Consider the following 286,782-nt stretch of genomic DNA (forward strand, 5'->3'; position numbering starts at 1 on the left):
CCTGAGATTAAACATTTGTTGTGGTTGATCCACCCTGGGGATAACTTCTGGCCCAGATGCCTCACGGAGAGGCCAGGGATGCCCTTTGGATTCTAGTCAGCCTTTCCCTTTTCAAGCACATGCCTTCAAGTTCCTCAACTTTTTCTAGTGTCTGGCACACCCTGGCACAGGGGGAGAGTGGGATTAAAATCTCCGCCTTTGCCGGAGGCACAGTGATGGCTGCTCTCCCAAAGAGGCCAAGCCTTCATGGGTGGAACTGAGGCTGGGTCCTGAGGGCTCTGAAAGGAAAGACCCCAACCCTGTCCCTCTGACCACACATGCGGCCCATGCCCAGGGTGCCTCGTCCAGCCTGGTGGTGAAGTTTGCTGACACGGAGAAGGAGCGAGGTCTCCGCCGAATGCAGCAGGTGGCCACCCAGCTGGGCATGTTCAGCCCCATCGCCCTGCAGTTTGGAGCCTACAGCGCCTACACCCAGGCCGTGAGCACTGACCCCTGGTGCTGGGCACAGCCTGTCCCCAGCTCTTCCTGGCCTCCGGGACCCACCCCCATCCTCCCCGTGTCAAGGCCCAGGGTTGGGAGGGGAGCCAGGCCAGGCACAGGGGACCCAGCCCCGCTGTCCTCTCTTCCCCACCCCCCAGCTGATGCAGCAGCAGGCAGCCCTGGTAGCGGCTCACAGTGCCTACCTCAGCCCCATGGCCACCATGGCTGCCGTGCAGATGCAGCACATGGCTGCCATCAATGCCAATGGCCTCATCGCCACCCCCATCACCCCATCCTCAGGTAAGGCCCAGGCAAGGCAGGCTGGGCTGGTGTGAATGGGACGAGTCAGATGAACTACCACATGGTGTGGGGGACTGTGGGGGGTGGGACACAGGGCACTGCTGGGGGGTGGGGGAGGCCATGCTTCCTCCCTTCTGCCCTCAGACTTGCTGACTGGTTCTCTGCATTTGTGTGTGTGTGTGTGTGTGTGTGTGTGTGTCTGCGTCTCTGCTCTGCTCTGGCGCTCCCTCCTCCCCCAGGAACCAGCACCCCTCCTGCCATGGCCGCCACGCCCGTCTCTGCGATCCCTGCCGCCCTGGGTGTCAACGGCTACAGCCCAGTGCCCACCCAGCCCACCGGGCAGCCTGCCCCCGATGCTCTGTATCCCAACGGGGTTCACCCCTACCCAGGTGGGGGTCTCCGCCTGCCCACCCCTCTCCCCAGCAACCATCCAAGCCGCCACTCCCCCTGCCGGCAGACAGCTGTGACACACCTTCCGGCCTCAGGCCTCTGGGTTAGAGGGTGCTTTGTCCTGCTCTGTCCTCCCTGGGCCGGGATGCTCCCTCCTGTCGCCAGCCAGAGAAGCTGAGGCTTCGGCCAGGGTTGCACAGCCAGTCACAGACTCCAGGCTCTGTGTGTTGGCGCGCTCTCCTGCCACGCCCGGCCCCCCCCCCCCCCCCCCCCGTGCTGGGATGTCACAGCCATCCCCCACTGCTGTGCCCCCACTCCGCCGCCCCCCCACCTGCTGCCATCCTGCCCCTCCCGCCGTCTCCCTCCCCCCGCCGCCCCCCCCCCCCCGTGCTCTGCACCCCGCCCCACCCTCACAGTGGGTGCCACCCTCCCCAGCCCAGAGCCCCGCGGCCCCCGTGGACCCCCTGCAGCAGGCCTACGCGGGGATGCAGCACTACACAGGTGAGGAGCCCCGGGCCCCTGACAGGAGGGACCAAGCGGGATGGGGGCTGGGCTTTGAGGCGCCCTGCCAGCCACCCCTTCAGGCTTCCCGACCACGGGTCCCACCTTTAGGGGCAGGGCACCCAGAGTCACAGGCAGCCCCTTTCCTGCTTCCTCTCGGCCCTGTCGACCTCACTGGCCTGGGCTATCGGGGAGGGAGATGGGGTGGCCAGAGCGCACTGGAGGCCAGGGGGATCCCGGGACCCCCATTAGCTCTGTCTGTTTTCCTACCCCAGCAGCCTACCCAGCAGCCTACAGCCTGGTTGCGCCCGCGTTCCCACAGCCTCCCGCCCTGGTCGCCCAGCAGCCCCCCCCTCCTCCCCAGCAGCAGCAGCAACAGCAGCAGCAGCAGCAGCAGCAAAGGGAAGGTGCGGCCTGGGGGGGTCCCCCCGGCTGCCAGCTTTCAGGGATGGAAAGTGCCCTTGTCCTGGGCTGGGGACTCCCTGTTGCCTGCTCCAAGCCTGGCTCTGTCCCCTCGTGTGGGAAGAAAGCAAGTGGGGATGAGGTGTCTGGCACCGCACATATGCAGGGGGCTGGGACTGGAGGGTCCTTCGGGGCCTGCTTTCCCTGGGGCCAGTCACCAAGCTCTTCCTCTGTCTCTGCTGCTGCCACCTAGGCCCTGACGGCTGCAACATCTTCATCTACCACCTGCCCCAGGAGTTCACGGACTCAGAGATCCTCCAGATGTTTGTCCCCTTTGGCCATGTCATCTCAGCCAAAGTCTTTGTTGACCGGGCCACCAACCAGAGCAAGTGTTTTGGTAAGAATAGGATGATCCCAAACCCGAAATACGGCACGTGTTGGCCACACTCCAGACGAGGACAAGGTCTGAGACGTTGGAAGACATTTAGGGTCGCGGTGGGCCCAAACTTTGAAACCCAGATTGTCCCAGAGTTGGAAAGAACCATTCCTTACGCCCGTGACATCCCATACCAGCTGCTGTGCGGGCTCAGCCCGTCCTCCAAATGCCACAGCTTCGCCCTTTCTCCTTGAGCACTGGTCACGTTCATGCTCCATGAGGTCTGGAAGAGGCTCAGCAAGTGGAGTTTTTTGCCTTCGAGTCTTTGAAAGGTTGCTTCAGGGGAGAAAGGGCTTTGTCCTCCTTGCTTGAGGGGTCACATAGGGCCAAAAGGGGTGTTTGCAAAAGGCAGTTTCAGAGTTATCCAGGCTAAAGCAGGGGCTGCCCTTCAAAGAGTGCCAGAAAGACTGTCCTAGTGCATGTGACTGGCTGGACTGCATTCATTCACTCAACCCATCGATCAGCAGCTACCTATCGAATGCCTACCATGTGCCAGGCAGCTCTCCAGGCATCCGGGATCCCTGGAGGAAGTAGGGTGGTGCCCGGGAACCAAAGAGCAGGTTCTGGCCCTAAGCACAGGCGAGTGAGGTGAGCTTGGGCCGGGCCTTATGCCCCTCTCACCTCAGGCTTTGTGAGTTTCGACAATCCGGCCAGCGCTCAGGCTGCCATCCAGGCCATGAACGGTTTCCAGATTGGCATGAAGCGCCTCAAAGTCCAGCTAAAGCGGCCTAAGGATGCCAACAGGCCCTACTGAGGGCCCCCAGGTGGGTCCTGCTCCCATCCTGTGACCTCTCCAGCTCCCGCACACTGAAGCCAGGGCCCTCACTCGGACTGCCCCACCCCCTATTCCCTCAGCCTCAAGGATGCCCACTCCCACCCCACCCCTGATGCTGGGCACTTGAAGCAGGGATCTGGTATCACTCCCTCCACTACTGTGTTTCAACCACCTGAGTTATTCTCTCTCTCTATCTCTCTCTCTCTCTTACACACACACACACACACACACACACATACACACACACTGTGACCCCAGAGGGAGCCAAGTCTGTCTATATCTGTGTCTACTCCCCAGATCTTCCTCAGTATCTGGTCTCGTTTGTCTGGTCAGTGTCCATGTGTTCGTGCGTCTCTCTCTCGTTTTCCTTTGGATCAGAGTGGAATTAGGGGAGTAGAGTTGGGGGGGGGCAAGGGGGCTGGCTGAGGATACTGGAGGGTCCTAGAATCATGGCTCCTGGAATATGCATTCTCCTGAGAGGTGGGGACATCAGACCTTCGGTGCCCTGGACTCCAGGTAGTATAGACTCTGGATTCTTACGTAATACAGATCCATGGGACAGTGGAGAGTTCACAGAACAGACTGGGGGGAGTCCAAGCTTCAGGCCTCCCAGGAGCAGCTTCAGTTCAGGTGGAGGAGGCCAAATAGAATGCCGGACTGCCTGAATTTTACTGAATGGGTCCCCTTCCCCACACTGCCCATCACCACCCCACAGCCTCATGGCCTCAGAGCTGTGAACTTTGGTGACTTTTGTGTTTTATTTCCTTTGGGCCAAACCCCTGAAAAAACACAACCCAAGAACAATACCCACATTTTCTGTTTCTCCCCCTTTCCCCCCAATCCTGGTGGCTGCTTAACTCCCCCCACCCTGGGGGCCCCCCAGCCCAGGGCCCGTGTCCATTGTCGGCCGAAGCCCCCATCCCCGGACCCCTGCTCCGGGCCCCTGTAAGTTGCATGGAACGAGCGTGTTGTCTTTGGAGCCGATTGTTTGTTATTTGGGGAGGGGGCCGTGGAGGGAAAGCGCCCTTCAGCCCAGGGTCAGGGCCGGGGGCAGCTCGCGGGATGTGCTTGGTCAACAGTGGTTGGTGACTGTGGTCTGTGTTCTGTGCATTTCTCTCTTGCTTTCTTTGTCCCTTTCTGGAAAGGAATGAGAGCGCTCTCCAGGGGCTGGGGGGGTCTTAGCCCTCAAGTCTGCAGCCCCAAGCCCAGCCCCAGGCCCTCACCTGGCCGCCTTGCTCTTTCTCCAGGTGTCTGTCCGCTGCCCCTTCTCCTCCTTTCTCTTAGCTGTCTCTGCCTGCCTGCCTGTTGTCTCACTCCTTTGCTTTGTCCCCTCCAGTCCCTGTCGCCGTGTCTTCCAGCCTTTCTCTCATGGGCTGTGTGAATATGTCCTTCTGAATGTCCTTTGGTTTCTTGTATCCTGGGCCCTCTCCCTCCTGTCTCCTCAGTCCCTTCCCCTTGTCCAACAGCTGGGGGGCTCCGTTTGGACTGAAGCCTTCCCGATGACCTGCCCCAGGTGGCCCCATCCTGTACTGCGTCGGCCAGCCCAGCTACCTCTTCCCCTGCAGGGCCTGCAGTACACTGGCTCTGTCTTCCCCGCCACTTCACCCACGTCTCCTTTCCTTCGCAGGTCTGGAGACACCAGAGGAAGGGGCACCACACCCCGCTCCCCACGACTGGCCCCAGCCCTCTCTGCACACCTGCCCAGGGCCTCCATGGGGCTCTGGGGCAAAAGCTGCTTCATAGCCCTGGGGGAGCAGGACACCGGCCCATCCCAGCACCCCACCCCTCCTGAAGGGCCTGTTTCCTCCCAGGTGCCCTTTTGGCCTTTGTGAGGGACCAAGGGACAGGCTGGAAGGCTCCGGGGGATCTGCCTTCTGCTGGGGCTCCTGTGGTGACCTTCTGGGCCCAGCTTTCGCACTTGCGTCCCCCACCAGTGGGCCTGCGGCCCCGGGAGGGCAGCGGGGGCCTCCCACAAGCTCCCCACCTCACCTTTGCCCCAGCCTCTTCCCCACCTTAGGGGTTTCTCAGAAGCTGGTTCTCACACTCCCTGCCACCCTCAGCTAGAGGTAGAATATCCCTAGACCCTGGACCCTGGGCCCCCGGCCCTAAAACTCACTGCCTCCCCCATGGGCCCCTCTAAGGAGGGTGTGGGGGAGCCCTGAGGGCTGCCTCTCCACCAGTCAGCCACAGAGACCCTCCTCCTTTCACGAGGAAAAGACTTCCCGCGAACCCCTAAGAATGTTTACAGTCTCTGCTGGTCCCTCCGTGTAAATACCACTACCACCGTGCGTTATCCAGCCCGGCCCGGCCCGGATGCTGCCACCTCTCTTTCTGGGAGTTTAGACAATGTTTCCCTTGGATTTTTTCTCTCTCTTGATTTCTCCCTTTGCTTTGGGGGTAATTGGGTGTTTGGGAGGAGGGGTGTGGGGAGGGTGACAGGGGTTTATTACCTGATCATTTTCTTTAGAAAGAGGTTTTAGGGGAAAGAAACGGGTGGGGGGAGGGAGTGGTAAGGGGAGACTGGGGAGTCCGTTTCAGACACTTCTCTATGCTTATTTATTTATTGCATTTTACTTTTAAAGAGTTGGTCTTTTCTGTCTAAATAAAGAAAACAGTTTAAAAGCATCAAGTGAGAGTCTTGGAAGATTGAGGGTAGGGGATTTTGTGCACTGGGGAGGGGAGGAAGGGAGGCGTAGGAGAGAAGCTTGTCAGGAGGGTCCAAGACCTTTGAGCGGGCCCAGGCCTTGGCTGGCTTCACGATCCCATTCTTCCACCTTTCTTTAGGGCTTAATTCTAGAATGCTCTGTGGCAAGAAAGCAGGTCAGCAGGCCTCTTGTGTCCAGCCCTGTCCCTCTGAAGGCTGCGGACTTGAGTCTCACGTTCCCGATCCCCATTTCTCCCTTGTTCATGGGGGTGAGCTGTTATTGCACCCACCAGTGGGCATACAGGGAGCTAAGCCTTTGCTCTGTGAATTCTGTGGAAGGCCCTTCACGTGCATTTCCTCATCTAACCTCCCAACAGCCCTGTGAGGCAGGATGTAATTTTACAGACAGGTTAAAAAGGGCTTTGGAGGGCAATTAACTGACTTCCCCAGAGTCACAAAGCTACTAAGGGTGGCTGCAGGAAGGAGGCCCAGTCTGTCAGACTCCAAAGCCCACTTACTCTCACGAGTAGCAGGCTCAACCACAACCACCTGTTCTTTGACCCAAGGCAAATATCCCAACAAACATCAAGCAGGCTGCTGCAGGGACTCCCATCAAGCGGAAGTGGATTGCATAAGCCCTAAGGTCCCTCCGCTTTGGTTCTTAGATCCTTCTCCGTGAACTACCTTAGGGCTGGGTTCAGGGGGCTCACACAGGTGCTATAGTCTGACTTCACAGCACCTACACCCTGCTCCCCCGCCCTCGTTATGCCCCTGGCTTTAAACTTGTTTACTTACCTTCCAGCCCAGCCAGCCTTAGGCCAGAGCTGTTCCATCAGGATGTGTAAATCCCCACCAAGTCCCCCCACCTCTCCCCCACACATCTGCTTTCTCTTAAACTGCCCCAAACTGAGAGCAACATGTGAAGTATTATAGAAACATACCTGTGGACATTGTTTCAGGAAGAAAAGTTTTTTAGATTGGCAGAGATGAGGGATGGGGCCTTAGAAGGAAGAGAATCCAGCCAGGAGCATCCAAAATCTCAAATATAGGTGTGTGTGTGTGCATATGTGTGGTCACAGGCAGGCAGAAGTGTACGTAGGGTATCAACACTAGAACTTTTCCCTAGGCCTCACAACAGTTTCTGGGTCAGGACAGAAAGACGGAAGGTGAACTGTAGACCAAAGGGCATGTCTCAGAGTGACATGCTGACTGCTGGGTTCTCCTGGGATGTGGGCTGTGGGAGCTGGGAGGCAATGGGACTGGGAAGCTTCCCACTCCCGGCATGTCCCCTGATGTCGGGCAGCCCCTCACCAAACACTGAAGACCACTGTCCCTACTCACCGCTGTGCCCCTCCCTGCAAGTCTGCAGCCAGATTTTCTCAGAGAAGCAGTAAATATAAGTTGAATGAAGGAGACACAAGAGAGGTCTTTGGGGAGGAAACAAAACATTTTTAGGGCAGGGATTCTCCAGGTTCTTCTTCTTATTTTAATTCCAGTATAGTTAACATACCGTGTTATATTAGTTCCCAGTGTACAATATAGTGATGCAGCAATTCCATACATCACCCAGTGCTCATCATCTCCAGGTATTTTTTTTTTAATGTTTATTTTTGAGAGAGAGAGAGAGAGGGCACACAAGCACGGGAGGGGCAGAGAGAGAGGGAGACACAGAATCCGAAGCAGGCTCCAGGCTCTGAGCTGTGGGCATACAGCCAGATGCGGGGCTCAAACCCACGAACGATGAGTCCATGACCTGAGCTGAGGTCAGATGGACACTTAATGGACTGAGCCACCCAGGCACCCCTTCTCCAGGTATTTTGATGGCAAAACATAGGATGCTCAGAGACAGAAAGGAAGCTCTGAACTATTTCTTGTATAAACAGATTCCTCAGGCATCACATTGGCTTCAGATAGAGTAGGAAGGGTGCACAGGAGGGGTAGTTCTGTTAGCTCCTGGAGTTCACTACCACCTCTTCCGAGCAGAAGAGGCTGGCAGTAATAAAATGGGACCATAGAAGAGATAAGAAATGAGGACAATGGGATCCACTAATTCAGACCAAGTAGGATGAAACTCCACTTCTTTGAAAATAATCAAGTTACTGTTCAAACGTTAACGGCAACATAAAGAGGAGGGAGAAGGGAATGAACCTCTTGAGGCAGAAGAGTGGAGCTGACAGGTTAATAGCAGGGATTGGGAGAAGCCTTCCATTTATAGAAACGAAAACAGACATTTAGAAAAATATCCTGAGCTAGGGGGGCTCCAGGGATGGGAGTGTGGTAGGGACAAGCCAGATAATTCCTCCAATGCATCCGTGTGCCCTGGCCATATTTTTAGAGCTTAGAAATGTACAAATGGCAGGCGAAGTGTCTCTCTTCCCCCCACCGCAGACCCTGCACAGCCTGTCCGATCTGCAGGGTGCCCTTTGTCTTTTCATTCTCCAGCTAAAATTTCAAAGCCTTCACAGCCTTGGCTTCTAGTATTTATGACTGCAGGCATTCCCACTCACGACCAAGACTTATGCTCTTCTCCAAGTCTGACAACCTGAGCCAAATGTCTGGTCCTTTGAAGATTCTCGTTCTCTGGGCCTTATCTTGGTCTACTTCCCTGAGTAATCAGGCAGCTTCCTCTTGCCCCCCACAAATGGAGTCTCCCTCCAATATATTGCATTCATCCACTCAATGATAAGGACTCCCAGGTGTGTGTTTCTAAGTGAACTTTTGTCCTGAACTCAGTCTAGGTACGGCCTTCCTCACAGGCACCACTGTTTACCCTCTCACGCCTCCTAGCCAATCCAACTGCAAAGTCCCACTCGTCCCCTCTCTCAAATCTATTGTTGACCTAGGCACACGTGCCTCTCCTCTCCATTGCCACCAAGTCCAGGCCACCCTCGTCCCACCAGCGCCCCCTGGTATCTTCATCTGTCTCTGCATTTCCCCTTCTATAACCACCGACCTACAAATTCGTTCACAGACGGATGTTGAGTACATATTCCACTTTGTTCACCACTGTTTCCCCATCACCCTCAACAGTGCCCAGAACATTGGAAGGTGCTGAACAAATAAGAAGTAACTGCTACAGGGTGCCTGGGTGGCTCAGTCAGTCAAGGGTCTGGTTCTTGACTTTGGCTCAGGTCATGGTCTTATGGTTTATAAGTTTGATCCCCAGCCGACAGCCTGACAGCACAAAGCCTGCTTGGGATTCTCTCTCTCCCTATCTCTTTGCCCCCTCCCCAACTCGCACACACATATGCTCTTACTCAAATAAACTAAGAAGAAAAAAAAAGTAACTGCTGGACATCTATATACCTAGATTTCTTATCCACGCCTAAATCATAATAGGTCCAAAGCTAAAACATTTTCTCCCTGTTTCAACTCTGAAGTATTTCTATTTTCTAGCCACCTAGACATGAAACCTTGGGAATCTTTTACTCCTGATACATGCATTCAATGTTATTCAATCACAAAAGATTTTATTTCCATAATTTTTTTCTCACACCCATGTTCTTCCTTTCAATCAGCACTGACCAACTAATCAGAACAGGGTCTTAATGGATTCTTCTGCATGTATTATGAAACAGCAATGTTTCTAAAATGCAGCTGATGAAAAAAACACAAACTACTTTGGCTTTTTTTTTTTTATGTAGAACGCTTCATCCTGGTGTCCATGGGTCTCCAAAGCCTCCCCTTCCATCTTATTCCTACACATTCCTGATTTCTTTTTTTTTTTAATGTTTATTTATTTTTGGGACAGAGCATGAATGGGGGAGGGTCAGAGAGAGGGAGACACAGAATCCCAAACAGGCTCCAGGCTCTGAGCTGTCAGCACAGAGCCCGATGCGGGGCTCGAATTCACAGACCGCGAGATCATGACCTGAGCCGAAGTCGGACGCTCAACCCACTGAGCCACCCAGGCGCCCCACATTCCTGATTTCTAATCAAATGGGACTATTCACTGTTCATCTGGACAGGTTTGATCCTCCCCCTCCCATGGTTTTTCATTCCCACTTATAAACACCAGGCACATATGGGCTCAGTAAAGTTTGAACACCTTGTTGAAATCCTGCTCATCCTGGATGATTCACCTCAAACGCCACTTTCTTCATGATTTCCTTAACTGTTCCCCTGCAGAGGTCCCCCCCTTTTCCCAGTCCTTATGGCACTCCCACCTTCCATTGCCGCACACGGTGTCATCGGTTCGTCTCTCATTCCTCTGCTGGACCGAAAGCTGACACAGTGGCTCTTATGTCTCCTTTGTCCTGCTGCCGTATTGGACACGATGTCCTGCATGTGGCAGGGAGCCAATAAATGTGGACTTAAGCTTCTGTAATTCAACTCTGCAATTCTATTTCTCTACAGATTCTTTCCTTGTTAAAGAAAACAAATTCTGCATCATCAGGTTCCACAGATTCCAATTATTCAATGCTGATGGCCAAGTGAAGGAGACCCAGAACAAATGTCTCTCCCCAGACTGTCAAAAGAAATGTCAACCTAGTCCTTGCTTTTATGGTCTTCAATCAAGGAGCAAAACCCCCTTCAATCAGGGGTAAAAATAAATAAATAAATAAAAAGGTTTACAAATATATCCAGCTTAATACCAACGCTGAGATTTTGAGAACAGATTTGGCCTAGGAGCCCATGTACGGAGAGGAGGGGGCCAAACAGGCCACAGCACCTGAGATTCCTTGGTAACAACAGAGGACATCCAGGGCTACCCTGTCGGGGCTGTGGGCAGAGGAGGGGCACAACTACCCAGCGTGCCTGTCACTGTGCTGGCACTCATTAGGTCCCAGACCCCAGTTTCCTACAGAACTTGAACAATGAAACAGTGCATCACGTGGCTGGGGCTGGGGACAGTGCCGGGCTCTACTGGCAGAGGCCAACGAGCCCTGTAAGCCTTGCCCGTGGCCCAGGGCTGGCCGGCACAACTAATATGGACACACCTGAGGGAGGAGAAGGCATTTTCATAGGAGTCACTGGAAATGGAACTTTAGGCAAAGGGCCTTCCAGCTTCTCCTCTTCCTGCCTGACTCTATCTCCCGCCCTCATGGGAGGACCAGCCAGGTGTTCCTTCCCATCTTCAGACGGATCTAACCCCAATCTCAAAGGCCCCTCCTTCACTCCTTCCCACACAACCCAAAGGATTGGTAGTCTAGGAAGGCATAGACTAGTTTCATCAATAAATCAATTTATTTAAAAGAATATGTTACAATTAATTACACTAAGTGACATTACCAAACAATTTTAGAGTGGTTAGCTGTAGAACAAGGAATGAAACACTGTTAGCCATTATGTGTCTGTGTATTTTCTCTTCACATTTCTTAAATCACAAATAAAAAATACAAGATACTGCAGTGAAAATACAATTAGAGTTTGTCAAATAAATTAAAAGTGTGCATGGCCTGGGGAAAACTGAAGCCCAGCTCACCGGCTTAAAAAGGGGGCATGATATAAAACCGGGGTCTAATTTAGCAGCTGGCCAAGTGCCTCCAGCCCACAGCACTGCCCTCTTTGCTTGTGCCCTTCCCCAGAACCCTAAGCACCCCCCACTCGAGATTATTGCTGAGGACTGAGCTGCCGCCCCGGGGTGAAGCCTGGCACGGCGCTGGGGAGCAGAGGGGAGGCAGGTGGGTGGTAGGACTGGAATGCGCGAGTTCCGCCGCTGTCTCTCTTCTCTCTCCGAGCACCAGCCACACTGTTCCCCCACCCCTCTTCAAAGGGAAGCTAATGGGACACACTGACTCTGGCAGGGGAATCTAGTGGGGTGCTGGGCTCCAACAGCCCAAATGGTCTCTAAACTGATCCAGCCAGAAAGCACGATGGAGACAAGGGGGCACAGTAGTCCCTACAGGTCTGGAGACTTTGGGTCAGCCAGGATACAGTCCCCTTGAGGAAAACTGCCTCCTCGGAGCCAGGCCGTAAGGGGGCAAACTCTGAGAGGAGAGAGATGTGTCCCCTCCTGTCAATGCCCTGTACTGCAGCTCCAGGCACTAGGTTTGGAGCTAGAAGGGGATAACCAAAGCTACTAGCCTGGGTGACGACAGGAGAAAACTAGACAGGCCAGGCCTAGGAGCTGCCCTGAGCAGACAGCTGGGCTGAGCTTAGGCAGAGGGCAAGAGGAGGGCAGGAAAATGGAGAGTAGAATAAAAATATAAAGAGCAGAGAGCCCAAAGCATGGCCCAAGGGAATCTTTCTGCAGGGACAGGTTTCTCAGGGCCTGCATTTTTCCCTGATCTATACAAAACTCTGAGCTTTTCACCAAAGAGGATAGAAACTGAGCGGTAGAGGGGAGGACAACAGATCAGGAAGACCCTGCTGGCTCTGCTGGGGCAAAGGAGGGGGGGAGGGGAGCCCCTCCATTTTCCATAGACAAACTGCAAAAGAAGACTGGGCAGAGGGCTCCCTGGGCAGAACCCAGGACTGAGAACCATAGCAGGGATTAGGGAGAGGAAGTACAGAACAAGGGGAGGGGGGCGGGGAGGAGTGTCACACTAACACTGCTTCATGCAAAAAAGAGCTTGATCCTATGGAGCCACAGTGACCTCTGCGCGCCGTCCAAGAGGCCTGCTGTGGGAGGAAGGGGGAAAGGTACTGTTGGCCAGGGGCTCCCTCCTTCCCCATCCTCACTGCAGCTTTTACTGGTACAGCCAGTAGGGGCTGTTTCTAAACAGATTCTGCCAACAGGCCAACCACCCATGTGTGGCGCCCTTGCCCAGTCTCCAAAGCACCGAGTGCGTGCTCTGCCAAAGGAACAGAGTGGCACCCGCTCCAAGGGGCCTCAGACCCAAGGGTACCCTCCCCCCACCTGACACCTCACACCCAGAGGTCAGCAGTGGGAACATTGCACAGACTCCCAGATTTGTCCATTCCTTTCCCAGTCTGAGGGCACAGGGGAAAGCCGCTGCTGTGTTTGCAGTGGGAAAAAGCTGGCGCCAAAAGCCTCTTTGGCGTCTTGGAGTGGGGAAACAGATCTCCTTTCTAGGGCCCTCTGGCTCATTATTAAATTCACTTAAGCCAAAAGAAGCTAATTCTGTATCAAAACTTTCAAATCGGGGATCGCTCTCTGCACCTTTAAACATTGAGCATTCCTACGTTCTGCACTGTGATCCCAACTGGGTTTGGAGAAAGGGAGGGAAGACAGATGTCCTGTATGATGGGCAACTGTCCGGGGGCAAGCAGCCGCCAGGGTAACAGTGAGAAAGAAAAGTGGCCTCACAATGATCTGCAAAATCAAGTCACCAAAACAGAAACTTCAAACCACCCCGCCACTGCTCAGTGGAGTGACTAAACCTGGTATGGTGGCCTCCCAGTTAGAAAAAGCCAAAGACGCCACCCAGTGGAGGTTTTGTGTAGAGAGTGGAGAAGGGAAAAAGAAAAGAAGGCTCGTGGATGTGTTTCAGCAGCATTAGAGTCTGACTTCGAGCTCCCAGTGCAGTATCTACAGAGCCTGCCTGAGAGTGTTGCCCCAGCTGGTGAGCCCGGCCCCCCAGGCCCTGAGGTGCAGCTCTTAGGGCTTAAAATCCCAACATGAGATGCCAGCTGGTAAGCCTGGCCCCCCAGGCCCTGGGTGCAGCTCTTGGGTCTCAAAATCCCAAGGTGAGATGAGGAACTCTTTGAGAGACAGAAAGGCTTTCCTTCAGTCTCCTTTTCATTAGAAGTTGAGATCCAACCCAAACCGACCATATCCCTACTGGTCCTTCCTGGGTCCTCAGCTGGCTTGGATGGGCACTGGTTTGGCTGGCCCAGACCACTGACTAAATTTCCCCAAGGCCTTGGGGACACTGTCAGATTCCTCCCCAACACAGCTGTTTAAGGAAGTCACAGAGAATGTAATGGTTATGGATGGTTACTGGTCAGGAATGGAGTGGGGAAAAGCTTAGGTATACAGGGTATTCCTTCCTTCCTTTCCCCTAAGTCCAGTCTTTGTGCCTAAAGGTATTGGCTTTAACTCTGGTCCCTAGTACTCTGCCTGCTTCAGAAGGAGAAATGGGAAATGACAACCATGAAATGTTTCAGGTTCCTGTGGCATCAACCTACTGAGCCCACCTCTCCCCTCCATTCTAGGTCAGTGGAGAGCACACAAGGAGCCCTCGGGAAGCAAGAAGGAGATGGGGAGTGTGGCTAGAAAGCCGTGAGTGGGAGAGAGCTGGGCCAGGAAAGCTGTCTTGGAATCGAGGACCACACCAAGTCTTCAGACTCTCCCTGCAGATCTGCAAGTCTTGCTGCCCTTGAGAAACACGCCTCGGTCTCCTCCCAGCAGCTTCTTGGAAGATAAAGAAACTATGCTCCTTGCTCCTCAGACTCTATGCCAACCCATAAGCCAGAATCTTCACTCAATACAAAAAAGGGGGAAAAAAACCCAAGCAGGTTGTAAACTTTTCGAGTCCTTCATGAGGAGAGGTATTTTCCCAGTAAAATATTTTTTTTTTCCTTTTTAAAGTTTGTTTCAAAATAAAGAGAGCAAGAGAGAAGTCATGAATTCTAGTGAAAGGTGTGTAAAAACACAAGCTAAAAAAGGTACTGCCATCAATATGAAATTTAAAAAGAAATATATATATGTATATACGTGCAGCTAATTTGTGTATATATAATTTTTACATACATACATATATATGTCTGAACAGTGCAAATGGATGGAGTTCATAGTTCCAGTTTTAAAAATATAGTACAAGGAGAGTCTGTTGGTGTGAGGCCCAGGTGAGAGGATAAAGACACCTTTGGCGCGTGGTTGGGTTTAATTTCCTGTCTGAACTCAGCTGCTCCCGGTGCGGACCAATCTGTCGTTCTCTACCAGCTCAATTCCAGAGACATGAAACTCAGAGGGATTATTAATAGTATTTAGTTTAGGGCTTTTGAACATAATGACTTTTTTTCCTTTTTCTCTTCTTTTGTGTTAATGGTTACTCTGACACAGGAGACGGAAGGGGTGAGAGGATGAGGGTGAAGAGGAGGGGTGAGGGAAGGCTAGGTGGCCACATCCCTCTGCTGTGACCTCGCCATCCGGAAAATGTTCTGAAAGGAAAACAGAAAACAGTCACTGGGAAGCCTGAGGTATCTGCATCTCTCCCCTTCTGGAGGCCAGCCTCAGACAGACACACAGACGCATGGCTGGATGACTCCACCTCACTGGCCTCCACCTCTGCTACAACTTCCCATGTGGAAGCATAGCCTTTTAGACCCAGAGAGGAGCTTAACTATTAATAATCTGGTTCAGCCTTCCCATTTTACAGATGAGAAAACTGAGATCTAGGGGAGGCTTACTTGCCCAACACTGCAGGGAGAAAAAATGCTGGGAGAGAATCGTCGTCTGATTCTCAGAGCCTGGTGTTCTATACCAAGAATTTGAATTTCATGTTCTTGACTTTACCTTCTGAACTTCAGAAACATTTTCTTTGAGAATAAGTAGCTAATTATTCAGAATCTTCCGAATTCTCCAGCACTGGCATAAGGACAGCAGTAAAGCAATAGTGGAAACCTTCCCACACACATGCATTCCTGGTTAGCCCCGACGGGCACTGTCAGGAGTCATCTAGTCAGAACAGCTAAAACTGGGGACAGCTGCCCTTCTGGGTCAGGAACAACATAGGCAGTGATTGGATTAAAAAACAAAAACAAAAACCAGGCAGAGGAGGGTCCATGAAGTCACAGGAGGTGGAACAGCCTGCAGCCAACAGCTACCCTCTAGACAGAGGAAGAAGCAGGGCTTTTCTCGTATAGTCTATTCAGCATCCAAAGGCTGGAAGAATAACCAGTCTCTAACTAGTATTCCTAGAAAGACAGATGGAGGTGAGGGTCCCGGGTATCTGGCCACAGGCCTATCATTTTAAACAATAAAAGATGAAAAGGCCAATTCAAGATTGCTTCGAATTACCTCTTTTCTCCACTTGAGCTCACAGAACACCCTCTCAAAGCATTCGTGCATATAATTAAACTGAAAAACAAAACAAAAAACATAACAAAAACAAGATAGTGACGCTGACTTCTTATGACCCACCGGGCACCACAGGGCCATGCCTCTGAACCCATGCCCCCAGTCTCCCCACCTTCCCAACCTTGCCGAGCACAAGAACCCCTTCACTAGTCTGGGGCCCCTCCTAGTGGCAGCTGTGAGTCAGGCGGGAAGTGAAGCTGCCACTCCCAGTCTGTCCTCAGGACAGCCAGGAAGAACCTGGGGCTCTAAGGCTCAAAGACAACTGCTATGGCTGCAGCCCTCCCCATTTACGCGCTCAGCTGGAGAACATCAAACCCAATATACTTTCCCAAGAGTGCTTCCGGTCTACCACTCACATATGGTGTGAAGATTTTAACCCATCGAGGCTTCTTCTCTCCTCGCGCATACTCGAAGCAGAAAGCCATTCCTTCTTCATCCGTATCCCATCGCTGCATCTCGTCCCATTCAAATGCTATTACCTGGTTCTAAACGACCAAGAACAGAGTGTTAAGTCTGAGAATGCTGGGCACCTGAGCTGAGATGGTTCTGGGCCAAACAGCAGAAGACAAGGGAGTGAGTGTCTGCATCATGTCAATAAGACTGAGGGAAGAATGAGTCCATGTGAGCAGCCAGGAAGGTGAGGATCCTTGTGGACCCAGTGCTGATTTACCTGCCCCATCACCATAGTATGGATTTCATCTCCCCTCCTGACAGGAACGAAACCAGAGTGAGTGGGTAAGTGGCAGTGTCCCCAGTGCTCCCAGCCCTGGCCCCATGCTGAACTGTCACCTCCAGCTGTCCTTCTTCAGTGCAGGCATGCAGTTTAAAGTGCGTGATGCTGATGGCTGTGATAACGTGCCCCTTCCTCCTGGAGTCACAGGCGCAGTGGGGGAAGATGATTTCATTGTAGCCCTCACAAGTCCTCAGCATGTTGAGATACTGGAAAAAAAAAAAAAAAAAAAAAAAAAAAGGTGTGTGTGTCTGTGCGTGTGTGCATGTGTGTGTGTGTAACAGGGTTACTACGGAACTAAACCACCACGAACAGCTGCTGGGATGTCACCAGAGAAAGAACAAAGAGAATCCTCTCACCCAGCAACCTGAAGACCGTGCTCTGGTCTCACAGCATGACTAGCTCTAAGAAGGGCCAGGACTCCAAGCCTATTCTTTGTTCCACTTCCAGCCCCACCTCCTTTCTCTGCCTCAAAAAGTACACAAACGAAGTCAGAAGAGGTCCTGTGACCAAGACCCGTATGTGGAGAGGGGAACTCACAAGGCTGTTTAGGCTGCCCCTCCTTTCACTAGCATCCAGGAAGGGAATCAAATGGATCTACATGACTGAGTAAAGGGAGCTCATGTCTCCTCACAAATCAAAAGTTACAAGGACCTCAGTGACGAGGAGTAAGCTACCCCCAAATCCCATACTCATAACATGTTTAAGCCAGTCATTTTACAGAAACCCAGAGTCACAGGAGACTTGCTGAAGGTCATAAGTAATAGTAAGTGGCACAGCCAGGATTAGAAGCTAGGTTTAATTTCATGGCCACTGGTCCTTTCTCTATTGCCAACTAGGCCCCAAATCAGCACCACCATTCCCTGATCTCCAGTACACATGCCTCCTTAAAAATCATGTGGACCAAAATCGAGTGGCATATATGACCCTCAAAGGTACAATGCTACAAGACTGATTCAGAGAGGACTTTAACTCAGCTCTCTGTCCTTTCTCCTCTACAGTGAAGACTGGCCTCTCTTTCACTCAACTCACTATTTTGAGTTGAGATGGGAGAGTAAAAGATGAGTGGGAAGGAGAGTAGAAGAGAAATAAGGAAAAGATGATTAAAAAAAAAAAAAAAGACACATGGACTCTGAGCCGGTTTCTCCTTAGGGACTGACTAGGAAATAAGTAAAGAACTTTGAGTCCCTGCACCCTCAGCTGCCCAGCACACAGGCCAACAGGGCACACTAGGAACATGTGGGGAGTGTTGGAGAGAAGACAGAGGCACAGCACCCTAGCTGATTTCAGCTAGATGGGCAGGGAGACTGGAACACATTGGAGGGTCACCTTTTGCCCAAGAAAGAAGAGACCAAGGGACCTACGTACAAAAAGGGCCCTGGGCAACCGACAGCTCTAGTACCAATGAGTGGCACTAAAGACGGTCACTACTGCCCCAGAGATGGTCTGGGAGGACTTAAGGACCTAGGGAAAAATCACACCACATACTCCCTTTCCTACCTTGTACTTATTTCTGTTTAGGTAAAATAATGGCAACCTTGAAGGGGAAACATTATAAAAGGACAGCAAGAACACAGCGACAGGATCAATTCAGAAGTGCCACAATAACTGACTTGCTTTTCTCAGTTCTCCTTCCTTCTGTCCCACTCCTCCACCCCCTATCTCATCACCCTTCCTGTACCAGGGAGAAAAGTAGCCACTGCTTGGGCCTGCCAGTGGCACTATGAACAAAAAATATCTCTGGCCAGGGACAGGCAGTGCCACAGAATAGAACTCTTCTGGGGTTGAGACAGGAAGCAGTACGAGGAGTGGTCAGGAGCCTGGGCTCAGACCACCCTGGGCTTGAATCCTGGCTCCACCACTTCCTGACTCTGTCACCTTGGATGAGGCACTTGCACTCCAGCCAAATTACTAACTCCCAGGAGCTCTTCTATAAAAAGAAAAGAATAACAGCACCTACATCACACAGTTACTTGTGACCATTAAAGTATTTAGCACAGTACTTAGTACATAATTAGGTATTCAATAAAGGATAGCTTAAAAAAATAATTTTAAAGGCTCCATTATCCCTAGCCAGAAGGCTCAACTATTTTCTCTCCAGGGAAAAGCGCATGCGAGTGAGACGGATGAAACAGGAGTGGTAGAGAGCAGAAGGTTGCTGCAACTGATTAATGAGTACTTGGGGGGCTAAATGGACTATTCTTCCAACTTCCTTACATACTTGAAATTCTCTACAATAAAATATTAAAGGCAAAGAGAAGAGTCCCTGCATGCCAGTGCTCAATCCAAGGCGCCCCCCTAACACAGTCATGGGGAAATTTCTGTGTGCTCAACAAGCAGCAGGTACCGCTCAAAGGGGCTCAGGGAGGCGCCTGCGTGGCACAGTAGGTTAAGTGTCTGCCTCTTGATTTCTGCTCAGGTCATGACCTCACAGTGTGTGATACTGAGCCCTGAGTAAGGCTCTCTCTCTCTCAAAATAAATAAATAAAATTTAAAAAGAAAAGAAAGAAAACAGATTTCAAAATTGCTTTAAAAAAAAAAAAGGGTGCTTAGGACCTCTGCAAACGCTGGAAGGTGTCACGCAGCCTTGAGACTGGTTCTGCTCACGTCCTTTACCAAAAAAGCCTTATGTATAACACATTTCCTAAGAGTTCTCCTCTTTAAGAGGCATCACTACTGCTCTAAAAGTATCTCTGGAGCACCTGGGTGGTTCAGTTGGTTAAGCGTCTGACTGTGGCTCAGGTCATGATCTCACGGTTCGTGAGTTCGAGCCCCGCTTCGGGCTCTGGGCTGACAGCTCAGAGCCTGGAACCTGCTTCAGATTCTGTGTCTCCTTCCCTCTCCCCTGTCCCTCCCCACTCATGCTATCTCTCTCTCAAAAATAAATATTAAAAAAAGTATTTCCGCCTTATTCCTAATGGGGAGCTTGACTTTATTTATTAAAAAGAGAAACATGCAAAGGGAGGGATTAGGAAAAGACACCAGGTGAGGCCTGGTGCTCAGCATACCCTGAACTCTCTGTGACTCTGTAAGTTACTCTGCCTAGGGGCTTCCCCCTGCCATCTGGAAATAAAGGACACTGCTGTCAGCTTCTTTTCCCTGTGACAGCAAAGAACACATGCTTTGAAGCAAGACAGAAACAGGTTCAACTTCTAGTTCCACTTCTGATAAGCAATATGATCTTAGGTAAGAATCGTGATCTCTCAGAATCCACTTCTCCTCTGTAAAGTGGGGATAACACCTGCATGGTTGTTATCAGGAGGAAATGAGAACACACATACTGTGTCTGGCATAGTACCAGGCACATAGTATGTGCCCCTCTCTCTCACATTTGAATCAAAACACTGATTTATCCCTCCATATTCAAGAATGTAATAGTCCTTGAAAGCAAAAGACCTTCAGAGGACTTCCTTTTTTTTTTTTTTTTTACATTTTATTTATTTTTGATAGAGACAGAACACAAGTGGGGTAGGGGCAGAGAGAGACGGAGACGCAGAATCTGAAGCAGGCTCCAGGCTCCGAGCTGTCAGCACAGAGCCCAACACGGGGCTTGAACTCACAAACTGCGAGATCACGACCTGAGCCAAAGTCAGACGCTCAACCAACTGAGCCACCCAGGCGCCCCCAGAGGACTTCCTAATAGCATTAAGTTCTAAAAATAACCTGAGTGGAATTTGGTCACAAGACAGAGAGGTAAAGTCTCATTTGGGAAATATAAGGTTTTCAAAGATTCTCAGGTCAGGCAGTACTTCTCAGTTTTAGACAAAGTTCTACATTCCTAGATTTGCACAAAGTGTAAAGAGAAGAAATATTTAAATTTTTACATACATCCAAAGATTGTTTGGTTTGTTTTTTTTTTTTGAGTTTATTTATTTATTTTGAGAGAGTGTGTGAGCAGGGGAGGGGGAGAGAGAGAGAGAGAGCAGTGGAGAATCCTAAGCAGGCTCCGCACTGTCAGCACAGAGTCTGAAGTGGGGCTCAAACTCATAAACCATGAGATCATGACCTGAGCCCGAAACCAAGAGTTGGATGCTTAAGAGCTACCCAGGCACCCTCTACATACATCCAAAGTTTCTTTTTTTTTTTTAACGTTTATTTATTTTTGAGACAGAGAGAGACAGAGCATGAATGGGGGAGGGGCAGAGAGAGAGGGAGACACAGAATCCGAAACAGGCTCCAGGCTCTGAGCGGTCAGCACAGAGCCCGACGCAGGGCTCAAACTCACAGACCGCGAGATCATGACCTGAGCTGAAGTCGGAGGCTTAACCGACTGAGCCACCCAGGCGCCCCCATCCAAAGTTTCTAAAAGAAGAGTGAATTTTTGTTTTCAACCACATTTATTAAAGTTATATATTTAAAACACAGAATTGTCCTGTCCATTCTCCTTTCTTACTAAGTTTTGACTGGCTAAATATGTATCCTATACTATCTTCCTTGATCCACGTATCATTTAGATGAGGACCCACATTAGGCCAGAGGTGAGGAAAAGTATAGCACAGGACATCTTATAAATGTTCAGTGTTCAGCAAGATAAGTAAATATAGAAACAGGACAATTATTAAAGCAGAGACTCAGTACTTAACAGAATAAATACTTTAGGTTGAGTGGGTTGAGATCCATTCTAGAGAACTCTCTGTTCTCCCAAGCAACCTACTAAGAATCAAACCAGGTCTAAAACTGAAATAAGGGCTTGAAGGGAACCTCAGGAGCCAACTCTCCCAAGCCCCTAGAATAGCGATTCTGAAGCAACTAAAGTTTTAGAATCACTAGGGTGCTTCTGTAAAAATCTTTACAAAGATTCCTAGGTCCTACCCAAGATTTTGGCTTAGTAAATGTGAGATGGGGGTCCAGAAAGCTGCATCTTAAGTAGGTTTCACAAGTGACTCCCATGTAATCGAGGTGAGGACCACACTTTGAAAAACACGGACTTTCACATATATTGCCTTGTGTGAAATCTTAATTAAAAGTCATATTGAGAGGGGCGCCTGGGTGGCTCAGTCAGTTAAGCATCTGACTTCACTCAAGTCATGATCTCATGGTCCATGAGTTCGAGTCCCAAGTTGGGCTCTGTGCCAACAGCTCAGAGCCTGGAGCCTGCTTTGGATTCTGTGTCTCCCTCTTTCTCTCTGCCCCTCCCCTGCTCGTGCTCTGTCTCTGTCTCTCTCTCTCTCTCTTAAAAATACATATTTTTTAAAATAAAAAAATTATATTGAGAAACACTAACAGAAATTTTTTTGTCAGTTTAACAATGATAAGTATCAGGCCACTTAAATACAAGAAAACCGTAAGTTATACACATCTACTGTTTGTGTGAGAGTCAAAAAAAAAAAAAAAAGAAACAAAATCTCTCTTGTATATTATATTCTCAACCATCCAAATTTGAGATTCAATCTACCTTTGTAAATAAGTAGAAAACAAAACCATTTTTTTTTATCACACTGGGAATGTTTAAGAATTTTGGGAGTTTTTGTCAAGATTCTACTTGACAGCTGGCAATCTGAACATCCTCATTTTAAAGAAAAGAAACTAAAACTGAGAAGTCTGTTGAATTGTTGGAGGCCTCCCAGTAATTTGGCAACTAACAGTGATTTGGCCTAATCTTAGGCCTATCAATCATATTAAGTTGCTACAGATAATGGAGTCAAGGTGTATGGGCTTGAAGGGTCCATCTGAGTTGGAAGTTTCAATGTACTGAACATGACCGCTGGCTAGGCTAATGTCTTTGAACACTAATACTTGAATATACTGAATACAATTTAAACTTTTCAAACTCTGGTGGGACTTTATATAAAATCTGACTGCAGTATTATGGGGCCAGTACACACTTGTTTGTTGGCACTAGGTTTTTAAGATAATAGAATTCCATTAATGTTTAAGCATATCTTATACTCATTCCAATGACCCAAAAGGAAAACATCAACTGTACTCAGTTCTTAACTGAGTGATAACAAGATACAAACTTGAGTCTAAAAGTAATTTTGTAATAGATTACCATGCTTGTTAAATTCAGATTTTCTATATATTGCCACAGAACAACCCAAATCTACTTATATATTTTTTAGCACTTTGTACTGTGTCTGGCACACACTCAGTACTCAACAAATATTTTTAGTTGGATACATATATGGAAGTTATTGTGTTTGAAGTACTATATGTACAAAGAAACAATATATATCCCATACTGTCATTATCAGTAGCCCTTATGAAATTATTTTGATTTGCCGCCTTTGGCAAAGGCAAAGATATATTTCAGAGACTGATGATCCTTCAGTATTTGGTCCTTTTCGTCAAAAAGATGCAGAAGTGCTGATCAGAATCATGCACTAATATACAGAAGACAATGCCATGATCTTTAAGAACAGGTGGAAATTGAGTTTTAAAAGTCTGTTTCTCACATAGTAAAATTGCCTTTACCAAAATTCTGCCAAGACCTATTTAAAAGATTTTTGTGTCTATTCTAGCCTGCTGGGATGCAGAACACTGATAAATGGTTCCCTCATCTCTGGCAGTTTTCTAAGGCAAACAGATTTATTACTTTTTGTCATATAAGTGATAAAATAACTATCTAGACATAAGATTAGGGGCTGAGTTCAATGGCTGACTTGTTTGCATTCTTATTCCAACCCAATTAATTTAGATAGAGAATGTTCCCTCATAAAAAATGCACACAGAGAGGGTACAAAAGAAATTCAAGTGACCTATCAGAATCATCACAAATACAGTAACTGTCTTGTGAGAAACCATGAAAAATTATAATTGGAAAAGTTTCAACTATATGTGAATTTGCAAAGAAAGAAAATTTAAAATGCTATGAGTGAAAGTTTTTATAAGCATAGCGTCCCTTACAAAATTTTTTTTGACAATTTTCATCCCTGTATTTATGGCAGGTGCAAATTGAAAAATAATTTTATTTTATTTTTTAAGTTTATTTTAAGTTTATATTTTAAGTTTATTTATTTACTTTGAGAGGGAGAGAGAGAACCCCAAGCAGGCTCTGCACTGCCAGTGTGGAGCCCGACACGGGGCTCAAACTCATGAACGGTGAGATCATGACCTAAGCCGAAATCAAGAGGTGGATACTAAACCAACTGAGCCACTCAGGTGCTCCTGAAAACTAATTTTAAAACATTTACGGGGGGGGGGGAAACAAAAACAAAAACAAGACATTTAGGCACTACTATAGGCAGCACCCCCTCAGCACTCTGTGATGATGAAAATGTTCTGTATCTGAGCTGTCCCGATATGGTAGGTACTTACTCAACACTTGAAATGAGGCTGGCACATCTGAGGAACTGGATTTTAAACTTTATTTAATTTAAATGAGTTTAAAATTAAACTTAAATAGCCACATGATGCTAGTAGCATCTATCAAATCAAACAGCACACATATCACACTAACCAAAGACACTACTGAGCATTTTAAGCAACTGTAGAGAAGGAAGTTGTAAAGACAATTTTGTAATTGCTAAATCACAAATAAAACACTTTCTAATGTTAAAAATCTAAATATCAACTCTTAGAGAATTGATATCTATGAAATGTTTTGTACATCTTTTGTTTTAGAACTTTCTATCAAAAAATAATACTCAGTTATTACTAATAATAAAGCTATATACACATATATAGCAACATATCTTCTCATGTGCTAATGGAGGAACATAATGGGTATGTTACATCTATATCCCCTCCTTTTTTTTTTTTTTAAATCAATTAAGCCACTAACCAGTTGTATTATCTCTCAGAAATAACTGGAACAACAGGTTTAAGAGATGTAAGGAGATTATGGGGACATAAACCTACCATGACCATTTTCCTTTGTTCATACAGCTTCTGTAACTGGTAGGACTTTTCCTCTGCTTTGATATAACCTTTTTTCACATCATCAACGGCCTGTCACCAAAACAAGGGCAGGGAAGAAAGGAACATCAAAGTCATTATCAAGCACATTCTTGACAAAAGAGATACAGATTCATTTCAGAATAACTTTTACCCATTTGGACCATCATAATCACCACCAGTGAACTCTGCCACGTGGATATATTTATTAGAATAAGCAGCACTTAAAGAGTGCCCAGTATGTGCTCAAGAACCGTTCTAGGCACAGGAGGGATCTTGTTTCTCATGTTAAGAGATTTAAATTCCACTTAATTTATACAGTGTAAAGATGAGAGAACACTGAAAGATAGTCCATAATTGTTAAAGGTAACAATGAGGTAGCAAAGACGTATGATAGTAAGTGATACATGTAGTCAGGATAGCAGAGCTTTTTGCTAATTGTAGTTATCAGGAAAGCCTTGATTGGACTCCAAAGGTTAGGCGGACAGAATAAACTACAAACAGAAGTCAGGAATGTGTTTGAGCTTAAATACATTCAGGAGACAGATCTGTCTGATTTATTTTTTTTTTTTTCCAACGTTTTTAATTTATTTTTGGGACAGAGAGAGACAGAGCATGAACGGGGGAGGAGCAGAGAGAGAGGGAGACACAGAATCGGAAACAGGCTCCAGGCTCCGAGCCATCAGCCCAGAGCCCGACGCGGGGCTTGAACTCACGGACCGCGAGATCGTGACCTGGCTGAAGTCGGACGCTTAACCGACTGCGCCACCCAGGCGCCCCAGATCTGTCTGATTTAAATAAAGGGTATGTGTCAGGGGACAACAAAAGATAATGCTGGATGGGTAGATTAACAGATTATGAAGGATCCCCAGAGAACAGGGACAGGAATTTAAACTTAAGGACAGCAGCACTAAGACTACTGGAGCTAAAATAAGGAATAAAAATGTGTGTTATTTTTAAAAGAAAGATTGATTTGTGTATGAGTGCCAAATGAATCAAGCTAAGGAGAGAATGAAATAAGGGAGAATGACAACGTTATAGTGCTTTAAGCATGAAGTGAAACAAGACTGTAAACTAGGGTGGTAGCAACTGGAAGAGAGGAAGTAATAAATCTGAGACCCCATGCGGACAAAAGTCCCCAACAGGACTTGATACAGGCACGAAGGTACCTAGATATAATACGCTAATTCTAAACTACTCCTGGCTCAGCTATACGAAACGTGCATCCCCTTCCCAACTTCACTCTACCCCAAGAAAAGTTTTTAAAATCCAATAGAAGGGAAAACTCATCTTTGGAAGAAAAAAAAAAAAGGAAGGAAAAGAACAAACACAATCATTTGTACAGGGCACTTGGAATCTAACCTCAGTGTTTTACTACAAGGACAACTTTTGCAGGCACCAGGCAGGGACCCGCTTGAATCTTTCCCAGAAGGCTGCTAATTTCCTTAAGGTAGAAATCAATCCCTATATTTAAGGGAAACTATGTGCATAACACAGTGAGTTCAGGGTGCCTGGTGGCTCAGTCAATTGAGCCTCTGACTCTATTTGGCTAAGGTCATGATCCTGGGGGTTGTGGGATCATGCCCCGTGTCAGGCTCTGCACTGAGCATGGAGCCTGCTTGGGGTTCTCTCCCTCTCCCCCCACGCCCCGCCCCTCTCCCCTGTTCCCTCTCTCTCTCTCAAATAAAAAATAAAAAATAAAAATAAAATAACACAGTGAGTTTAGAGTTAAAGTCAAAAGACTAGTTCAACTTCTACCTCTGTCACCTATGCTTGAGTATGGGTATGTTATGTAGCGGGAATGGGGGAGGAAACGTATCTAGAGTCTCATCTTCTATACTAGGAAATCAAGAGATACTGCTTGATTAAAAAATCAAGTAGGAGCAATATAATCAAGTTATAACAGAGAAATGGAAGTAAATATAAAACAAAACCAACAATAACAAACAAAAGCTAAAGGAGGTGAAAATGGTTGCCTAAGGGAAGGGGAGATGAAGACAAGCAGGGTAACTAGTATTTTTCACAATAACCTATGTAGAACTATTTGATGCTTTAAACTTTATGTATAATTCTGATGAAAAAAAATTTTTTTAACAAACCTGGTTACTTTTTAAAAACGGTGTTTTTTTTAACGTTTATTTTTTGAGAGTCAGAGAAAGACAGAGAATGAGTGGGGGAGGGGCAGAGACAGAGGGAGACGCAGAATCCGAAGCAGGCTGCCTGCTCTGAGCTTCAGCACAGAGCCGGACATGTGGCTCAAATTCACAAACCATGAGATCATGATCTGAGCCGAAGTCAGATGCCGACTGAACCACCCAGGGGCCCCTTGATGAAAAGTTTTTTGAAAGATATATAGCCATATGCTAATTTCCTGTTGTTTAAAAAAACAGTAATAAATTTATTCTTTTAAAAAAAAAATTTTTTATGTTTTACTTTATTTGGGGGGGAGGGGCAGAGAGAGAGAGAGAGAGAGAGAGAGAGAGAGAGAGAGAAAGAGAGAGAATGTGAAGCAGGCTCCAGGCTCTGAGCTGCCAGCACAGAGCCCAACGTGGGGCTCGAACTCACAAACATTGAGATCATGACCTGAGTCGAAGTCGGAGGCCCAACCGACTGAACCACCCAGGCGCCCCAGTAATAAATTTATTCTTAACTCCAGGACATCTTTACTTCTTAAATTTATTTATCTTTTGTTAAAGGGGTTAGAATATATTATTTGATTCTTTTTTATTTTTTTAAAAAAAAAATTTTTTTTTAACGTTTGTTTATTTTTGAGACAGATAGAGAGAGCATGAATGGGGGAGGATCAGAGAGAGAGGGAGACACAGAATCGGAAGCAGACTCCAGGCTCTGAGCCATCAGCCCAGAGCCCGACGCGGGGCTCGAACTCACGGACCGTGAGATCGCAAGATCGCAACCTGAGCTGAAGTCGGACGCTTAACCGACTGAGCCACCCAGGCGCCCCTCTTTTTTATTTTTTAAAGATTTTATTTTTCAAGTAATCTCTACACACAATGTGGGGCTTGAACTCACAATCCCAAGATCAAGAGTTACATGCTATACTATAGACTGAGCCAGCCAGGCACCCCAGGATAGAACATTTTAAAAATGTAACTTAACTAAGATCCAGGAGGCAAAGCAGCTTGTCCAAGGATTCACACTGAATTGGCAAATAACTCACTACATACAAGTATAAAAAGAAATCAGGCCTTTCCAGGAAGATCAATTCACCCACCTGATGAAAAAAGTAGGTAACAGCAAGGTCATTGTCATTTAAGAGGATTTCTTCTTCTGTCGTAAAAAGCCACTTTCGAATGGTCAGGCAGGTGCCTGGCACAGCTGATGTGTAATTCTGGACGTAGAGTTTATGAGGAAATTCATTAGGTGCCAGCTTACGTACTGAAGAAAAGACCAAAAAAATAAAAAAATAAAAATAAAAAAGAAAGCTAAAGATTAAAGATATATAAGGAATTTCCCTAGCATAAACTGTGTAAAGCAGACTAAGAATGGCAGGCTATCCTTAACCAGAACATCAGGTTAGATCCATCAAGCAGCCTGCTATGGGACCACAAAATAACCATTTCTCTACCCAAATGTATCCCTTCTAACTATGACTATGGCCAATTAAGTCTTAAACTGACTGAAATCTATCACCTGTATGACACATCCTTCAGTTAACATGCAGACTGGGCAGACAGCATCTATTCCAAAGTCAATTAAAATATCTTATCTATTATCTGGTAAGTTACAGTGATGTCCACTGAACATCTTTAAGGCAAGCCTCTCCTCTTACCCAGCTATGGAGCAATCAGAGTCTCTCATGTGGCAATTCCCTTGTTTGTTAAGAGCTGAAAGGCTCTCCCCAATCCCCATCCCCAACTCTAAGACATTCATCAAAGTGAAAAATGTTTCTGAGTAACGTTTCTTCCTCTTCCTAACAATGCACAGGCAGGATAAAACACTATCACATTTAATTTCTATATTGCTTTTCTTAAGAAAGGCTCAGAGTTTTTCTTCTTTTGATGCTTACTTGACTTTGTAACACTGCAAAAAACAGATTTAATATTTCCCATTTTATTTCTTAACTAAAGCTTAGAAAAAAAGGATAAGATTAGAATCCAAGTGCCTGGTTCCCTAGCAATCCTTTGTAACATTTATATCTGCCTAGTTAGACCATAGGGAGTTGGGAAGATGAAGAATAATAAAAAGATGGCTGCTTCACGGAGAATCAACCTAGTTTTATCTTGACCAGGGATGGCAAGGTCTGATCAATCAATATTATCTGTTGTTTCTGGCCTTAGCCCCATGTATATGTAATGTGGAAAAGACCCATAAACTATAGGAAATCTATGTCATTCATAGCAAGCACTCAGACTTCCTCCCTTTTGTGATCTCAATGCAACCAATGTGGTCACCATCCCTAGCTTTTATAAAATAACATATGAGAAACTTCCTGCCAACATGCAATGAAATTTCCTAGAAAGAGAATGTATATTTACATGGAAACTTAAATATATGCATCAACGCAAAGACTTTTAAGTAATGTATCTTTTTCTGACTCCTGAAAATAAAAAGCTATTCTTAACTATCTACAAAAAGCATAAAGTACACCAAAATAAGTTGTGGCTAGATAGAACATCCCTCTTTTTGGCTATTTCATTGGAATATATTACTTTTGAACCCCTGATTTAAAAGAAGTTCATGAAGTATCTGTTTCAGTGCTAGGTATAAGTAAGTTATACTTACAAAAGAGGAAAAAGGATCATCAGTGATCAGACACCTTTTTGACTTGGGCTTAATAAGATTTGCCTGGTCTGCTTGTGGGAGACAGTCCTAATGAGTGTGATCTCCCCTTGCCTTCAAGCTCTTCTTCTCTAAGCAAATAGTTTCAGTCTGACGGCTTCCGGGAGCTTCAGTCTGATAGTATTAGAATAAAATACTCACAAACAAAACTCAGTATTAGGCTACTGACACTTACCAAAGGAATGATTGATCACTTCAAATAAGGCAAAGTAATTCACCGTTGTACTGTCCATGCCAACCTTTGCTGCAATAGCCTATAAGGTAAACAGGATAGATTGGTTTCAGGGTAACTAAATCAGACAAACTATGGGAAAAGACAGGTGTGTGCATGTGCAGGGGGGAGAAGGGAGGAGTTTTGCCATCTCAGCTTCACATGAACTAAATTCATGGTCTATACCTTTTCTTTTTATATGTATGTGTGCACATACTCATGCATACATATATATGACATAAAAGGGGGAAAATACCTATATTTGACCGAAATAGATATAATCTCTAAATATGAGTTTCCATGTCCAATTCAAGCTAATAAGCTACCCTTAAATATCATCTTCCTTCTCTGAAATATGATTTCATCCCACAAAAGTCTTTTTTAACAGCACTTACAAGTAATGTGCTTCACAAGAACAGACCTTAAGAAGAAAATAAATTCTTTTTTTTTTTTTTTCAACGTTTTTTATTTATTTTTGGGACAGAGAGAGACATAGCATGAACGGGGGAGGGGCAGAGAGAGAGGGAGACACAGAATCGGAAACAGGCTCCAGGCTCTGAGCCATCAGCCCAGAGCCTGACGCGGGGCTCGAACTCACGGACCGCGAGATCATGACCTGGCTGAAGTCGGACGCTTAACCGACTGCGCCACCCAGGCGCCCCTAAGAAAATAAATTCTTAAATATCCAGTCTCATACATGTAACCTACATTTATATTTATTTATTTGTTTGTTTATTTATTTATTTTCATTCAACCTACATTTAATACAGGCTGTTAACATGCAAGATCTTTATCTTTGGTTCTTGAGCCGAAAAGAGTTTGTCAATTTTGTTCATGCTTCACAAATTGTTCTTATTTATTTTTTGGATGATCCATGCCTCAGGCTGAGGATCTCCATTTCCTAAGAATTACCATCATTGATATCGACATGAAAACAGCAAAATGTTGTAACAGAGACATATTAAACAAGTATCAGTCCTCCTCTCTAGGAGCTAATATGACAAAAAGCAATTGAAAGACTCCACGTACAAATAAAACTAAAATTACAAATGACAACAAAACTCAAAAAACACAAAATAGTACCACAATTTCTTTTCAAGATCAATCCCAATATAAATAAGGTATTAATTGAACAAAATACAATTGTGGAATGTCAGTGGCTCAGTAGACCAAGTATAATTATACCATTCTCATTCTCATCCCTGATGACACTATAAATGTTCTAAGTTACCATTCTTTACTGCAGTGAATGGAAACTGAAATGCTCTCTGGGGTTGGAAAATGGTTTATAGCTACAAGTCTCAGTAAGCGGATGAGGAGAAAAGTGCTGCTCCTCACCAAAAGGCCTTGCTAGGGACAATTTGGGGGCGAGAGGCAGAAACAAAGAATACAAAACAAAAACACGAGCAACTTGTAAAATTAACATTTTCCTTGCAATCACTTCACCCTTTTATAATTTCAGAAATACCTTGAATTCTGCACATACCCTTTGCCATGGTATACAGTACATGAGCAAATGTATGGGGAACACATTGTTTGCTACAAAGGAACAATAAACATTAATATCCAGAAACCTGTTAGTCTCCCTGAAAATCTTGATCACATCAGGATTAAAGACAAAAAGGCCTAGGCCTAAAAGCAATGATTATATCTAGCACCCAGATCATGATCTTTAAATGTAATTTCTCACTGAAAGAAACCAGGACTCCTTGAGGGAAGTGGCTGATTATAGATCTAGGATAGGAAATACACAAAGATGAGGCCAGAACACCTTGTTGTACCAAAAAGCAAGGATGCTATCATAAACAAGTAAGTTGCATCAGAAGAATACAGGAGCAGATATGAAGGAGCTTCCACTGGCCAGAGATGAAACAATGTGAGCATCGAAGATGATATACATGATTGATTAAATAATACTGAATGTCTAAAACCCACAAATACTAAAATAAAATAAAAATAACATAAAATAAAATAAAAATAAAATAAAATAAAAATATCTCATTGGATATCATTGGAATCACCAACATCACACTCCAATGCCAACATTACACTCTGAAAATTGGCAATTAAAAAAATTAAATATTTATCCTCTCTTTCCTACAAACTATATTTTAGGATAACTATATACATAGCCTTAGTTGGTAAGGAAAAGTTCTGTATAGAAAAATTCTACCTAACAAATATGAAGAAATGACAGAATTAATGAAATTACTGGTTAAGGCAGCAATCATCAGTGTATACACTCATCTGATTACAGGCCAATGGGGAATTTTACAATAGAGAGCCCAGGTTATCACCATCTAAATAAATGCACCGATTAATCTCAGTATCACTAAAAATGGGACAACCAGACAGATACTGTGTACCTCCTGAAAGCAATAGGAAAGATATATCTCACCAGTTAGGAAGTATTCTTATAAAAAAGCTGAACCTACTCGAGCTCTCTAGAGAAAACTTCCATTCATGCAGAATGTAAGGAGATGGACATATTAAATGATGCACATAAAAATAAATAGATAAATTCAGAATGTGGGACACTGTACAACACAGACCCAATTTCTGCAACAAACTAATAACATCTAAATAAAAAAGGTGAGGAAGGGAAGGGAAGCTGCTTATATTCAAACAAACATAAAAACTGGGGCAACTGGGCGGCTTAGTCAGCTAAACATCCAACTTCGACTCAGGTCATGATCTCATGGCTCGTGGCTTCGAGCCCCACACTGGACTCTCTGCTGTCAGCACGGAGCCTGGAGCCTGCTTCAGATCCTCTGTCTCCCTCTCTCTCTGTCCCTCCCCTGCTCGTGTTCTCTCTCTCTCTCAAAAATAAACATTAAAAACAAAGATAAAAAACAAACCTTGTTTAGATCCAGATTTTAACAAACAATAAAAAATCATTTTTAGACAGCTGGAAATATTGGACTATGGATTTGTTATTAGTTAATGCCAAGGAAATACTGTTAACTTTTTAGGTCTGATAATGGCTTTTGTCTTTATGTAAAAAGAATGCCTTTATTTTTTAGAAATTTATACTGAAATCTATACAGGCCCAATAAAATGGAATTTGCTTTAACATATTTAAACAGGGGCACCTGGGTCGCTCAGTCAGGTAAGCATCCTGACTCTTGATTTCAGCTCAGGTCATGATCGTGGGTTTGTGGGTTCAAGCCCTGCCTTGGGCTCCGTGCTGACAGTGCAGAGCCTGCTTGGGATTCTCTCTCTACCCCTCTCTCTTTGCCCCTCCCCCACTTGTGCATGCTAGCTCTCTCTAAATAAACATTTAAAAAAAATAAAACATTTAAACAAAGGAAAAGAAAAAAAAGATACACGTATAATGCAAATGTGGCAAAATCTTGATGGTTATTAAATATGAATGATGCGTAAATGGAGGTCCACTGTACTGTTCTGCTTATATTAAAGTTTTCTACAATTAAAAAGAAGCAGGGCTGGGGCGCCTGAGTGTCTCAGTTAAGCATCTAACTCTTGACTTTGGCTCAGGTCATGATGATCTCACAGTTCATGAGTTTGAGCCCTGTGTCAGGCTCTGTGCTGAGAGTGCCGAGTCTGCTAGAGATTCTCTCTCTGCCCTTCCCCCACTGGCACTATCTCTCAAAATAAATAAATAAACTTAAAAAAAAAAAAAAAAAAGAAAGAAAAGAAAGGGGGGGGGGTGGCGCTAATTACAACCACTACGACCCAGGATACATACTGTACTTTTCTTTAAAGGAGGGCAAAGTACTTTCACATTAATAACAACATCAGTAGTAGTAGCTCACATTTAATAAATTATGTGCCAGATAGCCCAAGCACTTTATTAACTCATTTCATTAACTCATTTCATCCATCCTCCTTAGCTTCATACCATCCAATGTTGAATCTACTTGTTCAAGTTTAATTTACCTGATACACTTGGTCTGTAGTACTGTTCTTTTTAACCCTGACTGTAACTGTTGTTCCATCTGGTAATGCTACTCTCAGTTCTACGTCGGACACACCATTGTAGTTCTGTGGGAAAAGACACAGAGACATAATTTGTAACTCAGCATATCCTCACTCTCCTTATAACATGCTAAGCAACAATCTAAACATGTGATAGAAAGTAAGTTCCAACGAAAAGGGGAAAAAGACACCTTAAAGTCAATATATTTTACAAGTCAGAAAGCTGACTTCAGGCTGCAGCAAAAGTTAACCTTTAAGATGAACAGGGAGGAAAGAAACATGTTAAAGCCAGTGTGTCCACATTTCAAAACGGAACACTTGTGTGAGGCAGTCTAGGTCAAATACAGATGACATTTTTGGCCTACTTCCAAACATTCAGAACTCACCATTGAGAAAAGAAAACAACTGGAAGCAGTAGTTTTGACAAAAATTCTCTGGGTTTAAATGGTTAGGCATGCTAGATTGGCTCAAGTAGTGTAAGTTCCTCCCTGAACTCAGAAGGAATCGTGACACCTCTGACAGGAAAAATGGATGAAAGGCAGGAATCTGAGTTAACGTGATGCCTAGTTTTCTTCGAAAGAGTAAACAATTCTTATCCCTTAATTCAGAAGATCCTTCTTTCTTATTGCTTTTGATGATTAATACACTCCTCTAGCTTGTAAGTTTGATTAGAGAGAAACTATTGAGGAGCAAGTCCATCTTCGTTTATCACTTAAAAAATGGTGCTATCTATTGTCTAAAACCATCCTAAGCATTAATTATAAGCACTTGTCTGCAAGAAATTTATAACCTAGTTGAGAAAATAAGACATACATATATAAAATAACTAGTAGATAACACACTATTTAATATAGCAGCATTACATATTCATTCTTCTATTCAATTAGTATTTATTAAGCACCTCTAATATGCTTGACATTATTGTAAGGCACTGGGAATACAAAGATGGCCAAGATTTAGCTCTTGGTCCAGAGCTCTAATGTATAATACCATGGTGACCAGAATTAACAATACTGTAACGTATACTTGAAATTTGCCAGGAGGGTAGATTTTAAGTGCTCTCACCACACGAAAGAAAGAAGAAAGAAAGAAAGAAAGAAAGAAAGAAAGAAAGAAAGAAAGAAAGAAAGAAAGAAAGAAAGAAAGGAAGGAAGGAAGGAAGGAAGGAAGGAAGGAAGGAAGGAAGGAAGAAAGAAAGAAAAAGAAAGAAAGAAAGAAAGAAAAAGGAAGGAAGGAAGGAAGGAAGGAAGGAAAAGAAAATGGTAACTATGAGGTAATGGATAGGTTCATTAGCTTGACTGTTGTGATCTTTCACAATGTATATGTACACCAAAACATCAAGTTGTACACCTCAAATATAGATGATTCTTATTTGTCAATTCTAACTCAATAAGGCTAGAAAAAAAGACTTAGCTCTTACCTACAGGTAGTTCACACTGTAGTGAACTAAAAATATAAAGTAATAATTTGATTATATGTACACAAAATGGGAGAATAGGATAGCAACAAGGTGATGATTGAGTGGTCTGACTGCAAAAGTTCCTAAACCAAAGACTTGAGGGACACCTGAGTGGCTCAGTCAGTTGAGCGTCCAACTTCAGCTCAGGTCATGATCTCATGGTTTATGAGTTTGAGTCCTGCATCAGGCTCTGTGCTGACAGTGCAGAGCCCACTTTGGATTCTCTGTCTCCCTCTCTCTCTCTGCCCCTCCCCAATCACGCAGGCTCTTAAAAAAAAAAAAAAAAAAGATAAAGATAAAGAAAAACCAAGGACTTGAGTATCAGGGAAGGCTATGCAAAGAGAAAGTGAACCAAGCGCTAGGTCTTAAAAGATAAGCAGGATACATAAGAAAGGCAACTTGAAAAAAAAAAAAACGGTCATTGGGGGAATTTACAGCAATTCAACCTGTAATTGACATCTTTATCCCCCGCCCGCAAGGAGCCAAGGGGTGAACAGTCATTGTGGGGAGTATTTACCTACCTCATCTGATTCTGATAGGAATTCCTGCATGATGTCACTCTCACCAATGACACGTATTGAGCATACTGTAGAAAACAAAAATTGAATCTGGCGTGAGACCCTAAAATGGAGACTTTAAAGTCAACAATGTATCAAGGTTTAAGTATAAATCATCAGTAGCAGGCAATGCTGAGGTGGTCATTCCTGATGTATAACACATTAAGGCACAACAAACATTCATATAAATATGAACCACAACAGAGGAAAATTAGGATGTTCAAAGATGTAGCTTGCTAAAAACATTATACATAGCCAAATGAAGTCATTCAAAATAACACTTCAGGAAGTCTAACTTTGCAGTCTCATGTGAACGAAGACCAAGCCAGACAACAGAGCTAGGGTAAGGTCAATCAGGAATAAAGCAAACACAAAACTGAAATACAGAAGGAAAAATGTATACTTGGTCTACCTAGGAACGAGGCCAGTCAGAGAACCATAAGCAGTTAAAAACATTTTGGGAAAAATGGGTAGGTAATTAAGTATTAAGCTCAGCGCATCTTCTCACCTCACTGACTTAAGCTTCAAAACAACAACCTTTAAAAGGAAGGAAGGAAGGAAGGAAGGAAGGAAGGAAGGAAGGAAGGAAGGAAGGAAGGAAAGTAGCTAATTGTCTAAATCTAAGAAAGTTAATTTCCTGACACTCTCATGAGGATAATGAGTTATACTGATGACTTCACTTCATTTTATTAAAAAAATTTATACCCTTTTCATTTCCCAAGGGCTGTGTTTAGAGGCCATTCCATGTTAGAAAAAAGCTAAAAACAGATGAGGAAGTCTCACTACCTTCTACAGGGGAAACAGTTTTTCTTCAGGGATAAGGCTCTCCACTAAAATTTTAAAAAATTCAACTAGGTCAATTAGTTCTTACACAAGGACACAGAATTAATAAATATCACATAAGACTATTTTTCTATTAAATTAGTATTTTAAAGAGAAGCCTGTTGCACAACTGGCAAATTATATAACTCTATAATGGAGCGAAGCAAGGTGTCTTCTCTGAGCCACAAAATGAACTATCTTATTCCGGAGATCTGGGTCATTTCTCCTTGACTTTCCGATAACCAAATGTTTCAGCATCCATATCCACAAACTCCTGATGTACTATTTGGAAGTCCTGAGATAACAAGTAAAGTTTCAATACTTCCACCTATAACCTGCTTAGATCAAGGGGACTTTAGAGATCTACAACTTGGCAAACCTATCCATGGACAACTGTAAGAGGAAAAAGGACTTTTCAAGTAGGATATGCCAGTGAACTAAGAGTCATTTCAATAAAAATGTTTTAAACACAGCCCACTTAGTTGCCAAATCAATTCAGCATGTTGATGAGTAGGTCTGTACGTGTTTGCTGGCAAATAACATAACCCAATAAAGGTCCCTAATACATCAAAAACTAATTATGCATTTTTCTGTTTTTAAGTGCTCAGCAAGTCAATAACATAGGCTATTAATCCTTGTATTGGACATTTCAGTTTTGGCTTCAAATCTCAGATCATTCAACACCAATGGTCAGAAATTTGATTTACTTTCACTATTCAGTTTCAGGAAACTTAGCCATGCGGTTTAAGAGTTGCAACACATACCTAGAATCCAAGTCTACTTAAGGTAGTAGCATTTAATAGGCCAACTTACCTTTTTCTAGATATTCTTCCAACCCCCGACGTCGGGCATCTAATTGCTGTTCTGATAAAGAGAATGGCCACTTCCCTGGAAGTCGGGGAAATGTAAAGTTGGCAAACTCTCTCTTCAGGTTCTGGTGTAGGATAGCAAACTCCCGGTACCGCTTAGAACACAGCTGCCTCCCTGCCATATAAACATTGTATACCTGGTGAGGGGGAAGAACAAAAAAAAAAAAAAAAAAAAAAAAAAAAAAAAAAAAAACAAACAAACAAACAAACAAACAAACAAACAAAAACAAAAAACAAAAAAAGCCTACTTACTACCAATTAAATCACAGAATCATCTAAAGTCAAGCTCAGGCTGATACTGGTGAGGTATATTCTGCTATGCACTTAACAGAGAACATGTTCAAGGTCACTGTCAAGTAAGGCTTACTTTCAATAAGCATGCCAGAAATGATGTGGACAACAGAGTGCTACTCTTTTCAAGTGGCCCATAATCTAATTTTTGCTATTAAAATTACCTCCAACACAGTGCTTTCAATATCTTCAAAGACAATTTTCAGCTTTTAAGCGTGGATCTTTATTTTTAGAAAGTTAAAAGTCATTCAAAGCCAATGGTAAATCTAGTGAATGAATAAGCAAGCAAATTTGGAGAGAGATGGATGTACAAAACGAAGGTGGATTATAAAGCATTGTGACTGATATTTGTGTGTGGTCCAAACTTCTAAAGGAATGTCTAAAAATGATGTAACAGTGGCATTTTGTTAGCAAAAGGTTTCTGTGGCAAAAACTCCTTTCCTGAAGTCAGGTATCCTTAGTTTTGCTCTTCCTTAAAATCGGGTTAACAAAAAGTGAAATAAACGTATTCTAAGGACCATCTTGTAATAACAAAGAGTTAATAATCCTCATGAAGAAACAGTTAGAGATTTTTGTTTATTGTTCATAGATGCCTGCCAAACTTTTAGAACAGGGTCTGGAACATAGCAGGGAGTCAGTAAGTATTTGATGAAGAAATTAATGCATATATGTGAAGTTTCTGAGTATGCACCCACATAAAGGAAAGTCTTGAATATGTACCCTCATAAAGTGACGGAATGTGTAATCCAAAAACATCTAATAATCCAAGTTACCCTATATTCTCAGAACATATCAAATTAGGCAGAGATGGGGAAAAAAAGGCCCCAAATCACATTTACTGGTTTTGCAAAAATCATTCTGAATTTTAAATGTGCACAAAACAGATCATCTACACATGGAATCAAGAGTTAATCACTGAGAATGTGTGGGCCAAAGCCTTCCCTTAAAGCTCAAAAAGAATCTTTACCATGCTTCTGTGATTTAGGAAGTATGAGTTAAATGCAAAAATAAAATAATTTACTCATTCAAGACTCCTCTCCCATAACTCTCCAACTATGATTCCTCCCCCAATTAAAGGCAAAATCTCTAATCACTATGAAACAGTCTCCAGGGATGTGTATGATCCTGATCAATGAGCTTTCTTCCTGTGATTATCACTCAAAGTTGTGACTGTCTGTGATGAAGCACATATATTACCAAAGTATTCCCATCACTTCCTCCTGAAGTACAAATGCATAAGAAAACAAGAGTCTCTTTACACAACACCACCTGTTCTCTTTGGAGCAGGCAGTCTTAAAATTTTTTTTTTTTTTAATGTTTATTTTTGAGAGAGAGAGAGAGGGAGAGAGAGAGAGAGGGAGAGAGAACATGGGGGGGAGGGGCAGAGAGAGAGGGAGAGAGAGATGGAAACACAAACTCTGAAGCAGGCTCCAGGCTCTGAGCTGTCAACACAGAGCCCGACACGGGGCTCAAACTCACAAACCATGAGATCATGCCTTGAGCCGAAGTTGGACACTCACCCAACTGAGCCACCCAGGCACCCCTGGAGCAGGCAGTCTTAAGAAGTCTTATTCAGTTTGGTCTTATATACTTCCATCTCAAACTAAACTATCCAAATTTCTCACTAATATCACCATTCCTTTGCTTAAAAAGCAAGTCCGCAATACTATAGGTGATATGTATCAGCCTGAATTCCTCATACAATGAAGAAAGGAAGGGAGGTAAAACTAGTTAGTGACACTGCTGGCTCAAAGATCTGCCCCCAAGTCTCTTTCCAAGGAAGAGTACAGTAGGTCCTTGATAATGTACATGAAGACTATGACTGCATTTCCTCAAAGGTGACCACTTGAGTGATCTCCAGTCCAGTAAAATATTTCCTAGGGTAGAACCCTAGAGCTTGAGAAGCCTTTGTGATAGTTTCAAAAAGAAATCTGAAAAGTTGATTCAACTTTCAGTTTCTTGATAAAGTGAGAAGAGTTAACATTAAATAGCCTCTCACCTACCTCCCTACCAATCTCTATTTAAATGTGGCATCACAGGAAACAGAAATATAAACAGGATGCCTGACAGTTCTAATGCAAGTAGAAATGGCTTCCACAAGAGCCAAAAACACTTTTAAATTAACTGTGCTTAGTAAATGAGAAATATACAAAAAGATCACAACAGGAGCACCTGGGTGGCTCAGTTGGTTAAGCCTCTGACTGGCTCAGGTCATGATCTCAGTTTGTGGGTTTAATCTCTGCATCAGGCTCTGTGCTGATAGCTCGTAGTCTGGAGCCTGCTTCAGATCCTGTGTCTCCCTCTCTCTGCCCCTCTCCTGCTTGTTCTCTCTTTCAAAAATAAACAAACATTAAAAAACTTTTTTTTTTTAAATCACAACAGAGACTGCTTTGTTCTTCATTGGTCCTTAAAATGAACCAAGATCTATTAGTATTTGTATTTCCCTGGTTTGGATACACTCATTTGCCCAAAAAATGACCAATTAACTTAGTGCATGCTGAGATCTTCTGCCTAAAACTCATGAATGTCCATGATCCATGAGAAACGCCCAGAGCCTCATTACAAATGAGAAAGTCCATCAAAAAATATATTCTCTGGGGGTGTCTGAGTGGCTCAGTCAGTTAAGCATCTGATTTCAGCTCAGGTCATGATCTCACGGTTTGGGAGTTCGAGCCAACTGTCAGGCTCTGCTGTCAATGTGGAGCCTGCTTTGGATCCTCTATCCCCTTCTCTCTGTGCCCCTTCCCTGCGCATGTCCTCTTTCTCTCTCAAAAATAAATAAATGTTGAAAATATATATATATATATTCTCTGGACTTAAAGGAGAACATAATCAAATAGAAATTAAAGATATACACAGGCAGGCCGTGCTTCTAGGATCTTTCCATTTTAATTTAAACCCTAAGACTGGTTGGCTCATAAATGGAATTAGATGAAGTTAATCTAGCTTGTGATAGTACACTGAATTTAAGTGATCACTGGTCACCTTCTTCTCCAACTGACCATAACCTACAAGACTTCAAGTTGGAATGTTCAGACTGCAAAACCAGTTGTCTGAGAAAACAATTCTTTCTTCCTTTTTTTTCTTCCTTTTTTTTTTTTTTTTGGTTTATACTAGTTTATTTAGGGATTCCATTTTCATTCCTCAATAGACTTTATATATTTCTTATATTTTTCTTCACTCATTAATTCATCCAATTCTGAAGGATTACTGTTATCTTGATCAGACAACCATCTTCCTAACAAGATTTGTTGACAAGTCCTGGATTTTCTCTAAGAGCTTCATTAATTTCAGTTACTTCTTCTGATAGAGGAGAATAAGAGTTCACCAGCAGCTTTCACACTGTCCAAAGCACCAAACTCATTTTGTTTGTTCAGTTTGGTCCCAACTTCAGGCAGACTACATTAAACAACATCTCCCAAAGCTTCCTGTGCAAAATTGCTGATTCCTACTGTTCCAACATCATTTCTGTTGTTTGTCTGTGAATTCATGCATGGAGAGCAGAGCCCACCCTCAGCCCCAGGACCTGGGCAGGCAGGGCACTGCAGGCATGGATTCCGTACACAGGTTACAGGCCTCAGCCCGCATGCTCCACATCACCATAGCACCATTGAGGGTAACAAGTTTCAGTCCTCTTGAGATAGTCTTTGTTCAGTAAGAACCCAATAGGGAAAAAGGCATGGATTATAGGTGGGGAAAGTGTAAAACTTATCTGATCAGTGATCTTATTTTGTTTCTCTAGATTCTGTAAGTCAAAGTTCCAAAATTCAACTTCAAAATGACTTCTAAATATGTAAATGCTGAAAATCCATGCTATGCCATTTATCTCTCCAGCCTCATGATTTAATGCTATGTAATGAATGCCAGAAGATGGTAACTGGTAAGTTCTTTTCTTGCTTTCTTTCTCTCTTTCTTTTCTTTCTCTCTTTTCTTTTCTTTTCTTTCTTTCTTTCTTTCTTTCTTTCTTTCTTTCTTTCTTTCTTTCTTTCTTTCTTTCTCTCTCTCTCTCTCTCTCTCTCTCTCTCTCTCTCTCTCTCTCTCTTTCTTTCTTTCAAGTAGACTCCATGCGCAATGTGGGGCTTGAACTCACAAGCCCAAGATCAACAGTCTTGTGCCCTACTGATTCAGCCAGCCAGCCGCCCTGTAACTGATAAAGTCTTACAATGAGCACAAGCCACTGTGGGAAAGCAATTCTAGTAACATCTGGGTATTCAATAGCAAAACTGAAATCCCAGATATCAGAGATCTTCATTTTGTTGGTTCCTTAACCCTCCCACCTACAGATAAGGCTTTTAAGTGATAACGTCTCAACCTATATAGGATCTAGATATTAAAACGTTCTCATTTTTTCAAACCTTTAGTAAACCGACAGGAATTGTGCTACTGAACAGAGAAGAGAATCTCCATACATAATGCAAAAGTGAAAAAAAAAAAAAAAGTAGAATGATGACATTTTGGCCATGGCAATATCACTCAAGTTCAGCTTCTGAAAGTCTAGCAGACACTGTCCTGGTTCCTGCTGTTGATCTGGATGAATCTTCAATGTACATTATGACCAACAAATTGCTTCCAACACCACCCTGCCATTTAATCGTATTTTTAGCTGAAAATTCATCTTAAAAAAACCACATTAGGGACACGTGGGTGGTTCAGTCAATTGAGCATCTGACTTTTGGCTTAGGTCATGATCTCACGGCTTGTGGGTTCGAGCCCTGCGTCGGGCTCTATGATGATAATTCAGAGCCTGGAGCCTGCTTCAGATCCTGTGTCTCCCTTTCTCTCTGCCCCTCCCTCCCTCATGCTCTGTCTCTGTCTCTCAAAATTGAATAAACATTTTTAAAAAATTAAAAAAAAAAACAACCAAACATTATTGCCATTCATAAGCTGCCTATAAAAGCAAAAGGAGATACAGCACTCTTAGCTGATTTCTGAGTAAAATGGGTGAGATCCTTAACAATGGAACACTGAAATATTTTTCCTAAATGCTGAAGCATTAGGCTCCTTCTTGGGAAGAAAAAAGCATAAAGGCCACAATATGCTCTTAAATAACTTCGGTTTCTTGTGTGTGTATTCTCCCTAACATGGATCATAAATGGTCTCCGTTACTTTTTTTTTTTCTTTATTTGGACCTTGGGTATACAGAACTGGATTAATCATAATCTTTGGTTCACAACATAGTCTCATGGCAAGCTCTTTGGATATTAAATTAGTTATTTTTAACCTTGCAAAAAGTAAATTATAAACTAAGACCCTGACACTTATTTCTTTTTTTTTTTAATTTTTTTTTAATGTTTATTTATTTTTGAGACAGAGAGAGACAGAGCATGAATGGGGGAGGGGCAGAGAGAGAGGGAGACACAGAATCGGAAGCAGGCTCCAGGCTCTGAGCCATCAGCCCAGAGCCTGACGCGGGGCTCGAACTCACGAACCGCGAGATCGTGACCTGAGCCGAAGTCAGACGCTCAACCGACTGAGCCACCCAGGCGCCCCATGACACTTATTTCTAACCATAGTCTCTGCCTCCTTCATCCCCTCTCCCTGCTTCCCTGACCCCCAAAATGATCATAATCATGTTCATCATTCCCTCGCTTTTCTTTTTATAGTTTTTTCCTGTATTTATATGTAATACTTAAATTCTTTTTTATTTTAATTTTTAAAGGGCATTTAGGTTTTATAAAAAGGTTACCATGCACAGTGAGACCTTCCAGGGCTTATTTTTTCCCTTAGTCTCATCCACAATGTTACACACCTTTGTGGTTTATTCTGTTGTATATAACAGTTGTTGTTTTGCTTTTTATTTATTTTTAATGTTTATTTATTTTTGAGAGGGACAGACAGAGTACGAGCGGGGAAGGAGCAAAGAGAGAGGGAGACACAGAACCTGAAGCAGGCTCCAGGCTCTGACCTGTCAGCACAGAGACTGATGCAGGGCTTAACCCCACAAACTGTGAGATTGTGACCTAAGCCAAAGTCAGAGGCTTAACCGACCGAGTTACCCACACACCCCTGTTGTTTTGCTTTTTAAATACCTGTTCTGTTGATGAGCACTTGGGTTGATTCTGGGTTTTTGCTATTGTGAACAAATACTGCTATGAACTTGTACATATGCCCCCTGTTGTACGTATATAAGAGATTCTCCTAGATGTACTCAGACTAGAACTGCAGGGTTATAAGGTATGTGAATATTCAACTGAAAGAGATCATGCCAAACTGTAAGCTAAAGTGGTTACATCAAGTTATACTCCTTTCATAATACATAAAAAAATTCTTTTACTTCTTGCCAATGGGGAATGGGTGGGAAAAGATTTCCTACTGTGGTTCCAATTTACAATTCTCTTAATGTTACATGTAATGATGTCAATCATCTCTTCACGTATTTATTGGCCATGTGAGTGTCCTCTTCTGTAAAAAAACATATTCATATATTTTGTCCAGTGTTGCATTAATTTTTTGTGTTTTTCTCACTGATTTGTAGAGTTGTTTATATGTTCTTGACATAATCTTTTTCATGTTGTATACACTGTATCTTCTCCTACTGTATCATTTGTTTTGTCACTTTATTAACTTGGTTTTTTGGGGGTTTTTTTCTGTTTAATTCTTTTAAAGTTTATTTATTTTGAGAGACAGTGCACATGAGCAGGGAAGGGGCAGAGACAGAGGGAGAGAGAGAATCCTAAGCAAGCTGTGTGCCATCAGCACAGAGCTGGACACGGGGCTTGATCTGATGAACTGTGAGATCATGACCTAAGCCAAAATCAAGAGTTAGATGCTTAACCAAAGTAAGCCACGCAGGTGCCCCCCAAATTTCTCAGTTTTAGAGTCCAATTTATCATTATTTTTATTACCAATGCTTTCTGTGTCTTTTAAACTCTTTGCTATACCCAGGATCAAAAAGCTATTCACCTATACTTTCTACTAAGAGCTTTTAATTTTTTCATTTTGTCATTTAAGTCTTAATCCATCTAGAATTGATTTTTCTAAATAGTATGAAATAGGATTCTGTTGGTATGTCTTCTAAAATCAAGAAATAAAATACCCATAAATAAAAATATTCTGCTTTTATAGGATAGTCTGGAAATTTTATGGATGGTCTGGAATTAACCTTCCACTGTAAACACTAGAAACTAGGCAAAACATAGGAAACAACTATTTTTGGACACTGGACAATAGGCAGCTAAGAACTGTGATCCCTGAGAAAAGGAAAACAAACACGATGAGCCCTACCTCAACCTAGGCTTCCTGTCTAGAGGTAACTCTTGAACTACAACTCAGACAGGGGCATCCAAACAATTTGGCAACTTCACGGAGTTGTGGAGACAGAGACTAGAGTTTAGGGAGGCTAAAGCAGCTAGACTTTGCAGAACACAAGAGGAGGGAGCTAAAGAGAGACAGAGCTCTAGAAATCTGCATAGGCTCCCCTTGAATTTTGGCTGAATAGCAATTTGAGGAAAAGAACTATTACCAGGGTGAGTTGTAAAAATAACAATTACCTGAGTTCAAAGACCATCTTTAATCATCTGACTTTCCTCCAACCAGAATAGAGAGACCTCCCTTGAATTTCTATAGCAATCAAAAGAACTAAAAAGGGCTATGCTTTAGGAGTAGGGCTAAATTAGTTCTAGAGTAAAAACTACTCTATGCTCATACTAAAAGAGCTTAAAAACAAACCTAAAAAAGAATCAAAGTAATCTATAAGGAACTTAACTGCATGCCAGCAAAAAAAGAAAGAAAAAAAAAAGAAAAAGAAAAAATTTCAACGTTCTTTAAAGGAATGTAACAAAATCTAACACACAATAACATTAAATTAACAGTGTACAGGGGGTGCCTGGGTGGCTCAGGATTAAGCGGTCAATTCTTGATTTCAGCTCAGGTCATGATCTCACCTGATGAGTTCCAGCCCCACATCTGGCTCTGTGCTGACAGTGCAGAGCCTGCTTGGAATTCTCTGTCTCCCTCTCTGTCTGCCCCTCTCCCATTCACAATCTCTTTCTCTCTCTCAAAAATGAATAAACATTAAAAAAAAAAAATTAACAGTGTGTGATACCCCATCAAAAATTACTAGACATACAAGGAAACATGAAAATTTAACCTGTAAACCAGGAGAAAAATCAGTCAATAGAAACAGACTCAGAAATAACAGAAACAAAAGAAGTAGCAAATACATTAAGCAACTGTAGGATTTAGGAAGGTGCAAGAACAGTAATCTCATTCCAGACATAAGAGAGCTCCTATGCACATGCAAGTCTCCCCCCTGGGCCTCTTGTGCTCACAAGAAAGACTAGGGACAGGGCAGGAGCCTAGAAATGGTCTACCATAGTAGCCTAGGCATGAGAAAGGTGACTGGCAATTGTTAGGGGACAGACACAATGCTCCACCCACCTTCCCTAGACCTTTCTCTTCTATTAAGCAAAAGCCTTAATCCCTTGGGGGATGGGCAGCAAACCCTTTCATCTGGAGGGCACTGGTGAAGATCCCCTGCTTCTGGGAAAAAAGTAAAAGCAAAAACCCTCCACTCCTGGTGAGAGGCAGGAAACCATCTTAGGCCCAAGTTCCTGATACTAAGTAGAGATTGGCCATAGCTGGGGGAAGGAGAAGAAACTCTTCCAAGACTAACCACAGATACAAGGCAGAGTTTAGTTGTGATAAGGAAGAAGGGTAGAAAAACTAAAAGTCTCACTCCCAAGACATAGGCACAGGGTCTAAGTAGACTGCCTAAGACAGAAGCAGGACCAGATAACAGAGAACCTTATTACAAACCTAGCCTACATAAAAAGCAAGAGCGGTTCACCAGCAGAAGAGAGGCAAGAGTATGGAGAGAATTTGTCTGTGGTACAGGCATGCAGGGGTGGCTAAAAGTTGAGAGAGGGAAGAGGAGAACAGTGAGAAAAAACAGAGCCTCTGACCCCAGCCCCCAGTCTAAGCACAAAGCGACTTACTGTTAGAGGGATTTGAACTTTACAGCACAATAAAGGTACCAAAAGCCACAACAACACCCAAATTGAGCTTGACCGGCTCAATCCCCTAACAGAAGAAGATGCCTGCATATTTTCAGATTCAAATACTACTTACCTCAGTCGCTACTGTTCTACACATGATGCTTGGCATATTCAATCACATATTACAGGACAAAAAAGCAAGACATAAAAAACACATATGTCAAGAGATAAGGTAGTCTCAGAGATATCTAGATATTAAAACTATCAGACAGGGATCTTAAAATAACTATGATTCAGGGGCACCTGGGTGGCTCAGTCAGTTGAGCAAATGACTCTTGATTTCAGCCCAGGTCATGATCTTGTGTTTCATGGGTTTGAACAGCATGATGGGCTCCACGCTGACAGTACAGAGGCTGCTTGGGATTCTCTCTTTCTCTCTCTCTCTCTCTGCCTCTTCCCTGCTCACTCTGTCTCTCTCAAAATGAATAAACAAACTTAAAATAATTTTTTTAATAAAATAAAATAACTATGATTCATATATTAAAAGATCTCATGGGGGCGCCTGGGTGGCTCAGTTGGTTAAGCGGCCGACTTCGGCTCAGGTCATGATCTCGCGGTCCGTGAGTTCGAGCACCGCGTCGGGCTCTGTGCTGACAGCTCAGAGCCTGGAGCCTGTTTCAGATTCTGTGTCTCCCTCTCTCTGACCCTCCCCCGTTCATGCTCTCTCTCTGTCTCAAAAATAAATAAACGTTAAAAAAAAAAAATTAAAAAAAAAAAAGATCTCATGGAAAATGTACACAGCATGTGTAAATAGATGGACAATTTTAAGGGAAATATTAGAAATAAAAAAACATGATGCCAGAGATGTAGAATTTCTCTGACAAGCTCATCAGTAGACTGGACACAGCTGAGGAAATAATCAGTGAACTTGCAAATAGGACAATAAAAATAATCTAAAGCAAAACAAAAAAGAAAAACAGAATAGAGCATTCAAAAGCTAAAGGCCAATATCAGTCTAACACAGTGTAATTAGAATCTCAGAAAGACAAAAGAAAAAAAACACAGCTGAAGAAATATTTGATGACATACTGGCTGAGATTTTTTGAAAAATGATAAAAGATATCACACCATAGCTCTATAAAGTTTAGAAAACTCCAATCACAGGATAAATACCAAAAAAGACCTAGTTTTGAAGTTTAAAAACTTTGACAGTAGCTAGAAGGGGTTAAAACATTACATAAAGAGGAACAAAAACTGGCAGGCTTCTCACTTCTCATCAGACACTAAGCAGGCCAGAAGACAGGAGTCACATTTTAAAGTATTGAAAGAAAAAACTATCAACCCAGAATTTTATACCAATAAAAATATCTTTCAAACGTAAGAATGAAATAAAGACTTCTTCAGACCAACAAAAGCTAAGGGAATTCATTGCCAGCAGATGTGCCCTATAAGAACATTAATGGAAATTCTTCGGGCGGAGGGAATAAGATAGCAGATGGAAACTGAATTTACACAAAGGAACGAAGGACACCAGAAATGGTAAATATGTGGTTAAATATAAAAGAACTCTTTTCTCATTTCTAATCTCTTGATTGTTTAAAACAAAGAAAACAACAAAGTAATATGGAATTTATAACACCTTTAGAAGTAAAATGTACGACAACAGCACAAAGGATGGGAGAAGGAAATGAAATATACTGTTGTAAAATTCTTTCATTATATGAGAAATAATATTGTATTATTTAAAGATAATACTTATAAAGATGTATAGTGTAAAGTGGGAACAACTGCTAAGAAAATAAAACAACAAGGGGCGCCTGGGTGGATCAGTTGGTTAAGTGTCCAACTCTTGCTCTTGGCTCAGGTCATGATCTCGAGGTTCACGAAATTGAGCCCTGCACTGGGTTCTGTGCTGACAGCGCAAGGCCTGTTTGAGAGTCTCTCTCTCTCTCTCTCTCTCTCTCTCTCTCTCTCTGTGTGTGTCCCTCCTCCACTCGTGCTCTCTCTTAAAATAAATAAATAAACATTAAAAAAAAACCCAAATTATATCTAATAATACAATAATGGAGATAAAACAAGATCATTAAAAAATACTCCATTAATTAAAAAGAAGGCAGGAAAGGAGGACAAAAGGAATAAAGAACAGATGAGATACAGTTCATAAAGAATAAGATGATAGATTTAAACCTATTTCAATAATTATATGAAACGTAAGTAGACAACACACTCCAAATAAACGACCAAGATTGCCAAATAAAAAGCAAGACACAAGTATATGCTGTCTATAAGACTTACCTTAAGCACGGCTATATAGATAAGTTAAAAGTAAAAGGATGGAAAAGATACCCAATGAGAACAATAATCAAAAGAAAGGTGAAGTAGCTATTAGCGGCCATATGTTAATATCAAAGAAAGATTTCAGAACAAAGAATATTACAAGAGATAAAGAGATATTTCACAACATTAAAGGGGCCAATTCATCAAGAGGGCAACAGCTTCATTATATATGAAAAAAACTGATAGAACTGAAGAGTCTCCTATAGACCAACCTTTCCAGTGATAACAACTACAAACTCTGGACCAAATGCAAAAATCAATTACCCGATAATTCTGAATACTACACTAAATGCAGGCAGATTGCAGAGGGACATTAAAATATGGAGCACACCACTGAGAGGGGTGGGGGGAGGTGTCCTGCTTTTAGGGGGCTTTGCCCAGACAGTGGGCATAAGTTACAAAGTAGCCTAACTTAGGCAACTAAAAACTCCAATAGAAACCCTGACGTCTTCCTGCCTGGAGGAAAGAAAGGATTCTACAACCATGGCCGCCACCAGAAAGAGTAGAGAATTCCAGAAGAGAGAAACACAGAAAAGGATGCCTTAAGTTTGTGAATGAACACCAAGTATCTCATACTAATCCCTCCCTGAATGATACAAATGCAGAACAGATTCAAAGTAGTACAGAAAAGCCTGAAAGAATTGAACTGAAACATGAAGTACAACCCACAAGCGGCATAGCTTAATTGCCAGGTAAAACAAAACATCAACATTCCTCAGGGAATATCACAGAACTCAGGGCCTACACAATGCAACATTCACAACATCCAGGATACAATCCAAAATTACTCACTGTACAAAGGAGCGGGAGGATATGACCCATTTTCAAGGGAAAAGACACTAAACAGAAGACAATCTCAAAATAACAAAAATATTGAAATGTTCAGACATAACCAACAGAATACAGAAATAGAACCACATGTTCAATTGATTTTCAACAATAAAGCCAAGGTATTTCAATGGGAAAAAGATATTCCTTTTCAACACAGGCTGCTGGATATTCAAATGGGGAAAAAAAAATCTTGACCCTTATATCATTTAGTATTGATACAAGAATCAACTCAGAACGGGTCCCAGACCTAAACATAAGAGCGAAAACTATGATGCAGCCATTTTGGAGAAAAGTCTGGCATTTCCTCAAAAGGTTAAACATAAGAGTTACCATATGACCCAGTAATTCCATTTCTACGTAATATCCAAGAGAAATGAAAACACATATCCACATCAAAAATTGTACATACATGCTCAAAACAGCATTATTCATAACGGTCAAAAAGTAGAAATGAGCCAAATGTCAATCAGTTGAAGAACAGATAAATTAAATGTGGTATATCCAGACAATGGAATATTACTTGGTTGATACACGCTACAACATGGATAAACCCTGAGAACACATATGATTTCATTTACATGGAATGTCCAGAAGAGGCAAATCCATAGAGACAGAAAATAGATTAGTAGAGAGCAGATGGGAGGTTTGGAGGAGGTGGCTAAAAGGTACAGTGTTTCTTTCTGAAGTGAGGAAAACGTTCTAAAATTGTGGTGATGGCTGCACTACTCTGTTGATCATACTAAGAAACACTGAATCATATACACCTAAGGTATACAACTGCTGGTATGTGAATCATACCTCAATAAAGTTATTACAAAAACAGACACCTAAAACTATAAAATTTTTTCAAGAAAACATAAAAGATTTGTATCCTTGGGTTAGGCAGATTTCTTACAACACGACCCATAAATGAAAAAGACAAACTGGACTTCAACAAAATTTAAAACCTCTGTTCTTTGAAAGACACTATTAAAAATAAAATAAAAAGGCCAGCCACAGCCTGGGAGAAATATTTCACAAAATATCTATCTGATAAAGGACTCCAAATACATAAAGAACTCAACAACAAAATAGGACAATCCAAGTTTTAAAATGGGGGAAAAAAGTTGAACTCTTCACCAGTAAAAATATAAGAATGGCCACTAAATACATGAAAATAAAGCTTTCATCATGAGTCTTTAGGCAAATGCAATTAAAACCAGATGGACAGGGGCGCCTGGGTTGCTCAGTTGGTTGAGTGTCCGACTTCAGCTCAGGTCATGATCTCATGGTTCATGAGTTCGAGCCCCACGTCAGGCTCTGTGCTGACAGCTCAGAGCCTGGAGCCTGCTTCAGATTCTGTGTCTCCCTCTCTCTGTGCCCCTCCCCCACTCACACTCTGTCCCTCTCAAAAATAACCATTAAAAAACAATTAAAAAAAAAAAAAAGTGGGAATGCAAGCTGGTGCAGCCACTCTGGAAACCAGTGTGGAGGTTCCTCAAAAAATTAAAAATAGAACTACCCTACGACCCAGCAGTTGCACTACTAGGCATTTATCCAGGGGATACAGGTGTGCTGTTTCGAAGGGACACATGCACCCCCATGTTTATAGCAGCACTATCGACAATAGCCAAAGTATGGAAAGAGCCCAAATGTCCATTGATGGATGAATGGATAAAGAGAATGTGGTATATATATACAATGGAGTATTACTCGGCAATCAAAAAGAATGAAATCTTGCCATTTGAAACTACATGGATGGAACTGGAGGGTATTATGCTAAGTGAAATTAGTCAGAGAAAGACAAAAATCATATGACTTAACTCATATGAGGACTTTTAAGAGACAAAACAGATGAACATAAGGGAAGGGAAACAAAAATAATAAAAAAACAGGGAGGGGTGGGGCGCCTGGGTGGCGCAGTCGGTTAAGCGTCCGACTTCAGCCAGGTCACGATCTCGCGGTCCGTGGGTTCGAGCCCCGCGTCAGGCTCTGGGCTGATGGCTCGGAGCCTGGAGCCTGTTTCCGATTCTGTGTCTCCCTCTCTCTCTGCCCCTCCCCCGTTCATGCTCTGTCTCTCTCTGTCCCAAAAATAAATTAAAAAAAAAAAAAAAAAAAAAAAAACAGGGAGGGGGACAAAACAGAAGAGACTCATAAATAAGGAGAACAAACTGAGGGTTACGGGAAGGGTTGTGGAGGGGGGTGGGCTAAATGGGTAAAGAACACTAAGGAATCTACTCCTGAAATCATTGTTGCACTATATGCTAACGAATTTGGATGTAAATTTAAAAAAATAAAAATTAAAAAAAAAAAATAAATACAGTATTTAAAAAAAAAAAGACGAAGATACCACTACAATGCCTAGAATTTTAAAAACCGATAATACCAAGCATTGGAGAGATTATAGAGCAACTGGAACTCTCCATTGCAAATGAGAATATGCAAAAATGGTGCAGCCTCTTTGGAGAACAGTTTGACTTTAAGGTTAAACTTTTACCATATGACTCTGCAATTCCACTTATAGCTACTCAAGAGAAATGAAAACATGTATCTACCTAAAGCCCTGTATATTAATGTTATTTCATGGCAGCTTTAATCATAATAGCCCCAAACTGGAAGCAACCCAAACATGCATCAACAAGTCACTGGATAAACAAACTGCAATGAATTTATCCAATTAAAAAGTAATTGCAATTAAAAGAAACAAACTACTGACATACACAACAACTATAAATCTTAAAAGCACTACACTAAATGAACAATGCCAGACACAAAAAAGCTACTTATATGATCCTATTGATTTGACATCCTAGAAATGGCAAAATAGAGTAACAGAAAGATGATCAGTGGTCAACACGGGTAGTGCTACAGGGAAAGGGCTAACTATAAAAGGTCACAAGAGAAGTTTCTGGGTGGTGAAAGTGTTCTTCTATCTTGATTGTGACAGTGGTGATTATAAAACTATGTACACTTACCCAAACTCATGAAACTGGACATGTTCATGCAGGTAAACTGTGCTCAATAATGTTGATTTTCTTAAAAGGGACAATCAGTTTCATTCCTTTTCTAAAAGGGACAATCAGTTTCATTCCTTTTCTAAAGACTACAAAGGTTCTCAAGATCCCAGGTAATTCCCAAAAGGTCTCAACATCCATTGTGCTCTAATTTTAGGACCTGACCTTGATTTCTACTCTTTACATGCCTTATGACTGAATGGATAGCACCTCTGAAATACGAAACTCTAAACTGTGTACATGGCTCTGAGAATCCATAGACCAGGCCAAGCTAGACTGTGCTCTGTACTACCATCACCAGCTAAATTACAGATGCAGTTGAACATTGTTTGATCCTTCTGAATTTTTCTGGTTTACTTGCTTGCTTTTCTCATCTCCTCACTAAAAAGAATTTACCACAAGTGTCCTGTAGCTCATTCCTATACAGGGAACAAATCTCAGTTTCAGAGACAGCAACTTGAGTCAGCAGTTCAGCTTGAAACGTGTAGTCTATTTGTCAATGTCTAACAGAACCCACTGCACTTTCTTTTTTTTTTTTTTTTTTAATTTTTTTTTTTTAAACATTTTTTTATTTATTTTTGGGACAGAGAGAGACAGAGCATGAACGGGGGAGGGGCAGAGAGAGAGGGAGACACAGAATCGGAAACAGGCTCCAGGCTCCGAGCCATCAGCCCAGAGCCTGACGCGGGGCTCGAACTCACGGACCGCGAGATCGTGACCTGGCTGAAGTCGGACGCTTAACCGACTGCGCCACCCAGGCGCCCCCCCACTGCACTTTCTACAAAGAATAATGAATTTCTCATTATATCAGCACTCCCCAAATAATCAAAGGCAAATAAAGCATACCGCAATCAAGAGAAAAAGTAAGTAGATTGGGCTATCAACAGCAACTGGGTTTTGAGGAACAAGCAAAGGCACTCAGAAAAGGGGCTGGCACCCAGAACTCAAGGTGGGCTTTCCCACACATCTACAACAGGAACAGACTGGAAATGTAATAGAGCAGTTCATGGGAACTGTATTCAGAGTATAATTAGGACCTTGGGAAAAACCCACATTAATCATTCACATGGACATCTCCAAAGAAAATGAAAAAGAACAAGATGTGGAGAGAAGGGTAGGGCACTTGCAGGTTCTGATGTGGACAAACTCTGTATTATCAAAATGTTTCGGAAGACACCACCTTTTAAAATTAATCTTGCTCTACACCTCAGCAGAGTCAATAGTAAGTGAGAGACTGCTAGTAGCAAAGAGATACAGCAACTAATAAAAGAACAAACAAAACCAACTCACACGTGTTTACAACCAGAATACAAATACAAATTTAAAACTGTCTGGAAATAAAATGGAATACACTTAAGCAGAAAGAGAAATCTTCTTCATTACTGTAGTTCACCTCCTGCAAAAAAAATCACGGTCAGTGTCTTTTATTTATGTGTGAACCCATCTTCCTGGTAGGCAAACTGACCTAGGTTGCGGTGATTGCATCTAGTGCTCTAGTATAAATCATAAATGATAAGCCTGGGGGAAACAAAAGCTAGATGTTTTGAGGACTGAGTTGGGCTGACACTCACCACAAACTTCTCACCATTCTGCTCCACATGTTTGTATGTGGGGACCGATATGGGCACTGCTTGCTTTTCTGTATAATCATAAAATGATTGTCCCAACGAGTCTTCACTGGGATCTAGGTTATCTGCCTCATGTGGAGGCACAGACAACACTGTCAAGATCAATTCCTTCTCGCCTGCTCGGATCAGGTCCACCACCTGCTTGTGTGTCGCCCCCTCAACATTCACGCCGTTCCTAAGGGGAAAAAGGGAAAAAGACAATCCCATAAACAAGAAGGGTCCAAACACCTTGTATCTCCACCCTTCTACCCCACTCCAGTGTCATGCAGTATGAACCATAAAAACAAAATTAATTTGGCTCCAGAAAGGCTGTTTATATTTTTATAGATCATAATGTGAAGAGCTGTTTGTGAACTTACAGCAGGGAGAACAAAATGGAAACGTTGGAGAGGACCTGACCCTCCAAGCTAGAATCCCACACTTCGTTTCAAGAAAGCACACGGGAAAGAGGGCACAAAGCTTTCAAAGCTAATTTCCTCACCCTAACCAAGCATATATACTATACAGTCAAAGTAGCTTTTAACAATCCTGCCATTTGAACTGTACTTAATCCTTTTTAAACTTTCTGAAATTTCTGTTATCAGAAAGTTTTTACAAAATGTATTCCTTTAATTTGTAAAGACTCAAAAAGGATGACTTAAGATAATTTATATATGTGTATCTGATTTCATCCCATATCTTCAAATCATTCAACTTAACTTTCCTTTATACTGAGTTTCATCACCTTGAGAGTTAAATGGTATAGATATTCATACACACTAGTCTCATTTTTAAAAAGGCAAGGGGATGGGGCGCCTAGGTGGCTCAGTTGGTTAAGTGTCCAACTCTTGATTTTGGCTCAGGTCATGATCTCACAGTTCATGAGATCAAGCCCCATGTCGGGTTCTGCGCTGATAGCATATAGCTTTCCTGGGATTCTCTCTCCCTGTCTTTCTGCCCCTCCCCTGCTTTCACATACTCTCTCAAAGTAAAAAAAAAAAAAAAAAAAAAAAAAAAAAATTTAAATAAAAAAATTTTTAAAAGACAAGGAGATAACTAAATTTTCATTATCTTAACCAACTTCTTTGTCCTCCCAATCATGTCAATTAATCCCTCTTAGCATTCTATCTTCTTTCTGTGCTATCTCACTTAAAATTCTGTGTAATCAGTTCAAGATAAAAAAAAATGTACATCTAAAGTTATATAGGGGCGCCTGAGTGGCGCAGTCAATTAAGCGTCCGACTTCGGCTCAGGTCATGATCTCACGGTTCGTGAGTTCAAGCCCCGCATCAGGCTCTGTGCTGACAGCTCAGAGCCTGGAGCCTGTTTCAGATTCTGTGTCTTCCTCTCTCTCTGACCCTCCCCCGTTCATGCTCTGTCTCTCTCTGTCTCAAAAATAAATAAACGTTAAATAAATAAATAAATAATAAATAAATAAATAAATAAATAAAATAAAGTTATATAGTAAATCAACCTACTCATTCTCCTCCCTGTTTCACTGTACATAAAAAGGCTGCAACTAGGAAAAGTACAAGGTTTGGAAGAACAATAATTTTGTCAAGAAAGATGCTGAGTCTCACAAAACTCACTCAGCAAACTGAAGTACCTTCCCACAATGCTGACCCTGCCTGCCATCTCAGCAAAAACCACTAGGCAGCTAGCTGACCAAAGGTTCCCTCCATGGCTATCCCATGAGAGTTAGGAAACACACACCTGGCCTTTAGTCAATTTGATAAAAGCTTATGTACCCTTTAGAGTTAAGCTCTTTTTCAGTTACAAACCATTAGGATTTTTCCTTCCTGAAAATGATGCTAAGTTTAGTAACAAGCCTTCCACAAATGTTTCAGTCACTGGAATTGTCTCTGTCAGACTCTGGTACCTGAAACATCCACGTACATAAACAGAAAAGGCAGGAGATCATCCAGCTAAAGCTCTTTCCTTTTGGGTTTAACAACCTAGTCAGTAAATCAGCGCGCTAGACATTTCACAACCTAAAGTCTAACTTATACACACAAAAACTCAATAATTTTACAATTGGCTACCTGTAGAAGAAAATAAAAGCACCTTCACCACTGATTGGGAACTGGGGCTTCTAAAATTTGAATCAGGTCAAACTAGTAATCAGGAAAAAGTGATCAACTCTGATCACAGAACCAGATGGCAAAACAGAGAGAAAATAGGCATTGAAGCTAGATCTACATGGGTTCAAATCCTGACCCTGCCTTTAGTACTGGCACTGGTCTTAACTAAGTCATCTAATCTTTCTTAGCATTGATTTCTGCATCTGTAAAGTGGGGACGATAATAAGTCCCAAACAAGGTTATTGTGAGGATGGATGTAATGAAACATGTAACCTGCTGGGAACACCACCTGAACACTCGCATTAGAAGTACTGTGTAGATGCCTGTTACAAAGAAATTCTGGTTGAAGAAGAAATGGAAACTAAAGTTGGGGATTGCCAAAGGATTTCATCTAAATCTTAGCCTTATACAATCAAAAAGAATGAAATCTTGCCATTTGCAACTACGTGGATGGAACTGGGGGGTATTATGCTAAGTGAAATTAGTCAGTCAGAGAAAGACAAATATCATATGACTTCACTCATATAAGGACTTTAAGAAACAAAACAGATGAACATAAAGGGAAACAAAAATAATATAAAAACAGGGAGGGGGACAAAACATAAGAGACTCTTAAATATGGAGACAAACACAGGGTTCCTGGAGGGGCTGTGGGAGGGCGGATGGGCTAAATGCGTAAGCGGCATAAAGGAATCTACTCCTGAAATCACTGTTGCACTATATGCTAACTAATTTGGATATAAATTTTTTTAATAAAATGATAAATAAATAGATAAAAATAAAATTAAATCTTAGCCTTATTAATAGTTCTGAGAAAATGTTTTGCTGGTAGAAGAAAAATAAAATTGAAAAAGCAAAAGTTAGAAATCAACAGAAAACTTCATTTACCCCTGTGAGTCTTAGCTTACTTATGAACAACCTTAATTTTTATTGTTGTTGTTATTTTGTTTTTTAAGTTTATTTACTTGTTTTGAGAAAGAGGGAGAGAGAGTGTGCATGTATGGGGGAGGGGCAGAGAGAGAGGGAGGGAGAGGGAGAGAGAGAGAGAGAGAGAGAGACAGTCCCAAGCAGGTTCTGCACAGACAGCATGGAGCCCGATATGGGGCTCAAACTTACAAAGCAGGAGATCTTGACCTAAGCCAAAATCAAGAGTCAGACACTTAACCAACTGAGTCACCCAAGTGACTTAATTTTTTTAACAAAGTGGGAAAAACTCACATTTTAGAGGCCGAATAAAACATTTTAGATACTAAAACAAGATTTTTATGTTAGTAAAATCAATCTTATGAGATGCACATCTATGAAAAAACGTTTAACAGCTCTGCTCAAATCTTATTTTCAGCTCTCTCATTTTTTTCCTTTAAAGGATCTTTAACCTGGGGTATAGTTGTCAATAGACTTTGGGGGTCGGTGAACACCTATATAGAATTTGTATGAAAAACTGTATTTGTGTGCATATATGCATTTTTTCCAGAGGAAAGTCTTCAAAAGGGAGCAATGTGACCTCCAGAAAGGTTAAGAACTACTGCTCTCAACACACACTTCCTCCACCCATTGAGTTTTCGAGTTAGAATGCACTGTTCCCCGGGTCACTCGCAAAAGCAAGCCCAAAAGTCATCAAAGAAACTGAAGTAAGGCTTATTCCAGGAGCCAGGGAACTTGCCTATTTTCACTTCTTTATCAGAAAGACCAAGCTTCAAATTGGCTATCATCCCAAAAACCTCTTTAAAAATACATTAAAAAATAAAGACAGGAATGAACTACCAGTCTCACATTCTAAACACACTTGCTGGAAACCAATTTGACAATAAATTTCATATATTTAAAAAATAATAATAATAATAAATAAATAAACACACTTGCTAATGTTTATTTGGTTCAACTATAGAAAGAATGCTATACATGTTGCAATTTAATACAAGGCTGGAAATTCCTTCATTCTTCAGAGAATGAAATGAAGTTAGTAAAAAATGCTAGACAACTAATTTCAAAAAGGGCCCTCCGTCAAGAATTAAGAGGTCTTTACAATCATAAGAATGTTTACATGACATCCTCTTTTCCACTAGAATTCCTCTATAACTAAACTCAAATTAAGTGTGGCCCAATTTGGACAATTCTAAAGACATAAATGCAAACAATAAATTCTTCCATAAAGGGAATTTATAGCAGTAGACTTCTGGTTCAAAGCATGGGTTTTAGAGTCAGACAGACTTGGGTTTGGTACCACTTGTACCATTTAACAGACGAGAAATTAGGGAAGTTATTCAATTTCACTAAACCTCAGTTTCCTAATTCATAAAATGGCACTAATAATACCTACAGCTAACAGAGTGAGAACCAAAATGGGATAAAGCCTTAGAACATGGTAACCACTAAGTAAATGATAGCTATTGATTGGGGCGCCTGGGTGGCTCAGTTGGTTAAGTGTCCAACTTCAGCTGAGGTCATGATCTCATCGTCCGAGAGTTCGAGCCGCGCATCAGGCTCCATGCTGATAGCTCAGAGCCTGGAGCCTGATTCAGATTCTGTGTCTCCCTCTCTCTCTGGCCCTCCCCATTCATGCTCTGTCTCAAAAAAATAAACATTAAAAAAAATATAAAAAATAAATAAATGATAGCTATTTGTATGATAGTATTTGTGTCAGCTGGGTAAACAGGTTAGTAAGTAGCATGTTAGCCTCCTGATGACACAACCCTTTCCACCGCCAATTTCCCTCGCCTTTCTTCTTCTTGTCTTTATAACATGATCTATGGGGACCTGCACGGTTCAGTGGTAGAGTGTCTGACTTTGGCTCAGGTCATGATCTAGCAGTTCTTGAGTTCAAGCCCTGAATCAGGCTCGCTGCTGTCAGCACAGAGCTTGCTGTATCAGAGAGATACTCTGTCTCCCTCTCTCTCTGCCCCTGCCCTGCTTGAGCTCTCTCAAAAATAAACAAACATTAAAAAAAAAACTATTATAATTCAGCTGGAATTCATTTGAAAATAAATGACTCAGTTCTCAACCTATGCTGATGGGGATCACAAGAAGGGTATCATCTTCGTAAGACCACTGCATCAGAGAACCACCTAGTCCTACACCATGCAGAAATAACTCTGCCCAATAGGGTCTTACTCATGTATGTTATTCCAGAAAGAAAGGGAATGGCTTAAACACACTATCAAAACATTTTCATCAGATAATGATTAAACAAATAGAGCTAAATGTTAATTATAAAATCTAGGTGGCACATATGCAGAGATATGCACTGTTCATTTCCTTCAACTTTTCTGTATGTCTGAAATTTTTCATAATAGGTGAGGAAACAAAAGGCTACCAAAAATCTCCCAACAATCCAAATAAGACCAAATTTTGTTTTCTTAGGTAACTAGGTGATACCCAAAATTTCCTTTGTGTTTTCAGCATTATAAAGATATACCTAATAATTTTATTTTTTTTATGTTTTTTTAATTTTATTTTTGAGAGAGACAGAGCACAAGTGAGGGAGGGGCAGAGAGTGAGTGAGTGAGAGAGAGAGAGAGAGAGAGAGAGAGACAAAAATCCAAAGCAGGCTCCAGGCTCCAAGCTGTCAGCAAAGAGCCCAACATGGGGCTCAAACTCACAAACTGTGAGATCATGACCTGAGTTGAAGTCGGCGCTTAACTAAAAGAACCACCCAGGCGCCCCAATTACACAAAGGTTTTTAAACAACCTCCCTATTTTCTCTACAATATATCTTCTAGGAAACTGGGTGAAGGCTCACAAGTTGGAGAAAAACAGACTCTTGACACATGAGATGAGGGACACTGCTTTGACTTTTCACTGCTTAATTGCCCAGTTAGTGGGTACAGCAATACTAGACACTTAGACTATAAAAGCAAGGAACTATTCTACTGAAATCTGAATATCTGTCCTTTCTAATTTTGCAGTTCAGTCATTTGACTGGCTTAGATTGGCTACTTTTCTTTCCTTCTTTTCTTAAATTTATTTATTTATTTTGAGAGAGAGAAAGACAGAGAACGAGAGCAGGAAGGGGGAGGGAGGGGGGGGGAGGGAGGGAGGGAGGGAGGGAGGGAGAGAGAGAGAGAGAGAGAGAGAGAGAGAGAGAGAGAGAATCCCAAGCAGTCTCAGTGCTGTCAGTGCAGAGCTGGATGCAGGGCTCACAACTGTGAGATCATGACCTGAGTCAAAGTCAAGTCAGATGCTTCACTGACTGGACCACCCAGGTGCCCATCTTTTTTTTCTTTCTTTCTTTCTTTTTCTTTTTTTATGAGCAAGCTCCAATGTGGGGCTGGAACTTATAACCCTGTGATCAATGGGTCACATGCTCCACCAACTGAGCCAGCCAGGCATCCCAGATTGGCTCCTTTTCGTCAAACTCTGCCTTCTTACTATCTTACTTAGGCAAACAATCAAGCCAGAAAATATTTTTATTGACTAGTAATCTTAACACTCATGCTGTACTTTGCCTTTAAACTCTTGAGATAAGAGATTCAAACATGCATAAGCCATGAACATAGCCACAGAAGTGTAGCTTGGATATATCTACACAAAATTACTATTCTGGATGACTAAATACCAAGAAATTTTTGGAATTTTGTTTCAGAAATAGTAACATTTTCATCTTACATTTTATTGTAATTTATTTATCCTAATTTATTGATAAGAAAAGAGAAGTATAATTAGAGAAAAGTAAATGGTCAAAGGTTTCTAAAATGTTTGAGCCTTGGGGCACCTGGGTGGCTCAATCGGTTAAGCATCCGACTTCGGCTCAGGTCATGATCTCACGCTCCGTGGGTTCCAGCCCCGCGTTGGGCTCTGTGCTGACAGCTCAGAGCCTGGAGCCTGCTTCGGATTCTGTGTCTCCCTCTCTCTCTGGCCCTCCCCTGTTCATGCTCTGTCTCTCTCTGCCTCAAAAATAAATAAACGTTAAAAAAATAATAAAATAAAATAAATAAATAAATAAAATGTTTGAGCCTTTTCTATTTTCTTTTTTATTTCAGAGAGAGAAAGAATGCGAGCTGGGGAGAGGAGCAAAGGGGGAGAGAGAGAGAATCTTAAGCAGGAGCCCAATGTGGGGCTTGATCCACAACCCTGGGATCGTGACTTAAGCAGAAATCAAGAATCAGATGCTCAACTGACTGAGACACCCAAATGCCCCAAGTTTTTTCTAACTGTAAATCTTGTCAACAACTTAAAAAGTGCAAAATTATCATCACAATTACTTTTAATGTTAACTTACATGGAAAATGAGATGATGACTATGTAAATAGGTAAAAATGCTTTTGAAAGTAATTTCACTGGTAATATGCACTAAAGTTATAAAAATGTTCATATTTTTTTCAACTAAAATGGCATTATGAAAATTTATCCTAAGGAAAACATCAAAACAAGAGCTCCAAGAGGGCAAGAACTTCACCATGGCATGTAGACCACTCTCAAGTCTATGTTGAAAGAAAAAATGAAGTAACCCTAAACAAAGAAAAAGGTTGTTTCCAAATTTGTTCTTATAAAAAGTCAACAATAGAGGGATGAATGATTAAGAAAATTAAAGCACAAATTGAATACAAAACAGTTATTTAAAATTGTACATATGAAGAAAATAATCTAGAAACATGTTTGACCTGATGTTAAAAAGTGGATTATGAAACGCAACTTCTAAAAGATAACATAGAAGAAAATCTAGGGTATGGCAAAGAGATTTTAATTTTTTTTTTTTTAATTTTTTTTTCAACGTTTTTTATTTATTTTTGGGACAGAGAGAGACAGAGCATGAACGGGGGAGGGGCAGAGAGAGAGGGAGACACAGAATCGGAAACAGGCTCCAGGCTCCGAGCCATCAGCCCAGAGCCTGACGCGGGGCTCGAACTCACGGACCGCGAGATCGTGACCTGGCTGAAGTCGGACGCTCAACCGACTGCACCACCCAGGCGCCCCAAGAGATTTTAAATACAACAATAAAAACATGATCTATGAAAGAAAAAATTGCTAGGCTGACCTTTACTAAAATTAAAAACTTTGGGGGCATCTGGGTGGCTCAGGCAGTTAAGTGTCTGACTTTCGCTCAGGTCATGATCTCATCGTTCACAAGTTTGAGCCCCATGTCAGGCTCTGTGCTGACAGCTCAGAGCCTGGAACCTGCTTCAGAGTCTGTGTCTCCCTCTCTCTCTCTGCCCTCCCTGACTCGCACTCTGTCTCTCTCTCTCTTTCTTTCTCTCTCAAAAATAAATAAATATTAAAAACAATTAAAACTTTTGTTCTGTGAAAAATACTGCTAAGAGACTGAAAAACAAGCCACAGCATGGAAAAAAATATATGGAAAATGCATATCTGAAAAAGCACTCATATCCAAAATACAGAAAGAACTCTTAACAACAAAAAAAAAAACAACCCAAATAAAAATTGGGACAAAAGATATGAACAGAAACCTCACCAAAGAAGATACACATAGGGCAAATAAGAGTATGAAAAGTTGGGGTGCCTTAACTCTTTTATATACAACAGTCGGTAGAGCACACGACTCTTGATCTCCGGGTTGTGAGTTCAAGCCCCACACTGGGTGAAGAGATTACTTAAAAAAAAAAAAAAAAAAAAATTAAAAAAAAATGAAAAATTCATCATTAGTGAATTGCAAATCAAAACAAGGTACCACTACACACCTATGTGAATAACTAAAATCCAAAAAACTAATGATACAAAATGCTGGTGAGGATGTGATACAAGAGCAACTCATGTTTAGTGAGAATGCAAAACAGTATGGGCACTCTGGAAGACATACTGACAGTTTCTTAAAAAGCTAAACATAGTGTTAACCATAAGATCCAGCATTCACACTACCAGGTATGCACCCAACTGAGTTGAAAGCTTACATTTACACAAAAAACCTGATGAGTGTTTTTACCAGCTTTATTCATAATTGCCAAAAACTGAAAGCAACCAAGTTATCTTTTATAAGTGAATGGATAAAAAAACTGTGGTATATGTAGACAATGGAATATTATTCAGTTATAAAATGAAATGAGCTATCAAGTCACAGAAAGACATGGTGTGGGAGGAGAGACCTTAAATGCATATTGCTAAGGGAAAGAAGCCAATCTGAAAAGGCTATATACTTTTAGTAATTATTTAATTGTGTGTGTGTATATATATATATATATATATATATATATATATATGACTCCAATTATATGACATTCTGGAAAACGCAAGATCAGTATGTTGCCAAGGGCTTAGAGGGAGGGGAAGGATGAATAAGTGAAGTGCAGGGGATTTTCAGGGCAGTAAAACTATTTTGTATGACACTGTAACAGCACATGACATTATGCATTTGTCAAAAACTATGGAACTTTACAACACAAAGAGTAAACCTTACTGTATGCATTTTTTTTTTTCCAGAAATCAACTAATAGGGTGGGAGAATCCCAAACTGTGACAAGAGAATCTAACTGTATTTCAAATATATTTCAAACAACCTCACCGAAGGGGGTAGGTAATGAATGAATTCTGTAAGATAAAGACAAAAAAGGGACTGCACATAAGTACTACACTCTAGTCAATACAACTGCTTCCCAGGGTAGAGTGTAACAATTGCTTTCCATATATACTGGAGTTGAGCAATTAAGTAAATGAACGGTGAATGTGGGGAGCCAAACTTCTTATTGTTGAAGTGGAAATGTACAGATCTGCAAGAGGAGGGTAACAAAAGATCCATATGGAAATGGAGTAAAGCTAGAGAGAGCGATAAGAACTCATGTTTAACTTAATATAAAGATGATTACATATAGAAATATTTATAGACACGTGTATACACAAGAGTTAATGTACACACACTTTTTATTTTTTTTTTTTTGCTTTCAGCTGGGAGGAAAAAAGAAGCTACATCCAGTAGCAACGACAACACCTATCGCCCTGCTCTTGGTTTCTAACACCATCCCCCAATAAAAAGAACTAGGACTCCTTGGAGAAATGGTTGATTCAGGACTGAGGCAGGAAATACACAAGATGAGCTCAGAGCTCATCTTCTGTAATAACAGAGAGTAAAGAAGTACTCAAAAACAAAACAAAAAACCCTGCACATTAATGGGGGTATGGCAGGGTATGGCAAAAGTGTAAAGGAGCCAACTGAAAGAGCTATCCATGGTCAAAGCTGGAACAATTAGAAGGACAAAATAGAGCAGCACTGGATTATATAATCCATATTATATAAAATAAGTATCCAGGAGCCCATAATGATATAAATGACTGAATAAATTAATACATGGGGGAGAACAGACATCCTTCTCCTATGCAGAAGAATTCTAAATAAATTATATAGATACTATACTATAAAGGAGGGAAGCATCACCCCCCCCTCAAGTGTAGACTGCACATAGTGTGACTCCTCTCCAAAGGGTACAGTAGGGGAGGGAAATGAGAATAACCTTGCAATGAGAATAACGTTACGGTATAGAAACCTGACAAACACAATTTTGGCCAGATGATCAACATCACAAATCATAATGATGGTATGTACTCTTAATGTGAACTGATGAAAATGGCACTTTACCTCTGTAATATTCTTCACCCAGACACCAAAACCCCAGTCTAATCTTGGGGAAAAAAAGAAAAGAAAAGAAAAGAAAAGAAGAGAAAAGAAAAGAAGAGAAGAGAAGAGAAGAGAAGAGAAGAGAAGAGAAGAGAAAAGAAAAGAAAAGAAAAGAAAAGAAAAGAAAAGAAAAGAAAAGAAAAGAAAAGAAAAGAAAAGAAAATTCAGGCAAATTCCAATAGTCAGGCATCCTATAATATACCTCACCAATACTCCTCAAAACTGTCAAGGTCATCAAAAACAGGAAACAGAAATTGTTGCAGCTAAAATGAGCCTAAAAAATGGGGCGCCTGGGTGGCTCAGTCGGTTAAGCAGCCGACTTCGGCTCAGGTCATGATCTCGCGGTCCGTGAGTTCGAGCCCCGCATCGGGCTCTGTGCTGACAGCTCAGAGCCTGGAGCCTGTTTCGGATTCTGTGTCTCCCTCTCTCTGACCCTCCCCCGTTCATGCTCTGTCTCTCTCTGTCTCAAAAATAAATAAACGTTAAAAAAAAAAAAAAAATTTTTTTTAAATAAATAAATAAATAAAAATAAATAAAATGAGCCTAAAAAGACACGATGACTAAATATAATGTGGGATCCTAGAACAGAAAGACATTAGGTAAAAACTAAAGGAATAATAATAAACTATGAGCTCCAGTTAGCAATAACATATCAACACTGGATCATTAATTTAAACAAATGGACCATACTCATGTAAAATGTTCATAAAAGGAGAAACTATATGGTGGAGGTGGGGGAAGGATATAAGGGAAATGTCTGTTTGATTTTTCTGTAAATCAAACTGTCTGGAAAATAAAGTATTAATTTTTAAAATGAGATTACAAATTGTATATAACGGTATGATTTCAACTTCATAAAAAATGCATAAATAAAAGACAGACAAAATACCAAAAGTAGGTATGTTAGTATGATAAGATGACGGGAATTTTTTTTCTTTTCTTTAATCTCCAAATTTTCTCTAACCTATTTACAATCCTTTTATAATCTAAAGAATGAATTTTATACCACCACATACCTATTAGAATGACCAAAATCCAGACAGACCACTAACAGCACCAAATGATGGCAAGGATATGTATTAAGAAAAACACTCCTTTATTGTTGGTGGGAATGCAAAATGGCACAGCCACTTTGGAAGACAGTTTGGCAGTTTCTTACAAAACTAACATACTCTTACCACCTGATTTAGTAATTGTGCTCCTTGGTATTTACCTAAAGGAGTTGAAAATTTATGGGGCGCCTGGGTGGCTCAGTCGGTTAAGCGTCCAACTTTGGCTGAGATCATGATCTCATGGTTTCGTGGGTTCGAGCCATGTGTCCGGCTCTGAGCTGACAGCTCAGAGCCTGCAGCCTGCTTCAGATTCTGTGTTTCCCTCTCTCTCTCTGTCCCTCCCCCGCTCTCATGCTCTGTCTCTGTCTTTCAAAAATAAATAATAGGGGCGCCTGGGTGGCGCAGTCGGTTAAGCGTCCGACTTCAGCCAGGTCACGATCTCGCGGTCCGTGAGTTCGAGCCCCGCGTCGGGCTCTGGGCTGATGGCTCGGAGCCTGGAGCCTGTTTCCGATTCTGTGTCTCCCTCTCTCTCTGCCCCTCCCCTGTTCATGCTCTGTCTCTCTCTGTCCCAAAAATAAATTTAAAATGTTGAAAAAAAAATTAAAAAAAAAAAAATAAATAATAAAAAAAGGTTTAAAAAAGTTTTTAAAAAAAGAAAATTTATGTCTACACAAAAACCTATAAACAGATGTTTACAGAATTTTTATTCATAATTACCAAAAACTGAGAAACAACCAAATATCCTTCAGTAGAGGAATGGATAAACCCAGACAATGGAATATTAAAGTTTATTTTTGAAAGACAGAGAGCATGAGCCGGGGAGGGACAGAGAGAGAGAGAGAGACAGAGACAGAGACAGAGAGAGAGAGAGAGAGAGAGAGAGAGAGAATCCCAAACAGGCTCCATGCTGTCAGTGCAGAGCCCAACACAAGGCTCAAACTCACAAACTGTGAGATTATGACCTGGGCCAAAACCAAGAGTTGGACACTTAACCAACTGAGCCACCCAGGTGCCTCCCCGCACAATGGAATATTATTCAACACTAGAAAGAAATGAACATCAAGCCATGAAAAGATATGAAGGAAACTTAAATGTATATTACTAACTGAAAGAAGACAGCCTAAAAAGGCTAAACACTTTATGATTCCAACTATGTGATATTCTGGAAGAGGCAAAACTATGGAGAAAGGTAAAAAGGTCAGTAGTCACCAGGGCTCAGGGGAAGAGAGGAATGAATAAGCAGAGCATAGAGGATTTTTAGGGCAGTGAAACTACTCTGTGTACTATAATGGTGGATACAGGTCATTAAAACTTGTCCAAACCCAAAGAATGTACAATACCAAGGATGTACCTAAGGTAAACTATGGCCTCTGGGTGACAATGACATAACAATGTAGGTTCATCAATTATAATAAATGAGCCCCTGTGGTGGGGGATGTTTATAATGGGGGAGGCTATACATGTATGGGGTAGGAGGTATATAGAAGTCTCTGAATCTGTTCCAGTTTTGCTGTGAAACTAAAACTACTTTAAAACAGAAAAACAACTAAATGTTTTAAATTTTAAAAATCACGAACGAAATCTCAAAAAAATATATGCAAAAGTGGATCTGACCTTAGATGTCAAACACTGAAATTCCAGATCAGAAGACTAGAACTCTATCATGACTCCTTAGGAAATAATTCAATAACAAGATGGAGTGTGCTATTCTATTTCTGTCATGAAAATCAAACCAAGACATGAAATCTTCAAATCAAAAAAAATGCTACACCTTAGGGGTGCCTGGTTGGGTCAGTCAGTATAGCATGCAACTCTTCATCTTGGGGTTGTAAGTCTGGGCCCCACATTGGGCGTAAAGATTACTTAAAAAAATAATGATTTTAAAAAGCTAGAAAAAAAATGCCACAGCTTAAAAGAGTTAAACAGTATTTTATTTCCACTTAGGAAGCTAGATTCACAAAATAATTTCAAGAGTCCCTATTTCTTTCCCTGTCCATCAATTAGAAAAACAAAAACAAAAACTATCTTTCCTCTCCTCAGTTAGGATTTAATGTAACCATTTTCCAGCCTGAACAATCACTGAATATAACTGAGCAGAAAACTACACCAAGGTCTCAAAATTACAATCAATTTGCTTTTTCTTCTTGATTTTTTTTTAAATTTTTTTTTTTAACGTTTATTTATTTTTGAGACAGAGAGAGACAGAGCATGAACGGGGAGGGTCAGAGAGAGGGAGACACAGAATCCGAAACAGGCTCCAGGCTCTGAGCTGTCTGCACAGAGCCCGACGCGGGGCTCGAACTCACGGACCGCGAGATCATGACCTGAGCCGAAGTCAGCCGCTTAACCGACTGAGCCACCCAGGCGCCCCTCTTCTTGATTTTTAAGAGCATTATCATGTAATATAATAATTCTGACAAATTGTTACTAGGAAAAGAAAATATTAAAAGTAAAATGTCTGGCCTCAAACTATAGCCAAAAACAAAAAAAGCAAAAAACAAACAAACAAAAAACCTCACCATGGGGAGCCTGGGTGGCTCAGTCATTTGAGTATCCGACTACTGATTTCGGCTCAGGTCATGATCTCATGGTTCATGGGATCGAGACCCTTGTTGGGCTCCATACTGGCAGCAGGGAGCCTGCTTGGGATTCTCTCTCTCCCTGTCTCTCTTGTTCTAAGCTTATCTTTGGTTAACGAGGGGAAAAAACAAAAAATGTCAACTACATGTAAACCAAATTAAATGATTTCCAGCATTCTATGCAAAGCCCTAGCTCACAAATTCCTTGGTGTATTAAGTATCAAAAGCAAAATTCAATATTTATACCAACATTTTAAAGCACTAATATCCAGGAATTTTAACACTGGGCAAAAGAGAATATTAATAACAATAAAATATGGCTCTGACAAAGTTGAGAAACAGAGAAGTATGTCAATCACGTCTGATCTTCCCAAAGAGAGAAAAAATAATAAGTACCTTGTCAAATAAGCTGCTTATCATCAACTGGACTCTTCACCCTTAGCTGGGTGTTCTATTCACAGAGAATACTGTCCGAGGCAGGAAAAGTACAAATAAGGCTCACATGTATTTCAACCTTAATACCTCCTGCCAGAAGTAATAAGGGCTTATTACTTGGGAAGAAGTAACAGATTCCTCAAACTTTCTAATTCAAGGCAATTCAGTATACAAATATTATCTATGCAAGTAGATTTATTTTTGAAAAAAGTATAAAAAGGCTTTAAGATATTTTTAAAGTATTTTTAAAGTATAAAATTACAATCAAGCTATTCAAAAAAAGCTCATTGTTATTCAATAATTACATGTAAGGCCTATGTAACCACTAGTCCCCAAGAATACAAACAAACTTGTTCATTTCCCTCCTTAACAGAACCCCAGTCTTATTTTAAAACAGGCTTCCAGAGGAAAAAAAAAAAAGAGAGAGGTTAGAGTGGGAGAGAGCCAAAGCACTTAAAAACTGAGAATAAACTGAGGGCTGATGGGGGGTAGGAGGGAGGGGAGGGTGGGTGATGGGTATTGAAGAGGGCATCTTTTGGGATGAGCACTGGGTGTTGTATGGAAACCAATTTGACAATAAATTTCATATATTTAGAAAAAAATTTTAAATAAAAATAAATAAAAATAAAAATAAAACAGCTTTCCAGGGGTGCCTGGGTGGGTGGCTCAGTCGGTCAAGCGTCCAACTTCAGCTCAGGTCATGATCTCACGGTTTTTGAGTTCGAGCCCCATGTGGGGCTCTCCACTGTCAGTGCAGAGCCCGCTTCAGATCCTTTGTCTCCTTTTCTCCACTCCTCCTCCATCCTCTCTCTCTTAAATAACATAAAAAAAAAAAAACCCAGGGGCGCCTGGGTAGCTCAGTCGGTTGAGCGTCCGACTTCGGCTCAGGTCATGATCTCGTGGTCTGTGAGTTCAAGCCCCGCGTCGGGTTCTGTGCTGACAGCTCAGAACCTGGAGCCTGCTTCGGATTTTGTGTCTCCCTCTCTCTCTCTGACCCTCCCCCCATTCATGCTCTGTCTCTCTCTGTCTCAAAATTAAATAAAACATTAAAAAAAAAACCAAAAAACCCAACCTCCTATATTTAAATCATTTAGGCTATAGACCTGTGTTCTAGGTTGCTAAGACACACCTAGTTTATATCTGTTGTCCTGGAATAATTAAGTCCTCTTTCATTTTCAAGTGCCTTGGTTTGGGTGATAAATTACATAATCCTTATAGTTTTAGTACATTTTGTCTGGGAGACTTCTGCTAAAATGCACAAGTTTCCTGGGCACTTGCATTTACTAATTTAGATAACTAAGGGCAGAAAAGTACCTAGGGGGATTTAAGGATAATTGTTCATCCCATTGGCAGACTAGAAGAGGAGAGGAAGGTTGAGACTTCAGGTCAACTGGGCTTAAGAAATGACCTGAGGCTTCTATCCTTCCTCCCCTGCCAACCCCAGTCCAGGCAGGTACCATCTTTATTTCCTTGGCCCTCCCATGGTTTACTCCAACAACAAACTGTTAATCTTCCCATTCCCCACCATACCATAAATTTCCTAAAGGCAAAGACTACATGTTATTTAGCTTTCTATCCATGTCTAATCCCGTGTTCATCAGGTAGGAAGCGCTCATTAAATTTTTTCCCTGAATGAATGAAAAAACATCATTAAGGCTAGCACAAAAAACATTCAATAATGGTTTTCCTCCATGCACTCCTTATTTTTAACTTTTACATTGGTTTCAGTGTTCAGGGGGAAGTACTAAAACCATTATGCAAGCTCTACATTTTTCAAGTTTTAGTATTAGTGATCATTTTGTTTTCTATTATAGGAGGTAATAAAAATAATGCTTAAGAGTAAAATATGGCATTCAATTATGTAAGCAATTTCAAAGTGGGGCTATGTTTTCTTTTATTCAAATATGTTGAAAATAAAAGTAAATTGTTTTTATTAATTTTTTAAAATATAAACACTGACTCCAAGGATAGCAAATGAGGTTAGAAGGAGTAAGAAATAAACATGCTGACATTTAAAAAGCAAGTCTATATTTCATGTGAATTCTGGGAATAATCTATTGTAATTACACTGTTTCATCTCATGAAAACTAAATGCACCACACTTGGTATGAAAAAATTTAAGCACAATAGGTTCCTTCACATGACAGATATGAATTACCAATAAGGTATTAAAGGAAGTTCTGATACTAAAACTATATACAACATTGACTTATTTTGATAGGATTTTGTTTTTCAATTTTTGTCTTTAAACATATGATCAACAAGTAGCAACTCATGATTCTCTTGAAATGTAAGGCTGGATGTGAAAATGGGTTACTTCTTTATGCTGTGGGATGATGAATGTTAGGGGTAAGAAAGCTACTAGTTTCTCTAGCCTGACAGCCTCCTCAGTACACTATTGCTGAGAACTTCTCCCTCAGTTATACACCAGAAAACAAACATAATTAGTCCTAAATCATTTCCAACACCAACTCAAGAGTTTGAGATCTGCTATATTTTGAACCACTGCCTACATGGCAAAGTTAAATGCCACACCCAGATGTTTTTAATTTGGTATACTGATCACAATGAAAGTTAATTAAAGAATAAAATCCACCAGCTTTATCAACAACCTTAGTTTGCAAGTGACATAAATTACCAAACATGGAATCTTAATTTTTTTAAGTTCTATTTCACGACTATTTCTGGATTACTACATAATGTGTTTTAAAGCATGACTCCACATGACTCCTCCTGTGATCTGTTCTAGGGTAACAGCCTGCACCCTGAATCCCAATATTTATCTCCTAAATATTCAATTACTCTCAAGAGGTACTATACATGAGTGCACAAACAAAAGTGTAAATCTATCACTACTGGGGGAAAAAAAAGGCTCAAAATACCTTCACCTATGACAGCCTTTAAAAATTAGTAACAACAACAACATTTAGTTATTAAAAGATTTACTTTTGAAGGGATATAGCCCTTTAGCAGTCAAATAACACTCTTTAATTCAAATTAATTGTGGGCAATATCTTTTGGAAGCTGAGGAACACAGACTACAGCTTCTGTAAACTGTGGTCTATTTCAACACATTGAACAAGAAGAAAGGTACAGTAAGACCTTTTCTAATCAGCAACATAAAGGACAATTGGGTATGGCAGGGAAATCTAAAGTAATCAACAGTACATAACTCGTAAAGTGTCACACTTACTTAGATTCAAAATACCAGCTATAGAACAAAAGTCATTGCTGTTTCCAAGTAAAGACAGATGCAGGTTACATCTTTAGAAAACAGATCCAAAAAGTAGTTTTTAACCCTACCAAAATACTGGGTTAAAAAAATTCCAGTAACCCATGGTGCATTCAGTAAACAAACTACACACTTTATAAGTTACAAACTTTATAGATGATTAAACTGATCAGCAAAAGAAGTAGAAGTTTCCAAAACTTTCACATTTTCCAAGATCACCAAAAATTAATTTAATCAATCTCCCATTTAAAAAAAATTTTTTTTAACATGTATTTATTTTTGAGAGACAGAGCATGAGTGGGGGAGGGGCAGAGAGAGAGAGAGACACAGAATCTGAAGCAGGCTCCAGGCTCTGAGCTGTTAGCACAGAGCCCAAGACTGGGCTCAAACTCATGAACCATGAGATCATGACCTGAGCCGAAGTCGGACCCTTAACCGACTGAGCCACCCAGGCGCTTCAATCTCCCAATTTTTAAAACATGCTAAATGAACAAACTAAACTAGACAGACCTAAAAATATAAAAGTACTGCGGTCCTGGCCGTGCAGCAGGGAGATAACTTCCTGGTTTGTCCTGAATGGTTGTCTAGGAGTAATCAGTTGCTTGAGCACAGCTGGGAGAATATCCACAAGCAGCTGACTCTCTGCAGACACTCTGTAGTTTTCCAAAGAGAAGTAAACTAATTACTTGTGTTTCAAGTCCACAGAATACATAGATCTGTCAGTCTAGCTTTGCTCTGAGGTCTGATGGCTTGAGCAAAAATAAATCATTTAAAAGATGCTTTCATAACAACGGAAGTTCGTGGAAGGAAGTACACATAAGAATACTCAAATACAGTTCCTTACTCTGCAACTTTAATACCTTGTAGACAGGTGTATTTTCTCAACTATCTCAACCCTTACTTGGTTAGCAGGGAGCACTGAATAATAAACAAGAGACTACACACATACCACCTAGCATGTGGCTAATACAATACCACACAATTTAATCCTGAAGTACCCCTCGCATTACTGAAAGCAAAAAGACACTTTTTAAGTGTCTCTGTAGGGGCACCTACATGGCTCAGTAGGTTAAACGTCTGACTCTTAACGTTGGCTCAGGTTATTATCTCCCTCGTTTGCGAGTTTGAGCCCCGTGTCAGGTTCCTCCACAGACAGTGAGGAGTCTGCTTGGGATTCTTTCTCTCTTCCTCTCTCTCTACCCCTTCCCCACATGCTTAAAAAAAAAAAAAAAAAAAAAAAAAAAAAAAAAAAAAAAAGGTCTTTGTATGAATTTTCATTCTGAAGGCAGACAACAGGTATAAACCTTTGTATTATGTTAAGTTACCTGTCTGTCTTCAGTCTCCTCAACTCCCAACAATATGCTATATACAGAAACAAAAGATTTAAATTAAAGGAGGTATCTTCAAACACCATAAGCAGGGCAGAGCACACTGGACCTCCAGCATATAACGATCACTTATCAACTATAAACACAACAGTATGTATACTCACTTAACACTTGAAAGAGAAGTGGATATTCAAGAAGCTAGATTGTGAGGTAAAACATACACAAAATAAAGGCAACCAGCTCCTCATCAGCTGTTCCCAGCTCTGGGTGTTAAGAGCTTAGTTGTTCTTTGTTCCCTTCTTTATATAGTACAAGACAGCCCAAGAGACTAGATGCTCTGAAATTCTTCTAATTCTAATAGTGATTTTCCTCTTTGGCCTTGGAAAAGTTAGTCACCCTCTTCAGGTAAATAATTAAATAAAAAGTAAATTCACAGGGAGTCCTAAATATTAACACACATATTATATTCTGATCTCAAAAACAGAACAGAATCCAAATTTGGTAGCATTGCATTCAAAGCCCTTTTTATTTTTAAATTTTTTCTTAACGTCTATTCATTTTTGAGATGGAGAGAGACAGAGGGGAAGGGGCAGAGAGAGAGGGAGACACAGAATCCCAAGTAGGCTCCAGGCTCTGGGCTGTCAGCACAGAGCCTGATGCAAGATCCTGACCTATGATGAAGTCAGCCGCTTAACTGCTTAACCACCCACTGAGCCACCCCTCAGAGCCCTTTTTAAATGTTTATTAGAGAAAGAGAAAAAACACACACGCAGGGGAGGGGGGCAGAGAGAGAGGGAGACAGAGAATCCCAAGCAGGCTCCCCACCTGACTTGGGGCTCCAACTCATGAACCACAAGACCATGACCCGAGTGGAAATCAAGAGTGAGACGCTCAACCGACTGAGCCATCCAGGTACCCCAAAGCCCTTTTTGATCTAACTTGAAGCACAACTGTCTACAGATAAACAGCAACTTTAGATTCCTTGTTATCCTAAGAACTTTTCATATCTTCCTCCCTTTGGTCACACAGTTTCCTCAGCCTATGAAATCCTTCCCCCTTTTCTGCCTACTGAAATTATACTTGTCCTTCAATCGCCATTTAAATGCCTTCTATGACCTATCTACCCACCAATCATTTCAAGCATATTCACTTTTCCCTTTAAACTACCATTGTATTTTTCCTTTATCTCCATTAATTCATTTTGACTTACACACGGTAAATTGTTTATATGTACCTTCTCTGCTACAGGGAATGCGGGGACTCTGTGACTCGTACAAGCCTAACGGTAATTTACACATAGTTTGTGCTTAATTATGGAACCAGACTGAACATGAGGTGGTATCAGTGGGCCAACATCAGAAAAGTGATGCCCAAATTACTGTTTTTCAAACAATGGACCATAACCTAATAGTCATGAAATTCATGACTATTCATTCACCATCAGCATTCAAAAAACAAAAAATTCCAAAATACTGAACAGACTAAAAACTGTCAGGAGGCATGATATCAGTAAATACAGTTTAGTGAAACTTGTTTCACATGGATTTTTTTTTTTTTGTATTTATATTGGGTTCTAATATAAAATGTATTTCTTACAGAGAGTTGAAAGTTTTTAAATATATATAGAAAATGTTCATTTTTGAAAGAGAGACAGAGAGAGAGAGAGAGAGACAGAACATGAGAGGGGGAGGAGCAGAGAGAGGAGGAGATACAGAATCTGAAGCAGGTTCCAGACTCTGAGCTTCAGCACAGAGCCCAACACGGGGCCAGAATCCACGAACCGTGAGATCATGACCTGAGCCAAAGTCAGATGCTTAACTGACTGAGCCACCCAGGCCACCCCAAGAGAATTGCAAGTTTTTAAGAAATATTTTAAAACTGTGGATTAAGCGTCCAAATCTTGCTTTTGGCTCTGGTCATGATCTCACAGTCCGTGGGTTCATGCATAGGCTGCTAGGGATTCTCTCCCCATCTCTCTACCCCTCGTCCCACCCCCTTTCTCTCAAGATAAATGAACAAACTGCCTATATATTTTTTTCCACACGTGGAGCTGGAGTCATACCACCCATACATAGGTTTGTTTTTTTTTTTTTTTACAGGATTGCCAGAGCAGCACAGAAATCATCTACACAGCAGTCAAAGAGAACGATTCTAAATGCCTCTAACCTAAACCACCACAATATCCAGTGTCAGAAATGCCACCATCTACCGAATAAATTCACCACAGATCATGCTCCCAAAGCACCATGCAGTGATCAAAAATTGTAAGTGTCTGCTTGTCAAGTGAGCCTCTTGCTTATCCTAAGAATCACTCCCAACAGAACTTATCTTAAAAAATAATTATCCTTGAGAGCATGGTAACAAACCCTCACCTGGAACAAACTAGTCAGTGGGGGCTGACTGAACCCTTCTTCACAATCATTTATATGACCTAGACACATCTTCATGTTACTAAACAACAGGTCTGTTCCTGGTAACGGCAATGTTGTGGAAGTGATTTCCAAGGGGAAGATAATGGTATTTTCAAATTTAGTTTTATTTGTTTGCTACCTCAACTACCTAGGGAATTAAAAGTGTGTCCTGGGACTGCAATTACGATTATGTCAGGCTCTCCTCACTGGTAACCAATAAAGATAGCAACAAACAAGGACAAAGAATAACCACTTTGTTCCCCCGTCACCCATCCAATTTTACAACCAGAGAGACGGTAAATAAAGATATAAGACAGTTATATTTTGTGATAATAGAACCAAAGCTCAAGCTAATATCCAAGTTTATAAGGATGTGACTGAATTTTAAGTGACTATTTAGTCAAGAATAGTTGACTACTAAGAGTCAAAAATAGCTCAGAAAACAGGGACACCTTGGTGGCTCAGTCTTTTAAGCAGCCAAAACTCTTATAATTTCAGCTCAGGTCATGATCTCACAGTTGTGAGATCAAGCCCTAAGCTGGGTTCCACACTGAGCACAGAGCCTGCTTGGGATTGTCTCTCTCCCTCTCTCTCTCTCTCTCTCTCTCTCTCTGACCCTCCCCCACTCACGCTTGCCCTCAACATAAACTTAAAAAAAAAAAAGTTAAAAAAATAGCTGAGAAAACAAATAAATGGAAAATATACCAGATTTAAAATTCAAAAACCTGGATTTAATTCTGGTTAACACCCATTAGTGCAACACCCAGTTTCCTCTCATAAAAAAGGGACAGATAATGCTCATACATTCATTCAGCAAGTATTTATTGAATAATAGCCTCTACGTGCCATTATGTTGGCTAGGGAAACAACATAGATGAACACAGTCCCCAACCTCAAGGAATTTGTATTTTCCCTATCTCACAAGGCTATTGTTAAGATAAAATGTAAACACACTATGCAAACACACTACATGAAGTGCAAAGTGATATAATGATTTTATTAACTTGTTTTACCTCTTCATCACCCATCTTTACTACAACATTTAGAAAGATTCAATGAAGTCTAGATGAGCAGATGTAATAGTCCACTATCTTACTTAACTGATTTTCTATGGGCTGGAATTCAGGAGCCTAACAAATCACCATTAGTACAGTCTTTGTTCATAACTCTCAGTATAATCACGAAAATAAAATGAAACGAGAATTCAAGGCCTAGAACCTGTAGTGTCATCCAGGTCTGGGCTGGGTATGTGGGTTGTATTACCCACACCTGCCTGGCAAAGGGAGTAAAAAATAAACACTTCTAGGCCCCATGCAAGACCTACTGAATCATACAAAACCCTTAAAGGGTGAGCCCAAGAATCTACTACACTTTTGACAAGCACACCTAGTGATTCCTATGCTCACTAAAGCTCAAGAATCACTACCACAAAATTTTCTTTTGATTAACAACCATGATTTCAAACAATATTTCCAAAATCTATCTGGAAACTCTGGGCCAAAGAGAAGTCAGCTACAAACGAGAAAGCAGATCCTGGGAAGGTACTTAGCAGTCAACATTAAATGACTCACACTTAACTCATAAAAATACTTCTTGTGGCACCAACCTCTTTTTAATCCAAACTTTCGCATAAAATGAAGCCCCACCCACCAAAAAAAAAAAAAAAAGGAAAAAGAATGCCCATGAGCTATCCCTAAATTATTAAAATTAACTCCAAATAAACAAATTTATATAGATACATATAACTTCAATTTTCTTTCTTTTTTTTTTGAGAGAGAGAGAGAGAGAAGGGGAGGGGAGGGGTAGAGGGAGCAGGAGAGAGAGAGAATTTTATGCAAGCTCCACGCCCAATGTGGAGCCCTATTCAGGGCTTGATCCCACCCAGGACCCTAGGATCAGGAGTTGGATGCTCAACCAACCTAGCCACCCAGGCCCCGCTATAGCTTCAATTTTTCTTATGGTTTAACTTTAACAAGGGGAAGGTGATGGGAATATTATCTTGTAGCTATCAAGAAGGAAGGCATATACTCTACCCGGCATGAATATAATCATGATTTTGAATGCATACAAACCAATCTTTATCTTATAAAAGAGCACACTACCCAAATACCAAACTAGCCAAAAGACAAATATAATTCCTCAAAAATATGATGGTACCACAACCATATCCACTGTATGTTTAAACTCTCCTAAGGTCACCTCCAAGAAATCAGTCAGGAGTCCTTAGACTCCTACTTTAACCTTAAGAAAATTAACCTGAAATCAAATGTTACTTCACATACTATATAATTAGTGCGAAGATATATTTATTTTGGTTCTATTTATTCAAAGTATCCCTCCAGGTATACAGAGATCAAAGGGAAGACATTCAATATATGCTACACTGGGAAAAATTACAAGGTGGAGACTAACATTGCTAGTAGAAATCTTACCATCTGCAATAAAATTTAGAGCCCAGAGGGCTTGTTCATACTCTAGTACCAAAGAAATTGATGTTCTTCCTTTTGTCCAAGCCTTTCGTCCCTTAAATCTCAAAGCTGCAGTCTTTTTTCACACCTCACACCTCTATCAGTTATCCAAACAACTGCAACATATGAAAACTGGAATAATCTGTACAGAAGGAAAACATCTAAAATAGGGACAAATCTCAAACAGCAATTATCAAGGTCCAGACATGCACCTATGACTTCTTACAAACTATGTCTACACAATAATAATCTACCTGTGCCTAATCCTGACCCCACTTGGCACTTCATCAACATGCAAAACTTTCCTGGGACAACAGAGAAGTTAACTTAAGGAACTTGGATGGGAGACAAGAGAAAAGCTCTAAGGAGTGCTGTCTAAAGAATGCTTTATGAAAATTAGCATCAACCTAACCAAAAGCAAAACAAGTAGCAGGCACATATATCCCTCAAGAATCATGTCTGTTTGACCTCTGATTTCTTCCTCTCACTTGAAAACCTAAGGAGATAATGGAGACTTTGGAGAAGGGAAGAGACTCTAGAACTGAGGTCTCAGAGAACTTGCTAACTTGCTTGACTCTCTGTTGCAACTATCACCATTTCCACTCCAGTAGCAGAGAAGCTTCACAGAATTTGGAAATCAAAATAGTTGGAATGTGAGAAACCACTGCCAGTAAGACGTCTGATCACCACTGCCTTCCAAAGAAAGGTTCTCTAAGCAAAGAGGATTATTTTGCCCTGCCCACTTTCTTGTCTCTTTTAAGACAAAGTTCTCCAGTCACCACCAGAATGTGCGAAAATTCAATGTTTTCTCCCTAGAAGGAGGGATGGGCCTGGACTGGAACATGGGCCTGAGGCAAGTCCTTCTACTTGTCCTAGCAGATCTGAGGTCTCCCAGTACCTAATTTAGATCTAGACTCTGCTGCAGAATCATAATAAAGGCAAAAAGCTACTATGTTCACATATATATACACATATATGTTTGAAATGGTTGATCACGTTAGCTGTAGTCTTCCTCAGTTATTTATTTTTGTTTAGTTCCTTTAGCTCTTATAAAGAGTAAATGATTTAGAACTTTATCAGAAATTTACAATTTTAAATAAAGACTTCAATTTTAAATTTAAAAATAAACAAACAGCTGGATCCAAAGTTAACTTCCAAAGGGAAAGGAAAATGACAATTCCAAGAGCTTCTACCAGAAGGAAACATCAGCCACAGATTTTGAGTCATCTAGAAAGAAAAGAATTAGATGCCCAGGTATAAAGCAAAAGGTCACTACTGCATTCTTTATCTGAAGGCGCAGATGCCCGAGGATTAAGAACGTATTGCCAGAGAATAAGAAAAGAGCATGCCAGGCACTGATGAAAAAAGAGAGCATAAACGGAAGGTTTAATAGCTCCAAACACTTACTCTAGTGAGCCGCTCTTTCTTCAGAAGAGGAAACAGAATGAGTGGATACTGTAGAGTAAGAATGTCCAGGATAAGGGCAAGGGGCATAAGGTGGGGTGGATAAGGGGTGGATTCCTCTTTGGTCCAGATCTTCAAGATACTAACCTCTTTGAAACCCCGACCAAGCAAACCTACCATTTTACTAAAGGAGAGGCTGGAGGTTGTGGAAACTAGAACTAAAAAACATTTTTAAAAAATGAGAAAGACTTCATGAGGGCAAACCCAAGCCCTGAGGGAGAGGGCAAAAGTCTGAAAATCAAACAAGGTTCAGTAAAAAGGCGAGAGATCCAGGACTGAGGACTGCTGAGGAGAATGTTGATAATGAGAGAGTAAACCCCCCACCAGTCCACCCGCAATCACCAAACGAATTTTAATACAAAGTACAAAGTACAAAGCCACAACACCTGGATAAAAGGGTGGAGCGGGTCTGCGCGGAAACTGCAAGAAAGGCGGCATCCGGCTGGAGCTTTATAGGGATGCGGTGGGGAAGCGAGGATGGAGTGTGAGGGGGGAGGGGCTGCAGCAGGGAAGAGGATGGGTTGCAGCAGCAGAAGGGGCCTAAAAAGAGAAGGGAAAGCAGCCTGGAGGAGGGAAAGAACAGGATAAAGTCAAGCGCGGGATCACAAGAGGATAGAGCAGAGGAGAGGATGGAAAGACATGCCAGGGAAAAGGGTGGAGGCTGGAGACGCCAGAGAGGGGCATAGTTTGGGGGAAGTGAGAAGGAAGGAGAGCTTCACCGTAAACTGACTTTTAGTAGGAGCATGGAGCGAGCAGGAGTGAAGATGGGGAGCCAGAACAGGGGCACTCTCCGAGGGATGTAGTGATGGGAGACTCTAGATTCAAAATCCTGGTGTAATACGGAAAAGAAACGACCGTGTCCAAGACACCCTCCCCCACAACCACAACCAAAACAAGGGCATGCGAGCCAGGGTCAGAAAAGGAGGTACACTCTTGGGAGCGTGCATCCAAGAGGGAGGGGAGGAAAGGGACACACGGCAGGGTAGAAAAATGCTGGGGGTGCGTAACCAAAGGGAGAGGGTATCTAAGGAAAGAAAAAGGAGTGCAGCGGAAGGGTGCTGTTCCCAGGGGAAAAGTGGGAGCCGACCAGAGGTCCCGCCTACTTGGTCTAGGGGACAGAGGGGAGGTCCACAGGGGCGGCCAGCAGTAGTGGAGAACAAGAAACTATGATGCTGGAAAACTTGGGGAGGACACGACAGGGGCCGGGTCAGAAAAGGAGACACTGTCAGCGAGGGGCAGAAAGCAGCATGCTCAGGGGGGAAGCAAAAGAGCAGAAAAGGCGAAAGAATGGGGGCAGGGGTAAAGCAGCGGGGGCGCAGGGACGTAAGCTAGTTACAGGGAGGGAGGTGGGGGTCGCGGAAACCCAGGGTGCGGGGAGATGAAAGGGTAAACTCCCACGGAGGTGCGGGGTCTGAGGGGGACCGGGTCGCGAAGGCCGGTTCAGGGGCTGGGGGAGGGGGGGGGGTGCGGCCTGAGGGCGACAGGAGTAGAGGGAGATGCAGGGACTGCCGGAGGAGACGGGGCGGGGTGGGGCGGCAGGCAGCCCAGATACTCACACCTCCAGGATGCGGTCCCCCTTGCGCACCCCGGCCCGGTCGGCCGCCCCCCCGGGCAGCACGGCGCTCACATGCTGCAGCGGCGCGTACAGCTCCCCGTTGATGCTCCGCAGTTGCCCGCCCTCGCTCACTTGGCCCCGCACGTTGAAGCCGTAGCCAGACTCGGACTTGACGATGCGCACGACCCGCGGGCCGCCGCCTCCCCCGCCGCCGTTCCCCGCGCAGTGGAGCCCAGAGCCCCCACCGCCGCCGCCACCTCCGTTCCTGTGAGGGGCTGAGGGGTGAATCCCTTCCCCGTCCTCGTCCGCCATCTTGCGAGCGAGCGAGCCGTACCCCCGCCCCCCTACGCCTCCACTCCCTCCCCGCGCGCGCTCGCCCTTCTCGGCAGCCGCGCGACCCCCGGAGCGCGCGCCCGCTCCGCCGCCCGCGGAACCCGAGTCGGCCACAGAGCTGCCGGGGGAGGTAAAGGGGAGGCCGGGGGCGGAGGGAAAACGGACGGTTGGGACCCGTGGAGCCTCCTGGGAGTTGTAGTTTCTGGACGGTGGGGGCGGGGGAGGGCGCCGGGCCCGGCCGGAGCGGAGGTTATTTGACGCAGTTGGGGAACAAAGCCTGCCGGGAGTTGTAGTTTGAACAGCTAACCGAGCGCCGAGTCTGGCATACTGATTGAGATCATCACGTGGAACGAGTTTTTTTCTTCTTTCCTTTCGTAACTCCGTTCGTAGTCTCTAAAGCAATATTAGGATAAATTGACGTTTGTGATTCAACAGACTTAAGTTACAGTCTTAAATGATAATAGCTCGTTTGTTCAGTACCTTTTGTGTTCCCGTACGTTAGTTTATTCCATGGCCCCAACAAACTTGTGAGCTGACTGGATCATGAATTCATTTGTCTGTTTCACTTATTAGGAAGCTGAACCGTAGAGAGCCCAAAGTCACCCAGCTATTAGGTAACAGGAACTAAGGCCCAGTTTTTCGCAACTTTTTTTTCATGTATTGCAACTACATAAAAACTATGCCCCAACTGTACAAAAAGCATATGTGGAGGAAACATGTCTCAGCGATTTAGAACTGGATATCAGAGGGGCCAAGTAATAATTTAAGTTGGGCAATGATTTTGAAGTTACTTTAATTTCAAATTTATTTTGTTTCTTCCAACAGCACAGTAGGATTCTTTGCCAATGGCAGCAGTTGATGTTTTTTGGCAAACTACCCAAACGCAAACTCAGTGTGCAGAATGCCAGGCAAAGGCAAGTAAAAACAGTAAGAGCAAAAATAATGAAAATAGCTTACTTAAGCAATTAGTACTCAAGACCCGTATTTGATTTTATGGTACTGATGGGCTAATGAGTTAGTCTGTTACTGTTTCGTGGATGCTGACAAAAGTCCCAGAATCCCTGGGTGGGAGACAACGGGACTGTTATGACACAGGAAGTAACATGAGCTTCAGCACGTTTGTGTCAATTCCTCTTCCCCCCAAGTCTATGGGAATGACACCAATGGCTCAGATGAATGCTGTGCATTTGTTTGGTGGATTTACACCACAGCTGAGAAACACTGAGCTTGGGGAACCTGCCATTTTATAGGGAAGCAGTGAGCAAACCTGTTCTTTGTGCTGGAGGGAGACATTACTTCATTCCTTAAAGTTGTTCATTATAAACACAACCCTGGGGAATGACCCTGGTAAAGAGCAGTCAGAGTCTTGAATTTTTGGCATACCCAGGAAGATGGGTAGAAGCATGACAGACTCCTGAAGGCCTGTCTCTCAACATTACGGTGTGTCAAACACTTCTAAGCGCTTTACATCTATAATCTCATTTAATCTTCACAACCCTGTAATGTGCCCTATTTATAGATGAATAAACAGGCAGAGAGAGGCCACAAAGCTAATGAACAATCCAGGAGAGGGGCACCTGGGTGGCTCAGTCAGTTGGGTGTTGACTCTTGATTTCAGCTCAGGTCATGATCTCATGGTTGGTGGGATCAAGCCCCACGTCAGGCTCCATGCTGATATGTGGAACCTGCTTGAGATTCTCTTTCTCCCCCCTCCCCACCCTTCTCCCACTCGTTGTCTCTCTCTCTCAAAAATAAATGAATAAACTTAAAAAAAAAGACAATCCAAGAGAAGCAACAGGAATGCATAGTTAAAAAAAAAAAACAGTAAAAGTTAACTTGCAGAGAGAGATCTGATGACTCATAAAAGCAACAGGCGGGCACCTGGGTGGCTCAGTTGGTTAAGTGTCCAACTTTGGCTGGAGTCATGATCTCCTGGTTGGTGGGTTTGAGCCCCACATCAGGCTCTGTGCTGACAGTTCAGAGCCTGGAGCCTCCTGTGTCTCCCTCTCTCTCTGCCCCTTCCTCTTCCTCTCCCTCTCTCTCTCTCTCAAAAATAAGTAAACATTAAAAAAGACTAAAAAAAAAAAAAAAAAAAAAAAAGCAACAGGCAACCCCCTGAAAGAATTTGTGGACTCTGTACAGGTTTCCAGTAGTTGCTCAGGATGTGGGGGAGGGGAATAGTGGAATAATTAAGACATTGCAAAACTGTGGGATAAGGATTCAGTTATTAGAACATAAAAGTTAGGGGCGCCTGGGTGGCTCAGTCGGTTGAGCATCCGACTTTGGCTCAGGTCATGATCTTGTGGCCTGTGAGTTCGAGCCCCGCGTGGAGCTCTGTGCTGACAGCTCAGAGCCTGGAGCCTGTTTCAGATTCTGTGTCTCCCTCTCTCTCTGACCCTCCTCCGTTCATGATCTGTCTCTCTCTGTCTCAAAAAATAAACGTTAGGGGCGCCTGGGTGGCGCAGTCGGTTAAGCGTCCGACTTCAGCCAGGTCACGATCTCGCGGTCCGTGAGTTCGAGCCCCGCGTCAGGCTCTGGGCTGATGGCTCGGAGCCTGGAGCCTGTTTCCGATTCTGTGTCTCCCTCTCTCTCTGCCCCTCCCCCGTTCATGCTCTGTCTCTCTCTGTCCCAAAAAAAAATAAAAAAATTAAAAATGTTGAAAAAAAAATTTTTTTTAAATAAAAATAAAAATAAAATAAACGTTAAAAAAAATTTTTTAAGAACATAAAAGTTAGTATGACCTTATTTTATAACCAAGTTAATGAAAAAGAGTGTCAATAGTTATACAACTATTACAGCAACACAGCATTACAAAGCTGCCATGTTGTGATTAGAGAGTTCTAGACTCTCTAATAGTGGCTAGGGATACAAAGATAAGTAAGATGGTATCTAAACTCCATGAAGGGCAATATGACATGGTGCAACTCACAAATGCACACACGCTTTGATCTGGCAAGTCCACTTCTAGGAATTCATTCTAAGGTCCAACTTCTACATGTGTGAAGTGACATTTTTGTGAAGATAGTCATTGCAGTATTATCTGTATTTGCAAAAGACTGGAAATAACCTAATGTTTATGTGTTAACTTAGGATACAACCACAATGGAAAATTGAAAACTGTAAATAAAGAATAAGGAAGCTCCTTAGGTACTGAAATGATCTGGTGGATACAGTACATAAGTGGAAACAAGGTACAGCACAGTCTGTAGAACATGACACCATTTTGGTATAAAAGGGGCACCATAGGTATGTTTTCATCTGTGGAAGTATTTGTATCTCTGGAAGTATTCACCAGAAACTGCTAATATTGATTGCCTCTGGGGAGGGGGACTGGGCAGCTGGGGTGGGGACAGGGGTTGGAGGGAGACTTTTCATTATATAGTTTTTTGTAGCTTCGGAATTTTTAGATGAATGTGTTGCCTATTCAAAAAATAAATACATAAAATATGTAGAAAGGATGAGATTGGAAGAAAAGGTGATCAGAGCATCAAAATAAGAAACGAAGACACCATTACTCCTCTCAAGAACTCACTAGCAAGAGAGACAGCTAAAGAAGAAATTACAACACTGGCCTTGGGTCTCTGGAGTAATGAGAGCTGTGATACAGAGACCTGCACAGCCGGCAAGAGTGCCCATAAGAGCGGGGCCTTCAAAACGGAACCGCTTAACTGAGTAATCATGGGTAAGAAGGGTTAGTAAGGCAGAGAAGGATGGCATGGAAGGGCACTTCTGACCGGGGGAACAGTGCGTTCAAACAGAGATTTGAAAGAGCAGGGTGCAGAGTGAGAGCCGCCGGCAGTTCGGTAGGACTGCGGCCGAGGGGACGGGGCAGGTGGGCCAGAATAAAGGGAGGTATTCAGATATTGATCATCGTGTCCAAGAGTTCGAACTTCATTCCCAAGTATTTAAGGGGCCTCTGAATACTTTTAAGCAGAGCAGACATATTACTACATTTGTGTTTCAGAAAGTTCATCCTGCAGGAAGCGTGAACAAAACGAGGTAGTATCGACTGAGAAGTTGGTGGCGTGATTCCCGCGAGAATTGACGAGATCGAGTCTTGGGCAAGGGTGGTGGGAGGAGGCCTCCGGGGCAGAAGGCACTTGGCTACCCTCAGAGACCCGCTGTGAGGGCGGGGCAGGAAAGAATGGCCTAAGAGCCCTGACTTGGCGGTGTGATTGCCCAAGACCGATGGAAGAGGAAGAGGCCAGTGGGGAGGACAAGAAATTCAGTTCCGGGTGTGGATTGGAGGGGTTTGGGGGAGATCCAGGCAGGATGGATGACTAATTGGGTGGACACGTGAATCGCGCTGGGGAAGGGGTCTGGCCCCAGCATGGATTGGTGAGCATGGGCGCCAGGTGGTAGGTGGTGGTGGATGATGCACCAAAACAGAGCGGGTAACAAAGTGAGAGGGGTGCCAAGTCCGAAACCTGGAATGGTGTACCCTCTAGCTGGTCAGGAGACTTAAAGAGGAAAGAGACCTGGTGACGGACTGAGAAAGAGGATTCCCAGAGCGGGGGACGGGGGTTAGGGGGTTAGGAGAGAGTGGGGTCTTGGAACTCACCGAAGCTGCCTTTGGAAATGGGACCCAGACCGTTTGCAGAGCACTTCCAACCCAAGAGCTTACGTGGTCCTCACAATAGCAAGGTAAATAGAAGTACCTACTGGAAACCAGGCTCCGCTAACCAGCAGGCCCCACTATAAACTGCTAGTTTATAGCAGTACTGAACCCAGATTTTCTGACACCATGGCCAGGACTCTCTTCACTACCCAGCTTTCTTTTGGTTAAAGAAAAAAAAAGTTCCTCCTACCCTTTATGATGTACAAAGTCAGCAGGTTTCCCTTAGGTTTATTGTTGGCATTAACTTAAGTGAAAACCCCACCTTCAAACCTTTGCTTCCGTGTATAGTCCTTGATCCTAGATGGCCCACCTCTTTTCCTCTCTGCTGGTCTAAATTCTACTCCTTCAAGCTCTTGCTTAAATCCCTCTGTAAAGCCTCGCCTGAGGATTCCAATTCACTCTGACTTCTCTTTTTTTTTAGATTCCTGTGGCAAATACACCTTCCAGTGACATCTCACACACATACACACACACACACACACACACCTTCCAGTGAGTCACACACTTGTATAATCTCCCATTGCGGGGGGGGGGGGGTAAGGGGGGGCGGGGGCAGGACTTGTGGCTTGCTTTTAGGCAATAGAACATGGCAAAGGTGAAGTGTGTCACTCCTATGATGACAGTTACATTATATAACACTTCTTAGGAGACTGGGATCAGAGAGTCTCCTGCTGGCTCTGAGGAAGAAAGCTGCCATGTTGTGATTTGCTTATGGAGAAGACCCATGGCAGGGAGCAGCAGGGGCCTCTGGGAGCTGAGACTCGCCCCTAGCTGACAGCAAGAAAACAGGACCCTCAGTCCGGTGTCTGCAAGAAATTCTGCCAATGCCTGCATCATCTTGGGAGAAGATCCTGGGCTCCAGTAAGAAACAGAGCCACGCCAGCATCTTGACTGCAGGCTTGTGAGATGCCACAGGGGACTTGGCTAAGTTGAACCCAGACTCCTCACCCACAAAAACTATGAAATAACAAATGTGTGTTGTTTTAAGCTGCCAAGTTTGTGGTCATTTGTTACGTGGCAGGTAACAAACATTGCTCCTATTGCATTATCGTGTGTCCCTCTGTTCAGACCATAATAATTTAATGTCTAGTCTAGCTTTACTTTTCCAATCTGAACAGAAGCTTCTTGAAAACAAGGAACCTGTCACACGTGACTTGTGTTCTCAGAGGGTAGGAGAGTGAAAGGCACAAGAGAAAGTATTGATGGAATCTTAGTCCAGGAAAGAACCATAAAGTGGCTGATAACATGTGCTGCGTAGGGATGTGGTGGGGCAAAATGAGGAATGTGTGGGAAACACGTAAACTGATAACTGGATGGTTATCATTAGATATATTAATAAATACCACATCTAGCCCCATTCCCTCATTTTGTGGATGAAGGAATAGCTCCCTCCACTACCACCCTCCAAAAAAAGAAATAGACCCAGCAAAGTACCATGACTTGTCAAAGTCACTCAGCAGTTCTGAGGCCAGAACTCACCGCTCAGAAAAAATATTAAATGGGTTAAATGAGGCACTAAGGCACGTCATTACCCATGAATTCACGGGTTGAAGAAAACAAAAAGCAGACCCTTTTTCTTAGACCCTTTCCCTCATTCTGACTCTCCTCCTCACTATTTTTCCTGTACTTTTTCCATGAAGACCACATGAAAAATTACTTTTTTGGTAAATTGAGTAACTGATTTGCAATAGTTGATCATATGTACAGACTAGAGGGTTTCTTCAAGATTCCTTTAGTTGCAAGGGACAGAAACTCAGTTCAAACCAGCTTAAGCCACAAAGAGAATCGATTGGTTCACGTAACTAAGAATGACACTGGGTATCCCTGTTAACCGTAGCTGCATAACAAATCATCCCAAAACTTAGTGGCACGAAACCATCATTTTATTACGCTCACAGACCCTGCAGGTCAGGAATGCAGATAAAACACATAGAGATGACTGGTCTCAGTCCCGTGGTGCCTAGGGTTTCCCCTGAGAAGCCTTGAAAGCTAGGGTGATTTGAGGGCGGAGGTCATCTAGGAATGTTTTAGTCCTGGCAACAGAGGCTAACTGTCTGCTGGGACTTCAGCTTTTGGCCTGACTCCCATACATGGCCTCTTCATGAGGCTTCTTCTTGTCTTCTTCAAGCATGGTGAAGGTTACCAGGACCTTTCTTCCTAGTCCTCTTTCAGTACAACTGGCTCTCCCCACATCTGCGCCAAGAGCCTTTGAGACAAGGAGGCAGAGAGGAAGACTCAGAGCCAGTGAGTCACATGAGCACTTAGCACCAGCAGGTGCTGGCAGCTCTCACAAAGTCTATTTACTGACAACACATATCTACTAATATTTACTAATCCCTCAGATGTTTGCAAATGAGGCAAAGCTGTGAGGAGCTGTGCGGAGAAGCGGCAACTGGGCATCCAACCCCAACACCCATTCGTGGAGGGCCACATCTTCCACTGGAAGCTACCAAACCCCAACCCCATGTCCAATCCCTGGAGCTGAGCAGTTCTGTTACATAGACTTGAAACCCGGAGTCTCTGTTCATATTTAACCTACTTACTTCAGTCTTTTCCAAAAAACATAAAGTATGAAGTTCTTCAACAGAGAGCACCCACCATTCCCTTAAATTCATGTCCCAGAGACGTGATCAGACAATTTTCTCCCTATGTGTAATCTTCCATAACTAAAATAAATTCTGGGCAAATGGCCTCCATCAAGCTGTGAATGCTGTGTGCCCTCCAAAGCACAAACATTGAACATTAGCCATCAGTCCTCTTCATTTAGCTCCTGAAACCAGGCAAGTGTTCCACAGCTCCCTTCAGGGACAGCTCAATCCCTACCGTTACTCCTCCATGGCCCTGAGGGTGGGGGCAACAAGAAATTGAAGCACCAGCTCTATTGCCAGTAGGTAAGCAAGATTATCTTTCTATATAAAGTTCATATCCTTAAGTCTTGGTTCTTGGTATTCTAGAACTTTTGCAAGACTATAATCTAATGGGAACTGGCTTCTCAAGGAATCAAGGTCTATTATGTAATTGAAAGGCCCTTGGACACGTTATCTGGACCCTATGGGCTTTTGTGATGATCTGGAGTGTGATTATTGCTGATTGGAACTCTGGAGGGGATGAGCCGGTGCCAGTGCCCAGCACACCTCACCACCCTCACTGGGCTTCCTCTCCTTTCCACACCTTAAGGCACCCAGTCTGGTGCTTTTCATGCAATAGACACATGGTAATTTGGGCTATTTTCCCCTCTCAAAACAAAACAAAACAGTGTTGGCTTTTCAGAAACTTCCAGAACCAATTCTTTCCCGAGTAAGGGCTTGCTAAACATGAGCAAAAGAAACGGACACTTCTCAAGTAGCTCTAGGAAATACTACTGGTCTAACACACAAGCCTTACAAATGAGTTTTTAAAATCGCCTTTTAGCCTGCCAAACTTCTACCAGCCTGTAAAATGCTCCCAGCTCTTCTCAAAGCTCTGTCTCTGATGATGTGAGCTGTAGGCAACTTAAACGAGGACAGCGATACATTTTCAATTTTTCATAAAATATTTACTTTCCTAGAATCCAATTTCTTTTTTAGGCTTGGTCTTTTATCTTTTTGGTGCTAGACTTAATTTGCAACGCCGCTGCCTCGTCTCATCCCAACCTGGCTGGCAGCCCTTTGCTAAAGAAGTGAGTTTGGCATTCACAGCAGGAAAACTTCAGGGCCCCAGGCGAGGTTGGAGGAGAAAGCCTGCTTCTCTTCCTGTGCCCGCCCCCCCCCCCAGCCCCCCGCCGACGTGGCCACCTGCCCAGGTGCTCAAGGCCCTGCTGCTGCCCTCTGGTGGCTGCAACCTAGGGTGCGGCGGGACCTCCACTTGGCAAACAAAAAATCCTCTAATTTTCAGGTTAGCCAGCTGAGTAAATATGCTCTGAAGGCATTCCCCACAAGACCCAGGTCATTTAAAAAAATTTTTTTAATGTTTATTTTTGAGAGAGCATGTGTGCCCACGCTGAGTGCGGGAGGGGCAGGGAGAGAAGGAGACAGAGATTCTGAAGCAAGCTTTGGGCTGTCAGTGCAAAGGTGGCCGTGGGGTTCGAACCCATGAACAGGGAGACCATGACCTGAGCTGGAGTCAGATGCTCAACCAACTGAGCCATCCAAGCGCCCCAGACCCATGTCATTTTAGAGCTGGAAGGGACCCTAGTCCAGCCACCATTTTTTATGCTTTTTTAAGAGAAGGACCCCCAAAATGAGAGAGATTCCATCATTTAGCCAAGGACACATCCTAGTGAGAAAAGTAGCTTGGAATGGGACCTCCATCCTCACTGGAAGACAAGGAGGGAAGAGGAAGTTTTAGACACAATGATACCGAATTGTTGCAGACTTGGGGAGCCAGATGTGCAGAGAAATCTGGTGGGCTTCTCTCCACCTGTCAGCAACCCCCTCCCCATCTGCTACTCCCCAAGGAAAGCTGCTTTGTAAGTGCACACAGGCCTTGGATAAGGACCATCTCTTCCTTTTTGGAGCACTTTCTTATACCTAGAACACAGCATTCTGGTGTAGGAGATCTAGATTCTTGGGGTTTTTTTTTAATGTTTATTTTTGAGAGAGAGAGTGAGAGTGAGTGGAGGAGGGGCAGAGAGAGAGGGAGACCCAGAATCTGAAACAGGCTCCAGGTTCCGAGCTGTCAGCACAGAGCCCGACGTGGGGCTCAAACCCACGGACCACAAGATCATGACCTGAGCGGAGGCCCAACCGACTGAGCCACCCAGGCACCCCCTGGTGATCTAGATTCTTGTCCAAGCTTCCACCTTGAGTCACTCACCCCCTCACCCCCACCTTTGGGCCTCGACTTCCTTACTTGTAAAGTGAGGAAGTGCTATGCCTTCTGTGGTTTCTTTTAGCAGTGCTAGTTTATGATTGTCTGTTTGCCTCTTGGCCCAAAATATCTGGTGGGACTAACGTACTGGGAGCAACTTGAGGGCAGAGTCTGTATCAGACTCTATCAGAGTTCAACTGTATCAGAGTTCATCCCCAAAGCTTAACTCTATACTTTTGACATATTAGATGCTCAAAAATATTTGCTAACAATAATTAGCATATTCAGTACCTGCTGTGTACCAGACACATTACACGTGATCCTTCCATATGGCCTTGTGCTGACCACCGCCACACCTGTGAGGTTATAAAGCACCACACTAAGCACAAGAGCCATGGGATCAGATCGCCTATGACCACCTCCTGGTTCTACACTTCCTATCTATGCATCCCTACTCTCCGTGTATCCATTTCCTCATCTGTAGAGTGGGATTTAAATGGCAGTGCACACTGTAAGCACTCAGCAGATGTTATTAGGTAGACGTTATCATCTTGATTTTATGGATGAGTAAACTAAAGCTAGGAGAGGTTAAATAACTTTTCCAAGCCAGCATGGCCAATAAGTGACAGATCTAAGATTATAAGCAAGACCCAAAGCCCATGCTGAGTGTAGGCTCCATGCTACACTAGTCGCCTCTGACTAACCCAACATAAGAACAAATGAATGAATGAAATTATTCATTGTTGGTGGCAGTGCTAATAGTTGGTACTTGACTTTTCCACGGGGACTATTCCATGAGGACATGAGTATTAGTATTCAGGATGTGCCTCCTCCTTACTCCCTGGAAACAACTAAGACAGAAGATGAAAACAATTTAACAAAACAAAACAAAAGTAAAGGGCCCTCTTCAGCACAGAGGCGAATACGGGTTTCTTCTAAAGCAGTGAGGACTTCGTGAGCATGTACTATGTGGCAGTGGTAGGACTAGGCATTGTGGGGACTGGAGATACCTCTGACCTTTAAAAGCCTGCAGTCTAGTTGGGGAAACAAACCCAAGCCTGGATTATAATTTGTTTCTAATGTTCATTTATTTTTGAGAGAGACAAAGACAGAATGCGAGTGGGTTATGGGCAGAGAGGGAGACACAGAATCTGAAGCAGGCTCCAGGCTCTGAGCTGTCAGCACAGAGCTGGATGCGGGGCTCAAACTCACGAGCCATGAGATCATGACCTGAGCTGAAGTCGGACGCTCAACTGACTGAGCCACCCAGGCACCCTGCAAAGTCTGGATTATAATGTTTATGCCCCAAAATGGGGTAATGCAGATTATTTGTGTTGAGTTCAGAAAGGGAACACACAGCCCAGGCTTGAGAATTCCGGGAAGCCCTCCTGGAAGGCTTGAAGCACGAGCGACTTTCCTTGATGTTATCTTTGATTCCTTTCTATGTCCTGTGTTCAGTTGGTCAGTCACCAAGACATAACCATTCTTTCCAAACTGATTCATACCAGTCCCTTACTTTTCGGTTCCGTGGCCACTACCCCAGGTCAGTTTCTCATTACTTCATGTCTGGAGGTGCCCTAACAGTCAGCTAACCTGTCTCTTTGCCGCCAGCCTTTACCTTTTCAACCTGCATCATCCACCTCTTTGGGATTAGCCTTCATTCCAACTTCCCTTTAACCAGTATTTTTTGAGCATCTACTGGGCCAGGTACCACTCCTCTATGCACTAGGGATTTGGTGTTGAACCAGACACACAAGAAGATCCCTGCCCCCCAAGAACCTACATGCTAGTTAAAAAAAAAAAAAAAACAACTCCATTGGAGAACTGTTGCTGTCAAGATTAGAGTCCACCAGACCCACCCTATTTCCCCCTGCCTCCCCTCCCCACTACTTTCCAGGAGGACTTTTCAGCTGCACTCACTAACCCCCACACAGGCTGATTATTTCCAACTCAGGCTTTCTTCTCGCCCTTTCTCCTGGGCCTGCTTCTAACCCCACATACTGCCCCACCTCTTCTCTCACAGCACTACTCACCTCTCTCAGGTGAGCATCCACGTGTTGTTTTCCCCCCACCCACCTGACAAGACTGTAAGCTTCTGGAGGCCACAGTTCTGTTCTGGATTTGTCCGTTCTTATCTCCCTTAGCACCTGGCACAGTGCAGTGCAAATAATAGGGTTTTTTTTCTTCCTCCTCCTCTTCTTCCTTTTTAATTCCTAACAGTAAAAACTGACATCTATAAAGCACTTTACAAAGTGTTTTCATGTAGGGTGCCTGGGTGGCTCAGTCAGTTAAGCGTCCAACTTCGGCTCAGGTCATGATCAGGTTTGTGAGTTCGAGCCCCGTGTCATGCTCTGGGCTGACAGCTCAGAGCCTGGAGCCCGCTTCAGATTCTGTGTCTCTCTCTGTCTGCTCCTCCACTGCTTGCACTCTGTCTCTCGCATTGTCTCAAAAATAAACATTAAAAAAAAAGTGTTTTCATGTACATCTTCTATAAACTGCACAATATCATTGTATCAATTATCAGTCAACATCAAATGGGTTACTAGGTCAAAAGAGAAAGGCATTCTAGGTGACGGAAATAACACCAACAGATGTACAAGGACAGGAATGGTCCCAGCCTGAGCAGAAGGCAGTATGGGAAGCAGCCTTGCTGGAGAGAAAAGAACAAACACATAGGAAACTTGGAAAATGAAGGGTCAAGGTAACAAAAACCAAACAAAAACAAATCACACGGCACTAGCATGGTAAGTGGTTCAGAGTATTTATTTCTAGTCTTTTTAGAAACATTTTTTTTCTTTTGCAAAGCTGTAGGAAGTGTCCATATAATTTTGTGTCCTACTTTTTGTCACTTAACATTCTGAGCACTGTTCCCTGATTTGACATCGTCTTCGTAAAGGCCATTTGTAGTGAATGTATAATGTTCCAGGGTAGCTGTGTCCTCACATCCTTAATGTGTCTGTGCTGTCGGACGTGTCGTTTCCCGTTTAACACTGTTACAAGAAGCACCGCAACACAACTCTTGTGCAGAGAGAAGAAATAGAATGAGTCGTCTTTAGTGATACCCCAAAGTACCCTATGAACACTCACCTGAGCTTCTAGTCACCTGAGCCGGAAAGGACTGATCCTTTATTGCTTAAGCCAGTTGAACTTGCAACCCGTATTGTCATTCCATCCACCATGCTGGTCTAGCTCACTGCTGTCACCAACCCGAATCCCCGGTCCAAGTCTCCGTGCCTTACACACAGTAGGAGCTTAATAAATACACATATGGGGGCATCTGGGTGGTTCAAACAACCAACTCTTGATTTCAGTTCAGGTCATTGTGAATTCAAGTCCTAGGCCTGACAGCGCAGAGCCTGCTTGAGATTCTCTCTCTCTCCCTCTCACTCTCCCCCTCCCCTGCTCTCTCTCTCAAAATAAATAAACAAGCATTTAAAAATACATACATACAAGGGCGCCTGGGTGGCTCAGTCGGTTAAGCAACCAACTTCAGCTCAGGTCACCATCTCACGGTTCGTGAGTTCAAGCCCTGCATCGGGCTCTTTGCTGTCAGTGCAGAGCCTGCTTCAGATACTCTGTCTCCCTCCCTCTCCTCCCCTCCCCTGCCCACGTTCTCTCTCTTTCTCAAAAATAAAAATTTTTGGGGGTTGCCTGGGTGGCTTGGCCTGGGTGGTTGAGTGACCAACTTCGGCTCAGGTCATGGTCTCATGGTTTGTGGGTTCGGGCTCTGCCTCGGGCTCTGTGCTGACAGCTCAGAGCCTGGAGCCTGCTTCAGATTCTGTGTCTTCCTTTCTCTCTGCCCCTCCCTCTGCTTGCAATCTGCCTCTCTCTCAAAAATAAATAAACATCAACAAATAAATAACATTTTAAGTTTTACATTTTTGTGAATTAAATTTTTGAGGTACAACTGACATATTCCTTCATGACCTCTAGTACTAAAATTCTAAATTGATCTCTCAGAGTTGATATTAAATTTTTTTCTAGTTTTGTTTTTTTTAATTTACATCCAAATTAGCATATAGTGCAACAATGATTTCAGGAGTAGATTCCTTAGTGCCCCTTACCCATTTAGCCCATACCCCCTCCTACACCCCTTCCAGTGACCCTGTTTGTTCTCCATATTTATGAGTCTCTTATGTTTTGTCCCCCTCCCTGTTTTTATATCCTTTTTGTTTCCCTTCCCTTATGTTCATCTGTTTCATCTTTTCAAGTCTTCATATGAGTGAAGTCATATATTTGTCTTTCTCTAATTTCGCTTAGCATAATACCCTTCAGTTCTATCCATGTAGTTGCAAATGGCTGTAGTTTTTCTGAAGTCAACTTATGATTTTTAATTCACTTGGAATTTAATTTGGGTGTACTGTTTAAGGATAGAATCCTTCCACCCCAAATTTTAACCAGCCGTTCAAATGCCTTTCTGCCCATAGTCCTTTTTTTGGGGGTGGGGGGTGGGGGGAGAGGGGAGAGTGGCAGAGGGAGAGAAAGAGAGAGAGAGAATCTTACATTTTTTAAAAGATGTTTATTTGTCTTTGAGAGATAAAGACAGAGTGTGAGCATGGGAGGGGCAGAGAGAGAGGGAGACACAGAATCTGAAGCAGGCTCCAGGCTCCGAGCTGTCAGCACAGAGCCCGACCCGGGGCTCAAACTCACGAACCACGACATCATGACCTGAGCCGAAGTCAGATGCTCAACTGACTAAGCCACCCAGGTGCCCCAAGAGTGAGAGAGAGAATCTTAAGCTCCACAGTCAGTGTGGAGCCCAACACAGGGCTCAATCCCATGACCCTGGGATTATGACCTGAGCCAAAATCAAGAGTGGGGAGGCTCAATCAACTGAGACACCCAGGCACCCCTCCCCATTGTCCTTTTTTTTAAAAAAAATTTTTTAATGTTTATTTATTTTTGAGAGAGACAGAGACAAATGCGAGTGGGTTAGGGGCAGAGAGAGAGGGAGACACAGGATCCAAAGCAGGATCCAGGCTCTGAGCTGTCAGCACAGAGCCCGACGCGGGGCCTGAACTCACAAGCTGTGAGATCATGACCTGAGCCAAGGATGCTCAACTGACTGAGCCACCCAGGTGCTCCCCCCCCCCACCCCACATTGTCCTTTTTAAATGCTAAATAAAATTGGGTCTGTTTTCACCTAGCCAGTCTGCTAAATTGATGTACAAGCTGTATCATGATTTACTGTCTGCCAAGGCTAATCCTCCTCCCAATCAAGCACTGTCTTCAATGTTTTCTTTACTATCTCCCCTGTTTACTCTTCCAGATAAATTTTAAAATAATTATATCCGATTCTAAATGGACTCTATTGGGATTTTCACTGTAATTACACAAAGCCCAAAATTAAATTAAGAAAGAATTGACATCTTTACAGTTTTACTTTTGCCATCTGGGGAGGTTTTTCTTCATTGACTTTTCCTGTATTTCTCCACAAAATTTGGTCATTGTCCTCACGTCGATCATTGACATTTCCAAATAAGGTGATTCCTAGGTATATTGTATTTCAGGGTGTTTTCCAAACAGGCTATTACCAGTGTCTGCGGGGAAACTTGCCGACTGGACCTAACAATCCAGTCGACTCTCTCCTTGTCAATGCATTCTTTCTGTTCCTTGGCTGTCTCCCCCCAAAGCCAACCACAGATTTGAGCTCTGCCCTTTGGGGCCAGATGGAGAACTGCCCCTCCTCCCATGGAACACATGTTCATCTCTGGAGACTGTCCTGTTTCCCATCAGCCTTTTTTTTTTTTTTTTTTTTTTTTTTTTTTTTTTTTTTGGTCCTGCTGAATAACCCCAGCTGGTAGGATGAAACTAGTATTGGGGAAAGATTCCAATGATGGTGGTAAGGAGGATGGGCTTGGGGTAGATTAGACTATAAGGTAGGGGAGCAGCAGGCACTGGCTTCTGCAGCAATCCAGACTTCAAGACTGGCTGAGACAAGGTTGTGGACACAGAAGGGGAAAGCCTGAGGGATTTTTCACATGAGGAAACATCAGGACGTGTTGGCCACTGGACACAAGAGACAAATGGAAAGAAGGGTCAAGATGGCTTTAAAGTCTCTAGCCTGAATCACTGAAGAGAGGGACTCTCTTTACAAAGAGAAAGTGAATAGGGGAGAGATTTTGGAAGGGAGTCTATTTCTGTCCTCCTGACCCTGGGATTACAATATATCCAAGGAAAGAGGTCTGTCCTATATACCAGTTGCGAGGTGTGTGTATATATGTGTATATATACACACACATACATATATACATACACACACACACATACTCACAGTTCCTGGCACAGAGCTCCTAAAACGCTTATAATGTCCTAAGTGATAAGAGCATCGGAACATTTCTTGTTCTAAAATTTGTCTTGGGCCCTGGTTCCTAATGCAGAGCTCCTGAAACCTTTGTGAATTCCTAAGTGATGAGAGCATCAGGAACATCTTTGGTCCTAGTGAGGCAACTCTGGGCAGGCCCTTGGATAAGGCGAGAGCCTGGAAATGGAGTTAAGAATTGATCGTGCCTATGTGGGAAAGCCTCCGTGAAATCTCACCAGCATGGGGTCCCACAAGCTCCCAGGCTGGCAAACGCATGTACACCCGGAGGGTGACGCACCCCAGTTCCATGGGGACAGACGCTTCTGCAGTCAGGACCTTCCCAGACCTCACCCTAGGTATCTCTTCATCATCTGCATCCTTTATCATGTCCTGTAATCAACTGGTAAACTTAAATGTTTCCGAGTTCTGTGATCCACTCTAGCAAATTAATCAAAGCCAAGGAAAGGGTTGTGGGAACCTCCAATTTGTATCCAAGTCAGACAGAAGTAGTGGGAGCCTGGGGGCCTGCTACTTGTGATTGGCATCTGAAGTTGGGGACAGGCTTGTGGACGGAGCTTTTACCCTGAGGGATCTGACGCTATCTCCAGGTAGGTGGTGTCAGAAGGGAGTTAAATTGTAGGACACCCAGCTGGTGTCCTCAGTGGCTTGGTGTGGGGAAAATCTCACACTTTTGGTGACCAGTAGCATCAGAAGTGACGTGTCCTGTGTGAGCAGTAGAGTAGAAAGACAGATGGAAAACTGAGTTGTTTCTAAACAGCAGTGTTTTTCAAATTTGTCCCCCCACAACAGTATGTTTTACGTAGGCCAACTCACACAAACAGAGAGAGACACAGCACCCAGAATACCAATGACAGGAAGGAAAGGCCTAGGCATGTAAGCAGCACTGAACGGGTAGATAAGTGATGAGCATTGGTTTTTCACCCCTCCGCTGGCTGAGATCCTGTGGTCTATGATTTGGCAACCAACCCCTTGTCAGGAAATTAATTATCCTGTCACCATCTAGCCTCAGTCCCATGTCCCAGAAGGCTCCAGGAAAAGACAGATTCCAGTAGAAAGGCCACACACATTTTAGAGTTCAAAAAAGGTCTCACCACCGACCTGCAGAGCGCGTGGAGCTAGAAATGACTCACCTGTAAAAAAACATCTCCTTTGTCCTTAGCCTGGAGGAAGAGGGTCTAGAGAATATTTAGGTCTCCAACTTTCAGTTTCAAGGCCATGGTGCTTAGAACTGGGGCAGGGAAGTTAGGACACAATTTCTCCTTATAAAGCCAAAATGCTAAATCAAAGCATGGAAAAGAGGCCAAGGGCTCTGGGTTAACATCTGCTGTTGGGTCAGAGCCTGAACAAGCTCAGACCCAAGCCCCGGCACGTGTGGCTCTGAGGGATGAGGGAGCCCAGGGGACTAGTAGAGGCCCCATACAAAACAGCAATACATACTGAAGAGTTCACTGAAGAGGAAAAGCTGTTTTGGAACCCCAAGGGACATTGCCCTCTTCAGTCAAATTAAGTTGCTTTAAGCCATATCATAGCAGAGCATCTTTCCAAGGTAAATCTTAGAACATTTCGTAAAGATTCAATTATTTTTAAATGTTTATTATTTATTCTTGAGAGAGAGAGTGAGAGATGGAGTGCAATCAGGGGAGGGGGAGACAGAGAGGGAGACACAGAATCCGAAGCAGGCTCCAGGCTCTGAGCTGTCTGTCAGCACAGAGCCCGACACGTGGCTCGAACTCAAGAACTACGAGATCATGACCTGAGCTGAAGTCAGATGCTCAACCGACCGAGCCACCCAGGCGCCCCAAAAGATTTAAAAGATTAAATAGAGATGAAAATGTGCCAATCAACTTTGCGCTTTAGAAATTTAGTTTTAGGGGTGCGTGGGTGGCTCATCAGTTAAGTGTCCAACTCTTGATTTCAGCTCAGGTCAGTGGTCTCAAGGTTCGTGAATTTGAGCCCCCCATTGGGCTCTGCTCTGACATCATGGAGCCTGCTCAGGATTCTGTCTCCCTCCTTCTCCAAGTAAACTTAAAAAATAAACTTCATGAAAAAAAAAAAAAAGAAATTCAGTTATTAAAGTTGCCGTGGGCAGGGGGATGGGGGAAATACGTGATGGGGATTAAGGAGGGCACTTGTTCTGATGAGTACCGGGTGATGTATGGAAGTGTTGAATCACTGTATTGTACGCTGAAACTATTATATTGTATGTTAACTGGAATTTCAATAAAACTATAACTAACTAACTATTTAAAGAGTTGCCATGCACCTCATGGTTGAAATACCATGTCCCTCTCAGACTTTTCTGTTTGCATTAGGGGACACATGAAGAGACGCAGGAACAGTGGCCCTTTTCGGGAGGCAAGGAGTGCTCCTACGACCTTCCTTTCCCACGTTGGGGCCGACGCGGCAGGTCTGCAGGGAGCTGGCTGCCGCTGGCTGCGTGTTCAGGCGGCTCTTAGCACCCAGCTCAAAGAAACAGGCCTTCGTGGCAAAGGTCCCGGGCAGGCAGACTCCATCTTCCCTCCACAAAACATTCAAGCAGCACAGAGCTGCCTTACAAGTGACATAACAGGCAGAAATCAGGAGCAGCTTGTTCACCACGCCCTTCTTCAGGCTCCAGTCCCTGCTCTCCACTGAAAAGGTCGCCAAGATAGAAATGACATTTCCCTCCACTACTTCTTCTTCCCATAGACCCTCCTTAGTCTTTGGAACAAGCCCCTGCTCCTTTCAGAGATGATACCACTAGACCGTGGCAAATACATAGCAGGGGCATGTTTCTGCCCTGGTTCTAGTCTCCAGACCACTTCATTATCTCCAACCCAAGTCTCCGCTCATCCCACCAAGCCTTCGAGGCCTGGGTTGAGAGCCTCCCTTTCCTGTATGGCAGTACACTCACTCCTGCCTTCCAGCCTTGCGAGTCTTGGCGCCATAAGCAGCCCCACCCTGCTTCTACCCTCTTCATATTCTGTGAACAAGCACAGGCTAGCTATACCCATGCCAAGCAAGGCTGCCAAAGATAGACGAGAGCCCTGGGCTGCCAGAAGACAAACCCAGGTCTGGAATGGAAGGCTTCCAACGCATTCTGAAACCTGGAGTGTGAATTAGCTGATGAGCAGAAAGGGGAAGGACAGTCCGAAGAAAAAAAATTTCCATTCTTTCCATTGAAGGAGAAAGGAAAGCTAGAAGGAAGTGGCCAGGGATAAAGGGGGCTGTATTTCCAGTTTTTTTGGTCTAGAAAAGATTCATGTAAATTTAGCTATGCCCCGGGGCGGAAGGGGGGGTTGTACATTCAACAGCATTCTTAGCATAAAGGAAAAAAAAAAAAAGATCATCGCACTAATTGAATGAGAGAGAGCCCAGAGCAAGCCAGAAACGAGACCCTTGAACAGCTGCAGTCAGCATTTCCAGAGTGCCTGCTATTTCTGCAAAGGATCTAGAGTTGCTCCCATTTCCTCCAGTGCTGGTTGGTGAATCTCTAAGTAATGACAGGGCCTCTGCTGTAACCACTTCTTCTCCAGTCAAGGAGGAAACACACTGGCCAAGCTTAGGGGGTCCCACCAGGCCACCACCCCAGATAGGGTCGAAGTTAGGGGCCACCTCCAATAATGAAGACCCAGACCATGAAACGGAGCTGCTTAAGGGGGACATTCTAACTCCTCTGAATGCCACAAAGTCCTTCAGTGTTTGGATTGTCTGCACCACACCTTCCAGATGTGACAGCGGGGTGCCCATCTTTCACAGATACTAAAACCATCCTCTTTCTTCCTCCCAGAAAAGTGCTGGGGGGGGGGGGCGGGGAACAGACCAGCAGCTCAAAGAGACACATTAACATATTTTATTCAATTAGCCATACAAAGAATATGCCACAGGAAAAAAAAACATCAGAACTGGAAGGGCCCATGGAGTCCATCTGATCTGAGCCCCCCTGGTTTTACAAATGGGAAAAGTGAACGCATAACACCTGGACAGCGCTGGTACACCAGCCCAGTCCTGATACACAGAAACACACACAAGTTCAGCCTTCTGGCTTTGAGCCAGCTAGAACCACAAGACTTGATCCATGTTTATCTTTAATGTTTCTGTGCCCTATAGTACCACATCCTGATACTTATCTCCTTCTTGAGGCTGCAGGAAGAGCCTTAAAATTTGGTGAGGGTCAGGGTCATTCAGAGCCAGGAAAACTGACCAATTGTGGAGCAGAGGGTGCAGAGCGTTTAGGGGAAGAATTTAATCCCTCCCCCAAAGAGTTCCGATCACCCTTTCTCCCAAAAGGCATACACTAAGACTCCAACGCCTCAGGGCAAATTTGCTTGCCTTTCTGAGGTTCAGATCATGTTTCCAGGAAGAAGGGAAAGAAGCAGGTAGAAGAAAAAGAGGAAAAGATTTATTCTGAAATTAACACGTCCAGCGGGAACACATTTTTCCCCAGCGTGGAACAAATCCAAACACCGCAAGAAAAGGCTGTAAAACTCTGGTATTAAATCAATTGTGAGATGTAAAGGAAAAACACCAATAACTTAGCAAAATAAATACAATGAGAACTTCGCTGAGATTGATGTAACCCAGTGAAAACAGTTTTTAGGCTCCTGAGTCAAGAAGACTGAGGTCTACCTGGCACTGCGTCTTAGGGGAAAACCCTAAGACATGCTGGGACCCTTCCCAGCAGACAGAAGTCACTTGCAACTATCTGTGGCCCTACAGAATCTTTACACTAAAAGTTATTCCCGGAATGTACATTTCCTTCTCCCAGGAAGACAAGGCTGGCCAAAGCTGAGGCTCACTGACTCTGCTCAGGCCTTGACAGGTCACCCGTGTCTATCTGTAGGAGGCCCGGGTCAGCAGTGGAACAAGTAGAAAAACAAACAATGTGTTGCTAACAATGGATCCGTGTTTGCAGAGGGAACTTCATTCCCCCAGGACACCCTCCAATCGCTGTGGACATCTGTGCCTCCAGCTTGTAGGGCTGAGGCAAATCTTGTCACCTCCCCTGACTGGCAGCTGAACTCCAGTCTACAAGAGAAGGGAGGTTCTGCTACAGAGAAATAATACTACAGGGATAAGGATACTGCCCTGGCCCTTGCCGGCAGGACAGCATCCTCCAAAAGGCTGCAGTGTCCCCAGGAGGTGCTTGTCCTCTGTCCACCCAGCATCCAGGGGTCAGGAGTTTAGAAACAGTGGGACACATGAACCCCAAGCCTCGAGTGCAGCCAGGGATCAGTCAGGAAGTCAAAGTTGGGGCTAACGGCCTACAGGGGTGGTGGGCTTCTCCGCAGGCAAGAGGCAGCAGCAACAGCGGCATCTGGCTCCTTCCGCTCATGTTTCCACCACTCGGATAAGAGGCATGGGCTTATTAGGGCTGGGGGGCTTGGATATCCTCACGCTGAAAGAAAGTGGGAAACGCTGAGTGCTTCATGTTGCCTGCCCTGCACACAGCCACCCCCCACATTCGCCTCTAGGGTTCCACACTCCAGTGTTGGCTGATCTCTTGGTTCTAATGCCTTGAACCACTGACCGTCAGCACCGTCTGAGAAAAGATGAGGAGAGCGGAAGTACTGCTTGGGGGCGGGGCGATAAGAAAACAAGGAGCAGTTACACAGCTGAGAGGTGGGGACAGCTGTGGTTCTGGTTTTTTTCAAAGTGTGCGATCTTTTCGTGAATCTCTTGGAAACAGAAGCCCTCTCCCTAGAAGTAATGTACTCATTATACACTCATGACTTTTACAAACAATTTCAGGGGGTCCATTCACATCTAGAGGCTGTTCATGGACCTCCTTGGGGTTGTGCTATCAGGCTCTCCGCCGATCTGGGTGGAGAATGGCTCTGGTGGAGAACAGGTAAAATTAGAGACCAAGAGCCTAAGATGGATTCACAAAAGCCTCTCCCTGGCCTCAGCACTGTCCTCACTTGCCTCACTTCCTCCCTGGGCCCCACTGCGTGCATGCCCACTCACCTGCCCAGGCTCTCCGTCTTGGCCCAGGTCTGGGTGCTGAAGTTGCCATGACTGACCTGTTTTTCTATCAGGTGTTCCATCCGGTCATGCATCTCTAAATTCTGTAATACGAGTTGTGCAGTCAGCGTTGGCCATTTTCTGGCTTGTCACGTGTGACATTTAACTAGATCATTATGCTCTCCCCACCTGTTTGTGCTACTGTGACAGCCACCCTGACCCTGTGTGCCACCACCGGCGTGCCCTCTCCCCCCTTACCCCCCATTTTCACCACTCCGGATCGCCCTCATCCCGCTGTTCTTGATCCTACCTCCCTCCTTCAAGAACTGTGTGAAACACTGATCGTCCCCTGCTGTCCTTCCTATACATTTCCTGTATATCATTTCTTGTAGCCACTTGAGATATTTACTTACCGTTTGTTGACATGCATTTATATAAGATATTCTTGGGTCTTTGTTTTTTCACTATTGAAGTATAGTTGACACACAAGGCTACCTTAGTTTTAGGTGTAAAACACAGTAACTCCACAACTCTACCTGCTACATTATACTCATCATACAATGTTATTACAGTAACACTGACTATACTCCTTATACTATAAGGTCTTTTTTTTTTTTTTTTTTTTTTTTTAACATATTTTATCTCTAAATCTAGAGTGCGAATTCTGGAGATAAACAACCCAGGCTCCCGTTTTTTTTTTTGTATCTCCACTGCAAAGGACCTTCACACAGAGCCTGAAAAGCAATCTTCAGGTAGTCTGCAGGCAGGAAGGGTTCTGAGGAAAGGCGGAAATTAGACTAAGAACTTATGAGCGGATCAAGACCATCACTTTGGGCATGGAGAAGACCCCTCCTACGGAAAGCCCCCTGCTTCACAGCCCAGCTCTACTGTCAGCTCCTTTGCTCAGCTCATGGCGCGGGGCTCACACCGTGATGACGCACCCCTCTGGAGTAGGGACAGGTCTTACCGGTGTGACTCCCTGAAGGTTCTCAGAAAACACTTAACTTGGCTGAACTGAACATCAACGGCCATCCCAGGTACTCACTTCCGAGCAGGCAGCCAGACAGGACGAAGACCCCTCCAGAATCTCTCCCTCCCTAGGTACAGTCCTGTCTTCAAGAGCCTGCTCCCTTCCCAGGGCTGCTCAGGGCACACACCTCTGCTTCCAGGTAGGCGATTTTCTCCTTGAGCTCCTGGATGGTGCTGTCCTTTGACTGGACCACAGCTTTTGAATTCTGGAGCTGCAAAGATGTGGGGGACCATGGGGCTCATTTTGAAATGACTCAGTACACACTCATCGAACTTCACCCTGCTACTGGGGAGCCAGCAGAGACATAAGGCAGTCTTTTGCACCTCTCCCATGACTTGCTTAGCTTGCTTGCTTTCTTTCTTTCTCTCCCTCTTTCTTTTTTTCTTTCTTAATGTTTATTTTATTTTTGAGAGAGAGAGAGCACAAGCAGGGGAGGGGCAGAGGAAGAGGGGAACAGAGAATCTGAAGCAGGCTTGGCACTGACAGCAGACAGCCAATGTGGGGCTCGAACTTGTGAACTGCAAGACCATGACCCGAGCTGAAGTCGGACACTTAACCAACTGAGCCACCTAGGCGCCACTTGCTTTTCTATAAAAGCCTCATTTCAGTCAATATTGAGCTCTTGATTATCCCAGGTGTGTATGTGTGTGTGTGTGGGGGGGGGGGGGTTGTGGTGAGGAGAACACCACTCTGATGATCCCAAATCATAAATGGCTCAAAACCCATTCCATTTGATGTTGGGGAATACAAATTACTTATTCATTCAAGAAATATTTGGGGGCGCCTGGATGACTCAGTCGGTTTAGCCTCTAACTCTGGATTTTAGCTCAGGTCTTGATCTCAGGGCCGTGAGTTCAAGCCCTGTGTTGGGCTCTGCGCTGGGCATGAAGCCTACTTAAAAAAAAAACAATTGTCGAGGCCTTACTGTGTGACAGGCTCTGTCCTAGACACTGGGAAGGAGTAATGAACTAACCAGAAAAATCCTGGCCCTAATGGAGCAGACATGCAGCAAATTCATCCTCCCAGTTAGGGGGTTTTAAGTTCTCAAAACAATTCCACAAAATGGCACATCTTTTTTTTTTTTTAATTATAATTTTTTTTTAATGTTTATTTATTTTTGAGAGTGACAGAGACAGAATGTGAGTAGGTTGGGGCAGAGAGAGGGAGGCACAGAATCTGAAGCAGGCTGCAAGCTGTCAGCACAGAGCCTGACGTGGAGCTCGAGTGCACGAGCTGTGAGATCATGACCTGAGCCGAAGTCGGATGCTCAGCAGAATGAGCCACCCAGGCGCCCCGCAAAATGGCACATCCTGACTGTGCTACCCTAAAGCTCAGGTAGGGGAAGGCAGAAAATCTGCCATGAGGTACAAAGGTTGATAATCCACACACAGATAAGTGAGTATATTGTGACTTAATTATTCATTTACCAGCACTCTTCAAGGTGTACGAGTGACAAGCCTCTTCCTTTTTTCCCCATTAGAAAGCAGAAGGCAAATGACCAAAATCAAAGGGGAAAGATGGGAGAAAAGCAAATCCCAATCATTCAAACCTCGTAATTGGTAGCCGTAAATGTTTTATGGGACATGTAGGAATATAAACCAGGCTCCCCAGGAGAATGAACAGCAAAAGTGTGGATGTGACAGGAAACCGGGGTTGAGTTCCATGTGGTGACCTCCCAAGGGGGCAGCTGAAGCCGCAGAAGACCAGACCCTGCTTACCTGCTCTATCATCTGCCGGACTTTCCGCTGCTGGCTCTTGAGCATATCATCTAAGTGGTGGATCTTCTCCCGCAGGCCGGCCACTTCCTTTTCCAGGTTAGCCGCCCTGGGGATCAAGACCAGGAAGCTGAGGCAGAGGGAAAAGATGCTTTCTCTCTACCCAGGCACAGGGACAACCTCAGGCTTGGGGGCTTCCATGAACTGGGTTCCCTCTGCCCAACTCCCTGGTGCTCTGCCATGAGGACGAGGTGCAGGGACACCTTGGAAGGGCACAGCAGAGGCGCCACTAGAGATCAGCTAGGAAGCTCAGCAAGGGGAGGTTACACAGGAAAGCTCCAGATGGCACAACTAGAACCGACAGGTAGATGTCCAGGGAAGCAGTCCTTATGACAACACAGGATGGACTTGCTCAGCATGAAAGCTGCCGGAAAGTGGACTGCCTCAGGTGTGAGGAGCTCCTCATTCCTGGAAAGATTCAGGTGGGAGCTGTGTGTTCCTAAATCTCCTGATTCCCAGACATTGCTGTTTCCTCTGCCTCTTCTAAACTGGCCCAAGATCCCCAGAGGCCAGGCGACCAGGCAGGGTGTCTAGGAGTTCAGGCCTCTGAGTGTGGGGGTGGGGTACCATACAATCCGAGCCCCCTCACATCCTCCCTTCGCCTCAAACAATCTGAGCCACCCTCAGCTCTCCAGTACCCTATTTCTCAGGCTCTTTTTATTGAGAAAATCAGCCTTTATGATGCATAGCTATCGTTGCCATTTCCCAAGCCTCTGTTTTGGATTATCTGGGTCTTTTTTGTTTTTCCTGCTGCTTCCTCTCAATTGCCTACCCACGAGCACCACTGAGAAAGACGGAGTGCTGAGTAATTTAAAACAATTCTATGAAATCGAGCCCAAAGGAGGCTACAATAAAACGTCTGCAATTTTCCATGCCCAGACTAGTAAACCTAGAGGTTATTCCTCCAGGTTAGAAGAGACTATGTCCCCCGCTGACTGAGGGGCCCAAGAAGGCAAGGATCATGTCTTAACAGACATGGAAGTCCTTGGAAGGCCTTCCAGGTGATGGCTGTTGAACTTAAAAAGATCCAACTTATACCATGGAGAATAGACCCCATATGCTGATGTTAACTTTGATTTATCATTTGAGATCTTATTTATTAATTGCCAGCAGCATAAAGAGTTTCCAAATTCTTAAATGTCCAGAATGACCCAAACTTTGCCCTGTAGGTTTCACTAGTCTGGGGCCTCTGATCCCCTGTGATCAGAGGGAATTTGTAAAACCCTCTAACTTGGAGTGGAAAGGATCCCAGAGATCCCCTACATGCTGCTGCTGACAGGTGGGTCTCAGTTTGAGCTTCAAGTGACAGGACGTTCAGCACCTCTTCACGAGGCTGTTCATTGTATCTCTCAATGAAATGACGAGTGAGGAAGTTACTTGATTTTACCCTCAAATAATTTACCGTTGTTCTCCATTCTGGGGGGAGGGAACTGTGGAGCCATAACACCACATCTATACCCCGTGTGAAAAGCGGTGGAATAACGTGCCATGGCGAACAGCAGGTGTTTTACCAGCTTACTTGACCTTGGCTCTGACACCATGAAAGCATTTTCTTTAGTTCCTACTCCACAGAAAATGAACTCCCCAGAGATGGCAGCCTCCCAAACAGTATCTCCCTGGGTGGGGCCCCATCCGGAGCAGCCACATGGTGAGTCACGGCTGGAAGATCTGACATCAGCACTAGCTTCCTCCCCAGGTCTGGCCACCATGGGAGCTGTAGGCAGCATGGCCCGCCCTCCTCTCCCTGCACCCCAGCTTCACAGTGAACAAGGGCCCTTACTTTTCTCGTTCTGTTTGGCAGTCAGTGTTCTTGATCTGCAGTTCCTCCAAGGCCATCTCCCCCTCCCTAACCTTCACCAGTAAGGCCTGATGCTCCTGGACGGGCCAAAGGGAAGAAAATCTAGGATGAGGACGCGAAAGTGATTTCTGTGTTTGGGGTGAGAGGGGCCCGAGGGCTCGAGCTCAGTCCCTGCCGGGCCTGGACAGCTGCCAAAGAGCAGCAGGCCAAGCTGGTTTGATGGGGTGCCCTCCCCTGTCAGGGATAACCCTTCCCACCCTCAGCACACAGAAACTTCCCAGCCTCACCCAGCTACCCGGACGGAGAGCCCGGCCTTGCGTTATCAGGCCCACCTGCTGGCTCTGGCTGCTGGTCCCTGGGAAACCAGGCCCAGCGGCTCCTTCACAACAGTCTTCAAAAGCCCATAAAGGGCAGCTGTACAAGAACCCGAATGAAATGGAAACGGGTTCAGCTCTTGTTAGGGAGGGCTGAGCTGAGCTGAGAGGAAGACCTCTTGTTCCTTAAAGGCGAAAAGGTTCTCGAGGGTATTTGCTGAGGAAACCGTGAAGTGTGCTTTTCTGGAGCTGGTCAGAAAAGGAGACTGCAGCCATCTCAGCGAGTCCCGGGGCCCCCACTCCCCAGCACGGGAGTCAGGCCCTGAAGGTGAGACTCCCAGTCACCTCCTGCATGCCCAGCAAGCGCTTCTGGAGCTCTCCAGCCTCTGCCTCCTTCTGCTGCACTCTGTCCTCTGCTCTCTGAAGGGCCACTCGACTCTGTTCTGCTTCTCTCTGGCACTGGCTGAGTGTGACCTAAGACAGGACAGGGATGGGTGAAGGGGGCGTAGGACAACAAGCAAACATGGGTAAAACACCTCAGGAGAGACCCCGGGACCCTGGGCACAGTGAGAGGAGAAGGGAGGCAACTCTCTCTTTCCCATTCGAGATTCTAGGATGACTTGGGAAACTAGCAGGGTATCTCTGTTTCCAGGGCTCACCGGCACAGGACTGATTGAGCACTACTTTAGAGTCACACCTGGAACCCATAAGCACTTTCTGGATGGAGGACTTCTTCGACACCCCCACCAGTCCTCCAGTGCCACCCAAGCTTAACCCCGTGCCACGGCTTTCCTACAAATGCAAACACAAAGAATCTGGGGGCGCACATCTTACACTTCCTTCCTTCGGTGTCCCCACTCTTCCTCCCATCAAGCAATCCTGCAGCCTGCATATAAAGGACAATGTGGCACCTGGAAGGGCAACTAGTAAGCACCAGAGAGAACTGCTCTTTAGCACAGATGATAAGCCAGTTTGGGAGGGACAGAGGCAGAATTTGAGAAGGAAAGTAAAGGAAGAACTCGCCTCCCATCCTCCACATGCCAACTACAGGTCTTAGCTTAGACGCCCTTTCTTCCAGAAGCCTTCACACCCAGGCGAGGGGTCCTTCCCCTGTGTGCCTTTCTTTCTTGTAGCACTGAGTGGATTTGGCCCAGTCACTCGTGTGCACCCCACAGTGGGCCACTAGCAGGGAACTGGAGCACCATTCCACTTCCAGAGCTCAGCACAGCACCTGGCACACAGTCACTGCTCAATGACATTGTGAATGGAACTGATATCCATCTGTCCAACCCTCTCCTGTTGCAACTGAAAGCCAACCGATCTCCCCGAGGTACACAACTAGGGAATGATGGAGCCAGTGCTAGAACAGTGACCTCATCATCCATTTCAATTCCTCCCAGCTACCCCACACTGACTCCCTAGTCACTTAGTGAAAAAGAATCCCCATAACCTCTCAAAGAGGCAGCCCTGGGGAAACAGAACACTAAAGTAGGCAGTTTGTCCAACTCCTCCCAAAGTCAGAATCGGGGAAGAGACATGTGGTGGACGCATCCAAGCTGTACACCCGCCCTGTCCAGAGCAAACCCACTGCAAACCCTGACAGCAAGCCGCTAGTAGAGCAGAAAACCCACGCTTATGGGCACGTTGTATTCACAGTAAGTGGCAATCTTGCCCCCTGCTGATCCCTGGTTCAGAAAAGTAGACTGGAGAGTCGAGTTTACTAGCAAAGATGAGAAAATCCTCCAGATGTCCCATATTAGCCTGGAACAGGCCAGCCCTACAGGCAAGAACATGGAAACAAAACCTCTCCTATCTGTACACAACACTGCACCCAGGCTGATGTGCACTCAGAGCAGGGCATAGAGGGCCAGGCCCTGACCCTCACACTCTGCTGTAGGATCACACTCTCCTCTGCCACATCTGTCCCTGTTGCTCCAGTCAGCACTTCCCTGAAGGACCCTCTTAGTCGTAAGATGGGGTGCCAACCTACCCCGGTGGTGGGAACAACCCAGGCAGGTGCTATGGACCAAGGGCAGCCCTTTCTAAGAAACTGTGGGCAGGGGGCTACAGCTGTCAGGACCTTCTAGCCTCAGGCTTTTACTCAAGACACTTCTTCATTCAAGCTTTGAAACCCAGAGCTAATAGACCCTTCCATGTATGACCAAGACCAACAAGTACTTCACAAGGCCTCTCAATGTAGAAATTTCTTTCCAAAATCCACAGTCTGGTCAGCATTACAGCCTCAACATCCCCTTCCTCCTGTAGCGAATAGCTGGTCACCAAACTGATACATCATCAGCCAAATTACCCAAATTGTGGAATCTGAAATCGATGCAGCAAACTCCTTTACTGCACAGCCACTGTGTTCTGAGACCAAACTAATCTCAGTATTACACTAAGTCCCAAGTATTTAGGATAGGAAAACTCACTAAATGGATCACTAAGAAAAATATAGGTTATCTTATATTTCTAAAACCCTTCAAAACAATAAATAGACTTACATATCTTACCTCACTCAATCCACACACCACACTTGTGAAGTATATTCCATGACCCTTTTTACAAAAGTTGGAACCGATACTTAGAGAGGTCAAATTAATGGCTCAAATAATTGATCATCTCTAAAGGCGAGTGATCATTCCCTGTGCTTTCTTCCTCCCCCTCAATATCTCTCTCAAAAATTCTCTTAGTCCCATGAAAGAGAAGTATTCAGGCTGGGCTTCCTCCTACCACCGGCTCCCGGCATACCTGGGCAGGGCATAATCCTATCAATACATATTTATGATACAGAAATACTTTACATGTGGATGAACAATAGCAGATAATAACAGAGGGTTAATCTTAGATAGAAGCCTAGTGTTTGCCCAGTGTACCTCATTTTATACTCAAAGAATTTTCTATAAAGTATGGAAGACCTCACACACTTTTATTTATTTTTTATTTATTATTATTATTTGTTTTTGAGAGACAGCACATGCAGGAGAGGGGCAAAGAGAGACAGCGCACCCAGGAGAGGGGCAAAGAGAGAGGGAGAGAGAGAGAGAGAGAGAGAGAGAGAGAGAGAACAGAGAGGCAAACAGAGGCAAACAGAGGGGCAAAGAGAGAGGGAGAGGGGGAGACGGGGAGAGAGGGGGGGAGGGGAGAGAGAGAGAGAGAGAGCGCACACAGAAGAGGGGCAGAGAGAGAGGGAGAGAGAATCTTACACAGGCTCCATGCTCAGCACAGAGCCAGATGCGGGGCTCGATCTCACCACTGTAAGACTGTGACCTGAGCCAAAATCAAGAGTTGGATGCTTAATTGGTTGAGCCACCCAGGTGCCCCTTCTCACGCTTTCTGTAGTGGAGGACTTTCACTCTCTACAGACCTTGGTACTTTTTAAATCTTCCATCATAATAATTCAGTATTACTTTTGTAACAATAACTGTGATACTCATTCAAGATTGCAAAGTTCTTCAAAGTAAAGTCAAGACTTGACTTCAAGTCCTCTGACTCCATGGGCACAGATCTTTCTACAACCACAATGCTCCATCCACTCACCCAGTCCACACTTAAGAAGTGCCCACCACCTTACGCCAGGCATTATGCCAGACATGGGGATGCAGGGTAACCTTGACAGCAAAGTCCTTGCCTGCATGGTGCCCAGAGCCCAGTAATTCTTGTTGTGGTATTCAGAGAAACGACTGAGCTTCCTGCTATCCCGAACCAGCACCACCACCCAACTTCACCAGAGAACCAGTGCTGATCTTCAAACTATGGCCTAGCCTTGAACAGCAAAAACTCTAAGAGTCCAGGAATGGGAAAAGCAGACAGGAAAGTGCCCAGGCCTCAAAGCCCAGCCTTTCCAATTGATGGCACCTGGCCAAGAAGACATGAAGTCCATGCTAAGTCACTGGCATCTGTATCTGGCAGCCCAACCCTTGGGGCACTTTCTCCCCCAATCCCAAATCTCACCTCAAAAGCCACACGGTCTGACTGGTGCTGCCGCTCGGCCTCCTGCAGCTTGACAAGCAGGTCCCGCACGGTCTTCCTCAGGCTCTTGACATCTTCATTTATATAGGTGTCTGCCTACAGTCAGAACAGGGAAGAGAAGGTGAAGCCACTGTGTTTGTGTAGGAGAAGGTCCCCCACAACACATACTTGGGCCCTCCTGCTCAGACCACCCTCTCATATCACTCAAGGGGACAGCTAGTCTTAGGCACCCAGGAGCGATGAGTTAATCACACAAAAATGCTCTCTCTTCATATTTCAAGGAACTCAACTAGCCTCAAGTCATCTGAGGATTTTAGGACACACTCAATAATTTTTATGCATGTATCAACTCATTAATGGGTATCCTCAAATGTGTGCCCTGTTTCCGTGAGACCAGAGCTCTCTGAGAACAGGGACCACGTTCCCCTTTAGACTACAGCATCCCAAGGCAGGGACAGTGCCACACCCATCACGAGGGGCACTTCCCAAAGGCACATCTTTTGTCTTTGCATCTGGCTCAGGGTTATCTGGCTACAGGGTTACTGATGAATGAGCAAAAGCACCCAACGAGTCCAGGAATCTCATTCAATGTGGAAAAAGGTGTCTTCATTGAAGTTACTGTGAGTCTCTCCCCAGACACACCCAGTTGTGGGTTGGTGGTTAGAGCTGAGCTGGCATGTGGGGTCTTGCCCCCACCTCTGCCGCACAGGCACCAGACACTTCAGTTACCAGCTCCCAGCAAGTCTGACAGAAAAATCTCTCTCTGCCTCACATAGTGGGAAGCAGCAACACCTTTAAACCAGAGCACGGAGCTCGGAGCTCGCAGCTGGGAGGACGGTGCCAGGGTCCCAGTAGCTGTGCTATCACTGAGTCCAGACCACGCCCCGCCTTACAGGCTGCCTCAAAACTACGATAATATCCGCTGGGCTTAGAGCTTGTGAGAAGACAGAGTTGAACAAACAGTACCAGGTGTTATTGTAACGTGGTGCCAAAAGCACATTTGCCAAATATGGTAATTCAGGAGAAGGGAAAAAAATCCAAACTGCACATCTAAAGTGAGTAGTTAGGATCATCACAACATGCCAAAACCTAGCCGTGAAGTTACCCAGTCACCTCCCCTCTATCTGTACCTAAGCTGCTGGGCAGGTGAGAACGATTTCAAAGGCTCCTGGAAGCATAACTACTACGTGTTTATTTCAGATGGCGTTCTTCAACGTTTTTTTTTGTTTTTTTGTTTTTTTGTTTTTTTTATTTTTTTATTTTTGGGACAGAGAGTGACAGAGCATGAACAGGGTAGGGGCAGAGAGAGAGGGAGACACAGAATCGGAAACAGGCTCCAGGCTCCGAGCCATCAGCCCAGAGCCTGACGCGGGGCTCAAACTCACGGACCACGAGATCGTGACCTGGCTGAAGTTGGACGCTTAACCGACTGCGCCACCCAGGCGCCCCTCAGATGGCGTTCTTAAAAGACTATTTAATGACATGGAAAATTTTCAGTGTCGTATGAAGAGAAAAAAGGTAGTTATTAGAACTTGTAGAAGTTAGAAACACACTAGATTTAAGCATAGCAATGTGGATAGACCCCAGGAACATGGTGTTGGCTAAAAAGGGAAAAGATAAAATATAGCACAAATTCATTACGAAAATTGAAAACACACTTATAGGCATACTGAAATCATACACTGAATATATTAGAGTTGGGGAGGGGAGAGGCAAAAACAAAACAAACAGTAAATCCAGTGAGAGGCCTTTACTAGATCAGAGATGATAATGTACCCTGGATTTTAAGAGATTACTTTAAAAATATAAAATCTTTAAAAAAGCAAGAAAGAAAAATACACTGGAACATTGGTACTCAGGTTTGGCTAAATATTAGAATCACTTGAAGGGTTTTTTTTTTTCTTTAATTTTTAAGTACTCTCCATACTCAATGTGGGGCTCGAGCTCACAACTCCGAGATCAAAAGTTACACGCCCTTACCCACTGGACCAGACAGGCACCCCCTGAAGAGATTTTTAAAGTCCTGCCGACCAGCCCACATCTCAGATCAATTAAATTACAGTCTCTAGGGGCGCCTGGGTGGCTCAGTCGGTTAAGCGTCCGACTTCAGCTCAGGTCACGATCTCACGCTCCGTCAGTTCGAGCCCCGCGTCAGGCTCTGGGCTGATGGCTCAGAGCCTGAGGCCTGCTTCTGGTTCTGTGTCTCCCTCTCTCTCTGCCCCTCCCCCGTTCATGCTCTGTCTCTCTCTGTCTCAAAATAAATAAATGTTAAAAAAATTTTTTTTTTTTTAAATTACAGTCTCTAGGTCTGGCACCAGGCTTGTCTCCTTTAAAACTCCCAAGGCTGGGGCACGTGGGTGACTCAGTCGGTTAAGGGTCCAACTTTGGCTGAGGTCATGATCTTGCAGTTTGTGAGTTGGAGTGAGCCCTATATTGGGCTCTCTGCTGTCAGCATGAGGCCAGCTCTGGATCCTCTGTCCCCGCCCTCCCAGCCCCTCCTCCACTCATTCATTCTCTCTCTCTCTCTCTCAAAATAAACTTAATTAAATTTTTAAAAAGCTTCCAAACCTATTTCAATCGGTAGTGAAGGCTAAGGGCACTGCTCTAAAGGGATCCACCTACTTCAATCCATTCACAGTGGATCCTTTGAAGGAAAAAGATTGGAGAAGGAGGATTTGGGTTTGTATGTTTCTCCATTGTTTGAATTTTTACAGCAAATGATACTCTTCTATTTAGTAAGACAGAAAGAACAATAATAAAGATAATAAAGAGATCAGGGAGGACGATACCCTGCCTCCTGGCAAAGACATATTTACCACTGCTTTCCCCGTTACCTACCTTACTTACCTCAGGTGGGCTGCTATACAGTGTTGTGGGGCTTGGATTTAATCCATTTGGCTTTTCCAGCACCACCTGTTCAAAGAAAAATAAAATCGGTAGTTAACACAGCCCAAACAACGAACTTCGAAACATTAATTTCCTAAGATCTCATTCTTAGGAAAAAAAGAAAGAGGTGGGAAAAGACAGAGAAAGAAGGAAGAAGAGGAGGAAGAGGTGATGGAGGAGAAAGAGGAAGAAAAGGAAAGAAAGAGAAACAGAAAACAGCAAGGGAAAAAAAAGACTTCAAGTGCTGGGTGGGAAATGGAGAGGAGAGGTAAGGCGTGGAGAATGTGTATGGCTGTGGAGGTGGGGGGGGCAGTGCTGAAGGGAGCCTTTCAGCCCAATGGAAAACATGCAGGCTGACTCCCAGAAGCCCAGGGGATACAAGCAGCTGCCTGCCACCAACAAAGAGTCTGCCTTGCCCCTTGGGGATCCTGACAAGGTTTGACAAAGCATAAAGCAAAAGGTGAAGTGGCTTTTGCTGCAATTCTTTCCAACCCAAAGCCTGATTATTCATCATACCACCGCTGGTCTGTGCAAACAAGGGCCCTGGACTTTGGGGCCGGTCTCTGAGCAGATCAGATTCCTCAGCCACCTGGCAAAGCACCTCCCAGCAGCCAGATGGGAGCTCAGGCGGGGAAAGTCCTGCCTTCAGCCACAGCAAAGTGAATTAGGGGGAATCGCCACACAAGCCTAGTAAGGGCTCACGCCAAAGAGGAACCTTGCTGCCACTAGCTGCCAAATCCCTCAGGGGAACGAGGGCAGGGGCTACTAGAGAAAGACAACTCCTCCCACCCCCACCACCCGACTCCAGCCAAGTGCAAGTGAAGGAGATATAACTCTGAATCTAAAGGAGGACAAAGGTGAAATGGAAGAGACTGTTCTCCCCTGAGGACCCTTCCAGCCTCCAATTTTAGAAAAGCTGAAAAGCAGGATCCCAGGCTTATCCATCCGTCCCAAGAAGTACTCTTCAGTAGGTTCGCTATGACATTTACTGGTGACCTTCTGCATCCCAGACACAGGGGTGGGGTGAACCCTAACCTCAAGGAGCTTCTGACGCCGGGGCAAAGACAGCTACTGACACAAATAATGGACCAGGACCGAGACTTCCAATTCACAGCCCGGGTGTTACCCCAATTACGCAAGACCAACTATGAGAAGTTTGGATTTACAGGTAACTGTCTGCTTTGTAAGACTGTACTCCAAAAATACTGATCCCAGAATCCTTACAGAGGAGAGGTTTTGCCAATAACGGTCATTTTGTTCACATGAATTCCACTTTTATGCAGTGTGTGGGAACAAGTATACCTTATACCTAGGCTGACCCATGTCAATGCCAGTGCTCGTCTGCTGGAGAGCCCCAGTAAGGCTGGGAGTGCTCCGAGAAGCCAGCACTGCCTGTACGCCCTCCTTTTCTGGCAGCGGTGGGAGATTTGGCACCCACAGCGTGACCGGCAAAGGGGACTGCCCGGCACAACCTCCTCATTGAGGACCCAACCACTGACCATTTCCTATTACCTGTATCTCCTGTCCTTGGAGAGAGTCTCCTGGATCTCTGTCAAGCTTGCTACTTATGTCCTCCCGCAGCTTCTGTAGGCAGTTCCGGGCCTGGGAAGGGATGGCAAGAACCCTTAGCTCTGGGACAAGGAAAGAGAGTGGCCCGACTCACCCAGCTTTGCGCCCATCCCTGACCCGTACTCCTGTGAGCCAAGCTCTGGCTGGGGGAAGGAGGGACCCCAGGCAAGTGGGGCTGCAGCACAGTCCCTCCTACACGAGCAGGAAACAAAACCCCATCCCGCTGGAGCTAACACTCTTGCTGCAGAGACACACGACACAAAGGGCAAACAAGTGGAACATGTAATATGTTACATGGTGACAAGTGCCAAGGAGCAGCTGAGGCCAGGGAGAGGGTCAAGAAAAGTTAGGGAAAAGAGACTGTCAGCTTTAGAGAGGAGGCTGGGGTACAATGGGTACAGAGGACACGTGGGAGTTAATAAATACTTGCTGATTCATGGATTGGTTGAGTAACAGGAGGGTCAGAAATGATACCTGACTCAATGGGGGACGGTGGCAGATGGGAGAAGACCAGACCCCACAAAAGGAGGGAGCCAAAAAAATGTGAGCTTCCCACCAAGGGAGAGGTGCCCACCTCCTGGATATACTGCACCTCACTCTTCAGCTGGTTGATGTTTTTCTCATGGATCATCTTATCTCCAGCCCTCCCCTTCAGGTACACCTTCAACAAGGAGAACAACACTACTGATTAAGAAAGCTCCTTATAAGTTAATTCCACCTAGGCAGGCTCATCCACTGGTAAAGGTAAAACACTACTGCCTTCTGGGTGGCACTTGGAGGATTCAGATCAGAAGGCTTAGAACTAGCTAGGCTTGTTCTTTGACCTATCAAATCTACTCCTGGAACTTTATCCTAATGAAATAAATTTAGCCAAACTGACATAAGCACTCACACGTACATGTAAATTCATGCAAAGGGGGTTGTAACAAGGGATTTACACATTTTTCTCTATACATGCTTGAATCTTTTACAGTCAAGAAAATATTTATTGGGACACCTGGGTGGCTCAGTTGGTTAAGCTGAAGCGTCTGACTCTTGATTTAGGCTCAGGTCATGATCTCATGGTTGTGGGATCAAGCCCCAAATCAGGCTTCTTGCTGACAGCATGGAACCTGCTTGGAATTCTCTCTCTCCCTCTCTCTGCCCCTCCCTCTGCTCACACATGCACGTGTGTTCACACATGTAAACTTGCTCTCTCTCTCTCTCAAAATAAACTTTAAAAAAAAATTTAAAAATATTTATTACCTGTATTATAAAACACATACACAATTTAGTAACAGATGTTCAGCAAAATATTCTTTATAACTGCAAAAATGAAATAGGCATAATGTCCAACAATGAGGGATTACTTACATAAATTATGGTATGTCTATAACCGAACACTGTGCAGTCATGAGAATACTAGACACTTACATTTATGGACACAGAAGATTTATAAACCAACATTAAAGTGTAGGGGCACAAGCAAATTGTAGAATAGAGGGTATATAATATGATTTAACTTTTGAAAAAATACATATGTGTAGGAAAATGTTTGGGAGGATACACGATAAAGTATTAAAAACAATGATTACATTGACAGAATTATAGGGTAGTTTTGCTTTCTTTAAGGGCCATGAAATGACTTTGAATAAGAAACAGAAATTAAAGGCATCTGGATTGAAAAGAAAGAGGAAAAATCACCATTTGCAGAAGTGATCATGTATATAAAAATACCCTAAGGAGTCCACTAAAAAATTATCAGAGATTGTAGCAAGGTTGTAGGATGTAAGATCAATATACAAAAAATAGTTGTATTTCTATACATTAGCAATGAACAATCCAAAATGAAATATAAAACCAATTCTATTTACAAGAGCAACAAAAAGGAAAAACACTTAGAAATTAACAAAGTTCTCAAGACTTGAATTCTGAAAATTACAGAACATTGTTAAAAAAATGAACAAACATCCCATTTTCATGGATTGGAAGACTTAATATTGTTAAGACGGCAATACTCCCCAAATCAATCTACAGATTCAACACAATTCTTATCAAATCCATGCTAGCTTCTTTGCAGAAACTGACAAACTGATCTTAAAATTCATATGGAAATACAAAGGACCCTGAGTCCCTAAAACAATCTTGAAATATAAATCTCAACAATATAGTAACAAAATGTTAACAAAAATAACAAAGCTACAGCCAGTAATCAAGACAGTGTGGAACTGGGATAAGGAGAGACATAATTCAATGGAATACAAATGAGAGTCCAGAAACAATAATACAATAAAAATACACTAAACTAATTTTTGACAGGGTGCCAAGACAATTCAATGGGGGAAAAGAACAGTCTTTTCAACAAATGATGTTGCTATAAATGGATATCCACATGTAAAAGAATGAAACTGGATGCCTTCCTTATACCATATACAAAAATTAGCCCAAAATGGATCATAGACCTATCTGTAAGAGCTAAAACTATAACTCTTTGAAGAAAATATAGAAATAAATCTTTGTGACCTTGGGCTAGGCAAAACCTTCTTAGATAAGACACTAGAAGGACAACAAAAGAAAAATATATATAAATTGGATTTCATCAAATTAAGAACTTTTGTTTCAAAGGACACTATTTAGAAAGTAAAAAACAAAATACAGAAAGGACAAAATTTTGTAAAATATTTCCAAATCGTATATCTAATATGGGTCTAATTACTATCCAGAACATGTAAGGAACCCTTATATCTCAAAAATTAAAATCATCTTTTTGGTAAATTTAATTAATCATCAAGAGTAATTCTTTTGGGGTGCTGGGTGGCTCAGTCAGTTAAGCACCTGACTTTGGCTGAGGTCATAATCTCTCTGTTCATGGGTTCAAGCCCCACGCCAGGCTCTGTGCTGACAGCTCAGAGCCTGGAGGCTGTTTGGGATTCTGTGTCTCCCTCTTTCTCTGCCTCTCCCCACCCCTCTCAAAAAAAAAAATCAACATTAAAAAAATTTTTTTTAAAGAAGAGTAATTCTTTTGGACTATTTACTGCTATTTTAAAATTCAAATATAGGGGCACCTGGGTGGCTCAGTGAGTTGAGCATCCGACTTCAGCTCAGGTCATGATCTCATGGTTCATGAGTTTGAGCCCCAGAGGGGGCTAGCTATTGTCGGCGCAGAACCCTCTCACTGTACCCCTCCCCTGCTTGCACTCTGTCTCAAAAATAAATAAACATTGGGGTGCTTGGGTGGCTCAGCTGGTTGAGCGTCCAACTTCGGCTCAGGTCATGATCTCACTGTTTGTGAGTTCGAGCCCTGCGTCGGGTCGGGCTCTGTGCTGACAGCTCAGAGCCTGGAGCCTGCTTCAGATTCTGTCTCCTTCTCTCTCTGCCCCTCCCACTTGTGCTCTGTCTCTCAAAAATAAATAAATGTAAAAAAAAAAAAAACACCTTAAAATAAATAAATAAATAAACATTATTTATTTATTTATTTTTAAATTTCAAATACAGCAAAAATAACACCATGGAGAAAGTGTGGTCACATTCATCCGTTATACCTACATATAAACTCTCAAAACGCAATTGAATTGAGCCTGATGCGAGGCTCAATCTCACAAACCATGAGATCATTACCTAAGGTGAAATCAGGAGTTGGGTGCTTAACAGACTGACCCACCCAGGCACCCCTCAAAGAGCTTTAAAAAAGAAATAATGACGGGCTCCTGGGTGGCTCAGTTGGTTAAGCGTCCGACTTCGGCTCAGGTCATGATCTCGCGGTCCGTGGATTCAAGCCCCGCGTCGGGCTCTGTGCTGACAGCTCAGAGCCTGGAGCCTGTTTCAGATTCTGTGTCTCCCTCTTTCTCTGACCCTCCCCTGTTCATGCTCTCTCTCTGTATCAAAAATAAATAAATGTTAAAAAAAAGAAATAGTGAACATTCTTTTATTTAAAAAAAGCTCCATAAACACACCTCCCACCTGACTCCACAACCTCCAGCAGCTAAATATGGCCAGTGGGATAGGCACCTAGGAAGATCACCACATCCATTTTCATGCCCGGGTCTGGACTGCACCAAAGTCACTACAGACTGACTGTGGTCTCCTGGTGTTAATTAAGATCTTTTCAGGAAATGACCAGGAACTCGCATTACAGGTCTGGTTCTTCCAAGTCAAACCACAATGTCCCTGTGGCAAAGTCAGCTGCCGCCTGTCACATGCCTGTAAGGAGAAAGAGGGGAGGGAGGAACAGTGGAAGTGAGCAAAGTTTACCTTAATGATCTCCTCGTGTCCATCATTGGACTTCACCAGTTCTGAGGCCAACGAATGGCTGGTTGAGCGGCCAGACACCATGGCAAAAGTCCTCCTACCCGCCTGTCAAAGAGAAAGAGAGAGAGAAATGGCTCAGAAATCATGACAAGCCCAGAACTTCTTCTGTCCCTTGACCAATGCAGAACACCTGCTCCTCGAAAGATTTAAAGGGTTAGTCTGATTTTCCCTCCAAAAACTCATTTCAACCTCTACCAGAAGCCACACAGCAGCAACACCGGACAGGGAAAATTAGCAGAAATTGCAGGTTAGTTTTACTTTTAGTGGGGCCTCCCCACCCCCAAAGCAGTGCACAAGGCTGAGGTCAGGGGGTGTGTCTGATAGGAAGTGACCCTGAGCAGCAGCAGGGATGGCTCCAGACAGCACTGTAAGGCGTCAGCAGCAAGGAGGGAGAACTGGCTGAGGGGAAGAGGCCTCACCCCACCAGAAACCTCGATACCTTCTCGGCTATGTGTTCAAGTTCATCTCCTGTCAGTTCACTCTGTAGAGTCAGCCTTAGAATGTCCACGCACCCCTAATAATGACAATGACAGCAACAATCACCCCTTACCTTTACAGTCCACTACCGGTACCAGTGCACTTTTGCCAGTCCTGTGGGGTGGTCCTTATTATCATCATTTAACAGATAAGAAAAGCTGACGTCTGAAAAGGTGACATTAGCTTGCCCAATATCAGTCATTCCTGGGTGGCAGGAGGTCTTGGGATCCTCTGACAGTGCTCTTTACACCACACCAGAGACTATTGCTCTGTGTAGCTCCAGAGGGGCTAGCCACCTTGGTCCTTACATTACAGGAAGAACATTACGCGGATTCCCCTCTCCCCAGCCTTGAAGAGGGGGATGCCCTCATCCTCAATGTAGGGTTCCTGCACCTGACAGGCAACCAGGAGTTACTGATGCACTTCACAAGACTGGGATATCCTTCCTGAACCAAACTATAGGACAGTACTTGAATCCAAACCCCTACTTCTCTAAGGCATACAGAAATTATCCAAATGAAAGAAGGCAAGACAATAGGTACTTATCTATAGATGAGCCTAATTTCAAAGGAAGAAGCACATTTTCTTTCCTAACTCAAAGAAGGTTTAAAAAACACACTGTGAGGGGTACCTGGGTGGCTCAGTCGGTTGGGCGTCCGACTTCGGCTCTGGTCATGATCTCACAGTTCATGGGTTAGAGCCCCGCATCGGGCTCTGTGCTGACAGCTCAGAGTCTGGAGCCTACTTTGGATTCTGTGTCTCCCCCTCTCTCTGCTCCTATCCCACTCGTGCTCTGCCCCTCTCCCACTTGTGCTCTCTCTCGGTCTCAAAAATAAACATAAAAAAATTTTTTTAATTAAAAAAAATACACTGTGACACACACACACACACACACACACACACACACACAGTGGAGAAAATAGAACACATTGAGGGGGAAATCATATGGTAAAAGGAAAAAGTGGGGCTGGAGATTTGGAGAGATAACATTGAGGGAAGGTAAGCAGGGCAGGGAGGACCAAACTCTACCAATAACCTGTGTTATGTGTAGAGTTGGACAAGAGGTTTAGGTACACTGGGCCTCTGGCTTGCACCAGAAAAATAATGGGTTGTACTAAGTATCTCTAAGGCTCCTTCCAGCTTTAACACTATGAGAGCATAAAAAGGGAATATGTGCTTCTCCCAGGCAATGAAGGGAAGATGGATGCTGAACTACCCAAGGACAAAAGTGACCTTGAGGTCCAGGAGTATAAATGCCATCTTACCCTTAACAGGTTTTAAGGAACTCTCCTAATATTCCAAATGGCTGTTGGAAGGAGCAGGAAGAAAATGTGTCCCACCCAGGGAGTTGTGAGAAGGTTCTCTGGGAAGGGAACAGTCCTTCCTAAATAAGGAAAAGAACTTGGTGGCAAAGAAATCAGACTCTGTGGTCAGATACTTAACTCTCAAAGACCGCACTGTAAAATGGCAACATTACCATCCGACATGGGGGCTTTTCGTTGAAGATCAACGGAAAGTGTCTGGAGGTCTCTGCCACATAAAAGAGAGGTACTCAAATATTAGCCTCCTCCCACTTCTTAGAATGAACCCAAATTTGGGACAGGTGGAAGACACTCCCACATGGCCCTTCACCCTCCCTAACTCTGGCAATGTAGCTGGTTTTACAAAACACTCAATTCCTACCAAATACAAGAGAGATCCCCGGGGGGGGGGGGGGTGGGGGGGGGGGAGAGGGGGCGTTCAGGCCCTCCAGAGTCTGGGTCAACTCACTTCTGTTACTGCTCCTCATTGCTCCCTGTCCAATACCTCCCAGGCTTTCCCACCTTTGCCTTACATGTCTTTAATGTCCTTAAATGTCCTTTCTTCCCATTGGGCATCTTTAAGGCCCTCAAAAGTTCACATTCAAATGCCATATTTGTGACACGTCCCTACATCCTGTGGGAAACATACCCTCACCTCCTTGAGCTCCCTTGGCATCACAGGGCCTCCTATGGTACCTGCCTCTCAGCTACTTATGTTCCACGAGGAATTGCCCTTTCTGTTAACTCACATGGGCTGCTGTGTGCCACAGCCCTCTAGCTGGGTTAAGTATTTTCTGAACAAATACGAGTGCTCCATGATATAGATATCATTCAATGTAATGTTCAAGAGAACATTACACCAGAAAGAAGAGGAAAGGATTTCAAAATAGCCAGAGCGGCTGCCAACTCTTCTCCCCAGGACACAGACGTGCACTTTGGTTAAAACAACATCCTTCCATACCTGGAGGCAGTTGGGGAAAGCTGGGGCATCCCTCAGCCAAAATAAAGGAGTTATCAGCCAATGAAGATCATCAAGTCTAGTTTATTGTATGGACCCAGGCATTCTAATTGGAAGAACATGGACAACCAGGCTAGATGGGGGCAATGAGGGATCATCTCATCCATACATGTCATCAGAATCCCAGATGGACAGGAAAAAGTGGGAAACTTGCAAAAGTACTAAAAAAAATAATGTCTGAAAACTTTCCAAATTTTACAAAAGACATAAACCCAGAGATTCAAGGAGCAAATCCCAAATAGGATAAGCCCCCAAATCATGCCAAAACACACAATTAAATGTCTGATAACTAAAAACAAAGAAAAACATCTTTTCACATCAGAGAAAAATGACAAGTTACCTACACAGGGGAAGCACTTTCATTAAACAGCAGATTTTTCATCAGAAGCTAGGAAGGCCAGGATGAAATGGCACATTATTTTCAAGTGCTGAAAAAAACCTCTTAATCAATAATCCTATGACCAAAAAACATTCTCCTTCAGGAATAAGGGGGTAAATTAAGATGTCCTCATGTAAAGAAAAACTAAGAATTTCTTACCAATACAGCTACATTAAAAAGGCTGTAAAAGATCTTTAAACAGAAAGGAAACAATATGAAAGGAACCTTAGAACATTAGAAAGATAGAAACAACATGGATAGAGATGCCTGGGTGGCTCACTCAGTTAAGCTTCTGACTCTTGATCTTAGCTCAGATCATGATCTCAGCTCAGATCATGATCTAATGGTTTGTGAGCTCCACACTGAAGCATGGAGCCTGTTTGGGATTCTCTCTCTCCCTGTCCCTTGCTCGTGTGTACACACGCTCTTTCTCTCTCAAAATAAATAAATAAATAAACTTTTAAAAAAAAGAAACAACATGGAAAACAAAAATATTGATAAATACATTAGGCTTTCTCTTTACTCTTGGGTAATCTAAAGTATATTTGATGGTTGAAGCTAAAATTAGAACACTGCCTGATTTGGTTCTAAGTATACACAGAGGAAATACTTTATTTATTTATTTATTTATTTATTTATTTATTTATGAGAGAGAAAGACAGAGACAGAGACACCACATGCACAAGTGGGGTAGGGGGAAAGTAAGAAGGAGACACAGAATCTGAAGCAGGCTCTAGGCTCTGAGCTGTTAGAGCAGAGTCCAACGTGGGGCTCAAACTCACTAACTATGAGCTCATGACCTGAGCCAGAGTCAGACACTTAACCAACTGAGCCATCAGGTGCCCCGGAAATATTTAATTATATTATGAATGGGAGAGGATAAAGGGATGTAAAGGAAGGTAAGGTGTCTATACTTCATTCAAACTGGTAAAATGACAACACCAGTAGACCATGATAAGTTATATTTATACAAATGTAATACTTAGAGCAATCACTAAAAATCTATACAAAGGGATAACATTCAAAAATCCAAATGAATCAAAATGGAATCCTAAAAGGCTTTCAAGTAACCCACAGGAAGGGAGAGAAAAATAAAACAGATTAATGAAAAATAGAGAACAAAAACCAAAAATAAAATGGCAGACTTACCAATAATTGCATTAAATGTAAGTGGTCTAAATATACCAATTAAAAAACAGAGATTGGGGCGCCTGGGTGGCGCAGTCGGTTAAGCGTCCGACTTCAGCCAGGTCACGATCTCGCGGTCCGTGAGTTCCAGCCCCGTGTCAGGCTCTGGGCTGATGGCTCGGAGCCTGGAGCCTGTTTCCGATTCTGTGTCTCCCTCTCTCTCTCTGCCCCTCCCCCGTTCATGCTCTGTCTCTCTCTGTCCCAAAAATAAATAAAAACAAAACAAAACAAAAAAAAAAAACGTTGAAAAGAAAAAAAAAAAAAAACAACAGAGATTGGCAGAGTTGATTAAAGAACATGAATCAGGGGTACCTGAGTGGCTCAGTCAGTTGAGCGTCTGACTCTTGGTTTTGGTTCAGGTCATGGTATCAAGCCCCACGTCAGGCTCTGGGTGGGCCATGGAGCCTGCTTAACATTCTCTCTCTCACTCCCTCTGTCCCTGTACCTTACTCATGTGTTCTCTCTCTCAAAAAAAAAAAAAAAAAAAAAAGTGAAAAAAAAATCCATGAATCAATACATGCTGTCTACAAGAAACATATTTAAACATAACCATATAGGTAAGTTAAAAGTAAAAGGATGGGAAAAGGTATATTATACAAACATTAATTAAAGGAAAGCAAAAGTGGCTACATTAATATCAGATAAAGTAAACTTCAGAGCAAAGAGAATTACCAGAGATATTATATTACCAGATATATTACCAGATAGATATTATATTACCAGAGATATTATATCATGTAAAAATGTCAATCCACAAAGAAGACATAGCAACCACAAATGGATATGCACCAAACAACAAAGCTGCAAAATACGTGAAGCAAAAACTAAAGAGCTGAGGGTGCCTGGCTGGCTCAGTCAGAATAATGTGCAACTCTTGATCTCGGGGTTGTGAGTTTGAGCCCCACATTAGGTGAAGAGATTACTTAAAAATAAAATCTTATTTAAAAAAAAAAAAAACCAAAGAACTGAAAGGAGAAATACACAAATACACAATTAAATATATTTTTAAATTTTTATTATTATTTTTTTATTTGAGAGAGAGAGAGAGAGAGAGAGAGTGAGAGCGAGCATGCATAAGCAGAGGAGAGGGGCAGAGAGGGAGAGAGAATCCCAAGCAGGCTCCATGCTCAGCTCGGAGCCCAACATGGGGCTTGATCCCACAACCCTGGGATCATGACTTGAGTGGAAATCAAGAGTTGAACACTCAACCAACTGAGCCACCACCCAGGCATTCCCTTCTTTTTTTTTTTTTTTTTTTTTTTTTTAACAAACCCACAATTATACTTGGAGACTTCTTCAACACCTGTCTCTGAGAAATTAATAAAACTAGACAAAAATCTAACAGGATCTAATCAACAGTTATGGAACACTCCCCTCAATAGCAGAGTATACATTCTTTGCATGTACCTATAGAACATAAAGATAGACAATAATTTGGGCCATAAAACAAACCAACAAACTTGAAAGAACTGAAATCATTTAGAGCATGTTATCCGACCACAATGAAATCAAATGAGAAATAATAAAAAGAGGGACGCTTGGGGGGCTCAGTTGATTGAGTATCTGACTTCAGCTCAGGTCATGATCTGACAGTTCATGAGCTTGAAGCTCCCACTCAGCTCACTGCTGTCAGCACAGAGCCCACTTCAGATCTTCTGTTCCCCCCCTCTCCCTGCCCCTCCCCAACTTGCACACATGTGCACTCTCTCTCTCTGTCAAAACTAAATAAAACATTTTTTAAAAGAGAGAAATAACAGAAAGATAAAAGGAAAATTTCTAAACACTAAGAAGCTAAACAACATGAAGAGCTGGTTCTTTGAAAAGATCATTGAAATTGATAAACCTCTAGTATGATATCAAAAGCATGAGGTAATACTATGAACAACACTACGAACAACTCTACAAACAACACCATAAACAACTCTATGAGTACTATGAACAACTCTATGAACAACACCACGAACAACTCTACAAACAACACCACAAACAACTCTATGAACACAACGAACAACTCTATGAACAACTACAAACACTACAAACAGCTCTATGAACAACACCGTGAACAACTCTAAGAATACTATGAACAACACTATGAATAACTCCATGAACAACACCATGAACACTATGAACAACTCTACGAACACTATGCACAACTCTATGAACAAGACTGCAAACAACACAATGAACAACACTAAAACAACTATGAACATAAATTTGACAATTTGGACAAAATGGCCCAATTCCTCAAAAAACACAAACTAACACAAATTACCTAATATAAAATAGGTAATATGAATAGCCTTGTAACTTTAAGGAAATTAAATTCATCGTTTTAAATTTTTTAGAGAATTTTTTTTAATGTTTATTTATTATTGAGAGACAGAGTGTGAGCAGGGGAGGGGCTGAGAGAGAGGGAGACACAGAATCCAAAGTAGGCCCCAGGCTCTGAGCTGTCAGCACAGAGCCCAATGCAGGGCTCAAATTCACAAACCGTGAGATCATGACCTGAGCCGAAGTCGGACGGTTAACCGACTGAGCCACCCAGGTGCCCCTTTTTTAAATTTTTTAAAAAAGAAATACCCAGACCCAGGTGCTTCCACTAGAGAATTCTACCAAATATGTAAAAAATTAGCACTAATTCTACATAATCTCTTTTCAGATTAAAAAAGACTTTATTAAAAATGTATTTATTCAGAGAGAGAGAGAGTGTGCAAGTGTGTGTGAGAATGAGAGGGGCAGAGAGAGACAGAGAGAAAGAGAGACAGAGAGACAGACAGAGAGAGAGAGAGAGAGAGAGAGAGAGAGAGAGAATATATCCCCAACAGGGTCCACACCACCAGTGCACAGCCTGATATGAGGCTCAATTCCCTGAACCGTGAGATCATGACCTGAGCCAAAATCAAGAGTTGGATGCTCAACAGACTGAGCCACACAGGCGCCCATAATCTCAACCAGAAAACAGAAGAGGAGAAAACCCTTTCCAATTCAGTTCATGAAGCTGGTCTTACTCTGGTACCAAAACCAGACAAAGACCATTTTATTATTATGTGTTTCTTTGTTTTATTTAGTTTGAGAGAGACAGAGAGTGAGCATGTGAGCAGGGGAAAAGGATGGCAGGGGGGATAGAGGAAGAGGAAGAGAAGGGGAGGGACGGAGAGAGAGATTGAGAGAGAGAGAGAGAGAGAGAGAGAGAGAGAGAATCTCAAGCAGGTTCCACACGGAGCAACACAGGGCTAGATCCCACGACCCGGGGATCATGACCTGAGCCAAAATCGAGTCGGACACTCAACTGACTGAGTCACCCAGGTGGCCCAACAAAATTTTTTTTTTAAAGACAGAAAAGAAAACACTACAGACTAATATCTCTCATGAACATAAAAAATTCTATTTTCTTTTCTTTTTTTAATGTTTATTTAATTTTGAGAGAGAGAGAGAGAAACAGTGTGAGTGGGCAAGGGGCAGATTCTTTTTCCCTTTAATATTTCATCTTTAATTTCCATCACACTCAACAGTCTTCAAAATTGGCTTTTAATGGCCACCAGTAGTCCATTGAATAGATTAAACTAATTAAACTTAGGTATTCAACCTAAGCCCCTTTCCCTGCTCTCCCTTTTGTAGATTACTGTCAAATTCTCTTTTTATTTCTTATATATTTATTTTTGTATTTTAGAAAATATATTTATTTTGACAGAATGAGATGATATACAACAGTGCCTAGATCACCCCCAAATTTACTGCCTGGTCCATGACCCCTCAAGCCCAACTGACTTTCTCTCTTCTTTGCAGAAAAAGAATCGTTATTTGGAACAGTTAGACCTGGGCTCAAACACTGACTCTGGCTTTCATTTGTTGTGTGTATTGATTTATTCTCCCTTAGCCTTAGTGTATTCATTGATAAGATGGACAGTATGATGCTTAAGTGAAAACACAGTGACTAAAACATGTAGATACACAAAAGTGTCAGTTCCTCAAAATTTGACATAATGCTCCTCTTCAAAATATTTTCCATAAGCATGCGCTTATAAGTTAAAGTACAACTTCTACCTTGCACTGTATACAAGTATCAGTTTCAAGTGGATTGCAGATTTAAATGTAAAGAGCAAAACTAAAATTTTGCAAAGGCAAACCTTTTTAATGTTTATTTCTTTTTGAGAGTGAGAGAGACACAGAATAAGAGGATATCCAAATGGTCAATAAACATATGAAAAGGGTTCTGTCTCATCAGTCATCATCAACAAAGAATTAGAAATTAAAATCACAAGGCAATAATACTACAAAATACCCATCAGAATGACTACAAATGAAAATAAAAAATAAACATTGGGGGCTATGGAACAGAACTCTTATACACTGATGGCAGGATTGCTCATTACCATAATCTCTTTGGAAATATCTACCAAAGATGAACATTTGCAAACCCTATAATTCCTAGTTATCTACCCAACAGAAATGCATACCTATGTTCCCCCCACCACCCGCCCAAAAAAATTATCATAAAAACATGATGCTAGAATGTTCACAGTAGCATTTTTCATAGTAGCCCCAAATTAGAAATTATCCAAATGTTCAAGAATACAATGGATAGGGGCACCTAGCTTAGTTGTAGGGCACGCAACTTTTTTTTTTTTCTTTTGAGAGAGAGAGAGCGAGACAGCATGTGAAAGCAAGGGAGCAGGGGAGGGGCAGAGGGAGAGAATCTTAAGCAGGGTCCAAGCTCAGCACAGAGCCTGATACACATAGGGCTTCACGGTGGGGGGTAGGGGGTCGGGACTCGATCTCATGACTGAAAGATCATGACCTGAGCTGAAATCAAGAGTAAGCCACTCAGGCACCCCAGGGCATGCAACTGTTAACCTCAGGGTCGTGAGTTTGGGCCCCATGAAGGTATAGAGATTATAAACATACATATATAAAACCACATTTTATTTTTAAGATTTTATTTATTTTTATTTTTTTGAGGAGGGGGCGGGCAGAGAGAAAGGGAGAGAGAACCTCAAGAAGGCTCCATGCTCAGCACAGAGCCTGAGGTGAAGCTTGATCCCACGACCCTGGAATCATGACCTGAGCAAAAAATCAAGAGTTGGATGCTTAATTGACTGAGCCACCCAGGCGCCCCTAAAGATTTTAAAGTAATCTTTACACCCAAAGTGGGGCCAGAACTCATGACCCCGAGATCAAGAGTCACATGCTTTTCTGATGAAGCCTGCCAGGCACCCTTAAAACCACATTTAAAAAAAAAAAAAAAAAAAAAAAAAGTAGAATGGACAAATTAATTGTGGTATAGTCATGCAATGGAACAGTACATAGCCATGAAAAAGAATGAACTACTGTACATGCAATATGGATAAATGTCACAGAAATGTTAAGCAAAAGAATTCCAACACAAAATGTGTTCCACTTATAAATGATTCCACTTATATAAAAAGTATCAAAACAAGCAAACCTAATATATGCTTTAGAAGTCACAGTAGTGGTTACCCCCAAAGGATGGGGGTAGGTAACAACTAGAAGGGGGAAATGACTAGAAGCAGGAGCTTCTGTGGTGCTGGTAATGATTTGTTTCTTGATCTGAATGTGGGATAGAGGAATGTGTCCAGTTTGTGAAATTACTTGACTGTACATTTATGATCTATACACTTTTCTGTATATATGTCATCATTAAATAAAATATTTAAAAAGGATTAAAACTCCTCATGGTATTAAATCCCCTCAGGATTAGGCCTATCATTATCTATACCACATAACATGTGGACATCGCCCACTATCCTACCTGTACCCTACACTCTGATTATCCCAAACTTTCCTGATCCAGTTGTATCCAAATCTACATCTCTTTTGTTGATGAGTCTTCCAATGTAATACATGTTTCACCACCCCATAAATGCACATGTTGTTTTCTCTTTCCAGGTCCCTTCCCCTCCCTTTCCTCTTTGGAGAATTCCCAGCCCGGGCATCCTTTCTCTAAGGGTTTTACCCCAGCACTCCTCAGTCAGAGCCTCTCCCTGCACCCACTGCACCCTATACTACACTATAACACTGACCTCATTTCTTTATAACTACTTATTTATGCAACTTCCCCAGTAAAATCATAAGCTCCTTGAAGACATGGCTAGCTTATTTAGCACAGTGCCTGGCTTAGAGTAGGTTCTCAAAAAATACACACTGAGGAGTGCCTGCGTGGCTCAGTCAGTTAAGCATCGACTCTTGAGTTTAGCTCAGGTCATGATCTCACAGTTTATGAGTTTGAGTCCATCGGGCCCTGTGCTGATAGCACAGAGCCTGCTTGAGATTCAATGTGGCCAGTCCAAATAGAGATGTTCTGTACAAAGACACAGTACAAAAAGATCAAATAATTTCTTTTTATGCTGATCACTTGTTGGAAGGATAACCTTTGCCTATACTGGGCTAGACAAAATCTATTATTCGAAAAAAACTTTAATGTAAAATTTAAAAATACAGGAAAGATGCTCAACCTCACCAGTAATCAGGGAAATTTAAGTTAAAACAATGAGTTATCGGGACACCTAGTCGGCTTAGTTGATTAAGAATCTAACTTCGGCTCAGGTCATGATCTCTCGGTTTGTGAGGTGGAGCCCCCAGTCAGGCTCTGTGCTGACAGCTCAGAACCTGGAGCCTGCTTCTGATTCTGTGTCTCCTCCTCTCTCTGCCCCTCCCCTGCTTGCCCTCTGTTTCTCTCTGTCTCTCTCTCTCTCAGAAATAAACACTTAAAAAATTTTTTAAAAACAAACAAAACAATGAGTTATCTTTGGAGAGAATTTCATTAGACTCACATATTTAAGAAGGGTGAGAGGAAGCATGCAGAGGTATTGTTCATGCCAGCATTGTTTGTAATGGCTAACCACTGACAACAGCTCAGATGGCCCACTGATAAGAACATGGATGAATAAACTCTGGCGTATTAGAACAATGAACTAGTATTCAGTTGTGAAAATAACTGAACTACAGCTTCATGCATCGACATGAATGAATGATGCATGAATCTCCAAATTAATGTAAGTTTAAAATTAAGCTACAGAAGGAGCACCTGACTGGCTCAGTCGGAGGAGCACAGGAGTCTTGATGTTAGAGTCATGAGTTCAAGCCCCACACTGGGTGTAGATATTTAAATAAATAAACAAACAAACAAACAAACAAACAAACTTAAGGGATGCCTGGGTGGCTCAGTTGGTTAAGCAACCGATTCTTGATTTCGGCTTACGTCATGATTTCACGGTTAATGAGATTGAGCCCTGTGATGGGCTCGTGGAGGCTGCTTGGGATTCTGTCTCCCTCTCTCTCTGTCCCTCCCCTGCTCTCGCTTTCTCTCTGTCTCTCTCACAATTAAAAAATAAACTTAAAAAAAAACTATAGAACACAGACAATACCATGAATGTAAAGTTCAGAACATGCCAAGCCAAGCACTATATCACTTGTGCATGTGGGAAAAGTATAACAAAAAGCAAGGAAATAAACACAAAATTCAAGACAGCGATCACTTCTGTGAAGGAAGCAGAGGGTTATGAACTAGGAGGGATCCCAGGGGCTTCAGAAAGATTGGTAATGTTCTATTTCTTAAACTGAGAGTTCAGTGCACAGTTGTCCATTTTATTGCTTATGCTTTAAAACTTCCCATACATACAAGCCTTCTTTCTTGCTTTTCATAAAGCAATGTACTTTTCTTCATGTAAATCCTGCAGAAATATCATATTTAGACCAACAGATTGGCAAATATTAAAGATCCTGATAATATCCAGGATTGGTGAGGGTGCAGAGAAAAAAAGTAATCTCATATATTGTTAGAGTGTAAGTTTATACAAGTATTTTTGGGAGTTAATTTGGCAATATTAATGAAAAGTGTTTGTATATTTTGTAAGCCCTTTGACCCAGTAATGCCACTTTTAGGAATATGCTCTATGAGGGACATCTGGGTGGCTCACTTGGTTAAGTGTCCGACTCTTGATTTTGGCTTAGGTCATGATTTTACAGTTCATGAGATCAAGTCCCAAGTCAGGCTCCCGCACTGGCATCCCAGAGCCTGCTTGCGATTCTCTCTCTTCGTTCTCTGCCCTTCTCTCTCTCTCTCTCTCTCTCTCTCTCTCTCTCTCTCCCCCTCCTTCTCCCCCCCAATCAATAAACATTTTAAAAAAAGGAATATGTTCTATGAAAATCCACACACATTTGTCCCAAGATATATGTGTAAAACTGTTGACTATGATACTGTTTACAAATAGTTACAAACTGGAAACTGCATAAGTACCCTCTAGTAGAAAAGTATGGATAAAGTATCATCCATACTCCGGAATACTACACTGCTGACAATAAACTTCTATGAACTGACAGAAAATGATCTTCAAGATAGTACAGAAAAAAGCAAGTCGGCAATTCATAAAAAAAATGACTTCTTATTTATTTAACTACATAATATGTACATTCACAGTAATTGCCAATTCCTATATATAACAATTACTATGTACTGAGCCCTACTGGCCTCTATTCTAAGGGCTATTCTATTCTAAGGGCTTTATATATATTAACTCATGTAATCCTCACTATAAAACTAGATGGTAAATATTATTATCAACATTCTCCTTTTATGGATGAGAAAACTGAAGCACAGACATTAAGTATCTTGCCTAAGGCCATATACCTTGTAAGGGACAGAGCCAGGATCCAAACCCAGGCCCTGTGGCTCTAGAGTCCTTGCTCCCAACCACCATGCCACAGAGCATTTCCAGAATACAAGTACATGGGAAAAGCACTGCATTTATACACATTAAACGAGAGACGGACAGGGGAGTAAAGGGACCTTCAGTCCATACTTGCACAGTGTTTTAAACTTTAGCAACAAAAATGTATTTGTGCAGCACCAGTCTCATATGTAAATGAAGAGAAGGCAAGAAAAAGTGCTAAACTTGGAGTTGGAGGTGGGGTCTGAGTCCAACTGACACCTATTAATCCTTGAGCAAATCACTTTATCTCTCAGGGCCTCAGTTTTCTATCTGCAAAATAGAGGTGATAATAACCTACCCTGCCTACGCTTAAGGCAGGGTAGGTAGATATATAAGATAGTGTGAAAGTGCTTTCCAAACCATAAATCACTTCACAAAAGTGAGACAGCATTACTTTTCTGAGGAGCCCCGGGGAGGGTGGGGGAGCCCAATTGTCTAAATGAAGCCCGTGAACAAATCTAGATTTCTCTCTGGCACCTCAAGCTCCCAGAACCAGAGAATCCAGTCTGCAAGGCCACGAACCTCAACCCACAGCCCCAGCCCAGAGGCCAGGAGGAAAACCCGGCCCCTCTCTGTCTGGCGCCTTTGGTTGTCTTCTGGAGCCAGAGTAATCTCAGGGCTGTGAGCAGGTTCCGGGGAGCTGGAGGAATGCCCCAAAATGTCTAGCAGGGTAGTCCCACTGGGGACTCCCTGAAAGTCACAACAGAAGTAGAGCCTTCTTCTCTAGAGAAAAAGAAACAGCTAATCACAAGGTAAGCAGCCTCTAACCTCATAAACATTCTTGGGGAGAAGCCCAGCCACCTCCAAATTACAGGCAGCCTCTCACCTCTGTTCAAACAAATCTCCAGCTGTGAGTCACTCCTCAGTTCGGGGAGGGGATAAACACATAGCTGAGGGGTTAGAGATCAAGACACTGGGGAGAAATGATAAGGGAGATAGAGAGGGAGGCCCCAGAGGTTCTCACATTCTAGGCTCCTGTGGAAAGGGGCAGATCTGTCCAAGATCTGTGGATCTATGGGAAAATAAGCTTCCCCTGCTCCCACTCCCCAGGCTGCTCTGGCGGCCACGAGAGATGGGTGGCAGGTGAGGGTCAGGGTCTTTCCAGGAGGAAGTAAGCACAGTGGAGATCATCCCTGAGCTGGAAACCAGCATCCTCAATACGTCTGCACTCTATAAACCACTCCCCCATCACCTGGTCCTTCAGTCCTGTCCCCTCTCCCACCTGAAATGTATGTGGTCTCTCAAACCACTGCAGGTTTGAACCTCACGGTTCCCCTCTGAGAAATGGGAATAGCCAGCCACTTAAACATGGGTTCCCAAGAGGCCAGGACAAGGAAAGACCCGAAATGTCAAAGAGGGCCAGATGGGGGTGGTTGGGGCCTCCCCTCTCTTGGCTGAGGCTCCCAAGCCCCTCCACTAAGAGGTATGTGGCAGCCTTGGTCCTGCCTTCTACAGGGCTCTCAAGCTCAGAAATGGCCTTCTGTTGAGTATGACACAAAGAATTATTCTCGTTCCTCCCCACAGATTAGCCAACAAAACAGGTGTCTGCCTTTTGTCTGGCTACCTGCCCAGAGGCATGGGCTGGACAAGCACTATGCAGAGGGCTAATGGGGTGATTGGGAGGTGAAACGAGAAAAAGGATTTAGGGTGGACCCTAAACAGGGCAGCCCTTCTCATCACCCGGACACCCGGCACAGGGAACCACTGTGGCCTAAGAGGCCTAACAGTGAGTGTGTACAAGGAGGGAGGTGGGCTCCTGAATGCCCAACTCTGAAGGAGATACCCTTTTCCTGAGCCAGTCTCTTTTCAGGAAACCCGCTAGGGGTTCAGCCAGCCTGGAATGAAGGGGCAGTTCCTCAGCGCCCCCTCCCCTCACTTTTCATTTTGTCATTTTTTTGCTTTTGTGCCCCCAGATCCTAGAAGACCATTTCCTTTTTCTTCCTTCATCTACCCATCCCCATCGTACCCTATATTTCTTCTCCTCTTCCTGCCTCTGCTGGCCAGGCTTAAATCTAGGCCACCAGCCTCCTTGGCACATACCTCTTCCCCTAACTAAACCTCCCCACCCCGAGGAAACAAAGGTATTTCACAACTCTGCATTGTGACCCAAAGAGGCATGTACCATAATTACCAGCAGGCGGGGAAGCTCATCTCACATTCTCTGAGCACATGTGTCTGGAACCGAAACCATCTGGGTGAACACCCCACCTCCCACCCCAGAAAAATATGGCAAACGCTGGCACTAAATGCCAGGTGATTGGGTAAGCCTCCTATTCCAGATCCCCTGGTAGAGCTCAGAATTCCCCAAATTCCTGGCAGGCTTTGAGACGTGAGCTATAGTGCTCTGGAAAGTAAGAATCTGGCAATGAATGGGGAGTTGGAATGGTGTGAGGAGGAATTTACAGACTGAGATTGGGCCAGGTGTCAGGAGTGGAAGCAACAGGCGGCCACCAAACTTGAAAGGTTCCTCTGCCCGGGAGCTTCTTCCCCGCCCTGGTGTCAGAGAGACGGGGTCTTCACCATTTTAGACTTTATTCATTCCTTTGGAGTAAGCATCAATGACTCCAGTGGAATCCTCTTTCAAAATCCAAATATTCTGACCCAGCAATTCCACTCCTAGGTATGTCTCTCCAAGAGAATTTAAACTATATTTACTTACAAAAATTTGTAAGTAAATGTTCACAACAGCATTAGTCATCATAGACAAAAAGCAGAAACTACCCAAGTGTCTACCAACATTTATCCATGAAGAACATATCTGAAAATATATCCATACAAGGGAATATTATTCAGCTATAAAAAGGAATGAGGGGCACCTGGGTAGCTCAGTCAGTTGAGTGTCTGACTTTGGCCCAGGTCATGATCCTGTACTTTGTGGGTTCAAGCCCCGCATCGGGCTCTGTGCTGACAGCTCAGAGCCTAGAGCCTGGAGCCCGCTTCGGATTCTGTGTCTCCCTCTCTCTATGCCCCTTCCCCACTCTGTCTCTCTCTCTCTCCCCAAAATAAATAAACACTAAAAAAAATTATTAAAAAAAAAAAGGAATGAAGTACGGATTCATGTTACAACATGGATCGACCATAAAAAACATCATGCTAATTGAAAGAAGCCAGTCACAAAGGATCACATATTATATGATTACATTTACATAAAATACCTACAACAGGAAATCTCAGACAAAGAAAGGAGACTAGAGCTGAAGGGGTTGGGAGAGAATGGAGAGTGACTGCTAATGGATCAGGATTTCTTTATAGGTAAAGAGAATGTTCTAAAATTGATTGTGTTGATGACTGTATAACTCAGTAAATATACGAAAAGCCACTGAATTGTACATTTTAAATAGGTTATTTGTGCAGTCCACGAGTTATACCTAATTAAAGTGGTTACAGAAAAATTAGGCCCATAGTAAGCCTTCAATAAATCACAACTTTAGTTCAAAAAAAAATTTTTTTTTTTTTTTAAAGGAATGGAGCTCAGGAAAGACTTTGGTATTAAACTAACTCAGCTTCTGAGATCCTAAATTAGGCATAACACCTAGTCCAGGGTAAAGACAAAGGTTCAGACTGTAGGTGATGAAAAAATTCCAAATCCACCCAGGCATTGAGAGAAACTCTCTACCCAAGATTGATCAAGACAAAAAAATTAGAGAAGATGAAAATAATACGAATATCTAAGGAAGGGTAACACTGATAGATTACTTAAAATCCTCTTACCAAGGGGCCCAGAGCATCATAGGACACCAGCTGCCTGAGCCATGAGTCAAAAAGAAGGAGGAGGAAAGGGACCTAGAGCAGGATGCCAAGATACAAACGCTGACCATCACTCGTCTAAAACCTGTCCTAGGGGCGCCTGGGTGGCTCAGTCGGTTAAGCGTCCGACTTCGGCTCAGGTCACGATCTCGCGGTATGTGAGTTCGAGCCCCGCATCAGGCTCTGAGCCCGTTTCAGATTCTGTGTCTCCCTCTCTCTCTGACCCTCCCCCGTTCATGCTCTGTCTCTCTCTATCTCAAAAACAAATAAATGTTAAAAAAAAAAAAACAAAATTAAAAAAAAAAAACAAAAAAAACCAAAACCTGTCCTAGCTGACTTGGTGCTAGCAAAGATTACTCTGGGTAAGAGAGTAGTTACACTACTACAGGCCCCTTCACATCCTTAAGACCCTCCACTGGTACAAGAAAGGGGAAAGGAACAGATAAGAATAAATATTAACATAATGAGAAGGAGCAAACCTTGACCAGACCAGAAAGTTCTCAGACTCTCCCTCCATCCCTTGGGCAGGGGTCTCATGAGAGGCTAATACAGTCTCCTCTAAGCCATTAAGTAGAGCAAGCAGAAAATAACAGCCAACATCTGAGCACTTACCATGTGCCAGGCCTTGTGCTTAATGTTTCACATGCATTATCTTATTTAATCCTTATAACAACCTAATGAAGAGGGTGAAATTATTATCCCCACTTTACAGATGAAGAAACCAAGATGCAAGAGATTAAGTAATTTACCGAAGTGATCTTGGGCAAGACAAACATCAAAGCCCTGACTCCAGCCCACTATAAGGTCAGATTCCCAGGACCAGGCTCTTAACCACAATGCTATTAACAGAAATCATAGTTTAGCCAAAAATTGTTATGTAAATACACTGGGAGGATGGGAGAAGGGAAAGGGAACGTGTAAGGAGTGGGAGCATAAACTTTTCTAGAATTCCTACAGCAGGAAGTCAACAGACGTCTAAAACTGACAAATCAAGAAGTATCACTATAAGCATATTATTTAGAAACAAGGGGGGTAAACCCCAACAAAAGAGATAAGAGTTGAAAGTGGCTACTTCCATGGGGCAGGGCTTGGGGTAGGAACCTGCCTGCTATGTTCTTTTAAAAAGCCTTTTGACATTATTAGATCTTTTAGAAATCATGAACATATATTCCTTTGATTGAAAAATGATTTAAAAAAAAAAATTAAAAAAAAAAAATGATTTAAAAAGAAAAAGAAAGAAACCGAGATCATTCAAACCGAAGTCTAACGTAGTGAACATCTGCTGTTTTTTTGTTTTTTAATCTTTATTTTTTTTTGAGAGAGAGACAGAGTGTGAGCAGGGGAGGAGCTGAGGGGAGGGAGACACTGAATCAGAAGCAGGCTCCAGGCCCTGAGCTGTCAGCACAGAGCCCGACGCGGGGCCCAAAGTCACAAACTGTGAGATCATGACCTGAGCTGAAGTCAGATGCTTAACCGACTGAGCCACCCAGGCGCCCCTGAACATCTGCTGCTCTTGCCACACAGTTTCCATCCTCCTCTACTGATAATAGCACTTGGGCTTTGCTTTGGAGAACCTCTCTCCTTTCCTGGGTAAGCTGGTGCACCTGTCCGTCAAGGAGCTCCATAATGCCCTGGCCAAGGCAGGTGAGGGGCCAATGATGCCCTCTCCTTGGGATCTTGGGCAGAACTGCAAAAAGGTCTGGAACCAATTCAACCACCTGTAGAAACCCTCCATTAGTTCCTTCCACTTATACAGACCCAGAGTCACGCTTTTTTTTTTTTTAACTGAAGTACAGTTGACACACAATGTTCTATTAGTTTCAGGTGTACAACATAGTGATTTGACAACTCCATATAATATGCTGTGCTCACCACAGTGTGGCTACCATGTGTCACCATACAATGCTATTATAACACCACCACACACAGGGAACACTTCACCAATTTGCGTGTCACACTCGCACAGGGGCCATGCTCATCTTCTCTGTAGTGTACCAATTTTAGTACATGTGCTGCCAATGTGAACAGCCTTGGTTCACATTTTTTTAATGTTTATTTATTTATTTATTAAAATTTTTTTTTAACGTTTATTTATTTTTGAGACAGAGAGAGACAGAGCATGAGCAGGGGAGGGTCAGAGGGAGGGAGACACAGAATCCGAAACAGGCTCAAGGCTCTGAGCTGTCAGCACAGAGCCCGACACGGGGCTCAAACTCACGGGCTGTGAGATCATGACCTGGGCCAAAGTCGGCCGCTCAATCAACTGAGACACCCAGGCGCCCCTTAATGTTTATTTTTGAGAGAGAGCAGGGGAGGGACAGAGAGAGAGGGAGACACGGAATCCGAAGCAGGCTCCAGGCTCTGAGCTGTCCGCACAGGACTGGCATGGGGCTTGAACTCGCCAACTGTGAGATCATGACCTGAACCAAAGTCAGACGCTTAACCAACTGAGCCACCCAGGTGCCCCTGGTTCACACTTTTTAAGCTTTCCCTTAATTTCTGTGAGCTGCCCATTTCCTTCTAATAAATTCCTCTTCTGCTTAAGTTAGCTGGATAGTCTCTGTTGCTTACAACCAAAGGAACTTAATGCGAATGTCTAATAAAAATGTCTGAGGTTTGTTTGTGCTTCTCCTTGCCAGCATAACTCACTACAGTGGCTTGCAAGCTTCTCTGACCTAAAACAAATTTTACCTGAAGATCTAATAAGCAGACACACACATATATATAATGTGTATACATACATATAACTGAAACTAAACTTTTGCCAAAAATGTCCACTGTTAACACTGTGATAGCACTAATTCTATTTCTTTTTCTTAAAGGACCTTATTTAGTTTAGAGAATTTTTAGATTTACAACAAAATCAGCCAGAACATACAGAGATTTTTCATATACCCCCTGCCCCAACATATGCATAGCTTTCTCCATTATCTGTATCATTCACTGGAATGGTACTTCTTTTTTTTTAAACCAAGGATGAACCTACACTGACACAACATAATCACCAAAAGTCCATCGTTCCCCTCAGGGCTCACTCAAGTAAAGTGAATGCCGTACATTCTGTGGGTTAGGACAAAAGGATAAAGACTTCAACGTTTTTTTTTTGTTGTTGTTTTTTTTTTTTGGGACAGAGAGAGACAGAGCATGAACGGGGGAGGGGCAGAGAGAGAGGGAGACACAGAATCGGAAACAGGCTCCAGGCTCTGAGCCATCAGCCCAGAGCCTGACGCGGGGCTCGAACTCACGGACCGCGAGATCGTGACCTGGTTGAAGTCGGACGCTTAACCGACTGCGCCACCCAGGCGCCCCAAAGGATAAAGACTTCTATCACAGAGTGTTTTCACTGCCCCCCAAAAATCCTCTGTGCTCTATTCATCTCCCCTCTATGCTCAAAACTCCTGGCAACCACTGAATTTTTTGTTGTTGTTGTCTCCACAGTTTTGCCTGTTCCAGAATGTCATCTAATTGGAATCTACTTATTTGCTAATGCTCGGGTCCAACCCCCTAAGTTGATTTCAGGCCTACTGGTCATAGTGGCGATCTGCAGTTTGAAAACCACTGGCTCACTGCACCTGCTCCGTCTGCCTCCAACAACGACAATCCAGAGTGCATTAGCCATGCTTCCATGTCCAAGCGTGATGCACGAGGCACACAGCCTGGCTGGTCGGGAAACACCAACAGAGTCCCAGGGTCCTGACTCACACTAGGACACACTAGTTGGTTAAGTTGTCTACACTGCTGACACAAGGAGTCACATCCATTCATTTATATACTCATCCACTCACTTTGCACATGCACTGAGCACTCACTTGATGGTGTGAACATACACTACAGCCTCCTGGTGACTGTCCAGAGCAGTAAATTCTAGCTTCAGGCTGGCTCAGAGGAGAGGAATCCCAAGACAAAGCCTGTCCCCGACTGATTGTTTACTACTGCCTCCCCCTCCGTAAGAGCTCAGGAATGTCTCCAAGAACAGATACAGGCAATGGTCATTTCATTCACACCTTTGAAGTAAAATACCTCTCAAGTCCAGCCTAGGAAAAAAGAATAAGGGGAATTTCTGTCTCCCCTTGTTCTAGAAGTTTCTGATTAGCCTCAAACTAATCCATGGCTGGAAACTGACTGAATTCCTTGCTCACTATTTTCCTACTGACTCTTTCTATCCCTCGAGGCAAGCAAGAAAATATCAAAGGACAAAAGAATACGTCAAAATCATTCTGAACAGTACCAACATCTTGGTCTTAAAATCTTTCTGGATCTCTTTTTCACAGCAAGCAAAAAGAAGCCCAGCACACCCCTTTCCTTTATTTTCCTCATACTCTTTCTCCCTGCCTCAACCATTCCAAAACAGTGAGCAAGAGAATGGAGTAGGACTTGGGGTTGACACAATAGATCCATTTCTTCCCTATCTCTTGAGTTCCATAGCTGGGGGAGTAAGAAACTACAGAAAATGAGGGACTGGGCTTGGGCAGTAGCCAGACCTGAAATATGGCAGAAATACTAACAGACTGGACAGAAACGGAGAGGGGACTGGGAACACAACTGATGGTCTGTACTTGAGATGAGAAACTATTCTAGGTAATTGTTCTGTGAGGAAGAGCCATAATCCAGGGGCCTTAGCTCCCCAGGGGGCATGCTGGGAGTGGAAGGGAGCAAGGGAAACAGATACAGAGTGGAGGGAGGAGGAATGGAGGGATACAAACTCCCCATCACCTCGGCTCCATTTCACTCTCACCCACAATAGCTTGAAAAATGGATGGAACAGTACACACCCGTTCTGGGTCAAGTTCCCTAGCAAAGCCTAGAAACATTCAGACACAAGTTACCCTCCTCGGTCTGTGAAGAGGGAAAATCATATGGTCACCCGAGTGAGGAGAAGAATAGGGACCGGGAGCCAAGGGGGTGAGGGCAGCAAGACAGATGTGTTAGCCCTGGGGAACGCCCCTTTCTCCCCCACTCTCACTTCTCCGGAAGCCCTCGTGTGGGTCACGACCCTTCCCTTCTCAGCCTAGGTTCTAGCATCTCCCTCATTCCGGAGCCTGGAAGCTGGACACGGAAACAACGTGAATAAAACAGTCCCAGGAAGCCACCCATCGGCCGATGGGGGAGGGAAGCCAGGAGAACTGCTAGGGGAAGGAGAAATCCGAGCCGAGAGGTGACCCCCAAGCGGAGAGCCCTAATTCCCTCCAGCGAAAGGTGGCGTTCCGGGCCAATCTCGGCGTGCCTGGCGTCCTACCATCCCACCCCGTCCAAGCCCTGGGCTGCACTTTGTCTTCTTACGACCACCAAAGCACCAGTAAATTCTGTGAAGGGCCTCTGAAGCCACCGGGACCCACAGAAAAGCCTGAGGCCCTCGTCGGGGACCCAGCCAGGACCCACAGAAAAACCTAAGCCCCTCGTCGGGGACCCAACCAGGACCCACAGAAAAGCCTGAGACCCTCGTCGGAGACCCAACCAGGACCCACAGAAATGCCTGAGCCCCTCCTCGGGGACCCAGAGTCCCAAGAGTGCAGGGATCCTGTCCCAGGAGCTCATTTCTCCTCCCACCCAGTCCACCGCCCGCAGGACGCCGGAGTAGCGCGCCCTGGAAAGCCGCGCGGAGTCGCCGGCAGGAGCCGCAGTGTCCTCCTAAAGGGCAGGTACGCCCCGAGTCTCCGAACAGCCTTCCTCCCGCGAGCCCTCGCGGACCCCCGCTGCCCGCCACCAGACGGCAGAAAAAAAAAAAGGGAGGGAGCGCGGCGAGGAGCCGACGGCCCCCAGCCGGCCCCAGGTGATGTCAGCGAACTCGGCGCGGGGCACGGGAGGGGCGGGACTGGGAAGCGAGGATATCGGGCGGGGGAGGCTGCGTAGCCGCTCCGTCTTACCGCGGTCTGCCCCTCTGGGTGCACGTCCACCAGGGTACACCAGTTCCGAGTCCCGTTCATCTTACTCCCGCGGCGGTAGCAGCGCGGACACCCACCACCCGCCCCGCGGTCTGGCTCCTACTAGGCAGGCGCGCGCGGAACCGTTCCCCTGTATAGGAGCGTCGAGGGCGGGGACTGCTAGTTGGTTACGCCCCCAAGATGCCGCTCGCCAATGAGAGTGAGCTAAAGAGCAGGGTGGGCGTTACCGAGAAGCACCGGGACACGCCCACCGGCCCTCGCTGAGATTTACATAAAGGTGGGGCTTGGAGGCTACCCGAGGCTGCTTTGCTGAAATTTTGTCCAGCGTTGCGTGGCTGTACCTCAAACATGCATTAGTCTTGCACTTCTCTCCTTTCAATTCCAAGGTCAGTGTTGGTAAAAGAGAATCACCCTGTCTGCCCCTCAGAGGATAGTTGGGGAAAAAACTTCCCTTACACTCTCCTCTCCCCATATATAAGGCTACCTTAGTGTAGCTGAGCAAACCTTTCCTCCATCACCGTAGAAATGCAGGCACCAAAGGCCAACTCACTCAGACTGGCCTAAGCCAGTCTGGCAGGTGCCCTGCCCTGGCAGGAGGCCCAGGCCAAAGTCAAAGCCAGCTTGGCTCTGGGTGGGGCTTGTTTTGTAGAAGCTATTATACTAAAGCTGCCCTTATATGGTCTGGAAAGGCGGGACACGTTGCCTTAAAAGGATTTTGTATTCTTGAGAAACGATGAACCTCAACTTCTCCAGTGGCATTTGCTCCCAAAGCCCAGACTAGCATTTTAAGGACCTAGAGGAGAGGATGGACAAGGATGGGGTCTCTTCCAGCCCAGCTTCTCTCTTCAGGTTGGCGGCTCCCCTGGGCTGTGGTCCACATGGAAATCACGCGGGAGGTCTGACCCACTCAATACCCCTGAATTTGGCAACAGGCTCTGATGAACAGCTAGGTCCCTCTTCAAGGCAACACAAAAGCAGGAATGACAGAAACTTTGCTACCTCCCAGGTAGGGACTGAGTCCCATACCAGGTGGAAGGGATGAGTGACTTTGTACCTGGGAGGTGAATGGTGGGGCTATCCCTGGGCCCCAAGGGAATAAAACCCAATTCTAGTCTGTCTCTTTTAACCTTCAGAGATGGCATTTACTGGCCTTCTATTCCCAGAAGACTGTTTAGGAGAGAATGGAGGTGCTAGAAACATAGGTTCCCTGGGTTCCATCTGACCTGTTGTAAAGGCCTCTAAAAAGTGAGGTAAAGAAAACACCAGCTTCAGCCTCTAAATTCTAAAATTAAAATGGTTTCTTCATAAAACAGACCTCCAAATAAGCCAGGAAAAAGAATGAGAAGTCAAGGATTTTGGTATAGATATATCATTTTAATATTTAATTTAAAATAAAATCAAGGCTGGATTCATTCGGGGGAAAATATCTAATTTGCAGAATAGAAGTTTTGGGTTTTTTTTTTTAATCGTGAAATTATAAGTCATTAGTGAAAACAGCCTTCTCCCTCCCCCAGGCTCCTTACAGAGCCTGCTTAGGAAATTAGAGAGGTGAATCATCTCCCTTACCTCTTCCCCACCAGGGCTGGGCTCTCCCCAGGACCCAAGGGAGGAATAAATCCTCCATTGCCTCTTCTCATTTCTACCAAGAGTCAGTCTTTAGCCCTAGGCAGGAAGCCCCGTATCAGGTTCAAGCTCCTGAGATAATGAGGGTCCCTTGGTTCCCTACTAAGGTTGGGCACATCTGGGTCAGAGAAACCACAAGGAAGACCTTTGCTTTTCAGACTCATGTAGGCAGTTATCAGGGTTCCCAGATGCAACCCCCTTATGAACACATGCATAGTCACAGAGGGAGAGGAGGAAAGATGGAAACCCTGAGCAGAACCAAGCCCCACCACCTTATCATGGCCCTACCAAAGTCCCTCCCCCAGGGCAGCTCTCTAGACCATTCACTGGGGCAGCAGGAAAGGCTGCGGGCCCTGTTTGGGGAAAGGCTGGCCCTTGGAGAGGTATGAATGTGTGGGTATAGAAGGCAAGAAGAACATCCTTATCTCCTCACCCTGGCTAAGGCACCAAAAGGAAAGAAGGAAGGTAGGAATGGTGAAGATGGGAGGGGAGAACAGATCCCTTGGATCCACTGGCTTAGGAAAGACAAAATACATGGGAGTGGAGAGAGGTGGGGACTACCATATAGGTCCCACGACTGTGCAAAGAGAAGCATCCAAGAACTGGGTAGAGCCACACTAGTGTGTACATTACCCATAATGTTCCTTCCACCCTGCTCCAGAGTTGTAGGAAAACATGTTGCAGGGGTCGAGGGAGCAGAACTGCAAAAGGTATTTTTCCCTGAGCCTGAAGGTTAAGGGCTAAAGAAATAAAGCTTTATATACATGGCAACATCTATTCCTTCCTATCCTGCTCAATCCTCTTTGGTCCATATGCTGACCATCCTGTTGCTATGAGGGAGAAGAGGGAGGGTCGGAACTTAAAGGAAGGGCTCAGTTGGCCTAAAATACCCACTACTCCAGAGGAGAGGGAAAGCCCATGCACCAGCTTAGTGTTAATGACTTTTTTATCACCATCACTCACACCCCTCCCAGTCTTAGGGCTGAATAATTGGGTGTCCCCCTCTCTCCCCACAGGAATGAGGAATCCGAGGCTTAGCAGGGCAGAGTAGGATGGCAGGGCAGGCCTCAAGTGTGGTTTCTGGTCCCCTGTGGACCCAAGCTAACAGGAACTGGTCTGCAGGTTGCTCTCCGTGAGCAGTGATGCAATGGAGGATGGGTCGTAGACACTGTCAAATTCCTCATCTGAACTCAGCCCTTCATGCTGGGTTGACTCAGCAGCTGACCGGGAGGCTTTGCGCCTGAGTCAGAGAGAGGAATACTTGTAAGGGAGGGAGACAAAGAATGAGACAGCCACACTTTTATCATGCTAAGGAAATTCCCAGTTGTTCTAAGGCCTCTAGGTACTCACGAGATCGCCCACCAATCTGAGATCTGGGGAGATGGGATATAGACCAGGGGCTTGGATACTAAAGAATAATCATACAGGCTTCCAGACAGAAGGAGTGACTGCCAAGTACCACCTTAGGGATCCTCCTCCCTATCCAGGAGACCCCATTCCCTTCCTGCACCACAACCCCGAATGAGCAGGGGTCAGAAAAGCTGCCATTACCAGGAGTCCTTCTCAAGGGTTTTGATCCGGGCTTGGAGCTGTTCATTGGCCTCATGCTGCTCCTCCAGCTCACGCTGGGCCTTCTTCCTCAGGCCATCGAGTCGCTCAATTTCCTCTTCTGCTTCATCCACCTGCCGCTTCAAAGCCTTCACCCTCAGGCTTAGCTGGACAGGATACCAAGTCCCCACATTAGAAAAGCATCTGCTGCTACCGTGGGCTGGGACCCTCCCCTGTAGCAATTTTGACAAGGGATCATTGCCCTAGAAAAATGCTATGGCCATGGGCAAGTTCCCTAACTTTACAGGTTTGCTTGGGGGGATGAAATGAGTTCATACATGTAGAACACTTAGAAAGAGAACCTAGCACATCACAGGCACTCGATGCATGTGCTACTGTGACTGCTCTGATCCAATCCCTCCAGTCTCATCTCCACCCTTATACAAGGAGAGTCGAAGCTGGGAAGACCTCTGAGATAGGTCCTCCCCTGGCCTTCAAGCAAATGCTCCATACATGCTTGCCATATGGTTGCTTGGCCCTGGCTGCCATCCTTACCTGGTCCTTCTGGTCATTGACATGCTGCCGCTCGTCATCAATTTGAATGGACAGCTCTTTAACCCTCCGCTCCAGTTTTCGGTTGGTGGACTGCAAAGCTGTCTTCTCCCTAAGAGGGTGTGGAAGGGGGTGTCTATGGCTGTCACCATTTCTAAAGGAACACCAGCTTGGCCCCCTCTGGCCTCCGTGAGCTCTTCTCAGTCACATCACACTGGAAAGGATCCAGGGCAGATCCAAAGAACCGGGAGAGAAGAGGTCATTCATATTTCAGAAGGCCTGCAACTCTCTTGCTCTTTACCAAGGAAAAAAGTTCCCCCTAAATTTCAGGCCAGGTTGGCCATGTCTGAAGTGCAAGATGGAGGGAACCTCAGAGGAGAAAAGCCCAGAAGGAGAGAAGAAGGGCTCACGTCACCTTTCTTCAGCTTGCAGCCGCTCCTGCAACTCCCGATTCTGGGACTCAAGATGAGAGAGGCTGGCATTGGGCTTCTGGAAGCCTTCTGAGCTAGCCAATCGGCTCTTCAAGTCCTTGTTCTAAAAGGGGCAGAAAATCTTCACAGTCACATTCCACTTCCAACCCCTCCTATGGCCATTTCACCTGCCTCCTGGGGTCTGTCCCCAAGACTCCCCACTCCCCAGCTCACCTGTCTCTCCAGGGAGATTTTGTCACACTCCAGGTCCTGTCGAGCTGACCTCTCCTGCATGAGCTCTGTCCTCAGCTGGTCCACCTGGTGGGAAGGGGTGAGAGGAGCCAGATTTGGGGAGCGCTCACAATGAACTAGGCAGCTGAACCACATGAAGCAGAGTAAACTGCAGGATGCTCTCTGAATCCCCACAATTCTCAGGCGACTAAAAAATCAGCCTTTTCATATGGGACGAGCCACAGAATTTAAACAGGGCCTCCTCCATCACACCAGGAATTAGCATTCCTTCTGAATGGAAGTAGCCTGGATTCAGGGCAGAGAGTAATCCCAGGCCACCAGGATTCCTTCTTCCACTCAAATCCCTGGATTCTTTCCACCCGTCCTGAAGCAGAGGAGACCCTGAAGTAGCACCAGCCATGCACAGATTCTGCAGCCAGAATTCTCCAGATTATGAAACATGGGAGGGTGGAGGTGTTTTTGAGAGGGCCGAGAAGTTCTGTAGTCAGGGATGGATGCAGGGGACGGGTAAGGAAGGGCTTACCTGGTCCCGGCCACGATTCATGCGTTCCGTCAGCAGCTCCACAGTGCTCCTCTCCTCATCTAACTCTGCTTCCAGCCGAGAGACTTTTTCCTGTGGCAGAGGAACAACAGGTTCTTTCTGCCCCACATGCTGGACACCAGGATACCAAACCCAACCAGGACCCTCTCAAGGCCCCGCCTCCACAGACCTGTCTCACATGTCCCCATAAGCAGCTGGTCCTTGCCCCTGGCCAGAGCCACCATAAAGCTATCACCCTCTGCTGACCAGGCATGGCATCAAGGGAAAGAAGGAGAGGGCACCTGCTCTAGCCTTGGTCCCCTGGCAAGATGACAAACCCCAGAATCTATTCCTCACTGGGGTACCCCTGTTTCCCTAATGGGAAAGCAGACAGAAAGCAAAGTGCCCGAGCCAAGGCTGGGATGGAGAGAGTCAGAAACCAAAGTGCCAGGGTACAGACTAAGGAAGCATGCTCAAGCCAGGCAGTCCCATGTAGATACTAAGGGTATGGTCTCTGGAGCCAAACCGCCTGGGTCTGAAAATTAGATTCCTAGCAGAGGGGCCATGGCTAAGTTGCTTACCCTCTCTGTGTGTCAGCTTCCCTCAACAATAAAATGGAGAAAACAAGACCACCTATCCCACAGGGTTATTTATCCTCAAGATTAAATAAGTCTGAAGTGCCCAGCACATAGCATAATATGTGTTTGCTGCTGTTATTGTCTTGTTATTATTATTATTGCCAAATATGGCAACCTGAGAGCACTATTGCCTCTAAAGAGGAGCCACTGCTATCCTCCAGCCAACTGCTGCCATGCAGATAACTCAGGATCAGAAGCTCGCTGCTACAGAATTTTCCAAACGTATAAACGAAGCCAGAGGTTTTATGTGACGTGTACATTTCTAAACACTGGCAATTAATTCAAAGCCATTTAAAACACTGCAGTCAGGGGCACCGGACTGGCTTGCACAGAGAGCATGCAACTCTTGATCTCAGGAGTTGGGAGGTGGAGCCCCACGCTGGGTATAGAGACCCCTTAGAAACAAACAAAAAAAAAAAAATTTAAAAAAAATTCTCTTTAAAAATGTTTAACAACAACAACAACAAAAGAAAACACGAAAGGAAACAAAATGAATACCACCTTAGTCAAACTCCATCAGCAGTGGGCTACCAGCTTTGGATCCCTAGCATAGAAAGGGGGCTTGGGGCGCCTGGGTGGCGCAGTCGGTTAAGCGTCCGACTTCAGCCAGGTCACGATCTCGCGGTCCATGAGTTCGAGCCCCGCGTCAGGCTCTGGGCTGACGGCTCAGAGCCTGGAGCCTGTTTCCGATTCTGTGTCTCCCTCTCTCTCTGCCCCTCCCCCGTTCATGCTCTGTCTCTCTCTGTCCCAAAAATAAATAAAAAAACGTTGAAAAAAAAATTTTTTTTTAAAAAAAGAAAGGGGGCTTGGCGTGTCCCGGCTCCTTTCCCCACAGAAGTCCCAGCTCCAGGACCTAGACACCCCTCCCCTACGCCCCCCCCCCCCCATGCCATTACCTCAAGACCCTTGAGTTGCCGGGTCCTGTCATCCTGGGAGCGCTTTTTGTTCTCCGCCTCCTGCTCCAGCCCCTGCAGTTTCTGGGCCAGCAGCTCCTTGTCTAGCTGGGCCGTGTCGCGGTCAGCCTGGGATGCCTGCAGGGCCTGTCGCAGCCTCTGGGTCTGGACAGAAGGAAAAATGGAACAGCCCGGAGAAGTAAGGTGGGGACTCAGGGGTGGGAGCAGTCCGCCCCTGCGGAGAGAAATGTTTCATCACTGATGTTCTTTAGAACCTCCAGAGCAGGTGATAATCAAAAGCAGGCTGACTTTTAGTTTGTTTTCTTTTCTTTGAAGATCTGGTGGGTTTTATTCAACCATTCAGGGATCCGGGCAACATCCTATCTAGCCGGCAGAAAGGAGCTCCTGGTCCGTTTTCTTTATTGTTTTAACACCCTACAGAAGTTAGAATCACCTAAGTGGTTTTTAGAAAACTCATCCCGGGTCCTGGCCCTAGGGGTTATGATTTAAGTGATACGAGCTGCAGCTTGGGTATTGGGATTTTAGGTATTTTAACAAAAAAGGTTTAATGTCATGACAAAACACAAGTTTATAACACATTGTTACTGTAAAAGATTGTGAAGCATTAAAACTAGCAATCATATTTACATTTTTTTTAAGGTTTATCTATTCTTGAGAGAAACAGAGCACAAGTGGGGGAGGGGCAGAGAGAGAGGGAGACACAGAATCCCAAATAGGCTGCAGGCTCTGAGCTGTCAGCATACACCCCAATGCAGGCCTTGAACTCCTGAACTGTGAGATCATGACCTGAGCCGAAGTCAGACGCTCAACCAACTGAGCCACGCAGGCGCCCCTACAACTATCAATCATATTTAAAGCATCTACTGTACGTCAAACATGCCTCTGTATTGATACCATACTTCCACTAACATTGCAGTGTTGAAATTTTTTTGGTACTGGGATCTTTTTTTTTTTAATCTCCCCAGATGATTCTAATGTGCAGCAGTTTAAATATTGCTCTACAGGGGCGCCCAGGGGGCTCAGCAGTCAGAGTGTGACTCTTGATCTCAGCTCAGGTCATGATCCCAGGGTTGTAGGATGGAGCCCTGCGTTGGACTCCTCACTGAGCCTGGAGTCTGCTTGAGATTCTTTCTCTCTTCCCTGCCCCATCCCCCACTCACACTCTCTCTCACCCTGTTTCTCTCTAAAATAAAAAAAATTAGAGTTAAAAAAAAGTCACTGCTCTACAGACAAGGCACCTCCTATCATTATTGGTACCTAGAGTGGACAACTCCCTACCTCACTATGTCACTCTAAGTGGTTAGACCTAAACCGGGGTCCCAGGATCCCTTGGCCCCAGGTTTAGTTAAGAGGCAATGACCTGCAAACCAAGGACATTGGGAGAGTTCCCACCCTCCTGCCATTTCTGCCCCTACCTCGTCCTGAAGCCGGCTCAGCCCCCCAGAGCTCTTCTCAGCCTCACTGGCCCACTCCTTGGCCTGGCGCTGGGCATCTGCCACCTCCCGCCGGGCCTTCTCCTTGTAATCCTCCAGCTGGGCCTGGAGCTGCTGCAGGGCCTGCTTAGAGTCATTTCCAATCTGCTCCAGCTGAGATGCAAAGAAAACAGCCTTTCAGCACTGCACCTCTGTCCCTTCTCTGGGCCCAGACACCCCAGACCCTCCTTCCTGCCGAAGCAGCCCTCCATTGCTCTCCCCTGGGCCCTAGGTCCCTCGTGTGGCTAGTAGTAATATACAGATTGCCTGGCTTCAAATCCTGGCTCTACCACTTACTAGCTGTGTGACCACAGCTCGTCCTCTCTGGGTCTCAGTTCCCCATCTGTAAAATGGGAAAATAATAGTACCTACATCACAAAGTTGTGAGAATTATGATAGCTAATTATGTAAAGTACTTACAACAGTGTCTGACACAGAGTAAACCTAATTGACCATATTTCAACAAACCCAAGAGGCCAATGATTACAAGATATACGACTAAGAAAGAAAAATCTGCCACTTGAACTGTAACATCCTATCAAAATTATACAATGCAAATCAACTTCAGAGTACATTTTAGAGCTGACGAAATATATTAGGTGTTTGCTCTAGCTTTACAAAGAGATTAGGAGAGAACCTTACCTGAAAAAAAGTTATTTATTTCTTTTTTTTCCTTCTTCCTTGCCCTCCCCCGAATATAAAATCCCACCCACGAAAATTCCTGTATTTAGGTCTTAAAGACATCTAGGGAGGGATTATAGAGCTTTCCTTTCCCTACCCCAAATAGAAAATTCTACTAATGACGATTGTTATGTTCAGGTCTTAAAGATGTCTCAGGGAGAATCCCAGGAGACATTCTCCAAGGATCAAGACCACAATGAAATGGGACATAGAGGGGAGGTCGAGGGCACAGAGAAAGAGTAGAAAGGACACCCTCTCTGAAGATTTGGCCTTGGCCTCCCCAGCAATGAACTTGAGGAAAGCAAAACCACACATTCTGACCTCCTCCCCTGCTCAGGCAAGCTTCTGAAAGAGCTGCGCCTCTTCCTAAGAGCCTGGGCCACCCCGCGCCGCACCTCCTTGTTCAGCTGGCACACAGTCTTATCCAGCAGGCGCTTCTGTTCCTCCAGCTCAGCCTTGCCCCGCCGGAGCGCCTCCCGCTGCTTCCCCTCCTCCTCCAAGGCCCGTTTCAGGGCCTGCTGCTCCTGCCCCAGGCGGGCCAGCCCCCGCTGGGCCTCCTCCAGCCGGGCCTCCAGTGCCCGCTTGGCAGCTGCCAGGCTCCCCTCCTCCTCCTGAGCTGTGTTCAGGGCCTCCTCAAGCCGCTTTTTCTCTGCCTGGGAGAGGGAAAGCCATTTGGAGAGGAGTAGATAGGAGGGAAGAAAAAGAGGTTTATGAAAAAGGTGGGTAATGCAAATGGGCTCAGAGGAACCAGCAAAGGAATTAAGACACAGAGGACAAGCACAGGGTGAGAGATAAGAGACAAAAATACTAGTACAAAGGCCAAGACATTCATACCAAAGCACACTCCAGAAAATAAACCTAACTTTAACAGAGGGTTGTTGGGAAGGCAAAAACCAGCATGCTCGGGGCAAAAGAAAACTGGTAGCTGAGGATTTTGCTAGGGAGTGTTTAGCCAGGGGTGAGGGGAGAGAGGGCCAGGAGGAAGCCTCCAAGGTGGGCAGAAGCACTGACCTCTAGCCGCTGCACCCTGTCTCGAAGCCTTGCCTCCGCCACTTCCCCACCCTCCGCCAAGCCTCGGGCCTCCTTCAGCTGCTGCTCCAGACCCAAGATGCGCCGTCGGAATTCGTCATTTTCCTCCTGGGTCTCCCGAAGCGTCGTTTCCACTGCTGCCCGCCGCTGCCCCAGCACCTCCACCTCTGCCTCTGCTGCCTTCTGAGCCTGCGGCCAGTTGGGGGAGTGGCAGCTCAGACCCCAGGGCTCAAGGCCACCGACCACCACCAAGAAAGCCACCCCAAAGAGAGCCCACAAGAGCCAGATTTCAACAGTGGTAGTGCCCCCTGAGAACCCCACCCCTACGGAGACGTGGTGCGTGCCATCAGGTGCAGCCCTGCCTCCCCCTGCCAACCCCTGGCTGCTTTTCACCGCACACTTATGACCAAGGATCTGGTCTGTACATACCCAGGGTAGGTAATTTCCTCGCCCTCTGGCTCCTCAGCCCTCCAGACCCCTCAGCCTCCACCTCCTAAGCCCTGTGCCCACTCCCCTTGCCTTGGAAGCCTCTTCACAGTCCTGTCTCAGCTGCTGGAGGGTCTTTTGCAGCTGGAGGTTCTGCTGTTCCAGTTCCCGGCCTCGATCAACCTCAACCCTCAGCTGTTTCTCCAACTCCCGCTCTCGGTGACGCCCAGCCACCTCCTGGCTTTGCTGCTCTTCCCTTAGCTCTTTAAGTTCCTGCTGTGTCCGGCGCAGCTCCTAGAAGGGAAGGGGAACGGTGACAGGGCAGAGAGAGCCACCCTTGGATAGGACACTGTGTAGCAACCAGGACTCTCATACATTGCTGGGGGAACGTAAGACGGTGTGGCCGCTTGGCCGAGTGGCTTGGCAGTTTCTCAAAAAGTTGACCCATTAATCCCATTCTTAGGTATATATCCAAGAGCACTGAAAACATTTTTTGGGAAAACATGTTATATGACTGTTCATAGCAGCATTATTTCATGAGAGCTAAAAATATAGAAATGACCCAAATGTCCATCAATTGGCAAATAGATAAACAAAATGTGGTATATCCACATAGAATATTATTCAGCCATAAAAAGTAATGAAGTACTGACACTTGCTACAACATGGGTAAACCTTAAAAGACATTATGCTAGGTGAAAGAAACCAGACATGCAATGTATATGTATATGATTTGTAATGTATATGATTTGCCAGAAGAGGCAAATTCATAGAGGCAGAAAATGGATTAGTGGCTGCCAAGGGCTGGGGCAAGTGACTGGATATGGGGTTCGTTTTTGAGGTGATGAAAATGTTCTGTAACTAGATAGTAATATGGTTGTATAACTTTGTGTACACACTAAAAACTACTATGCTATACACTTTAAAAGGTGAATTCTGTGATATGTGAAATAAATCTCCATTAAAAAAATTACATGGAATAGATGAGGGTGTGAACAAAACAGGATTGGCTGTTTCAAAAACAAAAGAAAATATACTGAAAACCAAAAAATGCAACACAATAAATAGTGGGGCTGCTTTTATTTCTTTTTTATTTAAAAAAAAATTTTAAGGTTTATTTATTTTGAGAGAGAGAGCACAAGTGGGGGGGGGGAGGGAGAGGGGAGAGAGAAAATCCCAAGAAGGCTCCATGCTATCAGCACAGAGCCCAATGTGGGGTTCGGTTTCACAAAGTGTGAGATCATGACCTAAGACAAAACCAAGAGTCAGACACTTAACCAAGTGAGCTACCCAGGCGCCCCTACTTCTTTTTTAAAAAATTAAAATATTGGGGCGCCTGGGTGGCTCAGTCGGTTAAGCGTCCGACTTCGGCTCAGGTCACAATCTCGCGGTATGTGAGTTCGAGCCCCGCGTCGGGCTCTGTGCTGACCGCTCAGAGCCTGGAGCCTGTTTCAGATTCTGTGTCTCCCTCTCTCTCTGACCCTCCCCCGTTCATGCTCTGTCTCTCTCTGTCTCAAAAATAAATAAATGTTAAAAAAAAAAATTTTTTTTTTAAATTAAAATATTGGGGCACCTGGCTGGTCCAGTCAGCAGAGCATGTGACTCTTGATCTTGGGGGTTGTAAATTTGAGCCCCCCAGTGGGTACAGAGATTATTTCAAAATAAAAATCTTTAAAAAAATTAGGAGGGGTGGGAGAAAAAAATTAAAATATGAACTCTGGTTCTAGTTCTTTAGCTGTTACTTCTGAAATTCAGAAATTACCATAATTAGGCTGAAAGGTTATATAATATATTGTGAGTTTTCAATGTAAGACACTAACAAAACTACAAAGGAAAAGAAAAACAGGGGCGCATGGGTGGCTCAGTCGGTTCAGCATTGACTCCTGGTTTTAGTTCAGGTCATGAACTTGCAGGCTGTGGGTTTGAGCCCTGCGTCAGCCTCTTCACTGACAGTGTAGAGCCTGCCTGGGATTCTCTCTCTCTCCCTCTCTCTCTGCCCCTCCCCCACTCGCTCTCTCTGTCTCTCTCTCCCTCTCAAAATAAATAAATAAACTTTAAAAAATTGAACAAAAAAGAAAAACAGCACAGTGTATGGTCTACATTGGACAAGGTCTGTTTTCCTAATGTATATACTTTGTTATTGATTAAGTACAGATAAAACATACTTCACATATGAGTAAGTGAAGCTCTGGTTATTACTTTTTAGCTTTTTAGCTTTATCTAGCATGATCAATGAACTGAGATTGTCCAGAGGAATTATGTAGACTAATATAGCAAATAGACTTCAGACTATCCTTAATTTTTGTTAACTTCATATTAATACAGTAAAAATTTAAGAGCACTTTTCATTTCACAGCCACCGAAGTATATTTGGTTTTGGTTTATTATGTTTTTCTCTACCAAATATGTGTGTAAGCTCAGACTTTTATTTACCTGGAAAAGCATCACAACTATACTTCTTTACTCTAATACGGTTACTTTGGTTAAAATTAGGCAGTCTTACGGTAAAGGCATGATACACAAGCATTGATCAATTAATACTTGTTAAGTAAGCACCAACTACATATCAAGCATAGTGCATCAAAGATTATAAACCTAGAAGAATCTTCAGGAGGCCATAAATGCCAGTTCTCTATACTAGCAAAAATATTTTCTAAGTTTCTAAATCATCCAAAAATAATTACTTGCTTTCTTGTCCTTCATAAACTAATACAAAGAATATGAAGAAATTATTTATATTTACTTCAATTTGGTGACTTTATCATTTATAAAACATCCGTGCATGATAAAACATCTAATTCCCTTGGTCTGGATGCTATACTCTCTAAGCAGCCTTCAAATTACAACTTGGCTTCCCAAGTAGGCCAGCATGCCATGCCAATACAAGTATTCCAGTCTGTGTGACAACATTTCACATTACGAGTTAATAAGCTGGCATTCTAACTGTAAATGTTTGTTTCATAGATGTAGGTAAAGAGTCTATATCCCACCCCCCCACCCCCCACTGCTCCAAAACAGAGCAACTCTTGCTATCTGACCAAACTCCAAGCTTGCAAAAATGACCCTGAAGTTTCACAAATCCATCTAAATGCTGCTCCCCACGAGGTCTCTTGGGAGGTAGCCAGCAGCCACCAATCTCGCCACCAAAAGTCCTTTACATTAGAAACCTGTATATCTAATGAGAGCAGCCAGGCTGGATCAGAATGTGTGGGGCAGAGATACGGCCAAACAGGTCCTGAAAACCAAGCACATAGGAGGCAGCCACAACAGTGTAGAGGCCCGGTCAGTGTCTGCCAGCCCAACCTGCCCTTCCACACTCCAATTCCAAGTGCTTGCTTTCTTTTTCTTTCTTTCTTTCTTTCTTTCTTTCTTTCTTTCTTTCTTTCTTTCTTTCTTTCTTTCTTTCTTTCTTTCTTTCTTTCTTTCTTTCTTTCTTTCTTTCTTTCTTTCTTTCTTTCTTTCTTTCTTTCTTTCTTTCTTTCTTTCTTTCTCTTTCATCTCTGAACCCAATATGGGACTCAAACTCACAATCCTGAGATCAAGAGTCCCATACTCCACCAACTAAGCCACCCAGGCACCCCTCCAAGTACCTTCCTGAGCTCCTCCATTTGGCGAGTGTCTGCAGCACCAGCCCGAGCCTGCCCTAATTCCCTTTGCAAGACCTCCATCTTGTCCCCAAGCTCCTCTTCCATTTCCTCCTTCTCCATCCGCAGCTGCAGGAGTCTGAGCCCAGTCAGGTGAATGAAAAGGGAAAAGGAACAAGTTCAGACCACCTGCCCGGGAGAGGTTAGCAGGACAATGCAAACCACCTCCCCAGGGGCCAGGAGCCTGGGCACCCACTGTCAGCAGAGTGAAGGGCACAGCAGGGGTAGAAAGGAAGCAGGATGTAGGAATCATGGATAAGCATTCCCGGGAAAGAGGCAAAGTTCTCACTCCTGCTTGGTGGCTCTAAGCTCCTCCTTGTTCTTCTGGAACATGCTCTGCCAATGCCCTGTCTCCTCCGATGTCTCCTCCAGCTCTCTCTGCAGTTCCCGCACGAGGGTTGACATCTTCTGCCTTTCAGCCTCTAATGCAGCATGATCCTAGAGAAGGGGACAGTTGGGGGCCAGGAGGCTCAGAGGGAAAAATGCACTTCAGATCAAAGTGTAAGTGTGTAGAAAGGGAGGCTTGGGCACACAGGGCACCACACCAGCTGCACACCCTTGTCCCCCAGCGGTGCCTGATGTGATGCTAGCAGAAAGCTCTTCCCAAGCCACAGTCCACCCCGCTGTTGTTTAGATGAAGCCCCCCCTTCCCCCCAGTTATTTCCCCATGGGACTTGGGTCACACACCCTCACGGTACTCCTGGCCTGCACTCCCTCTCTCTGCCCTTGCAGGTTTCCTGGCCAAGGTTTTCACTACACCTCACATGTATCTTTTAGAAGGAGTTGCAGTTACAACTAGAAAAGTCTCAAAATACCAAGGCCTCACGGCAGCCCCTCTTGAGGCGGGGAGTGCCCACTTCTGGTGGCCCCTGCTCTGGCCACATGCCTGGGTTGCGTCTTGCATACTCCGGCGAAGCTGCTCCGTGTCTCGCTGGTACTGCTGCCGGACCTGTTCCACCTCCTGGTCACGGGAAGCCACCTCATCCTTCAGGGCCCCCTTCAGGGCTGTCAGCTCCCTCTCCCGCAGCCTCAGCTGCTCCTCTACCCGCTGTTTGCCCTCCAAGACTGCTTCCAGAAGCTCCCGGGTCTCTAGCAGGTCCTGGGGAAATGAGGGTGGAAGTACAGGGGTGACTGTAATAGGATCTGCCTTGCTATTCATTCAGTCAGCCGATCAGATACACTGACTGAGCACCTTGTACATGTTAGACTCAGTACCAGGTGTGAGGGGCCTCTGAGATGCCTATTTAGGAAAAAGGAAACTCACCATTCTGGGATCTAACCCCAGCCCACCTTTGAGTCTGTCTGAAAGCACGCTAAGGGGTACCTGTAATCAGCTACCTACTGCCCATGCGTTGGGGAAAATGTGAGTGAGCAGATTTGAAGGTGCTCCAGATGACAGGGAGCAGAGGCAGGGGGAGCCATCCTGCCCCCACCTTCATTAGCGCCTCCTTAGCAGGCTCCGGCCCCTGGGCCTGCTTCAGCTTGTCCTGCAGCTCCATCACTTGGGTCTCCAGCCTGTGTCGTACCCTTTCGCCCTGGTCCACAAGGAGCTTCATGTTCTGGAGCCTAATAACAATAGATAACGTTATCAAGCTAGGTGTCAGCCAGCTTTCTAAATACTTTATGTGTATCGTTTCATTTAAACCTCCTTAAAGTCTCTGTTCAAATCTTAATGAGGCCTCCACTGTGCCTCCACCATTCGGCCCACCGATCTGCTTTAACCTTTCTACTTATCACCTTCTCCCATGCTGCAAATGTACTTACCTAATATGTTCTTTATTTACGGTCTGCCCTGTTTCCCACTAGAAGCTCTGCTTCTGGACAGCAGTGCTCCTCATCTGAACAGTTCGCTGATGTACCCCAGGAATCTAGATCACTGCCTGCCACACAGTATTCACGGCAAAACATGTGCTGAATGAACAATCCTGTGAGGTAGGTACTATTATTAACCCATTCTACAGATTTAGAGCCTGAAGCAGAGAGGCAAATCCAGGTACCCCAACTCAGACACCACCACCATGACCGATAACATAAAGAGAAAGGTCCTATCTTTAAACTGTCTCTGTCTGCTTTTAGAGACTTCCCCCTGTCTCTCTCACCCAGGGGCAACCTCCATCTGGCCTTGGTCCCCAAACAGCCCCACGTGCATACTCGGCGGCACTCACTCTCTGGTGCTCTGCTGGGCCTCCCCCTTCCTCCTCTCCAGCAGTTCCTGCAGTTGGCTGCACTCTTCTGCCTTTTCCTCCAGCTGCCGCTCCAGCCCAACCCGGGAGGGTTCTAGCTTCTGTCGCTTCTGGAAAAGGCAAGGAGAGAAAAACAGGTGGAGAGTAGGAAAAACCTCTCAGAAGGACGAGGAGTAATGGGAACGTCTAACATTTAATGACACTCCCTAAATGACAGGCGCTGTACTAGGGACCCTGTGCTTATTATCTGCATTTAATACTTTTCACAAGCCTTGGGACTTGCGATGGTTTAAAGTACATCCACTAATTCCTCGACATTCCTTTCAAAAGGTGAAGCCTCAGGGTGCCTGGGTGGCTCAGTCGGTTGAGCATCCAACTTCAGCTCAGGTCATGATCTCGCGGTCCGTGAGTTCGAGCCCCGCGTCGGGCTCTGTGCTGACAGCTCAGAGCCTAGAGCCTGGAGCCTGTTTCAGATTCTGTGTCTCCCTCTCTCTGACCCTCCCCCGTTCATGCTCTGTCTCTCTCTGTCTCAAAAATAAATAAACATTAAAAAAACAAAAAATTAAAAAAAAAAAAGGTGAAGCCTCTTCCCTGGAGTATGGGCTGGACTTGAGGACTCTCTTCTCTTTTTTTTTAATGTTTATTTATTTTTGACAGAGAGAGAGAGACAGAGCATGAACAGGGAATGGGCAGAGAGAGGGAGACATAGAATCCGAAGCAGGCTCCAGGCTCTGAGCTGTCAGCACAGAGCCCAGTGTGGGGCTCGAACCCACAGACAGTGAGATCATGACCTGAGTCGAAGTTGGACGCTCAACCGACCAAGCCACCCAGGCACTCTGAGGACTCTCTTCTAACAAACAGAAAAGGAAGACGTGATGTGTAGCTTCTGAGACCAGGTCCTAAAAAGGCATTGCAGCCTCCAATCCTTACTCTCTCTCTTAATCATTCACTCTGAGGAAAGGTAGCTGCCATATTGGATGCTCAAGTGGCCCCATGAAGAGGTCCACATGGCAAGGAGGTGAGGCCTCCAACCAACACCCACTGTCTTCTCATGACTAGCCCCAGCCAATACCTTGTCAGGAAATTCATAATAGACCCTGAGGCAGAACTACCCAGCTCAGCTGCTTCCAGATTCTGGGCCCTCAGACACCAGAAGATGATTATTTCAAGCTGTTAAGTTTTGAGGTAATTTGTTACACAGCCATAGGTAAGTAATATAGTACAATTATTATTCCCACTTTACAGTTAAGGAAAGAGTGGCTTTGAACATTTAAAGAACCTGCCTAAGGTCAGGGTAACAGCCAACAAGTTAAGGTATCAGGATTTGAACTCAGTTTGACTCCACAGCTGACCACTTAACCAGGACACTATACTGCTTTCCAGGAAACAAGGGGTATTAAAATCCAACACTTACTGAGCACCAACTACATTCAGGGCAATACCCTGAGAGGTAGAAGCAGTCTATATTTTTTTAATACATAACCTTTAGCATAAGACTGACCTGAATTTTCAAATTCTTCTCTGCAACTTACTGTCTTGAACAACACACTTAACCTCTCTGATCTTCAGTTTTCTCATCATGAAAGGGTTCACAATACCTACCTTACGAGATCCCTATAATTACGACGCATTGCCTGGGACAGTACCTACTACAAGAAGTTATCCTCAATAAATGACAGCTATTGCATACTGCCATCATTATAATGTCAATGGAAAGGATTCAGGTAAGTAATCTGCTCAAGGCATACACAGCCAGTGCGCAGCAAAGCCGGGACGGGAACTTCCAAAGGAAACGGGTGGAAGGTGGTCAGAGCCCTGATGACTGCACCCCTGTCCCTAAGCTCCAGAGAACCCCAGATGTCCTTGGCGGGCCCAGCACACACTCTTGCCTCTGGTGTCACAGAACACACGAATGCTTGTTCCATTGCTTGGAAGAGCAGCCCAGGCCCCGGTTTCTCCCGTGTCCCGCATTCCCCCTGCGTCTCCAATCTCCCCTCACCTTCACCTCTTCATCCAGCTTTTGCTGTAGCTCCTCCACTTTTCGGGTGAGTTCCCCCTGCCTGCCCAGGGCCTTAGTGGAACCAGAATGCATCTGCCAGGGATATGGCGGGAAGGGATGAGTCCACATCCAGACCCCAGTCCCCAAAGGCCCTAGCCCTGTCCACCCCCCCCCCCCCCCCCAGGAAGCAGCCACTCACCACCAGGGGCTGCATCTGTTCCAGCACCAAACTGACCTTCCTCTTCACAGACGTTTCGCTTTCTGAACTTCTGGAGGATGAAAGAACAGAAGCAAAGCTTAAGGGAGGGAAGAGGCAGCAGAGATGAGGGAAAGGGGAGCTAAGGGCAAGGAAGATGGGGAACGAAACTAGAAGGAGGAGCAGGGAAGTATGTGACTGCCCTGCTGGGAGGGCCCCCACGCACCCCTCCCTCAGGATGCTGTAGATGGTGGCCTTCAGGTGGTCCACACTGCCTGGTGGGGCAGCCTCCTGCTGGTCTCGGAGCAGGTCTGGAGTTGACTTGAACTGCAAAACATAAACCCAGAGAAATAGGAAGATTAAGCCAGGAGCGTGTGTGGCGTTCAGATGGCGCAGCAGTGGCAGGTGGGAGACGGGGCCCTCCACTACAATGAACAAGCCTGAAGTGGGGAAAAGAGGAGACTGCTTAGGCCTGAGCAGGAAGCCCAGGAGACATCTGAGCAGAGTATGCCTCTCACTACTGCCACAAGCCACATTTTCCTTGACAAGCAGACCTCAACCAGCTGTGAACTGTGTCACAAGTTATCTGTCACTAATGATAGTTCAGGTACTAGAATTTGTAAATGAGTTACTTTTATTTTTTTTTTTTCAATGTTTTTTATTTATTTTTGGGACAGAGAGACACAGAGCATGAACGGGGGAGGGGCAGAGAGAGAGGGAGACACAGAATTGGAAACAGGCTCCAGGCTCCGAGCCGTCAGCCCAGAGCCCGACGCGGGGCTCGAACTCACAGACGCGAGATCGTGACCTGGCTGAAGTCGGCCGCTCAACCGACTGCGCCACCCAGGCGCCCCAAATGAGTTACTTTTAAAACAGGCTTAACTGCGTCTGCACGAAGTTGCTCCCCAACTCACTTGCACTCCTGAGTGGGAGACAAAGCCGGGAGTTGTGACAGGAGCACTGGGTGCTGCTTCAATTACCAGGCCTGCCTTACTTACTCTGCAGACCTAGCAAAAGCTAGTGGCCAAGCACAGTTAATTGCCAGGCAGTAATAAGTAACTCTCATGCTTGTGAAGGCTGACTTCATAGTTCGTTCCATTTTCATGAGAATATCATCTGTTTAGTAGAAGGATATAGTGGAGGACAAAAGTAGAAACCTTCTGCCTTTAGCTATTTGAATCAGCAACAGGTCCTGCAGCTAGTGGGTCAGGAAGCAGAAGCCACAGGGGACTGGGGTCTGACCTGTAGTATGCCAGGGTCCTGGACTCTCCCCTGTGGCTCCTCAAAACTCTGAAGAACCCAGTCCTGGGTCTGACGGGAACGGCTAAAGCCACCAAGTGGGCTCTGGCTCTGGACCGACTGTTTGGAGCCGCCCATGTGACTGTCATGCTTTGTGCTAGGGGCCCAGTGGTTGGGGGACCGACGCTCCCGTTCCTCAAGGGTGTCCCGTGGGAGCCGGTTGTCCAGGCTTTGGCTCCGCTTGCGCTGTTCGGGGGGCAGTGTCCGCATGCGCCGGCCAGTCCGGCCCCGGGTCTGCCCCCCATGGTGGCTGTCAAACTTGTTGATAAGAGAGTCCACTGAAGACAGGGGAGCGGTGTCGATGGTCTCTGCGGAAGCTCCTTGAGGGGCCAGTTCCAGCAGGCTGGTGCTCCGGGTGCTCACACTCACAGGGGCAGGGCCTGCCAGTGAAGCCTGGGAGCGGGATCGGAGCAGCCTTCCGTTCCAGTGGTCCCCAGACTCCTCATCAGACACGCTGCCTTGTGAGCGTGCAGGAAACTCCTTGGCGTGAGAGTAGGAGTGCTCCAGGGGTTCCGAGTTGGAGCTCAGAGCTCCCAGAGCCCCTCTGTTGTTGGCCCCCTTGATCTGGACTCCAAAGGAGTCACTGCCTTGCTCCCCACTGTTGAGCACCACAAAGGGCTGCCCAGCAATGCCCTGCACACGCACAGCCACCCCATAGGTACTGGCTCTCGCATCCTTAGCTGGACGTCGCCCACCACGACGTAGGGTGCCCATCTCTGCATCCCCTGCTGGCTCTGTGATGAACCGAATCTGGACTCCATGGTCTACAGGTCCTCGGGGCTCAGCCATGGTGGATGCCGGCTCCATGAAAAAAGGGGTCCTAGAAAATCAAGAAAAGAGTTTAGGCTGAGAGACTGGAAGTAGAAACACTTGTCCAGCTTTTGTGGGGCTCATTGCCTTGTCATTTCTTCTATATACAACAGTGGTTCTCACATTTCATCTGAGCAGCAGAAGTACCTCAAGGGCCTATGAAAACACAGACTATTGGACCCTATCCCCAGAGTTTCTGATTCAGTATGTCTGGATTTGCCATTTCTAACAAGTTCCCAGATGATACTGATACATCTGGTCCAGATTCCAGATTTTGAGACCCACTGACTTAGAAGAATCCATTTCCTCTAATACAGTCCTAGTGAGCTTGGCTTTGTCAAGAGTTTAATGATTGCTTGACCTTCGCACATACACATATACCATGATGTGTTTCCTCCAACCCTAAACCCTACCTAACAGATACCTCTATCCTAATGGATAAAAGCGGCCCTCCACTCCCAGAGCTCATTTAAAGTACGGAAGACCCATAAGGTATGCCCTCCCATTTCTGGGAGAATAGCAGAGATGCCTCTGGGTTGGGGGAACTGAGGGCTGAGTGAGGAAAGAGATGGGAGAGTAACTAGGTTTCTACTGCGTGTCTGTTTGTCCTTTTTAAGTCTGGAACCATGTAAATGTATTGCTTATTCAAAAAAAGATTTAAGTAACATTTAGGAGTTCCAGTCCAAGGGGCCCTAGGTTAGGCAGAGTTGTCCCACCAGAGGGCCAGAGTGAAGACCACCCATGGGCCAACTCCTCAGGTCCACATTAGCCTAAGATTAGAGTCAGCAAAATGGAATGTATTCTAGGTACGCTCTGGCTCCAGCAACTGGGGAGGGCAGGTTCTCCTTCAAGCAAATAAAAACTCCAGCTTCCCCAGCCCTGCGACTAATCTCTACTGGAGACTGGCACCACACTGGAGGCGGGGCATCGGATGTGCCAGACAGACACACAAATGTACCCAGCCCAACCTCCCAGTGGAGCCCTGGGCCAAGGAAAGTTGGCAAGGCCCCCTTCAGGGACTGTAGATATGCTAGGAAGCCCAGGAAACTGGGGGTGAGTGGGGAAGGGAGTGGCCTAGCTCCAGGTGAGAAAGGGCTTGGTGGGAAGAACATTCCTAGCATTCCCAGCCCTTCCCCTCCAGGGAGGGAAGGAGCCCTTACAGGCAATAGTTCTTCACCGTTTTGGTTCTGAGACCCCATTGGAGGGAACAATGAAAGCAATGCCCCTACACCCCCCAGGAAATAGTCCACAGAGTCTCAAGAGTTTCACGAACACCTCAAAGCTACCCTGAACTAAAGGAGCCCACTCAGGCATCCGGGAGGACTTCAACCTACCTCAGATACTCCAAACAGAAGGACATTTAGTTGGCTGGGTCCTTTGTTAGAATTCAAGTAAGAGATGGGACCGGAAAAGAAGCTACAAGGGGTCAGTTCTACAAACCGTTCATCTAATAGAAAAGGAAATGGGGTGCCTAGGTGGCTCAGTCAGTTGGGCGTCCGACTTCAGCCTAGGTCATGATCTCGCAGTCTGTGAGTTCAAGCCCCTCATCGGGCTCTGTGCTGACAGCTCGGAGCCTGGAACCTGCTTCAGATTCTGTGTCTCCCTCTCTCTCTGCCCCTCCCCTGCTCATGCTCTGTCTCTCTCTCTCTCTGTCAAAAATAAGTAAACATTAAAAAAAAAATTTTTTTTTAAAGAAAAGGAACCCAGGAATATATGAATGAATATATTCATTTGATATTATATAACCATGAGCAAATCATAATTTTTCTGAGCCTCAGTTTCTTCATCTGTAAAACAGGTATAATAATAACACCTCATAAGGTAATATCTGTAAGAATTAAACAATAATTGCATGTGTAAAAATTTTATCAAGTTTGGGGCGCCTGGGTAGTTCAGTCAGTTAAGTGCCCAGCTCTTGATTTTGGCTCACATCACAACCTCTCAGTTCATTGGTTCGAGTCCCATGTCAGGCTCTGCGCTCAGTGGGAGCCTGCTTGGGATTCTCTCTCTCCCCCTCTCTCTCTGTCCCTCCTCGTGCTCTCTCTCTCTCTCCCTCCCTCCCTCCCTCTCTCTCAAAATAAATGAATGGAAAAAAAATTTTTTATCAAGTTCTACACTTCAGATTTTTGCATTTTATTTACTCTACTTTATTCATTTATTCCACTTTAATAAAAAGAGGGAAAATGACAAGATATGAAACATGAAACATACCTAGCAGTGTATGCCTGTCACAAAGCTGACAACAAATGTTACCCAGTGTACATGCTGTTCCTTCCACCAAGACCTTCCTGGCTTCACCTGATTCACAGAAGAATGTCACTTCCTCAGAGCCTTTCCCAACCAGACCCTCCCACAAACTAGGTCAGAACCATGTTATATGCTCTATAGTCATCCTTCAATGAATTTGCCTCAGGTTTTTTGGGGTTTTTTTGTTTTGTTTTTTTTTTTTGAGAGAGAAAGAGAATGAGAGCATGGCGGGGGGGGGGGGGGGGTTGCAGAGCAGAGAGAGAGGGAAAGAGAATCCCAAGCAGGCTCCACCTACAGAGCAGAGCCCAATGTGGAGCTCGATCTCGATCTCATGAACTGTGAGACCATGACCCGAGCCAAAATCAAGAGTCAGATGCTTAACTAACACCCAGGTGCCCATCAGTTGTTTTTTGTTTTTAAAGATTTTATTTTTGGGGCATGTGGGGGGCTCAGTCAGTTGAGCATTAAAAAATGATTGTGATTCTCTTTCCTTCTCTCTCCCTCTAAAATAAAATATTTTTAAATTAATTATGTTAAAAAATATTTTATTTGTAAGGAATCTCTACACTCAAAGTGAGGCTCGAACTTACGACCCAAGAACAAGAGTTGCATGCGCTACTGACTCAGCCAGCCAGGTGCCCCTGTCTCAGTTTATTTTTCTATATTTATTAGGGTGATGATTTGTTTCCTGTCTGTCTCCTCCACTGGATTATAAACTCCTGGAGGGCAAAGATCATGGCTCTCAGCTGACTCCGGTGGCCCCAGCGCCTGGTGACATGGTGCACATCAATAAATATTTGTTAAAGGTCGTATCCTGGACCAAGGCAGACTCTCACAGCAGTAGGGAGATTTGCCCAAGGGTCCCTCACAGCCATTTCTCATTTGCCCTGGTGACAGGACCTCTTCCTAGCCTGGACTCCCTGCCCCATTCGATCATAATTTTGGAACCAGATGTGCCTAGACTGCCAGCTCTCAGAAGTCACATGATTTATTCATAATGCAGCTCGACTCTGTCAGTACATCTACTGATCTTCCAGATCTGGGTCAAGGAGCTCCCAGGCTAGGCCCACAGAGCGCCCAGCCCCTCACCCACACAAGAGCACCAAGTCATGCAGAGGCAGCGCTGAACGTGCCCCTGGTCCCAGTGACTCCTTAACCTCAACCAAGTGTTAGACCCAGGACAGGTGGCTCAGGGGCCAGCGGGACTGAAGTGATCTTTGGGGTGGGTTGAAAAGCAGGGCTTTAAATAATTCAACAAGGAAAACCCGAAACCTATCCGCCTTCAGTTACAGAGGACAGTGGGGCGTGGCCAGGGGAGCCAGCCGGCTCCAAGGTCTTAGGTAAGCCCCAGAGGCAGGTAAACAGCCATCTAGTGCCAAGCAACATGGAGTACAGAGCCTTCCCTCTCATTGCCTGCCCCTGTTTTTCCCTCCTCTGGCATGTGCCCAGGACACTCCTCACCAAATGTACTCTGGGAAGAGCCCAGGCCACAAGTTAAGTCAGCTTCATCTGTCTGCCTCTGCCATTCCTGCCCGGAAGGAGGGGGAGGATACCCTGCACCTGTACCAGACAGGCACTTCTCCCTGAGTTACTCATTAGCCTGCCCTGCCCCAAATCTGTCACCTCTGGCCCAGCCATAAGCATCTGGCTTCCAACTAGGAGTGACATTCTCTCGACTTCTGGCAAGAAGTGGGGGGTGGGGAGGTTTGGGGTGTGCAGAGGAAGAACTGACACACACACAGAGCCAAGCAACATGCTAGACATACCCAACTGGCAGATTTAGAAGGTGGAAGAATGAAAGGTATGGAGATTAGACTCTCCTCAGAGGTAACGAGGGAAGCAAATGGTCAAAACAGAATAGGACAGCTCAGTGACCTTGATCAATGGCTATTTTCTCAGAAAGAATTACAAAGACAATAAGGGTCTACGTGGATCAAAAAGAACCACCTCAAGTGGACCCCTGGCTCAGTCCACTGAAAAAGCTGAAACCTGAGAGCCAGGCTAGAGCAGCTTAGCCAGTGGAGGAAAAAACACAATGACAAACTGGGCCCTGCAAACTGGCTGGACTGGTTTGAGAGGCAAGGGGAAGGGGAGGGCCAGAAGGATTCCACTGGCAGCTCATAAAGCAGACCAGAGAAACTCCACACCACAGAGGACAAGGGGCAAAACCATGGGCAGGGACTGTCCAGCCTAGATGCCAAGGCCAAGGCTCTGAAGGAGGAGGCATAAGGTAGAGAGGGAACAGGAAGGAACAGAGGCACAAAGAACCTGGTGAGTGTCAGACCAGTGCGTGACAGGAAGACTCAGCGTCCCTTACCCCTCCCTCTCAAGTTCCCAAAGTTGCATTCCTGATCCCACATGTGCCTTGGCCAACTCCTTGGCCCTTAGTTCTCCCCTCCCCAGCATGAAAAACAGCAGCCTTACCCTCTCCTCACCTCCCACCAGGCTGATAGCAGGCAGATCAGCCTGGGGAAAGAAGAAAGGGTTCTAGGATGCCAGAATCCTCTTAGAATCCGGGAAATCTCTGCATTATCAGTTTTCTAGAACCAGCCCCCCACTCCCAAATATCAAGGATGACAGAAGAGGTGCAGAGGCACGTGTCAGCAGCCTGTGGATAAAACAGCAGTTGCAATTATTTCCCAATTACATCTTTCCTCCGGCAGGGCATCAAAGGGGCCAACCTAAGATTGGCTCTGGTTCCTTTACCTGCCTAAGGCAAGGAAATCTGCCTCAGAAGTCTTGTCTGGGCCCCAATGTGCACCTCTCATGCAGCCTGGAGACTTAGAGGTGCTACTCCCTTAGTCTTGTGGTTTCCTACAGAGTCCTGCCTACGGCCCACACCAATGGTGCCTACTGCCAGTCTGACAGCCTTCATGTCTGGGAGTCAGGGATGCACAGTAGGGTTTCAAGGAGTTAACGTGGGCTCTGCTGGGAGGCAGCAGGGAAATTGGTTAGGTGCGGAAACCTCACCCAGTGGCCCCATTGAGAACCACAGATGAAAGTATGTGTGCTTGGGGGGGTGTTTGACATTACCCCCAGGAAGGGGCCCCATAAGAAAGTGTTTCTAGGGGCGCCTGGGTGGCGCAGTCGGTTAAGCGTCCGACTTCAGCCAGGTCACGATCTCGCGGTCCGTGAGTTCCAGCCCCGCATCAGGCTCTGGGCTGATGGCTCGGAGCCTGTTTCCGATTCTGTGTCTCCCTCTCTCTCTCTCTCTCTGCCCCTCCCCCGTTCATGCTCTGTCTCTCTCTGTCCCAAAAATAAATAAAAAACGTTGAAAAAAAAATTTTAAAGAAAGTGTTTCTACATATTTTGTAGGCCTAGAGACCTATGCTTCCTCATATCCCTCTCTTGGAGAGCACTCTCTCAAGAGGAAGACAAAATTCTCCCAGGCATGAAGGCAAAGGGGGATAGGAACTGAAAGGCTTCACACTTCTCAAGGAGATGGGGGTGCCGTCTTGTTCTACTGCTCAGCGTCTTCACCTAGAGGTGAATGGTTAGAGCGAGACCGCACACCTCAAAGCCAGAAGGGAGGTGACAGCGCCAGCTCAGAAGGGCAGTGCGGGGTGGGGGCAGCTCAGGGAAAGAGCACCTCTGGGCGCCTTCCCCCTTACATCTCTGAGCCCAGGCGGCAGCCCAGGCGTCCCCAGCTGAGACTAACTCCTTCCCCCGAACACCGCGGACTCCGAGAGAAATTCTGCAGCCAGGACGACGTCTGACCTCCAGAGAGAACCAGGCCCTGCTACTCTCTCACGTTCTGGGGGCAGCCTTGGCCCCAGGTGCCCCTCCGCTGGCACAGTCCCAGGCACCTGCTCAGGTGCCCCTCCGCTGGCACAGTCCCAGGCACCTGCTCAGGTGCCCCTCCCCTGGCACAGTCCCAGGCACCTGGACCTAGCACCGGAGAGCAGCAGCCCGCTCGTCATCGGTACTCCCACCGCAGCTTCACGTCCCCTCCTCCTCTCTCCATTCAGCACCTGTACCCTGTGAGAGGGGACCCCAGGTCGCCTCGCGCCCCGCCCCTCAGGGCTTGCCCCCCCGGCGTCCACTCACCCCAGCCGGGCTCGGCGCTCCTGGGCTCCGGCAGAGCTGCACGCGCTGCTCGCCAGCCCTCCCCCTCAGGCCCTAGGCGCTCCCTCCGTCCTCCCCCCTACACCCGGCGCCACCAACCTGTTACTCCCCTCCGGAGCTCCACCCCCATTGGCCGTCACCACCCGCCCCGCCTTTCCCTTCCTCTGGTTGGTCCTTTTCCCGCGGGGGGCGGGGCCGTTCGCCCTAGGCACCCGGACCGGGGGTCGCGGGCTGGGGTGGGGACGCCGGGTCACGTGGGCCGGCGGGCGGGTTGGGGGGCGGTGCACGGGAGGCCATTTTGGGGGCGTCGCGGTCGGTGCGGCTGGGCCCCAGGAGGGAGCCGCGCGCCGGAGCATCTTCTGGCCTCGGTGGGAGGCAGCCCTTCCCCCGCGCCCTGCTCCGCGGGGCCCCCGTCTGCACCGCTGTGTGCCCTCACCTGTGTCCGCACCGACCGGATTGCGCCGCTGCCCCTTTGCACAGGGTGTCTCCCCGCTCCGCCAGCGCCCCGCGATCTCAGCTCGTGTCGCAGCCTGAGCCGCGGCCCCCCTCTCCTGGCCTCCACAAATCATTGTCCAGCCTGGAACCTCTCTCTCCGTAGGATTTATCTTCCAAATTATATAATTTAATTTTTTTAATCGTATCCATCGTGTGCCTCTCGTCCTACCTTAAGCTCCACTAGGGGAAGGATCTCTTGTTTTGTTCGCCGCAACCCCGGATGCCTGCAACAGGGACCGGCACACAGTAGGCGCTTAATTTGTAGAATGAATGGGAACTGGGCAAACATAAATCTAACTTTACTTTGAAGGGGGATGTGAGCTTGCAATGAATAGGAACGACCCTCACTCTAAACAAAAGGGGACTCAACCCTAGGTTGTGAATCCACTTCCGAGAGATGGAGAGACTGCTCCCGACCCCAGACGAGTAAAGTCAGGTCAGGGGCTCAGCAAACTGTGGGCCCCCTGCTAATAGGCTAGCTGTGGGTCAACAGCCTTACAGCTAGCTGCCTAGATTTTAACCGGAGACCTATGTAAAAAGGAGATTACCTTAGGGGTGCTGGGCGCTGAATATTGTTCTCACTCAGCAAATATTTATTCTGTACCTATTTCAGGTTGAAGAGGAATTTTTTTTTTAATGTTTATTTATTTTTGACAGAGAGAGAGAGAGAGAGAGAGACAGAGCATGAGCGGGGGAGGGGCAGAGAGAGAGAGGGAGACACAGAATCGGAAGCGGGCTCCAGGCTCTGAGCTGACAGCACGGAGTTTGAGCGGGGCTCAAACTCACAGACTGTGAGATCATCACCTGAGCCGAAGCCGGCGCTCAACCGACTGAGCCACCCAGGCGCCCCTGGAGAGGAATCTTAAATGCAGCTGACAGTCTGGTGCATTCGCTGGCGCTCATTTCCTATCCGCCCCCCCCCCCCCGCCCCCCGCCCTCATCTCAGCGTAGCTAGGTGTGGGTCCTGGAGGATAAAGTCCACCTACCAGTTCTGTGGCTAGGATGCAAAGTCTCTGCATTCCTAGGGAAGCCTCTACAGGGATTAGAGTCCTCAAACCTGCCACTGACTAGGGGAGGGGACGGCGAAGAGGTGTGGGGTGGGGAACCAAGAAGAAACACCCCTCCAGGATGTGTTATCTCCAGACCAGTGGGAAGATTTTAAAAATGTATATATATATATATATATATATATATATATATATATATACACACACACATATATATGTATATATATATGATATATGTATATATCAATTAACAATCTCCCATTGCAAATATATATGTATATATATACACATGTATATATATATATATGTGTGTGTATATATATGTGTATATATATATGTATATACACATATGTATGTATATATATATTTGCAATGGGAGATTGTTAATTGATCCAGACACTGGAAAAGTGGAAATGCCTAAAGTCTCATGGGTAACCCCTTAATAATTAGGATACTTAGTGTATTTGTAGTAAACTAGTAAACACAAAGTTAGGGTGGTAAAAAGAGACACCCCACCCCAGCATTCTGGCCACAGATTGCAAGGAAAAACCAGGAGGCCTCAGAGTCACCATCAGTGTCTGTTCCTGAAGGAAGCACTCAATCTCAGAGGGACAACACCATCAGGCACAGGCAGTAAAGGTGACACCAAGGTCATTGTCCTGAGTTTGTGTTCCCCTCTCCTTAAGAAGTATTACAATTTGGGGCACCTGGGTGGTTCAGTCAGTGGGGTGTCCAACTTTAGCTCAGGTCATGATCTCACGTTTCGTGATTTCGAGCCCGGAGTCAGGCTCTGTGTTGACAGCTTGGAGCTTGGAGCCTGCTTTGGATTCTGTGTCTCCCTCTCTCTCTGCCCCTCCCCTGCTCAGGCTCTGTCTCTCTCATTCTTAAAAATAAATAAACATAAAAAAAAAGAAATATTACAATTTGAAAAACTGGCCAGTTTACAAATATGGCAATGGTAGGAAATCAGAGGAAATATAATATTCCGAAAGAAGGAATGAATTACATCGTTGTATGTTCAAGTGGGTAATTGTACTTTTTGTGAAGTGGTACAAAAGAGAAAATTTTAGTTTTCGCCAAGAAATGAATTTAGAACCAAATTCTTTCCTCTGTTCTTTCCTGAGTTTCCCAAGTCATCACAACTACCACTAACAACAACTACCACTAACAACTTTAAAGCAAATGGTTGCCTTAAAGATCACCTGTTAGGGGCATCTGGGTGGCTCAGTGGGTTAAGCTTCTGACTTCAGCTCAGGTCATGATCTTATGTTTCATGCCCCACGTCAGGCTCTCTGCTGTCAGCACAGAGCCTACTTTGGATCCTGTGTCTCTCCCTCTCTCTCTGCCCCTCCTCCACACGTGCACTCACTCTCCCTCTCTCTCTCTCTCTGTCAAAAATAAACATTAAAAAAAACCACCTGTTAAATCTTTGGCCAATCCCTAAGGAGTGGCAGGGAGGGCTGCACAGGAAGAGTAAAGATAAATAACTGGAAAAAGGTGATGCCACTGGCTGAGATTGAAAGGACAGGAGACAAAAGGGAGCTGGGGGAGGATCCAGAAGAGGAAGAATATAATAAATTAACTTTGGAACTTGCCATGTTGGAAAGTAGGTGGACATCCACAAAAAAAAAAAAAAAAAAAGTCTAGCAAACAACTGGAAATGAAGCTTAAAAGAGAAGTTAGGAGTAGAAACAGATCCAAGAATCATCCTCAGAGATATGCAAGTTTACAAAGAGGACCAAAGAACGAACCTTTAAAAATAGGGAACACATGGGAGAAACACAAAAATCACTGAGGGAGGATTCAGAGAGGTAGGTGAAAAAGTCCATGGAAGAGAGGTGTTGGAGTAGGAGAAGAGATGGGAATTTGACATTTTGAATTTATGGTTGATTTCCCAGATGTAAGTTTCAGTCGAGGGCAGACCCTCAGCTCAGACTGCAATGACAGAAGTACTATATATGAAGAGAAGGAAAGGGTACCTTGACTTAAAGAAAAACGGTAAAATAAAAGGGAAGTTTTACGTTTGTTTTATTTTGTTTTTAGGAAGGAGAGACTTGGTTATATTTTGAGAATAAGCCAGAAGAGCTAGCAAGATTCAAGAAATAAGGGAGAGTGTGTGTGAGTTAGCAAAGCCCGGACCTAGAGGAAAAGGAAAAGTCTGTGGAACTTAAATTGGAAGACCAGGTAAGGAGTGGGGAGTTGAAGATCACTTTAGTTCACCATGTCATTTGACCTGCCAGAGAAAAGGGTGATTTTGAGAGCTGGAGACTTTGTAAACCGTTTTAGAACTGTTCTACAGGAGAATACAATAAGTGCCAAATAAATGGTTCAAATGAAGTGCTACCACAAAGCCTCCCTTTCAACTAGAAGAGGGTAGTATTTAATCTAAGTGTTGAGTAAATAGGTATGTGAAGGGGAGGAAGAATGAGGACCAGGTATTGTGCAAAGGCCCTGGGGCAGGAAAGCATAAATGTCTGTTGTGGGAATTGGAAAGAGACCCTGCAGCCTCATCAAAGAGACAGGGACATAGTGGGAAATAAGACTGGAGAGGTAGATTATAGAATAGATTATATAAAGCCTTGAATATCAAGGTAAGGAATGTGGGCTTTATTTGTAATGGAGAACTGTTGAAGGTTTTTGAGTGAGAAGGTAGCAGTACTTAAAAGGGTTAATCTAGGGGTGCCTGGGTGGTTCAGTCAGTTGAGCATCTGACTCTTGATTTTGGCTGAGGTCATAATTCCAAGGTCATGGGATCAAGCCCCATGTTGGACTCTGTACTGAGCCTGGAACTTGTTTAGGATTCTCTCTCTCTCTCTCTCTCTCTCTCTCTCTCTCAAAAAAAAAAAAAAAAAAAAAAAAGAGGGTTAATCTAGGTCAGGGTCAATATGAAGAATGCAATGGCAAGACTTGGTTGAGGTAAGCCCTGCCCTGCAGTGGTAGCAAAGGGAGAGAAAGAAAGGGACCACTCACCCTGATGTCCTTCCACACACTACTCATCATGTCTTTCTGGAGCTTTGTTTACAAGTATTTTGCTCTCCAAGAGCAATAATGACATGTAATTATACTAAGGCTTGGGGCTTTTCCTGGTTGAGTAAAATTTCTGTTATGAGAGTTATTAGGAAAGATAGTAAGAAAGGTTAGCTTTATATATTCACTTGATATACTCTTCCAACCTTTGGGTTCAGGATCTCCCAAAAGTCCCCCAAAGATATTTCGTTCTGACTCATGTGTTCCGCTCATTCCACAGAGATTTTATGAGTGGACATCATTGAGGCAGAGCCCTGAGTCAGGAGCCAGAGACCTGTATTCACGTTTTACTTCTGGGAAATCTATAGTATTAGCCACGTCTCCTAAAATCTCTGGGACACCGTTTGCTCTGAAATATTAAGATGATCCCAGATTTCATAATTACATTGTTTCTTTGAGCTTCTTGGAGGGAAAAAAAAAAAGTCATGTTCTGTCTTCCAACTCCTCTCTTCTAGAGGGCTGGGAACATGAGTAAGTGTAACCATATCTGATGTATATTATAACAAGGTAACTGTTTGGGACAAAGCATTCCAAGCAACCTTTTCAGCCTAAGGCCTAATCAGAGATGATCCCTAACAAGGGACAACCCCGTCCCCAAGCTTTTCATGTCATCTCACACTTGCTCACCCATTTGTCCTCCCTGCTGCCCCACCTCTAACTCTCTGAGCAACCAAATTCCAGTATGTCCAGATCTCCAGTATACATTCAAAATAAGAGTATCATTTCAAAGGAGAAAAAAAAGAGCAGAAAGACTAGATATTTTCAATTCCAAGGGAAATTAAAAGGAACAGATTCCTTCTGCATAATTTTTTTTCTGAGTTGTTAAGATGCCATTCTGATGAGAGAGCCAGCTTGCCTCCACACACCCAAACAACAGCTGATTCCACCTCTCATCTTACTTCCCTTTCCTCATCAGTGAAGGAGGCAGAAGCTTGGCAGCGTAAACCCATACACATTCCCCAAGCCCCAAGTTCCCTCCCAGTCCATTGTGGCAGAGAGTTTCGGCACAGTCCCACCAACTGCCGGATTTGCTTAGATTCTTTATGTGAATTTATTTTTTTTTGAATGTACATCTCAAATACAGAGAGAGGGAAGAGGATATATGGACATAACATTGAATTCCGAGACAAAATACCTGGTGTGGCAGCCATGGGGACCGTGTGGCTCAGATCTCCCTTGGCGAAAGAATCTGCCATTCAACTACTGGTGTGCAGGCAGCTGTCAGCCTCCAGCTACATACATCACCTTTGGGATCCATTACAGTGTCAGAGGTAAGGCCCCACTGTCCCCAGGCCTGGTATGGGGGTTAGGGCTTGGCCATTTCTGCTCACTATGAAACTTCTCTACCAGACACTCTGTTCTGGAGCTTTCCATTGGGTTGACTGGAGCTTGGAAGGATCTGCATCATGAGGTTCTCCTTACCCAATTTTGCTTCCTACGTCCTTTCCTTTCAGGGGTATCAGAGCCTTCTGTATCCTTTCCTGCTTCCTTCCCCTTTTTCATTCATAGACATTAATACCCAGTGAACCTCTTGCATCCCTAATGTTGCCTCAGCATCTGTTTCCCAGACCGCCTGAATTGACTCAGGTTGGTTCCCAGGGTGGTCTGAAAAAGCAGGCAGTCAGATGGGGTTTGGGAACTGCACTACTCACTGCCTGGCTGGCAGTAAGAACCCCTCCCAGATAGTATGTGGGCTAGATAGTCTGAGACAAGATGGCAACCCAGTTGCTTTCACGGATGGTACAGTGGGAAAATGTTCCTGTGGTGTAACAATTCAGGCATGTGGGGAAGGCGGAGGGGTAGTAGTGAATACAGGGACAGTGGAATTGCCTGGCTGTTATTAAGTTGCATTGAGCCCTGCCAAGAGATAACGAAAAGCTGAGAGCAGTAACCAAACATTGAAAATTAACTGTGAAGGCCAACAGCCTCTTTGATGGGTTACAAAGAGGCCCTTATCTATAGCAGTGGGAGAGCAAAAAAAGCTGAAGACCAAACACAGGATTTAATAGAGTTCCAGGAGGCAGATCTGTAATCAAGGTCAGAGCCTTGGTTGGGAAAACCCAGAACTCTGTAACATGGAATTGGAGGTGTGTAAGTGGTGCATCCCAAAATTTTGGCTCTCACACTCCTCTAAACCCTCAGAGCCTTAAGAAGGAGCCCAAACCTCCCTATTAAGATCCAGCACTCCCTCCTTGTGAAAAGACACTACAGAGGCCTCTCCCCTGCCAGAATCTGCCCCCACCTCTTCTCCTGACTGCCAAGAACTTACTTAGGGTTAAGTTACAGCATAGTCTAACAGGAACATGCTGGTCCCAACGAGGGAAGAAAGGAACTATACCCCCAGGACTGCATGTGCTGTATAAGAACTTATGCACTCATAAGAACTAGCCAGCATATACTGGTAAGATTTGGGGGGTATCTGTGGGGTTGGTGTTTAAAAAAATTTTTAACGTTTATTTATTATTGAGAAACAGAGAGAGGCAGAACATGAGCATGGGAGGGGCAGAGAGAAGGGGAGACACAGAATCCGAAGCAGGCTCCAGGCTGTCAGCACAGAGCCCCATGCAGGGCTCGAACTCATAAATCGCGAGATCATGACCTGAGCCAAAGTCGGACGCTTAACCGACTGAGCCACCTAGGTGCCCCATCTATGGGGTTGGCGTTTAACCAAGTAGCTGAAATACAAGACTAGATACAGACAGTTTATTCACTGGGGCCCACTCTTGGGATAGAATTTAACTTGCTGGTAAAGACCTGCCTCAGTGGCTCCTAAAAACACGGAGGAGCCTTGGTGAGTGAAGTGCATCTCCCTGGACTGCCATAGCTCGGTGTAGTGGGCACATACTAGAATCAGTTGTTATGAGAGGCCAGAAGCTCTACCACACGATGTTCCATAGAAGGTCTCTAGGAACTCCTTTACCAAGGCCATCAGGAATGTGCTGGAGAAGGTACTACCAGCATCACTGTGAAGCTCTGTGTGGCTTTCTTCTGCAAACCAGAGCTAACAGGAGGAGATACTGTCACAGCTATCTTCTATAGCAACAGAGGTAAAGGAGTCCCAAAGCAATAGAGGCCAAGGGGCAGCACTTAACACTTAACTGCCGAAACCTGGGGGGTTACAATTATCCTAATGACTGGCAAGGTTAGAGTGACAGCCCCAGGAGCATGACACAGAGCTGTGGAGATGGTTAATAGAACACGGCATCCCTGGGGGCAAGATCAAAGCACAGGTATTACTGAATATATGTAATTGAAAGAAATAGACAAGCAGGAACCTAGGGAGGGAAGTCCCAGTAAAAACTCATGATCCCTTTTCTAGCTTGCCAACCTGAGTCAGTTTTCAGATCCAAAATTCATTGGTTAAAGAGGTGGCCAGGCCTCCAAGACTGGCAATACCGTGGTAAGTATGTGCTACAATAATTCCCCAGCCCTTCCAAAAAGGGATCTATGACTCTCTGCTCAAGTGACTGTAAACACAGGAGAGGAGAACAGCCAGGCATTTTGAGGGCTGTTGGTCACAGAACCTGAGTTGACCTTGATATCTGGAGACCCAAAGCATCATCTCACCCACCCTGTTGAGTAGAGCTTATGAAGGCCAGGTAATAAATAGAATCCTGACTAACGTCCAGCTTACAATGGATTCACCCCATCTAGTCAGAAACAGGACTGTTTGGACGTCCTGCAGAACATCACTTTGATCTGTTGATGTCGTCATGCTGATCAGTCAGGATGAGGAGTAGTTTGCATACTCTAAGCCTCAGTAAGACCCATCTGCTCCAGAGGAATGTGGAAGATAATCACAACAAAGATTCGGGGGCCTACCACGTCAAAACCACAGTGAAGTTTTCAGGAGTCCAGTGTTCAAGGGACGTGCCAGGACATCTCCAAAGTAAAAGACAAATTGTTGCATCTTGTATCTCTTACAACAAAGAAGGAATCAGAGAACTTCAGAGGCCTCCTCATATTGTGAAGGCAACACATTCTATTCTAGAAACACTGCTCTGGCCCATACACCAGGTGCCACACAAGATGGCCAGTTCTGAGTGGGGCCTGGGGCAGGAAAGGAGTAGCCCCACTGTCTTAGTTCATGCTGCGAAAACAAAATACCACCATCTGGATGGCTTATAAACAATAAACATTTATTTCTCACAGTTCTAGAGACTAGGAAGTCTAGGACCGTGGTGCCAGTAAGTTTGGGGTTTGGTAACTGCTTCCTGGCACATAGATGGCTCTCTTTTCACTGTGTTCTCCCATGGCAGAAGGAGGAGTGGGCTTTACTTGGTCCTCTTCTTGTAAGGACACTGATCCCATTCCCAAAGGCTCTGCCCTCATGACCCAATTACCTCCCAAAGGCCCCACTTCTAACACCATTATGTTGGGTAGTAAGATTTCAGCATATGAGTTTTGGAGGGATGCAAACATTCAGACCATAGACCCACTTACCATCACTCTCAGTGACCTATTGGGGGATTTTGTGTTTCCTGTTCCTGCAACTCTGAGCTCTGCAGGATTAGAACTTCTAATTCACAAAGGGGCATACTCTTTCCAGAAGGATCCCATTAAATTACAAACCATGGCTGCCACCTAGGCACTCTGGACTCCTTATATATGTACAGGGAGCATAGGGTAGGGCAAGAAACTACTGTGTTATCAGGGGTAATTGACCCTAATCAGGGAAGAGATACGACTGCTCTTACAAAGCTGGGACAGGACAGGGGCACCTGGGTGGTTCAGTAGGTCGAGCGTCCAACTTTGGCTCAGGTCATGATCTCGCAGTTCATGAGTTCGAGCCCTGCATCAGGCTCGCTGCTGTCAGCGCGGAGCCTGCTTCAGATCCCCTGTCCCCCTCTCTGTCTATGCCCCTCCCCCAGTCACATTCATTCTTTCTCTCTCTCTCTCTCTCTCTCTCTCAAAAATAAATATTAAAAAAAATTTTTTTAATTAAACAAACAAATCTGGGGCAGGATGGAGGTCCTGGTAACTTACCAGCATCCCAGTAAAGTGGGATGTACCCTACCCGGGCACTCTCGGTCCTCCCTTGCCTAGTTATGACCATGAATGGAAAAGTACAGCAACCCTGGCCTACAAAGGGTCCTCAGACCCCTCAGATCCCTCCGGAATCAGGGTTTGGGCACCAAGTGGCTATACCACTGAGACCAGTAGAGGTGATGGCTGAGGGCGAGGAAGATTTAGAGAGGGGAGGAAGGAAACAAGGAGTACCGGCAGCAGCCCTGGGACTAATAGCAGTGGTGGGGACCGTAGTTTATACCATCAGCCTCCAAGCTCCTCCTCAGGAGGAGAGGCCCCTGGAACACTTACCAAATGTGCAGGGAGAAGTGAAGCCACAGGACACAACGGGTGGGCTCTAGCAGCCAGGGAGGTGCCCATGTCGATTCCCTCCAAGAGAGTACTTTCTGTTCAGCTGCCAGAAGTGCAGCCTCCCCTCCTTCCAGCTGCGGCACCTTCAGGGTGCACTGTTACATTCGAGTTGCAAGCACACTCTTCCCTGGCAGCCCCAGCCAATGACTGAGTGTGATTGGGTCCTAGCACCCAGCCATTTCCATTCAACATGGCACTCCTGTAACTGGCAGTCTTTGTGCCGATCTCTGTGCTGGGTGGGCTGAGAGTCTGTCACATCTGCATGGTGACTGGAGGTCCCCTTGCCCTGTCCTGCTTCCTCCCTCTTTCACAGGTGTTACCCTTAATAAACTCCTTACATTCCTAACTTTGTCTCAGCATCTTTACCCAAGGACCCAAACTGACACACTCAGGCAATAAAATAATGTTAAACAAAAAAATGAAAACTACATGTATATGTGTGTACACACACACACATTACAATCACAAAGTTTTTTTTAATGTTTATTTTTGAGGGGGTGAGGGGTAGAGAGCAAGGCAGACAGAGGATCCAAAGTGGGCTCTGTTCTGACAGCAGAGAGCCTGATGTGGGGCTTGAACTCATGAACCGTGAGATCATGAACTGAGCTGAAGTCGGATGCTTAACTGACTGAGCGACACCCCCAATCACAAAAATTTTGAAAATGTGTATTTAGGTAGATGAGACCTGGAAGGAGACATAGAAAAATTAAGCTGGTTGGTCTATTAGAGTGAAAGGATTGTAAATGATTTTTTTTTATTTGTCCTTCATTGTTGACGTAAGGATAATTATACATTACGCAAAATAAGGAGAAGGTAAAGATTTTGGTTCTGTACCTACTTTCTGTCTCTTAAAAGCTGTGGGACTTTGGGTAACTGAGTTTTTTGTTTCCTTGTCTATAAAATAAGGATAAGAATTGTGAAAATAAAATGAGATTAAGAATACGAACACAATGGGGCGCCTGGGTGGCGCAGTCGGTTAAGCGTCCGACTTCAGCCAGGTCACGATCTTGCGGTCCGTGAGTTCGAGCCCCGTGTCAGGCTCTGGGCTGATGGCTCGGAGCCTGGACCCTGTTTCCGATTCTGTGTCTCCCTCTCTCTCTCTGCCCCTCCCCCGTTCATGCTCTGTCTCTCTCTGTCCCAAAAATAAATAAAAAACGTTGAAAAAAAATTTTTTTTAAAGAAAAAAAAGAATACGAACACATTTTGCTACTGTACAACACGGTAAAGTTGCAAAGTATTTTTTCTAAGTTTATTTATTTTTAAGTAATCTCTAAAACTAATGTGAGGCTCACACTCAATGACCCGAGGATCAAGAAGTCACACGCTCCCCCAACGGAGCCAGCCAGGCGCCCTGGTACCTTTTTATTAGAGGCCAGGGTCCCTGATATAAAGAAGCTGGTCAGTCAGTGTGTTTGCTGAATTTCTATGGCTGCTGTAACCAATTACCACAAATTTGCCATCTTACGGGCTGGAGATCAGAAATCTTAAAATCAAATTGTCAGCAGGGCTGCATTCCTTCTAGGAGCTCTTGGGAGAATCTGTGTCCTTTTCTTTTCCAGCTTCTAGAAGCTGTCTGTACTTTGGTTCATGGCGCCTTCCTCCATCTTCAAAGCCAGCAACGCAACATCTTCAAGCCTCTCTCTCACTTCCTGGCTGCCTCTTCTGTTGTCACAGCTCCTCCACTGACCTGATCCTCCTTCCTCCATCTCAGAAGGACACCTGTGATTACAGGGGGCCCACCTGGCTAATCCAGGTATTTCCCCATCTTTGAGTCCCCATCCCTAACTTAATTGCATCTGCAAAGTCCCTTTTGCCATGCAAGGTAGTATATTTTAGGGGCTCCAAGGATGAAGACGTGACCACCTTTGGGAAGCCGTTATTCCACATTATTGCGGTGATACAGGGGAGAACACAGGAGGTGACATCCCTGTTCCCATGGAGATTCTCTTCTAGTGTAGGAGAGACAGAAACTAATTGGTAAGATGCTGATACATGCTATGAAGAAAATTTTAAAGGGGCGTCATGATGGTGACTAGGTATAGAGAATGGTTGGAGAAGTCTCTCTGAGGAGGTAGCATTTGAGCCAAAACCTGAAGAATTAGAAGGCAATTACTGGCACCCTTGCATTCAGGGCCCCCCTGGAATCCTGCAGAGATTTTTGGTAAATTTGGCACCTGTTTAGGAAATGAGTTGGCTACTTATGAATGTACTCTATTAAGGAGACCAGTTCCAATGCACAAAGTAAATACTGACTTGTCATCCCTGCCCCGGGGATTTTAGTTTCTAGCCTGTCTGAATTGGAAGTCAAGATCAAGAACCAACTCTGCCTCTTTAGGATTAAGAATCTAGGGGCGCCTGGGTGGCTTAGTCGGTTAAGCGTCCGACTTCAGCTCAGGTCACGATCTCACGATCCGGGAGTTCGAGCCCCGAGTCGGGCTCTGGGCTGATGGCTGAGAGCCTGGAGCCTGTTTCAGATTCTGTGTCTCCCTCTCTCTCTGCCCCTCCCCCGTTCATGCTCTGTCTCTCTCTGTCTCAAAAATAAATAAACGTTAAAAAAAATTATATAAAAAAAAAAAAGGATTAAGAATCTAGCACTGTTTCACGCATATCATCTGGCATAAAAGCCCTAAGACTACACTGGATGACAGAGACCAATTGGGAGTAATTTAAATCCTTAGCCACTTAAATTTGAATTTCCAAAAGCTTTTCAGAGAAGTTTAAAGTGGATGGGCCTCAGCAAGAGTCTCATTCCTCACTGAATCCTGGGGACAGGGATACCAGGTGCTGGGTCCATCCATTCAGTGAATTGTACTTGTGTCTCTCAAGTTCTGTAATGCCTCAGGAGAACTAAGAAATGTTTGGGACCAGCAGATTAGCAGAGCAACTGATTCCCTAGGAGAAAAACATCTTTCTTTCTAGGCTGTAAAAGGGAAGGTTTTCTGTATATTGATGGGGACAAGGAGAGCACGGTCTTAAGGAGGGAGTCAGCCAGTTAAATAAAGTACAAAAAGAACACAACATTCTCACAGCAGCTAACTGAAGAGTTTTCTCCCCAGTTCTCTGCCTCTTATCTCATCCGCACCCCCCCCCCCCCACTAGGAAGTGGCTACTTTATCCTGGTGTGTGGCTACTTTATCCTACAATCATACTCGTTGTATCTTGTCTCCCTGGTTGTCTTTTGTTTTTTCCAAAGTAATTATTTTATTTCAAAATGAGTTTCTCTTTGGGGCGCCTGGGTAGCTCAGTCGGTTGTCAGTTGAGGTCGGACTTCGGCTCAGGTCATGATCTCACAGTGAGTTCAAGTGCCGGGCTGGCTCTGTGCTGACAGTTCAGAGCCTGGAGCCTGCTTCAGATTCTGTGTGTCTCTCTCTCTCTGCCCCTCCCCCACTTGTGTGCCCCCCCTTCAAAAATAAACATTTAAAAAAGTGACTTTCTCTTTGATTGCAAAGATAAATTAGATGAATTGATATATACAAGCAAGCATGTACAAATTAAAATACACAACTTTGTAATTATAAAAATTTTTCTATGAGATTCTTTCCCTTTTCTAAACAGCTTTATTGAAGTATAATTGACATACAGGAAACTGCCTAAATGTAAATGTACAATTTGACAGTTTTGAGATACCTATATCCATAAAATCCTTACTGCAGTCAAGACAGTGAACATATCCATCCACCAGAAATTGGTGGTAGGTGGGGGTGGGGTGGGGGTGGAAATGTTCTCCTTGGGTTTTAATCTCTTGTTATCAGCTCATGAATTTGTGCTCTGAATAATGAGATGAGATGAATCATTCATAAAACTTCTTTTCTACAAAGGCGGGCAGAAAGAAAAACAACTTCCCACCCTCTTGGCAGGTGACCAGTGGTTCATTAACCTAAATCATGTCACTGCACTGTCAGTTCCCTTTCTTCATTGTGGACAGGACTCAGCTGGAATGCAAAGGGCTGGGAAAAGAGCCCAGCTGGTGTCCCAGGCCAGCTCGTGGCTGCCCTGGATGGAACCAGGATCCTTTTGCCCTCAGTTCCCTGCCCAGCCTGCCCTCCTGCAGTCCATCTTCACTGGGTACCATGTCTCCCAGCCCAGGAGCTTGCTTCAGGCACGAGTTCCTTATCTACCTCCAGCTCCTCACTCCTCCCTGTGGTCTAACAGGGAGACATACATATATTCATTTATCCTTCATTCTAAAGCCAGTCTCTCTAGTATCTAGACGATTCCTCTTCTTCTCAACTCTTCAGCAATGTTTATTGAACACCTACCAGGTGCCAGGCACCGTGCTAGGCTTCTGGAATAGTGCAGAAATCAAAACAGATTTCTGCTTTCAGAAGCTGCCTTCAGGAGCTTATATCCTAGTGAAGCAGGGAAACCACAAGAACCTAACTTCCACCAATTTCCCCTTCCCTCCATCATCTTCAATAATTCCCTCCCTGGGTTTCTTTCCTTCTGCCCTGAAAAATGGATAGGAGAACCATAGCCCCTTCTCTTTGTAACTTGTAGCTATAACACTATTTCTTTCCTTTCTCTACATCAGTGCCTGTGTCAGTTTAAACCCAATGGTTCCAAGTCCCTTTGTTCCTCCTCTACAGTTGAACTCAGAAACTGATGACCTTTTTCTTGGTGCCCCTTCTACTGAATGTGTCTTGTTCCTCTGCTTCCTACTCTTCCACAATTGCCCCCCACCCCCGTGGGTTTCCACACCACTGCTCCAGTGCCTCCCTTGTCTCCATCACAGGTACTCCTGCCCAGTCCCCTAACCACAGGCGAGGCTCTCTCTCCTGTGCCCGTGACTCTTCTCCCTCACTCCCATGCCTTCTATTGACACCTGCAAAAGCAGATAACTCACATCTCTATTGGAAATCCTGACTTCTTCATGATCTCACGGTTTGTGAGATCAAGCCCTGTGTCAGACTCTGCGCTGACAGCTCGAAGCCTATTTGGGATTCTCTCTCTCCCTCTCTGCCCCTCCCCTGCTGATGCGCGCTTTCTCTCTCTCTTTCTCTCTCCCTCTCTCTCTCTCTCAAAATAAATTAATTAATTTAAAAAAATACTTAAGGGGCACCTGGGTGGCTCAGTCAGTTAAGTGTCGGACTTTGCTTAGGTCATGATCTTGCAGTTTGTGGGTTTGAGCCCTGTGTTGGGCTCTCTGCTGTCAGCGTGGAGTCTGCTTTGGATCCTCTGTCTCCCTCTCTCTCTGCCCCTACCCCGCTCTTGTGCTCTCTCTCTCAAAAATAAATAAACATTAAAACAAAAACAAGAATCGTATTTAAATGCTGACCTCTTATTGGTGTACAAAACCTGTATTTCTAACTTCCTCTAGGACTTCTGCACTTGTACATCTCACCTTTATTTCAGACGCATGCAAACAAGGCACCTTAACTTCCCCAGTTCACACCAGCTCTCCTTCTCAACTTCCTTGTCTTTACTAATTACAGTCCTCAGTGTCTCCTTCCAGTATTGCTTAGAACCATACCAGAGATTAGCTACCAAAAAAACCATCCAGCTAGACTAATTGAGGGTGTAAACAAACACACACAAATAAGCCAATTTTAGAGGAATATGTGTGTTTGGGGGGGGGGGGGGTGAGGATCCGAACCTCTGCTTTCTCTAGAAAGCAACCTTTTACTTCAAAGGAAGACTTACCTTCAATACCTTGACATCAGAGGGCAAAGGAGGAATGCACAGGGCACTGGAATGAATGTACGGGGAGACAGGAATGCCTGAGAGCCTCGGGGAAAGGGGTTCGAGGCATGAGGGAGAGAAGAGATGACAGTCTACAGTCAGCTGTTTGCTAATTCTGTGTCCTGGGCAGAGCTGGCTCCAAGAGGGTTTTGCTTGCATTAGTCAGTGAATTGTTGTGGGGTGGCAGTGATAAAAAGCAGGAAACTCAACTGTCACAGCCAAGAGGAGCCTAAGTAGACATTACGAATAGATATGATATGTTATCCTGGATGGGGTCCTGAAACTGAAACAGAATATGAGACCAAACACCAAGGAAATCTGAGTAAAGCATGAACTTTAGTTAATAATGACGCAGCACTATTGGCTCATCAATTGTGATAAATGTACCACACTAATATAAGATGTTAATAATAGGGGGTGCCTGAGTAGCTCAGTCTGTTAAGCATCTGACTCTTGGTTTCAGCTCAGGTTGTGATCTCTCAGTTTGTGAGTTCGAGCCCTGTGTCAGGCTCCCAGGCTGTCAGCGCAGAGCCCACTTTGGATCCTCTGTCTTCCTCTCTCTCTGCCCCTCCTCTCTCTCTCTCTGTCTCTCTGTCTCTCTCTTGCTCCCTCTCTCTCTCTCAAAAATAAATAAACATTAAAAAAGAAAACGAAAAATCTTTTTAAAAAGATGTTAATAATAGGGAAAACTGGGTGTAGGGCATATAAGAACACTTACTCTTATAGTATTTACTATTTTTGCAATGTTTCTGTAAATCTGAAACAATTCTTAAATTGTTTATTTAAAAAAAACAAACAAACAAACAGCATCACCTGGCAGCCTCTGTCAGTAAAGCAATGTGACTCTTGATCTCACTGTTGTGATTTCAAGCCCCATGTTGAGGGTAGAGTTTATTTTTAAAAATAAATAATAAAAAAAATACACTAGCATGCTCTCTCTCTCTCCCTCTCTCTCAAAATAAAAGTGGGGGGGGAGTACCTGGGTGGCTCAGTTGGTTAAGCATTGGCTTCTTGATTTCACCTCAGGTCATGATCTCATGGTTTGTGGGACTGAGCCCTGCCTCGGGCTCCACACAGACAGCACACAGCCTGCTTGGGATTCTCTGTTTCCTTTTTTCTCTGCCTGTCTCCTGATCTCACTCTCTCTCTTAAAATAAAATTAAATTAAATTAAAATAAAATAAAATAAAAATAAAAGCAGTAAACTCTAATAAATTCTTGATTTTGAAACTTTGGCTCCCTAGGCTTTCGGGGAAGGGCCTATTGTTTGGAGGACCCCCACTGGAAGAGCCTGGAAAGAACATTGTTACTAGTGTCCAAACCTGGAAACACCCATCTTCATCTCCCAGGCTCCCGACATCAAAATTGTCATCGGGGAATCTGGGTGGCTCAGTCAGTTAGGCATCCAATTGTGGCTCAGGTCATGATCTCGTGGTTTGTGATTTTGAGCCCACATCAGGTTCTGTGCTGATAGCTTAGAGCCTGGAGCCTGCTTCAGATTTTGTCTCTCTCTCTCTGCCTCTAACCCACTTGTACTCTGTCTCTGTCTCTCTCAAAAATAAATAAACATTAAAAAAAAAAAAATTAATTGTCATCAAGTGCTGTTGATTGAAATTTAAAATATCTCTCATTTGCAAGGTTCTCAACCTACATGTCCATCAAGAGGTGAATGAATAAGGAAGATGTAGGGGCGCCTGGGTGGCGCAGTCGGTTAAGCGTCCGACTTCAGCCAGGTCACGATCTCGCGGTCCGTGAGTTCGAGCCCCGCGTCAGGCTCTGGGCTGATGGCTCGGAGCCTGGAGCCTGTTTCCGATTCTGTGTCTCCCTCTCTCTCTGCCCCTCCCCCGTTCATGCTTTGTCTCTCTCTGTCCCAAAAATAAATAAAAAACGTTGAAAAAAAAATTAAAAAAAAAAAATAAGGAAGATGTGATATATACATAAAGTGGAATATTATGAAGCCATAAAAAGGATGAGATCTTGACATTTGGGACAACATGAATGAACCTAGAGGGTATTATGCTGAGTGAAATAAGAAAGACAGAGGGGGCCTGGTTGTAATTTGGGGCCCCACGTTGGCTGTAGAGATTACTTAAAAATAAAATATTTTTTAAAAAATTTCTACAAAGAAGTTAAATAAGAAATAAGTCAGAGAAAGAGATATCTTATAATTTCACTTATATGCAGAATCTATAAAACAATACAAATGGGGGTATCTGGCTGGCTTAATCTGTGGAGAGTGGGACTTTTGATCTTGGAGTTGTGAGTTTGAGCTATACTTAAAAAATGAAATCTTTAAAAAATAAAATAAAAAACAAATAAACAAAATAAAACAGAAACACTTTCATAAATACAGAGAACAAACTGGTGGTTGCCAGTGGGGAAAAGTGAGGAGATGGGAGAAATAGGAGAAGGGGATTAAGAAGTAGTCCCCCCCAAAATGCTTCAAATAGAATCAAAAGACTCATAAGTCAGAGATAATAACTCATACATAAGCAAAGAGCTAGTTAATTTATATAAAGAAATACTAAAGACAAACAACTTAATAGGAAAATGAACAAAAGAGAGCAACAGGCAATTCACAAAAAGAGAAAAAGAAAAATGACTAATACATTGGGGTGCCTGGGTGGCTCAGTTTGTTAAGTGTCCAACTTCGGCTCAGGTCACGATCTCACAGTTCATGAGTTTGAGCCCTGCGTTGTTGGGCTCTGAGCTATCAGCCTAGAGCCTGCTTTGGATTCTGTGTCTTCCTCTCTTTCTGCGCCTCCCCTGCTCATGCTCTGTCTCTCTCCGTCTCAAAAATAAATAAAACATTAAATTTAAAAAAATGATTAAACATAAATATGTAGAAAACTTGCTCAACTTCACACATGATTCAATAAATGCAAATCAAAACAACTACAACAATCAGATTGGCAAATTTTTTAAATTTGGAGATTTACTGATTTGGCAAGCTGTGAGAAAAGAGACATGCCCAGATCTTCTTGCTAGGAGTGAAAATCAGTACAAACTTTTTGGAGAGCAAGAAGGCAATAAAGATCATTATTTGAAATACAGTGTATCCTTTGGCTTAGAGCAGTGATACTACAGACAGTGTCTGAATGTAATTTCAAGATATGGCGTTTGTGTTCATATATAGTATATAGGTATATATATATGCACAATGAATGCAGCTATGTGCCACTGTACAGGTCATATGGCCATGAATCTGGTCCTTTCTCCAAACACAGTCCATCCTCATTATTTGTGGGTTCTGTATTTGTCAACTTGCCTACTCGCTGAAAGTTACTTATAGCCCCCAATCAATACTCATAACACTTTCATGGTCATCCACAGATGTGGGCAGAGCAGCAATCTGAATCACAGGACAGGTTGATTCCCAGCTGAGCCCCAAAACAGCAATGCTCTGCCTTCTTCTAGTTCTGATCCAACAAATAAGTGTCCTACTCATGGTCTTTGTAGTATCATGTTTTTCACATGGTTTTGGTGTTTTCTGTTGGTGATTTCACTGTTTAAAATGCCCTTCCCCCAGCCGTCGTGCTGAAGGGCTGTCTAGTGTTCCCAAGCACAAGAAAGCTTCAATGTGCTTTCCAGAGAAAATATGCATTAGATAAGTTCCTTTCAGGCATGAGTCATAGTGCTGTTGGTCATGAGTTCAACATTAATGAATCAACAATACATATTAAATAAGGTGTCTTTTTTTTTTAAATAAGGTGTCTTTAAACAGAAACACATAAATACAAAATAATGTATTGATCAGTTGTAAATGTTATGATCAGAAACTCTCGAGAACCCAACCCTGTGTTTCCCCCAGGAGCGACAGTGTGGTATTTGCTAATTCAGTGCTGGAGGCAACTTTACAGAACATAACCAGCAGGAAAAATAGCCCACTGTTCTATGCAGGTATATGCTTAAAACTTATTTGAAGTACACGAGAAACCTTTAAGTGTGGTTATCTTTGTAAAGCCAGACTAAAGATGGCAAAGACAAGGGAAACTTCTGCTTTTCATTTTATACCTTAATGTCCTATTTAATTTTTTTTAAACTCTAAGCATATCTTACTCTTTTACTTTCTGAAATGAAATTTAAAACCAGATATTTCACAAATTCCCCTCATCTCCTCATGTCAGTGCAAGATTAAATCAGGTCTTCACCACCTCAAGCCAGAATTATTATAACTACCTCCTAACTTATCCTTTCTTCTCTTGATCTTCTCTCTTCTCCAGTCTTTCCAGAAAACCACTGCCAGATGAATCTTCCCAAAACACCACTTTCATCAAGTCATTTCCCTCTGAAAAAATGTCAACAATGATCTGTTGTCTCTTACAGTCTTTCAGAATCGTATACAATCTGGTGTTGACCTGACCTCTTCCTGCCCCCCAATTCCAATTCTATTGCCCTGCTGTCTCTTCTCATTCCCCACCACCTGCCCCTGTACCATGCCAGTTTCTGCCTCCACTCCTTCGCCTGGATCTGGCCACACCTCTGTCTTCCCAAATCCTGCCCACTCCTTATAGTCTTACTACCTCAGTGAAGCCCTTCTTAATTTCTTTTTTCTTATCATTTTTCCCATTTCTGAATTCTTACAGAGGTAAGCCACACAATGAGTGTTTCACTTATATGTTATCTAGAAATCTCTAATTATAGATATTTATTTATTTATTTATTTTAAAAGCACTGAATCACTTATTATGAGCCTGATAGTATTCTAATTACCTTAGAAATATTACCTCATTTAATCTTCATGATGATCCTATGAGGTAGGTAGCATTATCACTCCTATTTTAAGTATAGAAACTGAAACACCGAGAAGTTAAATAAGTTACCCAAGGTCACACAGTGACAGAACCACCATTCACACCCACACAGCTTGACTCTAGAGACATGCTCTTAACCATATACAATCCTGCCTGCTGATTGTTCAAATGGATGTATTATATGATGAATTCCTTGAAGGAGGGGGCTATACCTTCCATTTCTTCTCTTGAGAGACTCTTATCATACTTTAGAAAGTCTTATCAACCTCCTGGAGTTTTCTGGGCCTCATTTTTATGGTAGGCTGACACGCCTAGCTCTGAGGATGGACTTGGGACTTAGGAATTGAGCTAAGTAAGGTTCCCTTGAACTTGTTAACTGCCTTCCTTCCTCTTGAATGCCCCATCTTTCTCCCACAGATGGGCTAAGCTAAGCCCTCTGCTGACCTGAGCCTTCCTCTCTGGCTTCCTCCCCAGTCTTGTCAAAGCTCAGAGAGAGTTCTGTGACAACAAGAAGGCAAGATGGATGTTGGTTCCCTTAGGAAGACTCGAAAAGTCACAAGGGGTCACAAAAGAGCAAAAGGCAGGATTTCATTCGTCCATCTGGCCAGGAGATGAGGCCTAACAGGTAGGAAGGGACTGGAATATTAATGGCCTTGTGGGATTTTTATGAGAGAAGTCTAACTCAAGCCCATAAGTGATGGGGGATCATGGAAGAGTATCATGACAAGGTTCACATTAGATGGGGGTGAGAGATGTGCAGCTGGGAGTAGAAACTTCTGTTAGGAGGTTATTTTGATAGTTTAAGAAAGGATGAACTAAGGCATGGCTGGAAGAATGGAAAGAAAAGAGTGTGAGAGAAATGAGCACAGTAAATAAAGATAACACTTCCCCTTGTGGCCTTCACAGCCACATCCTTCTGGATTGTAAGTAATTCCAATGACTGGCATTGGACAAACTAAGACAATACACCTCCCATTACTCAGCCTCAGTGGAGGACTTAGTTATCTCTCTTCCATTTCACACTTTAGGCTGTGTTTCCGGGTGTGTGAGCTAAGAGTGCCAGAGGCTTCTAATGCTCACCAACATCTCTGTTCTCCCCTTGTCTTTTTGCATATAGCCAGGCCACATTTCTAACCTTCACTATGGTTAGACATGACTATGAGACGAAGTTCTAGCTGAAGGAGTATGAAGGGAAGTATTGTGTACTCATGCTTCTCAGACCATATTGGTTTTTTTTCCTTCTAATTCATTGTAGACCAAAACTTTTGTAAAATACACTACAAACAGTTACTGGAAAAAAAATGAAATTTTAAAGCAAAGACATTTTAAAAAGACATAAATTGAGCCCCAATTCAGCAAACATAAAATCATTCAATCAAAACACTTATAAAACTTTCTAAAGGCTTACTTTCCATTTCTGTACTTACCTTGTCATACCCCAGTAACTGCACCAAACTGGTACCAGTCCAAAAGGCCTATTTTGAGGGGTGTACTATACTTCTAGGCCCACAAAACTTCCCATGTGTGTTCTTCCAAGCCTTTTGCAGGCCTTCATTAATTTGGGTTCCTACACGGCTGCATGGAGGAGAGCTGCTCTGACATCCAAGGAACAAGAAATGAACAATTGGGGGCATCTGGCTGGCTCAGTTGGTAAAGTATCAACTCTTGATCTCGGGGTTGTGGGTTCAAGCCCCAGGTTGGATGTAGAGATAACTTAAAAATAAAAATCTTTATTTTTAAATAAAAATCTTGAGAAAGAAAGAGAGAAAGAGAAAAAGAAAGGTGGGGGAGAAGGATAAAGAAAGAAACGATTATATTTGGGCCATTTTCCTTACTTGGGTCTATTGGTTGTAGCAGTTACTCTAACTAATACATGCTTCTACTTTTTCCCTCATGATAGTAATTCTGTTCAGAAAGACATTCTCAGTACACCTTTGTAGCGAGAAGGTAGGAACAACGTGCTGGGATGGAATGTGGTACACAGAGTTTGTATGTTCATAGAACAATGGTCAAAGGTCGGGAAATTTGTTTCCGTTTGCAGAGATACCTTAATACTAAAGTTTTTTGATTTGGAGTTTTTCAAAATTGAGTGTAGTTGACACACGATGAGTAGTAAAGTATTCCTATAGTCAGTCCTCACTCTGCAGGATCTCATTTCTGCATGAAATCCCATTTTGGAAAAAGTTGAAGAGCTCCTCTTAGATTCAAATATTAAAATGGCATAATTTTTTAAAATGTGTTATTTATTTTTGAGAGTGCAAGCAGGAGCCAGGGGGAGCAGAGAGAGAGGGGGACAGAGGATCTGAAGTGGGCTCTGCGCTGACAGCAGCAAGCCCAACATGGGGCTCAAACTCACAAACCGCCATTAGATCATGACCTGAGCCAAAGTTGGACACTCAACCGACTGAGCCACCCAGATGCCCCTAAAATGGTATCATTAAAAAAAATTTTTTTTACTTATTTAAGTAATCCCTACACCCATCATGGGGCTCAAACTTACAACCCCATGATCAAGAGCCACACGCTTGGGGCGCTTGGGTGGCAGAGTCCAACTTCGGCTCAGGTCATGATCTCGCGGTCAGTGAATTCGAGCTCTGTGTCAGGCTCTGTGCTGACGGCTCAGAGCCTGGAGCCTGCTTCGGATTCTGTGTTTCCGTCTCTCTCTGCCCCTCCCTTGCTCGAGCTCTGTCTCTCTCTCTCAAAAATAAATAAACATTAAAAAAAAAAGGTGGCACACTCCTCTGACCGAGTCACCCAGGCACCCATTAAAATGGTACAGTAGAAAGATGTGCCTTGTATGTAATATCTATTCAACAAGTGTTTGCTGATTCTGAATCTGAACACCAAACCTTTTTGGAAAGGGGTCTTTTCTGTACAGAAACATGTTTTCGAAGATGAGACCCTCCCTCATTTGTCTTGTGTTGCTGTCTACTGTGGCTCTGTGATGGAAGTACTTCTTGAGTTATCACCTCTCTCACCGGAGGTAATTAGAGTGTGGACACCTGGCAGACTTGTCTATATTGGAGACATTATTTCACTTTCCCAGAAGTAAAAGGGAACAGCCCATATGCCTGGGTTGGCTGTTCCTTCAAACAAGAGAACTGGTCCTCCAGAGGAAGTATGCAAATTTAAGGAAACTATAAGCTCTCAGCACCCTGAAGGTTTATTTAATTAGGGGTTTCCTTTATTTCTTGACCTCCGAAGATACTGAATAATTAATTTACCTCACTGTCCTTACTGCTAGGAGGCAACGGCAGTCTACCTAAAAGAGGTACCATCGTGGGCAAGTGGGGTTCTTCTGACTTGTTTTAAATCAGTAGGTGATCCTGTGTAAGTAGCTGCACCATTTTCTCCTTTACAAAATGTGAAAGGGGATTGTTTTCCTCCCAGAAGGAGAAGGTAATACGTATTTTTCTTTAGAAGTCTCTAATCTACAAGAAGAGTTAACTGAAGACCATGCTGAAATAAAAAGCACTTGAATTTAATCCTATACAGGGTCAAGCTCTTTTGATTTTTAAGTGAGAACTTGAACCACAGAAGTAAATAACTATAGCACAAAATTTTAATCCCATTTAAATTCTATCTAAACCCATTTAAATTCTACTAAAGCAGGAAGAAGAGGGGCACTTGGCTGGCTCCGTCAGTAGAGCATTAGACTCTTGATCTCTGGGTGTTGAGTTCAAGCCACACATTCCGTGGGGCACGGAGAAGGATGCAGAGAAGCGCAGAGAATTGTAGGATTTGGGGACCTTTATACCTTACACTTGTTTCTTCATAGCTTTTCTTACATTTAGTTGAAATCACCTGTTTACTCACCTGTATTTCCCTCTAGACCCCGACTGTACCATATAGTAACCACTGGCCACATGTGGCTTTTGAGCACCTAAAACGTGGCGAATGCAATGTTCTAAGTATAAAATACACACCAAATTAGAAAAACCGGATTCTGAAGAACATAAACTATTTTATTAATATTTTATATATAGGTCACGGGGCACCTGGCTGGCTCAGTCAGAAGAGCATGTGACTCTTGATTTCGGGATGGGGAGCTCAAACCTCATGTTGAATGTAAAGATTACTAAAAATAATAATAAACTTTTTTTTAACGTTTATTTATTTTTGAGACAGAGAGAGACAGATCATGACTGGGGGAGGGTCAGAGAGAGAGGGAGACACAGAATCTGAAACAGGCTCCAGGCTCCAAGCTGTCAGCACAGAGCCCGACACGGGGCTCAAACCCACAAACCATGAGATCATGACCTGAGCCGAAGTTGGACAGTTAACTGACTGAGCCACCCAGGCGCCCCAATAATAAACTATTTAAAAAATAATAATTTCTATGTCGGGCACATAGCAAGATAATAATATTTTAGATATATTTGATGAAATAAAATATAGTATTAAAATTAATTTTACTGGTTTCTTTTAAATTGCTTAATGTGGCTACTAAAAATTTTTAAATACCCAAGTGGCTCAAATTATATTCCTATTGAGCAGCACTATTATAGACTATAAGAACTGAGGCATCTCCAAGGCCTAGCACTTAATAAATATGTGTTGAATGAATGTGTTATATTCAGCCACAGCATATTCAATTTCAGACTATAGCTATATATTAACAATGATGGTTTGCAGCTTCAATGCTGGCTGCCATTTTTGACAATGTTGATTTCACTGTTGCCTGGAAAAGAATGTATACCATTTCTATACCAGCTAGACCCAAACATTGCCCATAAGTTGGTCAAAACTTTTAGACTATTTCTGCAACTCATCTACTTGTCTCGAACATTCCAGGGATATTTGTCTCCTTACAGTTCACTTTTCAGCTCTGGAAACTGAATGGCACAGGTCTGGCTTGATAACTGAGGACCATCTTCAGGTATGCATTCCAAAAGCAACGACTAAAACATGAAATGTAGCACCTACTCATCAGAATCTGTGAAGGTCTTCTGAAGTTGTGCTTTCATTTTCACCAAGTAGTTCAGCACGTCACCAAAGTCTAGGCTTCTATTGAGCTCAGATGCTTGAGCAAAAGAAAACGAGCATGGGATCCAGCCGACTTCATTGTCAGGGACAGATAGAGTTGAACACTTGCATGTCTTTGAACACATCAGCACTGCCCCTGAAGCTTTACACGCGCTGTGCTCAGCTGTCATGTCACATCAACAGGAAATAATAATTTTATGACCCAGTAGGGGTCTGGCATGTTTTATCTCTCAGAACCTTTTTAATTAATTCACTAAAGTCTTTAAGGAAACAGCTCAGTAAATCTCTTCAAGTCTCCACTGCTTCGCAGTCTGACAGCATTCAAGTAACCCCATCTCCACATTCTGTTTTCACCTTTTCCAAACATACTAAAAACTCAGTATAGCTAAGGGCAGAAACACAGAAAATTCAGTCAGCGCCTTCATTGAATCATGTGACTTGCGGAGCTTCCAGCCGTCACTCTCCTAATGAATGATGTAATGGAAGCCAGGGCCCACTAATCACTTTTGACATGAATAACTTGAATAATGCATAGAAACCTTTTTCCCTCTGATCTGTGTCAAGTGAGTTTAATGTTTCCATATTTAAACAAACTTCTCAAGTTCCATACTGACAAGAGGTTAGGCCCTATTTGTTAACTACATAATTTTTTTCCCCTGAAAATTTGAAGTGGTCTACATTCCAAGGTCAAGAGAGTCCAAATCTGGTAAAAGGGCTGCAGGATGGATACCTCCACCCCAAGCTTCAGTGATGAAATGAAGTCATTGTGCTAGAGGGCTCCCATCCTGGTATGTACTATACTACATGCATAGTATGGGACATGGCATGTTCATTCATTTGACCAATATTTATTGATTGCCATGTGCAAAGCACTTTGGAGAATATGGAGATAAACAATACTAACAGTTGTCATTTAATGAGTCCCTATTATATCTCAAACCCCTTAAAATGCACAACACTATAAGGAGATTAACTCCATTTTACTGAAGAATAAAACAGGATTCTCACATTTAAGCAGTTTACATTTCACAAAGATTTCTGATACATAGCATGGTATAGACTATATGTAAATGAAATCCAAAATGCTATTTCTAATGAAATTAACAGGTATGTCAGATTGTTTAATCTGTAGTGCCCAACAGCATCCTAAACTAAGTACTCCCCAAATGTCTGTTGACCATGCCAACCAAGAAGAGAGAGAGAGACAGGCCGTTTTCTGTCTACACTAAGAACAAAGGATACTTAAAATGCATGTAGCAATAAAACAAAATTCCTTAAATCTGAATAAGAAGAAACTAGGTAAAGTACCTACCATCGAGGTTTTTAAAAAATAATCTGAATTAACCTGGGCTGACCTAGGTATAATTTTACCCACTTAAAAAAGAGACATGTATTAAAATGAAGTAAAACAAAAACTCAGTCTTCATCCATGGAAATATTCATTACTTACCAGGGTGATGTTTGGGGGAGTTAACCTCCATTTGCCAAAATTACCATCACAACAAAATCTAATTCTAAGTGTCAGGTGAGGGCAGAAGACAAAGCCTTGGAAAACCTGATCTTGAGGCCTTTCCAAATGTAACTTACATCTAAATTAATAAGAGAGACAACAAGGAAGTAGGAAGAACTCTATTTTTTAAATCACATTTTAATTTTTTCTCCAGGTCACCTCATTTTCTACACTCTCAATATGGCTCCCTGAACACAGTCTGGGGCCAAGAGATCAACGATGACAAAAAGAAATGATCAATAAGAAAAGGCGGCTCTCGGCGACCTGGGACTAAGCCTCCGAGGGGCGGTGGGGAGGACCTCGGCCCGATCCTCGCTCTCCGGCCGCCAGCGCCCCCTCCCGGCAGGCGGGCGCACAGCAGCGGCGCACAGGCCGACGCTGCCCTTCCCGGGACTTCAGGTCTTTCTCTCCGCTCCCCACGCGGCCGCTCCCGCCGCCGGCGCCCCCTCGGCACGCGCCGCCTCGTCCAGTCTTACAGGCCTGTCGCGGCTCGGCCATCCCGGCCCACGCAGCCCGCGCACTCGCATGCCCAGCACCCCTTTCCCCCTGAAAAGTTTCTGGACGGTGGGGACTATTTTCTTCTACTGTAACCTTCCACCAAACTGGAGGGAAAAGTTAACCCGAGGCCCGGGAAGGGCCGCGCGGCAGGGGGCCCCCGAGGGAGCACGGCCTTGGGAGAGATGTCCCTTGTGCCTGGCAAGGAATAGTTGTGCTCCCAAACCAGAGTTGTGTGTTGGGTTAGGTGTAAAAGGTGAGCGGTGGTGCTACATATTTAAGATGGAGATTTAAAACAATTAATATAGATTGCACCAGACAAATGGTTCTTGTCTTCAGACCTTGCAGTTCCTTGCATAGATTCTCATGTCTGTCTTACACGGAAGCAAGGTCCCCCTGGGAACGACCTCTTAACTCCTAGAGACAAAAGGCAAGCCTTGAGACCGTTCCTTGGGGCAGTCTGCTGAATTCTACTGCATTCTGGAGAGTAAACAACCTATAGAAATATTTAGTGATTAGGAAAATCCACTAGACCTGTATTTTTCAAACTGCGAGTGGCAAAATCAGTTCGACGAGAATATTAGGGAAGGAGAGACTAGGCGAGTAGGGGAGGGAGGGAAGAAAGGAAAGAACCCAGAATAAAAGAATAGAAAAGTATCACATAGTAAGGAACAATATGCTTTCATGAAACCTGTGTTGTAAGAGAATACTGTGTGTGTTTGCATGTACCAGGCCGAAATGTAGAATAATTTCTTAGTGGCTTGGTGTCAAAAAATGTTTGAAAACCTCTGCACTAGACAGTCTGATTTATGCCTCTATACTTATCTCATTTTAAAGAACGCAGCCTTTAATTATCTCTCTTGCTTATCTTCACATCTCAGCATCTGCTATTATTTGTGAATAATTTATCTTCTTAAAGCTATTATTTCAGTAAAGAAAGCTATAACTTAAAATATGAAAGCAGTTCTGTCAAGCTCCCCTTTCTCTACGGCCCCTCTTCTACTCTGTAACCTGGGCTTATGGCTACATTCCAAATGTGTCTGAAGACCCTGTCTCCAGTGCAGTCGCAAGAAGCCTGGGTTGCTGGGATATTATGTAATCAAATACTCCCCATATCTATTTTTTTTTAATTTATATTTATTTTAAAATATGTATTTTTCTTTTTTCCCTTATTGCTTATGTTTAAAGTTGTATATCCTGTATAGATAATATGAAAGGCTGTACTGCTTGAATTTGACTTTGTCCCTTCTCAGCATAGGGAAAACTCTTTTGTGCTAACCAAGGCTGTGGTCTGTGACTGAATTTTATATCTTTACTACTCTGTTGCCCACATTACACACACTTCATTCATTCATTCATTCATTCATTTCTGCCATTTTCATTAGTTCAATATTTGTATCGGAAGTCCCACAGGTGGGTGTGTGTGTGTGTGTGTGTGTGTGTGTGTGTGGCTAAGGGTGCTGATGGTAGGGAAATACTCCTCATAGTCAATAGTAAGCCACTGGCCCAGTAACAACAACAACAATAAATTATAATAATAAATATTACAGTTACATTAATAGCTGACATTGACTCAACACTTTTCTCTGCTAAGCATCTTATGTGCTTAAATTCTAACCTTGTTTCACAGTTGAAGACCCTAAGCTTAAACAAAGTTGAACGAGGTGCTAGTTAGAGCTTGGCATGATTCTTCAACCACTGCCATGCTCTCCTTTCACTTTTTTTCGCTGACTCTCTGAATATTGGACCTGAACATTTTCCCCCAAAGACCTCCTGCCTATAAGGCAGTTGTGACATCAGTGAGATAGTTTATGTTCCTTGAAGTCATGCCTTGTTAACTTGCCTCTGAAGTGCACAAGGCACACTCCACCAAGCTTGCCTACCAGGCAGGAGGGGTCATTGCAAACACAGGCTAAGGAAGGAGAGCCCCCGGGTAAAACATTCTGGAAGCTTTACACAGATGTGCCTTGGAAGAGAGAAAAGCAAATACTGGGAACTTATTTAACCGGTTCTATTTCCTCCACATGTTCATCATGGGTCAGGGATGCTATTCAGCTGGTTGTGAACATCTTGAGTATCACCCCTGGCAATAAATCTCAGAATTTGACCTGTGGGGGTAATGGGGCGATTGTTGGAGATCTATTAAGGAGAGGAACAGGGGAGGGGAGAATTTTAGTGCAATTAGAAAAGTAATATTTTGAATAACAGTGTGCTTTTCTTGTTCCTTTATGAATAAATGACTTTATCCCTTGTTGACCCTTGACATCCATCTGATTGGGGGGAGATAAGGACTTGTTACAGAAGGAATGGGGGGGTGGCAAGGCACCTGGGTGGCTCAGTCGGTTGAGCTTATGACTTTGGCTTGGCTGGGGTCATGATCTCACAGCTCGTGAGTTTGAGCCCTGCATCCGGCTCTATGCTGACAGCTTAGAGCCTAGAGCCTGCTTTGAGTTCTGTGTCTCCCTCTCTCTCTGCTCCTCCCCCGCTCATGCTCTGTCTCTCTCTCTCTCTCTCTCTCTCTCTCTCTCTCTCCTTCAAAAATAAATAAAAACATTTCTAAAAAAATTTTTTAAAGAAAAAATAAAGAAGGAATGGGGGGGGATCCTGAGATATTCAGCTTTTGACATTCAACATAGAATTTTATAGCAAGGCAAGAAGTTTCTAAGCCAGGTTAGTGGCTTGAAAGGAGATTTCCTAAATTCCTTTCAAGATTAAAAAAAAATGTCTGCTAACTCCCTGAAAATCCCAGTTTGGAGGATTTAACTCAGGAAGGTCTCTCAAAGGGTATGACTCCCAGGCCATGATGTCTGCTGCTCCGTGGTGAAAGGACACGGAGTCGGGAAGGCAGGGAAGCCTGTGTTTGTTGGACCTAGGGGATAACGGAAAGAGCGAGCTGGAGAGAGAATAAGGGGGGGAAGGGAAATGTCCATCCCAATGTCTCCTTTCCAGGTTTCTATCTAGAGATGATGTGGTGAGTCACACCTGGAGGGAATAGCAGGGACCTGCTCCCATTTGGGCCCCTGTGAGGAAACACAGGATGCTCTACATCTTTCTCTAGCATAGCACATCAGGTAAAAGTGTAGTCAGGACAGAGAGCTGAGGGGAGGCTGAGAGAGAGCCACAAGCCTGAGCAACTAAAGGGAAGCCAGCTCACAAGTTATATCCACATGATCTGAACTTTTCAGCTGCAAACACCAGCAGGGCTGGCAGCAGCCAGGTGGGGAAGGGAAACTGCTCCAAAGGCCAGAGGAGTCAGAAAACACTGACTGCCCTTAGGGGTCTCTTGGATCCTCTCCTTTGGCATACAATGGCATAAGTTGTGCTTGCTCCCTGAGCCACTTGGAAAAAGACTGCGGAGAAGAGCAAAGGTCTGAGAATACTGAGAAAACCAAGTGTTCTTTTTCTAAAGAGAATGAGTGTTACCTACAAGGATTGTTTCCATTATTTGATGAGATTTAACTTTCTTTTTTGCTCCTCTTTAATTTATTCTAGTGAGATAATTGTGAAATATTTAAGAACCACAAGAAAGAAGTAATACAAGGAACTGATATACCTACCGCTCAGCATAAAAAAGAAAACATTACCAATACAGTTGAAAATTCCACTGTGTACCACTCCGCAAAGGCCACTTTTATTAGTTCAAAAACAGAAAGTTACTGATATTAGATTGTTTTTTTTACCCTACAAAAAACCCTCCAGCGATTTTATATGATTCAATCTGATATTTTATTTGAACTTTATGGGTTTGATCAGTACGTTGCTCATTCTGTTGCGCTCTTAGAATGCCCTCCTTCCTTTCCCTCATTTATTCACATTCCACTCATGCTTCAAGACAAGATCTGAGCCCCACTCCTTTCAAGAAGCTTTCTCTGAAGATTTGAGCCTGCATTGTGCTTTCCTTTCTCTTTCCAGAAGATGCTGTGTGTCTCACACCGTTAGCATTGTTTGTATGTTCTATTCTGTAACTGGACCACACAACTTTGCACTTGGTAATATTGTTACCTGTTATGTTGTTTTGTTCATTAAAATATGGAAGAAATAATAGGCTTTTGTTAAATATCTGGCTGGTTAAAGATAATAAACTACTCATTTCTTGGAAATTATTACTTCTAGCAGTTTTATAAAAGTTGCTTTTTTCCAAGACCCAAACTATTTAGAAGAGATACCTTAAGGTGAGAAATCTGGGAAAGAATCAGAATGTAGTCAAATTTTATCATGTCCCATAAAACACTTACATTATGGTATAGGATATCTTTTTTTTTAAGTTTATTTATTTATTTTGAGAGAGAGACAGCACGAGTGGGGGCGGGGCCAGAGAGAAGGGGAGAAAGCGAATCCCAAGCAGGCTCTGCACTGCCAGAGCAGGGCCCAACGTGGGGCTTGATCCCACAAACCATGAGATCATGACCTGAGCCAAAACCAAGAGTCGGATGCTTAACCAACTGAGCCACTCAGGTGCCCCTATGGTATAGGATATCTTAAGAACTAATAACAAAAGCCACCATTTATGGAGTAATATAAGTCAAGTACCATCCTCAGATTTTATATATTATACTTCTAATACAATAACCCTCCAAAGCAGGTAATAACAAAGTCTATCCAGTTAGCCATATTGACTCCCATTCTTAGTCATAAAAGTGTTCTGTGGTAATTTATTTTTTTTATCTAATCTTATACCAATGTATTAGTATAATTAGGCTATGCTAAATTAACAGGTTTATCCTAGAATCTCAGTGGCTTAGCACAATAAAGGTTTGCTGTTGTTGTTCTGGTAAAGTCCAGGGTATTTTGGGCAACTCATGAGTTCAGCTCTCCTTCCTGGTGTGACTCAGGGATCTAGGCTGCTTCCATCTTGTTCTACCATCTCACTAAATGGGAAGAAAGGAGCCACACCAATCTTTAATTGCTTTGGACCAAGAGTAGCCCATCACTTAAACTCCTATCTCCATTTGCCAGGACCCAATCTTGAGACCCTACCTAATACAGCTGCAAGGGAAGCTGGGAAATGTAGAGAACACATGACTATTCAATGAGTGACAGCCAGTGAATCAGGTGAAGTCAGCCAGGCATCCCAGAAGGGCCAGTGTATTTGTCCACATGGTGAACTGGAGATAACCTCCTCAATTCCAATGGTATTAATTCAACTGGCTGAGGTAGCTAGCCCATCTGGTCATCTTTTGAGTCTTAGGGTTCCAGAACTTTCTCAGATATTGAAGAATATCTTGGGCAAAGATAAAGGAAAAAACAATAATGGCAATAATAATAATAAATGCTGAATAATGATAACTAATAATAAGAAAGAGAATAAGCACGCAGTTTGGGGGCACACATGTTCATATGATTACTGAGAAATATATAACTTCTCCAGAAAAAAGAGGGAGTGAAGGATCTTTTCCAATGGGCTCAAGGCCTGAGGTTCTTCCCCTGGGGTTAATACAGAAGCACATGAATGAGTTTCAAGTCTGAAAGTATTTGCAAAATGTTATGTGCAAATGTGCATTTTTCAGAGGGAGCTAATCCATAGCTTTCATAGAGGTTTTCAAGGGATCCATCATGCAGAAAAGGTTAAGGTTCACTTTTCTAGATTAGGAATGAGATCTCTGAACAGGAGAAGCAGCTATCAGGGTGCACAGGAAAGAAGAAACTCGCATTCACACCTGACTTACAGGACTTACACATCAATGCGTTTACACACAAACATAGAAATGAGAACTATTTCCTGGCTGAATCATTTTCCTTCTATAAAATTGTTTTAAATTGGTGGATCTTGGTACTTTCACATCTTCAGGTCTTACTACCTTTATTTCTCAGGCAATACAAAAGGCATTAAAAGTGTATCCTTGGCGGGGCTCCTGGCTGGCTCAGTCAGTTAAGTGTCCGACTTTGGCTCAGGTTGTGATCTCACAGTTCATGAGTTCGAGCTCTGTATCAGGCTCTGTGCTGACAGCTCAGAGCCCAGAGCCTGCTTCAGATTCTATGTCTCTCTCTCTCTACTCCTTCCCTGCTCACGCTCTGTCTCTCTATGTCAAAAATAAATAAACATTTTTTAAAAAATGTATCCTTGTCTGTCTTAGGAGATGGTCTCCTTGCTACCTCTAACTCCTACTGTACATACTCAACAACAAGACAAGACCCCAAGGGATGTGATCATTTATCTATACCAGAAACCTTCGAAACTAAATTCTGGAGGCCGAGTCTCCTCATCTGTAAAACAATATTAATCCTATGTCCTTCACAAGAATGAATCAAGTTGTTTAATGACCACAGTTGTGTTCTGGAAATTATTCATGACTACAATAAAATACAAACACCACTAAATTAGAAAAGAATGTATACTAGAGAAAAAAAGGAAAATTTAATTAAATTTCACTTTTCAATCTATTATAATGAACAAGCCACATAACAAATGTGTCTCTAAAATAATCCAGTTAATTTTTCCATGAAGCTTTATGGAATCAGTTTAATTACTTGATAACCATACTTGCTCAACTCCGTAGCAACAACCTAGATGAAACAAATGTAGCTTTGCTTCTAGGTGTCTCTCTCTCTCTCTCTTTTTCTTTTAATTAAAAAAAAAAATTAAGTAATCTCTATACCCAACCAACATGGGGCTGGAACTCACAACCCTGAGATCAAGAGTCTTACACTCCACCTACTAAGCCAGCCAGGTGCCCCAGGAGAATCTCTTAGATAATATTAATATAATTCAAAGTTTAATGAAATTATTACCTTCCATGAAATCATACAGCAACTCACAGAGAAGTCTTGATAACTGATGAAGTTGCTGCTAATACATTTCTTGCAAAATATATGTTGATTTTTTTTTTGAGAGAGAGACAGAGAGAGCTAGCAGAGGAGAAGGACACAGGGAGAGAGAAAGAATCTTTTTTTTTTTAATACTTTTTTAAATTTTTTAACGTTTATTATTTTTGAGACAGAGCATGAACAGGAGAGGGTCACAGAGAGGGAGACACAGAATCTGAAACAGGCTCCAGGCTCTGAGCTGTCAGCACAGAGCCCGACGCGGGGCTCGAACTCACAGACCGTGAAATCATGACCTGAGCCGAAGTCGGCCACTTAACCGACTGAGCCACCCAGGCGCCCCAAGAGAATAAGAATCTTAAGCAGACTCCACACTCATCATGGGGTCAATGTGGGGCGGGGGAGGGGGGGGCGAGGGAGGGGGCTTGACGCAGGGCTCAATACCATGACCCTGGGATCATGACCTGAGCTGAAATGTTCAGCTGACTGAACCACAAAATATATTTTGAAGACAGAGCCTTCAATTCCCTTTTACTGAAAGTTAATGAGCAACGCTTATTTTAGGAACCCAATCTGAAAACTTCCTCCACTTATTCCTCACCTCATGAGAATTTTCTGAATGCCTAGGAAAGTCCTCAGCTCCTTTAAACGTAAGGAGGTAGCAAATAATCTTTTAAATAAAACCTAGCAGCAGCCTCTGAGTTTCCCACTTTTTATTTGATGCTGGTCAAACTTGCCCTTTATGTTATGATTATTTCCCTATCAAGTTAGGCATCTATTCCTGCCCATGTGTTGACTTTTCTTGACTTGCAGGCTCAAGTGAAATCAGCTGTCCATCTTCGGGGCCGGGAGATTCTCAAATGATGAAAATTTCTCCACTCTTTTTCTACCTCTTATATCTTCCAAAATGAGTAGCTTCCTTTGAGCTTCTGGTTTTGACCTGAATGTATGTTGCAGAGAGTAAGATGCTTGTTTTAAAAGAAACCTGGCATTGTTCCCCACAAAGCTGCTTTCTGCCTGGACTGACCTCACCATCCTCTCTATTCCCCCACCCTGGCAAGTAGTAGTCAGCTTCACACTGAACCTGAGCAGTCATTGATTAGGTTTGGATATTAGCAAAACAATGGCAAAGGGGCACCCATGAATCACTGCTTTTGAAGACATGTTGAAATCATTTGTCTCTCTACCTTGACACTCTCTAAGCTACAGGTGGTTCCAATTTTCAACTTGTGGCAGAAACCATAAGCCAAGGAAGCAAATGTTTCCATAAACTGTAGAAAAGAAACACTCTCCAGCTACCTAACTGTGAAATGCCCAACTTGGGACTTCCATTAACTTTTGACCTTCTTTCTTAGAAATCCATATGGAGAGGATTCAATTTTTCTAAGTTGGCTACTGAAGACTGGGGTAGACTTTTAGCAGCAGTATTAGGGTACAATTTCTTCAATACACCAAACTGGAATGGCTTTCAGGTCCTTCCCCAACACGTTGTCGAGGCACATATGAATTCAATTCTAAGGATTTAATCCAGGTTATTTGCTCACTGCTTTGGTTTCCCATCATTACCCAGATGGGTCAGATATAAGAAATCACAGCTATCAGGCTTATTCACTCTAAAAATTGTGTGTCAGCTGAGGACATCAAAATGTTCCAACACTGTCCAAATAAATATGGACATTCTCTCTTTAGCACAGGGATTACATTTCTGGAAATGGGAGCACTAAGTATTGAGTCCTTTTGGAGATGTTCCTCCAATGTTGTAAGGTGGTAGAGTTCTCTTTACATCCCCTGAAGTTATGTCTCTATTAGTGATTTCTTCTGGCAATTAATCATTCAACAGTTGATGAATCCTCCCAGGCTGTGGCACAGTTAGGACATCTCTTATAATGTCAAAGAGCTTACCCCATTCCCTGAGCGTCTTTTGGTCCTTACCTTTGCTTCCTGAACTCGATCCTCAAAGGTGCCTCCAAAACCCAAAAAACTCTCATTTATGATCAGCATGAAGTTCTTCCTTTATTTCTTTGTGGCAGGCAGAGCACCATCATTCACACATTTTATTAGCCATTATGGGTCAAAACTGTCTTCCAGGACACAAATGAAATTACCGAAATATAGGTCACAGAGAAGTAAACAACACACCACAGAACTCACTCAGTTGAAGTAGCAGCTCACGGTCCCCACCTGGGTCCAGGCCAGCATCATCTCTCACCTGGATTATTGCACTAGTCTCCTAAGTCATCTTCTTGCACATACTCCTTGCATCTACCAGCAGCCAGAGTGTTCCTTTAAAAATGTTAGGTCACTCCTCAGCTCAAAATCTTCCAATGATTTCACTTTTAATAAGAGTAAAACTTGAAATTGGCTTCGCTTTCTTCAGATCTGCCCCCAAATGTCACCTTAATAATGGAGCCTTTCCATTTGTCCAAGGGATACAGTTGCGCTGTTTTGAAGGGACACATGCACCCCCATGTTTATAGCAGCACTGTCAACAATAGCCAAAGTATGGAAAATGTCCATTGATGGATGAATGAAGAAGATGTGGTATGTGGTATACACACACACACACACACACACACACACACACACACAATGGAGTCTCACTCAGCAATCAAAAAGAATGAAATCTTGCCATTTGCAACTACGTGGATGGAACTGGAGAGAATTACACTAAGTGAAATTAGTCAGAGAAAGACAAATATCATATGACTTCACTCATATGAGGACTTTAAGAAACAAAACAGATGAGCATAAGGGAAGGGAAACAAAAATAACATAAAAACAGGGAGGGGGACAAAACAGAAGAGACTCATAAATATGAAGAACAAACTGAAGGTTATTGGAGGGGTTGTGGGGGGGGGGATGGGCTAAATGGGTAAGGGGCACTAAGGAATCTACTCCTGAAATCATTGTTGCACTATATGCTAACTAATTTGGATGTAAATTTTTTAAAATTATTTTAAGTTTATTTATTTTTGAGAGACAGAGAGAGATAGAGCACAAGTGGGAGAGGGGCAGAAAGAGAAGGAGACACACAATCCAAAGCAGGCTCCAGGCTCTGAGGTGTCAGCACAGAGCCCGATGCGGGGCTCGAACCCACAAACTGCGAGATCATGACCTGAGCTGAAGTCGGACGCTCAACTGACTGAGCCACCCAGGCGCCCCATGGATGTAAATTTTTAAAAATAATAAAATAAAATAAAATATGTATATTAAAAAAATAATGGAGCCTTTTCCAGCCACCCCACATAAAATAACAACGTTCCCACCCCCACCTCTGTACCATACTCCCAAATCCCCCTTTCTCCTGCCTTTTTCCCCATCCATTGCACCTATCACATTATCACCTACCGTATATTTACTTATGTAATGTGTGGTAGGTTATATTTTCCAAGATGGTCACAACAAGATTTCCTATGCCACATACTCTTCTTACAATGTGATATTTCTACGACTTCCTTTGAGAGATGTTTGTCACTGGCCTCAAATGGAGGGCAGCCTGTAATTGTGGCAGAAGTGATGCTGTGTGACCCCTGAGGCTAGGTCACAAAAAGCCATACAATCTCTGCCTGGTTATTATAAGGCACTCAATCTTGGAACTCAGCCACTGTGACATGAGGAAGCCTAGGCCACATGGAGAGGCCAAACAGCCAGCTGTTCTGACCAACAGCCATCACCAACCTCTAGATGTTTGAGGAAGCTTTTGAGATGACTTCAGCCCCAGCCCCTGCATGAGACTCCAAATGAGAACTGCTTAACTTAGCTTAATCACCCTCAGAACCATGAGAGATAATAGTAAAATTGTTGTTGTTCTAAACCACTAAGTTTGGGGGCCATTTGTTATTCAACAATAGATATTGGAACAATTTGTTTGTGTGTATTTTGTATGTCTCTTCTCACTAGAGTACAAGTTTCATGAGTTCCGGGATTTTGTTTTCTTTGTTGCTGTACTCCCAGCACCTAGAACAGTGGCTGAATACAGCAAAGTACTCAATAAAAATGTGTTGAATAAGTGAATGGATGTATGATGCATTTTCAGTATGGTATGCTAATGGTTATTGGTCAATAGTACATGGTACAGTCCACTGGACTAGACCTTATTTGGCAGAGAGCATCTGGCACTGCAGCATGGCAAAATACATTTCAACAAGAATATTTCATAGGCAAATAACATTGTAATGAATTACAATTATTGCAGGAAAGCATAAAATAGGATTTGAGCTTCGTGTAGAATTTGTCCTCTGGTGATTGATTCCATAATTCCATCATGGGGTTTTCCAGATCAGGTCTGGAAAGGCTTCAGAAGTACTTTCAGAAGGATTATTGATTTCTTTAATCCAAATAATAAAGTTCTTGCTAAAAATGACAAGTTCAAATTATTCACATGTTCTTGTTATGATGTGGGATGAAGTGGCATGAAAATGGGTGGCATCGCATGCACACACATGCATTGGTGTACAATTTGGAATGCCTACTCCCATTGCCTATTTTCAGTCTGATGGTTTGGAGTATACATATATTTTTAAAAAATGAATAAATATGATTTTGAATCTCCCCAGTCTCTCACATAGTACTTTGATTTACATTTCGTCTGGAGCAAATATGTGTGCATTGCTTAGAGAGCAACAACATCCTCACATACCCAAAGAAAATATTAAAATATTATCTCAGTAAGTGAAAAAGGACGAAATTTCTTAGCTACCTGGAAAAGAAGTTACTTTTTGTTTGGGGAAAAATTACAGGTGGATGGTCTTGAATGGACTAATCAATTTCTTTGGGCCAATCCATCTCAGCCTTGATTGGAGCAAAAAGCACCGATATCGAATCTATGGATTTTTTTAGAATTGAGGATCTCTGCTGAGTCTTTTCACAATGACTTCAAAGCAGTTTCCATACATGAATTACTTGGATAGACAATCATGTGATATTTCTTTACAGACTCCAGAAGGGTTAGGGTAAAATTAGCTTTTAAAAGTTCTTAAGGCTACTGCCATAAGGCTCCTTGGCTGAATGTCTCTTGAGGAAGAGTGTGTGCCATTTTGCTGCCTTTGTTCCAATGACAGTTTTGGTGCCACTGGGCCTCACCATCTGGCCTGAGGTATGAGGGTCCCCTCTAGGTTAGGTACAAGTTTTGAGTGGAAAGTGGGAAGATTCCCAGAATTTCCTTGGAAAGTCCAAGCAAATGAATTGGGAATATTCTCTCTGGAAATCCCATTTTTCTCACCAAAATTTAGATGTTGCTTCTGAAGCTAATTATTCCTTATTTCATTAAAAAATAATAATAATGATCTTATTTATTTATTTATTTATTTATTTGCAGGCCCAGACAAACTTGACTAGAAAAGAAGCCCGGGCAAGGGTTAGGATGAGCTCATGACGCTCCAGGCACTCCAACCAATTGAAAGGCCACGAGAGGGGGAGGGCGGAAGTGACGAGACGTATCCCTCCGCGGGGCGAGAGGGTCGGTGGGGGGAGTCGGCGTCTCTCTCCCCCGCGCCAGCTCCCGTACACGGAGCCGCATTCCTTGGCCCCCCCACCCCCCTCCCTCGGGGCCCCCCCGCCCCCCTCGGGAAAAAAATCCACCCCAAATCACTCGAACCCGAGGGAGGTTTCCTTTCACCCTCGGGGAGACGCGCTCTCCACGGTTCCCTCTCAGCCGTCTCCCCCAAGCCCCCGTCCCCTCCCCTGCTCCCACCCCCTTCTCCCGGCGCCGGGTGCAAGGTCCCTTTAAGGCGACGGCGCCTTCCTCGGGTCAGACTACCGGCGGCGACGACCACGGGAGGTGAGTGAGCGAGCGGGCGAGCCTTCTCTCTCCCCACCCCCTTCTCTCGGGGGTTCCGTTATCTTTTCGCTCGGCGAGGCGCTCCGAGGCGAGACAATGAGAGGGGGATGGGGCGGGTGCGCGAGGGGTAGGAGTGGGGGCGGGGGCCCGGTGGCGCGCGCCCCCGCACCCCGCGAGTGGCGGCGCGGCCCGCGGCGGCGGGCGTGGGGTGCGGCGCGCGAGCGCGAGAGGGAGTGCGTGCGCTCCGGAACCGCGGGAATCGCGCGGCGGGCCGGGCCGGGCGGCCCCTGCCTGCCTGCCGGCCGGCCGCCCCCGCCCCCCGGCGTCCTCCGCGGCGCGCGCGCGCGCGCACTCGCGCCCCACGGCCCCGCACACATCCGACGTCCACACGCACGCCCCTCGCGAGGCGTCTCGGAGGAGTGGGCGGGCGCGGGCGCGGGCGGCGGCCCGCGGGGAAGGGGGCGGGGGCGGGGGCGCGGGCGGCTGCGAGACGCCGGGGCGCGGCGGGAGGGGCGGGCGAGGGGTCGAGGCGGCACCGAGGTGACGTCCCGGGGGGTTGGGTAGCGCTGGGTTCTCCCGCCGCGTCCCCGCCGGCGAAGGAGTGGGGCGCTCTTTTTGAGCGCGAGCTAGTAAATGAGTGATCGCTGTGCCGCTCCCTTGTGTTATGTAATCTCTGCTCGGTCCAATAGTACATCCCAGGCTTTAGTGCACTGCAGTTAGTTTACAAAGTCTCCTCCCTCGGACCTAAAATATTTTTGCGATGGCGCCGTGATTTATAAAATGGGATGGGGCGGAATATCTTTATTTCTGGTGTTTATATCCTGCCGCGGTGGGCGCCATGTTTATCCCAGGGACTATTTTTTTCTAGATTCTCTTCACCTACTGGAAAGAGTGATGTCGTTGATCCACCTGCTTTCCCTTCTTTCTGCGAGTTACCCAGATTTCCTCCCGTCAGACGCGGGATTTCCCCAAACTGTTAATAACACTGGACGTATTTCTTCTCACTTATTTGGACATTCTCAGCTCAGAAAAAGGTGGGGCTGAGAAGAGTCTTGGAAGTCATTTAGCCCAATCTCGTTTTCGAGATGGAAATTGGGAGACCGTTGTACTATCTCAGAACAACCGCCTTCTTGGTGCAGATTGTAGCCTAGCCTTCTACACTCTTGGACACTATCCACCGCAGTTCAAAACCCCACAGAAACGGAGTTTTACTTTCTAAGGATTCCCATCTAGCTAGAGGGGAAGCGGGGGGGGGGGGGGGGGGGGAGGCTGCTTGTTGATAAACCGATGTCCAGACCCGTGGGTTGCTCTTGGCCCTGGGAATTGGACTCTGAATTCCAGCTGGTTCGCACACTTGTTAGGGATGCATAAAAAGTACCTTGGAGATTGCTGAAAGTGCTGGGTTTTTTTTTTTTTTGGGGGGGGGGGCTCATCCCTAAGTCTCTTTGGGCGGGATGGGGGGGGTGCCATCTTCTCTACATTTTTAACCCACAGTCCTTTAGCTGAGGCTAATTAAGGCAACTACCACATTGAGAATTTTGGTTTAGCATAAAGCCTTTCAGGGGAGCTGAGAGGTCATAACTATTTTCAAAATAGGTGATACTAAGATGTTACTCATTTCTTTTCAGTGACATTTGCACTGATGGTCCAAAAGCAAAGCTGGGTAAAACTGCTGGTGGTACCTTAGCACAAAGCAAGGCAGTTGCATGACATTCCATGTGAGAATATCCTTGATGAAGCAGTAAAAATGATTTATTAATTGGGGCACCTGGTTGGTTCAGTCGTTAAGTGTCGGGGTCTTGATTTCTTCTCAGGTCATGATCCCACCCTTCCTGTGATGGAGCCCTGCATGGGACTCTGCCTGGACAGCAGGGATGCCGCCCTCTCTGTTTGCCCCTGTCCTGCAGGTGCTTTTAAAATACATTTAAAAATCTCAACCCTTGAGTGGATGTCTTTTTAGTTTTTTAAGAAAAGACACTTGCGGCCTAAGGAGGTATGATCCTTCGCATAAGAAAAAGCACTTGTGAGATTGAGTTATGAGCTGCATTTTTACTTGAAAGAATGACTGACTAGTTATTTTCACACTTTAATGTTTGGTAGATTTTTTTTTTTTTTTTTTTAAGAGACTGAGCATGAGTGGGGCAGAGGGAGAAAGAATCTTAAGCAGGTTCCATGCTCAGCACAGAGCCTGATGTGGGGCCCCATCCCACGACCCTGGGATTATGACCTGAGCGGAAATCAAGAGTCCGACCAACTGAGCCACCCAGGCGCCCCTGGCAGATATTTTCTGAAAATGAAGTGAGCTTGCCACTTCAAGGAAAACCGTTGACTAAGTATTTGTTACCAATGATAAAAATTTGAGCGTGAAAATAAGAATTTGTTCAAAGTTGACATCTCGCGCGTGTACCCTATCTTTCTCTGTCTCAAAATAAACTTTTAAAAAAGTTGGCCTCTCAGGTTTGACAGCTTCCCAGTACATTAAAGACTTTTCTTGTAGCATCAGTGTTAATGACTGTGATTTTTAAGTATTTTTTAAATTGTATTTATAATTCTAGTGAAATGTGTCAACATTTGGAACCTGGACATTTCAGTAAATTTGTATTTTCCAAGTGACCCATGTGTGATGTTTCAAAATATCATGGGTAAAGGATCCTTTCAAAATGCAAGGTACATCAGTGGATTTTAATGTAAGAAAATACAAAAAGTGGGTTGATAGGGATTCAGATTCCAAGATGTAACTTATTTGAGAAACTACCATTTTTTGAGTTTTAGTATTGTGTCAATATACACAGCTATCTGAAAAGGTTTTCAGAAGACTTCTTTTTTTCTGCTGTGTGAGGCTAGATAGTCGTATACTTAACGAAAACAACATACAGCAAACAGACTGAATGCATACGCAGCTATGAGAATCCAACTGCCTTCTATTAAGCTATACCTAAACAATTGGCAAAAATGTAAAACAATATTACTTTTCTAATTATTTTGGGGAAAAAGATAACTTCTAATTGAAAATGTTCTTTATATTAACTTGTGATGGTTTGTTATTGTTAATTGTGTTGATAAATGTTGATAAGTATTTAACTTTTTTTGTTTTAAGGCCTTACATGGTAAATATCAAAAGATAGAATCCACATAAATAAAAACTTTTTGAGGTCCTCAATAATTTTAAGAATGTAAAGCGGTCCTGAAACCAAAACATTTGAGAATCACTGGGTGTTGTTCTATGCTTCTGCTTCTGAGATCATCCACATCTGCCTCAATGTAGGAACTTCTGGAGAATTTACAGGTGTGTGTTGGAGTTAGTAATGGAAGAGGCAGTGGCTTGGGGGAGAATTTTAGAGAAAAACTTTGATTTGAGTCTTGGTGTGTTATCTACTAACTTTAACCTTGGGCAAGTTACTGAATCTCTCTAAACCTCCTTTTAAACCTCATCTGTAAAATGTAGTACTTAGGACATATAATTGTGAGAATTCATTGAGGTGATGAGTGTAAACTACAAAATAACGCCTGGTATTGTACTAAAGTATATTCCAGGTAACTTTTCAGTCTTTATTCTACATACAAGTAAAACCTTGGATTGCGAGTAACTTGTTCTGCGAGTGTTCTGCAAGACGAGCAAACATTTCCAATAAATTTTAACTTGATAAACTAGCGATGTCTTGCAATACAAGTAGTATGTGACACTGAATGTCACATGATCACAGCTGAGCCAGTGGTTCTTCTTTCTCTACGGGCTTGTGGGTGATGGTCTCCCATGCCCAGATGCTCGGTCTCAGGCCACAGCATCTGGCAGAAATCAGTGATCTTTCAGAACGTTGGAAGGTGCCCACAGCTGGCACTAGTGTATGTTTTGTCACTTCAAAGCACCTATGGACAGTCCTTTGCTTTTCCATACAAGAGTAAGCTTAGGAATGCTTTGCTTCATTCTAGGTCAGGCTGCCTGCAGATATAGACCCTTTCCTCTGCTGCCTTATTGCCAATTACATTAAATACGGTAACAAGAGTTTATTAATACTGTACTGTAGTCAACATCCGTGCAAGCGTATACAATGGCCCCCAGGCGGAAAAATGTTGAAAAGAAAGGTGGTAAGAAGAAGGAGATGATTACAGTGGAAGTTAAGAAGGAAATCATCAAGAAGTATGAACGAGGTATGCGAGTGGCTGAAATTGCAAGATTTTATAAGAAGTCTACATCGACCATTTGTACAATATTAAAGAAGAAAGAAGAAATAAGGGGGCTAGATGCAGCAAAAGGAGTCACGAGAATATCAAAGCAACGGCCACGTGTCCTGGAAGATGTAGAGAAGTTGCTTCTGGTTTGGATAAACGAGAAGCAACTAGCAGGTGATACTGTGACTGAGAATTTTATCTGTGAGAAGGCAAAGGCCTTGTACACTGACCTTGTAAGTAAACTGCCAGGTACGTCAACAGAAAAAGAAGAAGGCTTCAAGGCAAGCAGGGGATGGTTTGATAACTTTAAGAGGAGAAGTGGCATCCGTAGTGTTGCAAAGCATGGAGAAGCTGCAAGTTTGGACGCTAAGGCAGCTGAGGCATTCGCTACTGAGTTCCAGAAGCTCATGGTTTCCGAGTGTTACCTGCCAGAACAAGTTTTTAACTGCGATGAGACGAGGCTTTTTTGGAAAAAGATGCCAAAGAGGACCTACATCACAGAAGAAGAGAATGCAATGCCTGGTCACAAGCCCATGAAAGACCATCTCACCCTCTTGTTTTGTGCTAATGCAAGCGGGGATTTTAAAGTCAAGCCCCTGCTTGTGTATCATTCTGAGAATCCACGAGCCTTCAAGAAATGCAAGGTTCAGAAGAGCCAGTTAAACGTTATGTGGAGGTCCAACAGCAAGGCCTGGGTCACTCGTATGTTGTTCATTGAGTGGATCAATGAGGTCTTTGGTCCTGCAGTGAAGAAATACCTTTTAGAAAAGAATCTGCCACTCAAAGCCTTGCTGGTCATGGATAATGCTCCTGCTCATCCTCCAGGCTTTGAGGACGACTTACTGGAGGAATTCGAGTTCATTAAGGGCAAGTTCCTTCCTCCCAACACCACTCCAATCCTCCAGCCCATGGATCAGCAGGTCATTTCAAACTTTAAAAAGCTTTACATCAAAGCACTATTTCAGCAATGCTTTGAGGTGACCGAAGGAACAAACCTTACTCTACGAGAGTTTTGGAAAAATCATTTCCACATCGTGAACTGCCTTAAGATCATTGATAAAGCCTGGGATGGGGTCACCAAGAGAACCCTCTGTTCTGCTTGGAGAAAACTGTGGCCTGATTGTGTTCTTGGACATGACATAGAGGGGCTTGCTCATGAACAGGAGGCGCCAGTTGTCGATGAAATTGTGTCCTTGGGGAAGACCATGGGCCTAGAGGTGAACGAGGATGACATCCAGGAGCTGGTGGAGGAACATGGTCAGGAGCTGACCACCGATGAACTGATGGATCTGCATCACGAGCAACAGCAAAAGGTTATGGAGGAGATCTCGTCTGCAGAGGAGAAGAAGGCAGAGGAATCCCTCACTTCAGATGAGATTAGGGAGATGTGTAAAATGTGGGAAACAGTGCAAAATTTTGTAGAAAAGCACCACCTGAATAAGGCTGTAGCAGTGCAAGCGATGAATCTGTTTAACGACAATGCAATGTCACATTTCCGCGAAATCCTCAAAAGGAGGCAAAAGTAAGTGTCATTGGATAGGTTCCTTGTTAAAGTTGCACGAAAAGAGAAAGATTGCATTGAGCCAGTACATAGCAGTGATTCCATTAGTGATAGTGAAAGTCGTCCTACACAATAACCCTCCTCTCTCTTGTCTCCCTCACACCAGCCACGAAGGTTTTCAAAGGTAAGTGCAGGTTAATTTATTTACTTTTCTTTATATTTTGTATTTTCTTTATTATTTTATATTGCAATATTGTAATCATTTTTACATGAGTATTTTTGGGTGTGGAATGGATCATCTGAGTTTCTGTTATTTCTTATGGGGAAATTTCGCTTTGATATACGAGTGCTTTGGATTACAAGCATGTTTCCAGAACAAATTATGCTCGCAAGCCAAGGTTTTACTGTATGTCTTTCTGTTGAGGGTGGAGATTTCTTTTTTTTCATTTTATTATTATTTTTTTAAGTTTATTTATTTTTGAGAGGGGGAGGGAGAGCACAGCAGGGGAGGGGCAGAGAGAGAGAGAGGGAGACACAGACTCTGAAGCAGGCTCCAGGCTCTGAGCTGTCAGCACAGAGCCTGACGTGGGGCTTGAACTCACAACCTATGAAATCATGACCTGAGCCAAAGTTGGATGCTTAACCGACTGAGCCATCCAGCTACCCCCGACGCTTTTTTTTTTTTAAAGTTTATTTATGTATTTTGAGAGGCAGGGAATCAATCCCCAAGCAAGCTCCAGGCTGATGGCCTGGGATCCTGAACCAACAAACCATGAGATTGTGGCCATAGCGGAAATCAAGAGTCGGACTTAACCGGACTTAACCGACTTAACCGACTGAACCACCCAGGCACCCTGAAGGTGGTGATTTCTGATTTAAATTACAAACCCTAGAGCTGTTTGGTGCCTTTATCATATCAATGTAATAAGACTTTGATAGATTCTTGGCATTCGGGTTTGTGATAATAAAGTCATATCCACAAAAAACATTTTTACGTATAACTCAGGAGGAGAAAAGGGAAATAGACTAACATATTACTAGTATTTAGAAGAGTTAAATGAAATCAAGGGAGTAGAAATGGAATATAGGTCACACAACTGTCAGCCAAGAAAAGCTTCTTGGGAAAGGGACCCCTGAATATTGAACCCTTTAAAAATAGAGAACTTACTGTTTACTTTAGTTGTTGTTTTAGTAAAGAGCACAGAGCTCTTATCTGGGTGCTTCTTGATAGATTTGCTGCCTGGTAAATTGAAAGTATTTTGTGTTTGGGAATGTTAGGTTATTAACACTGTTTAGGAACACATTGTGAATATTATATGTGAAGTTCTACAACTGTTAGATTCTGTAAGGGACGAAATCGGTCATGCAAAAGACAATAAAAGCTTCTTACAGGTTTAACGGTAATTTTATAGCCATATTAAGTAGTCAGCTCTATAGGTTTTCTAGAATTAATCTAGACAAAAATTGAGATAACTTGAGAACAGATGCCAGTTGTTTTGAGGATTATTATTTCTTACCCAAGAGTAAGAGGGTATGTTCTTAAAATTTTTGTTTTTGTAATGTTTGTTTATTTTTGAGAGAGAGCGTGTGTGTGTGTGTGTGTGTGTGTGTGTGTGTGTACACAAGTAGAGGAGGGGGCAGAGAGAGAGGGAGACACAGAATCTGAGGCAGGCTCCAAGCTCTGAGCTGTCAGCACAGAGCCCAACTGCTGGCTCAAATCACGAAGGAACCGTGAGATAATGACCTGAGCTGAAGTCAGACGCTCAAGTAACTGAGCCAGCCAGTTGTTTTTTTTTAAATGTTTATTCATTTTGTGTGAGAGAGAGAGAATGAATGGGAAGGAGGAAGGGGCAGAGAGGATCCCAAGCAGCCTCAGCTCGAGCCCAACGTGGGGCTTGATCCCACAAACCAAGCCCCCAGGAACTGTGAGATCATGACCTGAGTGGAAATAAGGAGTCGGATGCTTAACCATTTGAGCCACCCTTGTCACTTTTAAATAACAGGTTGTTTGTAAAGATTCTCTTTGTATCTTTTCAATTATGTAGACTTTTACTGATTAGCTAGGATCTGAGTATAGATTACCATATTTGCCAGTGCTTAAGGTGTAGTTCACTTCTCCCTAGAAAGGTATGTCTGGTATACCCATATTATGGGTGGAAAGATGAATGACAAAGACTTAAAAGACTGTGGGAATTGCTAATAGTCCTGTGTGAGCCACATTATTGAGTAAAGTCTACTAAGTATACAAAAATTAGGTTGTCACTACAATTACTGCTGTAAAATACAGAGACCAAATAGGTTACTAAGATGTCAAATAATGGGTTGGCTTAATGGAAGATGGCAGAGTCTGTCTCCTCTTACAGTACCTCCTTGGTAGCCAACATAATCCACCTTAAATTCATTTTTTCTTATATTGATTATGTACGTTTTAAGAAATGTGTGTATGTGAATCTATGTGAAAATTGCACCTAGAAATAAGAACAAGTTAAACAGAAAATTCAATCAACAAGGCTACCAGTTTGATTTAGTAAATGGCAAAAGGATAGTGGCAGAATAGGTGGTTTTTATGCCCAACTTTTTTTTTAATTTCAACCTTATTGAAGTATAATTGCCAAAATGTAAGATATTTCAAGTGTACATATGGTGATTTCATGTACATTGTAAAAGGATTCTCTCCATCTAGTTAATGAACACATTCATCACCTCACGTTTATTTTTTCTGCATGTGAGAACATTTAAGTTCTATTCAGCAAATTTCAGTGATATGGTACAGTGTTATCAAGTATAGTCATGTTTTACGTTAGACTGTCAGACCTTATTCATCTGATTTCCCGCAACTTTTTTATTAAGAAAATTTCATGCACGGGGGCGCCTGGGTGGCTCAGTTGGTTGGGCATCTGACTTCGGTCCAGGTCATGATCTCATGGCTCGTGGGTTTGAGCCCCGCGTCGGGCTCTGTGCTGACAGCTCAGAGCCTGGAGCCTGCTTAAAATTCTGTGTCTCCCTCTTTCTCTGCCCCTTCCCTACTCACGCTCTGTCTCTCAAAAGTAAATAAACATTTTTTTTTTTGAAGAAAACGTCATGCACGTGAAAGCAAAAGAGTACAAGGTGTATGACAGTGAACCTCTTACCTAGACACAGTGGTGTTTTAACATACTAATGTCTATAAGAAAGCACTAAAATATGCATATGTTTGCTAAGCCACTTGAAAATCATGACATTTCCACTAAATATTTCAGGCACTTGCTAAGAATAAATACATTCTCCTATATAACTCTAACATAACTGTTCTTTTAAAGAAAATTCAAAAAATAATCCCCAAGTTGGGAGGGACCTCGGAGGGACAGAGAGAGAAAGAGACAGAATCCCAAGCAGGCTCTGCAGTTCTGTCAGCGCAGATCCTAATGCAGGGCTCAAACTCACCAACCCTGAGATGATGACCTGAACCAAAATCAAGAGTCCAACGCTTAATTGCCTTAGCCACTCAGGCACCCCTATCGTTTTTGTTAAGAGTATATTTCTCTTAATGAGTGCTGAGTAAAGTATAGGATTGTTGAATCACTTTGTTGCAGACCTGAAACTAACATTGTATGTTAACTATACTGGAAATGAAATTTTAAAAATTTTTAAAAACTAAAAGTAATTACCAAATATTATGTAGTCTATATATTCAAATGTTTCATTTGTTCCCAAAATGTCATTTATAGCTTTTATATGAATCAAAATCCAATAAAGGTTCAAGTGTTGCATTTTCTTATGGCTCTTTAGTTTCTTTCTTATTTTTTTTTATTTTAGAGAGAGAGTGTGTGTGTGTGTGTGCAGGTGGGGGTGGAGAGAGGAGCAGAGAGAAAGAGGGAGAGAGAGAATCTCAAGCAGGCTCCACATTTAGCATGGAGTTTGACACCAGTCTGATCCCACGACTTTGGGATCCTGACCTGAGCCAAAATCAGGAGTTGGACACTCAACCAACTGAGCCACCCAGGTGCCCCAACCCCTAGTTTCTTCTAATTTAGTTTGGGGGGTGTGTGTGTGTCACATTTTTAAAGAGAACATGTTGCTACTTTTATAGAATGTTCTCTATTCTGCATTTGTCTGATTATTTCTTTATAGAATGTCCCACCTGGATTTACCTCATTATTTTCTTGTGCGGCTGCTTAACTTACTCCTCTATTGCTGTGTTTCCTACAAACTGCAAGTTAAATTTAAATACTTGATTTGTTGGGGTTTTTTTGGTTTTTTAATGTTTATTTTTCATTTTCGAGTGAGTGAGCACAAATAGGGGAGAGGCAGAGAGAGAAAGGGAGACACAGAATCCAAAGCAGGCTCCAGGCTCTGAGCTGTCAGGAGAGAGCCCGATATGGGCTTGAACCTAGAAACCAACCATGAGATCATGACCTGAGCTGAAGTCAGATGCTCAACCAACTGAGCCACCCACGCACCCCTTGATTTGATTAAGGTTAACCATAATTGTCAGTGGCTTGTTTGTTGTTTACACCAGTTGATGAGAGGCAGAGTCTGAATTATCTGCTAACATTTTTCTGTTTAAACTTAAGTACTGTCATAACTTTTGGTGTTTGAGATAATAGAGCTACCTTTGTAACTTACAGTTCAAATATAACAATAAGACTTTGAGAAAGAATGCAGAAGTAAGTTTGCTTCATGTCCTTTTGGTTCACTGCCCTCTGAGAAAATGAGTTGGAAGTTGGGACAGGCAAGAAGGGTAGATATATTTAGCAGAAGCAAACCATAGTGGAATTGTAAAGGGGTCAAAACCAGAAATTTAGAAATGGAGATTAGGGGCACCTGGGTGGCTCAGTCAGTTAAGCATCCAACTCTTGATTTCGGCTCAAGTCATGATCTCATGGTTCGTGAAATGATTATAAGGTTTGTTTCACGTTATAATCATCTATCTGTGAAACTTGATTTTATCTTCATATTCATTTGACAACTTCTGTGCCATTCTTTTCTTGCCCAAGTACCTAATTTCTCCTCAAAACAGTCAATCTTCTAAAATTATGGTTACTATTAATTTTATTGGTTACTATCAGTATGTTATTGTCAGTATTGACTAGTGAATAATTTTTGTGGATATAATTTCCCAAAGTCCTTTAACCTAATTTCCATTTCTTTTTTTTTTTTTTTTAATGTTTATTTATTTATTTTGAGAGAGAAAGAGTACGGGTTGGGGAGGGAGCAGAGGGAGAGATAGAGAATCTTAAGCAGGTTCCACGCTTAGTGTGGAGCTGGATGCAGGTTTGATCCTGTGACCCTGAGATCATGACCTGAGCCGAAATCAAGAGTCAGATGCTCCGACTGAGTCACTCAGGCACCCAAGAAATGATAGTTCTTTATGCATAGAATGTGGGATGATAGCTTTAAAAAAATTTTCCCCTTCAGGGCCACCTGGGTGACTCAGTCGGTTAAGTGTCCAACTTCAGCTCAGATCATGATCTCGTGGTTTGTGAGTTTGAGCCCCACATCAGGCTCTCCACTCTCAGCACAGAGCTAGCTTCAGATCCTGTCTCTCATTCTTTCTGCCTCTCCCCTGTTTGTGCGTGCGTGTGCTCTCTCTCTCTCTTTCAAAAATAAAATTAAACATTGAAAAAAATGTCCATTTCAGAGTATAGATTCCATTTGATCAGAGTTTCTTAATCTTGGCACTATTGATGTGTTAGAGCAGGTAAGTCCCTAGCTGACCTGTGTATTATAGGATGTTTAGTAGCATCCCTGGCCACTGCCCACTAGATGGATGCCAGTAGCAGCCCTCCCCAGCCCTACCTATAGTTATGTCTACCAAAAATTTCTGTAGACATTGCCATATGTCTTCTGGAGGGCAAGTAGTCCCCATTTTTGAGTATCATTGAGTTGGATAAAATACACTGGCATGTGTGAAGAAGATTCCTTAATGATGTCCTTTATGATTTGGTTTCCCTTTAACAGCTGTCAAACCCAAGTTTCTTCCACAGGTAGGCCCCACTGTGTGCCTGGTATATCCCGGAGAACAGTGGGACATGATGAAATTTTTTATCTCTCTTGGGAATTTTATTGAAGGGAGAAATAAGGTCTTTGTTTATAAGTCAAGTTGTAGGCCTTTTGCTTTATCTAAACCTCCCACCCCCTTCCACCTTGGAAAAGAAACTTACTAGCTATTTGAGCTTATATGCTGTGGATAAAGTTTTTGTTAGGAATAGTTAAGAAATTTGTTTGATATCTTTGAGGTGATCTGTCGTTGTTTTGGCATTCAAGAAAAGACTGTCTTTAGGGGCACCTTGGTGGCTCAGTTAAGTGTCTGACTCTTGATTTTTGGCTCAGGTCATGATCTCATGGGTTCATGAGATTGAGCCCGTGCCTGGCTCTATGCTGACTGCACAGAGCCTGCTTGGGATTCTCTGTCTCTTTCTCTATCCCTTCCCCACTTTGGATACCTGCTCTCTCTCAAAATAAATAAACATTAAAAAAAAGACTGTCTTTCAAAAAATAGTTGCTTGCAAAAGGACTTGATTAAACTAAATGTATCCTTTTTGATTGTCCTTAAAAATTTTTAAGTACCGTTGACCCTTGAAAGGTGTGGGGGTTATGGATATTAACAGCCCGATAACCTCCCCAGTCAAAAATCTACGTATAACTTTTGACTTCCCAAGAACTTAACTGCTAATAGCAAGAACTGTGAGAGATCACTTTTTACTGTGATAACACAATTTACTGGAGAGATCAGCTGCTCAAGTGATGTTTTAAGGGGACATTGGGATACCACAATGCTCGAGCTCACTGCAGTTAGTAATAGGAGGTGGCTACAAAATTATTACAGTAGTACAATATATACTACAGTTAATTTAATGCAGTTATTTAATACTGCATGTTTGTTTACATTTCTCTATTGCAAATGCCACCATGTACAGTCTGTAGGTGTGTAAGTTTTGATGAATTTTGATTTTTTAAATTTGTGTATATTTTATGGTAGTAAATGATAAATGAGTATCTAAATATATTTTATGAATTCAAGACATAGCTACCTTTTTCTTATTTTGTTTTTTGACATTTCTAGGCTACACAGTTCATCTGTGAGGTTTTTCAAAATCTCCAAACTTTTCCAATACGTTTATTGAAAAAAAAAAAATCTATACATAGGCTTGCCCAGCTCAAACCCATATTGTTCAAGGGTCAATTGTATATGTAAATTCTGCCCTTCAGGAAAATGACCAGCCTTCTTGTTAGGGGAAGGGAAGGGGTTGGGGATAGGGGAAGAGTGGAAGTAATGAGATTAGTGAGAATTTTTTGCTCAGTAAATATGTTACAAGACTGAGAAATCTCAAAGAATTTCAGGAGAAAATAGAATTTTTTTAGTTTCTAAAACATGTTCTTTGTGGATGTGGAACTTTCTGCCAAATGCCATGGGAGTGAAATTGAAGGTAGCTGACTAATAATCAGGGGTTGATACGAAGATTATTTTATTTTACCTTTTAAAATGTTTATTCATTCTGAGAGAGAGAGAGAGAGAGAGAGAGAGAGAGAACACATAGGGGAGGGCAGAGAGAGAGGGAGAGAGAGAATCCCAGTCAGGCTCCACACTTACTGCGGATCCTGGGGCTTGATCCCACTAACTGTGAGACCATGACCTTAGCCAAAATTAAGAGTCAAATGCTCAACCAGTTGAGGCACCAAGATGCCCCTGGAGATAATTTTATATTAAAAAAATTTTTTTTGTAGTTTATTTTTTGAGGGGGAGAGAGTAAGCAAACAGGAGAGGGACAGAGAGCCGGGGGCGGGGGGGGGGGGGGATCCCAAGCAGCCTCCACCTGTCCACGCAGAGCCAGATGTGGGGATTGAACTCATGAACTGTGATCTCATGACCTGAGCCAAAATCTGGAGTCACACTTAACTGACTAAACCACCCAGGTGCCCCTAATTTTATATTAAAAGTGAGCAGAGGGACGTCTCACTGGCTCAGTTGGAATAGCATGCAGCTCTTGATCTTGGGGTTGTGAGTTTGAGCCCCACATCAGGCTATCTGCTGTCAGCACAGATCCTGCTTTGGATCCTCTGCCCCCCTTCTCTCTGCCCCTCCCCCACTCGTTCTCTCTCTCTAAATAAATAAACTTTTAAAAATCCTTTAAAAAATAAAATGAGCAGAAAGGTCCCGAGCACCTAGACTGTGGTCTTGGAACATCATTTCCCACCAAAAGGAATCAGAGCTCCTTAAAGAAATGGCGTATTCTAGGTCTGGGGAAGGAAATAGGTGAAACGATCCTGGAGCCATTAGATTGCCAGGATTTTAGTAGACACTTTACTAAGGTGTCAGAAGGACTCGGAAGCTAGCTGAAGTTTGGCCAAAATAGGACACTTTTGAGTATCAATAAAGATAACTGCAGTAGACCAAAACACGTAAATTATGTTTAAAATATAATACCATAATGATAGTTTAAGAGCAAGCTTATTGTTCACTTTGGTGAAATACTATTGCATCATTATTTTGAAAACTGGTAAATAAAGGGAAAAAAAGCAAGATAGAAGGAATCAAGACTTTACTATGTGAACTGCACCATGGGTAACCAAATAATATAAATGTTTTGGCTTTTTTGGGTTTTTTGTTTTTTAAAGTTTATTTTGAGAGCACAAGCACAAGTTGGGGAGGGACAGAGAGAGAGGGGGCAGAGGATCCAAAGTGGGCTCTGCACAGTCAACTGGAACTCACAAAACCCTGAAATCATGACCTGAGCTAAAATCAAGAGTCGAATGCTCAACCAACTCAGCCACCCAGGTGCCCCTACTTTTTGTTTTTTTAAATAGAAGTGTTCTAGTTAATAAATGAAGGAAGGACAGATTTAGAATGATTAGATCCAGCATCGAGCATGCCCCCAGATGGAAGAGAACTCTACCCTTAAGAGTAGTCTTGTGGGGGAGGGAGAGTTCATCCTGTATATAATCATGCCACTAGATCCAACTGTCAATTTCAGGATATCCAGGGGGACAGAGGCATATAGTAAACGCTATGGATATGTGATCAACAATATCCAGGTTGTAGAAACTACAAGAGATGAACTGGTTCTTCAACAAATAAATGGCAAGGGAGGGAAAAAAAATGATTTATAAATTAAAAGACTTAAACTTATCAAGTAATCATAATATATGGACCTTATTTGGATCCTAATTCAGACAAACTTTAGAAAAGTATGGTATTTGAGAGAAATTGAAATTTGAATGTTGACTGAATGATATTAAGGGACTACCAATTTTTAGGCATGTAATGGTACTATTTTTTTTCTTTTGTTATATCTTTTAGGTCCTTATCTTGTAGAGGTCCATGCCAAAATATTTATGAATAATGTAGAGATTAGCTTCAATATAAGATGAAGGAGGGAGGCATAGGTAAAACAATTTTGGGTTGATAATTTTTGAAGGTGGGTGGTAGATACATCTCTATTTTTGTATTTAATTGAATTTATATCACATTTAAAAAAATAGAAGAAAAGAATCACAACAGTCTTGATTCAGAGACTCACAGTTATAATATGATGAAAGTTTGCCCCTTCACTTGGTTTTGGTATGATTCTCAAATTTTCTGTCCATCTCACATTTTCCTCTTGATGTGGCACTGTGTTCCCTATGTGCTGACCTTTTCTGAAATTCACATTTTTGCCTCGCAGTTTTTCAGAAGAAATTAAAATGCCCCTAAATTGGGTAAGGATTGAATCTCAACATGTTTGTTTGTTAATGTGAGAAGTATCCAAGTCAGAAATACACTTAAAGCAAAGTAATAGAGAAGAGACAGAAAAAAAAATCCAGGTGTTTTTGTTTTTGTTTTCCTTATGAGAAGTTAAAGTAAAGATTTGGTGTGGAAAGAGGTTAAACGTGAGTAGAATGATAGTTTGGGAAGATGTATACATTGCACTACTGGGCATTTAGTAATTCCTGTCTTCTTTAATCAAAAATAGTTGAAAGGTAACTATGTGCTACCTGCCATGGGTTACTGAGCACCACAGAGTTACCGTTTTTTCTCATGAGCATCTTGATAAAGATATTAAGTATGGCATTTCTTCATATTAATGAAAATTTCTTTTTGATAACTGGAAAACTACAAGAAGGGTGCTAAATTTGCATGTTTCAAGTTTGTGAAGTATTTAGGTTGATATCTCTATTGTGGTAGGGCCTGTCTTTTCCACAGTTTTTTGACCCTGAACTAGATGGTAAAATGAAGGATCACGCTCAGAGACAACAGTCTAGGTCAGAATTGAGGACTGTTTGAAAAACTTGGTTTCACTGTCTTTCAGAGATGTTTGGATGGATGTGAAATATGCTCAGTCAGCAGATTGGTTATTTTTTTTCTGGGTTGACAAGCCTTATTGGTTAATTTGTCTTGTTTGCTGTAAAGAATTTGAAAAATATTTTGAGTTGAATTTTCTGCTCATTTTGAATCTTAATTTACATTGGTTGTCTTAGCAGAACATATACATGGGGAGTTCTTCTGTCTTGATAAAAAGTAGTTAGGCCACAAACATCTTTCTTAGCCATTTTTTTTTTCAAATCTACCTTTCCCACTCTTTCTGTTTATTAGAGTATCTTTTTCATGGGAGGACTAGCATTGTTTGGCTTTGATCAGATGGAAGAAACTTTCTTTTTTATTTTAGAGAGAGGGCACACCCATGGAGGAGGGGCAGAGGCGGGGAGAGAGAATCTCAAGTGGACTCTCTGCTCAGCGCAGAGTCCCACACGGGGCTCAATCCCACGACCCTGCATGACCTGACCTGAAATCAAGACTCAGATGCTCAACTGACTGAGCCACCCTGGCTCCCTGGAAGAAACTTTGAATATTATTCTTAAGGTTCATTGCTGGATTGCCTGGGTGGCTCAGGTGGTTATGGTTATAAAGCATCTGACTTTGCCTCAGATCATGATCTCACAGTTTGTGATTTCGAGTCCTCCCCCCCCCCCCCCCCCCCCATCGGGCTCTGTACTGACAGTTCAGAGCCTGGAGCCTGCTTCAGATTCTGGGTCTCCCTCTCCCTGCCCCTCCCCTGCTTGTGCATTTGCGCGCGCTCGCTCGCGCTCTCTCTCTCTCTCTCTCAAAAATAAGTAAACATTAGGGGCGCCTGGGTGGCGCAGTCGGTTAAGCATCCGACTTCAGCCAGGTCGCGATCTCGCGGTCCGTGAGTTCGAGCCCCGCGTCAGGCTCTGGGCTGATGGCTCGGAGCCTGGAGCCTGTTTCCGATTCTGTGTCTCCCTCTGTCTCTGCCCCTCCCCCGTTCATGCTCTGTCTCTGTCTGTCCCAAAAATAAATTAAAAACGTTGAAAAAAAAATTAAAAAAAAAAAAAGTAAACATTAAAAAATATTTTTAAAAAATTTATTGCTTCATAAAATGAAACATGCACTCAGTCCCTTAAAATATTAGAAGTAGTTTTAGGTAAAGACCAGCCTTTTGGATATGCTATTAAAATATCCATCCATAGGCATGACACTGAAAACCACAATTTGCATTCAGCTACCTCTACTTACTCTGAAGGAAAGTTTTCTTCTGATGCTCAGCATATGTATGGGGAGTTTGCTTGCAGCTGGTCAGAGTTGAAAGAAAGTGCTTGAGAACCATCCCCAGAACTTATCATCCACAGTTTATATTCATTCTGCCAGATGTTTGATATCCATGCATTAATTAATTGTTGGTTATGGGCTCTAAGAAAGTTACATAGTAGAGAACTGGTATAAGATTAAATAGTTAAAAAAGTTGCTTAGAATGATGTCTTTTTCAGTAAAACTAGTCTGGACACTACAGAAGTGTGTGTTGTGTAGTCTTTGCTCAAGGACTGCCTGTGGTATGGATTTGGCTCTTTTTTTTAAGTTTATTTTTGAGAGAGAGAACACAGCAGGGGAAGGGCAGAGAGAGGGAGACAAAGAATCTGAAGCAGGCTCCAGGCTCTGAGCTGTCAGCACAAAGCCTGATGTGGGGCTTGAACCCACAAGCTGTTAGATCATGACCTTAGCCAAAGTTGAAGTTGGAAGCTTAACCAACTGAGCCACCCAGGCACCCCACCCTTCTTTTTAATTCTGTTTCTGGCTAGTGTTGTCTTTTGTATATTTATGTTAAATATGAAACTAACAAAATTTAAGTTGATACCTTATATGTTTTTCTTTCCTTGCTCACATTTTCTCCCCACTGTGGTCCTGGCCTGGGAAGACAAAAATAATTAGAATTTAGAGACCAGTTAGAATCGAGTTAGGCACTTTAGCCATTGAAACTGTGGGCACTTGGTTGTAGCTAACTCAGTGGGGTGTTGGCTGGATTTTTTTTTTTTTTTAATTTTAGTTAACATACAATGCAATATTGGTTTCAGGAGTAGAATTCAGTGATTCATCACTTACATAAAACACTCAGTGCTCATCATAAGTGCCCTCCTTAGTACCCATCACGCTGCCTGGATATTTTAAATTTTCAAGGGAACAACGCCATCTGTTGGGCACCTTAAAAATGAATCCTGTCACGTTCTATGGACCCAACTATTTAGACTAGTTTTAGGTTGGTTTTTGGCATAGAGATGTGGTAAAAAAAAGTTTCTGAAATACTAAGGGCACTGTGAGAGCCTTTGCATTAAAAGCTTTATTTGAGCATTGAGCAGTAATGCTATTATAATTCCAAGACAAAGAAGTTGACCTTTAGTCTACTGATGTTGGGGGGCAGAATAGCAGTAGCTCTTTTTTATTTTTATTTTTTACTTATTTTTGAGAGGAGGAGGCAGAGAGAGAGGGAGAGAGACAATCCCAAGCAGGCTCCGTGCTGACAGCCCAGAGCCCTACGCAGGTGAAATCAAGAGTCTGGTGGATGCTGGGACACCTGGGTGGCTCAGTCAGTTAAGTATCCTACTCTTGGTTTCAGCTCAGGTCGTGATCTTGTGGTTTGTGAGTTTGAGCCCCACATTTGGCTCTGTGCTGACAGTATGGAGCCTGCTTGGGATTTTCTCTCTCTTCCTCTCTCTTTGCCCCTCCTGCACTCTGTCTCAAAATAAATAAACTTAAAAAAAAAAAAAAGTGGATGCTTAACTGAGGCATCCAGGTGCGCCTAGCAATAGCTCTTTGTTTACACTGCAGAGGTGCAGACTTTGTGTTTATAAGAAACATGTAGGGGTGCCTGGGTAGCTCAGTCAGTTGAGGTTGAGTGTCCATCCTGCTCTTGATTTTGGCTTAGGTCATGATCTTGTGGTTCATGGGATCAGGTCGCACATTGAACTCCGTGCTGACAGTGCAGAGCCTGCTTAGGATTCTCTCCCTCTCTCTCCCTCTCCCCCTCTCTAAAAATAAATAAATAAACTTGAAAAAGAAAAAGCATGTAACTTAGGTGTTTTCAAATTAAAGGCTCACTCCCAAGTCATGGTGGAGTATAAGAATACAATTTGGAAGGGAAAAGAACTACCACCCACTTTCTGAATTCTGGGCAGTCTGGAATTTGACCCTGCAGCATCACCTTTTTGAAAGAGCAGCTAACAGCCTAAGTTTGTAAACTGGGAATGTAGTGTGACAAGTGAGGTTCTTACCCTGGGTGTAAAATTTAAGAGATTGCAAAAAGGCTCAGGAATAAAAGAGTATTTTAACATAGTAAAAGAGTACTATTAATACGAAAAAGTTCATAATGAGCAAAATATACCTTTTTTACTTTTCTTTTTTTTTTTTTTTTGAGAAAGAGCACATGAGCAGGGAGGAAAGGGGCAGAGGGAGAGAGAGCGCATCTTAAGCAGGCTCTATGCCCTGCCTGGAGCCTGACATGTGGCTCAATCCCGCAATCCTGGGATCATGACCTGAGCCAAAATCAAGAGTCAGACACTCAACTGACTGAGCCACCCAGGTGCCCCTATTATTATTGTTTTTAAAGATTTTCTTCTTCAGTAATATCTGTACCCACAGTGGGGCTCAAATCACAACTCAGATCAAAAGTCATGTGCTCCACTGACTAAGCCAGCCAGGTACCCCCAAAACATACATTTTAATCGAAGACCCTGTACTTGGATGATTTGCCTCACCCTGATCATAGCCCTGGGTATTACAGATTAAATTTTTATACTCCTCTTATTGAATAATTGCTGTGAGCTCTTTCATAATTTGTTTTCAAGAATAAAACTTATAATGAGGCACCTGAGAGGCTCAGTCAGTTAAGCGTCCTACTCTCAATTTCAGCTCAGGTCATGAGATTTGATCCCCAGTCAGGCTCTGCACTGACAGCTCAGAGCCTGGTTGGGATTCTCTATCTCCCTCTCTCTGCCCCTCTCCCACTTGTGTGTGCTCTGTCTCTCTCTCAAAATAAATATTTTTAAGAGAGCAAAAGTTATAATTCTAGATCCTTCGAAATGTGGCAGTAGGGGGAGGTTAGGGGAAAGGGTAGAGGGAGCATAAGGGTGGATTGAAGAATCTGATCCCATATTTTGTATAAAACCACTTCTCATTTTGAGGTCAATATCTTCTTAGGTCCAATATCTTTTTTTTTTTTTTTTAAATGTTTATTTTTGAGAGAGAGACACAGAGTGAGCAGGGGAGGAGCAGAGAGAAAGGAAGACACAGAATCAGAAGCAGGCTGTAGACTCCCAGCTATCAGCACAAGAGCCCGATGGGGCTCAAACTCAAAAACCGCGAGATCCTGACCCGAGCCAAAGTCAGACAGACGCTTAACCGACTGAGCCACCCAGGCGCCCCATTGAGGTCAGTGTCTTATTTGGTCCTTTTTTCTTGTAGCATGGCGGACACCGACCTCTTTATGGAATGTGAGGAGGAGGAACTGGAGCCATGGCAGAAAATCAGCGATGTCATTGAGGATTCTGTCGTTGAAGATTATAATTCAGTGGATAAAACTACTACAGGTAACAAAAACTCTTTTGATCTTGGATTGTTATTTAAACTGACTCAGTTGGATGGCATTTTTATTAAGAAAGTGTGAGGTGGAGAAAGACTTTTAAGAACCCAAGGATGGATGCCTCGTTGTGGTGCTGGTGCTTTTTTTTTTTCTATGCTTTAGTCTGTAAAAATGCCTCAGTTTCTTCATATGTGAAGCTAGAAACACTATGCTCAATTTATTTAAAACATTGAGAGTTGAGTTAACCAATGCTTAGCAATCATTTGGCAGTCCTCTTACCAAATGTACGAACAAGAACGCAAAGTAGTGTGTGTGGCAGTGTTCATTTATGTACCCAGTCAAACACAGGATCCCGTAGTCTTTTTTCTCTTCTTTGTTTGTTTTACTTGACCTTGGTTTCCTTTGTGAGCTGAACAGAGTTTGCTTTGTGTCTGCCTTCATGAACAGTTTACAAACATAGGCTTGTTAGCTGCTCTTTCAAAAACGTGATGTTGCAGGGTCAAATTCTAGATTGCCCTAAATTCAGAGAGTGGGTGATGGTTCTTTCCCCCTGCTAAATTGTATCTGTTGCTCTCTTTATTTTTATCTTTCCTACCTTGAGACCTGAAGATGGCATTGGTTTAGGCTGAAACAGGACACGGTTCAGGATCTTGTGTATGGCTTATTATGTATGCATGGTTATAAATACCAATAGTGGTGATAATAAACCTTTGAGTCCTAGAGATTTGCTTGTGCTTTATAAGCAAAACCTTAAAATACTGGTTCAGTGAGCTCGCGATCTAAATTAACCAGGAAATATGAGATGAAGAAGGCATTGTGTCTAATTGGTGGAGCGAGGGACAAGTAGGAGGAGAAATCAGATGAACAGTTGGATTTGCAAAGAAAGCAGGAAACTTTTTGGCTGTAGAGACCCACAACAAGATGAAAGGGATTAGAACAATATCCTTTAGTGTCATCTGTCCCTGTCTCCAAGTGACTATGCCTCCCCTTCCCCACAGTTTCTGTGAGCCAGCAGCCAGTCTCGGCTCCAGTGCCCATCGCTGCCCATGCTTCTGTTGCTGGGCACCTCTCTACATCCACCACCGTTAGTAGCAGCGGGGCACAGAACAGCGACAGTACAAAGAAGACTCTTGTCACACTAATTGCCAACAACAATGGTAAGTGGGATTATTGGGAAATTCTTCCTGGGCCAGAGGGGTGAGAGAGAGAAATAAAGAGGTCTTAGGAACAGATGTACCTGTTTAGTTTTAGGTACTGAGATGGTTCTACTAGTTGGAGTGAATTTAGTAATGATTCTGTGATATGGAAGTGATTCAGTAGTGTTGCTGTTCCTTCTGAGTTAGTGCTGAATGGATGCTGGTCTTTCAAGTCTGAGGGCAGCTGATCTTGCTGCTGGTAATTTGTGGGAGAGAAAATGTAAACCTAAAATTCCTGACTATTAAAAAGATTGGGCGGGGGGTGCTGTTTGATTGTTTTTGTTATTTTTTTAAGTAGAATAAGCCCCACTAGTTTGGTAAGAATTCTCCCAGGGCAGCTTTGTTCTGAATTTTCTTTGGCAGATTCATATGGTCATTGGTTCCTGCGTATGGAAAATAGGATAGGGTTGTTTTCTACTTGAAGGAAGTGGTGAAAGAGTGGTGCTTCTAGTGTATTTATTGACTAGAGAAGCTGCGTAGTATTGGTTTCTATTCATTTCTGATGACTGTTTTTACACTCTGAAGGCAAGTTATGTCTTAAGATTCCTAAGCTAGAATAAGCACCTTTATAGAATCATTGTCTTGCTGCAGAGGGCTTACTTTTAATTGTTTTATTTCCTTTAAAAACAAAATAGCTTTATTAATACAAGAATAATACGTGTATTGTAGAAAAAGTAAACTGAAAAAAATAAAAGGAAGGAAAAAATTTTTTAACTGTGATCTCACTACCTGGAGATAACTATTTGTAATTCTTATTTTGTACATATATGTACTTTTATATACTCCCATGTGGTATATGTTGTGATTTACTTTTTATAAAAACGGATCATACAGCCTCTGCATTACTCTTTGCCTCCTTTTTTCCCTTAATATGCAATGAATATCTTCCCATTTTAATCAGTGTATGTCTGTAACATTGTTGATGAGTAAAGGTACAGTTCACCCTTGAACAACATGGGGGGTAGGGGTGCCAACTGTCTGCATAGTTGAAAATTTACATATAACTTTTGATTCCCCCCAAATTTAAATACTGATAGCCTTCTGTTGATAAGTTGATTATCACAGATTTTGTATGTAATATGTATTATACTGTATTCTTACAATAGAGTAAGCTAGAGAAAAGAAAATGTTATACAGAAAATCATAAAAAAGAGAGATAACATAGTACTATACTATATTTATTAAAAAAAAATCCAGGGGTGCCTGGGTGGCTCAGTTGGTTGGGTGTCCAACTCTTGATTTCTGCTCTGGTCATGATCTCATGGTTTGATCCATGGGATCAAACCCCATGTCGGGCTCTGGCTGACAGCATGGAGCCTGCTTGGGATTCTCTCTCCCTCTTTCTCTGCCCTCTTCCCCCCTCCCCCATGCACACATACTTTCTCAAAAATAAATAAACTTAGGGGCACCTGGGTGGCTCAGTCGGTTAAGCATCTGACTTCAGCTCAGGTCGTGATCTCACAGTCCGTGAGTTCAAGCCCTGCATAGGGCTCTGTGCTGAGAGCTCAGAGCCTGGAGGCTGTTTCAGATTCTGTGTCTCCCTCTCTCTGCCCCTTCCCCGCTCATGCCCTGTCTCTCAAAAATGAATAAACGTTAAAAAAAATTAAAAAAAAATAAAAATAAATAAACTTAAAATCCATATACAAGTGGACCTTCACAATTCAAACCTGTGTTGTTCAAGAGTCAACTGTATTTCCTGTTGTTTGGTTACTTATTATTAACGATAGTTGTAAAGGGCTATACTACTACTTTAAAGAGCTATTGTGAGCATCTCTGTCTCTGTGTCTTTTCTCACCTCCTTACTTCTGAGAACATATTTATAAATGTCAAATTATTGGATCGAAAGTCAGCATAGTTTTTAAGGCTTTTGATATTTTTCCTGGAATGGCCATCTAGAAATGTTGTATCAGTTTATATTTCCATTAGAAGTACATATGGTGGTCTTATTTTTGGCTATAACCATTTACTCCTCTACTGTTAGATATTTATTACAGTCCTTATTTTTTGTGATTACAAGCAGTGCTTGGTGAGCATTCTCAGGCATTGTATCTGTGTGCACTGTGTAAGCATATCTGCAGTAGAAAGTGAAATTGTTTGGATCAGGCATTTAAAACTTGATAGATGGTCTCAAATTGTCCTAATAGATTGCCCTGAATAATTGCCCACCAATAGCTCTTTCCTCATATTGCTGCCAACTTTAGGTACTATTGAACTTAAATCTAATTTCTGTAGGCATTTTTTTCAGTTGTTGGGTACTGAAAATACCATTTTTATTATATGAAACATCCTTAGAATTTTTTTGAACTTATAGATAGGGGCCTTTACATACATATAAAGATGAGGAACCACTATCCAGAGGATTCTGTCATTTTACAGATGTGGAAACCAAAGGTCTAGAGAGTCTAAACAATGTGCTTAAAGTCAAATAGTTGGTAAGTGACTAAACTGGATTTGAATTGTCTAGATTTCAGTTTGTGTCCTTTCCTCTGTGTTATATGGCTTTCCTGTATTTCTCTTAAAATAATCTGTCAAAGTGCTGTTAGCAACCAGCATAACTAAATTTTTCTTTGATCGTATGATACTCCAAGGCTTATGAGGACACACTGACATGACCTAGTCTCCTTGACTCCTTGAATGGACTTTTGATTTCCGAGCCCACCTAGGGCTGTGTACAAAGTTAAAAAAAAAAAAAATCTATCTATATACAGATACCTCTAGTATTTAAATTAAAATGTTAACCCATGGGGGTTCTGGGTAGCTCAGTCAGTTGAACATCTGACTCTTGATTTCAGCTCAGCTCATGATCCCAGAGTCATGGAATCAATTCCCGCATCAGGGTCTGCACTGAGCATAGAGCCTGCTGGGGATTTTCTCTCCTCTGCCCCTCTACCCCATTCTTTCTCAAAAAAAAAATAAATAAATAAAACATTAACCCATGTTAGTGGGAAAAAAATTGGGTACAGACTGGTAACCAGTTACATATGTCGTGTATATTCTTCCAAAAAACTTTCATGCATAGATAAGCATGCATTAATAAATCCAATTTGCCTAGCCACCCCCCTTTTTGCATAATACAGGCAATTCTGTAACTTTTTAAATCTGATACTCTTTTTTTTTCTTTTTTGAGAGGGGGCATAAGTGAGAGAGAGGCAGAGAGAGAGAGAGAGAGAGAGAGAGAGAGAGAGAGAGAATATCCCACGAGAGGTAGAGAGAGAGGGAGAAGAGAGAGAGAAGTGGGGCTCACCCTAAGTGAGGCTCGAGCTCACGAACTGTGAGATCATGACCTGAGCTGAGGTCAGATGCTTAACCGACTGAGCCTCCCAGGCACCCTTATCTGATATTCTTGAAATGCTAGTCTAGGTTTAAGGATGAGACTTCAGAATAGAGTGGATTTGGGGCACCTAAGTGGCTCAGTAGGTTAAAGCACCAGACTCTTGATTTCGTCTCAGATTGTGATCTTAGAGTTCGTGGGATCAAGCTGACAGCACAGAGCCTACTTAGGATTCTTTCACTCTGCCCTTCCCCCACTCTCTCTCAAAAAAATAAAATAAAAATAAATAAATAAACAAACAAATATTTAAAACTGGTTGGGCTCCTGGTTATCAATAGCCACCTCCACCAATAATTATATTATAAAAAAAATTCTTTTGGGGGCACTGATTTAGCTTTTATAATTTATCTATTTCTCTTGTTTTCTTTGCCCTCTCTATATAAAAAGCATTTTCTTGACTCTTGATTTTGAGGAACTTTTTTTTTTTTTTTTTTAATGTGGGAGGGAGGCCAGGAGTTGAGACGGAGGAGGAGTACATTGATGGTTTTTGTAATGGTCTAGTCCTGTGCTAGGTGATGGATTCAAGAGTGTTTATCATTGTACTTTAGAACTTTTAGGGGTGTCTGGGTGGCTCAGTCGGTTAAGCATCCTGCTTAGGCTCAGGTCATGATCCTCACATCCGTGAGTTTGAGCCCCGCATCCAGATCTGTGCTGACAGTTCAGAGCCTGGAGCCTGCTTCAGATCCTGTGTCTTCCTCTCTCTCTGCCCCACCCCTGCTTGTGCTCTGTCTCTCAAAAATGAATAAATGTTAAAATAATTTTTAAAAAGCCTTTTAAATGTGTGTAGTATTTTATGAGTCAAGTGTTAAAATATAATTAAGGTAAAGATTATTTTGAAAGAATAAATAGTGGAAAGGATATGGACACAGTTTTGTTCTGTACTCCAAAATACCTGTTCCATGGAGAATGATAATTGCTTAAGAATAAAATGTAATCAATCCTTTCCTATATAATGGGTATAGAATAGTTTTTCAGCAGATGATACCGGGACAACTGGGTACTTTTCCCACATGGAAGTGGATGGAGTGGCCCTTCCACTCCTTACCGTTTATAAGCGTTAACTAAATGGTCAGTGTAAGAGTTAAGACTGTAAAACTTTTAGAAGCAAACATAGGTGTAAATCTTTATGACCTTGATTTAGGTAGTGGATTCTTAGGATCCAAAAGCATATGTAACCATAGAAAAAAATGATTGGACTTTATAAAAATTAAAACCTTTTATGCTTCAAAGGGCATAATCAAGAAGTGAAAACACCCATAGAATGGGAGAAAAATTGGGGAGCCTGGGTGGCTCAGTCGGTTAAGCGGCTGACTTCGGCTCAGGTCATGATCTCACGGTCTGTGAGTTCGAGCCCCACATCGGGCTCTGTGCTGACAGCTCAGAGCCTGGAGCCTGTTTCAGATTCTGTGTCTCCCTCTCTCTCTGCCCCTCCCCTGTTCATGCTCTGTCTCTCTCTGTCTCAAAAATAAATAAACGTTAAAAAAAAAAAAAAGAATGGGAGAAAAATTGTGCAAATAATATATATGATAAGGGACATGATAACTAGAATATATAAAGAACTACAATTCAATAATAAAAAGACAATCCAATTTCTTAAATGAGCAGAGGATCTAGATAGACATTTCTCCAAAGAGAATATATAAATGGCCAGTAAGCACATGAAAAATGCTCTACATCATTAGTCACCGAGGAAATGCATATCAGAACCACAGTGAGATTACCACTTTACACCCACTAGGATGGCTATAATCAAAAAGGTGGACAAATAACAAGTGTTGGTGAGAATGTGGAGACATTGGGACTCCTATATTGCTGATGAGAATGTAAAAATGGTATGGCCACTTTGGGAAATAGTTTGTCAATTTCTCAAAAAGTTAAGTGTACTTACATGACTCAGCAGTTCTCCTAGCTGTATATTCGAAACATGGAAACATGTTCACACAAATGTCCTGAACAAATGTTCATAGTATTATTCATATAGCCCCCAAATGGAACAGCATGAGCTGTTGAATGGATAAACAAAAGGTGGTATATCTGTACAGTGGGATATTATTTGGCCATAAAAAGGAATGAAATACTGATGTATACTAAAACATGAATAACCCTTGAAAATGTAGTGCTGAATGAAAGGAGTCAGACAGAAAAGGCAACATACTGTATGACTCCATTTATACGATCTGTGGTTTCCAGGGCTGGGGAGAGGAGATAGGGAAAAACTGCTAATGGGCACAAGATTTTTTTCTTAGGATGATGAACGTGTTCTGGAATTAAATAGAAGTGATAGTTGCACAAACCTTGTATTCGAATATACTAAAAACCTCTGAATTGTATACTTTACATGGGTAATACGTATGATATGTTTATGTTATCTCAGTAAAGCTTTTTTTTTTTTTTTTTAAGAAAGTATCAGGAATAAAACTTCGGAACGTTTTTACAATCCTTTTTGTTCTTCAGAATCTACCACTCAGTGTTTAGAAATGATTTCTGTAGTTCTGACTGATCGTATTTGTTTGCATTGGAAAGACATAGTATGTAGTGAAATAAACCACTGCTTAATTCTGAGCTGTGAATGATGTGAATTTAATGTTAATAGATTTCTTATTCTATAACTAATAATGACTTTCAACTCTTGTTTAGCCCATTTTGACTCAATTTAGCTCTCATCCCTGGGTTTTAAGACTATGTAAGTAAACAAAAAAATAAAGGAAACATGAAGACCTTCAGATTTGTAAAAACAGCATATTGTGAGAGAAGCTGCTGAATCTCTAACCTGTATTTAATCAGTTTATGGCTATGGTTCCCAGTTTATTTGAGAGCACCCTGTGAGGCAGGGTGCTGGTTGGTTGATACTTCTATAGGCATTTCAAGTTTAAGGATTCTGATTGCCTGCTTCTTTTATCCTCTGGAAATAGAACTTTGTAAGACCCATGAATTGACAGAATTTCTTTAAAGAAAAACTTAAGAATGTAGAATCATTTAAAATATTTTGTTAGAATTCATTAGAGTTATTAGATTATAGAAAGTGGGTGGCAAGTACAGATAAAACAAAATTGATACTAGTTAATAATTGTTACAGCTGAGTGATGGGTACATGGGGTACATTCATTATGATATTCTATTTTTGTGTATTTGAACTTCTCCATAATAAAACATTTAAATTAAAATAGCAAATTGCTAATATAATTAGCATTGATAGAACTTGGAATTTCTGTTTGTCAACCTCTCATAATGACTATTCAGCTGGCCTCATAACTATGAGGTCTAGTCCACTGATGGGCACTCAATTTCTGGAAAAAAGTGGGACAAGCCATTGTTGGCCCATTAATAGCCACCTGTATACCCACTCCAGTAGTCTAGCTTTGTAGCTAACTGCACTGACTCCGTCTGTCAAGTAGGACATACAATTCAGAGGAACCCATCCCACTGTGGTTATTTGAGGCAAAAAGTTGAGGCACAGTGTCTTATTTGTTGTTTTTTTTTTTTAATTTTTTTTTTTTCAACGTTTTTTATTTATTTTTGGGACAGAGAGAGACAGAGCATGAACGGGGGAGGGGCAGAGAGAGAGGGAGGCACAGAAGCGGAAACAGGCTCCAGGCTCTGAGCCATCAGCCCAGAGCCCGACGCGGGGCTCGAACTCACGGACCGCGAGATCGTGACCTGGCTGAAGTCGGACGCTTAACCGACTGCGCCACCCAGGCGCCCCGGCACAGTGTCTTATTTGAATCTTTGAGTTAGGTATATCGACTCTGAAATTTTCTGTCTGGTTTTGGGGTATTCTTTGTAAATCAGTAAAATTTAGTATTAATGATTTTTTTAGCCCAATGTAGTAAAAAAAAACAAAACAAAACACAAAACTTTAAAACATTTACAAAATTACCTTTTTCACAAATGAAAACAACCTAAAATGTTTCAGTAGCCAGTTTATTAGTATTTATTATGAATGAATCATCTGCTTCATAAAGTCATACCATTTTTACTGGGTGTTGGTTAGTTTTTAACCAAGTCTTTATCAGTTCTGATGTCAAAAAAGAGACGGATAGCCTGTCAATCTCTCTGTTCCCATATCTGTAAAAGCCACTGATTGCTTAGAGAACCTGTTGCATTTCTGAGATTTGAAATCACTAGGAAGAGGCATCATTCTATAGATGTTGTGTACTTGCTGAATTAATGTTTGTTGATGAATACTTCTCTGATAAAAATATTAAAGTGGATTCGCTAACAGCAAATTACATTCTGACAAAATAAGTTTCACGTAGTTAAAATATGTAAAAAAAATGTTACTTTGTTTTGCTAGTTTGGTATGGAGAGATTATGTTAAATCGTATATTAAATCATCAGAGTCCAAATGATAGCCATGTAGAAAAAGTCTTACTAAATTAAGACATCCCTAGTTAAGATATACGGGGGAGATATTAGTGAACCTCCCCTATCTACCTGTTTTTCTGTTAGATGTAGATTTGGGTGAAGCTTAAATTTTTGGTGAGGTTGGTGATGTTAAACCTGAGGTGAGTTGTGACAGTTTTGGATATTTTAATATCTGAGACCGCATTTCTTATCTGAGACCCCAATGTTTCTTGTAAAATGTGGCTTTGTTTTCTCTTACATTTTTTTTTCTTTTACCCTTAGCTGGCAATTCTTTGGTCCAACAAGGTGGACAGCCGCTCATCCTAACCCAGAATCCAACCCCAGGTCTGGGCACAATGGTTACTCAACCAGTATTGAGGCCTGTCCAGGTCATGCAGAATGCCAATCATGTGACTAGTTCTCCTGTGGCCTCACAACCAATATTCATCACTACGCAGGTGAGTAGGACTCTGAATTCTGGGGCTGGATAGGGAAGGAAAGAAAGACTGTGTGAATCTTTGGAGTTTTAAGTCCTGTCTTTTGTCCTGGCTTTCTCATTTGCTGTTTTATAATTTGATACTAACTTTTATGGAAAGCCCAATATAACATACAGCTGGGTAATATCTTCTTCCTATCCTTCAGAGGGCTGTTAAGTGGTTTGATTGAGATCTGGGCAGAAATTAGTTGGAAAGCTTAGATTAGGAAGTGTTAATACTTGGCCCTCAAAGCTTCTTGCCCTTTGCTTGGGTTGATTTTCTTATAATGGGTGAGTTAATTGACTTGGAAATCTGTGTGTGAAATTGGTGAAGTGCAGGGAGAACTTTGGAAGAGAAGGAGGCAGATTATTTGATACATAATGTCAGTTGAAGTTGAAAGCCTGATGCTGGATGTGGAACCTAAAGGCAAGTGCTGCTCTTGGCCTGTGGCTTCCTGAGTTACAAACTCTCCTCTTACAGATTTGCCAGAGGTTTGTGGACTTTGGAAACAATTTCTTAACAATTGGTTTGTGTTGAATCACTCCAGTGAATACTCTTAGAGTGTCACTTTTTTCCCCTTCTATGTCTTTATCTGTTTAGGGGCCAGTTTGTGGATGAGGTATTTTTTAAGCTGATTTTTTAAGACAGGAAGTAGATTTTCATTTTTGCTCATATGGACTAAAGCTTATTCTTCAGTTTTGATATTTTGTCACTCAAAACTTTTGCCAAAATTCCTAAATTTCTCCATCTTGGTCATTTAAAAGCTCTACCTCTAGAAAAAGAACCACTGGGTAAGAGTGGGAATTTTTTGGATGTAGTCTTACTGTAGTATCTGCTAGTGTTAGCTAATCTCCATGTTAAAGATCATTTTGCTTTTTAATGCAGGGATTTCCTGTAAGAAATGTCCGGCCTGTACAAAATGCAATGAATCAGGTTGGGATTGTGCTGAACGTACAGCAAGGCCAAACGGTTAGACCAATAACACTAGTCCCAGGTAAGGAAAAATGTCTACCCATTTGAAATAAACTGGCATCCAGAAGATTTGTTTTTACTGTCTCAAAGTATTCTTGGTCATTTAAAAAGCATACTTAAGGAAAATCTAAAAATATAAGATCACACTGATTTAAGCCCAATTTTTAAAAATGATATCTAACCTTTGGCCAGGATGGTGGTTTTATTTTTCTTTTTAACTTTTTACCACCCTTTATTATTTTTTTTTTTTTAATTTTTTTTTCAACTTTTTAAATTTATTTTTGGGACAGAGAGAGACAGAGCATGAACGGGGGAGGGGCAGAGAGAGAGGGAGACACAGAATCGGAAACAGGCCCCAGGCTCCGAGCCATCAGCCCAGAGCCTGACGCGGGGCTCGAACTCACGGACCGCGAGATCGTGACCCGGCTGAAGTCGGACGCTTAACCGACTGCGCCACCCAGGCGCCCCTTTACCACCCTTTAAAGAAGGGTTTATACAGTCATTTTTCTGCTTCTGGTGTTTTTGTCAGCTGTAAAGTTTGTTATCCTGAAGGAATATTATTAATGCAAACTCTCAAATTTCCGATTTCTTGTAAGTTTACTCACTTACATGGTGGGATTATAAACTTTCTTTCCCTTTAATTTTATAGCATAGATTTTGGGTATAAAACAAATGACCTAACCTTTGATGATAAATATTGCCAATGACTAGTTAGTATTTTTTTTTAAGAAACTGAATTGAAAATAATTTTCTGAAATCCTGTCATTTTCCCCACAGTTCTTTATTAAGTGTCTGTAAGTTTACTACAATTCAGACCAAAAGAGATCTTAATTTCGTTGTTGTGAAGGTACCTCCATAAGCTGGTCTAAGTTGTCGTTGTTGTTCTCAGAGCCCACAGAGTGTTTTTGGCCTTCAGTCTCATGACCTTATCTTACCTAGTTCTGATATTTCTTATACACCTGTCCATGGAATTGTCTGTAGCTGAGCCAGGACATTCGCCTCTGGGACATCCCAATAGAATGGCATAGTCAGTCTTTTTGAATGCATAGAAAAGAATGGAGGACTCCTTTAGTGTCCTGAAAAAGAAAGATAGCTTTTTTCAGGACCACATTTGCCCTTTGGCCTATATATACCCATACTGCCTCCTAGTCTGTACTCATCCTTGTTCTTTTCAGTATTGAGGTCAAGCTACTCCTAATTGTATTCTTGGGATGGAAAAGGCAGTGTGGTAAGGTGTTTGGGGAGGAATTGATAGGAATCTTCCTTCTTCAGTTTAATAGGGCTGGTTACTTAGGCTAAGTTCTTTTATCTGCTTGCATACCTATTTTCTTAGACATTAAAAATGTCTAATGTGCTACTCTTGGTAACCTCTGATGGCCAGCAAACAGTTTGGAGAAATTATTTTTTCCTATTCCAGTATTTCCGGTAAACACTGGTAGAACATATTAAAGGTGAGCTCATTGACCAAGATGTGGTACTTTGTTTCTCTTTTGAAGCTCCAGGTACCCAGTTTGTTAAGCCGACAGTTGGAGTCCCACAAGTGTTCTCTCAGATGACCCCAGTGAGGCCAGGCTCCACGATGCCTGTGCGGCCCACCACCAACACCTTCACCACCGTCATCCCGGCCACTCTGACCATTCGGAGCACCGTCCCACAGTCGCAGTCCCAGCAAACCAAGTCCACCCCCAGCACCTCTACCACTCCCACCGCCACACAGCCAACCTCACTGGGGCAGCTGGCTTCTCAGCCTCCAGGCCAATCCAGCCAGACACCCAATCCCAAGCTAGGTGAGCCTTGGGAAGTGGAGATGGCCGTACTGGGCAGGGCTGTGGGTGGAGAACAGATGATTATCACTTGGCCAACATAGCTCCCTCCTTCCCCTCTCCACCTGCAGTGAGCATTGCCAGCTTTGTCACTGTGAAGCGACCCGGGGTTACAGGTGAAAATAGCAATGAAGTAGCCAAACTGGTGAATACCCTTAACACCATCCCTTCCCTGGGCCAGAGTCCTGGGCCAGTGGTGGTATCCAACAACAGCTCTGCCCATGGCTCCCAGAGAACTAGCGGACCTGAGTCTTCAATGAAAGGTACAGTAACCTGACCAGTCATTCAGAAACATTAATAAAGCATTCGATATATCAGAACTCTATGCCTTGAAATAGAGATGTAAATTAGAATATAGTTGCCACAGTCTGTTCTCACAAGAAACTATAGTGTAGGAAAGAGGATGGCCACTGTGAAAAGTATAACTAAATCAGCTACAAGGAAACCATTCTGTGTCTCTTGTGCTGTGGAGATGAGTGAAATGGACTGGTTGATCAGAGATGGGTGGTGTAATCAAAGGAAAGCTTCATGGAGGAGGTGGATTTCTGCACAAGGTTTAAAAGTTAGGAATTGGTAGGGAGGTTTCCAGGTGGAGACAAGATTATGAGCATGAGAGTTTTCAGTGGTCTAGAGCAGGGGTCAGCAAACTTTTTCTCTAAAGAACCAGATAAGTATTTTAGGTTTTATGCACTAAATAGGGTCTCTGCTACAACTACACATTGTTGTGCAAAAGCACCCGCAGACATATGCATATAAGCATGACCGAACTCCACTAAAACTGTGAACTTTGAATTTTATGTAATTTCCACGTGTCAGAATATCTTCTTTCGCTTTCGTTTTAGCCATTTAAAAATGTAAGAAACATTTAACAAATGGTATTGGAAAAACTGGGCATTCATATCCAATGAAGTTGGACCCATACACCATATATAAAAGTTTAACTCAATGAACCAAAGACCTAAGCATAAGAGCTAAAACTATAAAAGAAGAAAACATAGGGGGAAAGGTTCATAATACTGGATTTAGCAATGATTTATTGCACATGACACCAAAAGCACGGGTAACAAAAGAATATAATAATAATAATAATAATAGATAAATGGAACAACATCAAATTTAAAACTTTTAAAAGGGCATCAAAGAACACTATGAACAGAGTGAAAAAGCAGCCTACTGAATAAGAGAAAATATTAGAAAATCATGTATCTGATAAAGGGTTAGGTTAACATCCAGAATATATAAAGCACGTCGCTTCTCAGCCTTTTGGCTAAGATGAAGTGCAGAATCTATAAAGCACAACTCAACAACAACAACAAAAAAAACCAAACAACTCAATGAAAAACTGGGCAAAGGAGTTAAACAGACATTTCTCCAAACAAGATATACAGATAGCCACTAAGCACACAAAAAGATCCTCACCATCACTAATGATGAGAGAAATACAAATCAAAGCCGTGTTGAGATCCCACTTCACACCCATCATGATGGCTCTTACCCAAAAAACAAAATAACAAATGTTGGTGAGGATGTATAGAAGTTGGAACCCTTGTGCATTGCTGTTGGAAATGTAAATTGGTGTGATGGTTTCTCAGAAAGTGAAACATAAAATTACCATCTGACCCAGCAATTCCACTTCTGGGGTAGGACCCAAAAGAACTGAAAGCAGGGACTCATATTTGTAACCCATGTTCAAAGCAGCATTACCTACAATAGCCAAAAGACTATTGGACTTCCAAGCAGTCCAAGTGAGCATCAGCTGATGAATAAACAAAATACGATATATGCATACAGTAGTGTATTGTTCAAGGAAGGAAATTCTGACACATGCTACAACATTCATGAACTTTGAAGACATTCTGCTAAGTATTAAACTAAGCTGGTAACAAGAGGAAAAATACTGTATGATTCCACTTAAATGAGGTACCCAGAGGAGTCAAATTCACAGAGACAGGAAGTATAATGGTGGTTGCCAGGCACTAAGAGGAGGGAGGAATGGGGAATTAGTTAATGGGTATAGACTTCAGTTTTACAAGAGGAAAAGAGTCCTGGTGGAGATTGCTTGTACAGCAATGCGAGCGTACTTAGCTGTTCACTGGAGAATGGTTAAGAGGTAAATTTTATGTATGTTTTACGACAATTAAAGAAAAAATTGTATAACAAAAAAATTAAAAAAGAAGTAAAAGCCATTCCTAGCTCATGAACCAAACAGAAGTTGGCATCTGACTGGATTTTATCTGTGAGCTGTGATTTGCTGGCCATGAGGTAGAAGAATGATGAAAAGAATGTTCCTCATAGTGATCTCTCATGCTTGCTGATAAACATTAATGTGCTCTTCAGGAAGTGTTTAACCTTTCTTCAAAGGGCCAATAATCTTTGTCAAATATCATCATACTAAGCTTATCAATGCTTTTCACTTCTTCCAGTGACCTCTTCCATCCCAGTGTTCGACCTCCAGGATGGTGGACGGAAAATATGTCCACGATGTAATGCTCAATTCCGTGTTACCGAAGCTTTGAGAGGTCACATGTGTGTAAGTGATACCTACCACCTGTGATGGGGATCCAGCTTCAATGGCTACCACTGTATACTTCCTATAGGCTTGGGAACTTGTGAAACGGGGGCTCTGAGATGACTAGGAAGCTTTATATGCTCTCCTTTGGCCTATTTTGGAAGAGTTTTATACTTTGGAATGTGGAAGGATACATTTAAAGAACCTCTAGTAGATTAGAACCTTAATATGTGACCTTAATTCCTTGGTCATGATTGATTTTGAAATTGCACAGGTGGACAGGTTTGTTAGATATCAGGACTCAAGCCAAGTTGGCCTTGGTTTATCTTCTATTTATTGTGTCATTGGCTGAATCAGGAGTCAGTCATTAACCAGTTCCCATTTCTAGCCTTTTCATTTTTTGGTAATAGTCCAGACGCAAAGGTTGAAATTTCTTAGCAGGGAGTTTAGAGGTAGGTTATGCTAGTGGGTGGTTAAAGGACGTAAAGCAGGAAGGAGAAGTATAAGGTACGGGGTTTGGAGTGGCATATGGCTGTAAATATATATCCACTAGAAAAAGTGGGAGTCCTGGAAACACTGTAGAACACCGAAGGGTGAAACCTGGATGAGAATACCTAGAATCACACCATTCCCAGGAGATGTTCATGAGGTTGGGGAGTTAACACATCCCAGGCCCCAGGATAACCACAATGATCTTCCTTTATAGTACTGTTGCCCAGAAATGGTGGAATACCAGAAGAAAGGAAAGTCTCTGGATTCAGAACCCAGTGTCCCATCAGCAGCAAAGCCCCCGTCCCCTGAGAAAACTGCTCCTGTTGCTTCCACACCCTCTTCCACACCTATTCCTGCTCTGTCCCCACCTACCAAAGTACCAGAGCCAAATGAGAATGTGGGTGATGCTGTCCAGACCAAACTCATCATGCTAGTAGATGACTTCTACTATGGACGGGATGGTGGCAAAGTGGCCCAACTCACAAACTTCCCTAAGGTCGCCACGTCTTTCCGATGTCCACATTGTACCAAAAGGCTAAAAAACAACATTCGGTAAGTATAGCCTCAGAGGTTACCCTGGACAAAAGAAGACTGAAATTTTCTTAGATGTTTAAGTTTTTCTCTTTGGGCAACAGTCCTATTATCCATTCTGGCTAAGGATTATCATTAAGTCAATAAATGGTACTTTAGAAGGAGGAGGTATTGTGGTAATAATAGATAACTTTGGGTGGAGTGAAGGAAGCCAGTACATCCTTCCACAGAACTCTTACTTTTAGGAACCCTTTTCTGGGCTCAGAAAAGGACTGTCCCAAACTGGGGAAGTTGTATGTATGGGGGCGGGAGGGGACACATGTAATGTGTGTTCTGGGATTCCAAGGCTCATTTTTTTGTTTTCTGTACTTTCCCCGTGTGCTGTGCTACAGATTCATGAACCATATGAAACACCACGTAGAACTTGATCAGCAGAATGGTGAGGTAGATGGTCATACCATCTGCCAACACTGTTACCGCCAGTTTTCCACGCCCTTCCAGCTCCAGTGCCACTTGGAAAATGTTCATAGTCCTTATGAATCGACTAGTAAGTTTGGAAACTCTTAAACTCTAGGGGTAGACTTTGCTCTTCATTCATTGAATGGCACTGGGGGGACCCCATTATTTATATATGAGTATCAGTACAGAGGAAAGCTCTTGGCACATTTCTAGTCAATTCCTTATTTCACTCATCATCTATTCTTACAACTTAGACTTCTCTTCAAGCCTGAATTGAGTTCAGTGCTAGATCGTGAAGTATTAGGGGCTTTGGTTCAGGACCACTGTAATGTGTTGTAATGTATATAATATAACATGATGGATCCCTTACCTAGATCTTTTTTTTTTTTTTTTTTTTAATGTTTTTACTTTATTTTGAGAGAGACAGAGTGTGAGTCGGGGAGGGGCAGAGAGAGAGGGAGACATAGAATCCAAAGCAGACTCCAGGCTCTGAGCTGTCAGCAGAGAGCCCAATGCGGGGCTTGAACCCATGGACAGTGAGATCATGACCCAAGCCGAAGCCGGATGCCCAACCGACTGAGTCACCCAGGCGCCCCAAGATCTTTTTTATAGGAGGAGCAGTCATCTATATTTGGACCTCGACTTTAGTTAGTGCCCTGATAGCTTTTACATAGGACAAAAGGTAACATTATAAAGTGCTTTACCATTAAGATAGTGCTTTCAATGAAATGTGAGATACGATGTGGAGTGTTACCTCCACTTGACATCTTGCAGGTGAGGAAATATAGGCTGAACACAGGCTTACAAAAATTAAGCCATTTACTTCAGAGCATACATCTCTAGTAAGGTGCCATTGTGAGGAGTTGAGTCCAGGCACCCCCCATTATATCATTTAATTGAGAGGACTTGAGGTAGAGTAAGCTGCAAGGCCAGAACTTGAGTGTTCTACTTCTCAGCAGTTTCTTGTCTCTGGCTTGTAGTAGAGTGGCTATGTTCATCTTGGGCCTTACCTTCAGGCACAAAATAGCACAGACGAAGGAACACCTGATCTTCCTGTGTCTTTCCTGAATCTGTTTCTTACTAAGCAGAATTGTTTTCTCATTACATCTCCTTGGCCTTGGTCATACTGGCAAGGGTAAAGGGATTGCCATTTGTGGCTTAGGCCAATGCTGGTCAGTGGAAACATAACGTGCCACATATGCAATTTTCATTTTTTTAGTAGCCATTTTTAAAAAGTAAAAAGTGAGGGGCTCCTTGGGTGGCTCAGTCGGTTAAGCGTCCAACTTCAGCTCAGGTCATGATCTCACAGCTGGTGGGTTCAAGCCCCGCATAAGGCTCTGTGCTGACAGCTCAGAGCCTGCTTCAGATTCTGTGTCTCCCTCTCTCTCTCTCTGCCCCTTCCCCACTCACACTCTGTCTCTCTGTCTCTTAAAAAGTAAATATTAAAAAAAATTTTTTAAGTGAAATTATTTTTAATTTTTTAAAAAACCTCTTTTCTTTTTGGGGGCATCTGGGTGGCTCAGTTGGTTGAGTGTCTAACTTCAGGTTATGATCTCATGGTTCATGAGTTCAGGTCCCACATTGGACTCTCTGCTGTCAGCACAGAACCTGCTTTGGATTCTCTGTCCCCCTTTCTCTGCCTCTTCTCACTCGTACTCTCTCTCAAAAATAAAACATTTAAGAATGTTTACTTTTTTTTCCTTTTAACTGTTTATTGTTGGGTTTGGTTTGGTTTTCTTTTACAGGGTTTTTTTTGTTTTGTTTTGTTTTTATATTTTTATTTATTTTGAGACAGAGAGCGTGAGTGGGGGAGGGGAGAAAGAGAGGGAGCGTGAGAACCCCAAGCAGACTGTGCACCGTCAATGCAGAGCCCAGCACGGGGCTCCATCTCACGAACGGTGAGATCATGACCTGAGCCGAAATCAAGAGCTGGACACTCAACTGACTGAGCTACCCAGGCACCCCTGTTTTGTTTTTAAGTAAGCTTTATCTACAACGTGGGGCTTGAACTCACCTGCGATCAAGAGTCTCATGCTTTACCTACTGAGCCAACCAGGCACCGCTGAAATTTTAACTCAGTATACTCAAAATACAATCATTTCAGCCTGCAATCAAGATTTAAAAATTAATGAGATGGAACTTCGGACTAATAATTTGGGAACAGAATGGATATTGGAATCACTATGCAGTTAGTGGCAAAGTAGCCAACTTGGTCTAGATTAGGACCCCAGAGTCTTGGAAAGTCTGAATAACTCATCTACAACAACCACTGCATACACCTCATTTTTATACAGAATCTGCTGGTGGATTTTTGTTAATTCCATGTAAGTTTGGACTGTACATAGGAAGATAAGTTTTTCCTTGTGGGGGAAACCCCAGACCATCAGAACCTCATCAGTCTTTGTCTACTTAACCACTCTTGTTATGTCTGACTTTTAATTTTTGAGTAATTTATGACTTAAAATTTATACTGATGAAAAACCTGAGAAATCATTGACCCAAAGAGGTAAATATTTTCTCTATATTTTAGTATGTATCCGTTTTATTCTTGGATTCTTTTTTAACTCCTCTGTTCTGCACCAGTGGCAGATCCTGCATAAAAGTAGCTTATTATTATTTTTTTAATGTTTATTTATTTTTGAGAGAGAGACAGAGCGTGAACAGGGGAGGAGAATCCGAAACAGGCTCCAGGCTCTAAGTTGTCAGCACAGCGCCCGATGCAGGGCTCAAACTCAGGAACAGTGAGATCATGACCTGAGCCGAAGTTGGACACTTAACCGACTGACTGAGCCACCCAGGCACCCCAAAAGTAGCTTATTTTTTAACGTTCATATTTTGGGACCCATTGTTCTTTTTAATTTTGAAAAAATGTTTCCATTTGTTTTCTGAAGGTGTTTTCTGAAGTGTTTTTATTTTTTTAAAGGTTTATTTATTTAATTAGAGAGTGGGAGGAGCAAAGAGAGGGAAAGAGAGAGAAAATCCCAAGTAGGCTCCTCACTGTCAGCAGAGCCTGATGTGGGGCTTGAACTCACAAACTGTGAGATCATGACCGACCCAAAACCAAGAGTTGAACACTTAACTGACTGTGCCACCCAGGCACCCTTTCTGAAGTATTTTTAAATTATAGACATAATGACATTTCGCTCTCAAAAGCTTTAGGATGTATCTTTAAAAAATACCTATTTCTATATACAGCTATAGTGTCTTTGAGAGAGAGTATATGTGGGGGAAAGGCAGAGAGAGAGAGAGAGAGAGAGACAGAGAATCCTAAGTAGGCTCTGCACTATCAGCACAAAGCCCCATGTGGGGCTCGAACTCACAAACTTCAAGATCATGACCTGAGCCAAAGTTGGATGCTCAACCGACTGAGCCACCCAGGCGCACCATATATCCTTAGTATCATCTAATACCTAGTCCATTTTCAAATTTCCTGAATTGTCCCCAAAACATCAATGAATCGTTACACTTACTTACAGTAACAGTATAATCTTAATAGCATTATATTTTGTTTAAACACTTGTTTAAGGGCAGTAGACTGAGGAAGAGGTAGAGTTGAGGGAAGGATGCTTCATGCAACTTAACCATGGTCAGATGTCAGGGGAGGATCCGGTGTGGAAAAAGACACAACAAAGAGGGAACTGATTGCTTGATAAGGTCTTAGAATATATGGAATGATGAGGTTGGCTGAGCCTTAGAAAGGTATAAGGTCTCTATCCTTTATTTCAAAATTTGGAGAACAGGAAGCAGAAGCTATAGTAGCTCACTCCTATCTTCTCAAAGTAAGAGACTATGTTGGGTATTAAAGACATGAGTGTAATGGTACTGGAAGGGACCGTGTTAGGATGGCTGCTTTGCAAAATCAGTTAATTCTCTCTCAGATTTTTTTCTATACCATCTTCAATGTAGAACTAGAACAGATGTGGATGGTTAATAGAGACCTCTTAAATTCACTGATGGCACAGGTTTTTATCTCACTGGTATTCTTGGTATGAGATTAAATCTTAGCATGGTGTTTATGTGTTAGAAACTGCTTAATAAATGTTATTATTGATGATGTGTGACAGCTATACCAAGAGAGCTGATGTATAGGTTGTGGGAAGAGCCTTCAAGGTTGAATGAGATTGCCTAGGGAAAACACAGAATAAGAAAGGCTAGGACAGAAGGTTGGAAAGCAACAGTAGTTAAAGGTGTTCTAGAAAAAAAAGTAACTCATGGACAAGCGATTTGAATTAAGAGGTGAAGGACAAAAACAGGAGAAAACATTGCCGTGCCACTAGTTACTGTTCCACAAACCTGTCACGCACCTTCCATACCTGTGTGCTGTTTTCCATTCTACTCTTGGACCCTCTGCTGGCAGCTTACAGCATTCAGCTTATGTAGCTCACAGCTTCTCTCCATCCTTTTAGACAGAATTTTTTACTTATTTTGTCCTTGTAGCACCTAACGAGTCTTTAGGCAGTACTTCTAAATGGGTTGTCGTACCCCTTTGAGATAAACACAAACTTGTGAATGCTCTTTCAGAAAAATAAACATTGTACTCTTGCAAAAATTTCAGGCGATACTGAAGTTCCCTGAGGCCTCCTCCATGGACCCCAGATTAATAACACCTGGTTTTGTTTTGTTTTGTTTTAATTTTTATTTGAGAGAGAGAGTGTGTGCAAGCTAGGGAGAAGAGCGGGGGTTGGGGGGGAGGGGAGAGAGAGAGAGGGAGGGAGGGAGGGAGGGAGAGAATCTTAAGCAGGTTGCATATTCAGCACAGAGCCCGATGCGGGGCTCCATCCCACAACCCTGGGTTCATGACCTGAACCAGAATCAAGAGTTGGATGCTCAACCGCCCTGCTGCCCCCTTGTTAGTTTACTTTAAAGAATTATTTCAGTTTCACTATTTGGGGCGAGCAGGTGCTGGACATTGTCCAGTAAATGATTAAAGCTTCAAATTTACTATTTCCATATTTGCAAAAACTTGAAAATAATTCCAGTGACAGTAAGAAAAACAAATAATTTTGTCTGTTTAATTCAAAATACATAGCAATTCTGAATTTTTTTGATATTTTTGATAAAAATTCACAATTGCACAATTATAAGCTTGACAGAATGACTGATTTCAAAGTTTAATGATCTCAACAACTCGTAACAAGGCAAGAACTTCTGTTCATGATTGTCGGTCTTTTAAGGATCAATTCTTATACTCATTCAGTAGATGTCTGGTGAATGTGGAGATAGTCATTGTCTATTCTTGAGCAGAGAAATGAAGTAGTGTAGTATTCTAGGAGAATTCACTTGGCAATGGTATGTAAAGCATAGACACTGTTTATTGGAGAGAGATACGAGATATTTGGAAGCCAGCTGATTAGTAGTAGAAAATCCTGTGGGTTTCTACCAAGTTTTTGTCTGTGAGAATAGCAAAATGACCATTCCTTGATGCATTGTGAAATAATGGTGGTAGAACACAGGTGTTTAGACTCAGAGACAGTGCCTAAGTGCAGGAGGAGGTAGGGAAGTGAGAAGGGAAACAACAGAAATCAGGAAGAGGAGGCTGAATTAAGTTAGAATTGGTGGCAGAATAGCCAATTAAAAATGTTTTGTAGATAGTTCAAACAGGACTTTGGTAAAAAGTCTGAACTAGAGACATAAAATTTTGTCATCAGCAACACAGACATTAAGACAACCATTTTAAAGAAAGAAGAAACTCAGTGATTTTACTGATTATTGAAAATGAAGATAGAGAAGTCAGAGAAAATAAAGATTATGAGTCAGCGGGACTTTGGTCTTATTTTCAGGTGGATTTATTGATTATTTTTCTTCTTACAGCCAAGTGCAAGATCTGTGAGTGGGCGTTTGAGAGTGAGCCACTATTTCTCCAGCATATGAAGGATACTCATAAGCCTGGAGAGATGCCTTATGTCTGCCAGGTATTGCCTCTTTCTCTAGGGAGCCTTAGCCACCTTGCTTTCAGGCTAAATACAGAGAATTCACTAATGAACATTGCTGAGTACCTCCTGTACACACTCAGTTTTAGGGACACTGGGGAGATCCAGAAGAAATAAAATAAACATAGGTCCTGTTTCAGGATTTTCTGTGCCAGAGAAAAACATCAAAGGAACATGTGCAGGCACCCAGCCAGGGAACCCATCAGAGAACATACACACATGCTGTGGAAGTGTGTCTCCTGAGCTGCCCTCTGGAGATGGACCAAGAAAACTTTACTCCTTGTAGCCACAATATGACTTGTTCTCAGACTTTCTTGTCCTTCTCCGTTTTTATCTTCATTCACAGCTGAATTTATCACAAACAGCCCTGCATTGCAGACTAAGAATAATAATTTGATTTCTATACATTTAGGAGAACTTAGTTTTTCTCTTATTTTGACATTTTCGTTGCTACTTCTTTTTTAAGGCCTCAGTTGTTCACTTCGCTCTTAGCTTATTTTCCCTCTTATGTGACATAGGTGTGTCAATATCGCTCCTCACTCTACTCTGAGGTAGATGTCCATTTTCGGATGATCCATGAGGATACTCGGCATCTGCTCTGCCCTTATTGCCTGAAGGTCTTCAAAAATGGCAATGCATTCCAACAGCATTACATGAGGCACCAGGTACCAGGCACCAAGCGATTCCCATATTCTCATTTTTTTAATTTTATGGATGCTGAGGCCAGGGCTGAGCTAGGCAGATAATCTTGGTAGAGAAGGTACTACACATGTGTTTGTAAAACTTCGTATCAGATTTCGATTATATGCCGTGCACTGGGCTAGGTGCCAGAAATTTTGTGCTAACAAGACAGTTAAACAGTACAATAGAGCATGGAGAGTGTTGTGTTAGGGGAAGTATAGGCTATAGAACAGCATATACCTATTCTGCAAGCCTGCTGAGGCTTCCTGGAAGAAGAGTATTTGAGACCTGTAGGATGATGAAGGTGAGCCACGTGAAGTGGGATGAACAATGTCCTCCAAGCACAGAGTGAGAGGACGGAGGTTCAAAGAATTAAAGGAAGTTCACTGTGGTTGAAGTGTAGGGTATAAGGGGGGGGGGGGGGTCAGAAGCTAGGACACGGGTGATGGAGAATCCTGTAAGCATGAAAAGCAGTTTCAACTTTTTTCTTTTTTTCATTTTTATTTATTTTTGAGAGAGACAGAGCATGAACGGGGGAGGAACAGAGAGAGAGGGAGATACAGAATCCAAAGCAGGCTCCAGGCTCTGAGCTGTCAGCACAGAGCCTGATGTGGGTCTTAAACTCACGAACTGTGAGATCATGACCTGAGCTGAAGTCAGATCCTTCACTGACTGAGCCACCCAGGCACCCAAGGTGTTTAAACTTTATAAGTCATTGGGGAGGCATTAAAAGGATTTTTTCTAAGTCCTTGAGTGATATATTCAAATTTACTTTTAGTCCTGATTACACCAGCTGCATTAGGAGAATGAATTGTTGGAGGAGATTGAAACCAGAGTTAGGGGGACAGGCCAAAGGCTCTTTCAGTTTAGGTGAGTGATGGTAGTGGCTACTGGCTTTGAGGGGAAGAAGAGGATAGAGTGGAGAGATACTGAGAAGGTAAGTGATATTTACAATGTAGATATGGATGAAGTGAAGGTAGTGAGGAACGAGTTAGGAATAGTGCCTAAAATTCTGTGTTGGGGAAAATGGACGAACGGTGAGACTATTGAGATCGAAACACTGCAGAAAGTAAGGTTGGCAGTGGGAGGGGGATAACATGTTTGGATATTCTGAGTTAGCCGTATCTGTGGACAGCAGCTGGAGTTGTCTATTAAACAGGGAGTTGGATATACAGGTCTGAAGTCTGGGAGAAAAGCCTAGGCCATGGAAAAACTACTTAGGAATTATTATTATATAAATCAAGTGATTTTTTTTTAATTTTATTTATTTTTTTTTTGAGACAGAGCAAGTGCACATGTGTGCACAAGTGGGGAAGGGCAGAGAGGAAGAGAGAGAGAATCTTACGCAGGCTCAGTGCACAGCCCAACTTGGGGTTCAGTCTCATGAGCTATGAGATCATGACCCAAGCCAAAATCAAGAGTCGGAGGCTTAACCTACTGAGACACCCAAGCACCCTATAAATCAAGTGATTTTACATGTAGAAGTTGCCATGCTCCCTCACCTCCAATTGAGAATAAGATGAATGCTTAGAACCCCCGAAGACTCTGTCTACAAAGCCAAGACCATAGTCCTAGAAGGAAAACCAGAAGAGACTGATGTTGAGGAAGCTGAGGGGAGGAAAGTGTTTTGAAGAAAAGGATGTGATCAAAATGTTGCAGTTTCTATGTCAGCATAGAAACTTAAGAGGCCAACCTTTAATTTTGCAACATAGTCAGGAGCCGGGTGGTCAGTTAGCAAAGTGGAATTTAGACTTGGGCAGGACGAATGAAGGAGAGGTCAGGAAATGGAGACAACTTATTTTTAAAAGTTTCAGGACTGAGGGTGGCAGAACCAGGGGAAGAGATAGGTTAGCAAGGAAGAATTTGTTGTTGCTTTTGTTGTGTTTTGTTTTTAAGCTGGAATTTTAAACTGTTGCCAGAAAGGAACCACTAGAGGAGGAGAGTGAAAGTGCATAGAGAAGACACAAAATGGAGAACCAGAGGGGTGCACCTGCCTGGGTGTGCACACATGTGCTCCCATTGTCACGTGTGAGCTCCCTCCTGGGCTCACACACTCGTTTGCACAGGGGTGACTGCTGGTAATCCCCCCACGCAGGTGTTTCCAAAGAGCAGCATGGATATTGTCCCTTGTACTCAGGAAATGGAGTCTTGCTACCCTGGGAAGAAGACTATAGGGCTGGGTCCTATTGCTGAAGGACCTAAGAGTAGGCAGTCTGGATCCTCAAACTTGTCTCACAGGGAGGCATATCTGTATACAGTGATGTGTGCAAGGAAAGACAGCAGGGTATGAAAAAATACTATCATTCGTGTTAAGAAAACGAAAGGGCAAACAGGGAGGTGGTGATTACAGATGTATGTGTGTGTTACGTGGTTATGTGCATAGACTGTCCATGAAAGAATACCCAGGAAACTGGTAACACATGGTTTCTGTGCAAAGGGACGGAAGGCAAACTTAAAACATGAAGCAGTACAGAATAAAAAGTATGATTTTTTTTTTTAATCATATATTGCTGTTTAAAAAAAACAAGAATATCTGGAGGTAGGTAGCACTGTCCACATTGTAAAGACAAAGCAGGGGCAAAGAAAGCTTTAGCCACTAATCCACATTATTAAACCAGGTCAGGAAGGGATGGTTCGAGCATCTAGACATCCTGCCTGAGTCTGCCTTTGTTTGGGACCCTGGGAGGTGATGATTCTCAGTGGTAGGTTTTGGTGTCATGTTGTATATTTCTTTTTTCCTCTTTTAGTTAATCACAGAAAGCAGGGGAAAGAATGTTAGCATTGATCTACCTTCTTATAAGGGAAGAAAGTTTTGGGGGAACCTTTAAGGGATGCTCTTTCTTTTTCTCCCTTCAGAAGAGGAATGTTTATCACTGCAACAAATGCCGGCTGCAGTTTCTCTTTGCAAAGGACAAAATTGAACACAAGCTTCAGCACCATAAAACCTTCCGTAAACCCAAGCAGCTAGAAGGTTTGAAACCAGGCACCAAGGTAAAGAGCTTGTCAGTGTTTCTTTTATAGATCCAGGAGGGGAGGAATAGAGATTGTCACTATTCTGAGATTCGGCATGGGTGGCGTCTAATTGTTCCTTCCCTTGGCTCACAGGTGACAATCCGGGCTTCCCGAGGACAGCCACGAACTGTTCCTGTTTCCTCCAATGATGCACCTCCCAGCACCTTGCAGGAGGCAGCACCACTGACCTCCTCCACAGACCCTCTGCCTGTCTTCCTTTATCCCCCTGTCCGGCGCAACATCCAGAAGAGAGCTGTTAGGAAAATGTCAGTGCCTTCTTCTGGAGGCTGGGGGCCGGGTGGGCACGACTATTCCTATAGCCAGTGTAATCTGGTAGTGTCTTAGCAGCGTCTGTTGTCTGCAGCCCCCACAATCTGAAGACTCCTGGGGCGATAACAAGAATTTTCCTTGTTTCTTGACAGGAGTGTCATGGGCCGACAGACATGTCTAGAATGCAGCTTTGAGATCCCAGATTTCCCTAATCATTTCCCCACTTACGTTCACTGCTCTCTGTGTCGCTATAGCACCTGCTGCTCTCGAGCTTATGCCAACCACATGATCAAGTAAGTCACGGTTAAACTAGTGATCCTGTGTGGGAGTTCAGATTCTCCAGAACTCCTTTCACTCCCTCCTTCCAACTCTTAGAGCTGTTTGTCTATCTCTCCTAGCAGAGTAAGAGTCAAACCCATGGGTTTTTTTTTGTTGTTGTTGTTTTTTAATTTTTTTTTTAATGTTTATTTCTGAGAGAGAAAGAGGACAAGCTGGGGAGGGGCAAAGGGAGAGAGAATCTGAAGCGGGCTCCAGGCTCTGAGCTGTCAGCACAAAGCCAGAAGCAGGGCTTGAATTCACAAACCACAAGATCATGACCTGGGCTGAAGTCGGATGCTCAACCCACTGAGCTGCCCAGGCGCCCCAGGTCACACCCATGTTCATATGGCTTTGATAGTGCTCTAATTTTGTAGGACGTTGCTACTGAGTGTGCCCAGGGACCAGCAGCAATAGATGGGAGCTTGTTAGAAATTCAGCCTCTGTCTCTCACCTCCAGGCCACTTACTCAATCAGAGTGTGTGTTTTAATAGCTCTCCTGGTGATTTTTATGCACACTAATAGGGAATATTAGTATGACAGGGAAACTGGCTTAGGTTGAAGTGAGGATAGACTGAAGGGGCATCTCTTTTGTTGGGGGGCATTGTCAGAGACTGCTGACCTCTGGTGAGCAGAACCCCTAACTCATGCCACTTTTTCTTTGTCTTTCTCAGCAATCATGTTCCACGCAAGAGCCCCAAGTATTTGGCTTTGTTTAAAAATTCTGTGAGGTAAGGGAAAACTTACTGATGGACTCTTAATTTTTCAAGTTCTTACATTAATCCATTTATTGTGGGGGCTTGGGCATGTGAATTAATTTGAGAGAGAAGAGAAAGGACACTCGCTTTATTAAGCCTCAAAACTTACTCCCAGTGTCACTATTATATTTGTTTTGTATGCTCTTGATTCTCTTCCTTAGTGGAATCAAGCTGGCTTGCACTTCATGTACCTTTGTTACCTCTGTGGGAGATGCCATGGCCAAGCATTTGGTATTCAACCCCTCTCACAGATCCAGCAGCGTCCTGCCACGGGGTAAGTAGTAGAGGTGCGGGTGAGTGGGACAAGAAAAAAAAGCTAAGGGTACGGGTCCTGCTGTGTGAGTCAGGAGCACCTCTACCTGGCCTGACTCATCCACTATTTAGATAGACATCACCAAATTGGAAGCATTCCAACCTGAAGTTTATATAAGACTGGAGGGTTTGTTTCTTCGTTGAGTTTAACTTTTTTTTTTTATTGTCCCGTTTCCCATAGGACTCACTTGGATATCTCACTCAAGGTAACAGAAACTCCCTTCATGGTTTAGTTTCTGCTTTCCAGTGTGATTCATCTTTTTTATTATCACTGCCAGTCGTATTTCATTTTCCTGGTTGAACTGAGCTTTCTTTTCCTCTCTTTGCTAACCCTTTAGACATGGCCACACTCGTGACCGAGTACATGACCGGAGCTTGAAGAATATATATCCTCCTCCTGCCTTCCCCTCTAATAAAACTGCCACTGTGAAATCTGTGGGGGCCACCCCAGCTGAGCCTGAAGAGCTGCCGCCTCCTTTGGCCCAAGCACTCCCGTCCCCAGCCTCAACCGCAACCCCACCGCCAACCCCAACTCAGCCCCAGCTTTTAGCCCTCCCACCCTTGGCCACAGAGGGGGCCGAATGTCTGAATGTGGATGACCAGGATGAAGGGAGCCCGGTCATCCAGGAGCCTGAGCAGGCCACAGGGGGTGGTAGTGGCAGTGGAGTTGGCAAGAAGGAGCAGCTGTCTGTGAAGAAGCTTCGAGTGGTCCTGTTTGCCCTGTGCTGCAATACAGAACAGGCTGCTGAACACTTCCGAAATCCACAGCGACGGATCCGACGTTGGCTTCGGCGCTTCCAGGCCTCCCAGGGGGAGAATCTGGAGGGCAAATATCTGAGCTTAGAAGCAGAAGAGAAGCTGGCTGAGTGGGTGCTAACCCAGCGAGAGCAGCAGCTACCTGTGAATGAGGAGACCTTGTTCCAGAAAGCTACCAAAATAGGACGTTCTTTGGAGGGAGGGTTTAAGATCTCTTATGAGTGGGCTGTGCGCTTCATGCTCCGGCACCACCTGACCCCCCATGCCCGGCGAGCTGTGGCCCACACCCTACCTAAGGATGTGGCAGAGAATGCAGGACTCTTCATTGAATTCGTGCAACGACAGATTCACAACCAGGACTTACCCTTGTCCATGATTGTGGCTATTGATGAGATCTCCTTGTTCCTAGATACAGAGGTGCTAAGCAGTGATGACCGAAAGGAGAATGCCCTGCAGACAGTGGGCACGGGGGAACCTTGGTGTGACATGGTGCTGGCCATTCTGGCCGATGGCACTGTCCTCCCCACCCTGGTTTTCTACCGAGGACAAATGGATCAGCCTGCTAACGTGCCGGACTCGATACTGCTGGAGGTGAAGGAGAGTGGCTACAGCGATGACGAGATCATGGAGCTGTGGTCAGCCCGAGTGTGGCAGAAGCACACAGCGTGCCAGCGCAGCAAAGGCATGCTTGTGATGGACTGTCATCGCACTCATTTGTCGGAAGAGGTGCTGGCTATGCTAAGTGCCTCTAGCACCTTGCCTGCAGTGGTCCCGGCGGGCTGTAGCTCCAAAATCCAGCCGTTAGATGTGTGCATCAAACGAACCATCAAGAACTTTCTGCACAAAAAGTGGAAGGAGCAGGCTCGGGAAATGGCAGATACTGCATGTGATTCCGACGTCCTGCTTCAACTGGTGCTGGTCTGGCTGGCTGAGGTGTTGGGCGTCATTGGGAACTGTCCAGAGCTGGTGCAGCGGTCCTTCCTCGTGGCCAGTGTCCTACCTGGCCCTGATGGCAACATTAACTCACCCACTAGAAACGCTGACATGCAGGAGGAGCTCATCGCCTCCCTAGAGGAGCAGCTGAAGCTGAGTGGGGAACAGTCTGAGGAGCCCTCCGCTTCCACTCCCCGACCCAGATCATCTCCTGAAGAGACAGTTGAGCCTGAGAGCCTTCACCAGCTCTTTGAGGGTGAAAGCGAGACCGAGTCCTTTTATGGATTTGAAGAAGCTGACCTAGATCTGATGGAGATTTGAGTGCTGGGGTCAGGAGCGGGTGTGGAGTTGGGAGGGGGGGAGGGAGGGGAAGCGTGAGGGGGTGGGTAGAGGGATTTAGGGAAAGGGGATATGCCAGGTGGGGTATTTGGTTTATATTTTTTAATTTTATGCCCCCACTCCCCCCGCAATGTTGACTTCTGCTTCCCTGTGGATTTGTGGATTATTAGGAATACCAGTGGTGATCCCGTCTGAGCCAAGGAGCTGGCCCATTGGTCGTTCACTTCTGCTAAAAACCGGTTTTCGTGACTTTTTTTTTTTAAAACTTAAATCACTGTGTTTGGTATTTTTCTGACAAAATCAAGAAAAAGAAAAAAATATTCTTTGTGGGCAAATGTTAAATTTTTGTTCCCCTTTACCTCAATTGTATCATAGTACATCTGGGTTTTTTTGTTTGTTTTACTGTGTGGCAATGTCTTTGGGCATGATGCTTTCCAACCATTGTCAATGTGAGAACATTTCTGAAGATGGGAAAGACAAAAATATGTAGCTCACAAACTGGTTTATTATATATATGGATAAAAAAAACTTTTTCATTGTGGTCTTAACACTTTTATATAAAAATGAAAATGGAAAAAAAATCCCACTGAACTCTCTCTTCCTTCTCCTTTCTTTCCTTCCCTCTCCAGAGATGTTGGTTTCTACAGCAACTCTGAGATATAAACTTGTGGCTTTAAAAATGCATGAAACCACCTCTCATCCAGAATGATGAATTAGATTTGTTTTTCCTCACCACCTTCCCTCCAACAAAAACATGACAGAACCAATATTCTTTGCATTGGGATCCTTGGCCCCTCTTCCCATGCTCACCCCATCACTCCGGACAAAGGATCATACACGTGTCATTAGCAAGCAAGAGGTACCGAGCTGATCACACAGTGTTAGGGTGGAGGCCATTCCCAGTGTATGGGTCTTCAACATGTTAAGTGGACAGCATGCCTGTTCAAGAGATCACATGTCCTAAAGCCAGGAGCTAACTGTGCAAGAAGTTACATGTTGAACTTCGTAAAACAAGACAAACCACTTGTTGAAATCCTGTTTTAACCCTGTGGCTTTCCTCATTTCTCTTAATGCTTAGAGAAGAAGGGGACCTGAAGAGGAAACACAGGGGTGTGCACAAAGAAAAAGACATGAATCTTTATTTTTCACTGCCAGCTTCAAGGAAAGAAAATTTTTCTACAGTTTGCATGAGGGATTTTTTTTAATTGTATGTACTCATGGTTATAAACTGAAACGTACTGTGTAACATACAGAGAAAAGGAACAAAAACCCAAGCCCAGCTCTCCCACAGCTACACCTTCTATCCATCCCAAGTCTTTCAGCAACATGTCCCTCCTGGGAGCCAAGGAGACAGCCTGCATGGGCTTGTCAGTGGTTCATCTTTAAAGTGTACATAAGTGGAACATTTAATAAAATGAGGGGAAATGGATTTATAAACAATGTGGTTTGTTTTTTTTTCCTAGGTAACCCTATTGTAGTAGGCTTTCACAGACTGGGACATGCTCAAGATGTGATGGGCCTGGTGGTACAGGTGTGACATTTGTTACCACCTCTTTCTCCTCACCTCCATTTTTTGGTTTTTTAACCCCAGCACACTATAATATAGTGAACTGGAGTGATCCCACCCATGAACAGCTTGGCCAGCTTCATGAACCCATGGCATCTGGAAAGTGAACTGAAGATCCGTCTGCTCTTGGCCTGCTCTTCCCCAGCTTTCTGCCTGATGCCATTTTGACAGAACATGGACCTTGAAGTCATCCTTTTGCCTTTGAGAAAGTTCAAGAACTATGGTCAACTCTATCTACAGTGACCGAATCCTCTTTGGTAGTCTCCGCAGCAGCCCCAGCCTCAGCAGAGCTGGGTCCCTGGCCTCTGCATTATTTGACTTTCCTGATGGGTAATTTTTTTAAGACCATAAGACCAACAGTGGATCAGCTGGGTTTTGGCCAGGAAGTTATCGTTGTGGATTCCGCCCGCATGGCTTAGTAGTAGAAGGAAGTTTTTTTTTTGTTTTGTTTTGTTTTTTTTTATAATTCAGTTTAATCAATAAACAAGTATTTATTGACTACTTTCTGTGTTGAGACTGAATATGTGGAAGACAAATAGAAAACTCATGATTTCCTTTTACTTTCATTTATTAGTTTGTTGCGACATGGATAAAATAGAGATACTTTGATTTCTCCCTCTACTCTTACCTTACTGAAGTTCTGGAATAGTTGGGAGTTTAAAAAAAAAAATACTTTGAGCTTGCTGCCTATACTAGTTCTCAAAGCAGTTTAGAGAGGATGTGCATCAGAATCACCTAGGGTGTTCATTTTTAAAATTCAGGTTTAGGGGCGCTTGGGTGGGTCAGTCCGTTAAGCGTCCAACTTTGACTCACGTCGTAGGTTCGTGGGTTCAAGTCCCACATCGGGCTCTATGCTGTCGGCTCAGAGCCTAGAGCCTGTTTCAGAATCTTACTCCCTCTCTCTCTGCCCCTCCCCCATTCATGCTTGTCAGTCTCTTGCTCAAAAAATAAACGTTAAAATTCTGGTTTAACACCATTTTGGGAGTCGAATTTGGCTTAATGCCCCAAACGATTTGAGTCACAGCTAAACTTAGAGGACTTTTTAAAAGTTTACTTGTTTGAGAGAGAGTGAGTGAACAAGCAGGAGAGGAGCAGAGAGGGGAGAATCCCAAGCAGGCTCCACAGTCAGTGCAGAGCCTGACTTGGGGCTTGAACTCATGAACCCTGAGACCACAATCTGAACTGAAATCAAGAGTCAGATGCTCAACTGACTGAGCCACCCAGGTGCCCCTAAACTTTTAAATGATCACCTAATACTTTATTTTTGAGAGGGGGCAAGGGTCAGAGAGAGAGAGGGAAAGAGAGAGAAGCAGTGCTCACCTGAAGGGGGGCTTAAACCCTAAGATCATGACCTGAGCTGAAGTGGGATGCTTAAACGACTAAGCCACCCAGGTGCCCCTGAACACATAAGACCTTTAAGAGGTTTTCTGATTGTAGATCTGGACAATAAACATTTAGGTTAAATGCTGAATTTACTCAGTATTTCCTCTACTAAGGGTGAGGAGGTGGCCCTAGGTGAGGGATTGAAGCTGTCAGGTCCTGCTGGGGGCAGCTTTACCAGACACTATTTCTATCTTTGAAACAGTGTTTTAACTAAAATCACATTTGCAACCAACATTAAGCCAGAAATTCTTTAAGAATCTAGCACATGGGTGGGTATAAATGTTGAAGAAAAATGTTAAGCCCTTTGTTATCCCACAAAAATGAAGCCTGGCTTCTACACAGCTGTTTTCAGCATAGGCCCAAATGAAGACCGTGGCAGATTTCCTGTGTTGTCCTGCAGAGAATCCTGTATCTGCTATGAGAACCAAGAGCCAAAGGGTTCTCTGACCAGGAATGCAGATGGCATGTGGCAGTAATTAGCAGCTTCACTCTTAGTGTGACCTGGTCAGACAATAAAACCACTCAGCCAGCATTTCAAAGGATTTATTTATTTTACAATAGAAAAGTATACCTTTGAACCAGCCAAGTTCAAAGTGAGAAGAAGGGCACAACTTTCAGTTCTGGATAATGCATCTGTATGTCATTCAAAGCCACTAAAAAGGAAGAGAACATAATAAAATTGTGAAGCCACAGGGGGAGGAATTAATTCCTAAAAGCAACTCTGTCCTCCAACCCAAACCCCTCTCCCCGCCAAAGAGGTTTTTTGGAGGAGACCTCCAGAAAAACCCAGCTTAGTGCAAGCCAAGGAGACTCCCATCTGTTCTACCACTTATGTTTTCTTCTGTAATTTTAATTTCAATCACCTGATCATGTGAGCAATCTCCCAGTTGGTCTCTGCAGACAGTGGCCCCTCTATTTCAACACCTTTTTCGGTGACGGTGGCAATTTGAAACTGAAAGAAAGCAGAGCTCTCAACAAAAATGCCCACCCCCACCTGAAGTTCCTGGGACCTGCTCAAAGGTCAAGTAGAGAGTCTTACCCTAATCTGAAAATAGGAGATTCGGCAATCCATTCTTCAAAAGCAAAGACCCAGGTATCCCAACTATCGAGAACATGCCAGTTAGAGTCCCATCATCTTTATTATTCACATCCCTCCTTACCCGGTTATAGGAACGGGCATCTCGATAGTACAGCACACGCATGCAGCGTTCCACCAGCTCTCGGGCCTCAGTCTGGCTCAGCACTGGCTGCTTCTCCAGAACTTCTCGCAGCAGAGGCTAGGGAAATGGGGAAAAAATGGGAGATACCAGAGGCTGAATACCTCTGTCTCAATTCCACGGTGTGAAAAGCAGCATAAATGGGTTAAAAAGGTGACATTCCACCTCCTGCCTCCCCAGAATGAATTCTGCTTACTTGTGCTAAGACCTACTTGAAGGACAAGTTCTAGGGCATTTCCTCTTTGCACATGTCTACTGAATCTCTGAGCCACCACTCTGTCATTGGAACATAAGTACGTAAGTACGACACATACAGCCTCCAGACTACAAAGAAACCACGTGTCCAGCAGTAGGGATCCTAGCCTAGTCCACGTTGGAATTTCACAGGAAGAACAAGCAGACAACCACAAGCCCCCATCGCCTTTTGTCTTCCAACCCCTCTCCCCTACGTACCTGAGCCAAGTATGCACCATAACCAGTGGCCAGCGAAGGGGCTTCATACGCTACACCAAGCATGTCCACGTAACCGAGGAAGCTAACAGGACACAACAGGTCAAAGAACTCATTTCATTTTAGGCTTTCTTAGGTACTTTAGCTGAAGGATGGGACAACAGGGTCTGAGAAGTGGCATTCCCTCAGGGGTGAGAGAAGATGCTACATAGACATTAGTAGTTGGGTGGGTGGAGAAATAAGTTATTTGTAGTCAAATCAACCTCTCTCCATCAGCATAGCCTCCGATGACCATGGTGTTCCACAGTGGGTTCATCTTGGAGCGGCGGCTGTACATGGCTCTGGTCAGCCAGGAATGAATAGCTCTGGGACTATAGCTGTGTCCATCTCCCAACAGCTCCTCATCAATCCTTCAAAGGAATTGGTTGTGAGGAAAGGGGGAGAATGGAAATCGGCAATTCCATCCACCCCACAAAAGTTACAATCTTCTTCATTCTACACCCCCCTAACGCCAAAAACTATGTATTGTAAACACTCTCATCTTCCACGGAACCCCAGCAACTTTCTGGCCCTCTGCTGCAGCCTCAGACTCCTCCACTCTAGAACTTCTATCGGGATTTCTAAGAACAAAACAGTAAGTTCCTTTCCCCACCTGGGATCTACTCCCTCTTCTCCAGATGACTTACACCATCTGGCCGAGAACTTGCTTCAAATATTGGAAATCAGCATAGTCTCCGGAAGCACCCAGCATGGTGCTGTCGTTGACTCTCATAATGCGAGAGATGTTGCGGAAACGAGCCAAGGAGCCATAGGAGCCCAGCATGTCTGCTGCGATCACCACTCCACCCTCAAACTTAACGCCGAGGACCGAGGTCCCGGTCACCATGGGGTTCCTGCACAGAGAGAGAGGGAGGTCTGGCGAGGGGAGGAACGTTGGAAGAGCCGGAGCCCTCTTCCGCGCAGTGGGTTCCGCTTCTGATTTTCCAGGCCTCCTTTGCTTCTCCGGGACTCTCCGCTCCGCGCTCCTCGCTGTTCGCTTGCCCTGCGGCCCTCACCTCGCCTTCCCGGCTCCCTAAGCACCGGCCCGCCGCACCAGGTCCCACCGTCCCGCCCCCTGCGCAGGCTCGGACGCCAAGAGCTTACTGCGTGCGCGTCATCGGACCCCCGTAGGGAGCGGATGCCGGACCCACCGAGGCACCAGGAGTGGACGGGATGCGGTAAAACTGCCCCGGGGCCGGACCCCCGGCCCAAAGACTGGACCGCGACTCCAAGAACGCTTCCATCTTAGTCACGGTGGCAGAAGAAATGATAGCGCTTGCGCCAACGGAAGCGGAAGTGATCCCTCTGTGGGCACACCTTCTTCCTGCCGGCCACCTCCAGTAGCCATGTTGATGAGGTCAAGGCCCTTCTACCTTCGTCGTGGTTGATGGCTGGGACCCAGAGTTGTGGAATCGCGTGACGTCGCAGCGCGGCGCCGCCGCGCAGTAGAGTCTGGACTAGATCAGTTTCTGACGCACAAATTCAAGGTCGGGGAGGTTGGTTGGGAGGTAGGTATGTGGAACCACTTCAAGACACTGATCCTGAGCGAGGAGGCAGAAATTCTCTTGTCCTTTTTCTGTATCTTTATCAAAAAGCCCATATGAAACTAACAGTGAACGCGGGATCTCTTAACATGTGTATTTCTCAAAGCAGCCTTGTATAGCAGGCATTACTCGACCCGTTTTATAAATATGTCTTGTGGTGTAGTGATTTTACGTGGCCACACAGACAGTGAAGGTAAATCTGTCTTCAAGCCCAGATTTAAAAAAGAATCATACAGATGTGCAAATCCTGTGGTGTATGGTATTTCAGGTGGGTCACTCACTCTGTGAGAACTTGGACAGATATTTGAAAGTTTTCTTATTGTCAAATGCTCTTGCCCACCTCGTATGCAGCAGAAAAATTCCATTGACTGTGGGCATGAAACCAAATTCCAGAAGTTTCCTTTTCAATGTGGTTATGTAGCAGGAACTGGAACAGTATATAAAATGAAACTGGGCGGGGCGCCTGGGTGGCGAAGGGGGTTAAGCCCAGGATTCTTGATTTTGGCTAAGGTCATTATCTCAAGGTTCATGAGATCTGGGTGGAGGGGAGCTGGGCTCTGCACTGGCAGCAGGGAGGCTGCTTGGGATTCTCTCTTTCTGGGCCCCTCCCCTGCTGGTGCGCAGGCTCTATCTCAAAATAAATAAACATTTTTTAAAAATTAAAATCAAACTGGTGAACTGAAATCACTACTTTGTCACTCCTCCCTACACAACTTGAATTAAAAATTTTTTACTTAGGGGCGCCTGGGTGGCGCAGTCGGTTAAGCGTCCGACTTCAGCCAGGTCACGATCTCGCGGTCCGTGAGTTCGAGCCCCGCGTCAGGCTCTGGGCTGATGGCTCGGAGCCTGGAGCCTGTTTCCGATTCTGTGTCTCCCTCTCTCTCTGCCCCTCCCCCGTTCATGCTCTGTCTCTCTCTGTCCCAAAAAAAAAAAAAAAAAAAAAAAAAAAACGTTGAAAAAAAAAATTAAAAAAAAAATAAAAATTTTTTACTTAGTGGGAAACCAAATCAATTTTGTTTTAAAAATTCCATGAGTTAATTTGAACCAAAGCAATGCAGGAAATCTTAACCTAATTAAGTAACAAAAAATTTTATTGGGTCATGAAACCCTGGAAAGGGAAGTTTCAAGATCTTGTGTTAGAGGCACCCAACTGACATTCATTGTATCACCTTTGGTCTTGAAAAATATACTTATTTTTCTCTCTAATAGCCACTTCCTCAAACCCTATATTCCAAGTGACTCTTGGGTCACTCAGTTTTACTTGAACAAATAGCAGGTGCTCAGTGGGATGATGGCTTACTGGGATTCCTCGAAAACTACGCGAATACTTTGTTATTTGTAGCTGCCAGAGCCCTCATTATATGAACTTTAAATCAATCAATCAGTCAATCAATCAGCAATTAACTGGCTATGTCCTTGTTTAGAAGTGGTCTCATGGCTTGCTGGTTTTGATCTCACTCCTTCTTAGGTCCTCAGATTAAGGTTCTTGTGGGGCCAGTACCAGTTTCAGAGATCAAACAGGTAGTCAAAATTCCATCAGGCCTAAATGAAGAAAAGTGAAAGGATCTATAATCATCCAGCCTGAGAGTAGAATGGCTCTCAAACCACCAACATTTGATGATGCAATATTCAAAAGAAGGTGACCAGCCTGTCTTTTTTTTTTAATTTTTTGTTTAATGTTTATTTATTTTTGAGAGAGACAGACTGCGAGGGGGAGAGGGACAGAGAGAGAGGGAGACACAGAATCCGAAGCAGGCTCCAGGCTCTGAGCTGTCAGCACAGAGACTGACACAGGGCTGGAACTCATGAACGTGCGATCATGACCTGAGCCGAAGTTGGACGCCCAACCGACTGAACCACCCAGGCGCTCCCAGCCTGTCTTTTGTTATGAGGTGAAAACAAGACATAAATTAAACAAACAAGGGAAATTAGGAAGTTTCTTTCTTCTATTTTTTTAATGTGTATTTATTAATTTTGAGACAGAGAGAGAGAGCATGAGCAGGGGAGGGGCAGAGAGAGCGGAAGAGAGAGAATTCCAAGTAGGCTCTGAGATGTCAGCACAGAGCCCAACACGGGGCTCCAACCCACAAGCCACAAGATCATGACCTGAGCTGAAATCAAGAGTCCGACGTGTAACCTACTGAGCCAACCAGGTGCCCCACTTTTCTAAAGCAGGTCTGATATTATCTGGAAAATCTTTTTTAAGTGTGCCTAATTTTCTATGGTTGGCTGTTAACTTTGAGTGTAATTAACACTTAGCTCCCACCAAAGTTTAAGCTCTTAAATCGTCAATCCCTGGACTGGATTTGAAACCTGAAACCTGTCAGGATATGCTTGAATATAGGGGATGTCCTTAAATTCTCAGAACAGAAATAAAACTGGACTAAATTGGAATATAGCAACCACCATCCCCACCACCTCACAAACATTTTCACTACTCTACTTTTTAGGAGAAATGGAATTTGAACCTTCAACTCCAAAAGAGTTAAGGATCATTTCCTGACCTGCTGGGGGTGGGGGGGGGGGTGGTATAACAGAAAGATGAGAAAGAAAACCTATCCAGCTTCGCCATAGCTGCACTACTCTATGGGTCTTCCCTGAGGATTTTTGCAATTTTACATCCTCTATAATTCAGTTCTACAGTGTCTCTCTCACAGCATGCATCACACTTGCCGTAATACTGTCTCCTCTGCCAAACTAAAAGTCCCCACAAAGGCAGGAACTGAAATTGCCTTTCAACAGTGTCCTTTGATGCACAGAAGTTTTCAGTTTTGACGTATCCCTATTTATCAATTTACTCCTTTGTTGCCCATACTTTTGACTTCATATACAGGAAATTATTAATGCTTCAATGTCAATGAAGCTCTCCTCTGGTTTCCTTCTAAGAGTTTTATAGCTTTAACTCTTGTATTTAGATGTCTTATCCACTTTTTAGAAAATATTTTATTTTTAAGTAATCGCTATACCCAATGTGGGGCTTGAAGTCACAACCCCAAGATCAAGAGTCACATGCTCCAGGGCACCTGGGTGGCTCAGTCGGTTAAGCGGCCGACTTCGGCTCAGGCCATGATCTCGCGGTCTGTGAGTTCGAGCCCTGCGTCGGGCTCTGTGCTGACAGCTCAGAGCCTGGAGCCTGTTTCAGATTCTGTGTCTCCCTCTCTCTGACCCTCCCCTGTTCATGCTCTGTCTCTCCCTGTCTCAAAAATAAATAAAACGTTAAAAAAGAAAAAAAAAAGAGTCACATGTTCCACTGACAGCCAGCCTGGCACTCCATGCGTCTCTTATCCATTTTGAGTTAAATTTTATATATGGTATAAAGTAAGGATCCAGCTTAATTCTTTGCGTGTGGAAATCCAGTTTCCCCAACATCATTTATTGGAAAGACTGTCTTTTCCTCAATGGATGGCATTTGTACCTCATGGAATTCATTGATTGTATGTGTGAGGATTTATTACTGGGTTCTATGTTGTATCCCATTAGTCTGTGTGTCTGTTTTTATGACAGTACCACACTGTTTTGCTTTCTGTAGATTTGTAGCAAGATTTGAAATCACGAAGTGTAAGATCCCCAACTTTATTCTTTTTTTACATGTTTTGGTAAAAGTGTCTTTTTGAAACTTTTTTTGTGGTGGCATTTTTTTCCTCTCCTATGGAAATCTGGGTTGATGGTTACTTTCTTTTGGAACTTTAAAGATGTTATTTCATTATCTTCTGACTTCCACTGTTTGTGTTAGGAAGTCACCGGAGTGTCATACTGTTGTTTCTTTGAAGATAATGTGGTTTTCTTTCTTCTGACTTCTTTTGAGATGTTCAACAGTGTCTTTGATGTACAGCAGTGTTAGGAGGATATACCTAGGCGTTGTTTTATTTGTATCTATCCTCCTTGGGTTTGCTGAGCTTCTTGAATCTGTGGGTTGGTATCTTTCACTGGTTTTTGAGAATTCTCAGCCATTATCTCTTCAGATATTGCTTTTGCCCAGAATTCTCCTTTCTCTTCTTAGACTGCAGATATGCTATCTATTTGAGCATGTCCCTGTGCTTCATACGTTCTTTCTTTTTCTTTTTTTTATGTTTATTTTTGAGAGAGAGAGAGCCAGGGAGGGGCAGAGAGAGATGGGGACAGAGGATCTGAAGCGGGCTCTGCGCTGACAGCAGCGAGTCCAATGTGGGGCTCAAACTCATAAACCGTGAGATCATGACATGAGCTGAAGTCAGATGCTCAATTGACTAAGCCACTCAGGCACCCTACTTCATACTTTCTTGTTTTCCACTCTTTTTGATATCTGCGTTTCAACTTGAGTATTGTCTTTAAATATATTTTTTAAACATTTTTTTAATGTTTATGTATTTTGAGAGAGATAGAGTATGAGTGGGAGAGAGGCATCGAAAGAGAGAGAGAGAGACAGAGAGAGAGAGAGAGAGAGAAAATCCCAAGCAGCCTCTGCACTGTCAGCACAGAGCTCAATGTGGGGCTCAGTCCCACAATTCTGGGATTGTGACCTGAGCTGAAATCAAGAGTCAGACTCTTAACCCACTGACCCACCCAGGTGCCTCCAACTTGAGTATTTTCTATTGACCTGTCTTCCAATTCACTAACCCTATGTTCTACTTTGTCCAATCTGCTGTTAAATCCTTACATTGAATTCTTCAGATTTTTTTTTCAGTTCTAAAATGTCCATTTGACTTTTTTATGGATTCCAATTCTATTTAAATTTTCCATATTTTCATCTATTATGTTCATTGTTTTCACTCTTCATTAATATGTTAATCTAGGTTATTTTTACATTCTTGTATGCTGACTCTAGTATCTGGATCATCTGTGCATTTTCTTCTTTTTTTTCTTTTCATTTTGGTCATGTTTCTTTTACTCTATGCAAATAGAATATTTTTTTCTTTTTTTCCAGAAATGATTAATAATTCTAGAGGCTCCATATCATGTTCTTTTCCAACAGAGAACATTCTCCCTTTTTTCTTTCAGGCAGATAGGGTGAGGGGCTGATCAACTCAATCTAGTCAGGAATTAAGCGGTGTCAGGGTCAGGTTGCTGTTTCAGTCTGATTTGCTCATATTCTTCAGACATGTTCCTCACATGTTCCTCACAACCTTCTGATTGAAAACTGGGCAGGTCTTCATCTCCTTAGCCCCAAAATACTAAAGAAGATTGAGCTGACTCTCCAGGTTCCTGCTCCATGCAGCTCAGAATCTGGCAGATGTCTTTTTTTTTTTTTTAATATCTTTATTTGAGAGAGAGAGAGACAGAGCACGAGCAGGGGAGGGGCAGAGAGAGAGGGAGACACAGAATCTGAAGCAAGCTCTAGGCTCTGAGCTGTCAGCACAGAGCTCAACACAAGGCTTGAACTCATAAACCGTAAGATCATGACCTGAGCCGAAGTCAAACACTCAATGCAGTGAGCCACCCAGGCGCCCCGAATCTGGCAGATATCTTGAAGAGGAGACCAGTTGGAAGTTGAGGTTCTTCCTCTGACTCAACAGGTCTTTATTTCCTAACCAATAATTCCAGACTGGGAGAGTTAGTCTGCCTTTTAGAAGCTTCTAGTCAGCCTCTCCAGCCTCCTGCACATTCCAAGAGTTCAGCAAATGTTCCATGGATAAACTAGCCACTGTTAGAGGCCCCCTCAGTTTTCAACTTGTCACTCCAATTTTCCAGTTTTGAATGACCACCAAAAGTGTGATTTCTCTTTCCCAAATAGAGGCATTCTGCCTAGATTATGCTTTAACCTCAGCCTGTGCTCAACTTAACTCAGAAAGGTTTTTCCATCTCTGGATTTTATGTCACCTGGTCCTCATTCCTTCCACAGCCTTTTGGTGCTTTTTTAAAAAATATACTTGTGGGGGGCGCCTGGCTGGCTCAGTTGGCTAAGTGTCCAACTCTTGGTTTTGGCTCAGGTCATGATCTCATGATTCGTGAGATCAAGCCCCATGCCAGGCTCCATGGTGACAGCACAGAGCCTGCTTGGGATTCTCTCTCACCCTCTTTCTCTGCCCCTCCCCTGTTTGTGTGCATGTGTTCTCTCTCTCTCTCAAAGAAACAAAAACTTTAATAAATAAATAAATAAATAAATAAATAAACAAACAAATAAATAATGTGTTTTTTGTAATCTATCTAGATTCTTGCTGCAGTAGGATGACTGACCTGCCATGACTTACCTGGTGCATTCATTTGCTGTAACAAATAACAAACCACAGTGGTTTAAAACAACAGAAATGTATCCTCACACAGTTCTAGAAGCCAGAAGTCTGAAGTCAAGGCGTCAGCAGGGCCACAACCTCTCTGGAGGGTTCTTTGACCTGTGGGTACATCACTCTTTGTCCTCATGTCACCTTCTCCTCTGGGTCAAATCCCCCTCTGCCTTTCTCTTTTAAGGACACTTATGATTACCTTTAGGGCCTGCCCAGATAATTCATTATATTCTCTTCATTTAAGGACCCTTCCTGGGGCCCCTGGGTGGCTTGGTTGGTTAAGTATCCAACTTTGGCTCAGGTTAGGATCTCATGGCTTGTGAGTTCCAGCCCTATGTCAGGCTCTGTGCTAACAGCTCAGAGCCTGGAGCCTGCTTCGGATTCTGTGTCTCCCTCTCTCACTGCCCCTCCCCTGCTCACACTCTGTCTCTCTCTCAAAAAAAATAAATAAACATTAAAAAAAAATTAAAGATCCTTCCTTTAGGGACACCTGGGTGGCTCAATTGGTAGAGCATCCAACTCGTGATCTCTGGGTCGTGAGTTCAAGCCCCACACTGGGCATGGAGCCTACTTAAAAAAATTATAAAGAAAAGAAAAAAGAAAAGTAAAGATCCTTCCTTAAATGACAACTGCAAACACCTTTTTTCTAAATAAGGTAACATTTACAGGTTGCAGGGTTAGGGAAGTAGATCTATCTTTTTTTTTCCCCCATAAATAAATAAGTAAATAAATAAATAAATAAATGAGGAGGAGGAGAAGGGGAAGGAGGAGGCATTATCAACCAACCGCATCTGGATACAGAAATGCATCTGTTTTTTTACCTTTATAGTTGAAAAATAAAACACAGAAGATCACGCAAAACAAATATATGACTTGATGAATTATTGTAAGGCAACCACCCTTGAAACTACCATCTAGATCAAGAAATGGAACCACTCCAACTATCCCACCCAGTCCTAATCACAATTCTCGCTTTGCCCCTAAAAAGTAGCTACTATTCCTGACTTTTGTAATCATCACTCCCTTGTATTTCTTTTTTGTAATAAGTTTTATTTTTTTCTAAGTTTATTTTGTGAAAGAGAGAGAGAGTGCAGGGGAGGGGAAGAGAGAGAAGGAGAGAGAGAGAATCCCAAGTAGACTCTATGCTGACCTGGGGCTCAGTCTCATGAGATCATAACCTGACAGGAAATCAGTGCACCCTCCCTTGTATTTCTTTATAGTTTTATCAAGAAGGCGTGCTTCCCTGGACACTATCCTCCAGTCTTTCCCACTTCTTTGATTTGGCATGTATTCTAAGTTTGGTTTTGTTTTGTTTTTCAATCTTTAGCCCTTTTTAATGACATGTTATTCTTCTCAGTATCATTATATACAAATCAATATAGAGTCTTTTCATTTCCTCTTGCCTTTTAGGGATAGTTAGGACTAAGAAAAACCACTTATTTTTATTATTTCCATTCTAAAATCTGTAGAATTATTATTTTTTTATTACCCTTTGATTCTTGGTTGGAACGTGTCCAGTTGGATAAAATAGTGAAGATATGCTAAAAGTGCTCCAGTTATAACTACTTAAAATTTTAAATATGTTGGGGCACCTGGGTGGCTCAGTGGGTTGAGTGTCCGACTTTGGCTCCGGTCATGATCTCATGGTTCATGGGTTCGAGCTCCGTATCAGGCCCTGTGCTGACAGCTCGGAACCTGGAGCCTGCTTCCGATTCTGTGTCTCCCTCTCTCTGCCGCTCTCCTACTTCTGCTCTCTTTCTCTCAAAAATAAATAAACGTTAAAAAAAAATTTTTTTTTTAATGTTTTTTTTTTTTTTTTTTTTTTTGGGACAGAGAGAGACAGAGCATGAACGGGGGAGGGGCAGAGAGAGAGGGAGACACAGAATCGGAAACAGGCTCCAGGCTCCGAGCCATCAGCCCAGAGCCTGACGCGGGGCTCGAACTCACGGACCGCGAGATCGTGACCTGGCTGAAGTCAGACGCTTAACCGACTGCGCCACCCAGGCGCCCCTAAAAAAATTTTTTTAAGTTTTAAATTATGTCATAATTTTTTCGCTCTGTCTCTCAAAAATAAATAAATGTTAAAAAAATTTTTTTAAGTTTTAAATTATGTCATAATTTTTTCGCTCTGTCTCTCTCAAAAATAGACATTAAAAAAAATTTTTTTAAGTTTTAAATTATGTCATCTTTTCAAATGAAAAAATGAATTTAGAATGAGAAGTTGGTAAATGTCAAACTTAAAAGCTATGGAATTCCAAACAATTAAAATGGCTTAAAGATGGGGCGCCTGGGTGGCTCAGTCGGTTGAGCGTCCGACTTCGGCTCAGGTCACGATCTTGCGGTCCGTGAGTTCGAGCCCCGCGTCAGGCTCTGGGCTGATGGCCCGGAGCCTGGAGCCTGCTTCCGATTCTGTGTCTCCCTCTCTCTCTGCCCCTCCCCCGTTCATGCTCTGTCTCTCTCTGTCTCAAAAATAAATAAATGTTAAAAAAAAAAAAAAATGGCTTAAAGATAATTCCTTACACTGACAATAGAAAATAAAGCTCTTCAAGCAGAAAACTTTGGTTGTTAGAGGAACTGTTCACACTTGACACGATGATTAGAATTAGGTTGCGGAAAGTTTTGTTACTTACATGTGGCTGATTTTCCCTGAGGGCGCAGCTCAGGCCTCCTGGCCCTCCCAACACCCTGCCCCTCCCATCTCATCTCAGATTGTCCTTTAGGATGCCTGGCTGGCTCAGTGAAGCATGCAACCCTTGATCCTGGTGTCAGGAGTTCAAGCCCCACGTTGGGTGTAGAGCCTACTTTAAAAAGAAATAAGAATAAAAATAAAAGGTCATGTCATAAAAAAAAAAAATTGCTGTCTAACCTTTCCCTTAATCTATCTCACCTTGAGCTCATGGGAACTGCTTTCATTCCACCTCGTGTGGAGGTCATGAAACAATCTTCTATTTTGAAGATTACTGAATGTACAGATTTCCTCTTCCATCCCTTTCTTTTCCTAACCGTTTATCCATTGAAGACTCCAGATGTCTGACTACAGATGTCCAGACCTTCTGCCTACAGCCTGGGTTTTGCTGATTGTATACTAATAGTGTAACTCACTGTGTTCCTCTCTCCTCTGCTTTTCTGGATGTGGGCAGCTCAACCCAGAGGTCTGATCAGACCCAGGTTGGATGCCTTTGGCAAGACTGTAGGTGGTGGTGTATTCTTTCATTGGAGGCCCATTGTGTCTGATTGTCTCTCTTTTTTGTGATGTTAACAATTGCTTCTGTTCAGTAAATTCACTGGTGTTGCAAAAAAATGATGTTTTGAATCTGCTATTTCATTTTCGTTCCTTAGCTTGACTATTTCCGTAGAGAGACACTTACCCTATCTATTTTTTGGTTACTCAGCGCTAAACACATGTAAGGAAGGCGGGATAAGACGCACCTGGCTCATTTGGTAGAACATGTGACTCTCAATCTCAGGGTGGTGAGTTCAAGCCCCACATTGGCTGTGGAGCCTACCTTAAAAAAAAAAGTTAAAAAAAAAAGAAAAGCAAGATAACTTGATTCTTTAATGACTTTTTAAGATGATTTTGCCCCATCATTATTTAAATGCGACAATTTTTGTATTGTTTTAAGTTTATTTATTTTTGAGAGAGAGAAAGAATCCCAAGCAGGCTCTGTGCTGTCAGCACTGAGCCCAAAGTGGGGCTCAAACAGGGCTCAAACCCACAAACTGTAAGATCATGACCTGAGCGAAAATCAAGAGCCGGACACTCAACCAACTGAGCCACCCCGGTGCCCCGACATTTTTTGTATTTTTAGAAATTCATGGATATAAACATTATTCATTTCAGTGCTCAAATTATTCCAGATTTGGCCAGTAACAGTGCTTTCAAGCCTTTTAACATTTCCCCATCATTTTTGAGCCCATCCTTTCTGGCACAACAGGATATTCTAGGCTCATCTCATAATTTCTCTCCACACAAGCCCTGGAGTCAGCCATTTTTCCGAGGAGCCTTGACTTCTTTTAGTGGAGACTAGTATTTAGGAACCAAGATTTGGTCCTTAGGTGAGCTTTTTACTATGGAGATGTTGATGTTCACAAGACTTCTCAGTGGAGTGAGCTACACATGTACGTTTACATCAATATTTATTTCTATACTTATCTATAGGTATTAAAAACTATTAAGTTTACACCAATATCTCCAATTCCAATCCAACACCACTGGGAATATTCTAATTTTCTCTCTTTTCATTTCTATAATTCCCTTTTTCTGAAAGTGAGAAACATGGCTACCATTAGCTTCACTGTATGATTTTTTTTTTTTTTAATTTTAGGGAGAAAGAGCAAGAGCGCAAGTGGAGGAGAGGGGCAGAGAGACACAGAGAGAGAATGGTAGCCCAATGTAGGGCTCAACCGCCTGACCCTGGGGTCATGACCTGAGCCGAAATCAAGAGATGCTCAACCAACTGAGCCACCCTGGAGCCCCTCACTATATGATTTTTTTTTTAATGTTTATTTTAGAGACAGAGAGAGCACAAGTGGGGGAGGAGCAGAGAGAGCTGGAGACACAATCTGAAGCAGGCTGCAGGCTCTGAGCTGTCAGCACACAGCCCAACGCAGGGCTTGAACCCACGAACCATGAGATCATGACCTGAGCTGAATTCGGACACTCAACCGACTGAGCCACCCAGGCGCCCCACTATATGATTTTTTTAATCAGCTTTCTTTTTTTTTTTTTTTTTTTTTTTTTTTTTTTTTTTTTCAACGTTTTTTATTTATTTTTGGACAGAGAGAGACAGAGCATGAACGGGGGAGGGGCAGAGAGAGAGGGAGACACAGAATCGGAAACAGGCTCCAGGCTCCGAGCCATCAGCCCAGAGCCTGACGCGGGGCTCGAACTCACGGACCGCGAGATCGTGACCTGGCTGAAGTCGGACGCTTAACCGACTGCGCCACCCAGGCGCCCCTTTAATCAGCTTTCTTATGTGTGACCCATCTCGTGTCACTGCCACCATCTCTATCCCTGTACGAACATCCTCCTCCTGGCGCCCAGACTTCAGTTCTCCTTGCTGTGCTCTTGCTTTGCTATCCCAGCCCTGTGCCAGTGAGCTCCTCAGTCTGCTCTGATGCCAGCAGCCTACCTGGCCCACCCCTCACGAAGATGTTCCCTTTAGCCTACTGTGGCTCCAGTGGTCCATCTCAGGTCACTGTCACTGCTACCTCCCTGCCTAGATGTCTCCTTCACATCTCCTACTGGGCCACAGTGCATCCATCTCTGCCTCACACAAGAGGCCTGTCTTGCTTGGGCCCACCTCATGGCTTTTGGGCCAGAATTGTTTACAAAAGGAAGGGGTAGGGGAAGAGGAAGGGGGGAAAAAAAAAAAAAATATATATATATATATATATAAAACAAAGTGTCTCAAGATTTTACACTGATACTTCCACTTCAAATAAAATAACCACAAGCCTTTTACTTAACCTAGTCTGTATTACATCTGTATTTCTTTTCTTCCACAATGAGAAGAGACTCTGTTTTCTCGAGGACATAGGGGGTTATAGAATTAACATATCCCAGGATTACTCATTTATTTTATCCCACAGTTTACAACAGTCTCAGGATAACAGTACTAATAGTACCACCAATATATTAATATCATTTCTACAACATTATTTCTAAAAAGTTAAAACTTTTTTTTTGTATTTGTTCTTTAAAATATTTCTTCCCTTGATTTACAGCTTTTTTTAAAATTTTTTTTTTTAACGTTTATTTACTTTTGAGACAGAGAGAGGCAGAGAGAGACAGAGCATGAATGGGGGAGGGTCAGAGAGAGAGAGAGGGAGACACAGAATCTGAAACAGGCTCCAGGCTCCAAGCTGTTGGCACAGAGCCCGATGCGGGGCTCGAACTCACGAACCGCGAGATCATGACCTGAGCCGAAGTCGGACGCTCAACTGACCGAGCCACCCAGGTGCCCCAGCTTTTTTTTTTTTTTAATGTTTATTTTTGAGCACAAGAGACAGCGAGCAAGAGTGAGTGGGCGAAAGGGCAGAGAGAGAGGGAGACACAGAATGTGAAGCAGGCTCCAGGCTCTGAGCTGTCAGCACAGAGCCCAACACAGGGCTCGAACTCATGAACCACGAGATGGTGACCTGAGCTGAAGTCGGACACTTAACCAAGCCACCCAGGGGCCCTGATCTTTTTGTATTTATCTTCTTCCCCTGCTTTGATTTTCTTCTTTAGGTCTACTATTATTTGCTCCTGATCTTTACCTGTCTTTAGTATTTGTCACTGGCTCTTGAATCCTTAATATCTTTTCATTTATTTTCAACCTAATTTTTTTTTTACATTCTGCTTCTCTTGGGGCTTTATCTTTTGTATTTATTCAGTCTTATATTCCTTTTAGTTTATAGTCTTCATTTCTGAAAAGACTTTTTCTTTTATTTCCAATGATTTCCTGAGGTGAGTCACCCACACTTGCATTTTTTTCAAATTCTGACTTATGTTGTTCTTTTATTTCTTGTATCATTTTCTACTGAGGAAATCTTTCAGCTCGTTTGGAAATAGTGAATTAGATTATTCTGCTTGTGGGAACATCTGTCTGGCATGCTTCCATTGCCTGTAGGGATGTTATTCTCCCTATTCTCATTCTTGTTAGAATAACTTTGTGTGGGATTTGCCCATGAGTCTTTTCTCTCATTTTTTTTTTGGAAACAATTGTTTTCCTGAACTTGTAGGAGTCGTGGTTCAGGATAGCTTTTCTAACTTCACAGAGCCCCCTCTGCTGTTGTGTTTTGTGTAATGCTTCAGAAAACCTAGCGTGCTCTGTACGGTTTCCTAGCTTGGTTCTCCTTCTCCCCTTTTGTGGGGAGAGAGGCAGAGGGAAAGAGAATCTTAAGCAGGCTCCACGCTCAGTGCGGAGCCCAACGCGAGGCTCGAACTCACGACCCTGGGACCATGACCTGAGCCCAAATCCAGAGTCAGATGTTCAACTGACTGGCCACCCAGGTGCACCCTCCCTCCTCCCCTTTATCTACACCTTCTCTTCCTTTGGCTGTGTTATCCCTGTTCTGATTAATTTTTTCTCTGCTTCCAGCAGTTTCTTCTCAGTGTGTAGCACTATCCTAGAAGGGAGCCTTGCGGGTCAGTTTGGGAGTTCCTGGGACCCAGACTACTCCAGCCACTTCAGACCTGGATCCCCTTGCCTTCTCAGCCATTGGATTGGGCATAGCCCTTTTCTGTTTCAACTGCTGTTTCAAATTAGCCTGCTGTGTTTTCCAATGAATGCCTCTTAGCTGTTTTGGGATCTCCTGTTTTCAGGTGTTTCTCTCCCACACATATTCCAAAAACTCACAGGTCTTTTAGGTAGTGGCGATTTTGAGACAGGGAAACTGAAGGTGATGCAGACAGGCCAGCCCGAGGACCCAAAGAAGGGGAACCCCAGGACTAGCCAGGAGGACCCTTGGCTTCACACAGGATGGAAGTCAACCGTGAGCCAGCAGGAAGTGAAGGCAGAGTTGACTGAAAAAAAATAGAGAGAGAGAGAGACACAGAGCATCCAGGAGACTCGGAAAGGGAAAGAGCATGAAATATCGTTTTTGCTTGGGGCCTGGGGTTTTTATTGGCAATTGTGGTCTTATTCACATGTCCTCTTAGGCATCTGGGAACTGGTCAGAACAAGGATGGGGTCCAGGTGTCCATCGTAAGTCACTCATTTCCTGAAGCCAGGGGTCTCGGAGGATGTACACTCCTCCTGGTAAACTCCATAGATGTTGTCTTTGGAAGACTCCAAAGATAACATTAGCTCTTTGTCCCTTACAAGGAGGACATATTTTATCTGCATTACAAGACAGGTGTTGAGTGTGTGTGTTGGGGGGGGGGGGGGTGTGCAGGTCTGAGCAAGAATTGAAGCTGGGCAAGGAGCAAAGGGAAAAAATGGCTTTTTTCATGGGGTCCCTTTGAGACAGTGAAACTGAAGAGACCTCATGAAAAAAAAACCTCTCAGTGAATGCTGCTCTTCCTTTCTCTGGTCTTGCATTTGATTTCCATCCTGTACGAAGCCAAGACCCTCTGGGCTGGTCCTGTGGGACCTGCTCTGGGTCCTCATGATGAAGTTTTGGGGTGATGGTGGGTGGTTGGGATCTACTCTGGGTCCTTGTGATGAGGTTTTGGGGTGATGGTGGGGTGGTCCAGAGCCCACGGCCAAGAAAGAATTCTTGAAGACATCTTTGGTGCAAAAAGGTGATTTTATTAAGGCATGGGTGCAAAAAGGTGATTTTATTAAAGCATAGGGACAGGACCCATGGGCAGAAAGAGCTGCGCTGGGTTGTGAAGAATGGCTGGTTACATACTATGGAGTTGGGGAGGTATAGACAAAAGGGAGGCCTCCAGAAGGACTTTGATGTGCTAAAGAGGACTCCGGAGATACCTGAGGCCTTGCTATTGTCCAGCTAAGGTGGTTTTTCCCTCTAGCAAAGCATTAGCGTTAAGACAGTAGGGAGTTCCTGGGAAAACGTTTTACTCTGCCAGCCTCAGGTATTAGTCAATGGGCTGCAGGTTATAAGGAGACTTAATTTTACCTGCCATTTCCTTCTGCCTTTGTTCCCTGTATCACTGTGGAGAGGTGATGTTGGGGCTCCAGGAAACTGAGTCTCTAGGATTCTAGAGCTTAAGCTATTGATAAGATTGCCTTTTTCTTGTAATTTACTAGATGGAGACCCAAGTCTCCATGGAGACCCAAAGTCCTGTATGACTGTGATCTCTATTACTTGGCCATTTGTTTTCTTTCCTTTTTTTTGTCCTTGGGTGGAGACAAGGATGGAGACCCAAGTCCTGTATGACTGTGATCTCTATCAGTTGGCTATTTGTTTTCTTTCCTTTTTTTTGTCCTTGGGTAGCCAGGAGTGCCTGAGGAATGTCACACACATCCCACCTGCGGGAGGGGTGTGCTAGCATGTATTTTGCCCTCAGCCTGCCTGAGACTCCCTCATCACTTAAACCCAGCCCTCCTGCATCAGTTCGTCCTTACCCACTAATGTTTGGGTGTCTCGGGGACAACTTGTCACCTAATTTTGTAATCATTGGAAACAAAGTTGATAGGATTTTGGTTTGCTGTCTAGTTCTCTCCTTTTTTTTTTTTTTTTTTTACAGTTTATTTATTTATTTTGAGAGAGAGAGAGAGGGAGGGAGGAGGAGGAGAGAGAGAGAAAATCCCAAGCAAGCTCTATGCTGTCAGCATGGAGCCTGATGCAGGGCTTGAACTCACAAACCTTGAGATCATGCTCTGAGCTGAAATCAAGAGCCGGACACTTAACTGACTGAGCCACCCAGACAACCCTCGTTTTCTTAAGAGAGAATTTGGTGAGATTAAAAAATCATGCCACTACCATTGTCTGAGAATGCTGTCATTCATTTTTACAGTGTACAAATACCGAAAAGTTTACAGTAGAAAACACTCAATAGTGAGTTTTCCTGTACATAAATTATGCCTTGACAAAGTTGATTTTAAATATTTAAAACAGAAGTTAATCTTTACTCTTACCATCTAGAGATAATCATTAACATTTTGACATAGTTCCTTCCAAGATATCAATAATGATCATGTATTTTTTTTCCTTACTAATACTGTTTACTTATTTATTTTAGAGAAGCATTTTTACTTCAAAGACAAAATACAAGTCAAACAATACAAATATATCTTTCAAAAGTTGGTAATCTCCTGGGCGCCTGGGTGTCTTGGTGGTTAAGGTCTGACTTTGGCTCAGGTCATGATCTCATGATTTGTGGGTTCGAGCCCCACATAAGTCTCTGTGCTGACAGCTCAAAGCCTGAAATCTGCTTTGGACTCTGTGTCTCCCTCTCTCTCTACCCCTCCCCCTGTCTCTCTCTCTCTCTCTCTCTCTCTCTCTCTGAAATAAACATTAAAAAAATTTTTTTAATTCTTAAACTTTTATTGTTACCTAGTGATGCTTTTGTTTCTGTAGACTGAGTCAAAAGATACATACCTTTACTCTCTATGGATGCAGCATACATATAGTACACAAATCCGATGCATAATTCCATTAAAAATTGTTTCATGTTTATTTATTTTGAGAGAGGGAGAGCACAAAAGAGAGGGGGAGGGGCAGAGAGAAGGAGACACAGAATCCCAAACAGGTCTCTAGCTGCCAGTGCTGCAGAGCCCGACTCGGGTCTTGAACTCACAAACTTTGAGATCATGACCAGAGCCGAGATTAACCGACTGAGCTACCCAGGCAGTCCTCAATTAAAATTTATATATGTATATGTCCATGTAACCACTATTTAGATCAAGGTATAAATCTTTCTGCAGAAACCTTCCTTATACCCTTTCAAGTCAATAATCCTCCCCTGAGAGGAAACCACCCTCCTGATATCCGTTAATTTAGATTTGTCTGTCTGTTCTTGAACTTCAAATAAACAAATGACGCGGTACTCTTTTGTGCTTGGCTTTTGCTCAACCATATGTATTTGAGATTCATCTATGTTACTGTAAGAGTAGGGTGTTTTTTTTTTCTGTGTGGTATTCATTGTATAAATTGGAGTGCATATTTAAATTTTTTGTCTCTTTTATTGTAGTAAAATATACATAACATAATTTACCATATTAACCATTTTAAGTGTACAATTCAGTGACATTAAGTGTATTCACAATGCTGTGCAACCATCACCATTATCCATTTCCAGAACCTTTTCATCACCCCAAATAGAAACCTTGTATCCATCAACAAATAACCATCCTTCCCCACAGGCCCTGGTAACCTCTATACTACTTTATGTCTTTATGAATTTACCTGTTCTGTATACATCATAGTGAGTGGCATCATATAATATTTGTCTTTTTGTGTCTGGCTTCTTTTACTTAGCATAATGTTTTCAAGGTTCATCCATGTTGTAGCATATGTAAAAATTTCATTATTTTTTAAAGCTGAATAATAGTCCATGGTATGTATATACCACATTTTGTTTACTCATTCATCTATTCATTGGTATCTGGGTTGTTTCCACCTGTTGCCTATTGTGAATAAGCACATTTTTTTGTTTTAATAGATGCTAGCAGCTTATTTTCAGAAAGATTGTGTTTTGGACTGAACTGTGATTACCCCTCTACCAAAATTCACATGTTAAAGCTCTAATCCCCAATGTGACAGTACTTAGAGATAGGGCCTTTAAGGAGGTAATTAAGGTTAAATGTGGTGGTATGAGTGGGGCCCTAATCCTATAGGACTGGTGTTTCTTTTTATCAGAAGAGGAAGAGGGGCACCTGGATGGCTCTGTCAGTTGAATGTCTGACTTTTGATTTCAGCTCAGATCCTAATCCCAGGGTCATGGGATAGACCCCTGCATCAGGCTCTGCACTGAGCATGGAGCCTACTTGGGATTCTCTCTCTCTCTCTCTCTCTCTCTCTCTCTCTCTCTCTCTCCCTCTCCCTCTCCCTCTCTCTCTCCATCTTCCCTTCTCCCCAGCACATGCTTGCTCTCTCTCTCTCTCTAATTAAAAAAAAAAAAAAATCTCTGTGCACTCTCTGTCTCCATAGGCATGGAAGAAAGGCCATCCAAGAACATAGCAAGAAGACAGTCATCTCTAAGCCAGGAATAGAAGTGTTGCCAGAAACCAGCCTTGTTGGTGGCACCTTGACCTTAATCTTCCAGCCTGCAGAACTGTGAGAAAATTAATTTCTATCGTTTAAGCTACCCAGGCTGTGATACCTGTATTTTGTTATGGCAGCCCAAACCAACTAATACAGATCATATCAAACTTTTACTCTCATGAGTAGTGTATGACTATGTAATTAGAATGTGCCAGATATCCCCACACTCTCAAAACCATTAGATAGTATCAGTCTTTAAATTTTTGCCCATCTGATAGTGAAAAATAATTTCCATTATGTTGATGAGGAGTGTTATACTCAATTCTCTTCTTCTATGAATTACTTACACATAGTCTTTATACTTTATTTTGCTTATTTGTTTCACTTTCTAACATTTGGATCTTTATTCTCTGGATTTTTGTTTTGTATATGGTAGGAGATAATGTATCTAACTTTATTTTCTTCCAGATCAATACCCAGTTGTTCCAGGGAGCCTGGGTAGCTCAGTTGGTCAAGTGTCTGACTTTGGCTTAGGTCATGATCTCATGGTTCATGAGTTCAAGCCCCATATTGGGTTTGCTGCTGTCAGCAAAGAGCCTGCCTCAGATCTTCTGTCCCCCTACCTCAGCCCTTCCCACTCTCATACTCTCTCAAAAATAAATAAAACATTTTTTAAAAATACACATGGGGCGCCTGGGTGGCTCAGTCGGTTGAGCGTCCGACTTCAGCTCAGGTCACGATCTCACGGTTCGTGAGTTAGAGCCCCACGTCAGGCTCTGGGCTGATGGCTCAGAGCCTGGAGCCTGCTTCCGATTCTTTGTCTCCCTCTCTCTCTGCCCCTCCCCCATTCATGCTCTGTCTCTCTTTGTCTCAAAAATAAATAAACATTAAAAAAAATTTTTTAAGGGGCGCCTGGGTGGCGCAGTCGGTTAAGCGTCCGACTTCAGCCAGGTCACGATCTCGCGGTCCGTGGGTTCGAGCCCCGCGTCAGGCTCTGGGCTGATGGCTCGGAGCCTGGAGCCTGTTTCCGATTCTGTGTCTCCCTCTCTCTCTGCCCCTCCCCCGTTCATGCTCTGTCTCTCTCTGTCCCAAAAATAAATTTAAAAATGTTGACAAAAAAAAAAAAAAAAAAAAAAAATTTTTAAAAAATACACAGTTGTTCCAACACGATGTATAACTAAGCATCCTTTTCTTGGGGTGCCTGGGTGGTACATTCAGTTAAGTGTCCAACTCTTGATCTCTGCTCAGGTCATGATCTCACAGTTCATGGGATTGAGCCCCTCATGGGGCTCCATGCTGACATCTTAGAGCCTGCTTGGGATTCTCTCTCTCCCTCTCTTTCTGCCTCTCCCCTATTCATGTGCATGCACTCTTTCTCTCTAAATAAATAAATTAAAAATTTTTTTATGTTTATTTATTTTTTTGAGAGAGATACAGAGAACAAGTGGTGGAGGGGCAGAGAGAGAGGGAGACACAGAATGGGAAGCAGGGTTCCAGGCTCTGAGTTGTCAGCACAGAGCCTGATATAGGGCTCGAACCTACAAACCAAACCGTGAGAGCATGACCTGAGTGGAAGTCAGACACTTAACTGACTGAGCCACCTAGGCTCCCCTAAATAAAAAATAAAAATTAAAAATCTATCTATCTATCTATTTGCTTTTTAAAAATTTTTTTAACTTTTTTTTTTTTGAGAGAAAGAGAGTGTGAGTGGGAGAGGGGCAGAGAGACAGGGAGACACAGAATTGGAAGCAGGCTCCAGGTTCTGAGCTGTCAGCATAGAGCCCGACGTGGGGCTCGTACACATGAGCAGTGAAATCATGACCTGAGCTGAAGTCAGATGCACAAGTGACTGAGCCACCCAGGCGCCCCTGCTTTTCTTTTTTTTCTTTTCTTTTCTTTTCTTTTCTTTTCTTTTCTTTTCTTTTCTCTTCTTCTCTTTTTTCTTTTTTCTTTTCTCTTTTCTTTTCTTTTTTAAGTTTATTTACTTATTTTGAGAGAGAGAGCAGAGCCCAGCACAGGGTTCGATCTGACGAATCATGAATTCATGACCTGAGCCGGAATCAGGAGTCGGTCGCTTGACTGACTGAGCCACCCAGGTGCCCCTATTGTAGTGTTTTTATTCACACTCACATATTCACTGTATTTTAGAGTTCTTAAGTTTCAAAGAGCACGTGGGATCCACAACACATGCTCTCCCCTGAACCGCTTGGCCTGACCATCCTATTCTGAGTATCTCTCCTGCTATGAAAGCCCAGCCAGGAGTGCAGAAGAAAAAAATCAACGATTTACACATCTAGTTCCCTTCCTTCTGTTTATCTGTGTTGAGGGGCTGTAGCTGGTGTATTAAATTAGGAATACGCAGATTATAGGCATCTGGATGGCTCAGTGGGTTAAATGTCTGACTTTGGCTCAGGTCATGATCTTGCAGTTCATGAGTTCTAGCTGACAGCTCAAAGTCTGGAGCCTGACTCAGATTTTGTCTCCCTCTCTCTCTCTGCCCCTCCCCCACTCACACAGGCTCACTCTCCCTCCTTCTCCCTCCCTCTCCCTCAAAAAACATGAATAAATATTAAAATTTTTTTAAGATATAGAATATGCAGATTATGACTTGCTGAATGGGAGGGCCCAAGCCACTCACATGGGGTGGGCAGGCAACTTCCTCAACATCCAAGCCCCTGATGAGGTTTTGGGGTGATGGTGGGGTGGTTCAGAGCCGACAGCCAGGAAAGAATTCTTGAAGATGTTCTTGGTGCAAAAAGGTAATTTTTATTAAGGCACAGGGACAGAACCCATGGGCAGGGAGAGCTGCACTGGGGTCTTGTTGGGTAACTCATCATTCTATACCCTCAGGCTGGCAGGGGGTCAGGGATAGAG

The 286,782-nt window shown here is 43.7% G+C and overlaps 6 protein-coding genes, 7 long non-coding RNA genes and 1 other non-coding gene across 37 annotated transcripts in view; 8 read left to right on the forward strand and 6 right to left on the reverse strand.

Moving 5' to 3' along the window:
• Positions 1 to 5,909, forward strand: part of CELF3 (CUGBP Elav-like family member 3) — a 14,667-nt gene extending 8,758 nt beyond the window's left edge. For 7 of the 8 annotated variants that reach the window (XM_058715746.1, XM_058715740.1, XM_058715738.1 and 4 more), the window contains 8 exons: positions 335 to 478; positions 639 to 780; positions 1,020 to 1,169; positions 1,606 to 1,671; positions 1,947 to 2,078; positions 2,327 to 2,470; positions 3,136 to 3,273; positions 4,912 to 5,909. In XM_058715746.1, the coding sequence (XP_058571729.1) occupies positions 335 to 478; positions 639 to 780; positions 1,020 to 1,169; positions 1,606 to 1,671; positions 1,947 to 2,078; positions 2,327 to 2,470; positions 3,136 to 3,263 (906 nt within the window). In that variant the 3' untranslated portion in view covers positions 3,264 to 3,273; positions 4,912 to 5,909. The remainder of the gene's footprint in view (positions 1 to 334; positions 479 to 638; positions 781 to 1,019; positions 1,170 to 1,605; positions 1,672 to 1,946; positions 2,079 to 2,326; positions 2,471 to 3,135; positions 3,274 to 4,911) is intronic. The other variant, XM_058715739.1, reaches the window with a different exon arrangement.
• Positions 5,910 to 14,748: 8,839 nt separating this feature from the next.
• Positions 14,749 to 81,688, reverse strand: SNX27 (sorting nexin 27). 2 transcript variants are annotated; one of them, XM_058715747.1, is made up of 12 exons: positions 81,241 to 81,688; positions 54,039 to 54,270; positions 37,024 to 37,216; positions 35,353 to 35,417; positions 33,334 to 33,438; positions 29,398 to 29,476; positions 27,655 to 27,818; positions 24,387 to 24,476; positions 16,646 to 16,795; positions 16,213 to 16,341; positions 15,797 to 15,856; positions 14,749 to 14,937 (listed from the first exon to the last, which is right to left on the reverse strand). In XM_058715747.1, exons 1-12 carry the CDS (start codon positions 81,549 to 81,551, stop codon positions 14,890 to 14,892), a joined length of 1,626 nt encoding a protein of 541 aa, XP_058571730.1. In that variant the 5' UTR covers positions 81,552 to 81,688; the 3' UTR covers positions 14,749 to 14,889. The 2 variants fall into 2 exon arrangements, with proteins under 2 accessions (XP_058571730.1, XP_058571731.1); XM_058715748.1 differs by having other exon boundaries at positions 14,749 to 15,693.
• Positions 81,592 to 83,324, forward strand: LOC131503945 (uncharacterized). Its single transcript, XR_009257702.1, has 2 exons — positions 81,592 to 81,702; positions 82,398 to 83,324. It is a non-coding gene; the product is annotated as an uncharacterized LOC131503945 (long non-coding RNA).
• A 1,342-nt stretch (positions 83,325 to 84,666) lies between these two features.
• On the forward strand, positions 84,667 to 86,731 carry LOC131503944 (uncharacterized). Its single transcript, XR_009257701.1, has 3 exons — positions 84,667 to 84,763; positions 84,965 to 85,254; positions 85,537 to 86,731. It is a non-coding gene; the product is annotated as an uncharacterized LOC131503944 (long non-coding RNA).
• Positions 86,732 to 93,723: 6,992 nt separating this feature from the next.
• Positions 93,724 to 143,727, reverse strand: TUFT1 (tuftelin 1). 9 transcript variants are annotated; one of them, XM_058715753.1, is made up of 13 exons: positions 143,578 to 143,719; positions 121,314 to 121,388; positions 120,818 to 120,919; positions 117,162 to 117,248; positions 116,531 to 116,620; positions 114,971 to 115,045; positions 112,115 to 112,228; positions 108,509 to 108,637; positions 107,832 to 107,926; positions 105,995 to 106,100; positions 104,404 to 104,487; positions 103,250 to 103,350; positions 93,724 to 93,996 (listed from the first exon to the last, which is right to left on the reverse strand). In XM_058715753.1, exons 1-13 carry the CDS (start codon positions 143,635 to 143,637, stop codon positions 93,972 to 93,974), a joined length of 1,143 nt encoding a protein of 380 aa, XP_058571736.1. In that variant the 5' UTR covers positions 143,638 to 143,719; the 3' UTR covers positions 93,724 to 93,971. The 9 variants fall into 9 exon arrangements, with proteins under 9 accessions (XP_058571736.1, XP_058571735.1, XP_058571732.1 ...); XM_058715752.1 differs by lacking the exon at positions 93,724 to 93,996 and adding an exon at positions 101,115 to 102,680 and having other exon boundaries at positions 117,180 to 117,248; XM_058715749.1 differs by lacking the exon at positions 93,724 to 93,996 and adding an exon at positions 101,115 to 102,680 and having other exon boundaries at positions 143,578 to 143,717.
• On the forward strand, positions 136,142 to 141,779 carry LOC131503948 (uncharacterized). Its single transcript, XR_009257704.1, has 2 exons — positions 136,142 to 136,227; positions 141,152 to 141,779. It is a non-coding gene; the product is annotated as an uncharacterized LOC131503948 (long non-coding RNA).
• LOC131503947 (uncharacterized) lies at positions 137,198 to 138,928 on the reverse strand. Its single transcript, XR_009257703.1, has 2 exons — positions 138,037 to 138,928; positions 137,198 to 137,798 (listed from the first exon to the last, which is right to left on the reverse strand). It is a non-coding gene; the product is annotated as an uncharacterized LOC131503947 (long non-coding RNA).
• Positions 139,635 to 139,739, reverse strand: LOC131505810 (U6 spliceosomal RNA). The gene has a single exon (XR_009258582.1). It is a non-coding gene; the product is annotated as a U6 spliceosomal RNA (small nuclear RNA).
• A 1,221-nt stretch (positions 143,728 to 144,948) lies between the features above and the next one.
• Positions 144,949 to 170,197, reverse strand: CGN (cingulin). Of its 2 annotated transcripts, XM_058715759.1 has the most exons (21): positions 170,086 to 170,197; positions 162,925 to 163,801; positions 161,909 to 162,009; positions 161,686 to 161,755; positions 161,487 to 161,579; positions 159,470 to 159,597; positions 158,738 to 158,870; positions 158,191 to 158,403; positions 157,594 to 157,742; positions 157,251 to 157,383; positions 153,754 to 153,954; positions 153,217 to 153,423; positions 152,601 to 152,858; positions 151,468 to 151,638; positions 150,035 to 150,196; positions 148,504 to 148,593; positions 147,963 to 148,046; positions 147,734 to 147,852; positions 147,322 to 147,430; positions 146,770 to 146,933; positions 144,949 to 146,458 (listed from the first exon to the last, which is right to left on the reverse strand). In XM_058715759.1, the coding sequence occupies exons 2-21, from the start codon at positions 163,786 to 163,788 to the stop codon at positions 146,320 to 146,322; spliced, it is 3,588 nt and encodes a 1,195-aa protein (XP_058571742.1). In that variant the 5' UTR covers positions 163,789 to 163,801; positions 170,086 to 170,197; the 3' UTR covers positions 144,949 to 146,319. The 2 variants fall into 2 exon arrangements, with proteins under 2 accessions (XP_058571742.1, XP_058571745.1); XM_058715762.1 differs by lacking the exon at positions 161,487 to 161,579.
• Positions 170,198 to 170,416: 219 nt separating this feature from the next.
• On the forward strand, positions 170,417 to 176,162 carry LOC131493242 (uncharacterized). The gene is made up of 3 exons (XR_009252536.1): positions 170,417 to 170,844; positions 173,649 to 173,789; positions 175,717 to 176,162. It is a non-coding gene; the product is annotated as an uncharacterized LOC131493242 (long non-coding RNA).
• Positions 176,163 to 190,806: 14,644 nt separating this feature from the next.
• Positions 190,807 to 198,584, forward strand: LOC131503950 (uncharacterized). The gene is made up of 5 exons (XR_009257705.1): positions 190,807 to 191,068; positions 191,981 to 192,093; positions 195,238 to 195,322; positions 196,100 to 196,217; positions 197,094 to 198,584. It is a non-coding gene; the product is annotated as an uncharacterized LOC131503950 (long non-coding RNA).
• An 11,128-nt stretch (positions 198,585 to 209,712) lies between these two features.
• POGZ (pogo transposable element derived with ZNF domain) lies at positions 209,713 to 261,978 on the forward strand. Of its 7 annotated transcripts, XM_058715764.1 has the most exons (21): positions 209,713 to 209,975; positions 213,906 to 215,667; positions 230,354 to 230,478; positions 231,470 to 231,628; positions 239,625 to 239,800; positions 240,704 to 240,812; positions 242,287 to 242,577; positions 242,658 to 242,876; positions 245,037 to 245,143; positions 245,829 to 246,166; positions 246,538 to 246,692; positions 252,416 to 252,516; positions 253,053 to 253,199; positions 256,072 to 256,206; positions 256,321 to 256,493; positions 256,650 to 256,790; positions 257,487 to 257,543; positions 257,732 to 257,844; positions 258,064 to 258,088; positions 258,221 to 259,900; positions 261,374 to 261,978. In XM_058715764.1, exons 2-20 carry the CDS (start codon positions 214,025 to 214,027, stop codon positions 259,890 to 259,892), a joined length of 5,886 nt encoding a protein of 1,961 aa, XP_058571747.1. In that variant the 5' UTR covers positions 209,713 to 209,975; positions 213,906 to 214,024; the 3' UTR covers positions 259,893 to 259,900; positions 261,374 to 261,978. The 7 variants fall into 7 exon arrangements, with proteins under 7 accessions (XP_058571747.1, XP_058571751.1, XP_058571750.1 ...); XM_058715768.1 differs by lacking the exon at positions 213,906 to 215,667; XM_058715765.1 differs by lacking the exon at positions 209,713 to 209,975 and having other exon boundaries at positions 213,548 to 215,667; positions 242,685 to 242,876.
• Positions 261,979 to 263,387: 1,409 nt separating this feature from the next.
• On the reverse strand, positions 263,388 to 265,848 carry PSMB4 (proteasome 20S subunit beta 4). The gene is made up of 7 exons (XM_058715771.1): positions 265,671 to 265,848; positions 265,214 to 265,420; positions 264,791 to 264,937; positions 264,531 to 264,612; positions 264,021 to 264,137; positions 263,724 to 263,812; positions 263,388 to 263,513 (listed from the first exon to the last, which is right to left on the reverse strand). The coding sequence occupies exons 1-7, from the start codon at positions 265,808 to 265,810 to the stop codon at positions 263,501 to 263,503; spliced, it is 795 nt and encodes a 264-aa protein (XP_058571754.1). The 5' UTR covers positions 265,811 to 265,848; the 3' UTR covers positions 263,388 to 263,500.
• Positions 265,849 to 265,858: 10 nt separating this feature from the next.
• LOC131503953 (uncharacterized) lies at positions 265,859 to 284,547 on the forward strand. The gene is made up of 3 exons (XR_009257706.1): positions 265,859 to 266,074; positions 283,855 to 283,980; positions 284,377 to 284,547. It is a non-coding gene; the product is annotated as an uncharacterized LOC131503953 (long non-coding RNA).
• Positions 284,548 to 286,782: the final 2,235 nt, after the last annotated feature.

The sequence above is a fragment of the Neofelis nebulosa genome, chromosome 2 (genome assembly GCF_028018385.1).
Source record: "Neofelis nebulosa isolate mNeoNeb1 chromosome 2, mNeoNeb1.pri, whole genome shotgun sequence".
NCBI lineage: Eukaryota > Metazoa > Chordata > Mammalia > Carnivora > Felidae > Neofelis > Neofelis nebulosa.

Bases quoted from the DNA above. Each gene is read 5' to 3' on its own strand.
- SNX27 (XM_058715747.1), bottom strand. From the start codon at position 81,551: ATGGCGGACGAGGACGGGGAAGGGATTCACCCCTCAGCCCCTCACAGG. The intron at 35,418-37,023 runs GTAAGTTGGCCT...TGTTTTCTACAG, and splicing joins GGAAGAATATCTAGAAAAAG to TATGCTCAATACGTGTCATT. The intron at 16,796-24,386 runs GTAGGTTTATGT...TTTTTTTTCCAG, and splicing joins AACAAAGGAAAATGGTCATG to TATCTCAACATGCTGAGGAC.
- TUFT1 (XM_058715749.1), bottom strand. From the start codon at position 143,637: ATGAACGGGACTCGGAACTGGTGTACCCTGGTGGACGTGCACCCAGAG. The intron at 117,249-120,817 runs GTAAACTTTGCT...TCCTTGTTGAAG, and splicing joins GACACGAGGAGATCATTAAG to GTGTACCTGAAGGGGAGGGC. The intron at 104,488-105,994 runs GTAAGCAGGGTC...ACATCTTTGCAG, and splicing joins TCCGGCAGATGATAGAGCAG to CTCCAGAATTCAAAAGCTGT.
- CGN (XM_058715759.1), bottom strand. From the start codon at position 163,788: ATGGAGCCGGCATCCACCATGGCTGAGCCCCGAGGACCTGTAGACCAT. The intron at 148,594-150,034 runs GTAATGGCATGG...CCTCTGCCACAG, and splicing joins GGCAACTCAAGGGTCTTGAG to GAAAAAGTCTCTCGGCTGGA. The intron at 146,459-146,769 runs GTAATGGCAGCT...TCTCTGACTCAG, and splicing joins ACCCTTGAGAAGGACTCCTG to GCGCAAAGCCTCCCGGTCAG.
- POGZ (XM_058715764.1), top strand. From the start codon at position 214,025: ATGGCCCCCAGGCGGAAAAATGTTGAAAAGAAAGGTGGTAAGAAGAAG. The intron at 231,629-239,624 runs GTAAGTGGGATT...TTTTACCCTTAG, and splicing joins ACTAATTGCCAACAACAATG to CTGGCAATTCTTTGGTCCAA. The intron at 240,813-242,286 runs GTAAGGAAAAAT...TCTCTTTTGAAG, and splicing joins ACCAATAACACTAGTCCCAG to CTCCAGGTACCCAGTTTGTT.
- PSMB4 (XM_058715771.1), bottom strand. From the start codon at position 265,810: ATGGAAGCGTTCTTGGAGTCGCGGTCCAGTCTTTGGGCCGGGGGTCCG. The intron at 265,421-265,670 runs GTAAGCTCTTGG...CTCTCTGTGCAG, and splicing joins GGTCCGATGACGCGCACGCA to GAACCCCATGGTGACCGGGA. The intron at 264,138-264,530 runs GTACGTAGGGGA...CCATTTCCCTAG, and splicing joins ATGGTGCATACTTGGCTCAG to CCTCTGCTGCGAGAAGTTCT.